At 56.5% G+C, this 245,418-nt stretch overlaps 93 protein-coding genes across 93 annotated transcripts in view; 47 read left to right on the top strand and 46 right to left on the bottom strand.

Moving 5' to 3' along the window:
* The window catches only part of QBC33DRAFT_218439 (cysteine proteinase), a 3,455-nt gene extending 754 nt beyond the window's left edge, over positions 1–2,701 (bottom strand). Inside the window, exons 1-5 of the mRNA XM_060422753.1 lie at positions 1,913–2,701; positions 966–1,844; positions 800–906; positions 567–729; positions 1–503 (exon numbers count right to left, since the gene is read on the bottom strand). The exon at positions 1–503 is cut by the window's left edge and continues 754 nt beyond it. Of these exons, the coding sequence (XP_060287040.1) occupies positions 1–503; positions 567–729; positions 800–906; positions 966–1,844; positions 1,913–2,581 (2,321 nt within the window). The 5' untranslated portion in view covers positions 2,582–2,701. The remainder of the gene's footprint in view (positions 504–566; positions 730–799; positions 907–965; positions 1,845–1,912) is intronic.
* Positions 2,702–3,114: 413 nt separating this feature from the next.
* QBC33DRAFT_525888 (SAE2-domain-containing protein) lies at positions 3,115–5,961 on the bottom strand. Its single transcript, XM_060426857.1, has 2 exons — positions 5,729–5,961; positions 3,115–5,673 (listed from the first exon to the last, which is right to left on the bottom strand). Exons 1-2 carry the CDS (start codon positions 5,814–5,816, stop codon positions 3,437–3,439), a joined length of 2,325 nt encoding a protein of 774 aa, XP_060287039.1. The 5' UTR covers positions 5,817–5,961; the 3' UTR covers positions 3,115–3,436.
* A 2,010-nt stretch (positions 5,962–7,971) lies between these two features.
* QBC33DRAFT_597287 (uncharacterized protein) lies at positions 7,972–9,685 on the top strand (the record flags this gene model as incomplete). The annotated part of the gene is made up of 8 exons (XM_060431920.1): positions 7,972–8,017; positions 8,433–8,452; positions 8,535–8,569; positions 8,635–8,648; positions 8,721–8,735; positions 8,794–8,936; positions 9,005–9,170; positions 9,228–9,685. 8 exons carry the CDS (start codon positions 7,972–7,974, stop codon positions 9,374–9,376), a joined length of 588 nt encoding a protein of 195 aa, XP_060287038.1. The 3' UTR covers positions 9,377–9,685.
* On the top strand, positions 9,620–10,126 carry QBC33DRAFT_525877 (uncharacterized protein; the record flags this gene model as incomplete). Its single annotated transcript, XM_060426856.1, has 2 exons — positions 9,620–9,730; positions 9,775–10,126. Coding segments are annotated over 2 exons (336 nt in total), but the record flags the coding sequence as incomplete, so codon positions are not given.
* A 43-nt stretch (positions 10,127–10,169) lies between these two features.
* QBC33DRAFT_218425 (acyl-CoA dehydrogenase/oxidase) lies at positions 10,170–12,291 on the bottom strand. Its single transcript, XM_060422752.1, has 3 exons — positions 11,222–12,291; positions 10,531–11,144; positions 10,170–10,415 (listed from the first exon to the last, which is right to left on the bottom strand). The coding sequence occupies exons 1-3, from the start codon at positions 12,078–12,080 to the stop codon at positions 10,341–10,343; spliced, it is 1,548 nt and encodes a 515-aa protein (XP_060287036.1). The 5' UTR covers positions 12,081–12,291; the 3' UTR covers positions 10,170–10,340.
* Positions 12,292–13,099: 808 nt separating this feature from the next.
* Positions 13,100–14,309, top strand: QBC33DRAFT_525871 (S-adenosyl-L-methionine-dependent methyltransferase). The gene is made up of 2 exons (XM_060426855.1): positions 13,100–13,717; positions 13,780–14,309. The coding sequence occupies exons 1-2, from the start codon at positions 13,249–13,251 to the stop codon at positions 13,947–13,949; spliced, it is 639 nt and encodes a 212-aa protein (XP_060287035.1). The 5' UTR covers positions 13,100–13,248; the 3' UTR covers positions 13,950–14,309.
* A 308-nt stretch (positions 14,310–14,617) lies between these two features.
* Positions 14,618–17,887, bottom strand: QBC33DRAFT_444914 (uncharacterized protein; the record flags this gene model as incomplete). The annotated part of the gene is made up of 3 exons (XM_060424292.1): positions 14,618–15,105; positions 15,229–17,084; positions 17,139–17,887. 3 exons carry the CDS (start codon positions 17,885–17,887, stop codon positions 14,618–14,620), a joined length of 3,093 nt encoding a protein of 1,030 aa, XP_060287034.1.
* A 1,615-nt stretch (positions 17,888–19,502) lies between these two features.
* QBC33DRAFT_218129 (uncharacterized protein) lies at positions 19,503–21,690 on the bottom strand. The gene has a single exon (XM_060422750.1). The coding sequence runs from the start codon at positions 21,454–21,456 to the stop codon at positions 19,636–19,638; it is 1,821 nt and encodes a 606-aa protein (XP_060287033.1). The 5' UTR covers positions 21,457–21,690; the 3' UTR covers positions 19,503–19,635.
* Positions 21,691–22,589: 899 nt separating this feature from the next.
* QBC33DRAFT_218287 (ribosomal protein L10e/L16) lies at positions 22,590–24,128 on the bottom strand. Its single transcript, XM_060422751.1, has 5 exons — positions 23,882–24,128; positions 23,474–23,649; positions 23,190–23,398; positions 22,812–23,121; positions 22,590–22,720 (listed from the first exon to the last, which is right to left on the bottom strand). The coding sequence occupies exons 1-4, from the start codon at positions 23,924–23,926 to the stop codon at positions 22,886–22,888; spliced, it is 666 nt and encodes a 221-aa protein (XP_060287032.1). The 5' UTR covers positions 23,927–24,128; the 3' UTR covers positions 22,590–22,720; positions 22,812–22,885.
* A 188-nt stretch (positions 24,129–24,316) lies between these two features.
* QBC33DRAFT_555323 (50S ribosomal protein L30e-like protein) lies at positions 24,317–25,151 on the top strand (the record flags this gene model as incomplete). Its single annotated transcript, XM_060429625.1, has 4 exons — positions 24,317–24,392; positions 24,449–24,553; positions 24,837–24,886; positions 25,053–25,151. The coding sequence occupies 4 exons, from the start codon at positions 24,317–24,319 to the stop codon at positions 25,149–25,151; spliced, it is 330 nt and encodes a 109-aa protein (XP_060287031.1).
* Positions 25,152–26,596: 1,445 nt separating this feature from the next.
* On the top strand, positions 26,597–29,384 carry QBC33DRAFT_217621 (putative m serotype protein). The gene is made up of 2 exons (XM_060422747.1): positions 26,597–27,453; positions 27,553–29,384. Exons 1-2 carry the CDS (start codon positions 26,778–26,780, stop codon positions 28,902–28,904), a joined length of 2,028 nt encoding a protein of 675 aa, XP_060287030.1. The 5' UTR covers positions 26,597–26,777; the 3' UTR covers positions 28,905–29,384.
* A 1,113-nt stretch (positions 29,385–30,497) lies between these two features.
* Positions 30,498–31,722, top strand: QBC33DRAFT_217770 (uncharacterized protein). The gene is made up of 2 exons (XM_060422749.1): positions 30,498–31,205; positions 31,258–31,722. Exons 1-2 carry the CDS (start codon positions 30,707–30,709, stop codon positions 31,404–31,406), a joined length of 648 nt encoding a protein of 215 aa, XP_060287029.1. The 5' UTR covers positions 30,498–30,706; the 3' UTR covers positions 31,407–31,722.
* Positions 31,648–35,190, top strand: QBC33DRAFT_217608 (vacuolar segregation subunit 7-domain-containing protein). The gene has a single exon (XM_060422746.1). It carries the CDS (start codon positions 32,039–32,041, stop codon positions 34,847–34,849), a length of 2,811 nt encoding a protein of 936 aa, XP_060287028.1. The 5' UTR covers positions 31,648–32,038; the 3' UTR covers positions 34,850–35,190.
* A 2,062-nt stretch (positions 35,191–37,252) lies between these two features.
* Positions 37,253–39,223, top strand: QBC33DRAFT_597267 (putative sis domain-protein; the record flags this gene model as incomplete). The annotated part of the gene is made up of 1 exon (XM_060431919.1): positions 37,253–39,223. One exon carries the CDS (start codon positions 37,253–37,255, stop codon positions 38,840–38,842), a length of 1,590 nt encoding a protein of 529 aa, XP_060287027.1. The 3' UTR covers positions 38,843–39,223.
* On the bottom strand, positions 39,095–41,001 carry QBC33DRAFT_525841 (uncharacterized protein). The gene has a single exon (XM_060426854.1). The coding sequence runs from the start codon at positions 40,718–40,720 to the stop codon at positions 39,341–39,343; it is 1,380 nt and encodes a 459-aa protein (XP_060287026.1). The 5' UTR covers positions 40,721–41,001; the 3' UTR covers positions 39,095–39,340.
* A 339-nt stretch (positions 41,002–41,340) lies between these two features.
* On the top strand, positions 41,341–42,467 carry QBC33DRAFT_555318 (putative proteasome subunit alpha type 6 protein; the record flags this gene model as incomplete). The annotated part of the gene is made up of 5 exons (XM_060429624.1): positions 41,341–41,347; positions 41,460–41,522; positions 41,642–41,736; positions 41,798–42,010; positions 42,081–42,467. The coding sequence occupies 5 exons, from the start codon at positions 41,341–41,343 to the stop codon at positions 42,465–42,467; spliced, it is 765 nt and encodes a 254-aa protein (XP_060287025.1).
* Positions 42,468–44,143: 1,676 nt separating this feature from the next.
* Positions 44,144–45,533, top strand: QBC33DRAFT_217381 (uncharacterized protein). Its single transcript, XM_060422745.1, has 4 exons — positions 44,144–44,510; positions 44,622–44,859; positions 44,959–45,124; positions 45,256–45,533. The coding sequence occupies exons 1-4, from the start codon at positions 44,501–44,503 to the stop codon at positions 45,385–45,387; spliced, it is 546 nt and encodes a 181-aa protein (XP_060287024.1). The 5' UTR covers positions 44,144–44,500; the 3' UTR covers positions 45,388–45,533.
* A 750-nt stretch (positions 45,534–46,283) lies between these two features.
* QBC33DRAFT_555316 (uncharacterized protein) lies at positions 46,284–47,003 on the bottom strand (the record flags this gene model as incomplete). Its single annotated transcript, XM_060429623.1, has 3 exons — positions 46,284–46,351; positions 46,431–46,523; positions 46,691–47,003. The coding sequence occupies 3 exons, from the start codon at positions 47,001–47,003 to the stop codon at positions 46,284–46,286; spliced, it is 474 nt and encodes a 157-aa protein (XP_060287023.1).
* Positions 47,004–48,720: 1,717 nt separating this feature from the next.
* Positions 48,721–51,996, top strand: QBC33DRAFT_217338 (uncharacterized protein). Its single transcript, XM_060422744.1, has 2 exons — positions 48,721–49,066; positions 49,146–51,996. The coding sequence occupies exons 1-2, from the start codon at positions 48,834–48,836 to the stop codon at positions 51,754–51,756; spliced, it is 2,844 nt and encodes a 947-aa protein (XP_060287022.1). The 5' UTR covers positions 48,721–48,833; the 3' UTR covers positions 51,757–51,996.
* A 140-nt stretch (positions 51,997–52,136) lies between these two features.
* On the bottom strand, positions 52,137–54,313 carry QBC33DRAFT_616309 (WD40 repeat-like protein). Its single transcript, XM_060432664.1, has one exon. The coding sequence runs from the start codon at positions 54,071–54,073 to the stop codon at positions 52,400–52,402; it is 1,674 nt and encodes a 557-aa protein (XP_060287021.1). The 5' UTR covers positions 54,074–54,313; the 3' UTR covers positions 52,137–52,399.
* A 1,155-nt stretch (positions 54,314–55,468) lies between these two features.
* QBC33DRAFT_217199 (uncharacterized protein) lies at positions 55,469–59,384 on the top strand. The gene is made up of 4 exons (XM_060422743.1): positions 55,469–55,783; positions 55,859–56,386; positions 56,448–58,866; positions 58,921–59,384. The coding sequence occupies exons 1-4, from the start codon at positions 55,566–55,568 to the stop codon at positions 59,203–59,205; spliced, it is 3,450 nt and encodes a 1,149-aa protein (XP_060287020.1). The 5' UTR covers positions 55,469–55,565; the 3' UTR covers positions 59,206–59,384.
* Positions 59,385–59,785: 401 nt separating this feature from the next.
* QBC33DRAFT_525816 (uncharacterized protein) lies at positions 59,786–62,459 on the bottom strand. The gene has a single exon (XM_060426853.1). The coding sequence runs from the start codon at positions 61,967–61,969 to the stop codon at positions 60,230–60,232; it is 1,740 nt and encodes a 579-aa protein (XP_060287019.1). The 5' UTR covers positions 61,970–62,459; the 3' UTR covers positions 59,786–60,229.
* QBC33DRAFT_217158 (Dimethyladenosine transferase) lies at positions 62,296–64,530 on the top strand. The gene is made up of 7 exons (XM_060422742.1): positions 62,296–62,794; positions 62,866–62,994; positions 63,060–63,200; positions 63,269–63,310; positions 63,394–63,546; positions 63,619–63,656; positions 63,705–64,530. Exons 1-7 carry the CDS (start codon positions 62,621–62,623, stop codon positions 64,222–64,224), a joined length of 1,197 nt encoding a protein of 398 aa, XP_060287018.1. The 5' UTR covers positions 62,296–62,620; the 3' UTR covers positions 64,225–64,530.
* Positions 64,531–67,934: 3,404 nt separating this feature from the next.
* Positions 67,935–68,820, top strand: QBC33DRAFT_511618 (uncharacterized protein; the record flags this gene model as incomplete). Its single annotated transcript, XM_060425851.1, has 2 exons — positions 67,935–68,061; positions 68,129–68,820. The coding sequence occupies 2 exons, from the start codon at positions 67,935–67,937 to the stop codon at positions 68,818–68,820; spliced, it is 819 nt and encodes a 272-aa protein (XP_060287017.1).
* Positions 68,821–69,716: 896 nt separating this feature from the next.
* QBC33DRAFT_575803 (kinase-like domain-containing protein) lies at positions 69,717–71,301 on the bottom strand (the record flags this gene model as incomplete). The annotated part of the gene is made up of 5 exons (XM_060430858.1): positions 69,717–70,336; positions 70,423–70,737; positions 70,805–70,871; positions 70,958–71,090; positions 71,189–71,301. The coding sequence occupies 5 exons, from the start codon at positions 71,299–71,301 to the stop codon at positions 69,717–69,719; spliced, it is 1,248 nt and encodes a 415-aa protein (XP_060287016.1).
* Positions 71,302–72,376: 1,075 nt separating this feature from the next.
* QBC33DRAFT_525795 (uncharacterized protein) lies at positions 72,377–73,187 on the top strand. The gene is made up of 2 exons (XM_060426852.1): positions 72,377–72,582; positions 72,669–73,187. The coding sequence occupies exons 1-2, from the start codon at positions 72,404–72,406 to the stop codon at positions 72,820–72,822; spliced, it is 333 nt and encodes a 110-aa protein (XP_060287015.1). The 5' UTR covers positions 72,377–72,403; the 3' UTR covers positions 72,823–73,187.
* On the bottom strand, positions 72,717–73,843 carry QBC33DRAFT_525792 (putative low molecular weight phosphotyrosine protein phosphatase). Its single transcript, XM_060426851.1, has 3 exons — positions 73,506–73,843; positions 73,349–73,440; positions 72,717–73,283 (listed from the first exon to the last, which is right to left on the bottom strand). Exons 1-3 carry the CDS (start codon positions 73,642–73,644, stop codon positions 73,017–73,019), a joined length of 498 nt encoding a protein of 165 aa, XP_060287014.1. The 5' UTR covers positions 73,645–73,843; the 3' UTR covers positions 72,717–73,016.
* Positions 73,844–74,443: 600 nt separating this feature from the next.
* Positions 74,444–77,301, bottom strand: QBC33DRAFT_575802 (dihydroceramide delta(4)-desaturase; the record flags this gene model as incomplete). Its single annotated transcript, XM_060430857.1, has 7 exons — positions 74,444–75,139; positions 75,223–75,501; positions 75,578–75,736; positions 75,937–75,999; positions 76,176–76,901; positions 76,965–77,119; positions 77,181–77,301. The coding sequence occupies 7 exons, from the start codon at positions 77,299–77,301 to the stop codon at positions 74,444–74,446; spliced, it is 2,199 nt and encodes a 732-aa protein (XP_060287013.1).
* Positions 77,302–79,118: 1,817 nt separating this feature from the next.
* QBC33DRAFT_217083 (uncharacterized protein) lies at positions 79,119–81,529 on the top strand. The gene is made up of 8 exons (XM_060422741.1): positions 79,119–79,681; positions 79,742–79,866; positions 79,926–80,474; positions 80,526–80,568; positions 80,628–80,653; positions 80,710–80,760; positions 80,814–80,987; positions 81,045–81,529. Exons 1-8 carry the CDS (start codon positions 79,377–79,379, stop codon positions 81,281–81,283), a joined length of 1,512 nt encoding a protein of 503 aa, XP_060287012.1. The 5' UTR covers positions 79,119–79,376; the 3' UTR covers positions 81,284–81,529.
* Positions 81,368–83,177, bottom strand: QBC33DRAFT_525780 (uncharacterized protein). The gene is made up of 2 exons (XM_060426850.1): positions 82,726–83,177; positions 81,368–82,646 (listed from the first exon to the last, which is right to left on the bottom strand). Exons 1-2 carry the CDS (start codon positions 82,930–82,932, stop codon positions 81,780–81,782), a joined length of 1,074 nt encoding a protein of 357 aa, XP_060287011.1. The 5' UTR covers positions 82,933–83,177; the 3' UTR covers positions 81,368–81,779.
* A 366-nt stretch (positions 83,178–83,543) lies between these two features.
* Positions 83,544–84,260, bottom strand: QBC33DRAFT_555303 (uncharacterized protein; the record flags this gene model as incomplete). The annotated part of the gene is made up of 1 exon (XM_060429622.1): positions 83,544–84,260. The coding sequence occupies one exon, from the start codon at positions 84,258–84,260 to the stop codon at positions 83,544–83,546; it is 717 nt and encodes a 238-aa protein (XP_060287010.1).
* Positions 84,261–85,647: 1,387 nt separating this feature from the next.
* On the bottom strand, positions 85,648–86,560 carry QBC33DRAFT_525777 (uncharacterized protein). The gene is made up of 2 exons (XM_060426849.1): positions 86,031–86,560; positions 85,648–85,974 (listed from the first exon to the last, which is right to left on the bottom strand). Exons 1-2 carry the CDS (start codon positions 86,469–86,471, stop codon positions 85,834–85,836), a joined length of 582 nt encoding a protein of 193 aa, XP_060287009.1. The 5' UTR covers positions 86,472–86,560; the 3' UTR covers positions 85,648–85,833.
* A 1,574-nt stretch (positions 86,561–88,134) lies between these two features.
* Positions 88,135–88,783, top strand: QBC33DRAFT_597252 (uncharacterized protein; the record flags this gene model as incomplete). The annotated part of the gene is made up of 2 exons (XM_060431918.1): positions 88,135–88,210; positions 88,279–88,783. The coding sequence occupies exons 1-2, from the start codon at positions 88,200–88,202 to the stop codon at positions 88,781–88,783; spliced, it is 516 nt and encodes a 171-aa protein (XP_060287008.1). The 5' UTR covers positions 88,135–88,199.
* A 405-nt stretch (positions 88,784–89,188) lies between these two features.
* On the bottom strand, positions 89,189–91,599 carry QBC33DRAFT_216834 (MFS transporter). The gene is made up of 2 exons (XM_060422739.1): positions 89,752–91,599; positions 89,189–89,682 (listed from the first exon to the last, which is right to left on the bottom strand). The coding sequence occupies exons 1-2, from the start codon at positions 91,338–91,340 to the stop codon at positions 89,523–89,525; spliced, it is 1,749 nt and encodes a 582-aa protein (XP_060287007.1). The 5' UTR covers positions 91,341–91,599; the 3' UTR covers positions 89,189–89,522.
* Positions 91,600–92,248: 649 nt separating this feature from the next.
* QBC33DRAFT_216774 (uncharacterized protein) lies at positions 92,249–94,436 on the bottom strand. Its single transcript, XM_060422738.1, has 2 exons — positions 93,157–94,436; positions 92,249–93,093 (listed from the first exon to the last, which is right to left on the bottom strand). The coding sequence occupies exons 1-2, from the start codon at positions 94,146–94,148 to the stop codon at positions 92,385–92,387; spliced, it is 1,701 nt and encodes a 566-aa protein (XP_060287006.1). The 5' UTR covers positions 94,149–94,436; the 3' UTR covers positions 92,249–92,384.
* Positions 94,437–95,054: 618 nt separating this feature from the next.
* QBC33DRAFT_216772 (uncharacterized protein) lies at positions 95,055–96,525 on the bottom strand. Its single transcript, XM_060422737.1, has 3 exons — positions 96,419–96,525; positions 96,154–96,263; positions 95,055–96,085 (listed from the first exon to the last, which is right to left on the bottom strand). Exons 2-3 carry the CDS (start codon positions 96,241–96,243, stop codon positions 95,156–95,158), a joined length of 1,020 nt encoding a protein of 339 aa, XP_060287005.1. The 5' UTR covers positions 96,244–96,263; positions 96,419–96,525; the 3' UTR covers positions 95,055–95,155.
* On the top strand, positions 96,474–98,600 carry QBC33DRAFT_525769 (putative bifunctional histidine biosynthesis protein hishf). Its single transcript, XM_060426848.1, has 2 exons — positions 96,474–96,775; positions 96,851–98,600. Exons 1-2 carry the CDS (start codon positions 96,653–96,655, stop codon positions 98,405–98,407), a joined length of 1,680 nt encoding a protein of 559 aa, XP_060287004.1. The 5' UTR covers positions 96,474–96,652; the 3' UTR covers positions 98,408–98,600.
* Positions 98,518–99,710, bottom strand: QBC33DRAFT_525768 (ornithine decarboxylase antizyme-domain-containing protein). The gene is made up of 2 exons (XM_060426847.1): positions 99,063–99,710; positions 98,518–99,001 (listed from the first exon to the last, which is right to left on the bottom strand). Exons 1-2 carry the CDS (start codon positions 99,686–99,688, stop codon positions 98,794–98,796), a joined length of 834 nt encoding a protein of 277 aa, XP_060287003.1. The 5' UTR covers positions 99,689–99,710; the 3' UTR covers positions 98,518–98,793.
* Positions 99,711–101,423: 1,713 nt separating this feature from the next.
* On the top strand, positions 101,424–102,829 carry QBC33DRAFT_216936 (yippee family protein). The gene is made up of 2 exons (XM_060422740.1): positions 101,424–101,488; positions 101,539–102,829. The coding sequence occupies exon 2, from the start codon at positions 101,571–101,573 to the stop codon at positions 102,549–102,551; it is 981 nt and encodes a 326-aa protein (XP_060287002.1). The 5' UTR covers positions 101,424–101,488; positions 101,539–101,570; the 3' UTR covers positions 102,552–102,829.
* Positions 102,830–102,831: 2 nt separating this feature from the next.
* Positions 102,832–104,858, bottom strand: QBC33DRAFT_525763 (cytosolic non-specific dipeptidase). Its single transcript, XM_060426846.1, has 2 exons — positions 103,340–104,858; positions 102,832–103,261 (listed from the first exon to the last, which is right to left on the bottom strand). The coding sequence occupies exons 1-2, from the start codon at positions 104,785–104,787 to the stop codon at positions 103,081–103,083; spliced, it is 1,629 nt and encodes a 542-aa protein (XP_060287001.1). The 5' UTR covers positions 104,788–104,858; the 3' UTR covers positions 102,832–103,080.
* A 276-nt stretch (positions 104,859–105,134) lies between these two features.
* On the bottom strand, positions 105,135–105,957 carry QBC33DRAFT_525760 (putative nadh-ubiquinone oxidoreductase). The gene is made up of 3 exons (XM_060426845.1): positions 105,855–105,957; positions 105,670–105,794; positions 105,135–105,558 (listed from the first exon to the last, which is right to left on the bottom strand). Exons 1-3 carry the CDS (start codon positions 105,889–105,891, stop codon positions 105,454–105,456), a joined length of 267 nt encoding a protein of 88 aa, XP_060287000.1. The 5' UTR covers positions 105,892–105,957; the 3' UTR covers positions 105,135–105,453.
* Positions 105,958–106,747: 790 nt separating this feature from the next.
* On the top strand, positions 106,748–109,118 carry QBC33DRAFT_216743 (putative serine peptidase). The gene is made up of 8 exons (XM_060422736.1): positions 106,748–107,135; positions 107,190–107,307; positions 107,371–107,525; positions 107,592–107,887; positions 107,956–108,176; positions 108,237–108,402; positions 108,511–108,708; positions 108,821–109,118. The coding sequence occupies exons 1-8, from the start codon at positions 106,899–106,901 to the stop codon at positions 109,044–109,046; spliced, it is 1,617 nt and encodes a 538-aa protein (XP_060286999.1). The 5' UTR covers positions 106,748–106,898; the 3' UTR covers positions 109,047–109,118.
* A 3,136-nt stretch (positions 109,119–112,254) lies between these two features.
* QBC33DRAFT_216703 (uncharacterized protein) lies at positions 112,255–114,781 on the top strand. The gene has a single exon (XM_060422735.1). It carries the CDS (start codon positions 112,454–112,456, stop codon positions 114,368–114,370), a length of 1,917 nt encoding a protein of 638 aa, XP_060286998.1. The 5' UTR covers positions 112,255–112,453; the 3' UTR covers positions 114,371–114,781.
* A 151-nt stretch (positions 114,782–114,932) lies between these two features.
* On the bottom strand, positions 114,933–117,745 carry QBC33DRAFT_555291 (uncharacterized protein; the record flags this gene model as incomplete). Its single annotated transcript, XM_060429621.1, has 5 exons — positions 114,933–114,956; positions 115,634–115,767; positions 115,826–115,904; positions 116,976–117,289; positions 117,415–117,745. The coding sequence occupies 5 exons, from the start codon at positions 117,743–117,745 to the stop codon at positions 114,933–114,935; spliced, it is 882 nt and encodes a 293-aa protein (XP_060286997.1).
* A 265-nt stretch (positions 117,746–118,010) lies between these two features.
* Positions 118,011–119,583, top strand: QBC33DRAFT_525745 (putative oxidoreductase). Its single transcript, XM_060426844.1, has 4 exons — positions 118,011–118,284; positions 118,414–118,646; positions 118,726–118,798; positions 118,856–119,583. Exons 1-4 carry the CDS (start codon positions 118,211–118,213, stop codon positions 119,493–119,495), a joined length of 1,020 nt encoding a protein of 339 aa, XP_060286996.1. The 5' UTR covers positions 118,011–118,210; the 3' UTR covers positions 119,496–119,583.
* An 853-nt stretch (positions 119,584–120,436) lies between these two features.
* Positions 120,437–122,777, top strand: QBC33DRAFT_444951 (cell division cycle-related protein res2/pct1; the record flags this gene model as incomplete). Its single annotated transcript, XM_060424295.1, has 3 exons — positions 120,437–120,487; positions 120,650–120,845; positions 120,922–122,777. The coding sequence occupies 3 exons, from the start codon at positions 120,437–120,439 to the stop codon at positions 122,775–122,777; spliced, it is 2,103 nt and encodes a 700-aa protein (XP_060286995.1).
* Positions 122,778–122,860: 83 nt separating this feature from the next.
* On the top strand, positions 122,861–123,702 carry QBC33DRAFT_216653 (uncharacterized protein). Its single transcript, XM_060422734.1, has one exon. The coding sequence runs from the start codon at positions 122,944–122,946 to the stop codon at positions 123,385–123,387; it is 444 nt and encodes a 147-aa protein (XP_060286994.1). The 5' UTR covers positions 122,861–122,943; the 3' UTR covers positions 123,388–123,702.
* On the bottom strand, positions 123,703–125,112 carry QBC33DRAFT_216652 (uncharacterized protein). The gene is made up of 5 exons (XM_060422733.1): positions 124,992–125,112; positions 124,773–124,937; positions 124,594–124,690; positions 124,259–124,529; positions 123,703–124,203 (listed from the first exon to the last, which is right to left on the bottom strand). Exons 2-5 carry the CDS (start codon positions 124,867–124,869, stop codon positions 124,018–124,020), a joined length of 651 nt encoding a protein of 216 aa, XP_060286993.1. The 5' UTR covers positions 124,870–124,937; positions 124,992–125,112; the 3' UTR covers positions 123,703–124,017.
* Positions 125,113–128,831: 3,719 nt separating this feature from the next.
* On the top strand, positions 128,832–130,562 carry QBC33DRAFT_216050 (uncharacterized protein). The gene has a single exon (XM_060422730.1). The coding sequence runs from the start codon at positions 128,931–128,933 to the stop codon at positions 130,257–130,259; it is 1,329 nt and encodes a 442-aa protein (XP_060286992.1). The 5' UTR covers positions 128,832–128,930; the 3' UTR covers positions 130,260–130,562.
* A 2,328-nt stretch (positions 130,563–132,890) lies between these two features.
* QBC33DRAFT_216047 (uncharacterized protein) lies at positions 132,891–134,060 on the bottom strand. Its single transcript, XM_060422729.1, has one exon. The coding sequence runs from the start codon at positions 133,786–133,788 to the stop codon at positions 133,126–133,128; it is 663 nt and encodes a 220-aa protein (XP_060286991.1). The 5' UTR covers positions 133,789–134,060; the 3' UTR covers positions 132,891–133,125.
* A 2,357-nt stretch (positions 134,061–136,417) lies between these two features.
* Positions 136,418–138,097, top strand: QBC33DRAFT_444623 (uncharacterized protein; the record flags this gene model as incomplete). The annotated part of the gene is made up of 1 exon (XM_060424283.1): positions 136,418–138,097. The coding sequence occupies one exon, from the start codon at positions 136,418–136,420 to the stop codon at positions 138,095–138,097; it is 1,680 nt and encodes a 559-aa protein (XP_060286990.1).
* A 109-nt stretch (positions 138,098–138,206) lies between these two features.
* Positions 138,207–138,981, top strand: QBC33DRAFT_216032 (uncharacterized protein). The gene has a single exon (XM_060422727.1). It carries the CDS (start codon positions 138,316–138,318, stop codon positions 138,778–138,780), a length of 465 nt encoding a protein of 154 aa, XP_060286989.1. The 5' UTR covers positions 138,207–138,315; the 3' UTR covers positions 138,781–138,981.
* Positions 138,911–140,542, bottom strand: QBC33DRAFT_525716 (short chain dehydrogenase). Its single transcript, XM_060426843.1, has 3 exons — positions 139,886–140,542; positions 139,465–139,799; positions 138,911–139,381 (listed from the first exon to the last, which is right to left on the bottom strand). The coding sequence occupies exons 1-3, from the start codon at positions 140,101–140,103 to the stop codon at positions 139,125–139,127; spliced, it is 810 nt and encodes a 269-aa protein (XP_060286988.1). The 5' UTR covers positions 140,104–140,542; the 3' UTR covers positions 138,911–139,124.
* A 363-nt stretch (positions 140,543–140,905) lies between these two features.
* QBC33DRAFT_216219 (aflatoxin B1 aldehyde reductase member 3) lies at positions 140,906–142,222 on the top strand. The gene is made up of 2 exons (XM_060422731.1): positions 140,906–141,345; positions 141,415–142,222. Exons 1-2 carry the CDS (start codon positions 140,986–140,988, stop codon positions 142,108–142,110), a joined length of 1,056 nt encoding a protein of 351 aa, XP_060286987.1. The 5' UTR covers positions 140,906–140,985; the 3' UTR covers positions 142,111–142,222.
* Positions 142,223–142,264: 42 nt separating this feature from the next.
* Positions 142,265–144,328, bottom strand: QBC33DRAFT_216037 (alpha-ketoglutarate-dependent sulfonate dioxygenase). Its single transcript, XM_060422728.1, has 7 exons — positions 143,720–144,328; positions 143,373–143,649; positions 143,047–143,310; positions 142,846–142,967; positions 142,696–142,774; positions 142,594–142,620; positions 142,265–142,528 (listed from the first exon to the last, which is right to left on the bottom strand). Exons 1-7 carry the CDS (start codon positions 143,946–143,948, stop codon positions 142,420–142,422), a joined length of 1,107 nt encoding a protein of 368 aa, XP_060286986.1. The 5' UTR covers positions 143,949–144,328; the 3' UTR covers positions 142,265–142,419.
* Positions 144,329–146,918: 2,590 nt separating this feature from the next.
* QBC33DRAFT_445226 (putative DUF6 domain protein) lies at positions 146,919–148,394 on the top strand (the record flags this gene model as incomplete). The annotated part of the gene is made up of 1 exon (XM_060424314.1): positions 146,919–148,394. The coding sequence occupies one exon, from the start codon at positions 146,919–146,921 to the stop codon at positions 148,392–148,394; it is 1,476 nt and encodes a 491-aa protein (XP_060286985.1).
* Positions 148,395–148,639: 245 nt separating this feature from the next.
* QBC33DRAFT_525700 (uncharacterized protein) lies at positions 148,640–151,146 on the bottom strand. The gene is made up of 3 exons (XM_060426842.1): positions 149,468–151,146; positions 149,121–149,425; positions 148,640–149,054 (listed from the first exon to the last, which is right to left on the bottom strand). The coding sequence occupies exons 1-3, from the start codon at positions 150,798–150,800 to the stop codon at positions 148,965–148,967; spliced, it is 1,728 nt and encodes a 575-aa protein (XP_060286984.1). The 5' UTR covers positions 150,801–151,146; the 3' UTR covers positions 148,640–148,964.
* Positions 151,147–151,869: 723 nt separating this feature from the next.
* Positions 151,870–153,751, top strand: QBC33DRAFT_215929 (UROD/MetE-like protein). Its single transcript, XM_060422726.1, has 3 exons — positions 151,870–152,331; positions 152,415–152,729; positions 152,815–153,751. The coding sequence occupies exons 1-3, from the start codon at positions 151,995–151,997 to the stop codon at positions 153,375–153,377; spliced, it is 1,215 nt and encodes a 404-aa protein (XP_060286983.1). The 5' UTR covers positions 151,870–151,994; the 3' UTR covers positions 153,378–153,751.
* Positions 153,752–154,125: 374 nt separating this feature from the next.
* QBC33DRAFT_555279 (uncharacterized protein) lies at positions 154,126–158,276 on the bottom strand (the record flags this gene model as incomplete). Its single annotated transcript, XM_060429620.1, has 6 exons — positions 154,126–154,346; positions 154,430–154,544; positions 154,628–155,051; positions 155,123–156,300; positions 156,373–158,152; positions 158,218–158,276. 6 exons carry the CDS (start codon positions 158,274–158,276, stop codon positions 154,126–154,128), a joined length of 3,777 nt encoding a protein of 1,258 aa, XP_060286982.1.
* A 2,380-nt stretch (positions 158,277–160,656) lies between these two features.
* On the bottom strand, positions 160,657–161,912 carry QBC33DRAFT_525683 (uncharacterized protein). Its single transcript, XM_060426841.1, has 5 exons — positions 161,661–161,912; positions 161,376–161,556; positions 161,232–161,309; positions 160,959–161,170; positions 160,657–160,864 (listed from the first exon to the last, which is right to left on the bottom strand). The coding sequence occupies exons 1-4, from the start codon at positions 161,865–161,867 to the stop codon at positions 161,031–161,033; spliced, it is 606 nt and encodes a 201-aa protein (XP_060286981.1). The 5' UTR covers positions 161,868–161,912; the 3' UTR covers positions 160,657–160,864; positions 160,959–161,030.
* Positions 161,913–162,800: 888 nt separating this feature from the next.
* On the top strand, positions 162,801–164,374 carry QBC33DRAFT_525679 (carbon-nitrogen hydrolase). The gene is made up of 2 exons (XM_060426840.1): positions 162,801–162,964; positions 163,030–164,374. The coding sequence occupies exons 1-2, from the start codon at positions 162,911–162,913 to the stop codon at positions 163,909–163,911; spliced, it is 936 nt and encodes a 311-aa protein (XP_060286980.1). The 5' UTR covers positions 162,801–162,910; the 3' UTR covers positions 163,912–164,374.
* Positions 164,375–165,172: 798 nt separating this feature from the next.
* Positions 165,173–167,083, bottom strand: QBC33DRAFT_597215 (uncharacterized protein). Its single transcript, XM_060431917.1, has 4 exons — positions 166,809–167,083; positions 166,152–166,715; positions 165,999–166,070; positions 165,173–165,914 (listed from the first exon to the last, which is right to left on the bottom strand). The coding sequence occupies exons 1-4, from the start codon at positions 166,827–166,829 to the stop codon at positions 165,336–165,338; spliced, it is 1,236 nt and encodes a 411-aa protein (XP_060286979.1). The 5' UTR covers positions 166,830–167,083; the 3' UTR covers positions 165,173–165,335.
* Positions 167,084–169,599: 2,516 nt separating this feature from the next.
* On the bottom strand, positions 169,600–170,247 carry QBC33DRAFT_597212 (uncharacterized protein; the record flags this gene model as incomplete). Its single annotated transcript, XM_060431916.1, has 3 exons — positions 169,600–169,828; positions 169,920–169,986; positions 170,076–170,247. The coding sequence occupies 3 exons, from the start codon at positions 170,245–170,247 to the stop codon at positions 169,600–169,602; spliced, it is 468 nt and encodes a 155-aa protein (XP_060286978.1).
* Positions 170,248–172,137: 1,890 nt separating this feature from the next.
* Positions 172,138–173,567, bottom strand: QBC33DRAFT_555275 (mannose-6-phosphate isomerase; the record flags this gene model as incomplete). Its single annotated transcript, XM_060429619.1, has 2 exons — positions 172,138–173,352; positions 173,424–173,567. The coding sequence occupies 2 exons, from the start codon at positions 173,565–173,567 to the stop codon at positions 172,138–172,140; spliced, it is 1,359 nt and encodes a 452-aa protein (XP_060286977.1).
* A 657-nt stretch (positions 173,568–174,224) lies between these two features.
* QBC33DRAFT_215792 (SGF29 tudor-like domain-containing protein) lies at positions 174,225–175,632 on the top strand. The gene has a single exon (XM_060422725.1). It carries the CDS (start codon positions 174,358–174,360, stop codon positions 175,513–175,515), a length of 1,158 nt encoding a protein of 385 aa, XP_060286976.1. The 5' UTR covers positions 174,225–174,357; the 3' UTR covers positions 175,516–175,632.
* Positions 175,633–176,460: 828 nt separating this feature from the next.
* Positions 176,461–177,564, top strand: QBC33DRAFT_215638 (ADP-ribosylation factor family-domain-containing protein). Its single transcript, XM_060422723.1, has 3 exons — positions 176,461–176,943; positions 177,036–177,182; positions 177,257–177,564. The coding sequence occupies exons 1-3, from the start codon at positions 176,694–176,696 to the stop codon at positions 177,418–177,420; spliced, it is 561 nt and encodes a 186-aa protein (XP_060286975.1). The 5' UTR covers positions 176,461–176,693; the 3' UTR covers positions 177,421–177,564.
* QBC33DRAFT_215639 (uncharacterized protein) lies at positions 177,565–178,384 on the top strand. Its single transcript, XM_060422724.1, has one exon. It carries the CDS (start codon positions 177,709–177,711, stop codon positions 178,282–178,284), a length of 576 nt encoding a protein of 191 aa, XP_060286974.1. The 5' UTR covers positions 177,565–177,708; the 3' UTR covers positions 178,285–178,384.
* A 346-nt stretch (positions 178,385–178,730) lies between these two features.
* On the bottom strand, positions 178,731–180,732 carry QBC33DRAFT_575783 (kinase-like domain-containing protein; the record flags this gene model as incomplete). Its single annotated transcript, XM_060430856.1, has 2 exons — positions 178,731–180,103; positions 180,633–180,732. 2 exons carry the CDS (start codon positions 180,730–180,732, stop codon positions 178,731–178,733), a joined length of 1,473 nt encoding a protein of 490 aa, XP_060286973.1.
* Positions 180,733–181,079: 347 nt separating this feature from the next.
* QBC33DRAFT_525660 (Asp/Glu/hydantoin racemase) lies at positions 181,080–182,157 on the top strand. Its single transcript, XM_060426839.1, has 2 exons — positions 181,080–181,329; positions 181,400–182,157. Exons 1-2 carry the CDS (start codon positions 181,216–181,218, stop codon positions 182,090–182,092), a joined length of 807 nt encoding a protein of 268 aa, XP_060286972.1. The 5' UTR covers positions 181,080–181,215; the 3' UTR covers positions 182,093–182,157.
* A 10-nt stretch (positions 182,158–182,167) lies between these two features.
* On the bottom strand, positions 182,168–185,438 carry QBC33DRAFT_445250 (major facilitator superfamily domain-containing protein; the record flags this gene model as incomplete). The annotated part of the gene is made up of 3 exons (XM_060424317.1): positions 182,168–183,619; positions 184,433–184,751; positions 184,834–185,438. The coding sequence occupies 3 exons, from the start codon at positions 185,436–185,438 to the stop codon at positions 182,168–182,170; spliced, it is 2,376 nt and encodes a 791-aa protein (XP_060286971.1).
* A 539-nt stretch (positions 185,439–185,977) lies between these two features.
* On the top strand, positions 185,978–188,137 carry QBC33DRAFT_525654 (DNA-directed RNA polymerase I subunit RPA43; the record flags this gene model as incomplete). The annotated part of the gene is made up of 1 exon (XM_060426838.1): positions 185,978–188,137. A coding segment is annotated over exon 1 (1,654 nt), but the record flags the coding sequence as incomplete, so codon positions are not given.
* On the bottom strand, positions 188,024–190,952 carry QBC33DRAFT_215539 (FAD binding domain protein). The gene is made up of 5 exons (XM_060422722.1): positions 190,111–190,952; positions 189,930–190,020; positions 189,699–189,860; positions 189,452–189,598; positions 188,024–189,383 (listed from the first exon to the last, which is right to left on the bottom strand). Exons 1-5 carry the CDS (start codon positions 190,506–190,508, stop codon positions 188,256–188,258), a joined length of 1,926 nt encoding a protein of 641 aa, XP_060286969.1. The 5' UTR covers positions 190,509–190,952; the 3' UTR covers positions 188,024–188,255.
* A 462-nt stretch (positions 190,953–191,414) lies between these two features.
* On the bottom strand, positions 191,415–192,317 carry QBC33DRAFT_555266 (carbohydrate esterase family 4 protein; the record flags this gene model as incomplete). The annotated part of the gene is made up of 3 exons (XM_060429618.1): positions 191,415–191,488; positions 191,562–191,929; positions 192,001–192,317. 3 exons carry the CDS (start codon positions 192,315–192,317, stop codon positions 191,415–191,417), a joined length of 759 nt encoding a protein of 252 aa, XP_060286968.1.
* A 1,222-nt stretch (positions 192,318–193,539) lies between these two features.
* QBC33DRAFT_525646 (lysine--tRNA ligase, cytoplasmic) lies at positions 193,540–196,334 on the top strand. Its single transcript, XM_060426837.1, has 7 exons — positions 193,540–193,934; positions 193,998–194,063; positions 194,121–194,780; positions 194,932–195,207; positions 195,295–195,459; positions 195,515–195,639; positions 195,728–196,334. Exons 1-7 carry the CDS (start codon positions 193,704–193,706, stop codon positions 195,963–195,965), a joined length of 1,761 nt encoding a protein of 586 aa, XP_060286967.1. The 5' UTR covers positions 193,540–193,703; the 3' UTR covers positions 195,966–196,334.
* A 169-nt stretch (positions 196,335–196,503) lies between these two features.
* Positions 196,504–197,253, top strand: QBC33DRAFT_555264 (dynactin subunit 5; the record flags this gene model as incomplete). The annotated part of the gene is made up of 3 exons (XM_060429617.1): positions 196,504–196,542; positions 196,607–196,842; positions 196,935–197,253. 3 exons carry the CDS (start codon positions 196,504–196,506, stop codon positions 197,251–197,253), a joined length of 594 nt encoding a protein of 197 aa, XP_060286966.1.
* Positions 197,254–201,289: 4,036 nt separating this feature from the next.
* Positions 201,290–202,519, top strand: QBC33DRAFT_215321 (uncharacterized protein). The gene has a single exon (XM_060422720.1). The coding sequence runs from the start codon at positions 201,385–201,387 to the stop codon at positions 202,072–202,074; it is 690 nt and encodes a 229-aa protein (XP_060286965.1). The 5' UTR covers positions 201,290–201,384; the 3' UTR covers positions 202,075–202,519.
* Position 202,520: 1 nt separating this feature from the next.
* QBC33DRAFT_597204 (RNA binding protein) lies at positions 202,521–204,769 on the top strand. The gene is made up of 2 exons (XM_060431915.1): positions 202,521–202,776; positions 202,865–204,769. Exons 1-2 carry the CDS (start codon positions 202,697–202,699, stop codon positions 204,360–204,362), a joined length of 1,578 nt encoding a protein of 525 aa, XP_060286964.1. The 5' UTR covers positions 202,521–202,696; the 3' UTR covers positions 204,363–204,769.
* A 2,661-nt stretch (positions 204,770–207,430) lies between these two features.
* On the top strand, positions 207,431–208,598 carry QBC33DRAFT_215276 (uncharacterized protein). Its single transcript, XM_060422718.1, has one exon. It carries the CDS (start codon positions 207,636–207,638, stop codon positions 208,377–208,379), a length of 744 nt encoding a protein of 247 aa, XP_060286963.1. The 5' UTR covers positions 207,431–207,635; the 3' UTR covers positions 208,380–208,598.
* Positions 208,463–209,331, top strand: QBC33DRAFT_215282 (uncharacterized protein). Its single transcript, XM_060422719.1, has one exon. It carries the CDS (start codon positions 208,545–208,547, stop codon positions 209,265–209,267), a length of 723 nt encoding a protein of 240 aa, XP_060286962.1. The 5' UTR covers positions 208,463–208,544; the 3' UTR covers positions 209,268–209,331.
* An 807-nt stretch (positions 209,332–210,138) lies between these two features.
* Positions 210,139–211,990, top strand: QBC33DRAFT_511569 (uncharacterized protein; the record flags this gene model as incomplete). The annotated part of the gene is made up of 2 exons (XM_060425849.1): positions 210,139–210,312; positions 210,650–211,990. The coding sequence occupies 2 exons, from the start codon at positions 210,139–210,141 to the stop codon at positions 211,988–211,990; spliced, it is 1,515 nt and encodes a 504-aa protein (XP_060286961.1).
* A 2,542-nt stretch (positions 211,991–214,532) lies between these two features.
* QBC33DRAFT_215199 (uncharacterized protein) lies at positions 214,533–216,410 on the bottom strand. The gene is made up of 2 exons (XM_060422717.1): positions 214,880–216,410; positions 214,533–214,663 (listed from the first exon to the last, which is right to left on the bottom strand). The coding sequence occupies exon 1, from the start codon at positions 216,163–216,165 to the stop codon at positions 214,969–214,971; it is 1,197 nt and encodes a 398-aa protein (XP_060286960.1). The 5' UTR covers positions 216,166–216,410; the 3' UTR covers positions 214,533–214,663; positions 214,880–214,968.
* Positions 216,411–216,599: 189 nt separating this feature from the next.
* Positions 216,600–218,416, top strand: QBC33DRAFT_215065 (putative methyltransferase-domain-containing protein). Its single transcript, XM_060422714.1, has 2 exons — positions 216,600–217,281; positions 217,355–218,416. Exons 1-2 carry the CDS (start codon positions 217,033–217,035, stop codon positions 218,147–218,149), a joined length of 1,044 nt encoding a protein of 347 aa, XP_060286959.1. The 5' UTR covers positions 216,600–217,032; the 3' UTR covers positions 218,150–218,416.
* A 524-nt stretch (positions 218,417–218,940) lies between these two features.
* On the top strand, positions 218,941–219,831 carry QBC33DRAFT_215051 (uncharacterized protein). The gene has a single exon (XM_060422713.1). The coding sequence runs from the start codon at positions 219,128–219,130 to the stop codon at positions 219,644–219,646; it is 519 nt and encodes a 172-aa protein (XP_060286958.1). The 5' UTR covers positions 218,941–219,127; the 3' UTR covers positions 219,647–219,831.
* A 979-nt stretch (positions 219,832–220,810) lies between these two features.
* QBC33DRAFT_215136 (ribosomal protein L23/L15e core domain-containing protein) lies at positions 220,811–222,105 on the top strand. Its single transcript, XM_060422716.1, has 3 exons — positions 220,811–221,128; positions 221,350–221,597; positions 221,744–222,105. Exons 1-3 carry the CDS (start codon positions 221,052–221,054, stop codon positions 221,821–221,823), a joined length of 405 nt encoding a protein of 134 aa, XP_060286957.1. The 5' UTR covers positions 220,811–221,051; the 3' UTR covers positions 221,824–222,105.
* Positions 222,106–222,451: 346 nt separating this feature from the next.
* QBC33DRAFT_555256 (uncharacterized protein) lies at positions 222,452–222,853 on the bottom strand (the record flags this gene model as incomplete). The annotated part of the gene is made up of 1 exon (XM_060429616.1): positions 222,452–222,853. One exon carries the CDS (start codon positions 222,851–222,853, stop codon positions 222,452–222,454), a length of 402 nt encoding a protein of 133 aa, XP_060286956.1.
* A 1,006-nt stretch (positions 222,854–223,859) lies between these two features.
* QBC33DRAFT_555255 (uncharacterized protein) lies at positions 223,860–228,743 on the bottom strand (the record flags this gene model as incomplete). The annotated part of the gene is made up of 2 exons (XM_060429615.1): positions 223,860–228,372; positions 228,454–228,743. 2 exons carry the CDS (start codon positions 228,741–228,743, stop codon positions 223,860–223,862), a joined length of 4,803 nt encoding a protein of 1,600 aa, XP_060286955.1.
* A 713-nt stretch (positions 228,744–229,456) lies between these two features.
* QBC33DRAFT_485118 (GTP cyclohydrolase II-domain-containing protein) lies at positions 229,457–231,069 on the bottom strand (the record flags this gene model as incomplete). The annotated part of the gene is made up of 3 exons (XM_060425402.1): positions 230,122–231,069; positions 229,570–230,055; positions 229,457–229,501 (listed from the first exon to the last, which is right to left on the bottom strand). Exons 1-3 carry the CDS (start codon positions 230,800–230,802, stop codon positions 229,457–229,459), a joined length of 1,212 nt encoding a protein of 403 aa, XP_060286954.1. The 5' UTR covers positions 230,803–231,069.
* Positions 231,070–231,597: 528 nt separating this feature from the next.
* Positions 231,598–233,913, bottom strand: QBC33DRAFT_525606 (uncharacterized protein). Its single transcript, XM_060426836.1, has 3 exons — positions 233,449–233,913; positions 233,353–233,380; positions 231,598–233,294 (listed from the first exon to the last, which is right to left on the bottom strand). The coding sequence occupies exons 1-3, from the start codon at positions 233,859–233,861 to the stop codon at positions 231,735–231,737; spliced, it is 2,001 nt and encodes a 666-aa protein (XP_060286953.1). The 5' UTR covers positions 233,862–233,913; the 3' UTR covers positions 231,598–231,734.
* A 213-nt stretch (positions 233,914–234,126) lies between these two features.
* Positions 234,127–235,351, top strand: QBC33DRAFT_215040 (major facilitator superfamily domain-containing protein). Its single transcript, XM_060422712.1, has 2 exons — positions 234,127–234,679; positions 234,733–235,351. Exons 1-2 carry the CDS (start codon positions 234,458–234,460, stop codon positions 235,303–235,305), a joined length of 795 nt encoding a protein of 264 aa, XP_060286952.1. The 5' UTR covers positions 234,127–234,457; the 3' UTR covers positions 235,306–235,351.
* Positions 235,352–236,097: 746 nt separating this feature from the next.
* On the bottom strand, positions 236,098–237,673 carry QBC33DRAFT_525603 (cytochrome P450 monooxygenase). The gene has a single exon (XM_060426835.1). The coding sequence runs from the start codon at positions 237,573–237,575 to the stop codon at positions 236,199–236,201; it is 1,377 nt and encodes a 458-aa protein (XP_060286951.1). The 5' UTR covers positions 237,576–237,673; the 3' UTR covers positions 236,098–236,198.
* Positions 237,674–238,088: 415 nt separating this feature from the next.
* QBC33DRAFT_566215 (uncharacterized protein) lies at positions 238,089–239,042 on the bottom strand (the record flags this gene model as incomplete). The annotated part of the gene is made up of 4 exons (XM_060430453.1): positions 238,089–238,387; positions 238,473–238,720; positions 238,814–238,960; positions 239,031–239,042. 4 exons carry the CDS (start codon positions 239,040–239,042, stop codon positions 238,276–238,278), a joined length of 519 nt encoding a protein of 172 aa, XP_060286950.1. The 3' UTR covers positions 238,089–238,275.
* A 1,684-nt stretch (positions 239,043–240,726) lies between these two features.
* QBC33DRAFT_608718 (succinate semialdehyde dehydrogenase) lies at positions 240,727–242,528 on the bottom strand (the record flags this gene model as incomplete). Its single annotated transcript, XM_060432370.1, has 3 exons — positions 242,407–242,528; positions 241,425–242,157; positions 240,727–241,358 (listed from the first exon to the last, which is right to left on the bottom strand). The coding sequence occupies exons 1-3, from the start codon at positions 242,467–242,469 to the stop codon at positions 240,727–240,729; spliced, it is 1,428 nt and encodes a 475-aa protein (XP_060286949.1). The 5' UTR covers positions 242,470–242,528.
* Positions 242,529–242,996: 468 nt separating this feature from the next.
* QBC33DRAFT_597192 (NAD binding domain of 6-phosphogluconate dehydrogenase-domain-containing protein) lies at positions 242,997–244,140 on the bottom strand (the record flags this gene model as incomplete). Its single annotated transcript, XM_060431914.1, has 2 exons — positions 242,997–244,052; positions 244,116–244,140. The coding sequence occupies 2 exons, from the start codon at positions 244,138–244,140 to the stop codon at positions 243,118–243,120; spliced, it is 960 nt and encodes a 319-aa protein (XP_060286948.1). The 3' UTR covers positions 242,997–243,117.
* Positions 244,141–245,418: the final 1,278 nt, after the last annotated feature.

Raw genomic sequence — 245,418 nt, 5'->3', positions numbered from 1 at the left:
ACCGGAGGAAGGGACTCGATAAAGACCTGCTTGGTGGCCGTGGCTCCCTTCCCGTGAGGCGAGTTGAAGTCACCGTGGAGGGTCTCCGAGCGTGTCAGCCCCTTAAGCGCGTCAACGATGTTGCGGACTTCGGGAGCGCCGATATCCAGCTGAAGCGGCTGGTATGGCTCAAGGGTCACCGAATTCTTCAGCCCAGGAACCCGGAGCTCGGAGCGGAGCTGACCGCCAAAGATCTTGGTGACGGGAGACGCAATGTTGGAATAGCCCGAGGAGCGGGTAATGGCAGGTCGTTGCCGAGGCCCGACCTCCAGCCACACATCACTTGACTCGGCGGCATCGTGCGATTTCGATGACACCGATTGGGTGGGCGTGGGCTGGGAGGAATTCAAGACGAGGGTGGAATCATTAGGAGCAAGAGCAGCTCGCATTACCTGCGCACATTCGTCGTGGAGACCTTCAAGGAGGAAGCCGAGAAATTCTTCGGCATCTTGCTGATGACCACGCTGTATCAAAACGGTGTTAGCCAGGCTGCCAACCAACTCTCTTCATCTCAAGGGATCACTCACCCTCATGCTTGCGAAGCGCGGGAGCGTCCGTATCGCTTCGTACACAAACTCTGGAGTAAAAGGTTCGCCATATTGTTCCAGTTCCTCGCTCTTCAGCCGTCTTCGTAACTGTTCTACAGAAGCTGCAGAGTCGATCACCTTGATCTCGCGCATGAACATGATCCTTGCCACAGTATTAGCATTGAGAGCAACTTGGAACCCAGAATAGGGCCTAGGAATAGAACTTCACTCACATGGCATCCAGCAAAGGCGTCTCGCTCTTGAAGCTGTAAGCGGCCCTCTTGGAGACTTGATCCAAGCAGTCGTAGAAGGGAATGCAGAAGAGAAGAACTTGCAAGACCTGCCCGAGCGTTAGTTGTGTGCCGACGGATCTTGCGGCGACGAATGAACCATGCTCACCGAGTTCATATAACACATATTCCCCGTATTAATGAGGCCCCTTGGCTCAAGGAACGAAAGCTTATCCGCACCCCCGACCTCATATGCCTGAAGCGCCTCAACTAGCGAGCTGGCATTCGACTTTGAGAAGCCCGAGATCCCGTCTGCAGCACCAGACCCATCGGTCGTGATCCCGCCATTCATATTGTTATGGCCCCCGGCTTGGGTGGCAACAGCGCCTGAGGAAGGCGACGGCTTGGCGAATAACCCGGTCCAAAGCTTAGGAGCAGCCTTGACTGGGGCAGGTTCAGGTGCAGGCTGGGCGTCCTCCCCCGAAGGCCCACCAGCATTCACATCGTTTGCTGGAGTTGCGGCAGAATCGGCCTTGTCATTAGGGGCCGCACCGGACGCTTGTGACTCGTCCCCAGGTGCCTTTTCGACGGTGGAACCACCCGACCTGGCATCTTTAGGGCTGGCCTTGGGCAAAATTGGGAGCACCGGCAGAGCTGGGACGGCCGCTCGAGATGCGGGTTTCGCGGGATTCGTCGGTGTTGCTGCAGATGTAGTAGTTTGCGAGGGCTGGACAGAGATAGGAGTCGTCGGTGAGGTAGATGCTGCGGAATCTGAAGGAGGTTCTTGTGTTGATGGAGTCTCGGGCCGAGGCGCGGGGGCGTCCACAATAGATGATCCTGCGACAGTGACAGCGGTCTGTTTGGGTGCCGAGGCCGTCCTTGCTGGTGGTCCCGCCAGAGTCTGAGCTTCGGTGTGCTCGGCTATGGCCCCGTGCTCTCTAATAGGCAGCTCGACGTTCGGGGCCCCAGTTTCCGGTGCTCTCCTTCGCCTTCTAGATCTTGCGGCCCGTGCGGGAAACGGCAAGTCTGGTCTCGATAGCCAGGGAAGCTGGGTAGACGAAGTATTGTTAATAACTTGTGTGCGACTGGGAAAGACTCGGGGGACGAGTCACTTACGGGTGGCCTGAATGATTCGGTGCGAGGAGACACCTTGGGCGGTGAGTCACCTTGGGGGTGAGGCCCAGGTTGCTCCTGAGGTTGGATTGGCGGTTCCACCTGCGCTACAGGCTGAATTGGTATTTGTCCCTGGAAGGCCACGAGTTGCGACAGCTGTAGAGGTTGAGTTGGTAGTACTTGAGGCACTTCCCTCAGTTGCGGCGTCGGGGGCGTCATGGGAGGAGGAATGGCATGGACAGAGTGTGTGGAAGAAGGGGTATGAGGCGGAAGCGGGATGGGCGCGTGTGGAGGGATGTGGTATGGTGCCGACACTACGGGCGAGTGTTGAGGAGGCCTCGAGTAGGGAGAGACCATTGGACCATAGTGCTGCACCTGCGCCGAGGTAGGCGACCTAGAGTAAGGCACGGGTGGGTAGCCGTAGAAGTTGGGCGAACCCATGCTGCCATTCTGGTACTGCGCAGGAATGCTGTAGTATGAAGGCGCGCCATACTGGTTCACATATGAGTTGTGATGCACGGGCTGGTGGCTGATATGCTGGTGGTGATAATGGGCCTGGTGGTAGGACTGTGGTCGTCCCCCACGGCGCGGCCCTCCTCCGGGGCCAGGGCCCATATCCAGTCCTCCCTGCACGGCTTGCCCAGCCGGCAGATGCCCACGGTTGTTCATCATGCCGGCCTGGGGATTGTTGAATTGCGGTGGCTAATCACTTTCTGTGATGGCCACCGCGATCGGAACTCGGAGATTGAAGACCGGTGCTGGTCTCTATCAGGGTCCTGTTGAGCCTGGGCAAAGGTCTCCAGGCGCGCGTGGGTGTAGAAAGAGGCGCAAGCTTGGATGTGGCTTCGGCTTTTGGGCTGTCGCAAGGCCACGCGCTGTTTCTTGATAACTGGCTGACCGGTTGATCTCTTGATGCGAATGCGAAAAAAAAACACGCCAGGGCAGAGACCAAAAGGTTGGCAAAGAAATCAGCCAAATATTGGGCGTTTGAGGGAGAAGCGCCACGCCTTAACAATAACAAGGACAGTTCTCGCGAGGCTTTATGCAAGTGGACGTTTGACAGTTCGGAGAAAACAAAATTTGGGCCGGGATTATTTTCACCGGTTCATGTTTTCTGAACCAACACCAGCAGATGAGGCAGCAATTGAGGCAACGAATCTGCAGGCGCTCGGACCACCCGCCCTTGGACGTGTCCTGAATCGAAACCCGGTTCCATTAATAAGCCAGACAATGCAATTCATAAAGCAACAATGAATTCCACTCATCTGACAGGCGAAATTGAGTTGCATGTCTACAAAGGTGAGACCTAGCGTAGGCCATGAAAGATACAGGCCTACCTAGGTCCATAGCTTGGTGCTTGATAGGTTTGAAATACCTACATTGCCATGCCTGACACCGCGCCTACCTAGGTAGTTACTTGTCATCATAATGGACAGAATGCTCTCTGCTCTCTGGTCACAGAGAGTATGTTATCCCATAATCCATCATCCTATATAATGGGCTACACAGCAAGTCTGCTACCGGTGGTCATCGCTCGTCCCTGAAAAGCCACCTTCCTCCGCTCCGCATCGCCTCCCTCCACCTCTCTTCAACGAGTCGCTTTTCTCTCTTATCACCCTCCTCCCTCTCCTTCTGCATCTCTTGCGTACTCGGGAAATCCGTGTTCCAGAAACCCGGCGGCGACTGTCTCCGCGAAAATCTGTGCCTATGCTTTCCATGCTTGTTGGCGAGCTCCCTCGTCTTGGCCTCCAGCCACAGTTCCTCCTTCTCGAGTCGATTCATGAGGCCGAGCCTGTAGGCCTGCTCGCCGAGATAGTCTTCGAGCAACGTGATATCCGCTGCTCGATGGACCAGAGATGGCCCGACCGCCTCAAGCTCGGCTTGGGCCATAGCTCTGAAGTGCTTGCCACAACACTGGGGATCAGTGCAGCCAGGGAGTTCAGCGCGGTCGGACTTGTTACGCACGACCTCGGAGAACGCATAGTTCTGGCCATCATTGAATTTGGGATTGATCTTGAAATCGTCAAGCCGGAGACTCGCCAGGGGTTGGAGGCGGAGTGGAGGAGCACCGGATGGCCTTGAGGCACTGGGTGGCTTTGAGGCGGATGTCTCGCTCATGCGGAGCCGAGACACCGACTTTGGATTTTCCTGATTTCGATCCATGTTCGCTGTTGTTTTTGGTGTCCGGCTCGCATTTCTTCTATCCCCTTTCCCGAACGGCAGCTCCCTCGTTGGCACGATGATATCGAACGGGTCAGCATAAGGCGTTTTACGTATCTGGCGGCTTGGTCGTAATCGAACCGCATCGCCCTCTACCGATGGTCTGTTCAAGAGCGTGTCAAGTCGGCCTGTTGAGGCCACAGCTTGATTCGGAACCTCTATCGAGTTCCGCTGCCCGTTCTGGCAAAAAGGAGTATCATCAGACTCTGCCAATTCATCAACCCCATTATTGAGTCGCAAGCTGTGGCTCATCGCGGGTTTGCGAATTGTGTCCTGCCTTGAGATGATTGGCCTGTAAGTGGATGGAGCGAGAGCAGATGATCGAGCGGCCGTGACGGGAGCCCGTTGCGGCTCTACAGGCGTCCTGAGATGGGTTTGAAGACTTGATAGCTCGCCAGGCCCAGGATGGCAAGCCTCTACCAAGGTAATTCCTTCGATATCATCTTCTTCGAAGTCGTCAGCTGGGGCGGGATCATCGCCACACTGACCTCGTCGCTTTTTGGGAGTAGTCATCGGATCTTGTCCATTGTCTAGGTCGATACTCTCCTGCGGGGAGAAGCCGCGTGACTCTCGCATGAACACTGGGTCTGAGCTGGTGTGTTCGCTCTTGACCCTGCGAGCCGTAGGTGCCTCGCTGGCAGCATCATCCCGCATCCTCTTGCGCACGCTCCTCTCCGAGACGATTATCGGTCCATCTGAAGACGGCTCGTCCTTGATTACAACGTCGCCGGAAAGGGAAGCGTTTCGGGGCAGGTGAGAGAGCAGGACTGTGTCCTGTGTCACGTATGTACTTTCACCCTCCGTCGAGCTTGAGTGTCGTCCAGCGCTGATGGGGGCTCCAATTGATGGTATATCGACTGGCGTGGATAGAGCTCGTCGAGGGGACAACGGCAGTTCCGAGGACAGACGATCCCGTCCTGAAAAGGAGACGCTAGTCCTAGGTTCCGAATGGAAGCTCGAATTTGTATGCGACTTTGCCAAAGGATCGGGAGCTGCCATCTGAGGGAGGGGTTCCTCCGCTACCACCAGTCCCTCATCTGGTCTTGCGGAACCCGAGACGTCGGTAATAGGGAGCTGTGGCTTGGGTTTTGACGAGTCACCATTCTTTTTTTCCAGCTTCTTGACCTTGGCCTCAAGAGCCTCTGCGTACTTGAGCCAACCGTCCCGCTCATCGCGAAACTTCCGGGCGAGGGCCGTGAGGTCGTCGATGGTTTTCCTGGCCGCAGCGTATTTGGCCTTGAGTTTGGCATAATCATTTTCGAGTATGGTAACGGTCGGACCGGATTTGGCGTGCTCAAATCCAGAGTATTCTTGCCTCTTGCATGATGAGGCAGCTTTGTTTGGGGATATTTCTCCCAATGGCGCTCTTGAGTTGCCATCGAAGCCGAGGACCCCTTTTTGGTGTTTGCCACGAAATTCGAGCAGCTCGACCTTTAGGGACCGGTTCTCTCGTTCCAAGCGGTCCACAGTGGTGATACGAGAGCGCAGTGTTGCAACTTCGTCTGTGAGGAGTGTATGCTGTCGACGGTCTCTCTCCTCCAACTCTACCACATAGCCGTGTTAGCGAATATCTGCCCCTTTAGCAACTAGAATACCCACCGGCTTGGAGGTCATTGTCGATCTGGTCGCATACGGTTGCTAATGCCTCAAAAATAGCTGGACGGCCCCTTTCTAACCAGCTGGCCATTGTTCTCCTGTCAAGAAGACCCGGGCGAGCCTTGCCATTGGAATATAGGGCGGTAACAACAATTTCGACGTGGTCACACGGCTCGCGCCAAAATGCTGGCTGCGTCAATAGGTACTCGAGGACATCCCGACGCGCCACAGACCCCTGTCGACGTGTCTCGGCAATTCGGAAAGATCCGTCCCACCGCGCAGGACGAGACCTCCCGTCCGAATCACGCCTCATCACGTGACGACTACTTGGGATTGAATTCATGGGATGGGTTCGCTCTTGCCCGGGCCGACTGACGGCTGATCCCTGCATCTTTTGTTTAGACGGTCAGATCAACAACCAGGCAGTGCAGGATTCATCGACCTAAGCGTTGCATCTATCCGGGCAAATTGCGAGACCCCTGGCTTCTTGCCGTTACTACATAGTATGGTAGTAGTTGATTTATTATTTGCTGCTCGATCAGCCTCCTCCTCGGAATATCTTGCCGTTCCCGTTTGAGAGGTGCAGATGCCTTTGCAGCCTCAATCTCGCCGACAGTGCGCTCACCCATTCATGGGCTTGAATACGGGATGTCGTCTTCTTCTGTAACTGCCGCACATTTCCCGCCTCTAATCGCACGTCTCGAGTCTCGAGCCTTCATTTCCCCTTCCTCCCATCCCATTGTCTGGGCTGCCCGGGTGCTGCGGCAGCTCGGGCAATCAAACACACACACGGAAGGGGTTCGGGGATCAGAGGGTCCTGCGAACATGCTTCCAGAAGGGATTTAGAATGCTGGTGATCTTCGGTTCGTCCGATCCTGCTTTCCTGCTTCCTTGTGGAACAGCAGGTTATTTGTGACGCCCGTGCTGCTGCTGGGAACAATAGGTACGCATGAATTTGGCAAAGCTCCTTGGAACAACCGCACGTGGTCGGGGATGATGGACCAAACCACAGGCAGCAAGCTTGCTCATGATTCTCAGGAGCAATAGTGAGAGGGCCAGACACGGTCGCGCCGCAGTCGTCTATCCATGGGGAGATATGATGGGGTACTGGTATCATGATGCAACCTACATGCGCACTACCTAGGTACCGTCCGCCTCTGTCCGCACGGAGTAACCTACCCGTAGTTGTTGCGCCTTCTTTTGCGCCATGCCGGGACAGTGACATCCTTGCGCCATCTAGCCATGCATGCAGCCGAGAGCTGGCGAGAATGATCTCCCCCATCCCATCTACGTTGTACTGACTACCTAGGTAATTCGAGATCGATCGACATCAATTCCTGTTCTTCGCGTGCAGCATCCATACTTCGTAATGTACAGAACTTGAAGCCCCGTGGTCTCATCCCTGCGCATCTCTTGTGCTACGATTCCATGCTAGTCCCCTTTTTGGAGACAAAATCCTCCCATTATATGGGCATCTCACGTGGTCGAGTCAAGAACTGAGGCACAGCCAAACCGATTTTTCTGTTCCGCATTCAGGCGAAGGAGACGCTCATCAGGCAGGGGTGCCCCACTACGTCTCACTCCAAGAAAGACGCCGCGCACTGTAGGCAATCCGTACCCGCCTCTGGTTTGGACGAAATTTCCCATTCGTACCCTGGACCCCGACGCGGTTCGCCGGAGCATTTGCCACTCTGACCGACGGCCAGCAGCTTGGAACAAGCAACCTTGAACCTTGAACCGCCCTTCTTATCTCCACCTCGGATCTGTGGTCGGGCGCTTGTTATTCTCTTCTTTTTTCGACGCTCGTCCCTGATATCCATCTTCCTACGTGACGTGTCTACGGAGTACTTATCATCCAGGACTCGCCCGGCTCGTCAGAATTTTCCTGTTTCCTTTCCTCCCTCTCGACAGACATTACCTAACCTCCACTACCTACCGGACTGAATCACTCACAAACCTTAGTCTCACAAAATTTCAATCCAATCCAGTGAGTGTGTGTCCTTTTTTGCATACCCCACATCAAGCCTCCCCCACCTTCTTTTCTCGCTGCCCGCTCTTGCGCCCTACCTTTTCCCAGATCCTCCAATACCGAACGAAAAACAAACCCGCCCCCAGAGATCTGGAAACTTTTGTTGCCACACGTGCCAGTACTTACCTGCTCGACATCCAATTCTAACCTTTTTTGCCTTTTTACAACAGACTTCGTGAAAATTTCGTTTTCGACAACTCAAAAACTTCAGACCAAGATGGATTTCAACAGCACTCAAACTCAAGGACGCGCCTGCTTCACATGTAAGTCTAAGCTGAACCCCGCCTCCTCCCTCCATCCCTTTTTCCTGTTTTCTTTCTCAACAAAATTTTCGCCAAAATTTTCCGTCGCACTTTCTTGATTCCGAGGCCTTCTCTCGTTTCTGAGTGCAAATTTGTCCATGGTGACCATGTGAGCAAGCGCCGACTTGCTGTATCTTTGGTCTGCCATGGATGTTATCCCTGCGCCGAAGGCGTCCATTGTGGACGTCTTCTATATGAAGACGACGATGTCCCTCCCATATTCTGCCCTTTCCGATTCACCACATGTTCGAGTTGGACTGGGGAGGGAACTGAACTGGTTCTAAAACAAACTACTCCTAGACACAATGTCTTCAAATTCCCTATTACTAGCACTTGAGGTTCCGTGAGGGAGTTATCTGACCACGATGAATTATAGGCGGCCAAACTACTCACCAGGTATGCGACACGCGCGTGGGAACGAGTTCAAAGCGGAGGATTCCGTTGTGGGCTGCTCACTGACATCAATGCCTCCAAATAGGCTCGGGATTGCCCCAACCGTGGTGCGGCTAAGTGGTAAGATACCTCCTTGCCCCCCAAACCTGCAACTTGTCTTCTCTCTTGCTAACCTGCTCTGCCAGCTACAACTGCGGTGGTAAGTCCTTCCATATATCTGGAGACAACCTAGGTGGCTGAGCTGACCGGTGGATTTTCTACCCATCTTCAGGCGAGGGCCATATGAGTAAGTTCCATGTTCTCGCACTTCCCAGCCCAATGGCCCGGGACTGACATGATTCCAGGCCGAGACTGCCCTGAGGGCCCCAAGGACACCAAGTCCTGCTACCGATGTGGACAGCCCGGCCATATCTCCCGGGACTGCACCCAGGCTGCTGCTGGTGGCCAGAGCGGCGGCGGCGGCCAGGGTGGCGCCGAGTGCTACAAGGTAAGCAGAGCACACCACGCCTGTCCACCCCTGCTACACAACACTAATACCACCCCTCTCTCTTCCAGTGCGGCGAGGTCGGCCACATTGCTCGTAACTGCACCAAGGGCGGCGCTTCCTTCGGCGGCGGCGGCGGCGGCTACCAGTCCGGCGGCTACGGCGGCGGCGGTGGTGGCGGTGGTTTCAACCAGAACAGGACCTGCTACTCTTGCGGTGGTGTCGGCCACATGTCTCGTAAGTGCTTCAGAACTGCTGCGGTGCCGAGCGACCAGGTGGACTAAGTGTTTCTAGGTGACTGCGTCAACGGCAGCAAGTGCTACAACTGCGGCGAGACCGGACACTTCTCCCGTGACTGCCCCAAGGACTCGGGCAGCGGCGAGAAGATCTGCTACAAGTGCCAGCAGCCCGGCCACGTCCAGTCTCAGTGCCCGTCCAACTAGGCAACCTGCAGCGCGGCGACACTCGATACGACTTTTGCGACCTGCTCTTTCGATAGCCAGCCAGCACTAGTGGCTCGTGGCTACAGATTGGTTCGGAACACGGGAAAAGAATGGAAAGGAGGATATCTGCTGCAGATAGACAGCTCCCTCGGAGTGTTTTGACAGAGACCTGCATATTAAACTGCCTTTCTTTGGTGGATGGCTCTCGCGCTCACGCGTGGGGGCTCCACGGGTCGTACTAGGGATATCACGATGGTCACCTGGATATTGCCGGCCGGGTCAGTCACTGTGCCCGCAATGATTTTCCTTTTTTTTTTCCTGCTCTCTCGAGTCGCGTCTCTGTCGACTCTCATCGTATTTTTTTTCCTCTTTCACTCTTACTTTGGCACCCCCAACAGGCATCTTGCGCAAAGTACACAAAAGCACAGATAGAGCATGGTGGAATGGTCGATTGGCAACGGAAAAGAAGTCACGATTCGGGCGTTCCAGGATTGGTCGGGGCCTCCTTACATCAGGGTATGCTCTGTGTGGTAGAAGGCCATCTGTCTCATTTCCAGCCATCATCCTGCATTTGCTTTCTAGGGCGGGATATAACGACGGTCTCGGCTAGGTCTCTGATCTAAAACGGGTTCATAGGACACTCCAATAGCATCACCAACGGCCTTGTCATCATCATCATCTAACCGTCCTCTTTACCTTGTTGTTGTTGTTTTGAGAAATGTTGGGGTTATGATTAATAACCGGACCGAGTAAAATTGCTCATGCCTCGCAGTACCGCATATCTCATCCGTCACACTGCGCTTGGAAGCGGCCCTTGATAATAAGTAAACATCCATGGATGGTCCCGCCGTGCTCACCAAGCGGAAGCGATCCCACCCAACAGCTTGCCAGCGGACCACACGCCCCCGGACCAAGAACGGCCTCTTAAGGGACCGTCTCTCTTATCTTATTCCGCGTCTTCGTCTTATAGCATAGACTTGGGCATGTTCCGCATGGCTTGCCTCACACCCAGGTCGGCCAGGACCTCCTCGGCACCGCCCTATAGCACAGGGGTTAGCCGGATATATATATATATAGTATCGAACCAAAACAGGGAGGGAGGGAGGAGGAGGCGAAGGAGCTCGGACGCAGAACGAAAGAGACAAAGAACATACCAAGATGGCGTCAAACTTGACGGTGCGGGCAAAGTTCTCAATGACCCTCCCCATACCCGTCTGGGTGAGCCCGCGCCCGCCCCAGATCTGGACGGCCTCGCTGGCGATCTCGTGGGCGGCGCGGGTGCAGCTCATCTTGAGGAGGCCGACGGGCCCGCCGAGGTGGCGCGACTGCTCGGCGTAGGGCATGTGGCACATCTGGTAGGTCAGGGCCTCGAGCCAGGACTGGTGCGACTCGCAGAGCGCGATCATGCGGGCCAGCTTCTGGCGGATGACGGGCTGGTCGATCAGGCGCTTGCCGAAGACGATGCGCTGGTGCGACCACTTGAGGGACTCCTCCACCACGAGGCGCATGTAGCGCGCCGACGCGCAGGCCATGGACCACCGCTCGTGGTTGAAGTTGCTCAGGATCACGTAGATGCCCTTGTTCTCCTCCCCGAGCAGGTTCTCGACGGGGACCTTGACGTTGTCAAACGTGATGAACGTCGTGCCCGCTGCCGCGGAGTAGGACGTCTTGATCGGCTTGGTCTCGACGCCCTCTCCCCTCTCGATCAGGAGCACGCTCAGGCCCTTGTCCGTCTTGACGCCGGTGACGAAGTAGTCGCTAAATACGCCTGATTGGTTCCCAGCAGTGTCAGTATATAAGCCACCGGGAGGATATAACACTATGCAACAAGGGAGCCGGTCTCACCATTGGTGATCCACTTCTTAGTGCCGTTCACAATGTAGTGCTTCCCATCCGCCGTCTTCACGGCCGTGGTGCGCAGGTTCGCAACGTCGGACCCGGCAAACGCCTCGGTGATGGCCAGGCAGATCCTCTTCCTGCCGCCGAGCACCTCGCCGGCGACGCGGTCCCTCATGGCCGGGTCGCGGCAGTAGTTGAGCACGCACGGCAGGCCGATGACCATGCCGGCGACGTTGCCGTCCTGGAACCCGCGGGCGGCGGCGCGGACCTGCTCCTGCGCGCAGATCATGTCGTGGAAGTAGTCGAACTCGGCCCCGTCCACGACCCCGCCGCCCAGCAGCTCCACGCCGTGCAGGTGCCGCCCGGGCCCCATGCGCATGTGCAGCACGCCCGCGCGCGACATGCGGTCCACCAGCCCCTGGCTGATGTGGGCGCCCGTGCGCTCGTTCTCCTGCGCCTCGGGCGTGATGTGCCGGTCGGTGAAGTCGCGCATGGCGCGCTGCAGGCGGCGGTGCGAGTCGTTGTAGTAGGGCGACTTGAACGGCGGCGTCAGCCACAGCGGCTCGGCGTACGGGACCGGGCACAGGTCGCCCGGCTGCGGGTTTATGACGCTCTGCTGCTCGCCCTCCACCCTGCCGATGGCCAGGTCGGCGTACTTGGTCAGCACCTCGTGCCGGTGCAGGTTGTAGAAGTCGACCGTCGCGTCGGCGCCCGCCACCTGCCGCAGCACGGCCTCGCCTCCTGGGTGGGCGTCGAGGAAGTCCGACACGTCGTAGACGACGGCGTCGACGATGAACCACACGCTGTCTTCCGTCTTGTGCTTGGCCACCTCGGCTCGGGTGAAGGTCTTGGAAGGGGTCTCCATCTTAGGGGGCGTGAGGGCCGGCCTGGGATGGGAACTAGCACTTGAGTTGTTTGTCTAATAGCTGTTCTGGGCTGTCTTGGGAGAGCAAAAGAGAATGACTGCGCCAGGGATAGATAGGGATAGGAGGGCGTGTTAAGGTGTGAAGGGAGCAGCAGACCACCACATTGTTTAGAGCCTAGGATTACCGACGGTGGCCGCCGACGTCACCTTGTCAGTAAGGATGCCTCGGCTCAGGGAGGTGGGGGAAGCTTGGGGAGCCGGGGCAAGTATAATTAAGTTGTTCATGATTGGCTTGGCCTCTTGGGTTGACTTGAAGCCTAGATCCTGCGAAATGCCATCCTGGCTTGATCACCGCGAGGATATAGCAGAACGGATGGATTATGATAATTCGATTCATGAATTGAAGGACTATTACATATAGCTTGTAGCAACGTCCCTTCATTTCCAGTTCTTCGGGAAACTTGGCACTTACAGCACATCAAAGGCTATGGGTATTTATATTCGTGCGACCGGCAAAATGGTCATCAATCATCATCGGTTCTCTTTGTCGTGGTTCATATCTCCATCTGTATGTGCCATCGGGAATGCCGGGCGGTGGCCTGGCCGGGTGACAGGACTGACAATATCCGGGCTGGATGGCCGAATGGGTCAAGTGCCGGTCCTCTCTCGTGACCGGCCAATCGTTCTTATATTAGCTCTTCCCGTTTTCTTCTCTCCTTATCATAAAAAAATAACAATACTTCCCCTTCTTCTAACCCCAACCATCCCCGGCCAACCAAAACCGGAGCTCTTTAGAAAAGACAACCAAAATCTACTATAAAAAAAAATGCCCACCCCCTCCCTCCGCGACGTTCTCCAAGGCCTCGTCGACCCCTGGTTCTTCCTAGCAATCTCCCTCTCCCACCTCCCGTCCGTCCTCCTGCACGCCCTCCGCTCCTCCTCCCTGTCCCTATCCCTGGCCCCGCTCCGCCGCCTCCGCTCCGCCTGGTTCGGCTCCTTCTGGGCCACCGTCGCCCCCAACATCCGCGCCGCCGCCGAGCGCCGCGTCGTCCCGCTCCTGCGGGGCCGGGTGCGGGGCGGGCGGGTCGTCGATGGGGACGGAGGCGGAGGCGGAGGGGTGGGGGTGCCGGTGGCGGGCACGGTGATTGAGATTGGGCCCGGTAGTGGGATGTGGGTGAGTCTTTTCTCGGACCGGTATTTGGGGTCTCCGGAGGGTGGTGGCGATGGCGGGGATGGTGAGGGTGAAGAAACAGGAGGAGGAGGAGAGGCCGGCGAACCGGGCTACGTGGCGGTGCGGCGGCGGCGCGGGCCAGCCGGCTCCGGGGCCGTGACCAGGGTTCTCGGCGTGGAGCCCAGCGCGGACATGCACGAGCCGCTCCGCGAGAAAGTGCGGGAGGCGGGGCTCGAGGGCGTCTACGAGGTCGTCCCCGTCGGGATCGAGGACCTGGCCCCGTCGGGGAGGGTCCTCCCGGAGAGCGTCGACTGCATCGTTTCCATCCTCTGCCTGTGCGGCATCCCCGACCCTGAGCGGAACATCCGGGAGCTATACGGCTGCCTGAAGCCTGGCGGTCGTTGGTACGTGTACGAACACGTCAGGTGCGTGCCGTCGCAAGGCTGGGCTATGGGGGTGTACCAAGGTGCGTTCGAAACCCTTCCTTGACTAGTTTCCCAGGGCAGTGCTTACCGATCCGGAACGCAGCTTTTGTAAACCTATTCTGGCCACCTCTCATCGGGGGCTGCCAGCTCCGGCGTGACACTCGGAAGTCGCTGAGGGAGGCCGGGCCATGGACCCATGTCGATCTGGAGGTGGCGGCCGATGAGCCGTGGTTTTCTATATGCCCTCATATCCTAGGCGTTCTCACCAAGTGAAGGAATAGGCATTGCCTAGGGTCCTAGGCTTTGTCAGGGATCTTCGGGTCAACGGGGTTTCGGGGAGGCATCTCAGTAACAGCGTCTGGTTGAGGGGGATTGTTTGTCCCACGTTGTTCATCCCATTTCTATCTATACAAGAAGCTGAGAGTGTGATGAACCCTCGCGAGAATATCTCGAGTACGATCCAAAACCGTCCATCTCTGCCCAAGAGCTCTTGAACATATGCATACTCATCGTCATCAACGTCTCCTTCATTGCGCTGCCATGGCCTAGGTCGATTTCCTATTGGAACAATGCCGGAAAACACGCCGACTAGACGCCGCAGCAGATAGAAGGAAATAAATAACTTGATCTAGTAGATGAGCGTGCAATTGGCAAATATGCAAATCTCTCCGTTTATATTCCCAGCGCCAACCCCAAAACGCCATCCGTTCTTCAGTCGTGTGCGTAAGACATCCATCATAAAAGGACCGAGATAGTAAGAGACCCGTGAACTCATTATGGGGCCTGAGGCCCTTTCCACCTGAAACCCGCAGGCCGTCCAGGAAGCCTTCAAACTAGGCAGTTCGATCAACGTATAATTGCTGCCTGAAGGCGTGAAATCGAGCTTCCATCCGACCGAAGCGATGAAAAGGAGAATCGTGTGTAACGGGTGAATGACCCCGTCAGTCCCATTGTGTTCCCATCCCGGCAATATCAGCATCACCGTCCTCGTGGATCTTAAAGCCGATCCTACTGTCGCCGCGATTATCAGGGGCATCATCCGTCACGTGCCAAGCACGTTGGGTGCTGGGATATTCCGACGGTTGACTGCTGACATCGCTGCCATCATCAATGCCCGCGGCGTCGTCAATCTCCACGTCGACCTCGTTGGTCTCGACCGAGAGGGGGTCGACATTCTCCCCATCAGACATCTTGTCTTCGATGCCGGGCCACGGCTCGTCTTCGGGCAGGGTAGTAGCCAAGGCCTGCGCCTGACCGTGGCCGTGGCCTTGCTCGGCTAGATGCATGGCCTGCAGCCTTTCGTCACGCCACACTGGCTCACCCTTCTCCTCATCCTCGCCGTCCGTGTCCACGTGGTCTAGCTCGTCAGGTTCGTCCTCGTACACGTCGATATCGGGATCCACGTCCCTCCAGGGAAGACGCAAGGGGACTTCGTCCGCGTCAGCCTCGTTCGTCATCTCGCTATCATACGGGTCGGTCGAGCTGCCGCGGTCGTCGTCCATATCCTCGTCATCATCGGGATAACAAGCATTTGGTGGCGGAATAGGGCCACGGCTGCCGGCCCTGTGGCCCGGGTATGGTTCGGGAGGCGCGTTGCTGTACGGTGTGGCGTAACAGAACGGTGTTGTCCTGCGATCGCCTCGATCATCGCCGAATCCGGGACCAAAGGGTGCCAGGCTCGGACTGCGACTCATACTGCTTCGGCTCCAGCGTGGTGTATTGCGGGGTATGAGACTAGGCGACCTTGTACTCTGCCGGCGTTTCATAACGGAGCTTGAGTTCGCTGGTGTCGTCATGGGAAGGCGAGGGCTGGATCGGCGGAAAAATGGCGACGACCGGCGCTCATACAGCTGATTGCTGACATTTCCGTACGACGAGACTCGACGTTTTGGCTGGGACGGGGATTGAAGGATAGGAGCCGTTGGTGGAATCGAATTCGTACGGACATGGGGCGGACGCGAACCCTTTCGCTCCTTCAAGACCAGGGGGGAGTGTGCCCGCAATGCAACAGGGCTAGCAGAGAGGCTTGGGGATTGCACTCCTGTGAAGAATTGTTGAGGTGACGACGTCGACGAGCGCCCCAAAGATCTGCGGGTTTGTGCTTGGCGGAGGCTTAGGGACGAAGGTTGGGACAGCGGCTCGTCGTCCAGCCGATCATTCCAAGTCCAGCATTCCTCCAGAGCGTCGGCTTCCGGTATCTCGCCATTGCTACTGCTCTGAGAGTCCGGATAAACCCGCGTCAGTTCCCGTAGCTTCCGCCAAGTCCAGCCCGACTCGAAAGCCTCGAACCCGAGGGGATGGTCTTGCAGATACGCTTCTCGCTGGGTAACATAAAGGCGCTGCACCCCGCTCGCCTTCATTACGATGCTAGAGACAAGGAAAGCAACATCCCACAAGGTCGGCGTGACCATCTCGGCCGGTGTCAAGAAGCGAAGCCGTGAGTCCTTGTGGATCTTGCGTAATGGTACCCAGGCTTGCTGTAGACCAAGGGCCGATGACAGTCGAGGGTCTTCGTCATTGGCAGATCGATGAATCAGCGCCCGGGAACTCTTGCTAGTGGGGATGATGCGTAAGACGTCACTGAAGGCCGTATTGATGGCGAGTTGAACACTCCGGGCGTCGGGTCCTTTGACGTAGACGGTCTTGATGAGGCCCCTGCTCCTCAGCCGCCTATCGATCATGCGACCCGGCGCACAGGCCCGGGGAAGGAGCCAATCCGAGCCGGGGGATTGGCTGACAGTAGCCCTCGCATAGGGTATAGGTGAATCCGGGCTAGGCCTGCTGGCGGTATTGGGCAGCTGGGTCCACTCGTCGGCATTGCTGCCTGGAGCACCGGGTTGGGTTTGACTCGGGAAGTCGTGGGCTTCCATCCATATTCCTTTCAGTGGAAAAGGCAGGAAGACAACTTCCAGCTCCCATGGGTTGTTATATGAGGGGGAAGCTGAAGCCTGAAGTTGATTAACCCGAGCCTGCAAGGCCTGGAGCTGACTGAACATCTCAGACCGGCGCGTGGGAGTATTAGTGATGCTTGACGAGACAGAGACGACGCTGGCTGTCGCGTCATCGGCCACATCGCGCTGGGTAACCCTCCGAGTGCTTCCAAGGCTGCTGGTGTCGTTGCTGAGGAGCTTCTCCACTTCCTCAACCCGCGACTCCAGCTCCGTCACTCGGAGATCCGCATGATCGTGCTTCTCCTGGCATTCCTCGTGACCGGCCACGGAAAAGGAAACATTCTCTAGCCGATCCAAGCGTTGCTCGTGGCTTTGAACAGTGCTCGACAGGTGCTGAAAGTCCTCGGGGTTTATCCCCTTCACGGTTGAGGGGGACAGCCCGTCCTCCACTTCCTGAGTGAGTTGGGCTGCAGGCCTGGCCGAGCCGGCAATACCACGGAGAATATCATTTGCTACCCTTTGATTGGTGTTCGAAGCCTGTGCTGGTTCCTTGGAAGCCCCGGGGGCCAACAAACTGCCCGTCCTTTGCTCAAGCAGAGATTCCAGCGGTCTGGTGGCAGATACACCACTGAGTGTCTCCAAGCCTTTGCCCGCAAACGGGCGAAGATATCTGGTCTGGCTAGATGAGGCCGTGGATGGCGGTTGGGAGGCCATCAAACATTGGGGGGGAATAGGCGGCAGTGCATCAGCGTCGCCACCTTGGGGTTGGAGAAAGCTCCCCCAACTCATGGTATCGGGCATTGAATTGTCCTGTCCTGGGCTTGCATTGACGGCTTGCTGCTGCGGGTTCGCAGCATCGGGCCGACTGCACGAGAAAGCAGCAGGAAACTCCAGGAAGTTAAGATCCAGAGACGCATCAAGGTTAGAAGGCATGCGAAAAGATCCCATATCCTGGACTGGACTCAGCGGCTCCCGGTTTAGCTTGGGCCTCTCATTCTCCTGGCCGGCAACGGCCTCCCCCGCTCCGGACGGGACTTGGCCAGGCTGGAACTCGTCATGGTAGCACGCGTGATGGGAGCACATGCACCATCCGGCCTGATCAAGGTTGAAATTTTCCGGAAAAGAACCTCTCATTGCCGGGTGCCTGCTCCAGAAGCGGCGGCAACCACATCGGGGTCCATTGGCGCCAGGTGTTGTGTCGGCGAAGTGGCATGGTCCTCCAGGGAGGCTTGGGGTGGTTCGCGCGGGTTGACCATCGTTGTAGATGTCAAACAGAAAGGAATTGTTTGGAAGGGAAGGTTCGAACGATGTCGTTTCCATTGGTTAGGTAACTGGGCAGGCGTCGCTCCCCGGCGGTTCGAGATCGGGCGAATATGGATGGATTCGGCGCGAGGCAAGACGAAGAAAAGATCGCGAGCCGACCGAACGCCAGACGAGCTGGGTCGCATCAGACAGAGTATAGCGTAATCTAGTACATTGTTGTGCTACTATCGATTAGTTTCGGGTTATTTTAGGAGCTGTAGTTTGTGTGTAGAGAAAGCGAGAGACATTGTGGAAACAGGAGCGGGGTGGAATGGGAGACGGACTCGGGGGCAGGCTGATATTTATGTGTTGAAAGTGGCCTCGGCGCTTTGACGCAATGGACATGAAATGCAATGGAAACGATATCGATGGCAGTAGCCGGCCGCAGGCGTGAGGTTCAGTGGGAAAAAAAGTGAGGCGCAGAATGGATTGGCTCCGATAAGGGTGGTGGGAGGCACGAAGTCAAGACGCGGTCAGCGGGCGGGCGGCGGGCAAGCTAACTTGGGCTGCCGAGAAGGTGGGGTGGACCACCTGGACCATGGGGAGTGAAGAGCCGGGGGGTGGGAACTGGGAAGAGCGCAAGTTGAGAAGTGTGGAGAAGAAGACAGAAAGAGGAGTTGGGAGTTGAAACAGGCAGATAGATGTGACTCGACAACTCGGTTGTTGACTCCTCTTTCCCTGCAAGGCAACCAGGCGAGTTGATTAGTCCCCCATGAGCGAAGACATGGTTGCTATCCTGAAATGGACACTGAGTGGGAGTGGGAGTGGATCCCCTGTTTGCTACGCCGGTTCCTATTGGTTCAGATGCACTTAAGATCGCGAAACGCGTCTGTCTCTTGAATCCACGCAGGTGCGGTACGTTAGGTAGGTACTCATCATTAAAGACACTTGAATGTCTCTCTTCACTTTCTCTCAGACTTACGTCAACGTTCCCCAGCGTTGCGTGGTAACTTGTTGCTTGGTAACCTGCTGCAGACTCTTGCTCGCTCCCTGACTTCAACTCTTTCTTCTCTTGCCCAGGGTCGTTGTCGTAGACAATGATCACACAGTTTCTGTACCGGCCAACAAGTCACTAGCCTTAGTCACTGTTGATACTGGAGTCCGAGTCTTAAGGAGGTACTCCGTACATGTGTGCAAAGCTTAGATCAGCAACTCAAGAGACCATCATGCCAAATTGCAGGCACTTGTAAGGAACTCGGCTTCTCTTCTCCTCTGCTCCCCGCAATATCCAACGTAACAACAGTGGTGATGGGCGGGTGGAGGTTCATAAAACGCCAACAGAAAAGTAGGGCTGATAAGGGACCGTGCATATTCGGCACTACTCCGATATGAACTCGGAACGACATTTGATGTTCGCTCTCACTCCGGCCGGACAGGGCTGGGGGTGTTCGACTTGACAGCAACGCACCATTTTCTCAGCCACCCCAGGCCGTAGATTAGAAGGACCGAATGGAAAACCGCCCGGGGCAGTTCGGCGGCCGAAGCTGGTACAGCCAACCATATATCTTCTGTATTGTAGTCGTATTCCCTAGATTCCAGATGGCCCATCCTGCAATTGTATGTGTTGTGAAACCCAAACCCCTGGTGCCGATTTAACATGTTTGAGTGGCGAAACTTGGACTTGTTCAAGCCAGCCATAAAAAGACCCAAAACATACCGCTTCCAGCGCCGGAGAAAGAAAATGCAGCAAGTCAGCAATAATAGTACACTTAATGGCCCGTCATCCTCGACTCGGCACGGGTATCTTGTCCACCTCACTTGAAACCTCAAACCTCCCCCCAGCTCCCCATCGGCCCGGTGCTCGCGATCATGCTCCCCGTGCCGATCGACCCGCCAATGTCCCAATAGTGCCGCGACGAGTGCCTCGACGACACGGAGCTCCGCCTGGCCGACCGCCTGGTGCTCTGGCTTGCGCAGCTCCCGGGCGCGTGGTGCCTCAGCGCCGCGGGGCTGGAGGGGCTGGCTACTGCCTTGAACGGCCTCCGTTCGACCGGTCGGGCCCGCTGGTGCGGGTGTGAGTGGGACACGAGCGGGTGGTGCTGGCGGACCCTGGCAGCCTTGGCCGCCGCATCCTGCGTGCTCGAGGTTGCGAGGTGCGAGGTGCCGGACGTGAAGGGGGTCGACGACGAGCGGTTGGAGGTGAAGCGAGATCGCAGGTATCGGAAAACAAGCCTGATGTCGAGGTCTTGCTCCCACTCGGGCTGGGTGAATGCGGGGCCAGAACTGCCCGTCTCTCCCATCAGGGATGGCATCGTCTCTGGGCTGCTTGGGGACTGGGCGCCGGGGATAGAAACCGGCCGGGTCTGATGTGCAAGTGTAGGTTTGAATTCCGGCATCAGCGGTATAGACTCCTCAGCCATCTTTGCACCGGCTTCGTTGGCGTCGATTGCTGCTTCCGGGATGACGGGCAATCCAGCGTACGGGATTGGCGCTTGCTGCATTCGTACATAGGTTGAGAATGCGCCCGGGTGGGTCGACATGCGGTGGACGAGGAGGCCAAGCTCTCGAGCCACCCGCTCCAGTATGCGCAGCTGCCATGTCGAATCATCGTGTGACTCTAACTCGCGCGCGGCGGGGGTGGCGGTTGGCGGTATCGCAGATGCCTTAGGCGTGGATGAGAGGTCATCTTCGCCCGGGAGCTCGTCTGTGAGAGCCTCGCCGAAAAGGATGGAAAGGAGGTGATCATCAATGCCCATCAAGTCACGAATCACTTTACGGGTGATTCGACTCCAGAGTCCGTCTTCCAGGGCGAGTGATCCAGAAGCATCTTGATCATGCCAGTCGTCCCCGTTGAACTGTGTTTCATGCGCAGCCTCACCCATAGCGCCCAGGGTTGCGAGCTCGTCGGCGGCGTTCCTATCCGACCGAAGCTTCTGGATCGAAGCCTCGGATTGCCGACGCTGCCTCGTCTCTTTCCGTATCTTATCCAACAAGAACTGGCTTTGCTCTAACCGCCATGCCTCTATCCTGCGGTTCTTCTCGGCCTCTTGAGACGACTCTTGCTGCTCCATCTCCAGCTGAGCTAGATCTAGGCTCTCTCGCCTCCGCTTAACGCGCTTAGGATTAAACCTCTCAAAGGCATAGAGTTGCTCCTGAAGCTCGGATCCAATCATCCCCTGGTTGTTGTCCAACCTGAAAGATCCTAGTCCATCGTGCCCTGGCAGGACGGGAGTTGCGTGAGCAACGCCCTGATTGCGGTATGGGCTCGGAAGTGACCGGAAGTCGGCAAGATGGCTATCGAGACTGTCGAGTTCCGCGTCGTCCTCGACCACGCTCTCAACCTCAACTATTGACTGGGGCGGGCCAGCTGAGTTCTGCGCCGCAGAGTTCCGGTCTGAGCGGGCAATAGTATTGAGACTCCCGAGATCGCTTAGGACTGACCGACCGGGTGTTGGCTGCGACCCGTCCACAGAACTGAGGTACGATGTGGTAGTGACGGCGTCGGTGGCCGGAGAGAAGAGCACCCATGTTTGCGACTCGTCATTGCCCAGGCGAATCGATGGCGCCTGAGCTTGAGGCTCTCTCTCCGAAGTCTCGGGCCGGGATAGCCTCTGATATGACTGTCGAGTGGGTTGGTGGAAAGCCATGTTGCTAGGTCGAATGCTGCAGGGTTCAAAGGCGTGTCGGGCAGAACCGTAGAGTCCTCGATATAGTAACAATGACTGTACACCGATCGATATTCGCCAGCACGGGGTAACGACAGGCCAAAGGTCGGGCGGTAGCAGCGGTTGGGTATGTTGAGAGGGAACTGTGGAGTAGCAGTGCTTGGTTCGAGAGGGTATCTGGCCTTATGAAGAATCAAGCAGCTATCGGCAGCTAGCTGTGTTTTCGGGGACGTGGTTATTGCATTCTCGATATACTCCGACTAGGCCTACGTCGAAAGATGCTGAATAGAAAGAAGCCTTAAAGTTGGCAGGCGATGATGTGCTGCAGAGGGTCGCTGCAGCGTGTATCAATGTATCAGCATCAGCATCTTGTTGGGCTGCGGGATCGGGAGTTACGTACCGTTGTAAAAGGTGGGATGAGCGCAGCGGTGGGAAAAGGGGGGTGGGGACACTTACACCCCTGTGACCACCTTGCTGCTTGTGTGATTCTCCTGTAAACTCAACTCATTCAGTACCTACCTATTCATCCATTTCATGGTAATTCCACACTCTTCCCGTAGGTGGCCAGAACTGAAACAAGTGCATCTAGCCGTAGCTCCCAGTGACACAGCTACTTTATCTCCCATACGAAAGTTGCCAGATTTCCAACCCAATGGTCTCAACACCGACGTTGTGGAAATGACCGCATAGGTACCCGCCAACTTACCTAATAAGGTATCGAGATCACCGCAGAGACGTAAGAGGTAACCCCGCTCCCTACTCCGTATTCGCTGTTCAGTAAGAGTAGCGAGGTACAAGCAAAACTCGCTGTCAACTTGGCTGACAACCTCAAAGCCAGCTGGCCACATCAAAGAAAGACGAAGCTGGCGGATCACCCCTCCTAGTGCGATTGCAGCAGATCCATACATCATCGATGTAGGATCTCGTGGTCGAGTCTTCCCCCCTACTTCGCCTGGCACACGACTCGCTAGCCGAGCACCTACCTAGGTGTATTGAAGCCCTGCTCTCGCCGTGCTGCGGCACATCGAGTTGCTGGGAACTGGGAAGGAAACCACAGGAACCCTGCACATTCTCTGGTCGCTGAACTCTGATGTGCTCATGCTCACGCTGTCTAAACGGGTTAGTAGGGAGCTGGCAGTTGTAAGAATGCAACGGAAACCCACGCCCGGAAAGACGGTGAGCCAGGGCGTCCTCTCATTGTAATAGCAAATTCCGCTTGTCACGAATAAATCATATCACATCTGGGCTGTCACTTCATCAGAGAGTGGAAACAGCTGAGGTTCAACCGGGTTCATTGACTGTGCCAAAGCGAGACCATGCATAAAATGAAGACATGCCCTTCAACTCAGTCCTGATATGACCGTTTTGCGCCACTCCGAAGCCAGATGCCTTTCTTGCCTTGCACACCCATCTACGCCTCGGTGCTGAACGCATCGGGGTAAAGCTTCATGTTCTTCTTCAGGTTTCCACGGTTGCTGAGGAACTGGACATAGGCACCATCCACACGGACACGGCCAGCGGCCTTCTTCTCAAGGTACTCGTCGCGGCGGAGGGGAGTGAAGCCCCAGTTCTTGGAGACGATAATCTTTTGCCGACCGGGGAACTTGTACTGAGATCGACGGAGGGCCTCGAGAGCGAACGCGCGGCCTGCGGAGGTTCCGTTAGTACTGCGGCCAGGCGCCTCGTCGTTCTGTCAAGGGTTAGGGTAGACTTACTGGAATCACGAGTGCGGACGCTCATGAGGATCTGGCCGATGTTGACACGAGCGACGATACCGTTCGGCTTGCCGAAGGCACCACGCATACCGGTCTGCAATCTATCGGCACCGGCGCACGACAACATCTTGTTGATACGGACGACGTGGAAGGGGTGGGCGCGCACCCGGAGGTGGAACCCTTCCTTTCCGGCTGTCTTGACAAGATACCTGCGAATCCTGTCAACCTCTCCTTCCACGAAAAAAAACAAAAAACTTTTGAACAGGGCATCCGTAATAACTCACTTGTTGGCGCAGATACGGGCAGCCTCGAGGGCCTCGGAGCTCAGCTGTTCATACTCGTTGGAGACGAGGTGAATGCAGAGGGGGAAGTCGTCGACAGTCGCACGCTTTCGGCCAAGGTCGAAGATTCGGATCTTGGGGTCGGGGACACCACGGTTGAACCGCGACTTAGGGTACGGCTGCATCGCATTTTGTTAGCAATCTGGAGTCTTGCGGTTCTAAGAGCAACGTGTCGAATCCCAAATCCTCCACAACTGTCCGACGCCTCCATCATGAATAAATCTCTGGCGGCAGGAGAAGACATGGCGGCATCGGATTCCTCCAGCGATTTCCTAGCCCTTTCCACCCCATTTCTCTCCACCCAATCGACTCCCACCAAAGGAAAATTCAGGGAGTTTGGAAATAGCTCACCTTGTTCTTGCAGTAGCGGTAGCACCGCGCAGGACGACGCGCCATCTTGATTGATTTTGCTTCGGTGATATTACGGGTAGAGAGGTGGTGTTGTAAGGTGAGAGTACGAAACTCGGCGGAGAATGGCCAACTCTTTTAGGTCGTCCTGTGCTTGATTTCAAAGCAGTCCGTGGCTCGGGGCTCAGGTAAGCCTGTGGCAAATCTAGGCGGCTCCCCACTTTATCGCTTAAAGTGGGGCACTTAGGGCTTGGGACTTTTTTGCCCACTCAAGTCATCGACCAATAGGAATTCGAAGACATTTTTTGCGGTATCTCTAGAATTGCTGGTCGAGCCCAACCATCACACTTTCAAACTCCGGGACGACTTCAACCACGATCTCTCAGCGCCACTGTCCAGTCAAGTATCCGGATTCAAGATCCTAAAACTACTTTCGCAATGGCCCCCAAGAAGTCCAAGGGCGATGCCCACTCGTTGAACACCAAGCTCGCGCTGGTGATTAAGTCTGGAAAGGGTACGTGCCTTCTGACAATCACTCCCATATACACGCATCTAACGCTGTTTGCATAGTCGTCCTCGGCTACAAGTCTACACTGAAGTCCCTGCGGACAGGAAAAGCCAAGTTGATCTTGATTGCGGCTAACGCGCCTCCTCTTCGCAAGTCGGAACTCGAATGTGAGTTGAGAACCTTTCCTCCAGCCGGATTCAAAACGAGGGACGAAGTTGAGGACCTGTGAGGGACACTGGGATATGCTGGGGCGGTAGAAAGCAACCGCACCGCCAGGGTCCGTCCATTGGGACAGGAATCCTCTGTGGCAGGATCTTGCTACTCCCGAAGAGCACATCTACTTGCTCTACGGCAGTTCCATTCCTTGCTGCTCTACACTCGTGTTCTTCTCGAATGACCGACCATGCGAACTATTTCGAGCCATGTTGGACTACGCTGACAAGCTCCCAGACTACAGCATGCTGTCGAAGACTTCGGTACACCACTTCAGCGGCAACAACGTAAGTGCCAACCTCCGCCGTGTTTTTCCCTATTCGTGAGAAGAATTTTCCTGCTCCCGGTTTAGGAGGAGTAGAACTACTCCTCCAAACCCGCCCAGAGAAGAAGTCTTTTTCCAGACTTTGGAGGGTACCCGTTCCCGTTTGCTTACTCTTCTCCCTCTCGCAGATTGAGTTGGGCACCGCATGCGGAAAGCTTTTCCGCTGCTCCACCATGGCCATCCTCGATGCTGGTGATTCCGACATCCTGAGCGACCAGCAGGCTTAAGCCGGGGAAGTTGGAAAACGTGGCATGCAACGGCGTTCAGGCTCTTGGGTTGCGGAAAAGGGTATGCGGGCTGTTGATTGCAAAGGAACCTGCGCGACTGGCCGTCTTTTGTCCATCAATTGCACTAGAAGCAAAGCAATCCCCTTGGGTCTATCGTAGATCACGAAGAGACACGGGCTAGCTACCTTACCTACCCTTCCTGTGTTTGCATGTTATAAGCTACCTGGTGCCTCGGTACCGAGTTTGAGTCACAACAGTCCCTTTTCGGCAAGTCCCATGATGCTCGGCGGAAAGAGAAGAGGAATTGGGAGACTTCCTCAAGCAGAGACATTCCAGATGTGGCCTGACAAGTCCTAGTCCTGACTCAAATCCTCGAGCAAATGCATGAACAGCCTGAAATTACTTGTTGCTTCCGTTTCCCTGGCCGGGGACTGTTGATCCCTTGAATCACTGTATCCAAAAATTTCAGGAACTTGGAAGGACTCCAAGAGAAGTCGCCCCCCATATCTCCAAAAGGGGAGCGGAGAGCGGATACAAAGGAGGTTATTACTATGGAGGGTGAGCGACCCACGTGAGCTTGCATTGACAGTCAAATTAAGGACCGGCAGTACTAACTTGCTAAGTCATACTGCTCCGGGACCATTCCTCGTTGTTCATTGTTGTGGTCGGGTCAAGAAGGATGGCGAAGATTAATGAATTGGTCTCGATTGGCTCGCAGGGAGCCACAGCAACGGCCTTCCAGAATTCCTCCGTACCAGGCAATGCCACCGTGATCCATGTTTCACGCAGCAAATCCCCGACATGCCCCCAAATACTTATACATATCCCAGTTTGTTAAGGCTGTGACGCGGACACGTCTCTGGTGCTGTTGCTCTACACCACTACCTACCTCTATGTATATAAACAAGTGCAAACCTCCTATATTAAGGGAGCGGAGGGCGGCGCGCATCGGGGCAGTGGGGCACCCACTGAATGGGTTGGTACTGCACTTGGGTGGAGGGAGAACTGGAACCGAAAGTACATAGTAATACGATATTCCCACTTCATTCCACTACCAACCCGAGAAGATTTACCTTGTATCCCACGTCAACATTTACTCATCGCGTTCTACCTATCTGTTCCCTTGCGGAAACTGACTCGAAGTTCGGCTTGACTCGTTACTCGTGTGGGACCAGCCCAGGATCCACAGTGTGCGATCATCGAGTGTGGGCCTCGCAGATTGGCAGACCTGCCGGGGCTGAAAGGGGCTGTGAGTGTGGATGATCGCCCAAGCGCCACCAGTTTCTAAAATAACATCCGCAACGGATGTTACGTACCTGCCTGCAGTCGTTTGCAGTCTGAAGACTCCGACACATGAATTCCTGGTTCTGGAAGCTGCAAGATTACCTGCTTCCTCCCTTTCCAAGGAATCACTGTTGTACGACCAATTTGGTTACCGGACTGATCAGGAGAAGCGGTTTCGATTCCTAAAGAGAGCCACGGCGCTACCCCAAAAGTTTCCCCTAAAACGGTACCTGACAGCTGGGATCGGTGAGATCTTACGGCGCGAACCGACCAGGCACGACAGGCAACAAAACAACACACAACAGACAATAGACACCAGACACCAGACGACAGGCATCAATCATGTCTGCCGTCGCCAAGAAACCGCGTGAAGCGGGCCGCGACCCAACACCAACCTCTACTCCTTCCTCCTCGCCGTCACGCCTCCCACCGCGTGCCTCGACGCCGTCGTCGTCGGCGGCTGCTACTGGTGCTTCGGGTGCTACTTCTAGTGCTGCTAGCAGCACTCCCGGAGTCGCGCGCACCCGCTCCCTCCGCTCAGGGACGCCCGTATCGGCACGCACAGCCGCCCATCAGCGGAGAGATTCCCGCTTAATGAACAGCATCACGCCTGCCGATTCGGAACGCGAAGATGCTGCGCGCGCCGAAACGGTCGCTCTACTCGACGATCTGAAGGACCGTCTGGCCAAGGCGGAGGGCGCGTCAGAGCAGTTCAAGAAGCAGGCCGAGGTCCTACAAAGCCGCCTAGACGACGCAATCAAGGAGCAAGCAAAACTTGAAGAGAAGGTTCACGAGAACGAGGAACAGCTCGAGTCGCTGCGAAATGAGCGTCGAGAAGCTGGGAGGCAGATGCGCGAAATGGAGGCCATCTACGAGGGCGAGCGGAGCGCCATGTCAAAGGAGAAGGAAGACATGGCGAACCGGGAGGAGGAGATGCAGGCCGTCATCCAGAGATTGAAGGACAGCCTGGCCCAGAGGACACTCAACGGGGATGATGAGCCCCGGCCCACCAGGCAATGTACGTTGCCCGTTTTTACCCTTCCCCTCCTCTCGTTCTCTGCGTTCTGAACCAGACGTTCGCCCATACTTTGCTAACGCCGGGCTTACACACAAACAGCACAAAACAACTCACCAAGCCTGGACAACGGCAGCTTTGCGCCTCCATCTTCCATCCATCGCAGCGACTCGAGAAACAATTCCAAGCTCCTACTACAAAAGGACAAGCTCATCGAATCCCTGCGCCTAGAACTAGCCGAGGCTCAGATCAAGCTCGTCGAGACAGAGAACCAGGGCGGGGGACGGCTGCACGAGGTGGAGCGCCTGCTGATGGAGGCCCGCATGGCAAATGCTCGCCTTATGGAGGACAACGAGAGCTACCAGCTCCTCCTGCAGGAAAAGACCCTAAAGGGGGACTTTGGCACAAGCGACTTCAGCTACATGGGAGGTGCGGCGGCGAACCAGGATGCGCTCAACGCGCTCGAGGGAAGGAGCGGCGGCGGGACAAGTCTTGCGGACGAGCTGTCTGAGGCGACGGAGGGCGAGGGCGAGGGCCAGGGCCAGGGTGACAACAGCAGGCGACTAGAGACGGAGCTGCGGTCTCTCAAGGACCAGAACAAGGCGCTGACCCTGTACATCAACCGGATCATCGAGCGCCTGCTCCAGCACCAAGACTTTGAGCACATCCTGGACCAGTCGAGCGACTTCAAGGCGCCCAACACGAACAAGGAACTGCCGCCGCCGCCGTCGAACAAGCAGGCGACGGGCCCATGGCTGCTGCAGCGGGCCAAGTCCATGGCGGTGGGTGCGACCTCGGGATCCAAGCCGCGGCCCCGCCCTATGTCGGTCATGCCCAGCGCGAGCACCAACTCGGCGCTCAACAACCCGGACACGGCGCCGAGCATCCCCATCGGCCTGACCCGCTCGACCAGCGTCCGCCGTGGTAGGCCCATGAGCGAACAGTACACGAGCGGCGGGGGCGGCGTCGGGGCGGCGGGCATCGTCAACGCCATGTACAAGGGCATGGGAGCGGACGGGCCCCTATCGCCGACCCTGCGGGGGTCGCAGGCCTTCTTCGCGTCGCCAACATCGTCGTCGGTGGCGGGTGCCAACGGCAACAGCAAGCGCGCGTCGTCGGGCGGCGTGGGAGGCGCCAGCGGCAACTTCCCGGGCATGCGGAGCGAGACGTCGAGCACAAGCGGCGACGAGTCGGTGGCGAACGCGAGCAGCAGCGGCGACGTGACGACGCCGCCGTCGCAGAGCCCGCCGCGCGCGCACCACCAGGCCGGCGCCGGCGACAAGGCTACCACGCTGGCGGGCAACAAGCCGCGGCCGCTCAGGCTCGTGCAGGAGAACGCCGATGCGAAGAGCGCCGACACGGCGGCCAAGCGGTCGAGCTGGGTGGCGTGGGCGTTTGGGAACAAGAAAGATGAGGCGGGGCCGTTGGGGAGCCCGGATAGTATCAAGGAGTGAGAGTGAATTGACTATGACCTACTATTGAATAGTGTTGGATTCGGGTCGGAGTGGGGGGTTGGTGCCTGGGACTCGGGTTGGTTCGGTGGGGAGGGACAGGAACATGGAGAGTGCGATTGCGATATAATTACCTACCTATACTCTTTTCTCTGCTCTGGGTTTCTGGGAGTTACGTCCAGTTTCTTTCTCTCCTTCTCTCTCTGTGTGTGTCTCTGTGTACGAACGAAACCGGAGCAAAGGTATCATCATCACTGGGCCGGGAACCGGGCATCACGGGATTCGCCCTCGGGCAGGCTCGGCGGCAGGTTGGGATTGTGTAACGTCTTTTTTGGACTTTTCCTTTCACCTCATCGAGACGGCGATCTGTTTCTCATGTAGAGTATGGGTGTTTTTTTCTTTCTTTCTTTCTTTTCTTTTCTTTTGCAGGGCCCTGACTAGACTCGTGATTGGGCTTTATGGGACGGTCGAAGGAGGCGCTCAAGTATACCTACCTATCTATTACGTATTAGGAGTCTTCGAACCTCGTTGCTTTTTCCAGTCTAGGTGCTGGATTGCACACGCACAGCTGTATGACAGGACGAGCTCAAATAATAATAACTGAAGTCCGACGTTACCTAGTGTAGAGTCAATAGGCTTTCTTACTAGGTCGTGTAAAACTTCTGGCAGTTGGCCATACAAAAGTAGCTAGGTAGATATCTGAGAACAAAAGCGCACAAAGAAACAAGATTCCAGTCAATGCTGAATTCATTATCGTTATCATTGTTGCTTTCTGGCTGCCACCCCCTGTTGATACAATACATACTTGTCCGTCTTTCCAGCTATCTGTGACGTCTCGGCTGTCAATATCTTGATGCGATGGCAGGTTATCTCCAGGGTCACGATGTCGCTTGTCAAACCCATCAGGATGGTCCACGAAGCCCGACATGGACAGACGTGGGGGGGAAGACCGAAAAGAGGCTGCTACAGGGCTGACTTGTGTCCACCCCCGGACCTATGGCAGGACGGGTTCCTGCGCAGATGATCAAATCCGAGCGTTTTTCCTGCTCTTCCACGCCGCCCCCCCTTACTTAAAGATGCATGCGCTTTGTCGAATCCGATAATCGACTTTTGAGCGAAAACGTCGATGGCATCCAATGACGTCCGGACGCGTCCCCCCTCGCTTCCCCCGTGCCAGCGAGTCAATAGTCGGGAGTGCGACTCGAGAAGATTGGCTCTCGATCTCGTCATGGCCGCTGCCTGCCCTGCTGCGCGAAATTTCGCAAGTCCTCCCCGTTCTTGTTCGCAGGCAGACATGGATATCCGCACGGGGTATATAATATCGATACATAACAAGTACTGTACCTTCAGCCACGTTGTGCAAGCAAGAACGACGATCTTTTCTTAGAAAAGACGTCGTCCCCGCCTCCACGTGTCAAATACCCGTTAGGCTTTGGGGTTCACAAAATGACGGCTACATAAAAATCGAACACCAGCGCCCCTGAAGAAAACGGGCAGGGGATAGAAGACGACGATGGAAAGCAGGAAGCGAGAGCCGAGGACTTGACAGGGTCGACTTTATTCCCTCTGCTCCTCGTAGGGACTCATTCCCGGTGATAAAACCTGACCGGGAGTATCCGTACCCGCTCTTCCGGGATTGGAGAAGACGGGATGGAGAAGCTTCCATTGGCGACGGATTGCAGAGTGTTGACGTCTTTGATGTCTTGATGGGGAAAACATGATTCTGTAAGACACTAGCTGCCTCTAAAAGGTCGACGCCAGTACAGCTGCAGTCTCGAGTCGACAGTGATAGGCCTCCTTCATCCATGGATATTCTGGCACCATTGTTTAATAGCTTCACCGGTCAAATTTCCTTCACATTACCAGGCGGTGCACGTCCGTCCGTATATGGTACGTACAGGGCTTCTCGAACGGAACGCCTTTGGAACGGATCCGTAGAATGGGTACACTTTGTGTACATACAAGGTCCTTTATCCATGTCGTTGGGCCCAAGTGCCTCCGAAAGTCCCACAGAGAACCGATTAAGAGTACCCAGGGTTACATGTTACCCCTTGCAGCCAGATGTCGTTTCAGGGCGTAGCGAGGTAGACTTGTGTACTCCCAAAAACGGCGGAGGTATCTCTCCGGGAGGGCCTCATCTTCACGAGGCGAGACAGGTTAATCACGAGTGCCAAATTATTCGGGCTGTTATTTTTCGGTCCACTCAGCAAACCCTATCCGTGCGGCCTGAGGTCACTGAGATGACGATATTTTTGACGGCATTCACTACTGCTTACCTGGTATTATTGAATGTCAGGCGGGGAAGTTCGAGACTTTGGTTTTCACTAAGGTGTGCGACTTGGCTGATAACAGCTAGCTGAGCGAAAGACAAGTACCCGTCTGGGGAGGATCAAGGAAGGAAAACGTCAAAAGGCCTTTCTTACCGTGACAGGTTGTTGTCCCCTTTTCAGGGCTGATAGCGGATATTACAGCTCGATCATCCCCCCCAACGAAACACCTAATTAGCTGTGGCCCTAGTGGTCCACAAGCAAGGCAGCCCCCACCCACCACCAACAAAACCCCAAAACGGGTCACCCCGGTTTCCGCCACCACTCAAACCGACCACCACTCCCACTTCACCACGTCGTCAGAATCCTCCCGCGCGGGCTGGCCCTTCCTCCCTCCTCATACAACCAAAGGGGGAAGAAAATAGCGAGAGAAAACGAAGAAAAATCTGAAGAGCCCGTCAATACCTACCTAATTGCACGCCCGATAGATTCGCGCCATTCTCGCTCGACAACTCCCGCATTCCTCGCTTTTCCTCAACCTGTCATACTGTGTCCCGTCACTTTTGACGTTTCTGCACCGTATCTTGACGTATTCCTCAAGTGCCTGCTCAGCAACCTGCAACACAACAACAGATTCAACATAGAACGGAGGACGCCGGACATACAACCAGACCAACTAGACCAACCCATCGACCCGACAACATACAGCGACAACACTTATCCCCTGCGTAACGGCCGGACAATCATGATTTACCTTGTCCCACGTCTCGGCTCTTCGCTCGCAAGCTAAGACGATTGCACGATCCCTGGCATGCCTGGTCTAGGCGAGACTCCATTCCTCTGGTCGACCCTTCTCCCGTATCTGCAGCCATGGACAAATCACAGAACACCAGCAACGGCAACGGCAACGGCGCCACGGATGCCAGTCGATTTTCCCATCCCCCCCTCTCCCGCGAGTCGTCGACCACCATGACCCCGAGGACGGACTCTTGGCCCTCCAAGCTGGCATCCCAGTCCTCCCATACTTCGGCGCAGTCATCTGCGGCACCCTCGCCCCTTCCCTCGCGAGAACCCTCCCCATCCAGGCCCGCAAGACACAACAACGCCTCGAGGGCGTCGTCGACGGGACCGAGCGCCAGGTCACGGAAGAATAGTCAACAAGACCCCAGTCCTACACGCTCGACCAAGTCTAGTATACCCACGCCAGCAACAGGTCTGAAAACACTGTCTGCTACCACGACTCCCATCCTCCTCCCTGCTCCGGCCGATTCACTCGCCAATGCGCCCGTGCCACAGAAGCCGTCCGGCACGACTGACATGCTGAGAGACACGCGCCGCTGGCCTGTCTCGCCGAGACTACGCTCACCCCCTCCCATCCTCCACAAGCCGGTCCTTCCCCCGCCTCGCAAGGGAGAGCACGAGACTCCGGTGATCAATGTTCAGCGGTCTACGCCGTCTCCGCAGCGGGCGAACCCGGACCTGATCTGTGACCTGGACCCGGACGACTCTCACCTGCAGTCTGGCATGAGAACACCTGCGCGTGGATCGACCTTGGAAACTGTTCAGGAAGCGAGCCCACTTACATCCCCGAAGCAACAGGACTTGGACGATGCGTTGGAGAAGCTTGAAGATAGCAGCATCATCTCCGATATTTCCACCTCCCAGCCCGAAAAGGCCAATTCCCCGGCAAACGAGAGCGGGAGCGAGACCGGCAGCGTCAAGATGGAAATGCGATCCGGCGCGACTGGTGCGGCGCCGCCGCCGCTCACGACAAGGCAGTCAACCGCTTCAATTAAGCATGCTGTCTCCAAGAGCAAGAACGAGGTGCCGTTACAGAGCATGACAGTCGAGACCGAAACAGTCACGTCGATACCCCAGCTCGCCCAGCTCGCCCTCGAACAAGGCGTCGGCCCGCAGGGAACAAACGGCAGCCTCAGGACGAAGCCGAGCTCAGAGACGATCCGCCCCAAGAAGGAGAAGAAGAAGACGATGAGGAAGTCGCCGGCAGTCAGCAGCGGCACTGGTGAGCCTCCAAATCTCAAGTTCAATAATGTCTTCCAGCCTAGGCTGTGGCATCACCATCAGTTGACCAGACCTCCTTCTCGGTCGACGGACGCACGCATTTCTCACACGAGACCGTGCGGCCTTTATGATGGCGCGATAAGTCCTCGGTCGTCTCATTCGCCGAACGCTCTGAGCCAGAGCTTGATTCTGTACCATATGAACACTCTGCTGACTAGACCACGTCCAGTATCTTCGAAGGCTGATATCTTCGAGGCAAAGGTCGCAAGTGCCGTCGAGGAAGCAAACTCGTCGGACTCGGAGGAGACTTTTGTCTACGACTCGAATCCGCCAGACGGCCGCGATCGTCCCCACCATAGGTTTCACTCGCGCACGCCGAGCGCGACCTCTATGATAAGCCAGATCGACCGAAATGGCATGCGATCCATCCCTGGCGTGTTGGAGAACGTTGGCCTGGGAGTCGGGGTGACGAAGAAGAACATGAAGTTCGTCAACGTAAACGCCCTCAACCCCAACGGGACCGACATCGCTCTCGGCGACGACGATGGACGAGGCACCGGGAGGAGCAACGCTGGCTCCGGGCGCGGCACCGCGCGGCACCACCACCACTTTGGCCGATGGGGCCGCAACAGCGGCGGCAGTCACCGCTCCATCTTTGCCGACGAATCTCCTTTCCACAACTCAGCCAGTCCGCGCTCTTTACTAGTGGCGACTAATTCTAGACAATCCTCGGGGCCGCCCAGTCCCCGATATAATTCTGGCCGCGGGGCCGATAGTGCCAGCAGGAGGGGGCCGCCCATGATGGCAGGCTACGACCTGGACGACACGACAACAGGCGCCGACGACGAGAGGACGCCTCTGATCCATTCGACCATGCGGTCTTCGCGGTCGGGGAGGAGCCGACGGACGCCACTCACTGCACGACCCCTCGAGCACCGGAGCTACCATCAGCCGCCCTCGTTCCTAAACCGGTTCGCGAGCTGCCTGGTCTTGACCGTCATGCTCGTCCTCGTCATTTCTGGGGCGATTGGGTTTATGTTTGCGACGTCGCAGCCGCTCACGGAAATCGAGTTGATCGGCATGAAGAACGTCCTTGCCAGCGAGCAAGAGCTGATGCTCGACATTACTGTCAAGGCGAAGAACCCCAACGTCGCTGTCGTGGTCATCGATTCGGCGGATATCGAGGTCTTTGCCAAGTCTCCTCATGCAGGGACAGATTCGGAATGGTGGCGTCGACCCCACGACTCTGGCACCTTCTCGGCTCGGAGGAAACGGGACCGCGATGTTCATGCTCAGGATGACCCTCCGGATGACCCGCCTCCGGACAACAACGCGCCCAACATGAGGCTCGGGACGATCCGCCGGTTCGACAGTCCCCTGTCCTTCGAGGGCTCCTTCTTCCACCAGGGCATATCGTCGTCGACGGGCGAAGTCAGGCTTCACAGACCAGGCAATACCACGGACGGCGGCTCGGAGCGGTGGGAACGCATTCTCGAGGACGAGTTTGACCTGATCCTCAAGGGCGTTCTGAAGTACTCGCTGCCCCTGAGCCAGCGCGTTAGGAGCGTCGCCATCTCAGGTCGCACCCACGTCAAGCCAAACTCGGCGAACGACCCGACGCCCAACCCCAACGGTACCGACTTCTCCATCCACTTCTAGAACGGGCGATCCGGAAAGGGGGAGCACGCTGCATATTCTGCATATTCTGCACACCAACACACTTTCACGTACACACTACACCATTACTTCCCTTTGTCGATTTCCTCGAGTTGAATTTTGGCTTTTCGCTTTCTCACTTTTCCCCCTGGTTTTACTTTTTTGCATTTCCTGTATATTGAGCGAGCATGGCATCATGGGCATATTCCCCAGGAGCTCGGGCGTTGGATGACGACAAGAAAAGATAAAAGACTCGGGGAAGCAATTTCTACCAGAGCGAGATGCTCATTTTATGACCCAGCCAGCAGCAGACAGACAGATCGAGTCTCTGGCTCTTGGCTGTTTTACGATTTCCCTTTCAGACAGAAAAAGACTGCGACGACGAATACATCCACCCACCCTATTCACACCTTTTTTTTCCTCTTACCCCTTGGCAATATTTATGTTAATCCATCACCAGCCTATGGCCGACGTCTCGAGGGCTGTGCTACCAAGAGCATCGGTGCGGGCGTCGGGGTGGCTCATACTCGCGGTCTGGATCGCGAGGTATCCGTCATGGATCCTGTAAGGCGGAGGAGGCCTGCGGGGATGAGCATTGAAACTTCTGTATTTGCTTTTCGATTTACGCTTGGATTGGGGTTTTCCTGGGACAAGAGAAAACAGGTGCATATTTGAGAGCAAAAGAGATACTACTTGTTGACGATGTCCTTCATAGTCGAAGCGAGGAGCCGCACCAAGCTTCTGTCAAAAGACGAAAAGATTGTTGTGGAAGGAGGAACGGTGGAGAAAGGTACAGGGGGTTGGGTATCTCCTGATCTCCTCGGAGATGGACAGTTGAGCTGGTGTTCGTTACCGGCCTCGAGGTTCATTAGGCCTGAGAGCCAAGGCGGCAACACACGGTGACGGAGGGACCCAAAAGGGTTCTCTAAATAACAAAACTGTTGTACATACATATAATGGACCCCAGATGGCGATGCCACGAACTACCTAGAAGAAAGGATATACGGCGTACCTGCATGGGACTAGGTGGCTCCTGAGATTCGCTTTCGTGCCTGCCATTGTTGTTAGAGTGCCGGCTTAGGAGGGTCTCTTCGATAAGAGTCAAAGCGAAGCCAAGAATGGGGAAATTGAGGGCGGGATCCACGATTGGCCTATCACGTCGCGAGTTTGTACTGTTAAGATTTCTTTACGCCTCGATTCGGGCGATTGTGGCAGCTGAACTCAATCGACCATGCCCACTTGAGCCCCGTTTCCTGCTAAGCTTACCAAGCCGCGGAGATGCGAATCAACGACAACTTCTCGGCATATGCGGCGCTGGCGCAGGACTCGGCTCTCGGAGGTCTTGTCGAATTAAGGTCCCGGAGCTATTTTCAGCCAGCTGCCCAGCGTTTTTGACGTGTTGGCGTTGCGCATACCCCTCTTCTCACTCTGCGCCAGCAATCCCGATCTTGTCCGTCGCCTGTGGAGAGAGGGTGGACGTTGGAGGTCTGGGAGTGGACGAGATCCACGAGCACGCAACTTTTAGCAAGCTGCAGTGCTGCACGAAGACCCCCAAGCCACACACACATGCCAGTAACACTACCATGTTGTGATTCGTCGTCTTTTTTATTTATCTTGCATCGGTTAGTACCTACCTGATGCGTATGTTGGACATACTGCAGGAGTGGAGCTGCAAAATTACCAAGCCCTCCTGTCTCTGATAGCTACTTCATCTACTGTACCTATCTATGTATTCGGACTTTTCTACGCACTCCCGGGCCGAGTACTAGGCTATTGCCCAAGGTCCCATAATCCACCCCTTAGGTAACCTGCTGCCAAACAACTAATAAGCTAGTTGCCGATGGGGGCGATGGGATCACAGACGCTGACGATTGCGAGTTCCCGCTGCTAGCCAATCTCTGAAGAAGCTCTGCCCAGCCCGTTTTCATGTATCCTGCATCTCAAAAAGGTAGCTAAAGTGTACTACTATGGTTGATTTCTAAGGATTGCCCCCTTTTCCTTTGAGCTCCCTCCCGGCTTCGGAACTGTCTCTCCTCTCTCTTGTTGTCTAAGTGTGGTAACGTTCAAGCTTTCTGCTTGACTGCCCCCACAGACTAAACTTATCTCGTCCCTTCTCCCGATCTGAACCTACCTACCTACCTACATCAGAGACCCTTGCCTGGCCTTTGCATACCAAAATAGGTAGAACGAATATGGGTTCCTGAAAGGCTGCAAAGGTCATTCACCTTTGAGACCACTGGGGCTGCTCTGTCGCGTCCCGTCCATTGCCTCTTCATCGGGACGTGTCATCCCCCCGAAAATTCCGAGGTCGCTGGCGGCGTTCCGCAGACACCCAAGTCGGGATTTCCCTCTTATCTCGCTGATCAAGGGGAGAGATTTCCCCTCGGCCCCTTACTCACCGTTAAGATGGTCGAGCAACGTCCCGTACAGACAAGCGCCGTGTATCTACTCGGGACCACGCAATTTCCCGCCGTCCCGCCGCCGTCGCCCCCCTCCCCCGTAACTCCGGTAGCGCCGGACCTCTGCATCCCGATCGAGGAGCTCGATCTCGGCGATGGAAGCGACGTCCCCGGCCCCGCGAGCATCGCCGAGGACCGCCTCGCGGGCGCGGTCCACGTGCTCAACACCGAGGCCACGACGCTGCAGTGCCTAACGCGGCTGTACTCGACGGACGCCGTGGCGCGCGACGGTTTCAGCCGGGCGGTGGCGGCGGTGACGCGGCACCGGGGGTGCGGCGGTGGCCAGGGCGGCAAGCTGGTGATCGCCGGGGTGGGCAAGTCCGGGCACATTGGGCGCAAGCTGGTGGCGACGTTCAACAGCCTGGGCGTGCACGCGGCCTTCCTGCACCCTACCGAGGCCCTGCACGGCGACCTCGGCCAGATCGGCCGCCACGACACCCTCCTGCTCATCACCTTCTCCGGCAGGACCCCGGAGCTGCTCGCCCTGCTGCCCCACCTGGACCCGTCCCTCCCGCTCATCCTGCTGACCGCCCACACCCGCCCGGACACGTGCGAGCTGCTGCAGCTAGCCGCCCGCCGCCGCAACAGCCAGAGTAGTCGCAACCGCAACCGCAACCACAACCACGGCGCCGACCACCACCACGGCGTCATCCTGCTCCCGGCGCCGATCCACGAGCCTGAGTCAGTCTCCTTCGGCGTCTCGGCCCCGACCTCCTCCACCACCGCCGCCCTCGCCGTCGGCGACGCCCTCGCCATCGTCGCCGCCCGCGAGCTGCATGGCCAGACGACGACGACGACCACCACCGCCACCACGCGGTCCGGGGGAGGGGGGACCTCGGCAGCGGCGGGCGTTGCAGCCGTCTTCGCAACGAACCACCCCGGCGGCGCCATCGGTGCCGCCGCCGCCGCAGCGGCGATGGTGGCTGGGCGGGAATCACCTGCCTCGCCTTCCTCGTCGTCCCCGTCGTCGCCCTCCTCGTCGCCTTCGGCATCGCCCTCACGTGGCAGCAGGAGAAGCAGGTACACCAACAAGACCAACCCCGCCACCCTCTCGGTGCGCCACCTCGCCGTCCCCTGGTCCGACATCCCCGCCGTCGTGCCCTCGGGCCCCCGCGGCGCCGCACCCACGGGCGCCGACGTGCTGCGCGCGGGCTACGCCTCGCCGAGCGGGTGGGTGCGTCTGCAGCAGCAGCAGCAGGCGCGGTCGTCGTCGGGAGACGTCGTCGACGACGACGTGGTGGTGCTGTCGCCGAGCCGGATCCGCGGGCTGGGCGCGCCGGACATGGGGAGGCCCGTCGAGGAGCTGCTGGGGCTCGCGGTCGGGAGGGGGGATTTCGTCTCCGTCGCGGCGGACACGACGGTGCGGAGGGCGGCGGAGTGGATTGGCGGGGTTGGATTGTTGGAGGGGGATGGGGATGGGGAGGGGGAGGGCGGGAAGCGGGGCTGCGCCCGGGACGCGGTTGTTGGGGTCGTGGAGGGGGGGGAGTGCGTTGGTGTTTTGGAGGTGGGGACCCTGATTGGGAATAGGGGAGGATAATAAGCCACCCCCAAGGGGGGAAAAGGGGTGTGGATGGCATTTTTTTCTGTTCTTTCCCCCCTCGGCATTGCATCTCGTCTTTACCCTTTGGGCGAGGCTTGTTTGAGACGGGTTATAGATTCAAGGCGTTTGATTTCAGGGGTTGCTCGACCTGCCGATGGTCGGGGACTCATCTTACATATATGCATCACGACTTTTTATGAGCTCCAGCACAAAGGAAAGGCGGCAGCGGTTATGCCCCTGTCATATTTGCACAAGTTATAGACCGAGACCGCCTACCCACGATTCAATACCGAAGAGGGATTCTCGTTGTAAGCCGTCATCATGTGTTATATGGTATCTAGATGTTGCACACCTGTCTATTTTCCCAGCCACACACCCAGAAACGCCCGTCGTCTCCGAGCTGCAAATACCACACTCCCTCCCCGTGCCCGAAAGCCGCCACTCCAATGTCAGGTAACATAATAACGGGATTTTCGTTTTGGTCAGAGCCATGCATCAGTCATCCTCGCTTTCTTCTCCATCTCCGCCCGTCTCGACTCCTGATGCAGACTCGAGGTCCGAGTCTGACTCGGATCCTGATGAATCAGATGACGAAGACGAGCTGCTGGAAGACGCACCATCACCGTTAAGGTCGGCAGCCGCCGGCATCTCTTCATCGTCCGACTCGTCCTCCGAGCTACTGCTGCTACTTGATCCCGAGCTCGACTCGGCATCCGACTCGGAGCTGCTGTCATCACTCCCAACGTTCTCTGTCCTGACATTCCTCAGCCTGCGCCGCTTGACCTTTTGCGACCCGTCGTTCAGCTTTACGCGCTTCCCCCCCTGTGCCGCTTCGGCGGTCTCCTGGGCCGCCGCCGACGACGAGGCCGTGTTCGTCGACGACGACGTGGTCGTTGACGTCGTGCTCTCGTCGCTGTCGGATAGCTCGTCGAGCACCATCTCGGCACGCATGCGCTTCAACACGCGCTGCTTGACCTCGGGGCTGATCGTCCGCAGGACGAATTCCACCTCGTCGAAGTTGCGCTTGCCGTTGGAATTGGTGCCGTTGGTGGTGTCATTGTCCCCTTGTTGCTGGGCCTGCAACAGCTGCGACAGGACGTCGTCGTACTCCTTCTGCTTGTCCTCCTTGTCCTGGGTCGACTTGGCGAATGCCGCCGCTCCCTGCTCCATATCCTTCTGCTTGATCTCTTCCGCCGCCTCCCGTAGCCTGGACCGAACGAAGCCCTTGAGGTCACGGATGTACTTGTAGAATGTGCCGACGTCCGCCGACGGCAATTTGTCCTGGTCGAAGACGTACTTGATCAGCAGAGTCTGGTGGTTCTTGTTGAACTTCCAGGACTCCCGGGCTGTATCCCACTGGCGGAGGTAGGCAATTGACGGCTCGAGGCTGAAGATCTCGACTGACCCGGCCTTTGGGGGCTTGGGGGCCTTGGGCTTCTTCGCCTTCTTCTTGGTTTTCTTGGGAGACTTCGAATCGCCGTCTTCTTGCCCCTTGGTATCTTCGGTAAAGGAAACAGACTTCTCTGATTTTCGAGAGCCTGCCTCGCCTTCTGCGGGGGTCGACGAAGGACCGTCCCTTCGGAGCCTCTTGACAGGACCTAGGTCGGACTCAGTATGACGATAAGTCGAGGCCGAGGCAGTTGGCGGTTGCTTCCTTTTGGTGCCGTTTGTATGGGCTTGAGCAAGACGGCCGCTCACATCTGCATTGGCATTGGGATGGCGGTGGGCAGGGGCAGACTTATTTGCGTCCGAGTCTGTGGAGCCGGTTCCTGTTGGAGCAAAAGCAGGGCTTTCCCCAGATGCAGCGCCCTTGAGCTTGAGGCCCAATCGTTTCCAAGCCGGGACACGCTGCGCTGGTGCCCTATGGGTGGACATGGCGACCGGAATGGGGGGCGGATGCAGGAACGGGAAAAAGGGAGAGACTGTCTTGAGCCGGCCGGCTGGAAGACTAGTTGTCCCAGACAAGAGAAATTGTAAGGGAAATGGAAATCAGGGAACACGGGCTAGGTAAACTGAAAGTTTATCCTTTGGCTGAAGCTACCAATTGCAAATCATTGACCGCTCAGTGGCATAAAGGGACATTTCATTGGGCATTCTTGGGCTTCGTGGTCTGTTGTCAAGCCCTGCGCAGTAAATTTTGCGATACAGCCATGACCACGGACCGGGCTTGGATAAGATAAGTGGGGTTGGCGGGCATTCTGCTCAGTCCGGTCTCCATATCTATCTGTCTACGCCTGAATATCAAGGTTGAATCTCAGGCTCATGCTGATGTCGTGCACGGCCCATCTCAGCCTTCTCTAGGCAAGCTCCTGCAACGCGTCGATTGGGAAGCTTCACCACCAACGCCCTAATCAGTTCTCTTCCTCCTCCCTGCCCGATCAACTTCTCAAATTTGCCGCCATCGCCGTCAGATCCCGCCTCCGATAAGGCAAAGCAGCACATCGCGGACCTAGAAGCTCCGTTTTACTGGGAATCGACTGTCTGCACCTGGAAAGATGTCGGGTATGTCTAGCTCCAGCTCCAACTCCAGCTAAGCCCAAGCTCCAGCCTAGACCTCAAAAGGTCATTGGCATACTGGCAAACTGGCAAACTGACACACTGACACCTCCTATAGGCAACTCGGCATATGATAGACACATTACGATCTTCTCCGAGCAGGGAAGATTGTACCAAGTCGGTACGCATTTGCCTCCCTCCCCTCGAGCTCCAACAGCGACTCTGGCCGCCAGCTTCGACAAGAGCACATACAGACCCCGACGCCGCCAAGATGATGCTGACAGCTGAATGTTCCTCTAGAGTATGCGTTCAAAGCTATCACAGCTGCAGGCATCATGTCGATAGGTGTCCGGGGAAAGGACTGCGCTGTGATTCTGTCGCAGAAGAAAGTTCCAGTAAGCTAGATGGATTTGTTGCTGACATCCCTCACCTTCCAGGGCTAACTCCAGAGTTTAGGATAAGCTTATCGACCCTGCCTCGGTCTCCCACATATTCCAGATTTCGCCGTCGGTTGGATGCGTTATGACCGGCTCCATCGCCGACGCACGAGCATTCGCGCAACGAGCCCAGGGCGAGGCCGCAGAATTCAGATACAACTACGGCTATGAGATGCCTTGCGATGCCTTGTCGAAGAGGCTGGCCAACATCAGCCAAGTCTACACCCAGCGCGTAAGCTCTCGTCTCCCCTGATGGACAAACAGTGCATATTATGGGGCCAATGCTCACTCGAATACTACAGGCCTACATGCGACCTTATGGTGTTGCCACGACCTTGGTGTCGGTTGACTCTGAATTCGGGCCGCAGTTGTTCAAGTGCGACCCTGCCGGCTACTTTATCGGCTACAAGGGTACTGCCGCAGGACCCAAGCAGCAGGAGGCGCTCAACCACCTCGAGAAGAAGCTCAAGAACAAGGATCACGCGGAAGGTGACTGGAAGGAGGTTGTCGAGCTAGCCATCACCACCCTCAGCACGGTCTTGAGCATGGACTTCAAAAAGACCGAGATTGAGATTGGCATAGCTGGCGGGCCACGGGCGGACGGGAAGGACGGCACGGATCCTAGCTTCAGGACGCTAACGGAAGAGGAGATCGACGAGCGGTTGCAGGCCATCGCGGAGAAAGACTAATAGGGGCCCGTGGGAAGGGGAGGCTTGCACTACGATGAGCTGGAGGGTGGTTGAGACTTCCCGAGAGGTCGACTGGCGACCCTTATTGGTCGACATGGTTGTGCGGGAAGAGAGGGGGCAATTTCAGGGAGCGAGGGTGGCAACAGGCTTGTCGAACTGTATGACGGTAAGGCTAATATCCCGACATCCCACGTTGCTTGTGTGTTACTAGTTATCCTACCGGAAGCCATAGAGTCAACATGGACGAGACGTTTCCAAATTAGCCCCGTACCCAATGGCGACGTCACTACACCAACGGGGACAGCCCTACGTGGCGTTGGGACAAGGCTCAACAGTCAACAACGGGGGGTGGCGACTTGGTGTATACAACGTTGAGACCATACAGGATACACGCTCTAAATAACAACGAAGATCGGTATTTCAATCTTACCCCCCAAGCCACATCTACGAGTGTAGATGTGAATGGCACCCATCTGAGACATCCAGCGCAGTCATCGGGCCGTAAGAGAGGCCAGCCAGTGGCATCCCGAGGTGGTGGTGCTCGAAAATGAGCGATGTGCAGTTCAGCCCAGCCATATCAGAAATACTTGCAGAGCAGTGTGTGAATCTGCCTTATGCCATGCAGTGATGCAAGCACCAAGTTGTCCTGCGCTTCGGGTACCCGAACCGGACACTTGGGATCTGCTAGCGGGGGCAGGGGCTGATGAAGACAATCAATCAATATACAGTCGCACTCGCAAGAGACAGCTAATCAATCTTAGTTACAGCCTTGCCGCATTTTCCGTCCGTTTCACCGCCTCATCCGCCTCATGGACCTCCTCATTCACTGGACCGTCCGAACTCCCGTCTGCAGGATACATGACTACATAGTACAGCTCACGGGGCTGTCATCGTCTAATGCGGGTGAGAAGTGCTAAAATCAATCCATTTCAGCCCAGCAAGGTACGAAACGTGCACAACCGTCTGCGCCGGCGGCCTCATTGGCCGCCGCGTGGATGAGCCACACAAGCTGCCTCCACAGAAATTGGGGCTGTTGTTCTAGATTTGGCAGTTGAATGGCGTTGTGGCGTCGCTGAACGATCGCTTAAACTTCCTCTTTCGACGACCAACCTCATCTGGGCCAATAAGATCCGCCATTCCAAGACCCCACCTAGGAGGCTCTTTCTGGGCCTCCGGCTAGTCCCTGCCAACCATGTTAGGGTTCCCTGTGGAATCGATATATTCCCAACCACACCAACCACAAGTGGTGGGTCGTTTGTTGAGAAGGACACACACTTACTTGGCTTGGGTTGTGCATATGTGTCCCTTGCAGCAAGCATGCATGTCTCTCATGGGTTGGTAATCGGTCCAAGGCCCGCTCTCTCAGGGGGGAACATGGCTTGACCAGGGGGGTAACTAGTGCTTGACGATGGACGAGACCCACGAAAGGCCATGGATGCCTCCCGCAGACTGACGATCCCACGCGGGCGGTGGGGTAGTGCCAAGCGACTCACTCGATATTGGAGTGAGTTTTCCAGCTCCTCAGGGTTCACTTAGCTTGGGGCTGCCATCCAAGTCGGCGCCCCAGTGGTTGGATAATATCTCCGATTTGGCGACGACGACCTCGGCATGCATGCACTGGGAGGGCTGATGGACTAAACGATCTACTCGCAACTCCACGGCGGGCTTCCATCCACGGAAAAGCTACCTCAGCAAGTCCTCGAGCCTTTCCTCTTACGAGATTTGATATGCGTGACACGGTCCTACCAGTTGAATCCTATCATCCGCTACGATGGGAATCTATACAAAAGGGTTAACGCCTCGCCGCACTTGTCGAACGCCATGATATCCAGCCCGACAGATATCTGAAGAGCGCCAGTCCTTCTGTTCCCATCGTTTCGCCCTAGGGGCTTTGATTGTAATAGCGTCGTTTGTCGCGTCCTTTTGTCCATACTTCCTTTCGCTGTCGATATACCCCTACGTCACCTTCCTCGGGCATACCAGCCATATCTATCTTCCCGTTAATTACTATTGTCTCTAAGTTAAAAGGACCAATGGATGGACGTACGTCGCCTTCACCACTTGCTCGGGGTCTCTTGCGGGTTTCCATGCTCCCTGGTCACCCGTCAAGACAGCGCAAGCTATCAAACCCACTGACCCAACTCACACGCCCAGTCAACATATACCGAACGGCGCGAGTCGCCGATGTCCTCTCCGACTTCCGCACGCTGCAGTACTACATCGCCGCGGCGCCCGTCGACCCCGAAGACATGGACGACTACTACACCGAAGGCTGGGCTGTGCTCCGGCAGTGCGCCCTCGACGGGCAGCACATCCTCAACTGCGGCGCCGACACCACGGTGCCCCAGGCCACCGGCGGGCCCGAGGAGCAGGAAAAGGCGGAGCTGAAACAGTTTGTCCCCCCGCCCGCCCCCCGCGCCCCCCCTGTTCCGAGCGCTGTTGGCGGTACTGTGGGTACCAACGGAAATGGGCTAACAATCGTTTTGTGAAGCGTTCTGCTCGACGCATTCGCCCGCAGACACCAGGGTCAGAAGATCTACCTCCGCCAGGCTGCTGCGCAGCGCTGGGTCGAGTGGAGAAACCAGACCTTGATGGGTGACCGCCCTCACCAGGGCAACCAGTCGCAGCTCCGGAGCTGCGACCAACAATTGCGAGCTGTGAGTTTCCCTCCCCCGTTCCCCGCAGGCATGTTTGCCTCTTGGGAGGTTACGTCTACAGCGCCGATTACGAGAGAAACGGGGCAGACGACTGTCTATCTTTGGAGCTGGAGCTGACACGTCCTGCCTAGGAGCTCGCCATGGTCACCGATGAGTACGTCTACACCGAGCTCCAAACCTCGGATCTTGCCATGGGCCGCTGGATCGCCGAGGACCCCAGCTTGCGGAGCGTTCAACGATGGGTCAACTCCAGAGGTGCCTGATCCCTCTCTCCCTCCGTTGGGTCAGCCATGACAACGGAAACAGGGGGCCTTAATTCCTTCCTTCCTTTCTTCATTTATTGCATATAATTGGCGCCAAACGTGCACGTTGGCAAGGGAAACGACCGGTATACCACATTGGGGCGCGCACAGGGATACAGGAAAAGCACTGATAGCGTTTGTGTGTCGTGTCATTTTTCCTTCATTGTACGTATTTGCTACTGCGAGCCGGACTCGCATCTTTGGTTGGGGCAATGGTCCCCCGTCTCATGGCCCTCGTACGGGAAAGTGGGGGTCATGACAGGCATGTGGTGAGAGGGAGAGGGTCGGTAGCTGGAGGAGAGTATCTGCCAGGAGCAGGGATGATAGCAACGAATGTGGGCTGGCTCTCAAAGTAAATTCGAAAGTTCAAATTCACAAAGCACCGAGAAATGTCAATATGCACCACTACTGCTACGCCGTCGCGCATCTCGTCGGACGAGACTGTCGAGACGAGGCGGAGAAGAATGAAATGCATGGAATCCGTAAACTAGCCACTACGCCCTAAAACCGCCCCATCTGTCGGGAGTTACTGTTGGCGCAAGTGTCTTCTTCATAGCTTACGGTGCTTAAGTGTATGTATATGAGGCTTTCTAGTGTGTAAAACGGTGGGAGTGGATAAGTGGTCGAAGCCAATGCATGATCCCGTCGATGCAAAATTGGGAATCCTTAACATCTCCTGATTTTCATCACGATATATGTTCCCAATAGCCTACATAGTGATATCAGGTGTGCGCATAACATAAAATCTACCCTGTTATCGCAAGCTTCGTGGAGGTAACAGGATCAATAGCGCTATATGCTAACAAAAAGGCTTACAAGCAAAAATCGAAGGCTCCTGGCCTGGGGCTCAACCCCCGTCAACCACTCTTGCTATGTACACACAAGGCAATGCCGCAGATAGACAGTATCATGCCCACCAATATCTCTGGGGTGAGGCGTGGCAAGTAAGCAGGCGAGTTTCCAGGCGGGGGCGGAAGGGATAAACAGAGATGGATTCGACCTACCTCGACTGATCACTTTCTTCTCCACCCACCATTCCCCGACCACGGTGAAGAGGAACGCAAGCGTGTTAACGATGGGGACCGTCAGGCTCAGTTCTACGTGGGGGACGGGATTAGTGACCGTCACTTTTCACCAGCGGCTCCCATAATGCAGGACTGAAAGGGGGCGAGAAAACGGGAAACGAAAAGAGACAAGAAAAGAAGACGAAAAAGCAGAAAAGAGCACAGAGAGGAGGGGTAAACAAAGAGCCCCAAAAACTCACCAGCCTTCCCGATCAGCAGGAAGAACCAGACGCTCCCCGTCAGGTTCAGCAGCAGCGGCACGGCGTAGCGCGGGTTCCGCAGCAGGTCGACGACGGCGAAGAAGGCGCCGTAGGCCCGCGACCTCAGGCGGCTGGAGCGCACGGCCTCGGACTCGAGGACCGGGTGCGCGGGGGGCCGGTGCTCGCGCGCCGCCCGCCGGATGAAGGGCGTCGTCAGGCCCCAGGCCAGCCCCACCATCAGGAAGCCGACGACGTAGTTGATGGCCGGCGGATGGGGGGAGGGCGGGGAGGTCTCTGGGGGTCGGGAGGACATTTTGTTTTTATGTCTCTTCGGTCTTTTCCCTTATTTGATTGGGCGGTGAGGGGGAGGGGGACAGAAGGTGTTCTACAAGGAAGACATTAAGGGGCGATTTCGATGTTGTGAGGCTCGGAATTATGACGTTGATTAATCACCCAGCATCTGCTTTGCATCAGGGGCCTAATTCCAACGCCAAGGTGCCGGAGATCCCCCGGGCCAATCCGTGATTCTGAGTGGTCAAACCAGGCTGCTTATCTTGAATTGGCAGATGCACGGCTGTTGGGGTTCTTAGGTATTCTTGGATTCTTTGACATGCTGCATATCACATACTTTTAGCAAGGTAGTTATCTGATCTTGGGGATTATTTCTCAAGGGGCGGCCCGCATCTTTCACCTTCTGCAGCAGCTGGACGCATTTAAAAGCCCTTGCATACCCTTCAGACGGAGCAGTCCCTGGTGCTGGTTTATTTTAAGCTGTCATATGAAGGTTGGGACGAGTTAGTATGACTGGCTGCCCCTTGGTAACTGATAGGAAGGCGTTCTAGGGAAGAGAACACTGAGATCCCTCTGACCCACAGAGCCTTACCACCACGTCCAGCGTCAGACTAGGTAGACGAAGTCAATCGCTCGAAGCGAATGGGAATCCTCGAGGATGCGATGACCTTGATGGCGGAGAATAATTATGGATAGGTCGAGTTAATTATAGAACCATGTGGTGGAGGTTGACGAGGCCTGCTGACGACACGAGGCGCAGCGCACTCCAAACAAGCGTTCCTGGAGATGCCAAGCAATCAATCAGCACGTATGCATGTATGTACCACAGTAAGATGCAAAATGTACAGTATGTGCCCGTTGCAGGGGGATGGAACGTCACCAACTAATCCAATATGGCAACTTTTGGCTTCACACATAGAGGCATTGAGCTATACGTACTCCCGTCGGTAACTTTGTGTACGGAGCGTCTGTAATCCGTATTTCCTTGTGAAAATCTACGCCAAGAAAAGCATCGATACTGGGATCAACGCGTCAGATTGCGGGGCATCAGAGATCGAATTGGATGCCGAAATCGCCGAGGCAAGGATTTGGAGTTTCTCCTAAGGCTGTTTCCGGTGTGAGTGGGCACGCCATGTCGAACGATATCAAATCGTCCATTGAGTGGCAGCTGTGGCACAAACTCAAGGATGGTTAGTCAAGATTGCATGTTTCACATTCGCGAGGAGTACCACAGGATTGAGGTGTTGGTAATGATGCCGGTGATAGCGGAATATGCCAGGGCAGAGTCGTACTTTGGGAAACAAGCCGGCAGAGGAGGCTGTCGAATCCCTGCGATTGACCTGTGACGCTAGCAACCACAACCCTGGTTAGGACTGCCAAGTCCTGCCAGCCTCGCCGATTTACAGTCTCCACCACGCTAGCAACCCTGCGAAAGTGCACCAACCACCCCCATTATCCCCAAAGCGGAATAGACGGAATAGAATGCGTCTCCTTGATTGGTACGCAGTCGAGTTAGCTTCGTACCTTGCCAGGCGGCCGTCTACCTCACTATGGTTGGAAAACAACAAGCAACGGGACAATTGCAGCTGCACCTTCCCTTCTTTTCTCCCATTCATGGCCCATTGACTCGGCATTGTCGCTCTGTCCGATGATCCAACGAGTTCTTTTCTCATTTTCAACAGCCTTGGGTTCTTTCTCTTCTCCACTCCGCCGTCATCCCGTGCTGAACTGCTTGTCCCGTTTCAGGCTTGGAGAGCCGACCCGCCAACAGGGAACGACGACGTAAACAAAGCCTGACAGCATCGGTATTGCACCACGAAAAGTCGCAATCTTGCCCTCAAAATCCGGCAAAATGGCGGCCAAAGCCAAGGCTCACCCCCTGAACGGCATGCACACCGCCGGAATCTATTCTGACATGACCATTGATGGCCCGCCCATTGGGACTCTCGTTGTCGTGGTCGACCGGGCCAAGAACCTACCCAACAGGAAAACCATAGGGAAGCAGGACCCCTACTGCGCAGCACGTCTGGGAAAGGAGGCGAGGAAGACGAATACGGATATTCGCGGCGGACAGACGCCGAAATGGTATTTTCTCTCTTGCCTATGGCACCTTTGTCCACGCCGCCGGTCCCGAGCTTGCCATAACTGACATGTTACCAAATAGGGACCAGGAGCTCAGATTTAACGTCCACGATTCTCCGGATTACTACCAGCTGAAAGTCTCCGTTTTCAACGACGATAAGAAGACGGACCTGATCGGCGAGGCATGGATTGACCTCCGGGAGGTCGTCGTGCCTGGTGGTGGGCAGAACGACCTGTGGCACCAACTTACTTGCAAGGGCAAATATGCTGGCGATATCCGCATAGAAATCACATACTACGACACCCGGCCGAAGCCAGAGAAGCCCGCGGTAAAAGCGAGGCAGCCTGGCCCTTCGGAAGTCGATGGTTCTAGATCCCAACAGAGGAGCGTCCCTAAGAGACGTCCTCTTCCTTCAGACCCAGTCACCGGGAAGGTCCCGGTGCAGCAAACCCCGGATTTCGTCCAAACTCCGCAACGCCCTCAGCCCAATCCGTCCACATCCTATGTCCCGAACCAGTCTCCCCTTCAGCAGGTCGAGTACAAGACACCCCCGCCCGCCTCAAGCCGGTATCAACAACAGGATCACCAGTCGCCCGGCTTATCGAATAGTGGCTATGGAGCTCCAGTGCAGCGGGCAGAGCCGTCTATGTCCCAATACCATACGCCAGAACAGCATGACCGGTATTCGGTCCACCCTGATGACATCAGCCCGAACTACCGTCAGCAATCATACGAGCGTCAGAACTCCAGACATGGCTCGGATGCTTACATGCTCCAAATGAGCGAAAGCCCCGCGCCTCTCGAAGACGATCGGCCTCCTCCGCCTCCTGTCCACAGAAGCCGGAACAACAGCGGAATGACTCAGGAACAGGGGCTTCGAAACAGTTTTGACAGCGTGGCAGCTAAGGGAACGCCGCCGACTATGAGGCAAGATGTCTTGCGGAATGAGGCTCACAGGCGCTCGGTGCCCGCGACATATCCGGGGCGGCCTACTTATAAGGCCTATGACTCCGCTCCTGCAGCTCCGGCCGCTGCCCAATTTTCCGGCGAGGAATATCATCACCATTCTTCGCCTCCCGCTCACTATGCGTATGACCCGACATGCGATTTGAGCAACAGATCGATGCAGCCGACTGTCGAGGATGCTCCAGACTCCCCAGACAATATGCTGGTAAGCTCGTTCAGAAGAAGCGGCTCTCGGATGCCCCAATACGAGCCTGAATTCGACCCGGTCGCGAGTCCCGCTCCGTTGAACGTCGGTAGCCGTGGCCGCGATTCTGGCCGCGATTCTACTGGTTACTACAACCCAAACGCCTACCAATCCTCTGACTCGGCTATGATCTCGAGAGATCTAGACCACCCGTCTCAAGCCACTTCCGACTCGTACAACGCACAGGGCCAATTGCTTCTTCCCTACCGGAGCGAACTCGACGACACGTCGAATACGTACGATCTACCACCCGTGCCGGCTTCCTTGGTTCCCGGCATGGACCCCAGCCTTGTGCAGGAAATCTCCCACCGGATCAATGAGGACCGGCGCATGGAGAGACACTATACACAGCCTGCCATGTCGACTCCGCCACGCGGCCGCCAAATGAATGGTCTTCCGTCGAATTACGCGTCAAATGGTTCGCCGGTTCCCTACACAACACCACCGCAACCTCAACATCACAGTCGTAGCCCAGTCCCATATTCCGGAGGGTCGACAACGGCGGAGGCCGCCAGGTCAGGATCTGTCTCTCCAATGCCACAGCGAGACCTAAGCCCGAATCCACGCCACACCATCCGGCGGAAATCTATAAGCCCTGCCCCCCCTCTGAGTGATGGTCGCCGCTTGTCTGGCGTCCCCTTCGGGCCGGACTCGTACGATGCTCTGAACCCTAGCCTTCCCTCGGCTACTTCAGAACAGTCCGTCTCTCGTCCTGACTACAACGAATCGAGAGGAAAGATAATCACTTACGATGGCCGCGAGGTTGATCCTTCAGACCACCTACCGATGGATACGTGGGCCCCAGAGCCCGAGCCCAAGAACAAGAAGCCTCCGGGACCTTCCTCATCAAGGCCCTCTCCCGGCGGGCCGCAGGCTTTGCCACCGTCTGGCCGCAGACAATTACGAATCGCGGGCCGGCCACAGTCCATGGCGCCGAGTTCGGGGTATATATCACAGGATATTTCCTTCGCGGACTCGCCTGCGCCCTCCACTCCCGCCAGCACAGGCCGTAACAGACTTCAAAAGAAGTCCAACCGAGCGTCCGCCATGCCTGTCATGGCGGGCGCGAACGGGTCGCCGGGTGGCGATCCCTTTGCTTCGCATGGTTCCAGCCCGCTCGCTCCTCTCCCGCATCACCAAGACAACTTCACGCCACCTCGGACGTTGGCGCGGGCCTCGACATTCGATTACCCAAGCGAAAACCATGCGCCCATGTATGGTAGCAGCCCCGGGGAGAGGACCAGGGCAGGGACGTATGGAGGCAACAACGGCCCTCCGATCCCTGCGAAAGTCCCGCTTGCTCTTACTAGCCCTCCCTCCATGAGCGGAGCGTTGCCCGCTAGCAGGAGCATGGGCTACGATGAATGGGGTAGCGCGGGCGCAGGCGGTGGCGATCTGTCACTCCTTGAGGAGATGCGCCAGATCGATATCGGGACAGGCAGGTCTCGCAGGCGTGGTCATGGCTATGGCCATGGATATTGACGAGATTTGGGATGTTTGATAGGAAACCGACGTAATACATCGCATGTAAAAATAATGGAGGAATGGGAAACGGCACGAATCTCTTGGGTTTAGATGACAGGGCGGGGAGAATGCGGGACCGATGTTGGCTTCTCTCTTCTGTCTTCCATTCTGGAAACCATTATTGACATGTACACACACTTAACGGACCTCTCTTAGAGCCACGGAAGTTGGTGGTGGGAAATCAAGGCGCAGGCTGGACTTGTCATTTGGCTGGACTATGGCAAATGATACCTGAACTGAAAGGCGTGAGAAAACGAGCATATGGTCTGTTGCCTGAACATACTGGTTAGCTCATGAGTGCGGAATGTGGTGAGCCTTATTACTCGATGCCGTGCAGATTCTCAGCGACGGGAAACGACAGCAGTCTATTTCACCCCAGGTCTAGATATCTTGTCTATACAGGCTGTCTCTCGTGAGAGACAAATTTTTGCTTTTGGTTCATTCTTTCTTTTCCAGTCCGCCTGTAAGCCGTCCACTAACGCCGACGCAATGCAGTTGAAAAACCATGAACCGGAAACTTGACCACATCACCCCTCCCCCACTTTTTCCATGCTCATCACATCCAACCCCTCCGTTTCGTCCATCCCCGGGGGACTCCAAATCACGCCCCCCTCGTCGCAGCGCCGACCAACAAGCTCTCCAGCATGCCGTTGGTTTGGCAGGCCATCTGGGCCTTCTCGGCTTCGCGGACGACGCGCATGCGCAGGACGCGGAAGCCCTCGGCCAGCTCGGCGGAGCCGCCGACGAACTCGCCGTACAGGTCGAGCAGGTGCAGGCCGACGTCGACGCACACGGGCGCGTAGCGCGGGTCGACGATGTGGCGCGACACCCAGCGCAGGACGGGCTGGACGCTGACCTCGTCGCGGCCCGCGAGGGCGTCGCGCAGGGCGCTGCGGTGCCGCAGCGCCACCAGCAGCGTCAGCGCCGTCAGCGGGTTCGGCGAGGGGGACTCGAGGACCGCGTCGAGCGCCTGCCCGTGCCGCCCGTGCCGCAGGTCCTTCTGCCAGGGCTGCTGCCGCACGCGCCGCTTGCGCTTGCCGTCCTTGTCCTCGTTGGTCGGGATCACGAAGTCGACCGTCTCGCCCAGCATCTCCATGGACCGGCCCAAGGCGGTGGAGCGGGCGCGGCGCGCCCGCGCGGCGTCCAGTCGGTCCACGGCGTCGGCCCCGGCGTCTAGGGCGGAGCGCTCGGCTTCGCGGGCGCGGTCGCGCTCGGCGGCGGCGCCTGTCAGGCGGGTGCGCAGCGATAGGACGCCCGATTGCATGCCCACGGCGAGGTGGCGGTCGCTGTGGTTGGCGCCGGCCGAGATGACGGAGAGGGAGAGGATGGGGCTTGGGTACTTGGACCCCGCGACGACCTTCCAGTTGCTGGTGTCGAAGACCTTGACGTGCCCGTCCAGGCCGCCGCTGATGACTCGCCGGCCGTTGGACGCGAGACAGAGCGACGTGACCGTCTTCTGGTGGTTGCTGATGATGTGGAGCGGTTTTGCGGCGACGAGGTCGAGCACCGAGATGGTTGTGCCCGACGCCGCCAGGATGGTCGTGCCGGAGGGGAGGGGGAGGACCGTCTCGACGGGGGCGGTGTGCTTGAAGGTGAGGATGGCGCCGCCGGGTGACCGGGGATCCCACAGCCGGACCGTCGTGTCGTAGCTGCCCGACACAAGCGTGTTCCCGTGCGCTCCCGGGCCCGGCATGAACGCGCCGCATCGCACATAGTCCTGGTGGCCCGAGAACGTCCGTGTCGGGGTGTTCGAGGGCAGGTCCCATAGTCGGACCGTCTTGTCGTCGCTCCCGCTCATGAGTGTTGTCATCTCCGTCGGGGACCACTTCGTCACCCATACGGGCTGCTTGTGGGTATGCCATGTCTTGAGGACCGCCGACCGGGCGCCGCCCGCAACGTCAAATACTTGCATCTTCCCTGAGTCGTCTCCAGCCACCAGGACCCGCGAGTCAGCCCGTATCTCGCCGCTCCGCGCCACGTGCTCGAATCGCCCTATCGTCTTCAGGGGCTCCCTTTTCCGGATCGAGTAGACGTCGACGCGGGGGCCGGACGTCACGGCAAAGAGATCATTGGACTTGGCCGCTGTTGCGAGGGAACTCGACGTTGCTGTCGCCGCCGAGGGTGCGGGAAAGCTGATGTGGGTGATGGGCCATGATGCAGTCGAGGTGTGCAATTTCGGGTTCTTGAATGACTTCCAGTATTTCTGCTCAGCCGTGATGGGCGACGGCCCCGAGGCGAGCTTCAATTGAGCAAGCGCGGCCACTTCTGCCGCCATGATGGTCGATCGCGGCTTATATCTTTAGGTTGCGTTGATGGACTTTGCAGGTCAAGCTTCTTTTTTTTTCTCTCGTTATGCATTGGTAAACGGATCAGGGGATTTTGATTGGCTGCATCGGACTGGAGATCTTCCGATGCGATGTCTGCGACCCCCGCCGCCCGACGCCCAGGGATCACCTACGCTCTCTTGTATTGCAGCCACACCTCAGCCATTCTTGTAGCCTGCTATGTACCAAGGTAGTATAGTACTTGGACATACCTCTTCTATTCCGCTCCTTCAATGCCGCATCTTCCTCATTTTTGTTGTTGTACTCCCAGTCCCTTTGTGGCGTGCAACATGTCGGGTGCTCCTATTTGCTACACACTGGGTCTAAGCCTTGATAAATCTACCTTTTACACCGAGCTAACGAACTTACGAGATGTATCGCAGTATCGCAGCATCATCATCCTGACCTGCCTGGGCGGCTTGTAGCCACTATTCCTCGAAACTTGAAACACCTCTCTTTCATATTTACATCCATTGCCAACAACTCAGAAGAGACGGGAGCCGATCAGGACATTCCAGTTGTATCTGTAGGGCATTGGTGCACTTCCCAAGCTACCATCTCAACTTTAACCCTGAGGGGCAGAGCAATTAGTGGGTTACTCCCAAGACTCCAACTCTTCCTCTCCAGTTGAGTTCCCGCTTTGAAGAAGTGTACCGAATTTGCTTTTTGTTACTGCTGTACCTGGTAGACTGGGTCGCCATCTGGTGCCCATCACGTGGCTTGTGCACTGGCTTTGACGCCCTCCTCATGAAGAATGGGGCATCGGGATGGACAGATTGGTAGGCCACTATCCACATTGGTTCTTCCTTCTCCTCCTATGTACATAATGAAAATAAGGCTATGGACATGTTGCAAAGGGCGAATATACGACCTTGAAATAACCTTGGAATTCAAGCTGGCCTAGGCTTATAAAAATCGGACTGGAATCGGCTTCCATCTGATTCACTGTGGATGCGGCCCCTCATAAGCGCCAACAGCTGTCAGACTGGGTGGTTTAATTGGCTGGATTATATGGCACTAATTTTCGGTTGGGATGGCCCCGAGCCGCAGGCGCGACTGCAAGAGAGATGATTCTGAACTTGACTTCGAAGTGACTTGCATGCCAACAAAGAAGGCCTGCCTGGCAGCCTTTTCCTCTGCTGCTTTTGCAAGGTGGTAAGGTATTTGTGCCGGAAATTCCGCTTGCAAGGTAGAAGAGACTTTTCCTTGCCTTGATCTTTATCTCCTTCCTCGCCCACCCCAATTCCATCGACTCTACGACTCCTTATCCTTCTCGACCCATCTACGCCCCAGATTCCCACCGGCGCATACTTAGGGCTCCTCACGGTCCGAACTATCGACTCTGATCCCGACCTGAGCCATGTTCTGACACCCTGCCCGAAGTCTAGAGATATCCATACGAACCCCAAACTGCTTGGCGGGCAACAACCCCGATGCCTCATCATGCCAGCGCGACAGCCGTCTGCCCGCTCCCAGTCTTTTCTTCCTCCTGAATGGCAAGTCGCCTCGTCGAACTCAACTGTCAAAACCTTCATTGGTGGTCGCCAGCCGTCATGGATGGTAAATACTCATCCCGTCAAACCTACTCCTCGGCCAAGCACTCCTCGTTCGAATCAGCCTCAGCAGCCACAGTCACAGTCACAACAGCAGGCCGCTCAACCGTATGGATCCTCTCCCTCCCTCCCCTACCCATCTCAGATTATACAGAGGAAGAAGGTCCTGACCTATAGTACCAGGATACCATCGAGCGTCCTCCCCTCCCCCGCCCCAAGCGACGAACCGAGCCCGGCTGTCTCAACATCGGTATACAGTCCTAATCCCAATCCTGCCTCCCTCCCGGAGGGTCAAGATATGGGACAGCCGACGGGCCCCCCGAACTCCGTGGCGCTTCCCGTCACCGAAGCGCGATTTGTGCATGCCTTGACTCTAGACAACCCCTTGCCCGCATCAGCCAACGCGCACACACCTCAAGAGATGGATGCGCCCTCGCCGCGAGGAACAGGCGTGGGTATTCGGTCTCCTCCTGTCTCGGCACCGTCTCAGCCACAACCTGTCCGTACCCGATCATTGCCACAGCCGCTACCGCCACATACGACTGCACCGATGCAGGTTACCCGGGCCGCTATGAACCAACCATCAACGGCTCCGAATTTCGAAGGCACCAGAGGAATTGATTCGAGCTCAAATGTGGTGCGATCATCCACCACAACGTCGAACCAACCTATGGCCAACAACGGCCCTCCCTCAAAACGGCGACGCACAGAGTATGCCGTACACCTATGCCGTGAAACAACTATGTATAGTGGGAAGCTAACGAGAAATCAGGCAGAAAGGTACAAATGCAATGGACTTCTCTCAATACTCTATAATCATCGAGTCATGGATCACTTCCTGCGGCGGTCCTCAGTCTTTCTCGCAAGACATCGAATGGCCCAGGATGCTGCTACTAAGGGAAGCCTGTAAGATGAGCGATAGTTTCTTCCTCGCATTACATCAGTTGTTTTGCATTTGGTCTCGGGACCGAAATGAGGCATACAGATATCTAGCCCATCCACCCGGTATTTTGGACGCCGGCTTCACGGTTATCGAGCAGATCCTGAAGAAGAATGACCTGCTGTCGCCTGCGAACTCGTTTTGGTTCGCGAATCTGCCGGCGCCGCTCCCTCAACTCCTCCAAAAGTCACCACAATACTCCTCGATGGTCGACTCTGTGGGGTCCTTCTTGCTGAGAGTCTCGTTCAACTTCAGCAGTCTCACACAGGCGACATTGAGACGAAGATATCCATACCTTGTCGAGGAGCTCCTTGTAGAGCTGCACTGTTTCTCGCGCGTCCTCCAGGTAGTCCTCTTCACGGCATCCCGGCGAAGACTTGGTGTGCCAGATGGACCCCTTGGCGTAACCATAGACCAGGCATTTCTCGACGACCAAAGTAACCACCTAACAGCGACGGGCACCTTTCCGCCGTTCCTTCTGCAGGTGGAGCCCGACCAATTCGAGCAACGCAACACAACCTTGATCCAGTATTTTAGACACGTCATGAATCAAGCCTACCAACTATACCAGGGTCGATCGCCGGGACAGGGACCCCTTGCGTCTCCCACTCCACAGTCGGCCACCACTCTCGGGCTGAGTATGTCACCAAGGCCCCAGGCCCAAGGGCAACATTCGGGCTCTCATCCTGGGACTCCAACCCTTCCGAGCAATAGTGTTCCTCCGCGAAGGCCTACTCTACATGCCGTTGCAGGACCAGGCCCAGGCTCAGGCCAATTTCCAACCTCGCCATACATGAACGGGCCCCCCCAACAACCGACCCATCAACAGGGCGCCGGCGTACCCCGTGGGCAGGTGGCCACTCAGCCCACCGGGCATCATGCCATGGCGCAGCAACCGCAATCGCCTGGTTATGTGAACTTCCCCTCATACCAAATAACACAACAGACGCAAAACACAGGCGTGGTGGCTGGCGGAATGCTGGAACAGTATGAACAAATGCACCAGCGACTACAAGTTTGTTCAAGCCAACCCTTTTCAACTAATCCTGTCACCGGCCCTCCCACTCCCCGACTGGGGAGGGCCGTTTCTCATGGACAGGCCCTCCCATATCCATCCCAACTCTCTGTCACGCCGCCTGGAACTGCTGCGCCAGCTGCCGCCCCTACATCTGCAGGGCATACGCCTACGTTTCCGAATGGGATTGTATTGCTCCAGCAGCAACTCGCGCGCCAATCGTACATGCAGCAAAACACGCAAAATGTGCAACAAAACACGCCGAATGTGCAACAACACACGCCAAATGTGCAACATGTGCAACAGGTGCCGAATGTGCGTCAGAGACAGACACAACCAGTGGGCCCAGATCAGTTTGTAGCGCCGAAGCGGGGTTATATACCGAGGCACGAGTGGCCTGCCGACCCTCAGGATAGGAAGTCCATTCTGATGTCGCTCCACCAGGCACAGGTTCGCAGCCCGAAGAGGACTGTGCGGACGACGGACAGCGACGGCCCTGCCGAGCGGTATTACCAGGCTGTCAAGTCACTTCCTGTGCCGCCAACCGCCGTTCCTCCGGTCAACCGCCTCTACAAGCTGAATTTCGCGGTGACGGGTGAGCAGTGTGCTCTAACATCCACAAGCCGCCGGAAGCCCGAAGAACGCCTGCCCGTGACTGAGCATTTCAATGGATCCCTCCGGTGGAGGCTTAGGTGCTGCTTTTCTAGATCCAAGTCCGCCTCCATACCCGAACACGCATGGGTCTCAATGGAGACAAATTGGCCTCCACATATCTCGGTAAAACTGAACAATCGGGTCATTGAAATTCGGAGGCATATGCAAAACGGCAAAGACCTTCCTGCAGAGCTCACGCCGTACATCGTTCCTGGCACGAACGACCTCCGCATTGCGGTGGCTGATGCGAAGCAGCCGACCAACGGTCAGTTCATCGTGGCCGTGGAGCTCGTGCAGACTCTGAGCCACTCGGAAGTTCTCGCCTACGTCGAGAGGCACGGCTTCACCAGCCCGGAGAGAACTCTGGGGATCATCAAGTCCCGTCTGAGCGGAAAAGCGGATGACGACGGTATCTTGCTGGTCGATAAGGAGCTCTCCATCGACCTCGCGGATCCCTTCACCTCAGTCATGTTCAAGATCCCCGCCAGGGGCATAGCATGTACGCACATGGAGTGCTTCGACCTGGAGACTTGGCTGAATACGAGGCCGGCCAAAGCCCCGGCGAAGTGTCCCCATGGCCGAGTTCAGTGCAACTGCCCCAAGCCCAGCGAACCGTCGAACCCTGACAAGTGGAAGTGTCCCATCTGCTTCAAGGATGCCCGGCCTTACAGCCTACGCGTTGACGGCTTCCTCCTCGAAGCCCGCCAGCAACTAGAAAGGCAGGGAAAGCTGCATGCCAAGTCGATGCTTGTCGCCGCAGACGGAACCTGGACCGCTACCGTCGAGGACGAAGTTGACGACAATACCGATGACGACGAACCGAGGTCAGCACCTGCGGCGGCGAAGTCGGGCTCCTTGCCGGCTCCCCCGGTGTCGAGGAACCAGAACGTCGAGGTTATTGAGCTCCTGGATGATGATTAGGCGCCAAGCACACAGAGCTCGACAAACCCGACGGTCCAGTTGCCCATCCGGGGCCTCAACAAGGCATAACTCAGCCCGTTGGAGCTGATGGCCACTCCTCCCGACTGCGCGGGGGGTGGGAGAGATATGGGGTGTCTGGTTTCGGATGCCCCGGGCGTTTTGATACTTACGATCTTAATACACGCTGATCAACGACTGCGCTGTGGCTACATGACATGAACTTTTATCGCGTCGGTGTTTTTTAAGGGCGGGCGACAGGGAGGCTGTCACAAGGGGCGGCGTCTGGGGAACGGGTTATACGCATTCCGCCCATTTTTTTTTGATTTTGATTCTACGGGCATAGCATTGTTCAGTGGCTTAGCAGTTGCGCAGGAAGCCCCTTCTTTGCCCTTTTGATTTTAATCGCGGGGCATCCTCGCTCGGCCCGTCCGTCGGTGGTGGTACAGTACCTACATTACATATACACCGAATGAGCAAGGGCTGGGAAAGTGGGAAACACGTTTTGTTGGGAGCTACAGCGTGGCTTTTCATCGAGGTGCCGCGTCCAGAGGGGGCTACCTACTCTTACCATGAGTTTTGAGTTGCTTTCTGGCGGGACAAGACTCGCGGGTTCAATATCGAGTCTGTCGCGCTAATTCAGGGTCAATTGATGTAAATGTAAATGAATAAATGCTTGCGCAATCTATCGTTGCTGCTTGTGGTGTGTGTGAGCGTGTCAAGAAAGGGAGAGGTCTATTTCTATAAACCATGACTACGTCTTCCTGGGGCCTGTCTTTCTCCTATACCACCCCTGCGCCTAAGCATTTGATCGATGAAAAGATACACTGAAACCTTCAAATATTCACATATTCCCCGTGTCATGAATGATTCTATACGCTCAGTACGCCATTGCCTCTCCAGGACCCACTAACCGATCGATAAGTGAGACGTCTCTCTCCTGCAAATGACACCATAAACACAGCCCAACTCCCCCCAGACCAGAGGATCTAACCCCGCCTCTTGCCCCCCCTTTTTTCCAAATCACTCACCCCTTCTCCGGTATCGTGCTCGGCCCGTTCTCATTGGTGACCCCGCTGTACGCCGGCCTCGCCGTCCCGTCGGGCACCACCGGCCCGGACACGGACTCGGCCACGGCCTCGTCGTAGCTGGGCGGCGCGTCGTCGTACGGCGGCGAGTCCTGCCCGGGAGCCAGCTGCGGCGGGTATAGCGGGTCGTGGGGCGGCGGTTGTTGCTGCTGCTGCTGCTGCTGTTGAGCTTGTGCCGCCGGTCGCGGAGGAGGGATCGGCGGTCGCTGCTGCGGGGGTCGCTGGGCTTGCGGCCGGGTGGCGCTGGTGGTAATGGTCGCTGATGGTCTCCGCCTGCCTGCCTGCTGTTGTTGTTGTTGGCGGCGCATCGCCTCGAGGAGCGGTGCCGGCGGCGCGAGGCCGGAGTACACATCCACCGCGCTGAAGTGCAGGGGCAGGTGGATGGCCTGTGGGACGTCGGCATCCAGCTGGGAGCGGGACTTGGCCTTGAAGAAGGAAGTGGAGGAGGAGGACGACGACGAAGAGGGTTTCCCGCAGCTCAGGCCGATCTTGATCTCGAGCTGGTAGGAGCGCCTGAGGTTGCAGGCGAGGAAGCTGGGCATGACGGTGTTGGGCAGGGGGCTGTCGCGCCAGAGGGCTTCGGGGACGACGGCCTCGGCGCCGACGCCGTCGGCGGCGTGGGAAACGGGGATGGAGAGCCCGTGCCGCGACATGATCACCCAGCGGGAGGTCTCGGTGTTGACGAGGTCCTCGCACCGGATCACCGTCGTGCCGATCAGGTCGATCTGCAGGCTGACGAGGAAGATATCCGCGGTGCCCGGGGCGAGCTTCTTGGCGACCAGGCGGAGCGGTACGGGCTTGTTGCACGTAAGGATTGGGGGGTGTGGCAGGCGCGCCGACATCTCGACCGATGGCGCGACAGGACCTGAGGGTGGCTGCATTTTGCCGTCCTCGCCGGTAACAGGGACCGGGGAAGGAGAAGGAACCGGGCTTCCTTGGTTGCTTTGCCGTCGGTTGCCGAGAAACGACCCTTTCCCTGGGGATTGAAGTCCGGGACTCCGGGGGCGGAAAGTGAATGGCCGGCGTGCGTATGCTTCTTGGCTCGTCGCTGCAGGCCTGGGCGGTTCTATGGGCAGGAACTTGAAGCCAACATGGTATCTCCAGTTCTCCTTGAATAAGCCGGGCCGTTGCACCGTGACCTTGATGTAGTACCGGATCTCGGCTTGCCTGGGGAAGCCGGTAAAGCTCGGGGGCAGCGTCTTGGTGACGTGCGAATACAGCAGTTGCTTGCTCCCATCCATGACCCTGATACCACCAAGACCGAAGATGCTCGGTCCAGAACCAAAGCCCCCTGCTCCTGTGAGGCCGCCTAGGCTGGCCATTGCGGAGGGGTCGCCGCAGGCATTGTTGAAGGGGATTTTGAACCGGAACGAATACTCGTGCTGGCCCGGCGCAAGGATGAAAGGGGGGATGGCTGGGGTGTTCTCATCAGGGAAGACCTGGGCGACCTTGTAGAGAATCTTGTGGTTCTCGTGGACGATTTCACCGCTGCTGGGGCCACGGTTACCTTGCCCACCTTCAGCCGGCACAGCGAGGGCCGTCTTGGACTCGCCCTCGAGCTTCACAATGATGGCGCCAACATTCTCATGGCGGCTGACTCCGAGGATTACGCGGCCCCGGATGACATCCAGATTGGTGTAAAACTCGGGAGCGTTGTCCAGGGCTATCCGTATTGACATGTTGTCGCCGTCTGAATTCGATTGCGCCTTGGAATATGGTGGTAATTCGTTCTTGACGCGGGGCAATGTAGACTACCGTGCATCGCTGAGGAGGGAACGACGAGAGTTAAGGACGACTGTCTGGCTCATGGAGGGACGTCTGGAACAAAATGGCCCCTAAATGGGCGTTTCGATTTCGACTGTTCGAGCTTTCGACGAGGGCGACGTGGACTGATCGGCTCAGCCTCCCTAGCTTAGACCAACGAAACCGAGATCCACAAAGCTTCAGGGGGAAACAGCCTTGCTGGACTAAATCGAACGGGTTCCGCGTGAGTTGTAGTCGTGGCCTCTTCCCTCCTGCATTTAAACGAGGTTCGTGGTCTCGCCGGGCCGCAGTCAATGCAACTGGAATCGCTACGGAGGCGTTCCAACGGCCTCGGTTTCTCGGTTCCATCTTCAAGGCTGACGACGTCACCGGCATTGCGACTCAAAGCCACTTTTTCCCAGCCCCCACATGTGGGGCTAGCTGATAAGATAAGCTGCGACCCACAAATATTTTTTCGATCTTCAACTTCAACTCCGAATGTGCCCCGCCATCACGACCTTGGAATTGAGGAACGAACCGCTCTTTCTTTCCAAGCCAAGCTGGTTTCCTTCCCGTGAACTCCTCCAATGGGCAAGGTCAAGACGCCGAAGCGCGCAGGCGCTACGCCGAGCTCGCCGTACGACCGACACTCTACTTCCTCGAAACCGTCCGGGCCGCCGAAGAACAATGTCTTCAAGTTCAACAAGGAATTTGGCCAACACATTCTAAAGAATCCCTCGGTATCCGACCAGATTGTAGCGGCATGTATATCCCCAGACAATGGCCTTATACCCCTCAGCATAGGTCATTTCGCTGACTGTCGTGGGTACAGAAAGCCGACCTGAAGCCGACCGACGTTGTGCTTGAAGTTGGCCCAGGAACGGGCAACCTAACAGTCCGGATCCTCGAGAAGGTCCGCAAGGTCATAGCCGTCGAACTTGACCCGCGCATGGCTGCCGAAGTCAGTCTCTCCGTCTCCCGGAACAGTCTCATTGCCACGGCTCGCTAACCGTCGTGGGGGCAAAGGTCACCAAGCGCGTTCAGGGTACACCGCTCCAGAATAAGTTGGAGGTTTTGCTCGGCGACGTGATCAAGATGGAACTCCCTCCGTTTGATGTTCTTATCAGCAATACCCCTTACCAGATCTCCTCACCTCTCATATTCAAGGTCCGGGGCCTCCTATTTCAGTATCTGTAAACCTACAGCTTTCACCGAGCTAACGAGAAGTCGCACAGATTCTCGCTCTTCCCAACCCTCCAAGGACTTCAGTACTCATGGTCCGTATATCTTCCCCGAGACGAGCTCTCCATATGAGGCTGCTCAGACATGTCCCTCAGTGCCGGGTCTAACAAATGCACAGTTCCAACGGGAATTTGCCATGCGCCTGACGGCACGGCCAGGTGACGCCCTTTTCAATCGGCTGAGCTTAAACAGCCAGTTCTGGGCGAGGTGTACGCACATAATGAAAGTTGGACGCAACAACTTCCGACCGCCCCCACAGGTCGACTCCAGCGTGCGTATTGCGTGTTCAACTTACCCCTTTTTAAAAAAAATTATGGCACACGCTAAACTCCCGCCTGCATAGGTTGTTCGCATCGAGCCAAAACTTGGGAAAGAGAGGCCGTAAGTGTCTCGTACTTGTCTCCAGTCCTAATGCTGATGGGTCAACAGGAACATAAGTTTTGAGGAATTCGACGGGATGCTTCGCTTTTGTTTCAACAGGAAAAACAAAACCCTGCGAGCCTCCTGGTTCACAAAGGAGGTATTATCGATTGTGGAGAAGAACTACAGGATATATTGCGCCATGAACAACATTCCGATTCACGAAGGGGTGGTAGAGGGTGGCGATGACGACGAAGACGAAGGCGGCATGGACGTCGAGGACAACAACGTCGGGCCGAGAGGAGGTGATGCCGGCGAGGGGGAGGAAGAATGGGGCGGTATCATGGACGTGGACGACGACGCGCCCGAGTTCTTCAAGGAGTTGAGCGAATCAGCGGCCGCGAACCAGCCGGTAAAGACGCCGAGCAGGCGGAAGAAGACCAAGATGGGCGAGATTGTCCGGGAAAAGATCAGGAAGGTTCTCGAAGACGTCACCGAGATGGCGGACAAGCGAGCGTCGAAGTGCGATGAAAACGACTTCCTGAAATTACTCTTTGCATTCAACTCTGAAGGGATCCACTTCGCCTAAGGGCTCATCGGGGTGCCTTGTCTTGGAGTTACTGGAGTCGTGGGCATGCATGTCCTTGGGTTGGGTGGGAGATTTCCGATATCCATAGCGTCTGGGGTTAGATCCTTGACGCTTGCATACGACGCTCGAAATATTTTAAACATTTACGGGCCAGTCCTATCGCAAATCCTTGTCACAAGACCATGGTGATACAATGGTGGTTGACACGAAATACTCTCTCATCTCCCCAAGACAAGATTAAATATGGGAAGCCTCAGCGCTTCTGCGAAAGCACAGTCTCGTTACGGATTACTGAGGAAGGCCTTGGCTCCCGCCGAGGCTATCCACCCTGGCGGCTACCATCATTACTAGTCAGCATGGGGCTGGGATTCAGGATGGCAGCTTCTCTACCTTGTTCGTTGTTTGCAACGTATTGCGTAGGACAAGGTACACATTGATTGGCTACGAGGCTTCAATTGTCGAGACGAGACATGGTTCCTGAAATTTTGGGGCGCGTCGAAGCAATTCCCTTGCAGTGCGGATGGCCCTCCAGCCCTAGTACTGCTTGGCTGACGTTCAGGGCGCGTCCAGTACCCTTGACACGAGGTGGAAGGGAGCAATGCATTCTTGCCTCACCGTGATTTCACTCTTGTCACACAAATTTCACGAGGCGTCACTTTCACCCACCTCCATTGCTGCCCTCGTCTCCTTCGGATACTGTACTCCATTGCTGATCCCCGGTGCAATGCTGCTGACCATCCAATTATTCGGTTGCCTTTCGACTCTACTGGCTTATCTCGGGAGGGATTCGTGATCAATACGATGACCCAGGAGACGGCATACAGATCAGGGTGACATATGGTAGAGTCAAGGGATACCTCAAACGAACAAACCTCGACAACGGCGACGTCGGTTAGTGATGTCATGGTTTTTGCTGCCGAGTGCCCGCTTGAAAAAACTTTTGTTCCTTAACTTGTGGTGATGAGGCCTTCCCTCCAATCAAGCCTCTGTAACTCGGCGGTACGTTAAGAGAGATTAAAAGGTTGAAAGAGTAGGTTTAATATATCGATATCTGGATCAACCGTTTGGATGCTCTCCAGCCGCGGGGATAAATACTACATAAAACGCGGCAGACGAAGGTGGGATAGGCTGCTCCTCCGTCCCGACTCCGACCCCGCGGAAAAGCAACCATCACCGGGAACGGAGCCAGGTATCTGCGTTGTTGGTAGGTGTGATATACCGACCGAATTTAACCCCAGGTCCCATCCAACCCAACATTATCGGCAAGACAACACGGGTTGGGAGGTGTAGATATTACCGGGAGGCACGGATTTCCTAGACGGGCAGGTAACCCGGCCCAAAGGTAACCACATCCACTCTTCATTGCAAAAGCATAAACTATACGGATACTTGCTATTCGCATATACTTCGTAACTCAACCGGAATTGGAAATCAGAATAAAAATCGTACGACTGTTCTGTGCGCTCAGGCGCTGTCAAAGATGGTGGCGTGGGAGCTGAACCGGCTGGGCTCGCCAGGCCCAGGACCAGGGCAAATGGGGTCAATGCAAAAAAGCTTAGCTCGATCAGGATCTTCGCAGGCTGGACTCATGCAGGAAGTCGGGACTGGGGGGTGTTGGTGTGTGTTCGTTCCCCGTTCCTGGAGGAATTAGTTCGCAGGACATAAAACAGCAAATATGCAACTAGAGCTGGACTAGTTGGGCGTAAGGCAGCTGGAGGAACATCCCCCCACAACAAGACAAGGTACGGTTAATCAAGATGACAAGAAGATCCGAGCGAGGCTTGTCTGCCCCCTTGCCCATTGATCGAAGATCAGTCTAGTGTAGGGTAAAGGGGAACCGTCCGTGCGCCTCCGCTGGAAACGAAACGAACATCAGATGAAACAATTGACATTGCAGAAAAAAGAAAAAGGAGGATTTGGGCGGCCGCACTAGCCCAAACTCCCCGAGGAACGAGAACATGAACAGACCTTCGCATGATCATACCATACCTTGCTCTATCCGCAGCTCTTGCTTCCCCGCTGCGCTCGAGGTCTGTCTTACACGTTGCACTGCGTAAATAGCGGAGGCCCAGTGGAACCGTGAGAGAGCTAAGGACGGTGCTAGTGTGCTTTTTGCCGCCCGCTCACCAATACGGGAAGGCCGGCTAACCAGCCACTCAGCGTGAGACGGTGATATTAGGTTGGACCCTGTTGGGCAGCTCGCCTTGTTCCGTGTTAAATGCTAAATTTGGGCTAAATTTGCCTCTAGCTGGGGTGCCCAAGGGGGGCTAATAGACGGGCTGGGCGATGCCGCCATACCGGAAAGGGACAGGCGGCCCGTTGGGCTCGGCCTGTCCACAAATAGGAGGCGCAGTTATGAGATGACTTAGCCGCGCATCGAACGCTTCATCGGCAAGCAACATGAGGGGAGATTACACATAATTCGTGGCGTAGGTACCCGTGTTTCCACCACCAGAGAGGGGGGAATGTCTCTCCCGTCCTCAAAGAGATTTTCGTTGGAAATCCCGGCAGCCATGTGTCAGCCCGTGGGTCTGGGGGAGCTTTTCGACGAACTGTGGACAGTATGCAGTCAGTGCGAATATACAACTCCTCGGGCGACTCACGCGGCGCTGTTATCATCACAAGGCTACTTGCCTTACATATACGTGCATGCCTTAGTGCACAGCCTGGCCCGTTTTCGAGACCAAGCGCCGCGCATAGCTCGAATGGAAGGCGGCGGGCTCTTTTCTCTCTCATTCTTGATGGGTTCCGAGTAACCGGCGGCAAATCCCAAGGATTGGGATGTCTGCTCGTTTGGCAACCAACAACACAAAATTCTGCCCGACAGGATTTTGCCAAACGAGGCAGACAAACAAACCTGCAGTTGGAAATGCGACTATTATGGTAGAGGTAGGTCCTATGTACATACCATCCTCGCGATTGTGTGGGCGGGCCCTGGTTCTCAGGGTTGCAATAAGCAACAGATACCAGGTCTAAAAAGTATTGAACCATGGTCGTCAAGCCCAGCCATCAGCGAGCGTCGGAGCGACACCCACACCCCTGCCGCAAGATCCCAGTCCTTTTAGACGCAGCTACCTGGGTTCATTTGAATCACTAGTGTTCACTAGTGCCTTGCTTGTACCGTGTACGCATGCGCCCGCCTCGCCTCTCGAATTCCCTCTTCTAGACGTATTCCAACCGCAGGCCAAATTGCGTGGCCGTTTCCTGCGGCCGCTCCCATCCCAAGGCCCCTTGCCCGAGTCCAATATACAAGCGTATATGACTACACATGGCCCAAGGTCCGGGGTTGGTGTATCCTTCCTCATCCTTCTCTTCTCCCCGTGGCTCATCGAGAACCCTGCATCGAGAACTCCAGCCAACAGCCTACCTGCATCGCTGTTTCGGCCAGTCTCCCGGTTCTGCCTTGGCCTTCAAGTCCACCTCCTCTCTCGTCGACACTCGATACTGAGATATAAACTCACCGTCCCTCCCGTGTCTTGTTAATACCCCCTTCCCTTACTGTCACTTCCTCGGGTCCGAAGCTTTCCCTTCTTCTCTTCACGTTCCTTGTTCGTCTTCTGGCACTTTTCATCCGAAAGCCTTCAATTCTCCACCCTTGCTCAGGAAGCTTTACAAAAACCCTACTACTTGCTACGCCTGCTGTGTCTTCTTCGCCAGTGATCCTATAGTCCACAACCAGCTCGAGGTCTACTGCCCTTATATCAGCCAACATGGTTTCCAAGACACTAGTCCTCCTCGGTGCCCTCGTGGCAGCCGTGTCTGCGGTACCACGATGCAAGCCGGCCACTACTGGTTCTGCCGGTGCACCGGTACCAACCCTCCCCGCCACAGGAGGAGGTAAGAGCCCCCCACCAACATACCACCACCCCTAGCACAGATCTTTTTGTCTAATCGGTATCCTTAGCAACCGAACTACCTCCCCCGGCCGCAAGCCTCTCCCTCAAGCGCATAGCCGCCGGCCACGGCATTCAGAACTACACATGCGCTTCCAGCGACCAGGCCAAGGCAGCGGCCACGGGCGCTCTCGCCGTCCTCTACGACATCACATCCCTCTACCCAGGGACGCCCAACACGGGCCTGTCCGCCGAGGCCTTCAACGCCCTCCCGACCACCATCCTCTGGACCCAACCCCTACCGCTCAACCTCCAGGACCCCAGCGCCGCCTCCGCCGGCACCCCATCCGACCCCAACAACGCCCTCGCCGAGTCCTCCTACGGCGCCGTGATCGGCGACCCTTTCCCAAACCCGGCCGCCGACCTCGTCCTGGGCGGCCTGGCCCCGATCGCCTACCTCGGCCACCACTACTTCGACGCCGCCGGCGCGCCCACCTTCGACCTCCGCGCCGCGGGCGACGGCCTGTTCGGTCGCGTGGCCAAGGCCGACGGCGTCGCCGCCCCGCCCGCCTCGGACGGCGGCGTCCTCGGCACGGGGGCCGTCGACTGGCTCCGTCTGGTCGACGACGGCACGGGGGCCGGCGAGGGCGTCACGGCCGTCTACCGCGTCATCACCGCCGGCGGACAGGCCGAGCCCTGCTCGCAGAGCGGCGCCGGGAGCGGGAGCGTGCCGTACACGGCCATGTACTGGTTTTATGGGTAGGAGAGAGCCTGGGTGCGCATGCGCGCGTGGTGGGGGTGGGGGGGAGGAAAGGGTTTCTATTTCGGGATGCGGAAAACGGGCAATGGAGGCAAGCCATTGCGATGGACATATATGAATAAATTCTTTACGGTTGGGCCGGGGAGGGCGCCCAAAGGTGTGAGGGGTTTAATCGCGCCCTGGAAAGCATCCCATCTATGGCGAGCTTGGGTGCATATTTTACGCTGTACTTTATCTCTAATATCGGAACTGAAAAATCCAAGCTTCTACTTCTTAAGGAACAACTCATGCTCGTCAACGGCGAGGGGGTAATGGTATCTGCGTTTCAAGGGGGATCCAGAATCATCATATTATGGACGAGATGAAGACCGATTCAAAGACAAGTGCCGCCCACAAGCAACTGGAAACACGCTCCTGATGGCATCGAAGAGTGGCCATGGACCAGCGAATAATAACAAACTGTGTCTTGTATCATGTTGACGCATTCATCATATAAAGCTCATTTTCGGCTTGTCCGCTCCCCTACTGAACGGAGACATACCCAAAAAGAACAACAACCAAAAACACATCCCAAGTCCCCCTTCTAGCATCGTCATCCGCTAAAACTGGGATTTTTTACTGATACGAGCATTCTGCCAGCAAGGGTTGCAAGCAGAGCAGCCTCCCCTTGTAAAAGAAAATAAACCCTGGAGTAAACTGACGAGAGGGAGAGCCGGGAAAGCATTCCTTCGTCTCCATCTGTTCTTTTTCCCACAGTTGCCGGCTTCTAACAAAGTCACTGTCGAACCGGCCGTCCAAGACCTCGCCCATTCCCACCACCTAGCTTCCGTCCTTTTCCTTAACTGCCGCCGGCCCCCGCTGCTCAACGCAATGCCAACGGACAACAATGCACGAACCCTTTACCGGCCGCCCAGCTCGGCCTCCAGATCTTGATGCTGGCCAATATACTCCTGGGGCCTGGGATCCTCGGCGGTCCACTGGTTGTGGCCCGCGGCGCCCTGGGGGATGGGCACCTGGCTGGCGCCCGGCTGCTGGCCGGTGCTGCCCGCGGGGCCGGAGCCGGGGACGGTGCGGACGAGCTGGCGGAACCGGAAGACCTCCTCGAGGATCATCTTGCGCATGTCGGCGACCTCCTCGACGACCTCGAAGTCGAAGTTGAAGGTGGCCGGGCAGTCTGGCTCGTCACTAGCGTCGTGCCAGATGTGCAGGTAGGGGTGCTCGAGGGCCTCGTCGACGGTGATGCGGCTGGACGGGTCGAAGGCCAGCATGCGGTCCAGTAGGTCGAGGGCGTCTGGGTTGGCGTTGGGGAACAGAGAGGGGAAAGGCTTCTTGGCCATGAATGGCAGGTTACGCACGTACTCCTGCGCTCTCGGGGACCCTATGCGAGACAGCGTCTCTTCGTTCGGCGTGCCGAGAATATGGAGGATCTGGTTCAGCTGGTCGACGTAGTCGCGGCCCTTAAAGAACGGTCGACCGCCGAGGAGTTCCGCGAGGATGCAGCCGACTGACCAGACATCAACTGCAGGACTGCGTTAGCTAAGGGAGTGGAGCCGGGCGGGCGAGGGTTGGAGATTAAGGGGGAGGGGCGGGGGATCGCAAACATACTGGCTTTGGTGTAGTTCTGGAAGCTCAGCATGATCTCGGGCGCACGATACCATCTCGTGGCGACGTATTCTGTCATGTATCCAGCATTCTCCTCGGGATCAACAGAGAAACCTCGGGCCAGGCCGAAGTCGCAGATCTTGAGCTCGCAGTCGGCGTTGACCAACAAGTTACCGGGCTTCAGATCTCTGTGCAGCACGTTGGCGGAATGGATGTACTTCAGACCGCACAGTATCTGATAGATAAAGGACTGGAAGTGGGCATCGGTGAGAGGTTGACCAGAGCGGATAATGGCCGCTAAATCGCACTCCATCAACTCTGCAAAAGGTGGTCCGCGTCAGCCCCCGGCGCTATTAAGTGATGCAGGGGGATTCCGACCACATACCCTCGTACAGATAAGTCTCGTTGAAATTGTCGGGTCGAGGAATGTCCATGTCATAGAGACAGGTGATCTATCATGCCGGCGCCGGGGCACTTGAGTCAGTCTTTATTCGCCATGGGCGCACACTGTCGCACTCGTTCGCGCACCGGGGCTTACGTTTCGGTGTCCCCTGAAGTGTTGCAGGAGCTTGATCTCGCGCAAGGCGCGCTTGGCCAGGATCTTCTTGCTGAATACATTGGTGACCTTCTTGATGGCGACGCCCTCGTTGGTCTGGTTGTTCACTGCGGCGCTGTTTTCGCACGAGGGCGATGTTAGCATAGGTTGGAGCTCGATAAGGGCGGGGGGGAACGGATGAATCAATAATGGGAAGTTGGGAAGTTGTCGCACCAGACAATACCATAGGCGCCCTGTCCGAGCTCCTTCGTGACCATGTATCGCTCGTCAACGATGAAGTCCTGATTGAACACCTTGAACACCTTGCGGCCCTGAAGGTCAGCCATGGCAGGCTATCTATCCGTTGCGGTACGAAACCTCGGGCTTCCGTGATTGTGGCCCTAGTCAATGAGGGGCAGAGGGAGGGGCCGGGTCACCAGGGTGGCAGCGAGATCAAGGCGGCGCAGAGTCGCAACAAGCAATGGGCCGCAGATATAAGAAGAGATGAGATCGAGCAATGAAAATGCAAATGCAGGAGTCCAGAGAAATCCTTGATATTTAAAGCTCTGTTGGAAGAGGTGGGCTGACGAGAGCCTTCCCGATCCATTGCTCTGCTCTCTGCCCGACCCAAAACAGGAGCAACAGGGGAGGCCCCGCATTCTTGATGATCTGGCCAACAGGAACGGCCAGCCAACTGGCCTCAGAATCCCGCAGAGGTACTGTACCTCTACACCAAACTTGTACCGGACGCTACCTTCTCATTATGATGTGTACCTTAATTTTGGCGGCACTGATTGGTTATGGTCCAATCTTAGGTTGCTTCCGCCCCTCCACCCTCCATCAGTAGCCGCGCGCGACAACTATGACACTTATAACTTCCATTCTCAACGGGCAGAGATCGACAAGACAAGGTAGGTAACTTAGGCGTGGATATGGATGGCTACCTAGGTAGAGTAGGTAGGTACTTCTCTGCCTGGGATTTGAACTGGAATCCACTGCCAAGATCCAAAAATCTAGCTTCCAAATCCAAGGTCACAGCCCACCAGCTCATAGCCACCATCCCCAGCCTCGCGGCCCACGAATAGCACCACGGGCCGACAATGGGCCCTAAAAATAAAGCACGAAATGAGGAAGGGCGACTAAGTGCCGAGGAGATTCCTCATGGGATGTCCAGGAATCAATGAGCACCTTATTTATGGAATTTCGAACCGACAAATCCCAAGTCAAAGGGGCGTTACTGATCGATTAGGGGCGTTGGCTGCTAGAAGCATACCTAAACTGGTTAGTTTTGGCACGGTATGCCCAAATGCAGGTATCTGTACAGTAATGCAGCCACGCCCATACAGGTAACCCGTAGTGGGGTTTGAGTTGGCCCATACTCCATGCACCTACATAGGTACACACCCTGCTCCAAGATTCTCCCTCACCATTTACTCCTCTTTGTACAGCATGGAGAGACCTTCCGATTCTAATCCGAAAACGCTGTCTGGCGAGAAAAGCATGGCTGTTGCTACTACGCCACTACAAGATGGCAGCGAAGAAGCATCAGAGACTGCCACTACCCCTGCAGCCTCGGCTGATATCTTGATGGACAGCCTTGTCAGAGCGATTGTTTGCTATGAGAAAGAGTATAGAAATAGATCACTTTCATACCAAACACCCTCTTAGTTCACTGTCTTGCTCGGAGTCTAACATTGAGTGTGTCCTACCTTAGGCTTCTTCTGCTGTCTATAATCATTTCGCTCTTTGCCTGGTCCTGGTGCGATTGGGCAGGCTGCTCCAAATGCATTGATCTGGCCTACATTATCCTGACAGGTTTGACTATCCTTTTGATTGGGGTGATGCAGTATGCTAGGAAACTGTCTTGAGACTGTGGAAACTTTGAAGCTATAACATGAGGCTGGAGAATGGCCAGTGCTTTGACTAGGATCATCTTGGATCCACGTGAAGTTATATAGTATGTTTAGGAGGCAGTGAACACGTCGGTGGCTATAGAAGGCACACTACTCTGCAGTTATGCAATATGGGAGCCCTCAACTGGAAAGTCCAAGCTGTTCGGTGCTCATTCGGCCTGCACGTCTGGAAAGACGTCGTTCAAGAAGTTCTTAGAGAACCGCGTTGCCTGCTCATACGCCTTCTCAAACCCGTCACGCCCCCCATAGTAGGGGTCATTGACGACTTCCGCCTTGCCCGACCCGGAGTACTCGCCGAACAGCATCACCTTGGCCTTGCCGTTCGGTTTCTTCCTCGCTTCTCGCTGCAGATCGCTCAGGTTCGACCTGTCCATGGCGAAGACGTAGTCGAACTCGTCGAAGTCGGACGATCGCAGCTTTTGCGAAAATTAGTTTCCGCCAATCGAGAGCCTGGCCTCTGGGGGAACTGTGCCAAACATACTTTGCGCGCAGCGTGTACATAGTCCGTGATTCCGTGCCGTTCGAGTGTCGACATGGTCCGGTCATCGGGCTCCTCACCAGTATGATACGCGGCTAGGGGGGTTGGTGAGCCCACTGAGCTGGGAGAGTCTTCTAAGAGAGCGCCACGGATATCCTACCTGTTCCGCAGGAGTCGACCCTGCTAACAAGACCATTGTATGGAGCCTTTGAAGTCATGGACTGGAAGACACCCTCGGCCATGGTTGACCGGCAAATATTGCCCAGACAGACGAACAGTACCGACACCTGGTCTGGCATCTTGTCTGCTGGTGGAAGCTGCTTTCCTGCCCACGCCCAACCCCAAATGCAGATACGAGAAGAAGGAGTAGCCGGGAGGTACCTGCGACCACAGTTAAGGTGATGATCGCTTAAAAATAAACAATAATTGACTTGCGATTCTACCTAGAATCTACGCAGTGTATGTCCCAGTTTGATGTGAGAATGGACCCCTGAAGAGCTCTTCTTTGCAGCAAAAGAACCTCGCGCTTGCAGCGCTGGTGGGGTGTAAATTGATAACGGGAGCGATAAGTGGCTCACGTGGCTCCCCTATGGTCCAACCACCGAGGTAGGTACCTAGGCGCATCTTTTTGAGCTTGCTCCTGCCCACCCCCCCCCTTTATTTCACCAGCATCTACAACGACACCCTTATAGATGCACGTTCATCATCCCACGATTCCAGGCAGATATCCCCATGCATCTTCTACGATATGGAATGTCACCTCACACCCTTGATAGGCATATCTCAGGGCTGACATTGAGCCAAGTTTCCCATGTTTCAACAACCGGTTCTTTCATATAACTGAGGATGTAGAGAGAAATCATCGATTGGTAATTAGAGATGAGCCTTGACTCACGCTGCAATGTCATTATATCAAACAACTCCCCGCCGTCTATTTAGCTGCCACATGGACACACAAGATGCCAGACGAAGACAAAACCCCTATCTATCAAGTGGAAATGACTCTGCAGATAAGCAAGGTTCACATCTCTTGTGCAATCGCAGAGAGAGAGAGAAAAAGAGGAGATAGGACAAAAGATTTCGCTCTCCCCCCCCCCTTCAAGCCTCAATCTCATCCTCCCTCCACTCCGCCACCTTGGGAGCAGCGGACTTGCTCCCGCCGCCGACCACCCTCCCGCCATTCTTCCTCTTGACGCGGCACGTGATACCGACCTGGTCGTCCCAGATGAACCGCCAGAGCGCGTAGGTCCAGCTACGGTGCTGCGGCAGGTCGCGGTAGAACTCGCCGGCGATGCGGTGCAGCGCGGGCAGGCGCGTCCACGGCACGGCGGGGAAGTCGTGGTGCTCGTTGTGCAGGCCCACGTTGTAGGTCAGCAGGTTGAGCGGGCCGTAGTAGCTGAACGTCTCGGGGACGGGCACGCCCTTGGCCGGGTCGCGCGCCTCGGCGGGGACCGTCTCGTACACGTAGTGCTCGGCGATGAAGTGCCCGGCCAGCGGGTGCAGCGAGCCGGCCAGGAAGGAGGACAGGAGGAGGTAGAGGAGCGAGTTGGCGCCCCCCAGGTGGAAGACGACGAGGTAGTCGAAGCCCAGCTGCACAGCCAGGTTGAGGTAGTGCACCCCGGTGAAGGGCACGCGGTAGACGGCCATGGGCCGGACGGCGTAGAAGAAGATCTGGAAGGTGCAGAAGAAGGCTTTGCCGAGGATGGAGTCGAGGAAGAGGGCCTCAAAGGCCGTCGGGAGGTCCGTGTCGAGCCCGTCGACCCCAAGGGATTTGTGGTGTGTGAGGTGGTACGGCTAAAGCACATGTCAACATCTGTTTTTCCCAAACCATATTCTCGTCTCAAATGTTCCCCCCGGGGGGGAGGGGTCATCCTTACCCTGAACGAGGCACTATAGGGCACGCCAATTGGCAGGTTCGCAAAAATGGCAAGCAGCCGGTTCGCGAGGGGCGAGCGGAAGGCTAGGTTGTGCGAGATCTCGTGGATCGCGAGGAAGAGGTTCTGGTTGCAGGTTGCGCCAAAGACGTAGGCGACGGCCCAGAACTTCCACGACCAGAAGGAGGTGTCGCGTAGCAGGTATGCAAGGAGGACTTGTAACGAAACAACGCCGAGGACGACATATTTGGTCAAGGGCTCGGGGCCGCAAAGCTTGGTGACCTGGACGAAATTGTAAAGTCAGTTGGGAACCCGGATTTGTCTTTGTTTTTGGTTCTGGAATGGCGAGCAAACCAACCTCCGGGTGAGCCTTGATTATGGCAAGGCGCCTTGTCCTGTGTGGCTCCTCGGTGTATGTCCAGAAGAAGTCGCGATACTTGGTCTCGATCTCTTGCTGCTCTGTCTTGGAGGTACTGGTGCCGTTCTCCTCGGGAACCGCGTTGCTTCCCTTCTTCCGCTGAGAGGAGGAATTCGTGATTGTGGTTGTAGACGGTGCCATCGTGCAAAGATTTTGACAGACCGGCCCGCAAGATTGAGGAATTCGGCCCTCGAAGTTGAAGTTGGGCGGTCCAGCCAATTTCACTGATGATCCCAGATTCCGCAGCAGATGGCGTGGCATAGGAGTGGCGGTGGGGCATATAAAGTGGTTCGAGAAACCGCGCTCGGATGCCGGAAACTCCGCCCATGTCCGTCCTGGAAAGCATGCTCATGTTCCAGCAACTGAACCTTGGGGCCGCCAAATTTTATTTTAGAGAGGTAGAATTCAAAAACGCATTTAGCTTTCTTTTCCTAGGGCAAAGCTTATTTGACTATATATCTAGTGGTTGACTGCCGCAGGTGAGGTGCCCAAACACTCAGTATCTCATCGTGATCGCGGGTGGCTTGTTGTTAAGGACTTCGTCAATCTCGCTCAGTATTTCCGGCGTCAACTTCTTGTATGCCGCAACTGCCTGCACGTTCTCGTACACCTGGGCGGGGCTACTCGCGCCGGTGATGGCCGAGCTGACATTCGGGTTGCTCAGGACCCAGGCAATAGCCAGCACGCTCATCTTGATGCCGAGCTTCTGGGCAATGGGCTCGAGCTTGTTGACCTGGTCGATGGTAGTCTGCCACGAGTCCTTGCCGGTCCGCTGCCAATGGCCCTTGATGAACTCAACCTGGGTCTGCGCAAACCGCGAGTCATCGGGGACTCCGTCCTTGTACTTCCCCGACAGGATGCCCTGCCCCATGGGTGAGAAGACGGTCAAGCCCAGCCCCGTCTCGCGGTAAAGGTGCGCATACTCGCTCTCCACCTTCGTCCGCTCGAGCATGTTGTACTTGGGCTGCTCCATCAGAGGTCCAATCAGTCCCAGCTTGTCGGCGTACCGCCACGCCTGGGCAATCTCGTCGGCATTCCACTCCGACGTGCCCCAGTACAGCGCCTTGCCCGTGCTGATGAGGTGATTGAATGCTCGGACCGTCTCCTCCATTGGCGTACGCCGGTCTGGCCGATGGGCGTAGACAAGGTCCACGTACGGAAGCTGGAGTCGCTCCAACGACTGGTCCATCCCCTCGAGCACATGTTTCCGTGATAGCCCAACGTTGTTGGCCTTGTTCTTGCCGAAGGCAGCGCCCCAGTACAGCTATCACCGGCTTGTCAGAGTTCGTCCTTGCAGGGCGCGGGAGCGGAATGGAGGTTAAGCCACCTTAGTAGAGATCACGAGGTCATTGCGGTTCCAGCCGAACTTCTTGACGGCCTCGCCCATGACCTTCTCTGATTCGCCCTGAGTATATTCTTCGGCGCAGTCAAAAAAGTTGACTCCCGCGTCATATGCGGCCTTCATGCAAGCAAAAGTGCCCTCTGTTGGCAGAATGACGATTAGTTCGCAACTTCGATGTCGTATGTGCTGTTGGGGGCTCACCTCTATCTACATGCCCGCCGTAGGTAAGCCAGCCGCCCAGGGAAATGGCCGAGACCTGGAGGCCAGACCGGCCAAGGAACCGGTATTCCATCTCGGGGAGACCCTCTGGCTTCTCCGACATTGCGAAGACAGATATGGATGGTTCTATTCGTATAGGTACCTCCCAGCGTGGTGCGACGGTTTGACGACGCAGATGTGTGTAAATGCGAGCGAGCTATTTCCGCACAATATAGAGAACAGGTGGGGGAAATGAGGGTTTCCTGTTTGTTGAGAAGCTAAACCTTTATATGTTTGGAGGATTCTGTGGGGTCGTGTCCTTTCTGCCCGGACACCAACCCACTCCACCGGCGTTGCATTGAAGGCATGGGGGCGGGGTCATTGCGATATGCTTGGACGTTGTAGATCTCCGAACTCGGAATTCGGAGATCGGGAGCATCACACTCTCCAGTTTAGAACTTTAGATGGTTAAAGTCCAGCACCCCTAATCACTTGAATGAGCGTCAATTATCTCGACACCGAGATCAGAAAGGGCCCAATCTTACCTGGTAGGCCGTCAACCAACTCTAGTGCGGCAAGGAGCGTGCAAAAGGAGAATTACAGGCTAGAGCACACCAACAAGCAGAGCCCCATACCTTGGTGTACGCGGTATCGTGGCAAGACGGCGAGTACAAACAAGTTCCGCTCTAAGTATCATTCTCTTTCGTCCTGTTGGTCCGCCCGACCACCCCTTACTTGAAGGGTCTGTCGCTCTCAGATGGAGCGGCCATGGTTAGGCTTCCCTAAAGGGGTTTCCATTTTCTTGTTGCCGTCCGGAATACTGTGAACCCTGCCTGGTTCTTTATCTCAGCTGCTTCTGGGGATGAGTGGGAGGGGCGCTGTCCCAGGCCTGCTTTTTGGCCCAGTTGATCCGGCCAAAGGATCTTGACGATGATGACTAGGTAGGTACCTACCTAGGAGGCAAGCTGCAGGACGAGGAGCAAGATGTCTCCATCCCTCGGCCAGCCACTTAGAGAAGGACACCCCCTTTATGATGTGTGTCTTTTGCTCCAGACCCAGCCATGCTGGGGTGAGCCTGGGAAATTTCGTGTCTTTGTCGTTCACTCCTTCCCAAAGCGCATATTCGACAACCCAGGTCCCATTACACAATAACTAGGTTCGTGAAGGCAGTTGAGATTCTGGCCAACTCGCGTGTAAAGGGGCACTAGGGGTGGGATTCCAGCTATAAAACCTCCACTGGTAACCTGGAAACCATCCATCCTATTTGCAACTTCCTTTTTTCGGACCACACCAACAGAGGTACTTATCTTCCGTACCTGGCTTCGTGGGGTCCGTTCCGTCCGCCTCAGATATCGAGTATCTCCGGAGCAAAAGGTATTGAGGTACTTGTTTACTTCTCCCCTCATGCGCGTCTTGATTTCCATGGTCTGACACTCACTCACCTTGTACAGTACACACTCCAAGGTCAACTTGAACGCGTTGGTATCCGGGCAATTCTTGCATCGCGAATTCCTCGAAAGGTTAGTTTTGATGCCGCCCTTCTCCCTCTTCCCCCATGACGGCAAGGCTCCCGTCCCCGGGCTGTTCTCATCTAACCCGAGCCCTTTCCGCCATCTACGCGTATCGTTCAGATACCTAGGTAGGTATCTGCCTACGGTATTGCGTCGACGGAAATTACCCATTGTTTACCTTCCTGGCCCCTTCTCTCCTACGTCGTCACCTCTCCCTCCCTACTACCCTTGACTTCCCAACGCGCTGTCAACCTGCACACCCGCACCACCACCTACTCCTCCCCGACACTACCTAGGTGCATAGGTGGCCTGTCTCCCTTCACCTCTCCATCTCCCCATAAAGTGAGGCCATCCCACATGACCCGTCCTCCTTCTGCGTTTGACATTATCACTGCCCTTTCGATCCTATCCCGTAACCAGAACAACCGCGTGTTCGGCTGTTGGCCCTGGCTTCCTCGGTGTGATACCGCAAACAGCAGGCATGGCAGGGCATCCGGTTGACCCAGTGTTGTTGATACCATCAGCATCCGAATCACATTCCCCCTCCACCCGTTGCATTTATCTTTCTGCCTTCACTTCTTGTCCCAGACCCTCTGTCAACTCACCTCAACGTCTCCGTCTCGGATTTCTAATTGCTGACACCATGCTTTAGTCTCCGAAATCACTTTCCGCATCAATCGTGTTCATCATGTCCTGCACCGCCGTGCAAGCCGCGGCAAACCCCGGCTGGGGGAGTCCTGCTCCGACTCAGAGTATGACTGCCGACTCGCCGTGGGGTAATGATGAGGCTGGTGCTAAGACCATGGCGGTCGACTCCGCCTGGGGTGATGATGGTGGTGTCAAGATTGCGTCTGCCGATTCGACCGGGGGCGAGAACGGTGGCATTCAGGCCGCCAACGGTGATAACGAGGGGAATGACGGCCTATCTGCCCCAGCCGGCGAACTCGATGGTGGTGCTGGCGACGGTGGTTGCTTCAACTGCGGCAAGCCTGGGTAAGTCTCTCCTCGATGGCAAAGCTTGCATGGTTCTCGCACCACTCACATTTGCAATAGCCACAACAAGGCTGATTGCCCGAACCCGCGCGTCTTTTCTGGAACTTGCCATCGATGCAGTGAGGAAGGACATATGAGCAAGGATTGCCCGCTGCCGGTCGTCTGCAAGAATTGTGGCAAAGATGGTGAGACCTTTCCAATCCAGTTTATGCCTTGGTTCGCAGCTGACAACATCTCTCCCAAGGCCATACCGCTTCCGCGTGTGAGAACGCCCGCAAGGTTGATCGCAGCGAATACCCCGACATGACCTTGGAGGCTGCCTGGGAGCTTCTCATGGCGGCCGTCGAGGAACAAGACATCGAGGACATCAAAGCGGCTGTCCAAATCTATGTGAAGGCCGCCCCGGAAACCACGTTCGCCGAACTGGAGGAGGCATTCCGCTCTCAGGAAGTCGGTCTCTGGTTGATTGCCGTTGAAAAGCCTCACCTGGCGGCGACTTTCACCCACATGGACCTCCAGGGCAACTTGGGTAAGAAGTACAACGTTACTTACCGCTTCGGCCCGAACCCACCCCGTCCTCGTGAGCGCGAGGTTTGGCCCCAGAGCGCCGAAGAGAACATGGAACGGCTCAAGGATGCCGGAGAAGTTGTTGAACTTGGCATTCCCAAGTGCCGCAACTGTGATGAGCTCGGCCATATCTCCAAGAGTTGCCCACAGGAGAAGCAAGAGCCCCAGGGTGTCGTCGCTATCAAGTGCTTCAACTGCGAAGGCGAGGGTCACCGTATCCGCGACTGTAAGCGCTGCCCCAAACTCTGGATTTGGTAACCTGACTAACATTCTGAAGGCCCGGTTCCGCGTGTCAACAAGTTCGGTTGCCGGAACTGCGGGTAAGAACCGACCCCTTCTGTCTGTTCTGTCGTTTCGTAACCGCTAACATCTTCCATAGCAAAGATGACCACAAGGCTAGCGACTGTAAAGAGATTCCGCCCCTTGCATTGTGGAACTTGACTGACCATGGATTCCCACAGGCCCCGAGCCTCGTTCAGCGGAAGGTGTTGAGTGTCGGAAGTGCAACGAGAGTAAGTGTCGACCTCGGAGACGTTGATCCATATATGACTGACACCATATTTAGTTGGCCACTTCTCCAAGGATTGTCCCAAGGCTGGGCCACGTGGTTGCCGCAACTGTGGCGAGGAAGGCCATTTTTCGAAGGATTGCACCGAGCCACGGAACATGGCCAACGTCCAGTGCCGTAACTGCGACGAGTTCGGGCATACGAACAAGGAATGCCCCAAGCCTCGTGACAGTGAGTCCCCCAGGTGGCCCCATGGTGTAATGAGCCTCTACTGACAGCCTAAACAAGTCACTCGCGTGAAGTGCTCTAACTGCCAGGAGGTGGGCCATTTCAAGTCCAAGTGCCCCAACCCCATCAAGGAGGAAGATGACAATGACAATGGAGGATTTGGCAACACGAATGGCGGTACTCTCGAGGCTGACACTAATGGCCTCGGCGGTGGCGACTTCGGCCCAGATGCTCCTGCTGGTGGTGGTGAAGAGGCTTGGGGCACCACTCCAAGTGCCGGCATCACTTCCGCCTGGTAAGATGGCTTCAATATCAGGGCACACGATCCAGCATAACACTCCGTTCTTTGCCGTCATGTCTTCGTACAATTGCTGGGAAAGTTGAGGGGTTGTTCATTTTCCGGATCATCTAGAAATATGCTGGCCGATGATCTCCTGGATCCATATGTTTCCTGCTCGTTTGTCCACGGACACCCAGGTTAGACAGACATGCTTCCTTGTTATGGAGATAGCCTCATATAGGTACTCAAATTGAAAATCGATCAAAATCGGCTATCTTGCCTTCATCACTGTCTACCCCTGAGATCCCCTTTCTTTGCGTCTGGTGCGTTTCGTGACTGCGAACGTCACCATTCGTTACTACGCCAGGTAGTCACCTAAGATGCTCTCGCCTACGAGGTATCTCAAGATCCGGACCTAATCGAGTGAACCGCTGGCAGTGTCTATATGTCTATCTAAATACCAACAATTCTAGCGCGCTTCGAAAAGACTTGGCAGTGTCAGTGTCCCACCGCCTCTAACCCAGAGGGAAATGGCCCAGAGCTCCGTCTTCACCGCCGTCAAACAGATTATTGGTGCCGTCCAAAGCCGCGAAATGCGCCGCGAGCTCCATGCCCCTCCTCCGCTCGAACTCGATCCTCCTCCAGTCCCACTCGCCGTCGCCGTCGACCCTCACGTCGCCCAAGTCGTCGGCCGTACCCACGCCAGCGTCGCCGCCCCTCCAACCTGCGCCAGGCCGCTCGGGGAGCAGGCCGTTCTCGTGCAGCAGGATGGCGGGGTGGACGGTGAGGCGGCCCAGCTTGAAGACGTACTTGCTCACCGCCGTGGCGATGACGTACTTTGAGAAGTCCTCCCCCTCCTGTTCCTCCGGCGCGCCCGAAGAACCAAAACCGGAACCGCCAGCCTTGGCCGGCCTGACGCGCCCGCCCGACCTCCCGTCCCAGGACGTGGGCCTCGCCTTCCCCCTGACGACGAAGTGGGTGACGATGTACAGCCACTTGCGGTCCCAGGCGAGGACGCGGCTCCACATGTCGTAGGGCTGGGCGGCGGCGATCTCGCGGCGGAAGGAGCAGAAGACGGCGCCGAGGCCGATGCCGAAGCCGCCCCTGACGGGCTCGCCGGTCGGGGAGGCCGGGTCGGGGACGAGGCGGGTGCGGGCGTTGGCGGAGAGGCGGGGCATGCCGGGGCCCAGGAGGTGGGTCACTAGGTGGGAGCGGCTGACGTCTAGGTCGGTGAAGTAGGTCGAGTTGGACTTGTGGAAGTTGTAGTCCGTCTCCAGAGGGGAGGTGCGGCTTGTCGTGATGGAGTAGTGGAAGAGGGCGCGGGGGGGCAGGGGGCCGCGTGGGCGGATGAAGTGGTAGAGGAAGGCGTGGAAGATGCGCGTCTGGGAGATGGAAACGGGGGGGGGTTTAGCTGGCCGGCCTTGGGAGATATGTCATAGAGGGAGAGGGGATGTGGCTCACCGTCCATGCCAGGGGCATGCTTTTCCAGTTGGTCAGGATGAAGAGGGCCAGGAGGATGCGGCTCGTCCGCCCGGGGCCAGTCAGGAAGGCGCGCGTCCGTGTGCGCCAGTCGACGCGGAGCGCCCGGTGGCCTAGATAGGCTGTCGCCGCGGCGATGGACGGAACAAAGACGGGAAAAAACAACGAGAGCGTCGAGACGGAAGCCATGGTGGGCGGCAGGGTGTCTTTTCGCCTGGGTGTAGATTTGGTTTGGGCTTGCGGCGCAAGAGGGTTCTCTCACCTAAAAGACCAGGAAGAACGGTAGAAATGAATGACTTGGTCAGGGAGGAAGGGAAGCTGTGTCAGGGAACGATGGAGACTGACTCCTGCGCCCACAATGGTCCTCCCATTAAAAACTTCGCGTATGGGCAGGAGTTGACACGCGAGGGAGTGAACGAGCCGAGGCTCCTCTGATGATGCCCCACCCACCCAGATTGGCGGGTCCCATTGAAAGGGCATGGCGTTTTACCTGGTATAATCCGTCCCTCGTGTTTCTGCATGAACTGCAATAATAATGAGCCTCGGTTGCATATCGAGACGTTAGTCTTTTCTCTCCATTTCTATCTCTTGTTTCATTGCGCTTGATTATTCTACGAAGCTAGGCAGTCAATCTCAAGGGGGTCAAATTCCAGATTTACAGATACATCTCAAGACGTCAATCCTCCTCATGGCAGTTAAAGGTGACAGTACAGAGGTACGGTAGTCGGCATCTCTCATATCCTCACAGATGAAACCATGAAACAAGGTAAAATAAGGAACAGGCCTTGCCCTTAGATTCCTTACCAGGCGCCGCTGGCGTATCCAGCTCCCCCGGCCTCGGAGTCACTCCAATATCCCGAGTATCGGCCCCTCCCAGTCCTCGGATCCCTCGCCTCCCTCCTCACCCACGGCTCCCGCGTCGACACATGGCGCACCCCGTCCAACCAGACACCACCACCACCACCCCCGCCACCACCCCTCTCCCCGATCCCGGGGTCGCAGTCCGGGCAATACCCCTCCAGCCCAACAAGCTGCCTCCTCTGGCACCCACGGCAGTACCCCACCCTCCTCCTCCCAGGCGTCCGGGCCCCCGCCGACAACCCCCGACCCCAATCCCAGCCCCGGTCCCGGTCCTGGTCCCAGCCGGGCATGTTGGCCGCCACGTCCTCCCGCGCAGCAGCCGCCGTGGCGGCCAGGCCCTCCCACCGCGACCCGAGCTGCAGGGCGCCGCCGCCGAGGTTGAGGACCAGCTGCAGCGGCCGCTCGGGGCGGGCGGCCAGCATGGCGGGGACGAGGTGCCGCGCTATGTAGTCGTAGATGCGCTCGGCGTCTGGGTGGGGGGCGTCCGCTGCTGTTGTTATCGTTGTTGCGAGCCTGATGTCTGGGTCTGTTGCGATCCTGATGTCTGGGTGCGCATGTGGCTGGCGGCGGGGGTGGCGGCGGGGAGGAGGGTGCGGGACTGGGCGACGGGGGATGGAGAGGTCGTCGGCTTCGTCGTAGTAGTAGCGTGATGGCATCGCTTGGGACGGGAGCTCGGTGGTGGAGTTTGTGGGATGGGGGTGAAGAAAGGGATTTGTTTGGGAGGTTTGTGGGTTTGGTGAAGGTGCTCTTTGTGACTCCAGGGGCCCGTTTGGGAAGATGAAATCTTGGAGTGGTCTGTCTTGAAGGACAAGCAACCTGGAGAGATTAGGCCAACTGATGGGTCTAATGAGCTTGAGCTTGGTGGGAATTCAAACGTGGAAGAAAGAGGTTTCGCGGCGTATATCAGGCTCTGCAGTATCGAGTTGACCGGACCGGCCGAGGCTCTACAGAAGTTTAGGCCTTTGCCCCGTCACCTACCGACCCTCCACCACCTCGCGCATCCTGATACAAACCGGGCAACTCGTCCCACAGAAGAACCGCAGCCTCGGAGCCTCACTAGATGTACGTGGAACCTATCACGGATACACCCTTGGGTTATACCACAGCAGAGGGCTGGATCAAGCCTGCCTAGTTGGGCGATGCTGACGGAGACCAAACCATTTTTATCATGTCAAATGTGACTTTCTTAGTGGCCAGTCCCGATCGACAGATGGAGTGGGTGCAGTAGTCCAAGCCAATGTATTCACTTGAGGCCGCAGCCCTGCGCCCCCATCAGGTGGACTCCACCATTTGGGAGTTCGAATGGGTGACAGCACAAATCAATTAGTTGGAGGCTATGTAGCTACTGTTCGGCCAACGAATCTGGAGCCTCGTTTTTAAAAAATAAAAATAATAAAAATAAAACCAAGGCAGCCTAGACCCTCAATTTATTCCCGAAACAGAAGGGCTTTCGCTCCAAGCGTAGAGAGCTACCAGGACCTCGTTGCATCTGTCACGGACCCGATGGGCCATTGGCCGATTTGGAACCCAGGGCGAAATACGGCGCCAGCTCTCCCCAACACGACCCTTGCCTCCCATCTTGATGATCATTCGCAAAGTTGGCGCTCGGTAATGGCCCAGGACGTTTAGGGCGCATGATATGCCTGTGAGCAGGCTGTTCTTGATGTAGCTGAGCCGCCGGAGAATGATTCGCTGGTTGGAGGACTATGTCATTCACGATGACATTCTGCGACCTTGGCGAATCTGAGGGGTTCGCCGAAGGACACAGGCTGCCAGCAGAGCCGCTTTGGTGTGAAACGGGCTCTCGAAAACTGGCATACCATCCTCGGGCCCGACTTGAGCCTGTCTAGCAACGAGGCGTTGCTTGAGATACATATTCACATCGCTTAGCGATGGGGCGACACGCCCGGAGGATGTTGGAGTCCATGGTCCGTTTAATCCATCGCCTCTTAACATCCTTGTACGCGGTTGTATGTCAGGCAAGATGGCCCTGCAAGGTAATCAACAGGAAGTCACGGGTGGTTCGCCAGGGAATCGTAGGTGTATCCTTATTCAGTCAGAGACTGATTCTTATCAGAGGGAAGAGATCTCCTCTCTCCAGCTATCAGTTCCAGTACTAAAATACAAGTGAAACTCATGATGTAACTCCTGAATGAAAGATGGCCCAAGTCCGATACACTAGGGAAGGGTTGGCGATGCCTTCACAAGTAATGAATGTAACAGCCTCCTTCAAAAGTTGTCAGGAAGTGGCCAACATCCCCCTCTGCCGTGGAGTTTAGCCCGGTGCTGATACCTTGCTTGGCGCGGAGAATCTCCAGGGTTGTCGTCGGTAGTAAATATTAGATCGCACTTATCGCAAGTAACCGGAATCTGCATTGTATATTAGTCTAGAACAAAAACATTATTTTGAAGAACGAGTTACTTACCTTATTTAGCTCCTTAGCTAGCCCTTCAAACTTCCAAGTTGTTGGTTTATTGGTATTCAAGAGGTACTGGCAGATAGGCGATTGGACCTGGAGCATCTGACGGAGATGCATAAAAGACGCAGGGACTGGCTCGTCCAGTTCGTTATCAATCCTCTTATTAGAAAGAAGGTAGACCCAGTAAAAGCAAACAAAGACCCATATCGAAGGGTCAAAATCCCAGTCGACGTTAGGCCAGGGTAGTACAATTTTAAGATTGCAGTCTATACCCTTTTGTCTGAATACTGTTATAATCTCCTCTTCTTCCTCTGCAGAAACCCCATCATCATTCGCTACCAGAGGTTCTGCATCTGTGTCCCAAACGTTTGACAGCCCATTGCGCACAAGGAATTTGCTCAGGTCGTTACGCAGCATCCTGAAGCCCTGGACAGCTAATACTGGCATTTTCGAAGTATGATCCAGGTATATTTGAGATTTGGAAGTTTAAAAATATGGTGTGGTTCAAGGACGATAATAGGTAGGTAGAGGTTTCTTGCTTGAGAAGAGTTGAAACATACATAGGCAAAGCAGCAGTGAGGGGCTACCACAATATCATGTGACATTGTCATGGGCACGGAGGATACTGGCAGGTCCCGTCAGGACTGGTGACACACCTGTACGGACCTAGATTCTTCCGGGGGAATGAACAGCCCGGCTACCTACCCGACATGTCTTCCTACATATAGACAGACAGCTCCTTTCTCCCTGGAAGGAAGAGGCAGGCTAGCGTTAGGCCTGTCTTCGATCTGGACGACAAGAGAGATTAACACCGCAGCCCCTCACTGCACCCTACCTGTGACCGACCGGTGAACTATCGCCTATCACTCTTCCCTCTTCGTTCCTCACTCTGGACTTGTACCCCTGACAGACATATGGCTGGACTCCGTTTCTTTCTGTATTTGGAAGCAGCTCGGGGTCAGCTACAACAATAACAAAAACAACCTTCTTCTCTTGAATTTGGGCGGTACAATGCGATATAAGATTGCTATAGACGTATTAGAATTGAGCTTCTTCAGAGCCAATCGCAGAAGTGTCGATTTGTAACTTGGCTGCGATCTATGGCTGCCACGTATCCCAACCGTAGGTCGTGCTGTTGGATTTCTCAGGATCTTGGAGGACTAGCTTTGATCGAGGGATCAGGAAGAAGAGGAGGGCTCGACTTAGTCGGAGGTGCTTGATTTCGTTGCAAAGGTTCTGAATTGTCGTTACGAAAGAGGCTTCTAGAGCCTGTAATTGCTTAACCGTAGCCATTATAGGCTGGTCGCGAGGGTTAGGAAGGAGGGGGAAAATTCGGGATGGCGATTAGTATGGCTTGCCAAGGCCGTTTCGGGAGTTCCGGTCAGTAGCCCAGTGTCGTATGCCCAGGCAGGCTCACAGCACAGTAGTAAGGTCGCCGGCTCCTTGTACCTCTTCTACTTGCTCGGCATGGCTGGCCTGTTGTATGCTGACTAAAGGAATCTGTGGATTTAGGAAGGAAGAAGCTAGGTTACCTACCTAAGCCAAGGGGACTGTTGAATAATGTCACGGGCTGTCACAGGAGCAAGTCCTAGGGCCTTACAGGCTAGTAGAAGAATCTGAAGATAATACGGTCTATTCAACAGTAAAAAAAAGAAAGGAAGGAAGGTAGGCGGCGAGCTAGGAATTGTGACTAATTTAACGATAGCATAGCAGTCGTCACTGTGTCACTTATATCTCAGGCTATTATTTTCCCTGCAGTGTACATGTGGCAATTCCTGTAGCTGTTAGCCTTCGAAATAGTAGTGAATGGGAGGGAAGTGAATTCCTTTTCAAACTTCTCAACTATATAAGACTGACCTCCAACCGCTTCCTACTCTGCCATTTCTCCGCCAGATCTGGTTGCTCAGCCATACCAAGTCTTCTAGTAAACCCTCAACCCTTTCTATGCCTTCTCCCAGTCATATCTAATCTTTTGGCTATACTAGGTCTTCTTAAATCCAGTCACCTAAGGCCTTCTTTTGATATCGATGCAGGATTTTTCAGTAAGCTCCTAACCTCCTCTCTGCTTGCTCCTGGTCAACTCTAATCTCTTGGTTATACCAGGTCTTCTAGTAAATCCTATTCAAGCATCTACAAGATTACAGCCAAAACCAAAGCCAAGCAAACACCCTCAAGATGGCTGTAAAGTAAGTTAAGCCTATTATTGGAACCTAGTTCCTCTCTACACTCTCATACTAACTAATTATGTCCAAAGCCGTCACTTCTGGAACCTCGACGAAGTTTCTTCGAATAAGATTGCCACTATATTCCATAAGGGCGAGAACTACAACAAAGAGGGTGTCATCTGGCATGCCTGGGAAGAGATTCCTCGCGTATACCTTCCCACTCAATCTGTCGTGCTCCTTGGCGACCGGTACTCGGTCGTACGCGAGCCGTACCGGCGCCCAGTTGGGGCGCAAGGCCAGGACGACGATGAGCATCTGCCCCAAGTTCGCCCTGATGTTGTCACAGTCCGGCACCATAACATCCAGCCACAGCAAGGCATAGCCCCGTTGGCCACAGAGCGAGACGTGCTCTGGATCGAGTGCAAGGCTCCGATTCACAATTCCCCGTTCGAATGGAAGAACCTGATGTTCGAGGCAACACACCGACTAGCTATATCGTACTCGCCGCGCAAGGTTTATTTCATCCTGGCCATCGGCCTAAAATGGATGCCGTTTGTGTGGGATCCAACAATGCCGGGACAGAACCCGATATAATTCCGGGATCACTTCAAAGCCGAACGCTGGCAGCTAGACCCTCGCGTTAAAATGATACCCCAGGCAGCTCTAACAGGTCAGACGCATATTAACCTAAGTCAAACGGGGCGGTTGGTTGTGGACAAGCAGTGGGCGTATTCGCTAGACTACTGGACGCTCAATGGGGCCGGGATCCCGGAGAACTTGGCTGACTTCCAACTCCTCGAGAGGATCTTTGCTCTCATCCAAGCCTCGAATTTTCTGGGAGTTAACCCCGCCTTTGGGGGTTAGTCGTTTTTTCCTTTCTTAGAGGCGTTATGGGAGGGAGGGAGGGAGGGAGGGAAGGAGGCGGGGGGGGTTGGGGTTGGGGTTGGTCTCTTGCCAACTCTACGTAGAATGCATCAATGGCATAGAACAAGCAACAGATGAGTCAAATCATGGACCTGTTGGTTCTGAACTAGTCTAAAAGAAATCAGTTGATGCTATGTGACATGCTGCAATTGCCTGATGTTAAATTAGCTGAACCGAACAAGGCTTTAGGATTACCCTGGCATACGGAACCTGGAACCTAGACAGAACTGGTCACCTAACCTCCAAACCGACAGTTAGACCCCTAGGCGCACGCAGGAGAAATCAGAAAGTCGGAAGCCAAGACAACTACACAGACATTTCAGGAGAGTCCAGATTATTGCCATTATTGAAAGAAAGAGAAGCCGGAGCTTAAAACCTGGCGTGGTAAACTCTTCTACAGGGTATGGTTTCACAACTTGTGCACAAACGACTTGGAAGTAATGCCCCTGAACTTCTTCCCCCAAAACCAAAAGATGATCCCACAGGAGGAGAATAGCGTGATCAGAGCCATGTTCATCAGGATCGGCGGCCTGAAGCCGCTCTCCTCCGCCCAGGGAGTGAGGAACTTGCTGCAAGGTCGATCATGTTAGAGCAAAGTCGAAACAGATTTAAGGGGAAGAAATATCTCGGCGACTGACCTGACTCCATATCCCCACAGGTTCTTGTTGATGGTGATGGTGACGAACATGGACCCCGTCACGGGCTTGTAGCTATCGATGGCGTACGTGCTCGCAATGGACGGCAGGGCCGACACCTGCATGCCCAGGCAGCCGTAGCCGATGATGACGATGGCCTGCCACGGCCAGTGGTAGTCGTACCCGACGGCGGTGACGACGCTCCCGAGGACCATGACCAGGACGTACGGCACCATGGCGACGAGCCTCATCTCGGGCTCGCGGACGCCGCCGTTGCGCGCCGTCAGGTGCGCGGCCACCCAGTCGGACAGGGGCCCGCAGGTGACGAGGCCGACGATGCCGCCGACCAGGACGGCCAGGTTGAACAGGCCGATGGTCTGGGGGCTGAAGCTGTAGGGAGGGGCCCCGAAGGCCTGCGACTGCGACAGGTTGACGACCAGGAAGCCCGAGGCGGACCAAGAGACGACGAAGGCGGCGAACTCGACGATCGGGAAGGCGTGCAGGTATAGGGGCAGCCAGAGCTCGCGGAGGAGGTTGCCCTCGAACCGCTGGAAGGGCAGGAACTGCTTCTTGGACGGCGAGCCACACCCCAAGAAGGGGTCGTGGTGCGTCATCTGCGGTGCGAGGTCGGCGTCGTCGGCGTTGCTGTTGCCGTTTATATTGGTGTTGTTATTGTTGCTGAGGGTGGTGGTGTTGGTGGTGGTGGCTGGAGGCAAGCCTTCGGTGTGGGTTGCGCCGTTGCTGCGCTCGATCTTATTGTCGAGGTCGTTGTCGATGATTCCGGCCCCGGCAGCGGCGTTGCCGTTTGGTGGAGCGTCCTTCTCCCCCGACGGCTCGACCGCTCGCCGATACCGTGTTTCGGGGAAGAGGAAGATGTTGACGACGAGGGTGAACAGCAGGAGGCCCGTGTTGAACCACCAGAAGCCCCGCCAGCTCAGATGCTCAGACATGGCGCCGGAGATGATGGGCCCGACCATGAGCGAGATGAAGTACATGGAGAAGTATAGGGTCTGGTACTTGCCCCGGTCGTGGAGGAAGATGACGTCGGCTATGACCTGCGGCATCAGAGTCTCGCACGGCCCTGCTGCCAGGCCGTTCAGGATGCAGGCGCCCATGAAGGAGTTGTAGCTCGTGGCGTAGGTCCTCCAGAAGGAAGAGCCAATGCAGATGAGAGTCGAGAAGATGGCGACCGGACGGCGGCCGAAACAGACCATGACGGGGACCCAGATGAAGTTGCTGAAGCCCAGGCAGAGAATGGCCACGCCGGTGAACTGGACGACGTCGGCCAGGCTCCTGTTCCACTCCTGGACGTAGGCCTCGAACATCGGGGCCAAGGCCAGAGGGCCCAGGTTCAGGCTGAAGGAGAGGGCCGTGGCGCAGAAGATGGTCAGGTTCTTCCAGAGGGGAGACCAGTTCAGAGGGTCCCTGGGGTCGTCGGATGGCTGGGGGATGAGCACGTTTCGGCTGCGCCCTCCGGCCTTGACAAAGTGGTGACTGCCGACATCTTTCATGATCTCCGTCCCCGGATAGATCTTGGTGTGCAGCACATCCTCGAGCTCGTGTATTGTCCCTTCGTCCAGGTTTTCGTCCATCGTGGATGATCTTTCTCAGTCAGTCGGCCCGGAAGGGTGGTGAGGCTGTCGAACCAATGCTTGTCCTGTACGTAAGACTCCTTGAGTAGGGCAAACACGGTGTTGTTGGGATGCAGATGAACCTTGGGGATAGAGGACAGATGGAGGACGAATGGATGACGAATGGAAGGTCTCCCAGCATCTGGATCCGACTGGCATATAATAACGATACTTGCCATATTGCCAGAGAAAGCCTGAGCTTCAAGGCCTTGGGGCTCCATCCCTGGTTGCTCGGGATCGGTGGACGGCAATTGTTTCCCTCCTATGCACAGCACTGCTAAGAGGTTTTGTTGCCACGATGTGACGCAGCAGGTAAATCACCGATCAAGGTAAATGCCCGTTGGTCGTAGCAGGGGGTTGCGCATCTTGAAGAGCCTTGATAGGGCAATTCCCTTCCCGACTCGACCTTCCCCGCGGCGACCAGGACCAGGTTAGATAACTAGCGTTGCAGCGCTGCGGGCGGCATCTGTTCAATGATGTCAATTCGCCGTCGCACCATCCCTTCCGCGCAGGACCACTTCCTGCAAGGACGCCGATATCAGTTGCTGCTGATTGGTTTGACTGATGATGACACCAAGGAGGTTAACCTGGTAGCCGGATACCATGCGACATACACCAGTACGCATAGAGTGCATTCCCCATGCGGAGGTCGGTACTTGACTCTCCCTGGCCTTCCATGCTAACCCAACCCAGGCCGAGGTTAAGGCCAGCGAGAGTTGTCGTGGGAGCTGCATCTCCGTATGAGTGGCTAGAATGCTTGCTGTCCGAGGAGGCCCTCATGCTAGGACATGGGGGGTTATCTAGATAACCAAACCCCGCCCCCCGGAAAAGCCAATGGTGAGACGGCAATACTCAACGGCAATACCGAACGGCAAGGTGACACTTGAAAAGAACGAGCAAATTGGGTATTCTATGTCGAGTCTGGTCTAAGGGTATCTGTCCGAATTCCGCGCAAAAGAGAGCCAGCCAGCCAGGCCACCCAGCTAGCTAATAAGCCCCTTGCCTTCACCCGTACCACACCGCCTTCTTCCCGTCCTCGATGTTGTACAGTATCGTGCAGTGCTCCGTCTGGCACACATTCCGCCTGCCCAGGTTCTTGAATTTGGGCCCCTGCGGGCCCGTAATGTAGTGGTACTGCCCGAACAGCCTCCACTGCCGCATGTCGCTGAGCGCGTAGAGCTCGTCGCCCCACGGGCCCCCGAAGTGGAACCACGACGTCGGCGCGTCCGGGTTCGACGCCGCCGGGACGAGACTCGTCTGGTTCGCGTCGATGCCGCCGCCCTCCATGTAGGCCCTCCCGTCGGCCTCGCGGTCGGCCTCGTAGTCGTAAAAGTAGGCGTACGTGTTCTTGGCCGGGTCCCAGAGCGGTCCGCGGTCCGTCACGTCCTTCAGCATCCCGAACGGGAGGACGTACGGGTGGTTCCCCGGCACCGCGTACATGGCGTGGCTGCCGATGGCTGAGTAGATGACCGGCCTGTCGACCGTCTCTTCCTCACCGTCGTCGGAGCCCCCATGCGTCGTCTTCGTCCTCGTCACCCGGTACTTCTCCAGCGCGTTCCAGGCGTACGCCTGCCCGCCCGCGTGCTCGCTCATGAACAACGCCCGCGGGATGCCGTTCTCGAACCGCACCATGCAGTGCTCCCAGTCCCCGACATGGTTGCCGAACCGGACGCTGAGCACCGTCTGCCCGAGGTTGTAGCTGTAGAAGAAGAACCTAATATATGTTGTTAGCTAATTCCAGCACGATCTAATTTAAAATGAGCAAAGCGTAGCGTACCAGAAGGCGTCGAGGATCCCCGAGCCCTTGTCGACGAGGACAAGCACGGCCGGGGCGTCCGAGTACCCGCTAGAATCCGGCTTGTACATGGGCGACGGCGACGCGAGGGGCTGCTGATTTCGGGGGCCGATGCGCGGCCCTCGATCGCCACGCCGGCTTCCGGATCCCTTTCGAGGCTCTGTGATATGGTGGAGTGGATGGTCTTTGTCGACATCCCACCACGTTGTGCCGTGTCTTGGTGGGCCGGATCCCCTGTACTGGTCTCCACTACGGGGGCGATCCGGCCCGCCGTCATCTCCACCACCTTCTCCATCGCCGACAAACGGTCTTGGCATTCCAGCCTCGCTGTGGAGCCACTCTGGCCGATCCTCGACATCTTCCTCGCTCGTAAGATATATCGGTAAAGGGTGTGCGTCGAGATCTTGCAACTCGTCGAGGCTCACGGGTTTGGAGAGGTTCAGCGGCATGCCGTTGGCATACGGCACCATGTGTTCGACATGATCCGCGATATCCGAGGGGAAGAAGTACTCCTCCGAGTGCAGATGGATCAGCGGCGCATATTTGAGAACGTAGTCGGGGACTTCTTTGAGATCGTTCGCGTCCCGGTGGTCCGGGTCTCCTTCCTTGCGCCGCCTCGCGGACCCCCAAATTGCAGCATTCGGCCTGGCAAGAGTCTCGGTCTCGCCACCTTGGCTCCAATGTGAACGCCTTCGCAAATCAAGTCGCCCCAACTCGCCCGTCTCGTTCTTGCGGCTATGCGAGGGGTGCGTGGCCGGGTCCGACCGGAGATGATGGATGCCGCATAGAGTGAGCCACCGACAGGTCTGGCGATCGATCCAGTACGGAGACGAGCTGACCCAGCGCTTGTCGCGGAGGCGGTCCTCCGAGCTCGGCGGAGTCGGGTCGAGGAATCGTGGTAATTTCGAGAGAACTAAGACGACGGTGGTGGAGAGGAAGAGAACGACGATGATCAGCTTTTGGAGGTGGTGCATTGGGCCGGAGTTTCGGAAGCGATGAGCCCGCTCCGTTCGCTATTCTGAAAGAGAGAATGGGTATCCGAGGTAGCCGAAGAAGAGGTAGTAGGTAAGTCGGGCTTGACTCAAGAGCGGCAAAGGCATTGGCGAGCTTGAACGACCGTGACTCCGGATCGCGAGGGTTTATGTTGGTGTAACGGTGGTGTAGTTGTCAACGACGGACGCGGACGGAGAAAAGCCTGCCATGTCACAGAGGGTATGTGTTGGTCGCGGTGTCGCAACTTTTAATGGAAAAGATCAGCCAAGGATCACAGGACGAGCCACTGAGAAGGCCTTTGAGCGGGGCTACTCTGGCCCATTCTAGCCGTAGCGTGTACACTTTACCCCTCCACCGGCATTACATGACTAATGGCCCAAGGTACCGTTGACCTCATATACTTTGGTGTACGGATGTACCGCTAAGCAGGTATGTACCTAGCGTGGAGTGTGCACGGTCTCAGCCCGGAACCGGTCATTGGACAAGCCTTAGAAAGTGGCAGCTGACTGCCGGGGCATGAAACCAAGGAATCCAGTAAAGAGTCGGAGAGAGGCCACATGAGAGACAACATTGGTATCTGGGTTTTTCATCTTAATGACGTTTGCTAGGTCAACGTCAGCCTCTGTCCATAATAAAAAATCGAGGGGTGACGGGGTGATCGCGTTCTGCAGACCTCACCTTCGTTGTCGAGTCTCGACACTCTCCAGGTGCATGTTTGCGCATGTTTGCGAATTTCACCTGGACCAACTGCAACTCTGCGACGAAGCACGCCTTCCTGGAGGGGTAAAGGGGGGATCGATTAGGTAGGTAGGTTAGGTAGGCAGGTAGTGGTAGTCTTTAGTGAAAGAGACTTGTATCCCTCATTTAGCCATTGCCGCTGCTCGATTCAGAATCGCCACCTGACCTCCGGCTCCCGGCTCCTGGGAACCAGGCCCGGCGATTCGTTCTATTTTGAGGGCGTAGATTTGGACTCGGTCTTCTTTGTCTCCTATCCCCAGCGAGAGCGTTTACCCCTGCGTCGGCGACCGCGTTGTGGCGTTGTTGGGCCGTTTTCTCCATCACCTGGGGCCTGCTCTCCAGCATCAAGCTTCTTCTGGTGCAGGCGCCGTACTCGGTCCTTTTCCAGTTTGTTCCGATATATTTCCTCATCGGCATCCTCTTCTAGGAGCTGGTTGTGGGGCGTGTCCTGGGGCATTATTGTCACATCGTCCGGCTCGCCTCGTTTGCGCTTCAGCGTCGTCAGGTCTTCCAGGAAGTCGGCCTGTGGCCGCCGTGTTCCGAATTTATCGCTGTGGACGTGAATGTAAACACCGCCGTTCTGTTGATACCGTCCAATTTTATCTTCGGCCCCCGTAGACTGTTCCTCCTGATTTGGTTTCAACTCGACGTGGTTGAAGTTGACTCGCGCACTAGATGCTGCGATGAGGTCCAGATCCTCAGAGAGGTGACGAAGCACGGGAAGGCTGCCTTGAGGGTCATGGGATGCAAATATCATCTCCGTGCCAATATTTTCGGCCCATGAACCGCGAAGTATCGTGCCACGGTACGAGATGAGAGGATGTTTCGAGTGTAGCCCCAAGATCTGGATCTGTTCAGGCTCGATCGTGGAGGAATCCCCTGGCTCTTGTGCTTCACCCGAGGCCGCTCGTTTCTCTTGTAGTAGACGATTCGGCCTTCCACCCCCCATGGTCGACTCGTCATCATCGTCGCCATCGTTGAGCCCTCCATGTTCTGTGTCGTTCTCGGCGTTGTTGGCGTCAAATTCATCCTGGTCCAAGGGGCGGCCCGTCTCCTCGTCATCTGGTCCATTGAAATTCGGATTGAACCACACACGATACCCGCCGCGGGTATTATGAACTATTTCATCCCTATTTTTATTGAAATCTCGGACTGGCAAGTCAAGAGTGAGATAGTAGGTCTGTTTAAATGGTAAAAATGGTTAGTTGGGCGCCTGCATGAAGGCATTGTGAAGGTAAGGGTTCTAGCCTCGGTTTCCGTGGCCGAGTACTCATATTCCCACTCGTCCTCATCCTCGGCCTGGATGGATTTTGTGATATAAGTCGCTGGAGTCGCCATTGTGGGCAGTGGCTCGCCGACTTTAAAATGTAAGTAAATACTTCTATTCCAGTCTTGTTGATTGGGACGGGATGCAGGGCTGGGTAACTCAATTCATGGCATGATGGTAGCCAAGGGAAATATAGCGGTCAAGTGCGGCAAAAATGTAGGATTGACGGCAGGGGTACGGAAGTACCTTACATACAACGGCGGGGTTCTAGTGCCCCGCCATTGGCAACATTTTATAGACCCTTGGATTTGACTCACTTTCCCGAGTGTGATCTGATATCCTGTCTCGACCACGGTCACGGTCAAGATCAAGATCACCGAGGTCATAGTCACAGTCACGGTGCTGCGACTTCCTGAATTTCCCCTTCGATTCATTCCTTCATACCTCCTCTGAAAGACGGGTTCAAAGACTGGTTCAAGGATGCCGAAAGTCCACCTGCTCGACTATGTCGCCGGCAATGTGCGCAGCCTGGTGAATGCCATCGAGAAGCTAGGCTTTGAGGTCGAGTGGGTTCGCACACCCGAAGAGGTCGCAAATGCGGAGGTACAGCACTTATTTCCCCGCTGCCCGTTGTCTCGAGTTCAGCAGCGGTATATACTGACACGGCGTCCATCTCAGAAACTGATTCTCCCCGGCGTGGGCCACTTTGGCCACTGCCTCTCCCAACTCGCCTCGGCGGGGTACGTGCCCGCTTTGCAGGCGCACATCGACGCCGGCAAGCCATTCATGGGCATCTGCGTGGGGCTCCAGGCCCTCTTCTCCGGCTCCTCCGAGGACGCCGACTGCCCCGGCCTGGGCGTCATCCCCGGCACGCTCGACCGCTTCGACGACGCCTCCAAGTCGGTACCGCACATCGGCTGGAACAACGCCAGCTGCCCGACGAACCCGACGCTGTACGACCTCCGCCCGGGCTCCAAGTACTACTACGTGCACTCGTACAAATTCCCGTACAGGCAAGGCGAGCTGGAGGGGCTGGGCTGGGCCGTCGCGACGGCCACCTACGGCGGGGAGACCTTTGTCGGGGCCGTGGCGCGCGGCAACGTTGTCGCGACCCAGTTCCACCCCGAGAAGAGCGGCGTGGCGGGTCTGCGGGTGCTCCGCGCTTTCCTGACGGGGTCAGGCGCTACGGCGCTGGGCGCGCACCCCCCGACGTCTGACGCGGCGGCGGCGGCGGCGAATGACGGCGGCGTGGCGGGCGAAGGCGGCCCCGACGGCCTGACGAGGCGGGTGATCGCGTGTCTGGACGTGCGGACTAACGACAAGGGCGACCTGGTGGTGACCAAGGGCGACCAGTACGACGTGCGGGAGAAATCGGCGGACCGCGGCGTCCGCAACCTGGGCAAGCCGGTCGAGCTGGCGAGGCGGTACTACGAGCAGGGCGCCGACGAGGTGACCTTCCTCAACATCACGAGCTTCCGCGACTGCCCGCTGGCCGACCTGCCCATGCTGGAGATCCTGCGCCAGACCTCGGAGACCGTCTTCGTGCCCCTGACCGTCGGCGGCGGCATCAGGGACACGCTCGACATGGACGGCACCAAGGTGTCGGCCCTGGAGATCGCGACCATGTACTTCAAGTCGGGCGCCGACAAGGTGTCGGTCGGCAGCGACGCCGTGCTCGCCGCCGAGGAGTACTACGCCGCTGGCAAGTCGCTGTTCGGCAACACGGCCATCGAGCAGATCAGCAAGGCGTACGGCAACCAGGCCGTCGTGGTCAGCGTCGACCCGAAGCGCGTCTACGTGCCCAAGGCGGACGCGACGCGGCACGCGACCCTGCGCACCGCGCACCCGGGCCCCAGGGGCGACGAGTACTGCTGGTACGCGTGCACGATCAAGGGCGGGCGCGAGACGCGGGACCTAGACGTGGTGGAGCTCGCGCAGGCGGTCGAGGCCATGGGCGCCGGCGAGATTCTCCTGAACTGCATCGATAAGGACGGCACGAACAGCGGTTTCGACCTGGAGCTGATCGCTCAGGTCAAGCGCGCCGTCAGGATACCCGTCATCGCGAGCAGCGGCGCCGGCCACCCGGGCCACTTCCAAGAGGTCTTTGAGAAGACCACCACCGACGCGGCGCTGGGCGCCGGCATGTTCCACAGGGGCGAGTACACGGTTAAGCAGGTCAAGGATTACCTGGCTGACAAGGGCTTGACTGTGAGGCAGTTCGAAGGGGACTTGTAGTCGGGATCGTGGCGAGGGGAAGGGGGGTTCTTGGGACTGGCCGGGAAGACTCTTGACTGGATTGATGAAGAGGGTACTTGGCACAATACTGCTCGGATACCAGCAAAATGCGCAGCCTCAATGTGGATAGATTTTCTTCTCCAGAGACTTGCTATGATACCTATGGTAAAAACAAGAAATTTGACTGTGAAACCAAGATTCAATTTGCTAGACGTGGTGCGTTGTTACGACCGGAAGAAGAAGAAGAAGGAGCAGAGCTAAAAGGAGCAAATCTGAAAAGGGCAATACGCGGCCACCCAAATATGAAATGCAATTTCGCAGAACGACACCGAACCCCCGAGAACTCCATCAAATAATTCATTCATTCGCCCTGGATAACTGATCCCTTAGACTTCCATGCCCATGAACAGCCACTGATTACTTATGATGTCCATGCCACCGGTCCAGTGATCAAGAGTTGTAAGCGAGAATCCGGCCCATTGCAGGCCCTTCATCATTGCCTTCAGCTCCTCGTCAGGGAAGGACCGATCAAGGCAGATGACCATGTGGGAACAGTCAAGTGGTCCTTCGGCAAGTTCGATTAGAGCGACGAGACTGTGAGTGACTTGTCAGCAAAGATTGCAAAGGGGGGGGCGATCGGATGGATTCTACTCACGCTTGCTTCAAGTCCCTTCCGAGAACGCCAGCATCGAAAAAGACGAATAGACTCTTGATTTCCGTATCCTCAGACACGAAAGCCCGGAAGCTAGTCCCGCCAGCGTAGTCGTATACCTCCAACCAGGCGGAAACGTTGCCGGTATCCGCTCCGGCCGCCCGTGAGGCCATCAGGGATTGATCCGTGATGGGGAAGTGCTCGGGCGGCGTAAGCGGGTCGTCGGCCGCGATGATGCCACCAGCATCGTTACCGGTGCCGTTGTAGTTGTGGTGGTTGCGGTTGTGGTAGTTGTTGTAGTTGATGACATCCGTCAGGACGGCGCCGTGCGCTGCCAAGTTCCTCTCACCAAGAAACATGGCCCGCAGGGTCTCGCAAAAGAATCTCTCACATTCTTCCCTGATCCGTGATGTTGCCCCCCCTCGACGGCGCGGTCGAGGGCTGCCATTCCCATTGCGACCGCCCCAGCTGCCGTCGGTGCGCGACTTCGTCTTTGGAGTCAACGCCAGCTGGTTCGTCGAGGTGATGGCCGCGAGGGGGGGGCTTGACGGCGGCGATGGTAGTCCCGTTGAAGGGACCTCAGGAATACCACTCGGCCCCTGCGGAAGAGCGTCAGCGGGGGCTTTCATAGGAACGAGTGTCTCTCCAAAGGGGAGGGCAATCGAGTTGGGGGGGGGGGAGAAGGGGAGAAGCTTACCTGTAAGAGACGTAGTGCAATAGTGGAGCCCCTGCAGGGAGGCAGAGGAGTTGACGAGGTAGCAGCTGGCAAGGACATCGGCCTGACGGACAACGCCCTCGCCATAATTACTTGAGTAATTGATATTGTGTTGTTTCATTGGCGCCATGACTGCCTATTGATGCCACCTTGATCGACTAGGGTGAAGTTCGGTGAGGGTTTTTGGTGTGCTGGGACAAATGGTCAAAATCGCCTGGAGGGGAATTCGCAAGTGAAAATGGGCTTGGTTAAACAGCTGTCGTTTTCTGGAGGGCGGTAGAAAAGAATTTGTTGTCGGGCGATTGATGGTCGGCGTCGATTTGATGATCTTGAGAATGGAAGCGGTTGGAAGGATCAGGAGGTTGAAATGGAATTCTGGTGCGAAGTCTCCCAAGTTGAGTTCGTGGCCAGCCAAGGCCAGCCAAGAAGAATAGCGAACCTTCGGTGGAGTGGGGGTTATCACGTGGCCGGTCTCGGATCCTTACAGGCGGGATGTGCGGCACTTGAGAGTTGAGACCGCCGGAAGCCGCCCCTTCCATTTCTAATGTACATAGTATACAGTAAGGTAGCTTTCTTGCGACCAAAGTTACACAAAAAGCATCATCTAGCCGCGGAAGTACTACCTATGCATAAGCCTTGTGGTGAAATTGCTAGGGCATGAATTGGTTGTGATGGTTTATACTTTCCTTCTGCCTTTGCCGGTGGGCCCGAGGTTTACTATGCAAGTATGGAAATATGTACCATCATAACCTACATAACCATAGGATGTAGTATCTATCGAAAGATAACGTATCAATAGGGGTTGACGTACTGTGTCGGAGTAGGAGATGCACCATTGCACCGTTCATGAATCGCAACCGATGCAGCCCAGCTCCATAATGAGCTTGGCGTTGGCGTTGGCGTGGGCGTTGGCGGTGTGCTTTTGGAATGTGACATGGCTGCCACTGCCCATGACTCACTTTGTAAGCTTGAAGAGCAGGCAGCTATCCAGAGGTGCTGCTCCAAGCTTGGCCCCTAGCAATTTTCAACTCGCAAAATATGGATTGCCCATTTAACTACCTAAACTTTCATTGTCTTTGTCGTTCGGTGGTACGGAAGTAAGGTTAGGCGGTTGGTTACAGTTACCCTAGTCAGGCAGTCAGATCTTAATTGATTGATTCGGTCCCCACCAAAGACTCTGAATATGCAGGGATGCCCCGCTCAGGTTTCTTTATCGATAAAGGTTTTGGCGGGGAATGGGGGGAGATCATGAGATCGGCCTGCTCCGAAATAGCCGTGACGACCAGACGGCCTAAATGTCATCACGGGGATCTTTGCTTGTGCAAGCAGATCGACATGCTCTTCCCGATGCTGGACATTGCGGCAAAGGCGGTAAAAGTCCTCAATTATAACTATTATATTTCGGCACCCCGTCTTCCTCCAGTGTTCCACCCTGTGTTCTGGCTCGCTGCCAGATTTCATGTTGCAGATTCCAGACTCCAGATTCCAGGGTCCCAGGTCCAAGGTCTGAGACACTGGCGAATGGAACCAACCGAGTAATTGCCCCTCCATCGCCACAGTTCAGCAGTTCAGCAGATCCGACGTCTCCGAGGCATCTGTTAAGTCAACGGAAGCCGCGAGGGTCACCGCATGCGAGTAATGAGAAAAGCGCGTAGGGCGTGGGCATGCGTGACTTGTGCAAAGAAATAGCCCGTTTCAACTCCAAACCCCTTGGGTGCGATATTGAAATCCTCCCGCGCAGCTTCTTTTCCTCACCGCTGTTAGCTGCTTGCCGCAAAAGGTACCAGTAATACACCATGGCCGACCGCGGTTCCAACACCAACAAACTCTCCTCCGGCCCTTTGTTCCCGGCCTTCCTCCTCCCCAGCCTCAGCATCCCCTTCCGTCGGCGGCGGACCTCGTCGTCCATATCTTCCAGCCCCCCGCACGACTCCAGCCCCCCATCCCTCTCCTCCTCCCTCTCCTCCTCCAGTCCCGCCTCCCCCACCAGCCCGAACAGCCCCGGCACGGCCTTCCTCGCCGACTGGGATCTGAGCAGGTTCCTACGACCCAAGGCGCCGCCGTTGCCGACCGCTGGCCGCGACCACCGGCGCCTGTCGCGCACCCACCCAGACACCCTGCGCTGCAGCACCTGCTCCGCCGACCTCGCCTTCGGCGCCCAGGTGGTCAGCAAGGGCTTCACGGGCCGACACGGGCGCGCCTACCTCGTGTCCCCTCCCGCCGCCGCCCTCACCATCGCCGGCCACCACCCGCCCGCCACCACCACCACCGGGGCCGAGCTCGCCAACATCCGCATCGGCCGCTCCGAGAGCCGCCCGCTGGCGACGGGGATGCACGTCGTGGCGGACATCAGCTGCGCCGTGTGCGGCGCCCGCCTGGGATGGAAGTACGTCGACGCCCTGGAGGCGGCGCAGAAGTACAAGGTCGGCAAGTTCATCCTCGAGACGCGGCGCGTCGTGGCCTGCCGGGACTGGGAGGACGTCGAGGATGGGGACGGGGACGGGGACGGACCGGCTGAGGGGGTGGTGCCGGGTCGGAGGAGGAGGAGGGCAGATTCGTTGGAGGTTGAGATGGAGCAGGTGGGCGGGGGTGGGAGCGAGGGTGGAGAGGACGGTGATGATGATGGTGGGGTCGTGGTGTTCGACTCGGAGGATGAGCAGGAGTGCGAGGATATCTTCGCCGGGACGTGGGACCCTGCCGTCGTGGCCAAGAGACGACGGGGCAAGGTTGCCAACCTGAGAAAGAGGGGTGGTTTGAGGCGCCCTCTCGAGACCTAAGACGGATGCTTGGGTACTTCAAGGCGACACCTGCCCCCTTCCCACTTTCCCCTTTTTTTTCTCTCTCTTTTCTTTTTCTCTGGGCTGGGATTCAGACCTCTCACTTAGGCCTCGCGGCTGGCGGCCGGGGATCATTATTGTCATTCCTGATAATGGCATTCATAATATTGGGCGCATCATATTGGGCGGACTAACAGGAAATTGGGACACCACAATACCCCCCTTAAATAGGGTTCATGTAGGCAGGTATGGCAATATACTAGTAATGAAGGCAGGCAGACTGGAATGGTTTAGTCATTGGGCGCCTTTAAGGCCACTCCTTATATCGCGATGTACCAAATCTAAGCGACCATCATATTAGGGCATGGCTATATCACTGGCTGAGCAGGAACCTGACTCTCAGTTACACGAGGTCCCGTAAAAGCGGTGCCTATAACGGACACCAATCCCGTCGCCCTGTAGCCTTGAGCATCAGGGGAGCCGCTGCCACGGGCTGATCTACCTTGATATTGTGAGGCCCGGCAACTATTTAGACCTTTGGCTCCTCCGAAACATAATGGAGGTATGCTCCAAGCAGTTTAATGCCCTCGATGTAGTTTCGCTTGTCCAGCTTCTCGTTAATCGAGTGAGCGCCGTCCGTGGAGCTGCCCATCGGCAGGAGAAGGACGTTCTTGCCGGTGGCCTGCTCGAACGTGAGGGTGACGGGAATACTGTGCGATCTGTGGTTAGCTTCACTGTGCGTGCTGGGGAGAGCCTCCCTTCTCGCTGGGTGTTGTTGGTTTGCTTACCTGCCGCCTTCCCTGGTGAAGTCGGGCTTCACCCCCCACACGCGCTCCACGGCCTTGGCGGCTGCGGTGAAGTTCCAGTGGTTTGGGCTCGCAACCCACCACTTACCCGTGTGCTGGGCGTAGACCTTCAGAGTATTCTTGCTCCCGAGCTTGGCGAACTGCTCGTTGACGTACTTGTAGACGCACTCGTTTGTCTCATCGATCTCCATGTTCGGCACGGTGCGGATCGAGAACTTGCCGATGACCTTGGCCGGGATGACCGTCTTGGCCCCCGGGGCCGAGAACGCGCCCTCGACACCGTGCACCGACAGACTGGGGTACCGCCACCTCGCCATGAGGGTCGGCTCCTTCTCTTCGAAGATGGTCGTCTTGCTCCCCAGCGACTCGTGGAGCGTCTCCATGGTGAAGCTGATGTCGGAATACAGACCCTCCTCCTCGGCCGTCACGGGGGCGACCTGCTCGTTGATGCCGGGGATCAAGATCTTGCCGTTAGTATCGACCAGTGTCCCCAGCACGCGCACGAGGTCGGTCATGGGCTCCTGCGCGGTGCCTCCGAAGACGCCGCTGTGCAAGTCCTGGCCAGGCCCCGAGATCTCAACCGAGTAGTAGTTGCACCCGCGCAGCCCGTAGGTCAGGCAGGGCTTCTCCGTGCCCAGCCAGTAGTTGTCCGAGATGCAAACCGCCTCGGCGTCGGCGAAGAACTTCTTGGCCTCGACCTCGATGAGCTCATCCAGGCCCTCGGAGCCGTACTCCTCCATACCCTCGAAGCACATGAGCAGGTTGACGGGGAAGTCGACACCGGCCTTCTGGTGGGCCTCGATGGCGTTGAGCCAGCCCAGGACGGGCCCCTTGTCGTCGGTGGAGCCTCGGCCGAACATGCGGCCGTCGGAATCGACGGTGAGGTCGAACGGCTCGGTCGCCCACCCGTCGCTCTTCTCGGCGGGCTGGACATCGTAGTGGCCGTAGACGAGGATCGTTCGCTTGTTCTTGTCGCTACCGTACCGCGAGAGGATTACCGGGGGCAGGTCGAGCTCTGGCATGTCGGGCTGCTTGCCGAGGGGGCGGAGCTCGACCTGGGCGCCGAGGGCAACCAGCTCGTCGGCGAGCCAGTTGGCCATGCGGACGACATCCGGACGGCGGGCGGCGTCGGAAGAGATGGATGGGATAGCGACGGCTCTGCGGAGTCGGTCGATGAAGTGGTCAGACAGGCCGTCGACCTTCTGGAAGAAACCATCGAGTTGGGGAGCCATCTTGCGAGCTTGGTGGGAGCGTATCGAGTCTGTGATGTAGGCCCGCGAGAAGTTTGGTAGAGGACGAGTTGCGAAAAGCGAAGGAGAAGACGAATGGCACGAGGGCTTTGAAGAAAAACTTCGAAACAGAGGCAGAGCTAGCCGAAGAGGTGTCGACGGGATCAATTGGGAAGGTCGTATGAATAGTGTGCGGGGCATTTGGGAGTCTAAAGAGCGAGGCGTCACGGAATTGGGATGCAAGATGGTGGTCACCAACCAGAGAACCCCTCTTGTGCGCTTACTCTCGGAGCTTCAAACAAGGGAGGGGCCTGGTGGGGTGGCTTAATGCATCTATCCGGCATGCTAAATTAACGGGTCCTTAGGCATTTATGCGTGGGAATACGGATATGGCTGCTGTGCCATTGCTGGTCTCCTAGGAGATTATGGACGGTCGCATACGCTTCAATCGACCGCGGCAGCCTTCTTACCGCAAGGAAGAGCCCATGTGTGCAGCGGTTCAACTGCTTATACAACATTTTCCAGGAGAATAGTAGACATGGAACATGCACTGAGAGAAGAACAATTCGGCCCACCGGCATTGTACCGTAACCGAAGAAGACATATGAAGATCATCTTGTCGAGCAGATAGGGATTGACGCCCGGGCTCGAACCCATACCATTTCCAGGAGGACCACCCAGTCCCGCGCGGCGGATTATATCACGAAGTCGCTGGCGCAGGCTGGCGTCAGGAAGGGTACCTGCTGCTGTTGTTTGAATCTGGTACATTTGTGCCTAAACCGGACCGACTGCATCGCATGGCCGCTGGATTCGGCGATAAGTACAATGGCACCTCTGTCCAGGACTGTGCCCGATGGAAGGGCTAACTCAGTTGCTCCTCTGACCTGCCTTGGCTTCCCTCAACTCGTCCATCTTAGCCACCCGCTTCTTGAATTCGACGTATTGGCACTTCTCGTAGGTATGTCTCTCGTCCTAAGCGTGTGGGGGAAAGGTGTCAGCTCCTTGCCCAAATACCATTGAACTCGAGCTTCTTAGGATATCCCGTTCTGGGCCGCGGCCTCGGGTTCCGGAGAATGCACGTACCTCGCACTTCCAAGGCAGGTAATAGGTCTCGTAACGGCACCGATTGAGAGGGATTAGAAGATGCGCGCAGCTGTCTCGGTAGGCCAACGGGATTTTCGCAACGCTCATCTCTTCCCGGGTCGCAGCTGGGATTGCAGGGTCAGCTTGAGCTTCAGGCAGCGGTATGGTTTCAGAGATTCGCTTACGCCGCGGGGTCTCGACTGAGGAACCATCTAGCGCCATCTTGGAATGCAATTGAGACGCTTCCGCCAGCAATTGCGAGGGTTGGGATTGGGGTTGACGTCGATGTCGTTCAAAGATGGAAGGAGCTGTTTCGATTGTCCAGATTCCACGCTAACCGGAATGGGCGCTGACAGATCAAGGTCACGTGTCTAGAACATGGAACTAAGGCACTTGTCATTGGATGATCTCCACACGCTCAACTCGGGACAGCATGGAAAAGCAGATCAACGCTGCTGCAAAAGACTGACTTTCTGGGAGGCCGAGTCCACTGTTGCTATTAACTTTATGCGTCGCCTAATATTGCTTCGGCGTGACAGTGCCGTGCTATGCTGCAGCTTATCGGACACATCGTGCTCTCGAAAGCCCATAATGTGCTGCCGAGAAGGCCATGGAGACTCGCAATATTTCATGGATCAGACTTCACACGGTCGCCGTGTTCCTTCCGAAGCTCGGCATCGACAAGAACTAACCAACCCCTCTCCGTACGAGGCTTCCAAACCCCCAAACCCAAATCCTGTGTGGCCTTTATGCGGCACTTCTCTTCCACTAGCTATGCGGCCTCAATCTAGCGCACCCCGGCTGTTCAGCTTTAACCGCCATATCAAGGGTTGTTCCACAGCAGGTCCGCCCTTCGTTTGCAGATCTTATCCGGGAAGAAGCAGGAGCATGGACTTCGTTGCCCCCAAGCTGCATGATTCTAGATGATGTTCAGTATGCAATATCTAATCTGACTGTGCTCCGTCCGTCACGGAATTAAGAGACCCTTCGTCGCACCGCGAGTTATTCATTCGTCTGTGCGATGGTCTGCACGAGGATTAGGTATATAGTTTTTCTGTTAATTCGTAAGCTTTCTGCGCCCTACTCGCAATTTAGCTTGGCCCAAGGGGGGGGGATTTTGAATATAATGTCCCCCTTCCTCTGCAATGTGGCTCCGGGACCTCTCTTAACGTTTTCTCCCTTTTATTTTCTAAATTTGTGAATCCTCGTCTCGCTAGGTGTGCTTCAAGATGAGGACATCGGGGCTGTTGCCGGTGCTTTCTGCCGTCGTCGGCCTGCTCGGCACGGGAGCAGAATCTCGCGTCTCGTTACCATTCCCGCCTGTTATCCAAGCGATCGCAGCTCCCCCGGGGGGCAATGGGGCCGAGATATTTGAACAACTCATTGATCATTCTAACCCGAGCTTGGGGACGTTCTCGCAGCAGTATTGGTGGAACTCGACCTACTGGAAGGGGCCCGGATCGCCGGTATGGCGAGCCTCCTCCTATCTGGGAACCAGCTCTTGCTGAAGCAGCTTCTAGATAGTCATCTTCACCCCTGGCGAGGTAGAGGCAGAGCCATACCAGGCGCACCTGACGAATCGTACCATGATCGGCCAGTATGCTCAAGCCCTCGGAGCTGCGACCATCTTGTTTGAACGTACGTTGCCCGACTGAGAGATCGAGGTTCACGTTGTCCACGTTTTCTAAACAGTTTCTGCAGACCGCTACTACGGGAAGTCGTCCCCGTACGAGATACTCGACAACCAGGCACTGCAATATCTAACCCTCAACAACTCTGTGGCCGATTTGGTCCACTTCGCCCGTACTGTCGATCTTCCGTTCGATACGAACCACTCCAGCAACGCGCCGCAAGCGGTAAGTTAGCAAAGTGAGCATTGGGTGGTGGGGAGGAGGCCACCTTGCTAATCGATGTCCCTCAAGCCATGGATTCAAGTAGGTGGGAGCTACAGCGGAGCATTGGCCGCATGGAACGAGAGGCTCTCTCCCGGGACATACTGGGCATATCATGCCAGCAGCGGGCCGGTCGAGGCCGTTTACGACTACTGGTCGTACTTCCTGCCCATCCAGAAAGGGATGGCCAAGAACTGCAGCAGAGACTTTGAGCGGATTGTGGACTATGTGGACGACGTGATATCGGAAGGAGATGCGGACAAGCTTGCCAAGCTCCAGAAGTCGTTTGGTCTGCAGGAACTTGGGCACGCCGACGATTTCGCTGCGTATGACTTATCCCAGTCCCAGGACAAAGCCCTGCACAGCCTCCCCCGCTGACGTGTGTGCGTGATAGAGCAATTGCGGTTTCCTTGGGAGAATGGCAGGCGGTGCAGTTCTATTCGAACTATTCCACCTTCTTCCAGATGTGCGACACCATCGAGGGCGTGAGGGCCGTTTCCACGAACAAGACAAACACGCGCACAAACGCTACGATCCCGTCCGCGCATGGTGTCGGGCTGGAGAAGGCCCTGGCCAACTATGCAGCCTGGTTCAAGGCCGAGTATCTGCCGGGATGTGAGCTTCTCCCGCCTTCTCTGATCAGAGTTTGTTGAAACTGACTCTGGCTGCCTTCAGATTGCCAGGACTTGGATTATGAGGACTGGAATAGCACGAATTCCGTCGGCTGTTTTGAAACCTACAACGAGACCAGTGTCATGTACACGGACCGGAGCCCCAACAATACGATCAATCGGCAGTGGTTCTGGTATATCTGCAACGAGCCATTCTTCTACTGGCAGACGTAAGTTTTTGACAGCCCGCCATGTTTTCTGCCGAGAGAGACAGAGAGGGAGGGAGGGAGCGAGGGAGAGAGAGAGAGAGCACAGCTACTGACTTACACGATTCCCAGCGGCGCACCGAAACATCGGCCGACTATCATCTCACGCTATGTCACAGCAGAGTACTATCAGCGCCAGTGCGGGCTCTTCTTCCCCAAGGACGGCAACTACACCTACGGCTCCAACGCCGGCCGGACGGCGGAAGAGCTGAATGCCCTGACCGAAGGCTGGGACTTGACCAACACGACACGATTGCTCTGGGCAAATGGGTTCGTACCCCCCTTTTTATAAATATATATTTATTGCGTCGCTCTCCATCCCATCAAGCAACTCCCAGCAGGAAATAACCGACCTCGTGCTAACTCCCGGGATGTCAAACAGCGAGTTCGACCCCTGGCGCTCGGCCTCCGTCTCGAGCGAGCTGCGGCCCGGCGGCCCGCTGCAGGGCACGGCGGAGGCGCCCGTCTTCCTCATCGCCGGCTCGCGGCACTGCAACGACCTGACCTGGCTCAACGGAGAGGTCAACGCCGACGTCCGGACGGCGCAGACGGCGCAGATGGATCTGATGACCCGGTGGGTGGGGGAGTTCTACGCGGATGGGGGCTAAGGGGGTGGGGGACGGGGGCAGGAGGGGAGGAGCCGGCAGTGGTGGGCGGGGGACTTGAGATGGGGGATGGGGGCTGGAGGTTGGGGGCTGGGTTGTAATGAGGGATGACGAGTTCGGACGAGAGAAGAGAATGCGAAGTGTTGCTAAATTTGATAAACCTCGCTGACCTGAGAATGGTTTACGCCGTTGTGAGGCACAATCTGCAACCAACAGCCAACCATGTCAGAAATGTGGAAACTCGATCCTGCACTGGCACAGACTGGATCTCCAACACGGCTGCAACCCCGCGGCGTGAGAATGCTACTGCGTGACGTCTTGACGCCAAATCGACGCACGGAGCATGGGAAACGGCAGAGGTGTTGACATGCATAACGGATGCGCATGGCCCGGCCGTTGTTGGTTATTTGCTTCTTCCCGCGCTGCCGATCGGTCCCCGATGCGAGGCACAGCTACCCAATCCCCGGGGGCCACGGGGATTGCGTCCTTTCCGAGAGCAGGGAAGTGGGTGTGAGGGAAGGACCGTTGGCTGCGGTCTCGAGGCGTGTTGGCTGGCGGCGAAATCTCCACTCAACAGAGCCTCGGCGGCTTGTCTCACGGTTGTAATACCACTCGTTCGTGGCGATCATCGCACTTCTCGTTGGGTTTGACGAGATAGCTATTTCCAAAGCACCCAGCAGAGGTTGTCAGGTCCCACGAGGAGAGGCTTGCGACGAGGCTTGTGACAAGGCAGCAGTCAGCAGTCACCGGGGGTCGTGTCTAATTTTGAGGTTGCTGTGGGAATCCCGGAGCCGGGTTATGCGCGAAGGAAAACTGGAAACCGGGATGACAAGGTGAGCTGGCAGGCCAAAGCGGTTCCGAAGCAACCAACGACCTCGGCGTGCATTGTCAGTGGCCAGTGAGTTTGTCTGGTCGTATCAGAACGGGCCTGTCTGTGCTGGAATGCAGATAACTGGCCTATCGGGCCGCATCCTTGTCGTGGTGATGTGCATTCCCAGCTTGTTGGGACCAGCATGGGGCTGCTGCTGGTTCGTCGGTGAGGTGAGGATGCGAGCCAGGCGACATTGGGAATATTGGGCGCCACTATCACAGACCGACATCATGTTCAATTGAAGATCAACCAATTACTTTCAGAGATGGAGAACCAGAAGAAGACGAGCGCAGAGAGATGTCTAGTTTTGGAAGTGAATCCATTCCTGCGTCATGTTAACCAAATTCAAGAGCCGCGGAAGCGCGATCCGGAAGCGCGGTATGTAGGCACACCTGCACGTGGAGGTCCAGTACATACATTGAGGATGTATTTGCACGGAATATCTTGATTGTGGAAGTGCAACGTTGCGTCGATCAATCCAGCTGGCGAAGACTCTGCGCATTTATTGTTAAGGCAAAAGAACAGGCGTCTGCATACCATGCCACGCCCTTGAATTAAGAGATAGATACCTACCTATTCGATGTAGACCGGCGGGAAGGCCGATGCCGATGCTGATGCTGATGAACCCTATTTAATCAGGGATATTTTCGGCTCTCTTACAGGGCAGGACAGGCAGGGTAAAGCGGGCAAATTATCGCTATTTTCGCTATTTCCCCCAATTTGTCCGTCCCCAGCCCTCCCAATAATAGCATACTCAGCAGCATGAAATCCCCGCCTGGGTGCAATTCTGCGGCGGGTTCTAACGTAATACCGAATGGAATGCAAGTCCAATGCCTCGTCCCGAGCTCTATTGCTATTCCTCGGTGATACTCGTGATTCTAGCAGTGTCTATCCCACGTCAGAAAACTTCTTACCGACAGGCCCAGCTGAAGTTGACGCCTTTGTTGGTGGACTGGAGATTGGTCAAGTTGATCGTTGCATGGGATCCCACACTACCTACCTTATCGCTTGCACCACATGTCATGTACATGTATGCATCACATTTCTTTCCTCCTTTTTTTTTAAGTGGCATGGAACACAGGATAGCGTGCCACAAGCGCATTCAATCGCGGAGAAGCGCCAAGGGCGAGGGCGAGGGCAAGAACCAGGACCAGGACCAGGACCAAAACAAGACCAAGAACCAGACCAGGAACCAGACCAGGAACCAGAGCAAGCGCTCCCGATTTACTCTGTTATTGGCAGGCTGTCCTATGAAGAGCAAGCTGTCTTTCTTTGCAGCGACCTCTATCCTCCGTCCTCTTCCTCCAGCCTGTCTGACTCCTCGGGCCATGATGATCCTCCACAAGTGGCTTCCGCCACAGCCTGACACCTTTGTGTGACTTGAGACATTCGGCAGGAACCGTAGCATCGGGTCTCTCGCAGCCTCCCTTTGCTCCCCGAGTGGGGGCGTAACCGCGCTACCTGCAGACCCACGCGCAGGCCACGACGCGGGCGTACACCTACCCCCCTCTGAGACTGTGCCACCGGTCCGTGCCGCTTGGAGACCGAATCTTAGCAGTCTGTATTATACCGAACGTCAACATGGAAGCTCTCTCGGTACTTCCCAAATACCCATGCCAGCCAGGGTGCAGCTCGTCGCCCAGTCGGGTAGCCGGTCAGTGGCCAGTGGCCAGCCAATACCCTCCTCCCGTGTCTGGAGATATCCAACCTACGAGGTAGATCCATGGCGCTGCCCCCTCCAAGATAGGTGGGTTGTGTCGTGCGTCACTTCAGCCTCCTTTGTGCTCAACACCGGTCAAGCTGCCATCAGCAAGCCATTCGTTTAGGCGCGGATCTTCAAGAATTTGGGACAGCAGAGACAAGGATTCTCTGTGCTTCCCTCGACCAGGGAACCCACCAGTCAGGATGGCTTCCAATGGCGTTGCATCCTCCACCTCTTCACCCTTTCTATTTCTAGAATGCAGGTCACCTATTCCGCCACTCCATCATGGAGACTATCCCGTGGGCTCCTCTCCCGTGAGCTCAGCCGGTATCCCAGGGTGGCTCCAACAGCGGGAGCCAACCAGGCAAGCCTCCCGGGCAATATCTCGGTGCATTCAATGGAGGCCCCGTTTCCCACGGCGTCAATTTGTTCCTGCATTTTGTGCTGGTGATCTCAAGAAGTCTCCTTTATACATACCTCCGGTATACTCCCCGGGTCCCGGGCTTGTCTTTGGCTATAAGATGCCCTCGCCGTCTTCCTCCCTCCCTTCATATCTGCTCATAGACCTTCCCACAAGCCCGCCAAGTCCCTCCTCTCCATCTTTCTTTCGTCATTCTTCCGTTTTCTTCCTCGGGTCCCCTCCCCCCTTCCCTGTCCGCATCGGCCTTCCCCTTTCATTGGTGCGTTGGGCAGCCCTAGACGAGTTTTCTTTCCTTGGGTGGCGTAATAAATACAGAGCCACGTCAACTACATCCTTTGGTTTCCATTTGCCTTCTACCTCTGTCCTCTTCAGCTCTTTGCCTGAGATCTACCTCTGCCCTCTTCAGCTCTTCAAAAATGGCTTCAACGGTTCCTAGTGGCCGTCAATATCCCGGCGATGTCAGCCTCCCTTTTCCTGATATCGAGAATCTATCCAACTCTACAACGATCGTCCATGATGAGTCTATCACACAACCAGTAAAGGCATTCCTCCCCGGTCGCCGCAAGAGCCTCCCTATCACACCTCGGGATTTGGAAGAGGCCCGTGTCTATCACAGTTACGATTCTTCAACGACGCTTGAGACAAGTGAGAGCAGCGAGGGCGATGACCACTGGGAGAAGACCAGGAGGTCTGAGCCTTCCATCCCTGACCGAAATCCTCCTCATGGCCCTAGTGATGCTCCCCTACCAGCCAAGAAGGGCAACAGGTTCTATCGCTATCTACGCTGGAATTTCGGGTCTGTCTACCGCCGAATCTTTTGCCTCTCGGTCTTGGGCAACATCGCCCCCCTCGCATACCTTCTCGCTCATGGTCTACTCGGCGGGCCACGCCTGACACACCAGGTAGCATCTACCGCTGTTTCGGCCAACATTCTCGCGGCCATCCTCGCCCGGAACGAGCATGTTGTCAACGCCATGTTCATCGTTTTTGGCACTTGGCCTAAACGCGCCCCTTTCTGGCTTCGACGACTGGTCGCAAAGGTCTACTCATACGGAGGCGTCCATAGCGGCTGCAGCGTCGCCGCCACGTTCTGGTACATTGTGTTTCTCGTTCTCCTCACTCAAGTTTTCACCAGCGTCGGGATTTCCGTCCTGCGAGGATACCTCCTACTGGTCAGCTACCTTATCATACTCTTACTTGTCTCCATCATCATCTTCGCCCACCCTCGACTACGCTCCGTCATCCATAATTGGTTCGAGGGCGTGCACCGGTTCATGGGCTGGACAGTCGTTCTCCTCTTCTGGGCGCAGATCATGCTTCTGACCGTCGATGCGGCCGCCTCCCGCTCCATTCCCTTTGGCACGGTCCTCATCACCTCGCCACCCTTCTGGATGCTCCTGGCGATCACGCTCCTGATCATCTACCCTTGGACTCGCCTACGCCTCCGCGACGTCGAGGCGGAGGTCCTCTCGGACCACTGTGTCAAGCTCAACTTCAACTACGGCGACGTCCAGTACGGCCAGGCCGTGAGGCTGACCGACGCTCCGCTCCGAGAGACTCACTCCTTTGCAGTCATCCCCAACCCCCCTGCTCCTTCAGCTGCCCCACATCAACAGGCGGGCGAGGCGCAACTGGTGTGCTGCCGCTGCAGGGCTGTGCTCGACGGCACGGACAACAACGAAGCCACGACTACCATGGCCGAGGGTTCTCCTCTCTCAACCACCCAGCCCAAGACCCAACCCCGGACGCCATCCCCCTCACCACAGCAACAAGTACAGGCCTCCCAGCCCGCCTTCGGATCCTCCCACGCGGGCAAGGCCGGCTTCTCCGTGCTCGTCTCCAACGCGGGCGACTGGACCAAGAAGGTGATCCACAACCCGCCCAAGAAGATGTACACGCGCGGGGCGCCGCAGTACGGCGTCCTCCGGGTGGCGGGGCTCTTCTCGCCATGCATCGTGGTGGCGACGGGGTCGGGCATCGGCCCGTGCCTGTCGCTGTTCGTCCAGCGGCCAGACCACCCCGTCCGCATCGTCTGGTCGGCCCCGAGACCCGCCGCCACCTACGGCCAGGCCGTCGTCGACCTGCTCTACCGCGCCGACCCTGGCGCCGTTGTTATCGATACCCGCAAGACGGGCCGCCCGGACCTGGTCGATATCGCGTACCGGATCTGGGAGTCGAGCAGGCGGGAGGTTGCGCGGGCGGGGAAGGGGGCGCCTGCGTCGGGGCCGTGCGAGGCCGTCGTCGTCATCTCGAATCAGAAGGTCACTAGGAAGGTGGTCTATGGGCTTGAGAGCAGGGGCGTGGCTGCGTATGGCGCTATCTTTGACTCGTGAGGGGTATGAGGACATGACGGGTTTCCCCCTTTTCACTTCTTCCCTTGTCGTTTTACCTGCTTCCCCTGTCGTTTTTACCTCCCGGGTCTGGGATATTCGTGACATCTCAGACCGCTTGGGCATCAAGGAATTGTACGAGGTATGGAGTTGGTTGGAACTTGTTTCCAGGCATGTTTAGCTCCTCCTTTTACGGCTCTCTCTCTCATGCCGGGAAGAGTATTCAAGGCGTCTCTTGTACATTTTTATCCGGGTCCGGTATTTTACGGACCTAGCCTTGGTTCCGTACTGCTGGGACGCTGGCGCGTTGGCTGCTCGGTTTGCCCCTGGTTGGGGCTTTCGGTCTTCTTCTTTTGGTTTCAGTTCCTCCTACCATAGACGGTCATTTAGATGAAAAGTTTGGATTTGCCAAGAGTGTGCTGCTCATGTCGTGACGATGTGTGACTAGGAAGCCATCAAAAGCCTGGAGCACAAATGGCGGCTGCTAATTATTATCTAGTGATTCACATTTCCGTCGTCTTGCACTGACTATTAGGTTTCTGACAAGCCACTTGTATGAGAACAATCATCCATTCACTCTCAGTCGAAGCTAGAGATCAAACCTTGGTTAGCCCATGTGCGATCATGGTCACTTTTTTCTCACGAAGCTATGAGATATGGTCTGTCATTATTTTCATAGTAGCCTTGATACTACTGAGTTTAACTAGTCCAACCACTTTGCTGATCACTTACGTTCCAACCTATTACTCGCATCTACCTTCCCTTTACTGCGGCATGCAGTGGCCTTGCTACTCCGAAAAATCTCCCCTTAAGCTGCTGAGAAACCGAGATGTTTAGACCCAATGCTAAAGCTGACCGTATCCAGGTCAGTTGTTAATTTTATGAAACTTTCGATCTGACGCTTTTTCTTCCCTTCATTAGCCCTCCTATCCGGCCCTATCGAAATCTTCTAGGTTGGCACCGCGTACCACGAGAACAAGAAATTGTTACTCTGGATATCCAATAGCCTCTTCCTTGCCGCAATGCGTCGCTCGCCATTCGTTCAAATTGGTGATTCCTGCTGCCTACATTTTCTCGATGCTGTGGAGGTGATGAAACCGGAGGAATAGCAGTTACAGTCCCATTGAGGACAGGGAAGAGGGATCTACCGTGATCGTTTCGGTGACCGTTTGAGTGATTATAATGGTGTCGCCTTGGGGGGCTATTTGGCTCGTTCGGGAAGGTATCGAGGTTGGGGAGGAAGTTGCTGTATTGGAGACATCGGACATCCTGGTTGGACGACAGGTCTTTGATCGAAGGGAAGAGATATGCGAAGATTGTGGAGATGTCGTCGAAGATGGCCTCGTCGCTGTGGGTTCGAAAGTGGACGAGAATGATAACGTTCCCGAACTCCGAGTTGACTACGTCGATGTTAGCTGCTGATTATCTTATAGTCTAGGCAATCAAGGGAGACAATACAGCGGCTGATTGTGAGACCGATTGAAGTGATTCGGGGGAATTTGGAACTGCCGGGGAATCGGGAGCACCTGAGACCACGCTGGAAGCCATGTCAGACATAAAGTCTCGTTTGAAAACTGATAGCTGATCTGACTAACCAAGGGGATATAGAATCACAGGAGGATATTGTGCTCCCTGTCTTCGTAATGGCTGTGCCTGCGACGACAACAACCGTGTGGTAAACAAGAACAAGGGGCTCACAGGTCGCAACGCAGTTTACTGTGACTGCAGATATATGTGTAAGTGGGATAACGAAGAGCCGAGCTCGCCAGAGTGGGAAATAGGGGATATATATATATATATCCATCTCTCCTTACCTGCACTCGAGTTAACCACCACCAGTAGAAAGAAACAAACAAGAGCCAGGGGGGGTATGGCCGTGGAGTGTACGTGGGATTTTGACATATTGATTTCAGGTTGTCTCTTGTTGGGATGCCAAAAGAGGTACTGGTGGGCCAAGGAAAGCGATGGGACATCATTTCTTCAAGAGTATGTGCGCGTATATATACCTATACATCAAGCGCTGCGTTTTGACAACAGAAAAGGGTCAAGTCACCAGCATATTTGTGAATTTGTTGTTCCACCAAGACAATCAGTGAAACTAGCCTACCAGTCATTCAAAATCCTTCGGCTTCCAGTAAATCCGCAATCGCCTCGACACCTTCAAAGACTGTGACTGTGCGCCATTCTTCGTTGTGTGTGTCGTCAATTTCGGGCCAGCTTTGCTATTCACGGCTGTCTTCCCAACACACACTCATGGGTTATCAGAGCAGGCCATCAGAGAACCGTAAGTGTCATGAAGTTACAATAAATTTCAAATCCAATATCTTTTTAGTTCCCCCAGTTTCGCGACCGCCAGCAGTAGAGCTTAAGAAGGGCGCCACGAGTGTCTTCTTCTCCTGAAGAGGTCCCTTGACCAACCAAACCACCAGCCTGCCCAAGAAACCGCTGAACCCAAGATTTTCAACGCCTCCCCGCAGCCAGACCATATGTGCAGCAGCTTGCAGGTGCCTTCTCGCTAGATCAACCTCTCCAGTTGAGGACTCAAGACAAAAAAAAAAGTCAGTGTGTGTCCTGCGAGTTCCCCGTGCACCAAAAGATTCAAACTTACAGCGTCAGATGCAAGAGCGAGGGTCTTGAGAATCGTCGCATCGCTGACCGACTGGCCCTCTAAAGTCAAGGCGAGGTTCAACATACGGATGCACTCGGTCTTGTACTTCAACGCCTGGTTGGCGTATATCTCTGCATGATTCAGCGTGGATAGATGACGACTTGCAACGAGGAGAACGCCCGCAAGGACGCCGGCGTCGGTGGCTGCCATCTGCATCCAGGACTTGGCCATGCCGTCTCGAATAACCTGTTTCTCGATATTGGCTTGGATGGGGAAACAAGCCAACGAAGAGGACAGGATGACATATTTGACGACTGTTATTGAAGGAGGCCGTCAGTCAGTTGCTAATTAATTACCTTGTAGCAGTTGATAAAACGCTGGATTCCTCGAGACTATAATTATACGCCCAACGATGAGAGTTGAAATGACCCCCACTTACAGTGATCGAGGAGGAATCCTTCAAGCGGGGAGAGTCGCCGCGCAAAGCTGTCGAACGGGTCCGTCCTGGCAGCACCGAGAACAGACTGCGGACTGGCAATGGCTACGATGTGAGGGCTCAGGGGGCTCGCAGCGGGCGTCAACGCTAGTAATTCATCTCTTGGTGGGTGCTCCGCCGACAACACCGACTGGTGGTCGGCCACTCTCTTTTGCCGAGCCTGAGAGTTGCGTGCTGCATGAGAGCGAACCTTCTTCTTCCAGGCAGGGGCATTGTCAGGGTGGGATATGTGGACGAACTGAAAGCCGCCTGGTGTTGGCTCCTTCGGCGGCATTCGGTCTCACGATGCGGGTGAGATCAGTCAAGAGTCGGCAAGAGGAGTACGGAGTATATGGTAACCTAGTATCTTCGCTCTCGGAGGGATGGGAGATTGCAAATGGAGATCCATGGATATTATTCAGCATTGATCCTGTATTGGTCCGATGCCGACTCCACACCTCCGAACGCCAAGCTTCGCATTTTCCTAATTGGGAAGTCTCATGTTGGCGTTGCTTGCTGACAGCCATGGATGCTTGCTGATTGATTGAAATTTGGGTCGATACCGGTCATGTTCCCATATTTGGTGGCATCGCGAAATCCTTCGACAAATGCTATATAATTAACCGTGGCTGCACCTTTCCGCGATCTAATTACCTCCAACACTTCGAGGCTCTAAAACTAACGAGTTGCCCAGAGCAACATATTTCGTGTAGTAAAGTCTAACGAGTCTTTTTCGTTGTTCATCATCATCATCATCATCATGCCAAGGATGTGGGATCCTCTCACTGACGCCCCTGACCTCCACGGGAAAGTGGCGGTGGTGACAGGCGGCAAGTAAGATATGCAACCCCCCCCCCCCCCCCCACCGCCCCCCAACCTCCTTTTTTTCGTTTCTCCCCAATCATACAAGTAACAATAGTCTATGGGTACCTAGTCACTGTATTGGACTGACAGCCTCAACAGCGCCGGTATAGGGCTGGTAACGGTCAAGTACCTCGCCTTACGCGGAGCCAAGGTGTACTTCACAGCCAGGTCCGAGGCGAAGGCCCAGAAAGCACGAGATCACCTCAAAGCCAGTCACCCAGACATTGATCTGAACAATCTCGTCTGGCTGTTGCTTGACTTGGCAGATCTCAAGACAGTCACTTCTGCCGTTGAGGAGCTGAAGAAGAAAGAGGACAAAGTTGACATTCTAAGTAATTACAGTTTTAGCATCTCTCATGGTGCCATAACCTATCATTACTACACGTTGGTTGGTACTGACAACTCGAATAGTCAATAATGCCGGATTTGTAACAGGTTCGACTGAGACTGTGGGGCCGGGTTGGGAAAGCCATATGGCTGTCTGGTATGAACGATCCCGAACAAATTACCCCTGTTGCCACCCGCTTACCGGTGTCGCCAGCCATGTTGGCCACTTCGTCTTCACAAACGGCATCATGCCTCTGCTCAAGCACGCTCTCACCTACGAGAACGCGGACGTCAGGGTCGTAACGCTCAGCTCTTGCGTCGTGTGCGATTTTCTCCCGCCCAACTACGACTTCCATTTCGACTCTCCGTCTTTCCTCACAAACCCAGCCCCTTCTTACCCGTGGCGGTGGCGATATTTAAACCGGCATATATTCGTCGTAGACATGATCCGCTACGGGGTCGCCAAGGCTGCAAACATGATGTTTGCACAGGAACTGCAGCGCCTGATGGACCAGCAGGGGCTCCCGATCATATCCACGTCGGTGCACCCGGGAGGGGTGGCGACCGACAGCGTCACGGACATTGGCAACAGCGTGTTCGGCCTCCTCGTGCGGACAACATTCATCACCCCGGACCAAGGTGGCGTGACGCCCTTCTTCGCAGCGACCGCGAAGGAGGTGCGCGACAGCCCGGAGAAGTACAAGGGGAGATTTCTGGAGCCGTTTGGGAAGGTGGGAACTCCGCATGTGGTCACAAAGAACGAGAAGCAGGTGCGGGGCCTGTGGGATAATACGACGGCCGAGGCGAACAAGTACCTCGTCGAGCTTGGCCTTGCTCCTCTCGGTTCGTGGTGATATGAGTATGTATGACTGCGTTGAAATGACCATCACATCTCAACAAGTTTTGATAGATTTTCTTTCCATCTACGAGCGCTTACACAATAATATATTTCAGTTTCTCATCCCTCCGTCACCTTCCCCTTATCATCCTGGGCCATATTATGTGGAACCTGGCGCTTTCAGTCGTCGACATTGATATCTAACCCGAAGAACAACCATGTCAGCGGTCAGTATTTGTAAATCAACTTAAGAGTGAGAAGTTATCAAAATATTTCTTTCTTTTCTAATTTATGTCTCAGGTATTATTAGATAAAATAGATATGTGGAAAGTTAGCTTCACATTTCCAAATATCCAAACGTTTTCACATTTAGCACGCTCTTATTGTTTTTAAGGGGTTCTTTAAATGGCGGCCCCAACCAGCTGGGAGAGATAAGTATAAGTGACGACAATCAGAAGCAAGTTAAGAAGATATAAACAAGTGATCGAACGCTGAGCATTGCAATTGCAATGTGAATGGAGGTAGCACGTTCTAAAATTAGGCAGCATGTACACTTAATTGGGTGGTGGTCGATGCAGCACGTGCCTGCTCACATGCAGGCTGTTTTAATTGATTCGCGTGTCGCCGTATCCTGACCGCGTCTTCCCCACTTTCAGCTTCGCGTCTTTGCGACGTGACTTGCGCTCATTTCTCCTCTCAAATCTGTCTGGTGACTGCCTACCTAGTCATTGGAGCAATCCGCCGCCACCGTGCAACCTCGGACTGCTGCAGTTGTCTGCTAACCCTTCATGGGCTATTTTCTGCGGTGACACTCTGGTTTCTCTCACTGCGGCTAACTTTCTTGCGACCTCCCTTGAACCTTCCCACCTTCCCATCTTTCTATCAGCGCCAGGGCAGCGCCATTGAGAATTCGACACCCCTGCGGCCAACCTTGGTTGTTTCCAGCATTGAAGGAAGATGGTGAAAGGCAGCGCCCCCGAGGGCATCTATAGTGCCACGTACAGCGGCGTAAGTTGATCGGCCTGCCTTGGTTCCTGGTCCGCAACTGCGTCCGCGCGCTGGCGTTTCCCCCAAGAGCGACCGACCCCTTGTTGGGCGGTTTCGACCTAGCGACTACTCCTGAGTATTGGTTCACCGTTAGGGGCGACTGCTGACCCGTTTGTCTGGCAGATTCCTGTATGGGAATTCCAGTTCGGAGCAGATCTCAAAGAGCATGTAATGCGACGGCGACACGACGACTGGATCAATGCGACACATATCCTCAAAGCCGCCGGGTTCGATAAGCCCGCGCGCACCCGAATCCTCGAGCGCGAAGTGCAGAAGGACGTCCACGAGAAGATTCAGGGTGGATATGGAAAGTACCAAGGTTCGCCTCGCCTCTCCCTTCCCCTCTTCCGCTACCCCGGAGACGAACAGTGATCCTTACGCATGCTCTCGAACAGGGACATGGATTCCATTGGAACAAGGCCAGGCACTCGCCCGCCGAAACGATATTTTCGAACGCCTACGGCCAATATTTGAATATCAGGCTGGCGGCGAAAGCCCCCCGCCTGCACCTCGACATGCCAGCAAGCCCAAGGCTCCAAAAGCCAAGCCTGCTGTTCCGAAATGGAGCAGTAAGTCGTCCAACTTAGCGCGCGCAGACAACGTCTCACAAGGCCGCAAAGGTGCTGCTCCTCCTCCTCCTGTCCTAGAGGAGTATGACAATGGCGATGTGCACATGAACGAAGACGACACCCCAGACAACCTCACCATTGCCTCGGCGTCTTACATGGCCGAGGACGACAGATACGACGCCCCACAGTTCTCGACAGGACATAGGAAACGGAAGCGGGAAGAGATGATTCAAGATCTGACAGATCAACAGCACGCCATGTACGGAGATGAGCTCCTGGACTACTTTCTTCTCTCTAGGAACGAGCAGCCTGCCATACGTCCGGACCCTCCGACCAACTTCCAGCCCGACTGGACCATAGACACGGAACGACACACGGCCCTCCACTGGGCATCGGCCATGGGTGATGTTGATATAATCAAGCAACTCAAGCGTTTCGGTGCGAATCTGGCCTCCCAAAACGTCCGCGGCGAGACACCGTTCATGCGGGCTGTCAACTTCACCAACTGCTACGAAAAGCAAACCTTCCCGCTGGTCATGAAGGAGCTCTTCAGTACCCTGGACGCCAGAGACGCGTCCGGGTGCACAGCCATCCACCACGCGGCAGTCATGAAGAGCGGCCGAGTCGTCTCCCACTCGTGCTCGCGTTACTACCTGGACAATATACTCAACAAGCTCCAGGAGACACACGAGCCGAACTACGTCCAGCAGCTGATCGACGCACAGGACAACGACGGCAACACGGCCGTCCACCTCGCCGCCCAGCGTGACGCCCGGAAATGCATCCGCGCCCTCCTGGGCCGCGGGGCGTCGACAGACATCCCCAACAAGGAAGGGGTCCGCGCCGAGGACCTGATCAAGGAGCTCAACGCCACCAAGTCCAAGTCCTCGCGCACCGTGCAGCAGCGGTCGTCGAGCCCCTTCGGCCCGGAGTCGCAGCGGCACGCCTCGTTCCGCGACGCCGTCGGCGAGTCGGTCGGCAGGCTGGCCATGTCGTTCAAGAGCGAGGCGGCCAGCACGGTGCAGAGCCGGATCACCCCGCTGGTGCTCGAGAAGTTCCAGGACCTGGCCCAGAGCTACGAGGAGGAGTTCAAGGAGAAGGACGAGGCCGAGAGGGAGGCGCGCCGCATCGTGCTCAACACGCAGGCCGAGCTCGCCAACCTCCGCGCCGCCATCGCCGACCTCGACGGCCTCGCCGAGCCCGACGACGTCGCCGACAAGGTCGCCGGCGACGCGGCCGTGCTGCGCAAGCAGGTGCTCGCCTACGTCGCGCACCAGAACCGCATCGCCGTCCAGGAGGCCGTCGAGGCCGAGCTAGCCAACATGGCCAACGGCGACAGCAGCAGCACCACCACCACCGCCGCCGCCGGCGGCAGTAACGGAGGAGGAGGAGGAGACGGCCCCGACGGCGCGGAGGAGCGGCTCCGGCTCGCGGCCGAGCTCGGGGCCCTGCTGGCGGAGCAGCGGCGGGCCGAGGCCGACTACGTCGAGGCAAGGGGCATGCTGGGCACGGGCGAGAATATCGACAAGTACAGGCGCCTGCTGAGGAGCTGCCTCGGGCCCGGAGACCAGGACATGCTGGACGCCAACCTGGACGACCTCATCAAGATGATGGAGGAGGAGACGGACGTCGGTGGGGGGGCCGGGGGAGGGGGCGAGCAGATGGAGATCACGCCTGTGTGACGGGGCCTTTAAAAGCCATCTTGTTCTCTCTCCTCCCCCCCCCCTCCTCCCCTTTTTGGTTCCCCCGTGTAACGACGATGCGATAGGCAACGGCCGGTTGAGCTTTTTCCACACTACACGCTTTTTGTTATCTACACATCGAATATCCCGGAAGGGAGAAGTGTAGATGTCCCCCGGGCTCTTCTGGATCGGGTCATCACTTTGCGTCCCCTATCTCTTGGCTAAGAGACCCTTGGCTCCCATGTTATCTACTATGTGGTTACGGAGAGGAAGGTCATTTGGCTTAAACCCCTCAGGGTTCGATCATGTTTTTTTTTTTCTTTCTTTGGTCCCTTCCGGCGATATATGTAGTAGGGGTGGTTGGTTCATCAGCATTCTCAAGCAACTCGCGCGGCTCGGGCTAGTAGTGTATGGCTCGGACAAGTGCATGGTTTATATTTTCTCTATATTCTTGGCTGTTGAGGGGCTGGCGGGAAAGAGAAGCGAAAAGGGAGCAGGGACAGCTTCTGATACCACGAGCTCTTGTCTGGTGGATCATGTAGGACTAGGAGAAAAAAGGAAACAGTGCACCTTGCATCGCTGCCAACTTGTGAGACTTTCCCGCTCGTAAAGCCTCTGCCCGTGTCTGCTGTCGAGAGGTGGGACTACGGAGAATCCCTATCATGACCGTCTTTAGTTGCTGATCTCTTACGCGGCGGCTGAGTTGGCCAAGGCAGCCTGGGGCGGAGATTCAGGCTTAAGACTCGGCGTGGCAAAGCATGTTGAACCAATTCCCATCGCGGCACTCATGGTCGCGGAGCTGTAACAGGCCGTCAGGTCTGGTTTGCCGGTGGGGTTTATGGTCAGGCCATGTGTCAAACGCTGACCTCGAGATGTTCAAAGGCAGCACAGTCGGCTCGGGTCACGATTCATCAAAGCCGGGCGTCCAGCGTGAGAACGTGAGAACTTTCTCTTGAGGATTAACGGCCACTGCTGACCCATTCTTCCCAACGACTAGACCGGCGATCAAGAAAGTCGTAGGGGCGGGGGCTTCTACTAGCTCGCTTGGTCCAGGTTTTCCCAGTAGTTGTTGTCCCCCACCCCGCTTGACCGTGGCGGTGAGCCTGGTAGATAGCATGCTTCGTATCTCTAGAGTAGATTGGGACGAGTCGGCTGGCAACCAGAGATTGCCAATAGATGCAGGTCGGAATCAGGCTTTAGTGAATATCGCACAGGATACCAGCTTGGGGCCCCGGGTTCACTAAGCAAGGCATCTAGACCTGGGCTGTGTGATTCCGACTACACGAAGGCGGACGCGGCTCCCGGCTGACACTGGAGAAGACGGCGAGAGAGAGCCCGTAAGAAAGCCCACACAAATTTCAGCTTGAGGCGGTGGAGCCTGGTCTTTATTCGGCTTCTGGGGCGGCCTGGCCCCAATATGGACCACCTTGGATGCGACATGTCAGCAGACGGCAAGCAAGTTCAGAGTGATACAGACCAACAACGGCAAAGCTGAGAGGCACCTCCGAGGCCACGTTAGCTCGGCCGGCTGGGTCGGGTTCTGAGACACTAGGCGGATCAACCGACCAAGGGCCAGAACGCTTATATGTGCTAACTGCCGAAGAGGGTGTAGAACTCGAGGCCAAGATTCTCGCCCGGGCACCAGCTGAGCGCCTGAGACAGGACAGCCGCGACTGGGTAGTCATGGGCAGACAAGGAGCTAACATGGTTTGCAAAATCGACAGCATCACTTGACCGTCTTGTGGTGCGAACCTGTCTCAGCGAGTGGGTCCTAATAAGTGCCATGCTGCGGAGACCACTGGGGGCTGAATCCTACTTGTTTGTGGCTGAGCTTGAAGTGTTGCGAAGGCCCAAATTGCAGTTCCAAAACCCAAGCACGCCGCAAGTCACTGGACTGCGTCCGCGAGGGAGGGCTGGGGAAAAGGCTGTCAGCTGGGTTCGATGCCGTTTGCTTGAATTGCAAAGATTGGATCGCATACGGCATACGGTGTTTACTTGCTCTCGAGATGCATGGACGGTGGTGGCCACGGCCGTATTCTCGGCTGCAGGGGACGGTGTGGTGTTGTGGTGGTTGGCCGAAGCAACTCGGCATTGCGGCGGCGAGGCTCCTCGAGCGACTGGTTGGATCAAATCGATATCCGTTCAGTCTTGGCGACACCACTAGCTCATAAGAAATCGAAGTGAGGATTGACAGAGTGACGGGCAACGGCTCACAGGATTACATAGTACACTAGATGGCGATGACCATCGCTGCCTGCTCTGAGTGGGTCGTTAATCATGTTTAGATCGGTCCTAGTGCCAGTTCTGGACTCTCGCGACGGTAATTAGCTGATTTGGCCAACAGGCAAGCCAATGATGATGCCAGGAATAGATATCGCCTCAAAGGCGGTATGGTATGTAAAAGAGCGGTCAAAATAGGTAGCAGAGCCAACTCGCGAAACACGAAACCGAACCGTGCCTTGCATCTACACGGGTAGTATACGATGGGAGGCGTGAGATCCGCACTTGATCCAGCGCGGCTCTGGTCAGGAGGCTCGAGTCAGCCAGCCATTTGCAAGGATTGACAGGGTTGGGAACGGAATACTGTGCGCCTGCGGGATACATGTGTACATCCATAGGGCTGAGAAATTCGAGATCTGTCCGGCTCGTCGGCAGCCAATTGGGCGATCTACACTGTCAGTGGTCACCCAACTGTCTCCCTTGCATACATACTATCCACTGGACAGCCGAGCAGCCAAGGTAGGTAGGTAATCAACAACCCGCCTGACGGGCGGCAGCGGCAGCGGCATCGGACGCGAAACAAGAGTAAGAGCCCCGAACCAATTCCATCGCGACAATTCTTCGGTGACCGAGGAGACACACCCTGGAAGCGTCTAAAGTGGTTGGCAGTAGCGAGGTTGACGACCTCGAGCACCCCTGGATGTGTTCGCAAATAGCATCGAAGAAGTGGCAGCAGAGGGATCGCTGCTAACGAAGGCCATCTCATGGGAGAAAAAAACCTGGAGGAACTACTTGAAGGGTCTTATTCGATCAGCTGGTGCACTCGAGCCTTGGCTTGCAGTAGGGTGGCGATGCTGAGAAGATCTGATCCAAGATCCAGACTCTATCTGCGTTGTAACGGTGGTAGTGTTGGGGGGGAAACCCAATATCGTTTTGTGCGCTGTGTGGAACGAGTCAGGCACGATTTCATCTTTATGTTATGTGTTGTTGGTCGAGTTCCATGTTGGATGGGACATTCGGCACTTGCTCTCAATCAGGCACCAGGTGGTAAGGTAATGTACCTATGTAGCAGACAGTGAGGGTTCTTGTTCCAATTTAAGCACCTAGGTGCAAGTTCGATTCCTGATGATGCGATTCTCGTTGATTGTGCATGGAAAGAGCATCTCACATATTCGGGGGTCTGGGCATTTGTGGCGGGTGCAGGGGTCGGGTGTCACCAGCAGCCAAGTACAGTGAACCTACCTAGGTACCTGGTTGCCACCGCGCTGTTATGAGCTGAAAAAGACACCCAAATCCCAGTTTTCTAATAAATAACAGAGTGCCATTAATTACCCCGCCCAACCCCCCCTGAAATGGTGCCAAAAAAAGAACCTAGCCTCCGCAACAGTGGTTCACATGGGTGGATGTCTTCCTGTCAAAAACCGGAATCTGCCACACCTGACGACAATGGAAGCTGAGCTCTGAGCCGCCATCTTGGGAACCATGGACAGGCGAGAGCTCCAACTGGCCTGGGAATCCTTGGAATCTGCAATCTGCATGTATCTTAATCGTGCTGCTTGTTATGCAGGCATACATACTGCAGGTAGTACATAAGTATTGCATCAGGCTGCACACCCCCACCCCTAAATATCCTGGGAAATGGAGGTGGTTGCCGGACCGTTCATGTTCGTGTTTCTGCAGGCTGCCTGCATGAAGGCCCTCGCTCGCTCTTGGAGTGCAAACCGCCACGAGGCTCGTCTTACTAGTGTAGAGCGCCATCTACGTACGGAACACATTGCATCCATTGGAGCTCCAACCCGAAAGCGCTCTGATTGATGCTCCCAGCTGGCAACACAGATGTCGGGCTCGGCCAAGAAGACGGATACATACCATACCAGATCTGAACCCAGCGTTGTACGGAGGTACCTGAAATCGTACAGGGATCAATTCGCTTCCATTGCCCTTGCCAGGCGGAGACGGGGGTGGCTGTACGCCTTGCAGTTTATGTGCGTATGCATGTACTGCGTACGTAGTATAGAGGACGGGCTCGCACTCAGCTGAAACTTTTCAACGCTACCGAAAACTAAGCCTGTTGCGAACTAGCACGTGCCTCCTTCAATCTCTCCAAAGAGTTCCATTTCGAGCCTGCCCTGTCAACGCCACCGCTCTCCTTGTCGCAATCCTCCGAGGGAGACCAGTCTGGCTAATTCAAGATGCCTACGCATAGTCGCTGCGCCAAATTATGGGTTTTAGAATCTAAAAAAAAAAAAAATTCCGCTGGGGAGAGACGAGCAACAGAAACGAGAGGACGAACTGTTGGGCTGAATGACAGGGATCCAGCATTTCGATTCGCCTGTCGCATTCCGCACTCTTCAGAGGTCCAGCTCGCCTTCCGCCATGCTGACTTGCCTTCTCTGGCGCTTGCCGCCGCTCACCGTCCTCCCCGATGGATGTCTTGGGGCTCCCGGGCGTCTCGCTTGCAGAGCAGACAGAAGAGCAGGGACAGGCGTCCTTGGACAGCTAATCAACACTCGGGGTGCGTTTCTAGAAATCTACATGTGTAGATGGGCCGCCTCCTAGTCTTCCACTAATTCCCAGGTCCCCCTGTTGGTCGCCGTCTGCATCCGGAGTTGGCTGCCCGCCACCAGACGCCGTCTGCTTGGCCGCCTCTTCTCAAGCTTGCCTCGTTGACTAACAGCCCTACCACCCATACCACCCTGCCATCCATGCCATCCATGCCCACCTGCCCTCAAAACACAGATCCCGGTCAAGCTTACCGTTATTGGCCACGCCTCGTGTCATCGGCAGGGACAGAGAGAGAGCAGCTGGCTGACTGAAACTAGGTGCAGCTCACAACCTTCATCACCATCCCCTCCCTCCTTCCTCTTTGCTACGCCTACTCCTGCCCACGTTCCCCTCACACCATTACGCTTCTAGCCTCCTTTGCGACGTACCTAACTGGTAGGTAATCGCTTCCTTACCCTTTTGTCGGCCTTTGCTACCTACCTACCTAGTCACCTAGGTTCTTACACACCTGCGCTCTACATATACATATAATAGTTTCTCCCGTCTCTGTCCCATCTGACATGCACTGGGAAGCTCGCATTTTCGCACTTTGGTTGGGACGCAGGGTGTGTCCATTCAAGTACAGTACAGTACCTAGCCAGCGCCAGATCTGAGCTTCCTCGACATTGGATCACAAACCCACCACAAAAACATACCTACCTACCTAATCTATCTTCGAGGTCCCCGGGTCCTAGTTTTATTATTTTCCCTTCTTTTCCTATTCTTTCGGGGTCTCGTTTACCCCTCCCTCTATGCTAAGTTTGCCCCTCACCCTCTCGAAGCCTCAGCCCTACCGTGCGAAATAAAGTGCCCAGCACCAACAAACGGCTGCTGTGTAAGTGCTGCTGTTCCATCAAGTCTCCGGGTTTCTCATTGGGCAATTCGCGACGCTCCCATTTCCCCTTCCTGCCACCTACCACCCGCTGTTCCTGTTTCCCTGCCCATGGAGTCTGTTGTCAGTCCTACCTACGCAGCCCTGTGCTTGTGCTTGGTCTCATTGCCCAGCCCTCGTCGTTTCGTGTCACCTGTTCGGTCCTTGGCGCAAGTGAAGGTGACCAACATGGGGGAAAGGGACATGGGGGGAGCATGGGGGGTGTGCCAGCCTTGGAATTCCCTCTAGTGCTCGGCGCCAGCGCCACACCGATCCATCCCAAAGCGGGTGTCAGATATTAGTGACATGGAAAAAACCCCAGGCACACGGCCATGCATGCTCCATCCATGCTGTCCCACGATAGCGCCGGAAAGTTCCCAGGCCGAGGCTGACATTGGGGGGAGGGAGGGAGGGGGAGCCCTGAAGTGGCCTGTAAAGCCAACCTTAGCCATCGCTAATCTCCTGCTCAGTTGCCTTCTCCTGCGCTTTGCCGCTGTTCCCGTTTGGATCTGCAGGCCATGCCCGCCCTCCAGCTGCCGCCCGACAGCAGCGTCACCTCGAAGCCGGGTTCAAGCCACCAACAGTCTCTACTGTTTCACCCGCATATATACGTAGCGCTCGCCGTCCTTGCTGTCGTCCTTGTTCTTCGCTTCATCTTTCGGCGCCTCCCAAAGTCATTCTGCCTGTGGTCCGACCGGTCCGTGCAATTTCGGGCTAGGCAGCCGGGATCCTCGAAGGATTCTGGATCGTGCGATTGGGATTCATCCGCTCCAGCCTCGGCGACGGTCATCTCCAGATCTTCGTTGCCATTCCAGGCTCCGATTTTCGAGAAGGAAGCGCAGACCGTTTGGGCAGCGGGCCTACTAGACCCCCCTGCTTCTCCAGCGCGAATCGGGTTTGTTGCTGTGCCGGGGATGGGTGGGCAGCTGAAGGATCAATCCAGGTCACGTGGAGTCAGCACCGGTGCCACAGACTCGAGACAACAACCACCCCCCCTCTCGGCCCATGGACTTCGCCCGGAGAGGAGAATCAGTCGTTCTCCTAGGGCTTCGCGGGCGCCCTCTTCGTCCCGGACACGTAGCACCTGTTCTGATGGGCCCTCGGACGGAAGAGGCAGCGCCATGGCAGACGACAGCCGGCCAGGCCTTCTCCAGCCGGGCTCCATGAGCGGAGACGGGGTGCTTGAACAGCATTTCGGTGGCGACAACACAGGCCTGGCGGCGGCCGCAGCAGGCGGTAGCGGTCTAGATCTAGACCGCGCCGCCCCGAGACAGTTCTCCCGGCCACCTCCGCCGCCTCCCCTGACGCCGCCGACCCTCTCCACTGCCATGTTCGCATTTGAAGATCGCCGGCCCCATTACGCGGTCTCCATCCCTCCCCAACTGGACACATCCTTCATTCACCAACCAAATCCCGATTATATTGCGTCGTCAACGTCAGCGGAGCTCAGCTCCAGTCCTACGAGTGTGGTCACGACGCCAAGGAGGCGGTCCTACACTAAGACCGTGCCGATTGGCATCCCCATCTCTTCGGGGTCGGCTTCTTCGCCTCGGTCGCAAGATAGTTCCGCGTCGTCGGAACCGTTCTCGCCATCGTCGTACCCGCCAACATCTCCTCGATTGCCGCCACCTCCGCCAAGCCTGTTCGATGACTTCAGATACGAGCATGATGGGCAGCCGCAAGAGATTGACCTGCAAGGCGAGATCATCTCCGTCATGGACGATGCGGGACACGGGTGGAAGAGGCACACCAGGGTCTATGGCGGCGGTGTCTGCTTGGCATGCATGGCGGCTGGAGGCCAAGGAGGATTTTATGGAGACAAGGTGCCTCCCGAGGAACGGCGGTAGCAGGACTGTGAGACTGTGGGACTGTGGGGAGAGAGGAAGAGGCAGGAAAGTCGAAGGAGGGCCATGGGCTGCAATTAGAGGAACGGTGCGCCGTCAACCGTCCACCACCAGACGCCACGCCGTGGCGCCGAAACCGCGACACGAAAGAAGTCGCAAGGCAGCAAACAAGCCCACGGGAATATTACGGCGCATTTTCAGGCCAGTTGGCCTTGTTATTCATAATGTGTTACGACCTACCTTTATTCCTTTATGTTCACCTATTGGTATTTTCCCCAAGTTTCGTCTTTGATCTATCTGCATTGGCGGTCACTTCGGGTTTCATCTACTTCATTGATCAAGAGCTTCCTTATTTCAAATCATAATCTTTCGCTTCCTCCTCGCCTCGCAGGTGGTCGGGGTAGGGGGAGGGATCTGCTACCTGGAGAAACAAGCACCAGGTGAACCAACTGCCTGCCGGGTCGAAATAACGACTGTGATGAATACGCCGTTGCAAGCTTGCTGCCTTGTTGGACTTGGACCCTACGGATTCTTGTCTCAATAATGAGTCCCTGCCGTTTGCAGTACACGATGAATGGGAACTCGTTCTTTGAGTCGCATCTGCTCCCGCTACTTAGAGCGCCGCCAACTCCAAAAAATTGGGAAAGTTTTGCTTGTAGTCGTACATAACCCTTTTTCAGAGTACGAAACTGCCCCTTTTACCCTGTGGCTATTCACCCTCCTCCCCTGAAGCAGAGAGGCGTTCATCGGCAAATCAGACCAACGCCCACATGTTTTCTCTGCTTGACAAGCACAAAGAATCTTTGACGGGTTTCGACTCTCAACATGGGGAAAGGCCACAAACAATGCCACAGTGGGGGCCAAAATCGTAGCCGAACGCCCGAGGATCGACGTTGAGGATCGCGAGCGCCGTTTGACGAGGCGAGCTCTTCTTTTGGGGGGAAGGGCCAGGACAGGACAGATCCTGGAACTTGATCGAAACTGGCAAGGAATATGGCGGGCTATGGCGACCTCTAGAGTGGGGTTGTGATTTAATAACTTGGCCAGAAGCAGTCACAAGTGTTGATGATGTGGTAGCGGCCGTCTCACGTCATACGGCCTGTGATCGACAATATTACCTCCACCCCTGTCTGGCCTGCTCCCGTTCGAGTTTGCGGGGGGGATGGGGAGAAGGATGCATCGGTGTTTCTCCCATGCTCGCCCCATGCCCACAAGGTCATCCTGATGATCTCTTTGACCTCATCTAGCCCAAAACCAGGGCTTAGAGGCGCTGGTCATTGTATATCATCGAAGTATAGACGGATTCAGCCTAGCAGAGAATCCACCCTAGCCCCCACGCGGCCGCTCTAACAACTGGACTGGGATGCGAATAAGCTCGACTGACTAAGCCTCGTTGAGCGGGAACCGAACAAGCAGATTCGGTCCCGGGGTGGGTACGGCTAGGTTGTGCAGTTCCCTTGGGGGCTCGTGTGACTAACCAGTGCGCGAACGCGTGCCGGGGCCGGGTTAATAGCCTCAGGGGAGTAACACTACACGAGATGCCACAATGGATGATCCGCAGCCAAGCTCCTACAGCTCTAGCGAGCCAGGGGGAAGGTTCAGAGACTTGAAGGGGGTGGTCGCAGTGCTGGGCCCATCGAGCTCCAGTTCGCTGGAGTGGCCCGGCGCTGCGGCTAAGACAAAGTCCGGCAGGTCCAGACACAAGTAGGATTGACAGATTGAGAGCTCTTTCTTGATTTTGTGGGTGGTGGTGCATGTCAATTCTTAGTTGGTGGAGTGATGTGTCTGCTTAATTGCGATAACGAACGAGACCTTAACCTGCTAAATGGCTCGCATTGCCTTGGCAGCGCGCTGGTTTCTTAGAGGGACCATCGGCTTAAACCGATGGAAGTTTGAGGCAATAACAGGTCTGTGATGCCCTTGGATGTTCTGGGCCAGCCAAGCCTTGAAGAACAAGAGTCTGGGTTCAGACCAAATCAGGGGTCGTTGGCTGCCTTCCTAGCCTGCTGAGGTGTTAGAGGGAGTTGAGCAAGAGTACTTGCTGCCCAAGAGTGAAGGGGTTGGGATATTTCCTGACAGAGGAGTGAATTTCGACAGATTAAGGGGCTATCCTGATCCGGGTCGAGAATTGTACCGGGCATTGCAATGGGTATTAGACGGCTCAAGGTTGTCTTCTTCCTCTGCATGTCTCGGTGAACTAAGCCCTGGCTTCGCAACACCCAAACAGGGACGATGAAGCTGCCGCCCATCACAACGGCAGCTTACAGATGCCTGTGCCTGCAGGGCCAACCCCTGAAGGGTGGAAGAAGGGGAGCTCGAATGGGGGTTCGAAGTGGTTGAGACGCCCTGTAAAGTAGGTGGGTAACCAAAATCTAGGTTGGTCATCTTGAACCGCGTCATAACAGTGTTCTGTTAGTATCTGATGCCAATATGAGGATGAAGTGGCTGTCGGGGATAGTCCTGATCCCTTGTTCGTGTGGATAATACCACACTCAAAGCAGATACAATCCCGCGCTCAGAGGAGATAGACGGGAAGTTGTAAAGTTGAAATCTTGTCACCCAGAAAGCACTTGCAAAACGGGTTTGACGTCTCTTGCACCAGCTCAACATCAGACCAAACATGGGCGTCACGGTCTTCGCAAACCCTGATGGGTTTGGATTTGATCTGGATTAGAGCAGGAGATTCAACTGCAAACACGATCTGATGGTTTGAAGTTAGAATCGACAAAACAGAGAGTAGAATAAAGAAAGGTGCCTTCCCCGAGCTTGACGTTTGGCTACCTCAGGAGGTATCGTATGGGGGGTCAGGTGATCCCATAGGCATGCTTCTTAAGGTCGCACAGCCAAGTTCCTTGATTCTATTTTTAGATCACAGACTTTGTGTAATCCGTAGGTAGTACATATAAGTACCTAGTGTAGAATCAGCAAGGCCTACCAGGCCAACGCTGTTGTAGAAGGGGGACACGTGAGAAAGGACCGCAATCGATGGAACACCTTGGAACTCTGCCCACTCGAGTCGGCCCAACGCGGGCCCCGTTGACTCGGCTGACAAATGAGGAAACCGGGAGGCTACACTATCGAACAGCGGCGGGGAGAGCCCCCCGATCCGTGCGCTTCGCTGGAGCCACGACGAAGCGCGCCGTTGGTGTGTGGAGGGCACGGGCCCGATCTTGTACCGCAGAATGCCCAACGAAGCTAATAACACCAAATGCAGGCAGCTGCAGGGCGTGCAGGTGCCGTGGGTTTCACAAGGAACTGGCCCAACCTCGTAATTACATGGGGGGCAGGGGGCACCACAACTTGGGAATTGATCGTTGATATCTTGGATTACTCCGGAATATGGATTTTGATGATGAGGAAAAGATCTGCTGGGCCTGGCCAACCTAACGCCCAGCCACAAAAGGTGACTTGCATATTTCACTTTCCATCTGGACAGTGGGAGGCATTGGAATGTCATATTAAAAACTCCGAGCGACTCATTAACTCGGGACATAACACACGGGAACAAAGAACACCAAGAACACACGGCCATCTGTTGTGCTGGAAAACCGAGGTAAGGGCCCGAGGCCTGAGATAGATTGCCCGCTCGCACTGCTGCAACCTCGTGTGTGACTGATCAGGGGAGATTTTTCGCTACCGTGCTCTCGTGGAAAGCAAGGTTGAAGCCATTTTAGGTACCTGGGGTCGTGTTTCAGATGCCCGGTCCGTGTGTCTCCTTGCCACCGGGTCGAGTTGCTGGCCGTTTGCGCCGCCACCTGGCAGCCCCCTGCTTGCTGCGGAGGGGCAGTTGCTGATGGGCGAAACGTGGGAATCACCGTGGGCAGGGCAGGTTTTAGTGCTCAAGACCTACCATTCTCTGCACCGGTGTCGCGGGCTTAGAGGCAGGTCTCGACAAAGGCAGGTACAGTACCCATTAGTACCTGACTAACAATTTCCAGTCCGCAACCAGCCCTCCGAATGGACAGAGCCCCCTTACGGATTGTTCGGCGCCAGTGCCAAATCCAGCACAGATTGCTGATATTGCGGATTTGATTTCCAGGTTAGTCCAGCATTGACAGCTTTTCGACCGAAGCCAGAATGGATTGGCGGAGGCTAGCCCCCATGGTTCAATGCCGTTCCCGTCGCCATGCCAGCAGCCACGATGCGCTGGGTTCTTTTCGGCTCAGGAAACCCAGAGCATCCCCGGAAAGGCTTCTAAAGCATGCGCTGATCTTGGGGGATCACCTCTGGCGCATTCCCGGCCCTAACGAGAGGCATGCTTGGCATTTTATCTTAATAATAGACCGACAAAAGCCCCAGGTAAACTTACAATGTGATTCACACCCACTCGTTCCGTGTCCCAAGGGGAACGGGGCGATGGGACCAGATGACTGATTGCCACTTGTTTACAGTGATGCACGTTATGTGTGTACATACTTTGGCTTCTAGACCACAATTTACATGCCCACCACCCCCGTAAGGCCTGGTGGTCATGTTTAGGTGGTGAGAGGTGCTGCGATTGGTAGCTGGCGGCCTAAGCGATCGTAGGTCTTAGCCTGATTGGGCCTCAGGGGGTTGATGCGCTGTCTTCACGATCGCGTCCGGCCAGTGAGGGCAAAGGGAGCAACAGAACCTCGGATGATAACTGGGGCAAGGGGTCCGCCTTGCAGAATCTGCCGCAAAATTTCGTATCTGCTGATAGACGGAGAAGTCCCCTGGCCCAAAGAAGCCTAGCGTCATCTGGCAATCTCGACTTCTTCAAGCTCCATTGGCTGGCGGGCAATTCGTCCTTTGTGCACGCCAGAATTCGCGCCATTTTGCCCACCAAGGCATTTCACTCAATCACCGTGGCCCGCTATCCGCTAGCCCCTGCTTCGAGTTGCGCTACCCTGTCGCCTCCAGCCAGTCATTTTGCTCCGTGACTCCTTCGCCGTCTCCTCCACAGCTACTCGCCCGATACATCTGCTCCACTCAGCTTCCTCTCCTATCCCTCTTGATTTTTCTCGACATCCCCTTCTCTCCATCATCACCACCACACACCGCCCTTCCTTTTTTCCTCATCCCCTTTACCCTCCCCCTCCCTTCCTCCGTGTTCGAGGCTTTGCGCCGCCACTGCCACCGCCCGTAGTAATCGTCGAAATCACAATCTTGACTGTCATCGCATTCTCTCGAGTGACAGCGGCAACCATCATCATCGTTAAGGGGTTCTGGCTCAGCACCATTCCGACTTTTTTCGCGTTTTAATCATTGTACTCTATTTCCATCGCCGGTTTCTATTTTATATTCGACCTGATATCAACATCGAATCCTAATTCACCATCCCGACGATTCCTGGGACGAAGCGTGGCGAGTCTCGAATCAATCCGTAGCTGCTCGCCATTGACGTTGGGGAAACGCGCCGATCCAACCGTTGAAAGCCGCCAGGCCAACTGCAGCCTTCATTTGAAGGACAAAGGACGGTTTTTGTTTTGCCGAATCGCCGTTCTTGGGAAACGCAACCAGCTCTTGCTTGCTCCTGCTGCCGGCGCTTGCCACCGATTCTCGACCGTCTATTTTCATTGACAGGGACCTGCCTGCTTCCCTTCGAAGAAATTCACTTGTCTCGTTGGCGGTCCTTGATCAAAGCTTCCTCGTTTCGCTTCCCATCGATCCTTCCTTCCGACCATATCAGCTTCGACAGCCCCTGTCTGCCCTGCCGCTCATTCAGCAACCTCCACTCATTATAACCTCGTCCAATACGACCGTTAATACCATTCACTGATCAGCATTCACCATCTTCACGCGCCTCGCCTCATTCGAGTACCGTTTTTTTGGATCCTTTTCTGACAGGCATCAAACACATCATTTTCGCACGTTCTCCGAGAGAGATCGATCAGCATAGACAAAGAGACGACCACGGATTGTTCGACCACGATCCCACTTGTCGTTCTCGGCTGCAGCATTACGCGCCGTCATAATATCACCATCGGGTTTCCAATTTTCGTTCTTCCGACGCTATTCTAATTCAAGTCGACCGGGTGCACACATTGCAGCCCATCGCTTCACTCCTTTCCCGACCAATATCAGTTGCGCTTTCTAGGGCTCCCCCTAATTTAGCTGCCGTGTTCGTGACGCAGCTTGGCTGGATACCCCACGACACAATAGACGACTCTACGTTTCAGCACGAATCATCCCTCGGAGCCATGGACGCAGGCGGTCTCGCTCCCATGTCTCACTCTACCTTCGCAATGCCCGGCTCGGGCCTCGCTTCTCGCCGTGGAGGCCAGAACATCAAGCCGCTTTCCTTCGAGGCCTTGAAGTCTCCAACCGATACCCGGGACAACGGCATTCCTACTCCCCGCACTAGCCGATCACACCTGCTGGCTGGCCTTCGGACCGCTCCTAAGACCGCCAACCCCATGTTCGCCAACAACCCGGCTTCCCCGACTTCTGTCCCGCCGCAGGCGAGAGGGGCCAGAACATCGGGAATGTACGACAACAACGCCCGGTTCAACGCCCCGAAAACCTCGCTTCCCCGCTTCCCGAGCGGCCAGCAGCAACAGGGTTACAATCAGATGAACTTCGGACAGCACTACACGGCCGACCAGGTCCTCGCACCGCCCGAGTTCCACGTCAATGAGCACGGTCAGGAACAGATCGACCCCAACCTGCAAGCCCAATTGCTGGTCGCGAACGCTTACCTGTCTGAACAACAGCAGCGGCTCCAGCAGCAGCTCATGAATCTTCAGGCCGCTGCCCAGCAGTTCCAGGGTCTGAACATCAACGGGCAGTATCAGACGATGCAGCAGACGTACTCAAACTTGTATCAACAGCAGCAGGTTAGGAATATGCAGCCAATGATGACCAACGGCATGTCTCAGCCCAACATCTACACCGTTTACGATCCGGTGACCGGCCAGCAGACTCTGTATGTCGACCAGGGCCAGCCTCAGATGAACACGCAGTTCGTCACCCAGAACCAGTTCAGTAACGGCGCCTCGAACCTGCAACAGCAGCAACCTGCTGTGGGGACGCCTCGGGTGCAAGTCTCGCCCCCTCCCGTTGACGCCAACAGGCCTAGCTTCCGCAATTCGTCGCCTCCTCGCCGCTTCGACTCGCCCTCTGATAACCACGCGCCGCTGCCGCCGCCTAGTGCGAATGCCTTCCGCCGGGGTCATAAGAAATCCTCTTCGCTTGCCAACGGCATCAAGGGACCTCTCTCCATCGGCACTGAGGAGCCGCCCATGTCCGCGGGCCCTAAGACGGCCTCTTTCCCGCTCACCCCGATGACAGCCACCGGAAGCTATGGACCCGGACAGGCGCGCGCTGGCGAGCACCCAGTGCGGCAGCCACGAAACCCGCCATCCATGGACGAGCTCAAGGCAAAGCCGACCGCCAAGCACGAGGGTAGCAAGAACTTCATCACCCGCACCCGACGCTCAGCTGTCCACAACCTCGTCCGCGCGGGCCTCGAGCGCCGTAAGGAGGCCCGGAGCTCTGGCAGCATCAGTCCCATTTCCGAGAGCGCCGAGGAGCTCGTCGAGACCCAAGTGACGGATAACGACTCGGACTCGGGCCGCAGCGGATCTGGCAGCCTGGTTGACGGCGATGATGCCGAGTGCAGCCTTCCCAGCTCCCGGACAAGCACTGGCAGCTGGGGTGCCATTGGCTCCGACCGACCTAGCTCCCGACAGAAGGTGGCTCGTGACAGCGTCGCCAGTGCCAGCTCCTCAGACAGCGAGAGTGGCCGCGACTCTGGCAGCTTCGCCAGCGTGTTCAAGAATGCCAACCGTACCCCCAAGGCCGGCGAGGTTACGGAGGGACAGCGCAAGGCGCCCATGTTGGTCCTCACCAGTGCCGAGAAGCGGAAGCTTGTTGTCTAAGTTCTGGGACTTATCATGCACCGGCGTTCAGCAAATGGGAGTGGCAGAGTGACGGTTTTCTATTTATGCTAATAACGATTATGGCCCATGTCTCTCCTTTCACGGCCCGACGATGGGGAGGAGCAAAGAAACAGAAAGAAAGAAAAAAAGGGGATCAAGGTTGCAGAGCTTCCGAAGTCTAGCAGGAGTGCCTCTCCCCTCTTCGGGACGCTTATGAAATGATTCGGTCGGGCGAAATGACTTGGACATTGGAGCTCTTGCCATTGACTATGGGTTCCACACAGTTGGTTGCTTTTGTGGGTCAACCACCTTTGTTTCACAAAGGCTGTGTGGTTTATTGCATTTGGGAGAACTGGTTTTGTTTTATTCTCTTCGTTTTTTTTCCGACGTTTACTTGGCTTCGTTTTGACTTGCAATTGGACCTGATGTCGATCCATCCCACGATATGCCTGTGGCTACACGCGACACCGAACACGCCGCTGGGCGCGAATCTGGAGGGGATGCCCGTCATTCCATTCTTCCAATCCTTTCTGCCACTCGTGGCATCGACCTCTTTTTGGACTCTTTTTCTCGGGGACGGGCTAGGGAGTGAATCTCGCTGGCGCCTCTTTTTGTTCGATGGGAAGGAATACCATGCAAGTCAGGGGATAGGGGCAGGAGAAATAGCCAAGGCACGCTGTTGAGAATGGAAATCCAGTGCACAATTGGAGGGACGCTTTGCTTCTTTACACGCGCCTTGATGACCTTTTTGAGGGAGAGTTGGGGGCATGAGTTTGGCGGATGCAGAGAAAGGGAAAGGCGGTTGCGTGTCTTCATATTTTTGAGGGAGCAGGAACCAAGTTCGCACCCTCCTTTTTGTTAACATTCCATGTGCATTCTTAAAGAAACCTAGATCAAGAACAAAAGATTCACAAGTTATTACTGTCCCTCCATCATTAATCAGATGTGCATTTGTGCTACCCTTGCAAGCAAATGACACGGCTTTCTCCCTCCCTCCCTCTCCTTCCTTCTGTTCTCTCCCCCTCCCTTACCCCTTCCCCAACAAGCTCTTCATCAGCTCGAACCCCTTCCTCTTCTCCACCTCGATGCCGGAGAAGCGGTCCCTCACGGCCGTGACGACGACCTCGTCCAGCTCCTCGTCGGCGGCCAGCAGTGCCCAGGTCTCGTCGGCGAAGGCCTGCAGCGGCAGGCCGATGCGGGCCTGGCCCGCGGCCACGAGGTCGGGCTGCAGCTCGTGCAGCTCCGTCTGCACTGCCGGGGGGATGATCTCGATGACGCGGATGTCTTTGTTGGGGGTTGGTTAGCTAAGAAGCGGTAGGGATTTTTTTTGGGGGTGCGGGGGAGGGGAGGGGGATGGGGAAACATACGGTGCGTCCCTGGAGAGCTCGAGGCCGACAGCTGGGCGCGCAGGGACCAGGCAAGGCTGTGGAGGGCGGCCTTAGAGGCGCAGTAGTTTGGGCAGCGAGGGTGGGGGATCAGGGCGAGGCCGGAGGAGACGAGCACGATCGAGGCCGGGCGGTCGGGGGAGGAGGTCAGGTGGGGCAGGAAGGCGGCGACGGTGGCGAGCGGGGAGAGGTAGTTTGTGCGCAGCTCGAAGGCGGCGGAGGAGACGGAGACGGTGTCGGGCCGGGTGAAGTCGATGGTGCGTTGGAGGCCGGCGTTGAGGACTATGCTGTCGAGGGAGGGGTGGGTGGCGGTGATTCTGGTTGGAAGGGGGGATTAAATTTGACACTGTGGGTTTTGATAGGGGGGGACGGTTGGGGGGGGAAGGGGAGAAGGGCTGTTTACCTCTTCGCCCACTCCGGGATGGCGTCGACGTCGGATACGTCAAACACCTCGGCGGCGACCTTGTCAGCGCCGTGCTTGGCGACCAGTGCGTTGAGGCGGTCCTGGCGGCGGCCGACGGCGATGACGAAGATGCCGCTGCCGATCATGCGCTCGGCGAGGGCAAGGCCGATGCCGGCCGTGGCGCCCGTGATGAGGACCGTCTTGTACGGGAAGGGCATGTTTCGAGAGGAAGTACTGGTTTATTTTTTAGTTTCTGGGTAGGATGAACGCCCTATATCTGTGCTGAGTGGCATCTATATATCTGCTTCTATCTGCATCTTAGTAGCCTCCTCCCCCTCCTGTCGCCTCTAGTCATTCATGCGGTGACGAACCCCGCAGTTAGGTAGCTCCCGTGCACTGCATTTCCGAGCTAATTATAACAGCTCGGGTCCGTCTCGTTGGCCAAAACCGGCACGTCTCTTTTGCTGCATTGAGGGGGAAATACGAATTCAGGGGTGATCTTTCCAAGCGACGCGTCATCTCGTGCAGAAAAGACACATGTAACCAACGGGTTTCCCAAGAAGGTAGGCAGGTACCTACCTATATATAGATGAATCTTGGAAATCTTGGGGGTGGCCTACGCCTTTTCACGGGCATGTGGTCTGTGCGATACCAGCGACGGCAATGATAGTAACAGCATCAACGGCAGCAATGGCGACAACAGCAACAGCGATAAATACGACAGGTAAGTGACGGCGCTAGGCAATAGCGATAGGCGATAAGCATTGGCAATATGCAATCCCGTCTCCAGCATTGGGATTCTTGCTATTGCTCGCTGCCCATGGTGACCGGTGATAACGGCGCTTATCGCCGGCGACACGGCCCGGGATTGGACGGTGCTTTGCCCGAACTGGGGCCGGAAGTCGGTCGCATGTGGGTCATCCATGTCGTCACTTTTTAGCCCCGCCTCTCGCCCTCACCCCCTCCAACTTGTTTTGTAGGGAATAGTCTCCTCTTAAGCCCGGAGCCTCAGATTATAAAGCCAAGCTTGCCTTCCATTCAATTGCCTTCCAACTGGCCTATCAACCCACACTAGTCGTGCCAATTCGATCTCAAAAAAGATGTCGCCCCTCATCGCTCAAGCTCCCACTTCGCGGATCATCCTGGGTCTCATGACCTTTGGCAAGGACGAGTCCGCCGGAGCCCGCATTACGGATATCAACGAGTTCAACAAGATCCTGGACCTGTTCCAGTCCCGCGGTTACAACGAGGTCGACACGGCGCGAGTCTACATCGGCAAGCAGCAGGAGGCCTTCACCAGGGAGGCGCAATGGAAGGACAGAGGCTTGACCCTGGCGACCAAGATCGTGTATCCCGGCGAACCCGGAGCGAACACGCACGACAAGGTCATTGAGTCGCTGGAGACGAGCTTGAAGGAGCTGGGTACCGACTCGGTGGACCTTCTGTACCTTCATGCCGCCGTACGTTCTTACTTGAATACCCCTATTCCCTCAAAATACGCCCCCCATATCTAACCAAGCTCCTTGCAGGACCGCGGCACTCCCTTCGCCGAGACCCTCTCGGCCCTCGACAAGCTCCACAGGGCGGGCAAGTTTGTGCGGCTCGGCATCAGCAACTTCACGTCCTTCGAGGTGGCCGAGATCGTGCTGACGTGCAAGCACAACGGCTGGGTGCGGCCGACGGTGTACCAGGCCATGTACAACTGCATCACGCGGGGCATCGAGCCGGAGCTGGTGCCCGCGTGCCGGCGGTACGGCCTCGACATCGTCGTGTACAACCCCATCGCGGGGGGCCTGTTCAGCGGGAAGATCAAGTCGAAGGACATGGTGCCCGCCGAGGGCAGGTTCAGCGACGCGAACCCGACGGGGCGAAACTACCGTGGGCGGTACTTCAAGGAGAGCACGTTCAGGGCCCTGAGGGTCGTCGAGGAGGCGGCGGAGAAGCATGGCCTTAGCATGATTGAGACGGCGCTGCGGTGGACGGTGCATCACTCTGCGCTCAAGGTGAAGGATGGAAATGATGGTGTCATCATTGGCGTGTCGGGCGCGCAGCAGCTCGAGGATAACTTCACGAATCTGGAGAAGGGGCCCTTGCCTGATGAGGTGGTGAAGGCGCTCGATGAGGCGTGGCTTATCACTAAGGCGGATGCGCCGAATTACTGGCACATGGATATCAAGTATACGTATGATACTAGGGAAGCGCTGTTTGGGGCCGGCGCGAAGTGAGGTGGAGGTCACGGTTATTCCCCTGAAATGGACGAGGTGTTGGTAACGGTGGATTCTCCAGCGTTTTCGAGGCGTGTCTGTTTTGGGACATGTGGGATGAAGCTCATTGGTTGAGGAGGGAGGAAAAGGGGGTTGGGCTAGATGTAGATTCTGAGTACAGGACAAACTGTCAAACCGTTCTTCCGGTGATGTATTTAATGAGTGTGTCTCTGGCTAACTGTTCACTAAACTGGGGGTACTGTTCTCGCACACATTTCCAGCGAAAGAGGGAGTGCCGATAATGCCGGATCCGTGACAAAACGAGCGAGATTACTGCAGCTGACCGAGAGCCTCGCGCCGAGACTTGGAGCGGGGGTCGAAGAAGGGCTTCTCTCCGAGGGATACAACACGGTTACCCTGGCGTTTCCCGACATAGTCACTATTGTCCACCACCGTTAGTGAGGGTTCTCTTCGCCCAAGCAAAGGGACACGGGAATTACTCACTTGGTAGCAGTGTGGAACACGGAACGGCTGACGAGCGGAATTTGGGTTAGCAAAATGGCCATGCCTACCGTGCCAGCATTGGTGCTGCCGGTTAAGACTTACTTGTCCCAGATAGCAAGATCATCCTTGTTCCAGCGGAAACGGACCTGGAGGTCATGATTCTCCGCGATGAGTTGGAGGACTGTTTGTTTTGCCGGTTAGTTCGCACACACACGCGCAAGCAACAGGTCTGTAAGGGCAATGCCGACATACAGTACGCCTTCAAGACCTCGCTCTCGCGCTCGGTCACCCCGTTGATCCACCCGGCCGCAACCTGATGGCCAGCTCCGAACAGACTCTTCCAGCCCGTGACCGGGTTGGTTCGGACAAGAGGGCTGTGTCTCGCGTCAGCATTTTCACCACGGGACCGTCTCCTCATTCCCAAAACGCATGGGGAGCAACTGTGGAACTCACTGCTCAGCCAGGAAATCCAGGCCGGTGTTCTCTGGCGCCCCGCGGTAATCGTCAATGAGCTCCTCACCAAAGGCCTCCTTGACTTTGACGAAGTTGGGCTGGTGGTGGGTCGCCGTGAGGCCGTCGGCGAGCTTCTGGATCGCCGGGGAGAGGCGGTCGTACGCCTCATACCCGGACGCCCAGAGGGTGTCTCCGCCGGCGTCGGTTGGAGGCTGGACGATCTTGAGGATCGCGTAGTCGGAGGGAATGCGCTCGAAGGTGATGCTGCGAAGGGGGATCAATATACTACTCAGGGGCAGAAAGGGGGTGGGTGCGGGAAGGCATACTCGGCGTGCCAGCCCTCGCTCGCGAGCTTCTTCGACTGCGGGGTGAAGCGGTCCTTGTAGTACTTGCGGTTCTGCTCCGAGGAGATGACCGACACCTCGTCGTCGAGCTTGCCGTTCTCGTCGACCGCGATGCCCCGCTTGCTGTTGGACAGCGCGTGGCGGTGCAGCTTCGACGTCTCCGGCTTGCCGGTCAGCTCGCCGAGCCGCTGGCCAAGGAGCTTCTGCTCATCGATGTTCAGGTCTTGGTTGCGGAAGAAGACCACGCCGCGCTGCGAGACTGGAGTGTAGTTATGAATTAGCATCTTCTACTAAGTGTGGCCCCGGAGGGTATGGCTTTGTGATCTTACCAAGGATAGCCAAGTCTCGGATCTTGTTATCATCGTGCAGAATCTGGCTAAGCTGGAGGCTTGGGAACTCCCGCCCGATGACAGCAGTGACGTCGAACTGCTCGTGGGCGTCGAGAGATCCCGAGTACACGAGCGGCCCAGGGATCCGGGAACTGCTGATTGTCTTGCCGGGGAGATCAATGATTGGGGTGGAAGTCTCCACGTCGATATCTGCAGCTGGAGGAGCCATGTTGAGGAGTGTTTCGATTTGGATTAATGTTATGTTTCTTGAGTAGAGACTTGGATATCTGGAGCAGTGTACAGCGCCAAGTCGTTGAGGATGGAAGTCCAGGACCACATGGCTACATGGAAGGAGAAGAAGGGCCTTTAAATACTTTACGGGAGGAGTATGTCCAAGCCTAACTACCCTTCTGCCCTTGGGATAGACCCTCCGATGATGATGATGAGGTGCGATACTCCGCACTTTGCGTCACACATCACGCTTGAAGATTTGATATTGCTAAGAGGTTAGGAAGGAGTCACGGGCGCAGTACTATCTTTACCCGGGCTTGATCTTGACTTCCAGCGAATATGAAGTCTTGCTTGGGTGCGATGGGATTTGGCGGCACACCATAGATTAGACCTGCAGTGGTAGCTTCCCGGTGGAAATCCCAGGGGGCGAATGGAATGGAAGTAAAGGTAAGACGTCAAGTGGCTCCTGATACATCATTGGCTTCTCGGAAGTCGGTCGCTTCTGGCTCGAGATGGGATGCCGAGTGTCTCCTCTCGTGAACTGAACCAAGGTGTATCCGGGTTTCGAGGTGCCATTATCGCGTCATCTCACGCAACTTGGCGATAAGACTCAACCGGCACGAGATGGGTGCCGTCCACGACACGAATCAACAACAGTTTCAAGTTAGGTAAGCCCGGGAGACAGAACAAGACATTTTGCTCGGGATCACGACACCGGACTCGGTCGGGGTGGGGCCGAGGACCTTGCGCCGATCTTGGATGTTGCATCCGGCTGCACTCATTCTTTGCATGCAAGCCGCGATGGAGTTTAGACTGTATGAGATATTGGAATCCAAGTTCGGCAAACTTTGGAAAAGAAGGATTTCGTCACGGGAAAACGTTGGAAAAATAGGCAGCTGCTATCGAAATGGAATATACGTCTTGAAATTCCACGATCCGCCTTCTCTCCCTCAAACTGCTAGACTAAAGTAACAATGCTCAGCCGGTCAAGATGTCTGTCCCTTACGCCTCTAGGTTTTCGTTGAGAGAAATAACATTCCTCGTCAAGACCGCCAACCACCACATGCATGCCTGAGCCACGGCCCATGACTGGAGACATCAGCCGGTCAGACGGAGGGCTAGACCACCCCGACCACCCCGACCACTGGTACGAGGCCCAGCTCATGTACCACGGCCTCCCACATCAACGCACGCCGGTTTGAACAAGCTGCGTCTCCATTTGGCCGTGACCAGTGGGACGTCCTCCGTGCCGCCCTCCATCCTGGACATCGAGGCCGACCTAAGGCAGAAGCGCATGATAAATTATGGCGAGGGTATGGAGGTATACACCGAGGATCATGACCTGAACAAAGACCATGAGTCAGATCGCCCCTGTCTGAATAATATCGATCTCTGTTCGAGCCTCTCTGCACAGGACGGAGATCGCAGCAGAACCAGGACAGGGGTAATGTCAAGAGTCAGGAACCTGTTCAGCCGCCTCTTCCTCGCCGGTCGAAAAGTAGCCAGGGGAACGGTGCCCTTCCGCCGGGTGAAACACGGGGGCAGTGGTGACGCGGAGAGTGGCACCGACGAGGATGGTGGTGGCAATGAGGACGCCAGAAGCGCCGTGCCCGGGAACGACGTCGTACATAGTATCCGTATCCGGCCCGGCCCCCCGAAACGACCGGCAAGGGGTTCAGCGCTGTGACGAGGGCGGGAAGGCGATGAACTGCCACGAGCCGCCAGAGCCCCGAGGGTTATATGCGGTTATTCGTTTGTATTTCCACCATGTGATTGTTTTTGATGGCCGGTTTATAGATGGACAAACAGCGGAGCAGCAAGTGTGTAGATATGTCATGACAAAGGAAGGACGTTACCAAGGGTCCGTCCGTCTGGAAGGCGAGGATTAGTAGTTTCGCAGGTGACGACAGTTGACTACAACGCGATTTTTTGCATATAACTTTGGATTGAGAACCAATGTATTGTACGCAACCCGGGACGGAGGACTTGGTACCAAGTCAGCAGGCCGACTCCTGTCTGTGGATATTGATGACCTGAACTTGGAAAGAATGAACTTTGGCTGTTGGCCGAGTGCCGTGTTGTTGTCCGAGTTCAATACGCCTTGGGTTCCGAGTGGACTGACGGGGAAGAACGACAACGACGAGGTTCACAAACCTTGATAGTGAGGTAGCATTGCTGCAATCTCCAGGCCCTTGTCACGGGGCATGCATGATCCTGTCGATCAACCACTGCTGCTCTGCCGTTTATTCCGAACTCGAGATAATATGTAGTTTGTGAGGCTATAGTTCTGAGCAAATGCATATTCTCGGCCCAAGTGTCCGTACTGATCCGTAACCTGTAAATATAGGAACTCGTCTTGCATATAGCCCAGTCATGCATGGAACGAGGCACGTTCCAGATTTGCACTTGCAGGAAATGAATCAGCCGAACGCTGTTTGACGTCACCTGCGCCAGGGGCAACCACTTAAATCTTTTTGCGCTGCAGAAAAGTGTCCATAGGCAGCTGCAAAATAGGGATAACAGCCAGCTGACTGACTAACGTGTCGAAAGCAACATCGAGCCCTGGCTACCAAGGTGTGACCGCCTCGACAATCCGGTGCCAACTACTCCTGAAACGAGGCCAAGCATCTTAATGATTCAATCTCTGCAGATTGTACTCCGTACTGGGCGTGAAGAATCGAGACTCAGGGGATCGAAATGCAATCGATACGAAGACGAGGAGCCTGTACTGACTGATCCTCTTCGATCCGGGCTTCGGAGAGACCCTTATGCCTATCAAAGCCCCCTCGGAACCTTCTCAGCAGAGGATTTCCGTACCCCCGGTTGAGGATTTGAGATCAGCGTTTACTCAAACAAGTCTCCAACTCAGACAGAAAAGAAAAGGGCGGTAACGCTCGCTCGCCTGCTTTGCTCGCTCGAGACACCCCCAACGAAACGCGATTGCTCCGGGTTCACGTCGCTGCCACTCATGGACGACCGCCGCCGATCCCCGTTGTTCCGCCCGACGGACGGTCCGTCCGGCACACCGCTGCTTCGCGCCGCCGAGGCCGACGAAGAAGACACACGGGGCCGGCCCAGCTACGGGGGCAACCGGCGTCACAGCCCGCTCCCCGCGACCAATTCCTCGGCGTCGTTCCTCTCTCGCACGCCGATAACGCCCTCGGCCCGCCCGACCTTCTCCCGCAGCAGCACGATGCGCAGTCGGTCGCCGAGCACGAACGCCCGGCTCGCGGCGCGGAAGAAATACACGTACGCGACCTTCTTCCTGGTCGTCAGCCTGGTCAGCTTCACGGCGCAGACGGAGTTGGCGGCCTACGTGCAGCGCGACCTCGGGTGGGACAAGGCGTACTGCATGCTGTACGTGACCCACGGCAGCTGGGCGCTGCTGTGGCCGGTGCAGCTGCTGGTGCTGCGCCTGCAGAAGCTCGACATGCCGTGGCCCGTCTTCTGGCGCCGGCACGTCTGGCTGCTGCGGACGACGGCCCAGATGGTGCAGACCCGCTCGCTCGACGTCGCGCCGCGCGGCCGCGGCGGCGCCTCGTCCATGTCCCCGCTCGTCTACATGGTGCGCACCACCGCCCTCGTCACCACCGCCCTCACCGTCGCCGGCCTGAGCTGGTACGTCGCCGTCAACAAGACCACCCCGAGCGACCTGACCGCCATCTACAACTGCAGCGCCTTCTTTGCCTACGCCTTTAGCGTACCCCTGCTCAAGGAGCGCCTGCGCCTCGACAAGAGCATCGCCGTTGCCATCGCCATCGCCGGCGTGCTGGTCGTCGCGTACGGCGACGGCGGCAACGACTCGTCGCCGTCGAAGCCGACCCCGCCGACCCCGCCGCCCGGCACCGCCGCCGCCGACGAGCCGCCGACCCCGCCCACCAACGAGCTCGACGCCGGGACGCGGTTTTTGGGTAACATGATCATCGGGGTCGGGTCGGTGCTCTACGGGTTGTACGAGGTGCTGTACAAGCGGTACGCGTGCCCGCCCGAGGGCACGTCTCCCGGACGGGGCATGATCTTCGCCAACGGGTTCGGCAGCCTGATCGGGGTGTTTACGCTGCTGGTGCTGTGGGTGCCGCTTCCCGTGCTGCACGTGCTCGGGTGGGAGACGTTCGAGATGCCGACGGGCCACACGGCCTGGCTGCTGTTCCTGAGCACCGTCATGAACGCCACCTTTGCGGGCTCCTTCCTCGTCCTCATCAGCCTGACCAGCCCCGTGCTCAGCAGCGTCGCCTCGCTGCTGACCATCTTCCTGGTCGCCATCGTCGACTGGATGCTGACGGGCCAGCCGCTCAGCGCCGCCGCCGTCGTGGGCGGCTGCCTCATCGTCGTCGCATTCGCTATGCTCAGCTGGAGCACCTGGCGCGAGATGGCCGAGGACGAGAAGAGGCGGGATGTCGATATTAGCCGGGACGACGAGGACTACGATAGCGACGATGACTGATTGAGGGATGCGGCCCCAAAGGACATGAGAAGCAAGATCTACATTGGGGTCAGTGAGACCGGACTGGATGTGATTGTTGAAGTTGGGATGGGGATGTGGCTTAGAGGAATGTCGGCTTCTTTTATTCTATTTGCATGGCCCACCAACGCAGCGGTACTCATATACCTACGGATATGGGTACTAGTTGAGGAGGCCTCGGTTGGGTTGGCGTATGCATTGGATCATTAGATTTTCTTTTTGGATTTCTTTTTGATTACGGAATGGCATAAAGAGGTCTCGAATGCATCGACGATGCAAGCTTGGCCTTAAGGTCGCATACAGAAAGCACGGAGACTACATTGCCAGTGAAGGCACTCGCATGGTCGTGCTCTCTCTGGGGTTGGACATATATAGAGTAATTCATATATTGGCATGTACAAGCGAAGCGATTCGTCTTGAACCACGTTTGCCATCCTGTATGCTTCACTACCAACAACACCCAGGCCGACGCCAGACTCGAAGGGCTGCGTCGGATGTTGTTTCGCCTAGCCGATGGGAGCAACCCTGGCGTGGCCGCCCTCTCTTGGGTTTTCATCCCATCGCAGTATATTGACCAATTGCCGAGTACTGGAGGCGCGCCGTGCCGTTAAAGGCGAGTCGTTCTAGGAGTCCCTGGCTTAGGTTCGCATCAGCTTTTGATTTCTCGCCCCCTAGTAGCTCAAGTGGCGTTTTTCACACTGACAAAAGCTCGAAGCCTTCCTCTGGATTCAGGTCGCCGAATAAGTGGGCGTTGGCGAAGTTGGGTGGATTTGCCGGAGGGCCGTCACCCTCCTTCCCTTCCTCCTCATCCTCCTGTTGCCCCTGTCCACCGGGCGGCCCCTTCTTGACGAACACGCCCTCCCGCTCAACGCGCCAGGCTGACCGGTTCATGCTCACAAAGTACACCGCCATGTCCCAGGCCTCCTTGTCGGCGGCGTCGCCGCTCTCGAACTCGCGCAGGCTCATCCAGTTGGAGCGCGCGGGCCGCTCCACCCTCAAGGCATCATCGTCGTCGTCGTCGTCGTCGTCGTCGTCATCATCATCATCATCGTCGTCGTCGTCGTCGTCCATGGCAGCGCCGCCGTCGAACAGGCGGCGCATGACCAGGCTGTAGCACGTGTTGCGCTCCATCCACAGGTCGCCGGCGTCGATGCAGCGCATCTCGTCTGGGTCGTCGAGGATGGCGGTGCGGGGCACCAGCTGGACGAAGAGGCGGTCGAGGGGCGGCAGGTGGCCGACGAGGGTGTTGAAGTGCGACGACAGCGGGAACATGGCGACGTAGGAGAGGGAGCGGACCGACGGCGGGACCAGCGGGGCGTCGTTGGGCGGCTCCTCGCAGCCCAGGAGGGCGCCCAGGATCGACGGCGGCCGCTTGAGGAAGAACTCGTACGTCTTGTAGACGGGCATCGAGGACCCCTCGTTGAGGAGCAGACACGTCCACGGCCGGATGGTGAAGAGGGCGCTGCGGATCCGTTCTGGGGGATTGTGGCACTGCGTGTCTGGGCAGTCACCTGTCGTGGACGATGATCCGGCTGCCGTCTCGGTCGAGGAACTGGCCTGCGTGGCTATGCTTGGTCCGTTCTCGGTGGGGCTGTACTGGTCCGAGGGGACCTCGTCGCTCAAGGGCACCCTCCTGTCTTCTCTTGATAGTGACAAGATGTGACATTGGCTTTTGAAGCTCCACGCATCTCCCACGAACAGCATCCGGGACAGCAGGCTCGACAGCATCCTCGGCGACGCGATCATGGTGAACCGCCTGGGATCCATGGTCTCAAACAGCACCTCCCAGAACCAATTGCTATCCTCGCCGTATCTCTTCTCTCGTGCCTGCCGACCGGGACGTTGCCCGCCGCCCCGGCCCGCCTGTGCTTCTGCCAGGGACATGGGCCGTGGTACCGGCGACGAGGGTTGTTCCGCCGGTCCGGCAGTCGGGCTACCATGCCGAGGGACGGTCGTGTCGGACGGCCGGCCGGACTCGGTCAGCCGGTATATGCCTTGCATGCTGTCGCCGATGATCAGGGTCAGGGTGTCGACGTGGCGCCCGAGGTCGTTGGCGCGGAGGAAGGCGAGCAGCGGGAGGGCGGAGGCGGGATCGGGCTCGTGGGCGCCGCTGCGTCCCGGCTCGACCATTAGCAGGTCCCAGCGGTCGAAGGCCCACCGAACGTGCCGGAAGAGGGAGGGTAGGATGGTGGTGCGCCATCGCTTGCTGACGAGGGAGATGGTCTTGAGAAAGTTGGATGACGGCTCGTTCCTGAGCATGGCAGGATGCGGCTCATCGTGGAGGCGGGAATCGGACGGTGCGGGCCGGTCAAGGTAGCTGAAAATGTGGGTGAGGAGCTCGGGAGGGAGGGCTTGGATGCCCGGCATTTTGGGGTTGGGAGAAGCCATTGGAGAGTAAAGCCGCCAGGGATATGTCTCAGGTTTAAGTAGTGGAGGTGGAAATAGAGGGGCTGTGAGTTATTCGTGGTTCATAGTGAAGCGATTCTAGTAGTGATGGGCGGCGACCATCGTGATGTCGTCGATGACGGGTATTTGGGGAGCCCACTTTCTGTTTCACAGTTCCGTCGGAGTAATCCGTACGAGGTACCTAATTTTCACCACAGAGGAGTACCCGAGTAGATGCCCTCGGTGCCTACCCGGAGAATACAGACAGACAGCTTCCGATTGATTGGCCACTCAGTACATAGATGCCGGTACCTACCTCCCTGCGGTACTTGTGGCAGGCACTGTACAGTCCCAAGGGAGTATCACAGTATCACTCAACGCGACGTGATGCGTGATGGCGGGGTATTACATAAATCGCCTGGAGCTTCCATCCAACCGACATCGCTCCGGGTGCGGAGAGATGGAGAAGTCAGACCAACAACAGCCCTGCTGCTGCCACACTTAACTGGTTGATAAGGTCAAGACTACGCCGAGTCTCTAGCCCTTATGCATGCTTCCTGTACCTGCTCATGCATGGCGAGTGTCCAGGCGTAATTTGCCCACCCCCTTAAGCTTGAGGGCCTCCTTCGTCTCCGCAGATTGACACGACCGAGGCCAATGGAAGCGTCTGTCAGCCCTTACAAAGTCCAAAGTATGCGGGGTCTTTTAACCCCACCATATAATATAACGTTTGATCTGTCGATTTTGCCTTGGACCAGGCCTCTCGGAAGCCCTCTTGAAGTTCTCCGCGTGCCTTGGCCGTGCCAATTGGGACGAGGATGGTGGCGGATACCGGGAATCTCACCGTAAACAGCCAACCAAACTCGAGCCCGCTCAATGACTCCATCTAGGGGTGGGCAGAGGGGGTGAATTATCTTCCCTGCGAGGGTTAACAGCGTTCGCTCCATTATTAGGTGGGTAGGTTAAGTACCCGTACCACCTAGGTTGGCGGTAAGGGATAAGGATAGCTCCCTCCTCCCCTCTTTTACGCCCATCTCCTCAACATCGCCATCTCCTCAACTTCACTACTAGGTATCTTCTCATTCACCACTGTCCCCAAACCTAGCCACCAACCTATAAATACCCATCTCGCGTCTTCCTCCTTCACACAGCACAACACCAACACCTATCAGGAAGCTACCTAGGCAGTCCTTCATCATGGCGTCGACCAAGAATCACCAGCGACCCCCGTTCAGGGCTGAGCACATGGGATCGCTTCTTCGCCCGAAGAAGCTGTCTGAGAAGCGCGTGGCCCTTGACGGAAAGCCAGCCCTGGACATTATCCAGGACAAGGAGCTGAAAGGCCTCGAGGACGAGGCCATCAATGACATTGTCAAGGTCCAGCTCGACCTGGGGTATCACGGTCTCACGGATGGCGAGTACCGTCGTCATCAATTCTGGGGGACTTTCTTCCCTGGCCTGGAGGGCTTTGAAGAAATTATGGATCCCCCAATGGACATGTTCCGACTCTACGTGCCGGACCTGGCCGCTTTCAGTAAGATCCCGTTCCCGTTCCCGTTCACCTCCCCGCCCCTGGAACGAGGATGTCCAGCTAACCACGAGCGCGCCCGTTCACAGCTGAGGCCGGACACAAGCCCGGAGAGTCGATTGTTTGCACTGGCAAGATCAAGCACAAGGGCAGCACGTATACCAACGAGTGGAACTATCTCAAGAACCTCCTCCCGGCTGACCGGGTTAAGGAGGCCAAGTTGACTCTGCCGGCGCCGGAGTGGTATCATCTTCGTTACCAGTCCGGTAGGGCCTACGTCAAGGGTGTATATGCGAACGACGCCGAGTACTTTGCCGATGTTGCCAAGGCGTACCGCACTGAGCTCCAGATCCTGTACGACGCCGGCTGCCGCAACGTCACAATCGATGACCCCAACCTTGCCTGTAAGTAGCCGAGCCCAAGCTCTCGTGACCTCTTGATCCGTCTTCTCCAGCGAAGCAAGCACTGATGTTTCCAAACCCCCTACAGACTTCTGCTCGGAGAAGATGCTCGAGGGCTTCCGCGACGCCGGCGAAGACGCCGACGCCCTGCTGGACAGCTACGTGGCGCTGTACAACGACTGCCTGTCCGCTCGGCCCGCGGACTTGCACGTGGGCCTCCACCTGTGCCGGGGCAACTTCGCGTACAGCCGGCATTTCAGCGAGGGCGGCTACGACCGGGTGGCGGAGAAGCTGTTCCGCGAGATCAACGTGGACACGTACTTCCTCGAGTACGACACGGAGCGGGCCGGCGGCTTCGAGCCGCTCGAGCAGCTGCCGGCGCACAAGAACGTCGTCGTCGGCGTCATCACCAGCAAGTTCCCCGAGCTCGAGGACCTCGGCGAGATGCGCGAGCGCGTGTTCCAGGCGGCCGACTTTGTGGCCAAGGGAGCCGGCCAGACCAGGGAGCAGGCCCTGCAGAGGATGGGCGTCAGCCCCCAGTGCGGCTTCGCGAGCCACCACCTCGGCAACTCGGTCACGAGGGAGGACATGATCGCCAAGCTGAAGCTGGTGAGGCAGCTCGCCGACTCGATCTGGCCCGGTGAGCCATGAGCACTGGCGGATAATAGGGAGACTTGAAATTGTGAGCGCGCTTTGTTTGTTCTCTCTCTCTCTTGTCTTCTTTTCCTTCGCGGGGGCAAGTAAAATCAGGTGGTTGGGCGTAACCCGAGGCGTTTATTGCCCTGAGATCAACTCTCACGGGCTGGGGAAGAAATAGGCGCAGACAAGCAGGCACAAAATCAAGGGGATCTTTCTTCTTATTCGATTTCTTCATGCCTCGTATATGTGAAGTACAGGCCGCCTTTAAGAACCCTACCGGTACCGCCCTGCAGTAGTTTCCCCTTCCCGTTCAACCAGCTCCGTAAATATCGATGTTAAACCTTGGGGTTCATTTTCGTGGCTTCGCCCAGCCACCCCATCTGCCGTCTCCATTGTCACTTTAAACTAGTCAAGTCTGGCCCTTATTGCCTGTCCGACTCTGTCGCGAAAGACGTCTCCATCCCAAGTGGGTATTCAGGTAAATCCATCCAGACTCCTGGCGATGCAAAGGATAAACCAAAAACCCTGCACAAAATAAATCTCTCTCTGTGTGTGTAGCCGCTTCCCAGAGCCCGCATCCCGCACAAAACCTTTTTATATCCAAAGAAAGCCCCAATATGACGTGAGGTAGAAGAAGTAGAAAAGTAAGCAAGGCAAGTTCGAGTCCAGTCGAAGAAGGCCAAAAAAAAAAGTTTCCAGCCCCTCTCTCCCCCAAGTTAAAGGAGAAAAAGAGGAAGCGGGGAAGAAAAAGAAAAAGAAATCACCTCAACCCCGTGGCCTCGAGCGCCCCAACGAGGCCCTTGAGGACCAGCGGGCGGGTGAGCAGCAGGTCGACGCCGCTGGCGAAGGCGTCGCGGCGCACGTCGGCGCCGCCGAGGCCCGTGAGGGCGATGACGACGGCCGGGCGGAGGCGGCGCGCCGACTCGAAGGCGCGGATGCGGCGCGTCGACTCGAGGCCGTCCATTACGGGCATGGAGATGTCTGAATTTTTTGGGGGGTCAGGTCAGTTGGTTGTCTTTTGAGAGGGAGGGGTTCGGGGACAGGGGACGAGGATGAGGACATACCTGTGAGGATGCAGCTGTATTTGTGCGGGGACTGGGTGTATCTCTCCACGGCTTCGAGGCCGTTAGTCGCTGAGGTGTGGGGTTGTTTGAGCTTGGTCATGTAGGCGGCGAGGATCTGGGACGGGCGGGATAGTTAGCTTGTATCTGGTCTTGGTTCTGAGGGAGGAAATCCCCCTTGCCCGTCAGACCGTTACGCACCTTGAGGTTGATGGCGTTGTCGTCGACAATAAGTATCGACGCCTGCGCCTCCACGGCCGGCGTGACCGGCCTCGCGAGGACCGGCTGCTGTCGTGCCGGAACCACCACCGCGGCGTCCCTCGTCTGGACGCCCTGCGGCGGCGAGTCGGGGACCTCGAAGTCGCCGTCGGCGGAGGGCAGCGCCGTCTCCACCACGACCGGTACCAGCTTTGCGCCGCTTGTGGGCTCCAGCTTCGGATCGCCCGGGAACTCGGCGACGTGTGAGGCGCCCATCTCGTCCCCGCTTTGGAGCGGGGTTGCCGGCTCGGCTATGTACCCGGAGGAGCTAGGCTCGGAGCCTGCAGAGTCCGCTGACGATGCCCGGGATTCCTTCCACCGGGACTGGCTGCTAAGCAATGCCTGGGCTAGCTTCCGCGGCCCGACACTACAAGTTTGTTAGCAGCCGAAAAAAAAGAAAAGGGAAAAGAAAAAAGAAGACTGGGGAAGGACACTTACGGCTGCGACAGGAACTCAAAACTCTTCCGCAAACGGACCTGGTTCGGCCTGAGCATGTCATGCGCCATGGTGGAGCCGAGACAGATGAATATGTGCGGACAGGAGGCGAGGAGGTCGGGCTCGTCCTCGACATTCTCTACGCGGGCTGCCGTCAGGTCGTTACCTTCTCCTGCTCCCTCCCCTCCCTCGGTACAGATGACAAAGTCCGGCGACGCGTGCGGCACGGCACCGGAGAGCACAACTTGCATGCCCAACCAGTCGCGGCAGATGCCCTCCACGAGCCGCAGATGCTGTTTCCGGCCCGCGCCGGCCTCGAACCCGCGCAGCAGGACCGTCCGCCCCGCCAGCGCCCGCACGTCCTCCCTGAACGCGGCCTCCTCCGCGCCGGCGCCGCCATCGACGATGCCGTCGTGGTGGTGGTCGCCGCCGCCGCGAGGGAGGGGCAGCGACACGGTGACGGTGGTCCCCTTGCCGACGCGGCTGGAGACGTCGACGGTGCCGCCCAGCACCGTGGCCATCTGGCGGACCAGGCTGAGTCCCAGGCCGGTGCCGGGCGAGAAGTTGTCCTCCTGCGAGAAGGGGGTGAAGAGGTGGTCGCGCAGGTACGACTCGTTGATGCCGCGGCCCGTGTCGGAGACGGTGAGGACGACGATGGCGTCGTCGTCGTCATCGGCGGGGGTCCCGTCGTGCCCGGCCGGTGGCTGCCGCTGTTGGCGGAGGGATACGGTGATGGAGCCCGCCGAGGTGAACTTGAGGGAGTTGCCGAACAGGTTCATGACGACCCGCCGGAAGGCGCCCGGGTGGGTGCGGAACGCCCAGCTGGCAGACGGGTCGATGTCGAGGTAGATCTGGACTGCGCCTGGGCTGAAGAACCACCCGTCGGCTCGCTGCGTATGCCCCGAGCCAGGCGAGGTCTTGGCACGCGGGGGATTCGACGGGCGGCGGGGCGGGTCCAGGGCAGTGAACCGGGAATCCGAGAGGGCCCGGAATGCGTGCCCCGCCATGACGCTCTCGACGACCTCCTCCACCAGCAGGTCCAGCTGGACGGGCAGCTCTGGCACGCTCTGGGGCAGGGAGGCTGACGAGCTGGCCCGCGTGCGAGGGCCTGCCACGCTGCTTGCCCTCTGTTCGGTGTGCGATGCCCGGAGGATGTTGCTCGTCTGGCTGTAGTCCAGCAACTGCGGGTTCCGACGGGTCAGCAATCAGAAACATTAGAGCGGGGAAGGGGAAGGGGAAGGCGTGCAACTAACATGGTCGATGGTGTCGAGCAGCGTCCTCCCAGACGTCTCGATGGTGTTGACGATGCCCTGCTGGAAGCCGTCCAGGGCGGTATCGCGCAGCAGCTCGGCGGCGCCGACGACGCCGTGCAGGGGGGACCTCAGCTCGTGGCTTATGGACCCGAGGATGCCCGTCTCGGTCTTGATGCTGGCCTTTGCGTTGAGCCGCGACACCTCGGCCATGGCGGCCAGGCCAAAGACCTTGAGGTAGCTCAGCTCACTCTCCACCGTGAAGATGCGCGCCGGCGTCTTGGTCCACACGAACCCGCCGGCGAACCACCGGGACCGCTGCGGGTCCCAGAGCGGGACGATGGCGGCGCTCCTGGCGCCGGGGAAGATCTTGATGAGGGAGGAGGCGGCGCTCCGGGCCGAGTGCGCCCTCTTGGGGTCGGCCCCTTTCCACGTCCAATCATCGCCGTTGACCGTGCTGGTTCTCTGGGCCAGTGGTGAGGAGGGTGGGGTGTCGTCTGCTTCCGAGCTGGAGTGATCCGGCGGGGTCCCATCCTCTTCAAAGTTTATGATGTGGCCGTTCGGATACTTCTGGAGCAGGGTCTGGAGGTACCTCTCGGGTAGGCAGGTGTGTTCGATCGGTGGTCCATCACCGTTGATCGACGAGCTTTGAGAGGTTGAGAAGCCCAGCACCTTGCAAGTAGGGTCCTGCGCGAAGCCAAATTGGTTTGGTATAGCCTCATCGCTGTTCGACTCGTCTGGGATTCCAAGGCTCTCCGAGATGGCTGACTTGGGATCTCCGCCCACAAGACCCCCGAAAGAGTGGATGCTGGCGTCCAGGAACAGAGCACCTTCGACTTGGATAGATTCGCGGATGATGTTGGCCGCCTTTGAGAAGACGCGCTCGACCTCGCCCTTCAAGATATCTGCAGGGCTGAGGCGCGGTGCCGCCTTCCTGGCTTGTGGTATTGCAGGCGGTCGGGTATTGATTCGCCGGACAGAAACGCCGTTGGGCCCCTGTCGTGGTTTCCAGACCCCCGGCTCGACTATCTCGTCGGCACCGGCCTGTCCTTGCGAGTCATGGACGTGGAGATCCTGCAGACTTTTGTTGAGCGCCCCTTCTCCTACCTCGGGGATGTCGTGGAGTGATGCCCTGCGCGACATCCCTGACGACGGAGACAGCGTCGCCTTTCCTTGCACAAAGTTTCCCAGTCCCCATACCTTACGGCCCTCGCGCTTGCACCACTTGTTCGCTCTCTTGAACTCCAAGTAATCCATCACCGTCGGCGAAATATCCTGCAGGAATCGCTGTTCTTCCGCTGTCAAGCCGTCTGGTCTGGGATTGGTATCGAACACGCAGTAAACCCCGATGTTGATGTCTTCTGGAGACCGGATCGGAACTGCAGCATAGAACTTATAGCGTGCGTCTGCGAGACTGCAGAACCGGGGATGTGTCTCGAGGTCGTGGACGATCGATACCGGGAGATCCTCCGGTGGGTGCTGGCCAGCAGCAGCATTGCGGCGGACGGGCCCGGTCAGGACATGTTCGCAGATGCTGACTGAGCGAGGGATGGCATTGCCGCAAATAGACTGGGCCGCCTCTGGGCCAGGGCGCAGCGCATCGGCGACGATATGCTGGTGGCTGCGGTCAAAGAGAGAGATGACCGAATGGCAAGCATTCAACCGGTACAGTCCCAGCTGCGCGAATGCTGTCAGGCCGGGGTCCGGCGACGCCGACAGATCCAACGAAGGGACCGGCGCGGGATCATAGAGGGCGGCAGTCTTGGTTTCTAGGGAATCGTACCTACGTGGAAGGGATTTCGCGGTCAATAAATGGCCGGTTACTGGACTTGCTGCAAGCATACTTACTTGAACGTCTCTCTCTCCCGAGTTGCCTCTGATATAGGGCAATGAGCCTTGGTTGTCATCGTGGGTGTCGTAGATCCCATCGACAAGGCGGCGTTGTCATGGTGGTTTGGGACAGATGATGGGACAGACGATGGGGATTCAAACTCGGATTCACAAATGCCATGCAAGTGGAAGGCCCGAGAGCCGAGCCTAGTGGAAAAATGGGATTGGATATTGGTAATATATAAGGATACCATCTATCGGTTGGACATGACCTCCGGAGGCGCCAAACTTAAAAAAAAACGGTGGTGTGCTTGGGGCCCAGACCCGATCAATCTGCGCCCTGAGACCTAGACCGATCGAGACGCAGGCCGATCAATCCGGGGGGGGGCATCTGCAAGCAACCACTTAGCGGCCAGAGATGGGCACCGCCGCACCATGGGCCCAGCATGGAAAGTTTCCCCCTCGCCTCGGTATACGCATGTAGGCAAGTGTACATAAACAGTGGGGGGGTTGGGACGGGCGGATGGTATTGCCCTAGCGCCATCCGGTCGAGAAATTGTTGCTAGTAGCGCACCTCCATACTATGGTAGTGGACGCAACCGGCTGTTCCGGCACATTGCAAAAAATGGGCAGCATTCTAGGAGCAAGGTGCGACGCTCTTTCCCCTATCTCGGTCTCCGACGTTGAGTTCTCTAAGCAACTGCCAACTAGAAATTATTCTCACTTTCATAGGTGCTTCTTGGGAATGCATTGTCCTATACAGATTACATCTCGGCAACAGGTGCCCGGGTTCAGTTCGCCATGGATTCGGAACAGCACAGGTTTTTTAAGGTTGGGGCTAACTTATAGCTCCCGCGCAGGTATGTACTGTACCTCCTTTCACGCCCCCTCCCACTCCTGCCTCCTGCTCATCCAGGCGAGTCAAGCAATTACACTAGAGTGCGCAAGAATGGTCCCACCAGTCCTCACGCTAACATTTGAAACCCCCGAGGAGGTGTAGAGACTTCCTAGACTTTCCATCCCAGCTGGCTGATGGAGGTTTTTACCTCGGCTGCTGACAGCTCCGGTCCAATGACATCCGGCCCATAGATTTACCTCAGCTGAGGTATCCATGTTGTCGGTTCCTGATGCAGCAATGGAGTCCCTGCAGAATCCGGGTTCCGGGTCTGAATAAGATGGAAAGACACTGACTGTACTTAAGCTGGTGTATAATTAGGTAAGGTAGCCATAGATTATGAGTTACGCTCCTTGGCTCTCCCATCGATTTGCAGGTCTTTCTTGCCACCTCTGATAAATCCTTCTAGCCTTCCCGGACCCGCCGGCATGATGGATCCCATCGGTCGGCTCCGCAACTCGATCTTGATAATTATCAGGCACGCCGCCCGTGCCTGGCACGACTGATAAGGCCACCCGACCCTCTCCCACCGTTGCCGCCGATATGTTTGGCACATCTGCCATCATCGCTCGGCTCCGGCGCCCTCCTAGATCTTGGCGACATGATCCTGCCGTTCCCCGGCCCCTCTATCGGATGAACATGTCTAGGTAGCGAGATTATGATGAGCCGCCCCGGGCCCATGCTCGGTCCGGCACCACACAAGTCGTTGGTGCGGTAGGTTCCGTGGCCTGAGCATCGGTCCGATTGAAAGAGCGCATCTGCCCATGGTCTGGCCGACCGGCCGCCCGGCTAGACGATCCAGCCCGCTGTTAGTGGTCGGTGGCGCCCACCAGGGCTGAGATCGCACTTATTAAACGCAAGACCGGCGCTAACTGGGTCCTTTGGTTGGGACTTGCCAGCCGCCAGCTTAAATGTTGATAACCTTGATTACCTCGTAGGTAAGCTATAGCTGCTGCAATACATAGAGCTGTATGGTCGGTTGTGTTTGCAGTTGGATTGGCTCAAGGGGAAGGAAGATTGTCTCTAGAGGAAACACACCACTTGTTGTGCTGGCCGAATCTTTCCCTCTCGGCCAAGCAGGGCTAGCACAGGATGGCACCGGGTGCTACACGGATTTAGATTAGGCGTTCCAGGCTGTTACAACGCCCTCCAGTTTTGACTCAACCGCACACTGACCTACGCTTGTTGTCCCAAGTCCTGCCTACATCCTCCATTCTCCCATCTCCGGCACCTTCCTCAAACCAATCGCCTTTTCCCTTCCCCTCCAACTCTATAGTTGCCTGAGATGCCTAAGGCAAGGTCTACAGCGGAGAAATGAAGGTTCGCTGAAGCAAATAGGTATACTAGCAATATTAGTACTGTCGATAAGACAGTTGTGCCCTAGCTAGTCTTGCCCTACTAATACTCAGTATAATATGCAGCTAGAACTATAGGATGAGTGAGTTGATGTTAGCTGAAAAAAGGAGTTGCAGAAAATAACAAGCTAATACGAACGATAGGTTTAAGAAGGATTTGTTCAGTAAACACAGTACTATTTCAAGTACCTTCCGCTTACAGTTTCTCAAAGTCTTTGCTGAATTCATTAGAAAATCTACCCTAGAGCTTCTTGATCTAGATAAGAGACTAACTGTACAAACTGTAAGAAATTGTCCAGCCTCCACGCTGCCAATAGACAGGTGATAGCGACCAGCTTTGATCTGAGCTCGAGCCAACTCAGACTTGAAGTACTTGTTCCTGGCAAAGGCTTCAATGACAAGTGTCCAGTGATGTCTATTTCATGGCATTAGCTGCGAGATACACTGAAGGTCCATCTCGGCGGTTGAAGACAAATAGTAAGGGGAACTGGAATGGGGCTGCTACTAACATGGCCTCTTGGATCAGTCCCTTCCGACCTAGATGTTCTGCGTGCTTGAGCCTGGCTTGGGCGGTCTTGTAGTTATCGCCGGTAATTAGGTAGCACATGTCTAGTGCTTGTTGGTGGGACAGCGCTGCAGCATCCCACTTTCCCTGAGACGCCTGGGCATTGCCGAGGGGGAGCAACAATCCGGCAAGGCTGTTTGTGGTAGGCGGTTAAGTCTGCGCTCTCGAAGTTAGCAGACATACCGAGTTTGACCGTGTTGACGGGGCATTTGCTTACCCCCTGGCTGGCTTGGCGCCGTTTGGGTTGCCGTGCTGGCAAACAAGTTCTGGTTGCCGACGGAGATATCGATGGGATCTGCGAATCTCATCAGTTTCCAAAACTTCAGTACTCTGTCACGGACGTGAAAGCCCTTTGACACACTCTCGGCTGCTCGAGCCTCGCTCAAATTCCTCAGGTCCGAGAGCAGCGATTTGACTTTTGCCCGAAAGTCCTGTGCGTGTTGCGTGGACGCGCCGATGGACTTGATATCTCGCATGTCCAAATTGAGAGATATTAACTCCTCGCCCCTAACGCCAGTTTCGGCAAATTCGCATGGGATAAGCTTTTTTTTATGGAGTCGGAGACATCAGTCTAAGGTGCAGTGCGGTTTCGCGAAAGCCCGGATGGGGGAAAAGGTTCTGGGGGGGGAGCATAAGAGCAACCTACGAGGCGTTTCTCTGACCTCCAGAGGCTGAAACCGTGCCGAATCTTGGTTGGGCGCGTTTCAAACATTGTCAAGACAGGACATTGGATACCAGACTCTTGGAACTTTGTACACAAGCTGGTAACAATGCCAATCTCGTCTATAGCGATTCTAACTGCCTTGCCGTCAGCCTTCCCTGGCATATCCATCCAGGGCTGGCCCCAGGTCATGGCCAATGGATTCAAGCTGCCTTGTATGCCTGTTCTTATGCAGGTGGGTCGGATCTATCTATGAGTATCCCATTTATAAAGAAGCGGGCGAAGTGCTCGCAATCGTTATTCCTTTCGTCATAGTCCGCCGGGATCTTCCATACGCGGGATGGTAGCGTCTGTCGTTGAGCAGGAAGTATCAGCGTCGGTATGGCGAAACCAGGACAGACACACTAGACGGGTCAGGAGCCATCAGTCTGACACGTCCATTCTTGTCTATGAAAATGCCATACAGCATACGAGCTGTCCCCTGTTGACTACTGGAATCGTGTTAGAGATGGAAGGATATATTCCCCCTTGGTCGACATGCATGGACAATCACAATCCAGGAATTCCCATGAGAACAACCTGACCATGTCCTCGACATCGAGGGCCTTGACCAAAACGAGGAAGAATTGGGCAGTGGAGAACCGAAAGATCAGATAATTAGAAACCAACGCAAGGTCCGTCGATCGCACTTCCGTGAGATTCAGGGTTCCACTCTCTACTCACAACTCAGTCTAAGTTATTCTTAATGCTGAACATTATTAATCGAATTTCTTCCCTATTTCCTCTCAACCTACGGGTACTGCGACTAGATCTCACCGTTATCTCGGGATTCCACGGCCCCGGGGTTCAATATCTCGGACCCCCAACTTTTTACATGTACTGTACAATACAATACTTGTACTAACGACAGAATGCATTGATTAGAGGCTGGGCATTGGTTCCTTCAGAATCACCTAGTTAAATGCATCGAAGGTTGGTTTGGAAGTAAGAAACCCTACGGGGCATTAAGTCCTCATACCATGGATCTCCGACGCGCAACTTCGGTGTACGGCGACATCGCACGACTGGAGTGTTCTATGTGCATGACGTCACGTCGGCTGATTTACGGATGTTGGGCACCAACCATTGTGCCGCCCGAGAACACCACATAGGTTCATCACCAACCACGCGGCCGGCTCCCGTCATCAACTAGGTAACTAGGTAATTAGGTAACTTCCGATTGATTCGTCTCTCACATGATGACGCCCACACATAAGCTCAACATCGCACTGATCCAATTCCTGCCAAAGGTTCGGTCGGCAAGAATTTGCTCTTCCCACAGTTTCGCTGGACTGACTTTCCCCTCCCCAAACAGCCTCTTTCTCCCGAGGCCAACTTCGCCGTAGCAGATCGGAACCTTCGGTCTGCCGCCCGCCAAGGATGCCACCTCGCAGTCCTCCCGGAATTCCACCTCACGTCATGGGTCCCGGATAACCCAGACTTCGCCGCGTCCTGCAGGGACTCCCTGCCCTACCTTGAACGCTACCAGGCCCTCGCCCGGGAGCTCCACATCCACATCGTGCCCGGGACCCTCGTGAAGCCGGTGGAACTCCCCCCCGACGACGACAACAGGGGCCGCGAGCCGGACCACGCCACGGAGCTGCACAACCTGGCGTACTTCATCGCCGCCTCCACGGGCGACATCCTCGCCACCTACCAGAAGAAGAACCTGTGGCACGAGGAGCGCGGCGTCCTGACGGCCGGGAAGCACGCGCCCCACCGCGCCTTCGACCTGCCCCTCCCGGACCCCGACGGCAGCGGCGCCGGCGCCGCCGGGGTGGTGCGGGCGGGGTTGCTCATCTGCTGGGACCTCGCGTTCCCGGAGCCGTTCCGCGAGCTGGTCGCCGACGGGGCGGAGCTGGTCATCGTGCCGTCGTTCTGGGACATCACCGGGATCGAGCGGCGGGTCCTCTCGCTGAACCGCGAGTCCGAGGCCGTGTTCCTGGACGCGACGACGGTGTCGAGGGCGTTTGAGAACACGTGCGCCGTCGCGCTCTGCAACGCCTTTGGGAGCAGCCAGGTGGCGGTGCCGATCCTGGGGAGCCTGGGGAAGCTCGGGACCGGGGAGGAGGGGATCGTGTTTGGGGAGGTCGACTTTGATACCGTTAGGTATGCGGAGGAATATTACAAGGTCAGGGCGGACCTGCAGGGCGAGGAGTGGCACTATACTCGCTCGGCGACTCTGCCTCCGAAGTAAATCATGGATCACGGGTGTAGTCAGTGGCGGCAGAGAGGTATTGATATGATCGTTGCCCGGGTTTGAACAATAGGATTGTAGTCAAAACCGTTGTCAACGATTGGATCGCCAGTCAGAGAAACCAATTCTAGGCTAGCGTTCTACTATCACGCAACTCCCCCTCCCATGCCACGAAAAACCTCGCTGCCAAGTGGCTCGGACCGGCCATGCTCCTTGATATCGATCAACGCCAAGCGTAGGTCATCACGCTCAAACGCTTAGATATCAATTAGCAGTTTGCGGGATATGATAGACCCCAGGTCGGTAGAACCGTTGGCGTCTGGCTTCACTAGCTGCGCACAGTTTCTTGATGAAGTTTCGGAGGGCACCAAGCCTGTAGATGATTTGCAGCTAGTAAAAGGCATGCAAGATGCGTAGATGCTCTATATAGCTTAGCAGACTAACAAAAGACATGATTGAGGAGGAGGGTTTGATTTCCTTTTGGATTAATTTTAACCTGTAGATGGTGTACATGCCTGTCAAAAAGGCTATGATTTGGTAAGAGTTGACCAGACCAAGTGCATAATCTAGTAAGAGTTGGCGTAGAGATAGATGATTCTATCCTGTGAGATAGCCATTATACATAGCTACCAAGTCCCAAACTTGCTAATAATATAACAGCACCAATGCGTTGAGAGATTCTATCTTGGAGAAAGCAAAGGCATTGCTAAGGACTAGGCCTAGTTTGTTGGAGAGAACTTGATAGATAAGCGCAGCTTTCTCGTCAAGGAAGACTAAGTAAATGCGCTGGGCGGTGCTTGCCATGGCTTGCAGATCGGATAGAAAGCAGGCCAAGGCAAGAATGCAGACTAGCAACTCTGGAGGCAGGTTCTTGGATTGGCATCTTGGAAGCGAATTCTGATGATTGTGAACTCCCTCTCACGGAAAGTAAAGTGGGGGGACTGACCTTGTGGGAGCCAGTTTGGGCTAAGGCCGCGAGTGTCATGTGAGTTTGAGGGGTTAGGTGGTTAATACAGTATATCTAGGCTAAATTCATCAAGCAGTAACTCATTAACAGTAGTTACGGTGAGTAATTCGGCCACTCGTAGTGTTTCCAGTACCGCAGGCAGCAACAAGGTATCTGTAGATAGATTCTAACTAGCCTGAAATCATATCTCCCTTCCCTTCTTGTCGACTTTGAAAATGAAGGTAGATATTCACCAGTTCCGTGGTAATAATCTAAAACGTTGCGAAGAGGGCGGTTGAGATTATGGACGCTCTGGAGAAGGGCATGTCATTTTAGGGACTCTGCAGTCTACTCTGGGTTGTCACAGCAAGCCAGCAGTGTGTATGTACATGTACATTAGATTTGGGCTCTTCGTTACATGCCTCCTAAATAACCCGTCGATATTCAGACACACACAAAAATGACACGACCCTCTCTCCTATTTCGCCGCATCCTTGTAATGCTGGGTGAAGTCATACCTCACGGCCATGAATCCCATCAGCAGCTCCTTCATGGCGACGGGGTCCGACTCGCACTTCTTGCAGTGCTGCATGAACTCGTCCCTCTCGAAGCGGGTGTCCGGGTCCGGGTCGGACACGCGCCTGAAGTTGTCCTGCGAGATGGGGTCGATGACGGTCCTCCACTTCTCGATGCGCTTCTCGCTGTACAGGTCGAGGATGGACTCGTCGGCCCTGCCGTCGTAGATGCCCGCCAGGCAGTCGTACAGCCCGCCGACGTCGACGAAGCCGCCCGTGATGCCCAGCCCGCCCCACGGGTTGCACAGGTGCGCCGCGTCGGCGGCCAGCAGGAACCGCCCCACCCGGAAGGCCGGCGCGCAGCGCTGGTGCATCCTGTAGGGCGCGATGGTCGTGATCTTGTAGTCGCCCGGCTTGGGGTTGCCGGGGAGCATCATCTCGTACTTCCACGGCTGTCGCTCTATTAGCTGCTCCTGTGTCAGGCCCGTCTCCTCGCCGTATGTGACGCGGTAGAGGCCGTCGGCCGTCATCTTGGCGACCATCTGATTTGCAGGGAGGCAGTCAGTCAGCAGGTGTTATTGCAAAAGAAAGAAAACAGATCTAGGGGGAACGGGTGGCGTGCTCACAAAGAAGTGGTCTGGGTGGATGGCGAAGCTCGAGTCAGTGAAGCCATGCTTGCCCTCGAAATCGTAGTATACCTGCGAACACAGTCAATATCATCATCCTTGACAACTAGGGGAACTCAGCGGGGAAAAGGGGGGAGGGGGGCGAAGACTCACGTTGGTGGCGACAATCTGCTTATCCCAGGTGAAGCCCGGGTAGTCGTTGCCGAACAGGGACCTCCGGATCTGGCTGTTTGCGCCGTCGCAGCCGACAACATAATCGGCCTCGATGCGCACCTTGCCGTCGGGGGTCTCGGCGTCGACCCAGGCCTTGCCGTCGTCCTGCCCGATGTCGACGACCTTGTGCTCCCAGTGGATCTTCCCGCCGTACTTTGAGGTGATCTCGTCGAGCATGAGCTGGTCCAGGTCGTGCAGCACCAGCGACACGGTGCGCAGGTCCTGTCCGTCCACGTCGGCCAGCATGCTGCCGTCGGTGCCCGCAATCACGCTGTGGTCGTCCCACCGCCGCCACACCATGGTCGTCGGCGAGATGCCCCGCCGCCGCACCTCGTCGATGATGCCCGCGCGCGCGAGGTCCGGCACCGCGGGCGGGCCGTAATGCGCCGCCCGCGGCTGCTCGTCCAGGTGGTCCGACGCCTCGAGGATCTGCACGGGGATGCCGTGCTTGGAGAGCAGGAGGGCCAGGAGCAGGCCCGAGGGCCCGGCGCCAACGATCAGGACCTGGTGGGGCGTGTCAGTCGTGTTTTTGGGGATGGGGTGATGGGGGGATGGGGGGTCGGGGAAGGGGGGAAAGGGGGAGTGGTTTTCTCGAACCTTCTTGAAGGGACGCTCCATTCCGTCTGCTGGCTGGACACACAAATAGACGGGACTGGCGGTTTGGGGATGATTACAGGTTGTGTGTCGTGCTCGAGATTGCACGGCAAACTTTTTGGAAGGAGCGCTCTCAAAGAAATATAATTAACCCCGCAACAACACGATCCCTCTTCGGCGATGAGCCATGAGGGAAGGGGGCTTGTGGATTGTGGAGATGGGCCTAAAGATTCGGAGATGCTACGGAATCGTCCCACACCACTGGTTTGCTGCCGGCTAGTGTGTGGTGGTTTCTTTGCTGCTGGGTATGGCTAACGATTTGCCCTCGAGGGGAGGGGATGGATCCTAATCATCGGCAGTTTTGAATGACATCAGCTCTTCGCCTGGAGGATTCCCGGCCCTCCTTGACATGCGCCGATGCCGCGCGCGCGAACCCCGGAATGTGCGGAGACGCGACCTGGTGACCTCGAGTAGGGCCTTCTCGCTATTGGAGCTTGGCAGCTGCCGGCCCCCAAATTATCAAATTATGGTCCTTCTATCCGTGGAAATCCACAGTCGTGTCAGAACTGATCTTGTGAGTTCTTCGAGGATGTGGCTCTTGGGTATTGCTTGTGTATGCATATGTGGGTGGTGCAACTTGTCGTCAGTCTCGGAATTCTGGGCGAGGGGTGGTTACTCTTGTTGAAAGAGCCGGGGTTTCATCTGCCTAGCCAGTTCACAGCGGGGCTCTATTTTAAGAAGTGACTTCAGACTTTATTCATTCGGTTGCAGAAGGTAGCAACCAAGGGGGAGTTTTGGTTGATATCAGACTCTCACTCTCAGTCGTGAGGGAAACCGCGTCCACGGCACCAGACTGCCAAGGCGGTTGATGACTATTAGCACCTCTAACTTATTAATTACCTATCACGATTTACCTGTTGACAAGCTTTTGTCACGGATAACCAAGTCCGGAAATTGAGACGATGGCGCTAAACGGCAATCATGAAAAGTAACTGAGATTTTGGGCCAAGGGTTTAATGAAACAAACTAAACATAATCTCATCCTACCTAGTAAATAGAAACTCATGTCTGTGAGGACAGCTGATTACCAGAGGCTTGAGACCCTTATGGGCAATCAACTTAAAGAAATACAGGGATGAGACGTAACAAACGAATTATAATTAGCTGGCTATGAAGTAATGATGAGGTTGAAGTTGCACACCATTGTTACAATGATGTGGTAACAGAGAAATCATTGTTGACTTTATTTGCCCTACCTGCTTGCAATGCCTGTGCTCTCATCTGCCTTTGGAAGGTACAAAAAAGCAGTATTAAACCGAAATACATATGATGAGGAGGGGGTAATTAGATGAAAGCTCCCATGTAGGTATTCTGCGTGGACTTACACAGGGCCCAGCCTTTTTGTTCTTTTTTTACTTGCCCCAGTTCCCTCCCGAATCTGTATAGCAACTTCTACATCTGAGTACGTACCAGTGACATTTACTTATACGTTTCTCTACCAAAAGCAGCTATATATAGACAACATTCCGTTCGTTTCGAAGGCGAAGAATCAATCTTTAGTAATGGGCACATCAACAAGTTTGTCCAGGCGCAGCTCAACGACCCTTCTTGACATTCGTTCGATCAACTTGCCAAAAGGTCTGAGACGACGCAGGCGTTGTAATATATCCTGAACGGCTCCTTGACGCGAGTCCGCTACTTGCTCGTCAACTCTGGCTGGGGTCCGAAGGACAGTCATCAAGACTCAACGGTGCTGTACGACCTTGTTCACAAGACCGTGAACCGAGTTTCGAAGTACTCAGCTAGCCAGCTTAAAGGTTGAGAGTGCCAACTTTGGTTCCATGAGAGACCCCCAATCTCGTGTCATGTACAAGTACCGGAGAGAGAAGAGGCTTATGCAGCTTGGATTTGAGACGGAGGACAAGATCGCAATGTGGATTGTGATCAACAGCTTGGATAGGTAATTATGGCTGGCAAATTGGCCTGGGTTGGGACCTCAACTACGGGCCCCTGACGTTGAGGAAGCTCATGATGGGACTCTCAAGCAAAGAATGAAGGAAATCGACGCTAGGGACAGTGATCTGGCTAGCAGATCTGGCATTCAAGGTTCAACAAAGAGTTTGGGCCCAAAGAACTGTTGTCAGGCTTGTCGACTATCAGATTTTAGTCGAAGTGGGCGCCGAAGAAGAGGGTATCTATAGTATAGGTATATAGAGAGGGATCAAACCTTGGGGAAACAGGTGGGGAATGGAGCTTGTTCCCCAAATGTTTCATTAGAAGCGCCTACAAGTGGTCATAACCGGTGGGACAAAATAATATAGTGTGCATCCATTGAGAGTGGTTGTGGGCAACGTATCCTTATTTGGCTATACTCAGTATATTGAAGTGTACTGTAAATAAAAGGAAAGAAAGAAGGGAAATCCAATCAGGGGCGCGTTCAGTACCCCAGGTCCCGCGCCCCTTTAGCTCTCCTTCGGTTATGCTACAAAGTAAGGTAGGTCTAACTACATTGGTTTCTGAGTGGGTCAACTGACGGAGATCTCCGTGTAGGTACTTCCTTCCTCCTACGCATTATTGTTGATAGTAACTTATATATCTCCCAGTAAAGTAGGTAGATACTAGGCCATGGACAACAATGCATTGACGACTAGGTGCATGAACCAACCCCCCCCCCCCCCCCCAGAGCAAATCGAAACATATCTCCCCGTCATTACATGATTAAAGTGTCGATCGTATTCCTAACCTCGCATCTCCCGCCTCCCGCCAACGGCCGGGCTCCTCCGCCCTGCCCCGCCTACCACTGCGACGTTACCGGGTCGTCGGGGATGAGGGTGACGGTGACAATAGAGGTGGGCGTGGGCGTCGGCTCCGGGCCCAGGACCGTGATGAAGGTGGTGACGACGGTGGGCGTGGGGCCGCTGACGCTGATGATGGTCCCGACGGTGACCGTGACGACGTTGCCGTTGTCGCCGCCCTTGGAGCTGGGCTGGTAGTCGTTGGGGACGCACTGCGAGTAATATATGCTGCGCAGCGGGGAGGGCAGAAAGCGTCAGCATGTGTCTCGCCTTTTGGACGCACGCGTGATGTGCCGTTGCTTTGGTGGGTTCAACTTACTTTCCGTCGTTGTAGCAGTATGCAGAAGTGGGACAGGCAGACGCGCCCGAATAGGTTATGCCACCGCCTATTCAAGATAGTGGTCAGCTCCAGATATTTCAGATCGAGCGAGCGAGCCGACGGAAGTGTGGGAAGGCGGATGGATATTGTGCTCACATTGTCCCCATATGGTTTGGGCCCCGTTCGGCGCCCGCGTCTGGGTCTGGATTTGGGTCACGGTCTGAGTCTGGGTCTGACCCCTCGAGATCGTAGTCGGCCTCCGGCCGCCGCCCCTCTGGCATAGACCTGCTCCGAGCAGCAGGGTGGAAACGAGAAGCGACTTCAACATGGTGCCCTACAAGTCGGCGAGACCGGATAGAGGGTATGGAGGATGGGGGATGGAGGATGGAGGGAGGATCAAGGATGGATGATCGAGTATGAAAGACTGAGAGTCGAAAATAACGAAGAAAGAGTAGTTGCAATGCCTCGCCCGGGCTGACTTCCCAGAGCTCGTCCCTTGATACATATATGGGGAGAAATCATCCCAGGAATCAGAATAGGGGACCCTCTCCCCCCCAGGGGAACAACAACGTCCAAGAGCCGGGTTTACAGTTTGCCAAATTGTAGCAATATCTCCGTACCACATCCTGGATTGGCCGCTTCATCACAATAAACACGCACGGCTCGGCTCAGGGGGGGCCCAGATCAAGCTCGACTTATTAAAACAGGAGACGAGATTGATATTGGGCGGGACCAAGAGCCCAGCCAGCTTAGCCGGATCAGGGATTGGGCTTGCTGTGAATGATCACATAATATTGTGAAATGGGCTGTCATTTTAGCCTCTTATGTAGCAAGGCGTGCGGCAGAGCCTGTTGTCGGCTATCCCCATCACTCCGTGCGTCTACTCCTTGGCCAAGGAAAAATACCCAACCCCCCGGGATCGGCTCCAGACAGCTGATAAACCACTAGATCGGAAACATGAATGTACCATGGGCCCAAAAAACATCCATGTGTGCCAGCCAGGCGAGATCTGCTCCCGCCCGCTCGCTTACGCCAGGGGGGAACTCTGTCGCTTGTTCCCAGTGCTACCCTCCTAACGACGGGACACTCGCCTGTTGCTCCCGGGGGCACGGGCTGCTATTGTCCGATTCATTAACCCAGGTTCCCGGGTGTTTGCCACAATCTGGAGCCGCTTCTATTTCCGTCTGTGCCAAGACCGAGCCGTCGGACGAAAGCCCTGAGTATGGTATATTGTTCTCTTTGTTTTTCCCTAGTTTTTTTTCTTTTCCTCGCCTCTTCTCGTTGGGAATGGGAAAACACCATCTGGATAAATCCCATCCACCCCCCGGGCCGGCGGGTGAAAACCGACCATTGCCCTTAAGATACAAACACAGGGTTATGCACTGTACTTGACATGTGTGTCCCCCGCTCTCGCATTCTCTCGCAGAGAGAGAGACGCCTCGGTTCTCTGCAAGCCTGCATCTCCCAAGCTGAGCCCCATCACGCGCTCGGCTCCATGGAGCCTGGGGCCAGTTGCCAAACTCCTGCCGGGGTCCTAATTATATCATATCTATCCGCTAAATGAAGCTCTAAGATCCGGCTCCTGGGACTTAGGGAGCAGCCCTCGGAGGCCGGACCAGGAAACCGGTAGCCGGGTGGGAAATGAGAAATAAAATAAAAATAATCCTCCTCTGCGGCTGGTAGCGGCTTGAGTGGACCAAGCTTATCGCGGTTCCGCCTCCTCCTACACCGTCCATGTCTTTACTATCTTCTTGTGGATGGAAACAAGCGAGGCTCCAAGGTCCCCCCTCGCTCCCAAGATAATGTCGTCCCGTCTTACGGGGCGAATCCCGGGGCTACGAGCAAAGGGGGTGTCATCATCCAAAAAGGGGGACGGCTGGCGTCAGGGGTATATATATGGAAAGCCGGATATAGCATCACGGGATTGTCTTGCCTGGTCAGGAATCCTGGGCCCCTGATGAGATCGGACGATTAACCTTTTTTAACCTTGTTTTTCTTCTTAACCGCCTTGATCGAACTTTGAAGTTACTGCCCGGCCCGGAGTTGGACAATCCCAAGATTGCGGACCTCAAATCACCCAAGCCAGGGATACAGGTCGATCCACTTGCCCCAATCGAAACCCCCTTTTAGATTTTTTTTTCATTACCCTTGGGAACGTCGTGACCTCTAATCAAGTAAATCTGTTGGTAAAGCAACCGTCGGAACATGTCTTTATCGCTCACAACTTCCCATTGCTGTGGTCCTCGACCTCGCAGAAGGCCTTGAACGTGATGAAGCTGTCATCCTTCCCGCCCTCCGACGTCAGGACAAGCTCTGCCGTGGCGCCGACGAAGAATATGTGGCCCTCCTCAATGTCGTGCACCGTGGGGCCGACCGATATCTTGCCCTTGCCGGTGGTGCAGATGACGATGCTCGGCCCGTCCAGCTGCTCAAAGGTCGCCTTTGACCCGTCGCCGCTCAGCACGGTCCGGATGATGCTGAACTCGTCGATGGGGGGGTCGTAGAGAGTGGCGGTGCTCCCAGAGCTGTAGGCCTTGGCGTTTAGGGTCGCGTAGGGGTACTCGGTCGGGTGCATCTTCTGCTCCTCGATGGGCGCGTAGTTGTAGGTCAGCATGGAGACGAGGGTGTCGACGTCCTTGAACTTGGGCGTCAGCCCCGCCCGCACCACGTTGTCGCTGGCGGCCATGCACTCGACCACGTCGCCGCTGAGGTAGGCGTGGATGTCGTCGGCCCGTAGGAAGAGCGCCTCGCCAGGCTGCAGGGTGACGTAGTTGAGGAACAAGAGCACGAAGAGGCCGTGGTCGGTGCCAAACTGGCCGTGGAGGCGCGTCACCAGCTCGGCGAGCGTCGCCCCGGATGTCGCGGCCACGCCCTTGGCGGCGAAGTCGGCGCCCGCGCTGGACGCCGACTCCACGAGGCTCTTGGTTGCCGCCGACAGGTCTGCTTCCGACGACGACATGACCGCGGCAAAGGCCTTCCGGAGAACTTGCTTGTTCTTGGCTGTCGCCTCCTGTGACTCGTCCCCCTCGTTGCCCTTCACCGTGTCCACGAATTCCCTGGCGGCCTCCTCACCGACGAGCTGGCGGAGTGCTGGCACATTCTCGAGGAAGTGGGCTATCTCGTTGAGCGGGCGAAACCCGCACAGCCCCTCGAACGGGGTGATGGCAATGGTCATCTCGGGCTTGTGGTTGTCATCGGGGTAGTTCTTGGGGTCCCTGGCATGCAATTCTCCCGCCAGCTTCTTGTTTGGATGTGCTTGGATGGACAGGGCCTTGTCGATCGAGAGGACCTTGAGCAGGAAGGGGAGCTTATTCCCGTATCTCGCCACGACGGACCGGGAGAGAAGCGCCTGGTTGTCCTGGACGAGATCGAGAAGGGTCCGGCCCGTGGTCAAGTCCTTGGACGGGTTGGAAGGATGCGTGCCCATCCATAGCTACGGAACGCGTGCAAAGCATTGGTTAGCAACATAGTCTACAGTCTACGGGTTCTGAAATAGCCACATACCTCTGCGTACGGCCGGTCATCTTGCACGACGAAATCTTCGGACGGAGTGGCAGCGGCGAGCTTGGCGGCGACGGAGGCTTGCCCTTTCTTTCCCCAGTCATACGAATTGACCCCGCACTGGAGCCGAATTAGAGGGACCTGCATGGTTGTTTTGGGGACGTAGGGGTTGCCAAATGCCGGAGAGTGAGGCGCCTGGAAGGGAGGCCTTTTTGCTTTTTGTGTTTGGTACCTGAGTAGTAGGAAACTTTAGTAGGTTGCTTTGCAAAAGGGGCGGTCTAGTAGGACACAAGCCATTGCTAACCCCTCCCTTGACATCACACCCGCATGGAGCGCGCGCCAAGAGCGAGCCGGGCAGGCAGGAGGGGTGGGTATAGGCGGGGTTATTCCATCTCACCGCCCTGATTCTGCCGCAACGGGTTCCCCTCGTAAGGACAACAAACTTGAAGCTCCCGGCGGCATATATACATAGGGTTTCAGTAGGAAGGCGCAAGCTCAAACTCCAGGCCCAAGAACCTAATTAATATGGGGTCCTGATAAACTTGCCGCTGCTGCTCAAATCCAGGCATTCCCGCCCCCTCAATTACCTATTTCCCTCTTCGTTGCCTGGCAACTCCCCTCCTTGCCGACCACTTCGCGCCTACCTTCCCAACAGACTCTAACCTGTAAGCACGCCCCCGACCCCCTGAGCTCGAGACACGGCTTATATGCGTGCCTACCTCTATGCCTGTCTCGACTTGCCACATGCGTTGCCAAAACCCCTCCAAAAAAACCAGGCCCCCTTATTTCGGACCCCAGTGGTATCTCTTTGATATTCATTCTACCTAGCATTCAGCTGCAGCCGTATCGTGCTAACATCATGCCCGACCTCAAGAAACAGGATTTACACTCCAGCCTTGGCGATTACTAGAACTTACCGTCAAACCCGCCGACAGGTATGGCCTCCCAACGCAGCCGCAGTGCCCGAGGCCCCGGACGTGGCAACGGCGGGAACCAGGGCGAGGAGCTGGATCTCTGGAATGCCTCCAAAAGTGACATACACAAGCTGGTGGAAATGATCAACAGCAGCAGCGACGACATGCGCGCCATCGGAGCACAGGACAGCTACATGGCAAAGAACAAGGGGAGCTACGATCCGCAGGCCGAGGAAGACAAGCTGGAGGCATTATTCCGCGGAGGGGTCCGGGATACCGAAAATATCAAGCAGAAGCTCGACGAAACCATGCACAAACTCATCATGGTCAGGGCGATACAGAAGAGCAAGGAAGAGGCCGAGGCCGCGGCTGGAGGCGGCTCGGGACCGTCGACCAGGGAGCGGTCCGGGGGATCCATGTCCGGCACGGGGAGATCGGGCTCGGTCCGTGGAGCGGGCGCAAAAGACCGCGAGCGCGAGCGCGAAAAGGAGAAGGAGCGAGACAAGGATAAAGACAAAGATAAAGAAAAGGACAAGGAGAAGGAAAAAGAGAAGGAGAAGGACAAAGAAAAGGAGAGGGACAGAGATCCCTCGTCTCTCTACGACTTCGACGGGGGTGGCGACTCGCCCGTCCCGTCGCCGTTGGGCAGCCACACGAGGAAGCTGGGCGGCGGGGCGGGGAGCGACCGCTCGGGCACCCGGGATAGTCTCCCGCCGCGCGACAGCATGCCGCCGGACCTCCCGGCCAGCGCGGCCGCCACGCAGCGCTCCAAGGTGAACTTCGTCAAGGGCCAGGACGTTGTCTTCAAGCCGAAGCCGACGCCGACCAACGACAACCCGGACTGGTTTCTCGGGCGGGTGCAGCAGGTCCTGGGCGAGGGCAAGTCCAGGCGGTACAAGGTGCAGGACGCCGACCCCGACGTGGCGCCCGAGGACAGGATCGAGTACCGGACCAGCGCGAGCAGCATGATCCCCATCCCCGCCGAGGGCGCCGAGCTGCCGGGGCTCGACAAGGGGAGGATCGTGCTGGCGCTGTATCCCGATAGCACCACCTTCTACAAGGCCGAGGTCACGGACATGGACGCCACGACGGGGAAGGTCAACCTCAGGTTCGAGGGCGAGGAGAACAGCGGGACCCTGCAGGTTGTTGACAGGCGGTTTGTTGTCGAGTACAGGAGCTGACTCGGACGGTAAGGGGGACTTGGGGTCCCCCCTTGCTTTGATTTTGCCTTCTTTTTTCTTCTCTACTCTCTTTATTTTCAACCCCATTTGCTGGCTCTCAATTTGGGTGAACCCAGCTGTTGTTTGCAACGGGAGTAAGGTGTGTTTCTTGGGGAGCGGAGTTGGGCATGATGGGTGGGCAGATTTGGGCATTAAGGTTACAAAAAGGTCTGGCAAGGCCTCTAGTCACTACCTATGTACTGTACAGGCATTATTATTAGTCAAACAAGCGATGGCAGATGCGTCGTCCATACACTAATAAGGCACATGATAAAGTTTGCAACGCTCGTGTTGAAGCTTTTGCGAGATTTGACCAAAGAGACGCCCCGTGCTCACTTGGCACTTGGCACTGGTGTTTGACGGGCACTGGCGGGCAGGTGAGCCTCAGGAGAAAACTGCCCCCATTGGCTGCTCCGAACAGGGGTAGCAAATCTCGGTTGAGCGTGTCAAAAAGTGAGCTGTCCGTGCCCGCACTGTTGCGCCCTGGCGAAATAGGGTCAGGGGTCGAAGCCACGAGAGATGAATTGAAACAGGAAAAGCATTGCTCGACTCCCAAGAAGCGTCGTTGCTAGTCTGTTCCGCACTTGCGACAGACTCGAGTCCCCTGCCAACCTGTCTCGAACCAAGCCACTGCCGTGCTCGTAGCTTTGACAGCTTTCGCAGACCGTCCATCCATCCACCTTATCTTGGTCGCTATTGTTTACTTGCAGATTATCGACCTCCAATTCACTGCGTCCAGGCCTGCCTTCCACCCTACTGGCATCCGATTGATTTGTCGTAGCGCCAAATCATTTTCCCCGAACTGGTCGGAGCGTTAACTCGAAGTCGATAAGCGCGCAGCGATCGCAATATACGCACATCCATCAAGGCAGAGTGGCGTTGGATCAACCGCATACACGGGCCAAACACCGAGCTCTCGCGACGACAGGAGCTTCTCGAACACTTTCGAACACTTCTCCCGCGCCCACTGACATCCATCCACACCTCACCGATCGCCCGCATATCATATACAGCCCCGCGACATATCTGCTCCGACAACCCTCCTCCACACCGGCGCTTCCCCAAACCTACTCCCCTCTTCGGCACAGGGAACCGCACCCGAGACACCCCTAAGCCGCTTACAGCCAAGTCCCCTCAAGATGGGCGGGCAGCTCTCCAAGATGATGGGCAAGATCTTCGGATCGAAGGAGATGCGCCTCCTGATGCTGGGCCTCGACGCCGCGGGCAAGACCACGATCCTCTACAAGCTCAAGCTGGGCCAGGACGTCACCACCATCCCCACAGTCGGCTTCAACGTCGAGACGGTCACGTACAAGAACGTCAAGTTCAACGTGTGGGACGTCGGCGGCCAGGACAAGATCAGGCCACTGTGGAGGCATTACTTTAGCGGTACGGGCCTTTCCCTTTCTTTCTCTGGCTGCTGCTTTCGCTGGAAGGGTGCGGTTCGGCTGAAGGATTCGAGAGCTAATGATAATCACCAGGCACCCAGGGATTGATCTTCGTTATCGACTCGTCGGACCGGGCGCGGATGGACGAGGCAAGACAGGAGCTGCACCGCATCATCAACGACCGGGAGATGAAGGATAGCCTGCTGCTGGTGTTTGCGAACAAGCAGGATCTCGACAATGGTACGTAAAGGGGAGACAGACGCAGCCAACCACACGCAGACCAAACTAACGCCCTTCCCCCCCCCCCAAAATAGCCATGAAGCCCCAAGAAGTAACCGAGGCCCTCCAGCTGTCCAAGCTGAAGGACAAGGTCTGGTACGTCGTGCCCAGCTGCGCCACCACGGGCGAGGGCCTCCTCGAGGGCCTGGCCTGGCTGTCCAACAACGTCAAGGCCCAGCCCGCCCCGTCGAAGAAGTAGCCGGGGAGCCCCGGGTCTGCCGCGGGCTGGAGGAAAGGCGCGGGGGGGACCGTGTCTCGGGTTATCTTCTTCATTTTTTAATTATCTAGAGGACACCTCCTTCACAGTTCGACGAGGTTTATCTTCTTTCCCTCTGCTGCCACCGCCACCTCGGTTTTACCTTTTTTTCTTCTCCCCCTGGGCCTGGCCTGGCCTACCCTAGCCTAGCCTTGGCTTACCCGCTGGATACTACGTGCTATCGAATACCCGCCGGTTTACCTGCGACCTTTGAAAGAAGGCCCGGAAGCGATGTGGAAACTCCATCATCAATCGGCTCGCCCCCTTCTCCCCAAAACACCCCCCTGGTTTCGCCTGTGTCTGCATCGCATGCTAGGTGGGGCCTTACATAACGTGCAAGGGCAAAGGATACAGACGGTTTCTATCTTGCGGACCAGAACCTGTGTCGTGGAGATTAGGATGTGGGCGGTCGGGGTTGGAAATGGAAATGGAAAGGCCCGGGAGGATCAGGCGGTAGAAGGAGGATGGGGGGATGCTAGTCACGGGCTGTCCAAGACGGGGGGTCAAGAGAACCCCGGAAATGCTCTTTTTGATCTGATTTCTCGGGTCCTTGATGTGTATGAACTTTTGTCCTTTATTTTTTTTTTCTCTCTTGCTGCTTGTTTGTTGCTCGTGTTGGAATCTGTATGCATTTTCTATTTGCTTCATATGGTTTTTTTTTTTTTTTTTTTGGCTCTTGCGATCGAATATTTATACTTACAGGGCGATACCCAGAATGGCGGATTATTACTACTGAACCAAAATCCTCTTCCTGGCTTGTTCCAGACGGGGTTGCTTCTACCTGCTTTCCGCCGCCTACCTGACTAGTACATGGTAACGCTATATAACGTAGATCTGCTGGTGTTCTGATGTGTTCCAACAGAAAGTCCTGGTTTTGCCCATGCATTGAGAGACATGGCACATGGCTCCTTGTTGTGAGAATACTAGCTTGTCATAATGAGCTTCCTGAGCTGGCTCCTCCGTCTAACCGAACGCTAGAACTACATGCCTTATCAAGACCTCGACGATGCAACTATCTATGACTTCAGAACAGAAGGGGAACATACGGCCCACGCGGATTATAAACGCCAGGAGCCCAATGCAGTCCGCCCGGAGCCGGAACGCCATGCACAACAAAGAAACGATACCCAAAAAAGCAGCAGACTGGAAAGCCAATAATGCCATCCCAAGTGCTGCCCAAAACTCTGGCTAGGAAAACACTGAGACATAATAGGACACAACAAAAGGAGAGGAAAAAAGGCAAGCGAAGCCCATCACCCGTCTTTGACCCTCTTCCCAGGCCTGACGATCGTGTCGTCAGGCAGCCCACTCCTCTTCGTCCCCGGCAGCGAGCTGGTGCGTATGTCGTTGTCGTCCTGGCTGACGCGGCGGTGCGGGTACTCGGCCTTGAGGCCCTCGAAGCAGTTGGCGCGGACCGGGTCGCCCGTCGTGAAGAAGGGGTGCTGCAGCGCCTCCGCCGCCGTCAGCCGCCGCTCCGGGTCGTACTCCAGCAGGCCCGACAGCAGCCCGTACCCCTCCTGCCCCAGGCTGGCTAGTGGGGACGACCCCTGCCCGGACGTGCCGCCGCTGGTGCTGCTGCTGCTGTTGCCGTTGCTGGCGCTGGAGCTGGTGTTGGCGCTGCTGGTCGTGGGCTGGTTGATGGTGTTGTAGTACCACTTCTCCAGGTGGCTGACGCCGGCGGCTGCCGCCGACGACCGCTGCTGGTGGCCGCCGCTGCCGTAGTGCTGGGCCGCGTGGTGGTGGGAATGGTGGTGGCCCTGGCCGCTGAGCGGCGGCTGCAGGGTGGACAGGTGGCTGTAGTCGGGCATGCTCGTCAGCAGGGGCCAGCGCTCCTTGGTCGGCAGGCCCATGATGTCGACGATGCGCTGCATCTGGTTCCGCTGGAAGGGGACCGTCTTCTTGTTGTCCATCTTGGCCTCCTCTCCCTTGAAGATGGGCCGGAGCGACAGCAGCTCGGCGAAGATGCAGCCCACCGCCCACATGTCGATGGCGGGCGTGTAGTGCTTGCTGCCCAGGAGCAGCTCCGGGGCGCGATACCATATCGTCACGACCACCTTATCGCCGCTGAAGAGCGCGTGGAGCGGCTTGTAAAACAGCCGGGCCAGCCCGAGGTCGCCGATCTTGACCTCGCCGGACGACGTCACCATGATGTTAGCGGGCTTGAGGTCGCGGTGGAGCACCCAGTTGGTGTGCAGGTACTGGCAACCGTTGAGGAGCTGGAACATGATGGACTTTATGGTGGTGGCCGGTATGGGGTGCCGCGGCTGCTGGGTGTGGTGGTGGATGATCTGGAGGAGGTCGTGCTCGGCGTACTCGAACACCATGAAGATGCACTTGTCCTCGAGGATGATCTCGACCAGCCTGATGACGTTCTGATGGTTGAGTTCGGAGCACAGTGCCATCTCGCGCACCGCCGATTGGGAGATGCCCGTGTATGCCACTTGCTCGCCCTCCTTGTCGGGCTTGAACTTTTTGATGGCGAACTCGCCCGGCGACCCGTGGCGGCCGAGCGCCTTGTACACGCGGCCGTAGGTCCCGCTACTGATAAAGCCGACGACCTTGTACCTGTCTGTCACCCGGACCTTGCTCTGGTACCCCATCGGGCCGGTGCCTCTATCGGCGGGATCTGCAGATATGCGTAAGCGTGAGAAACCATGCCGGGAGGTAAGGAAAACCCCGGACAGGCGAAGCCATGGCGGCCGGCGTTGTCAGACCGCCGCAGCAGTGACATGGCACGGAGAGAGGGGGAGGGAGAGAGAGGGTGCAAATCGATGCGAAAGTAGGCGATGGTCTGGAATAATGGAACAAGCAGAAATATGGCAGAGGGCGGAGAGGATGGAAAGAAAGCCTTAAGTTCGTTCGCTACCGCCAAGCCAAGCCTTAGGCGAGTGGTGAGCGGACCTTGGATTTCCGGGTTGTATTATGGACGGGATATTGGATGGGAGCTGACAGGAGCTAGCATGACTCGGAACTACGGGATATGAGATCCAATACTTCCGATCACCGAAGGAACGAGCGGGGGAGCGGGGAGGACAGCAACCTACGCAGCTAGTGGGATGGAGGATGTGGAAATGTGGGATGTGGAAAGAAGCGAGACGCAGGCAGGCAAACAAACGAAATCACCGCAAAATAGCGTGGCTAGCTAGCTGCCTTACCATCAAATGCTGCCTGGACACTCCTCTTCAGGGATTGAGTCCTCGATGCTGACCCCGACCCCGGTCCAGACGCCCCTGACGATGGGTTCGTGAGGCTCATCGGAGGCAGGCGGAGATTTGGTGTGGAGAAAGCTGAGTTGCGCACTTCGAATCGAGTTCAACGACCCCCACCCCCCCTTCTTCACTGGTGCACTGTTGGGGGGACAGACCTGGGAGAAACGGGGATTGAAGGGTAGCGTCTCAAAACTCTGGAAAGATGGCCCAAAAGCGTACAATAGAAAGAAGCGTAGAAGTCGAGGAATGTAAACCAATGAATAGCAATGAATGCAGGCCTCGAAAAGATGCCATGAGGTTGGGCAAGGATAATAAAAGGTGGGGCTCTGCATGTGGCTGTACTTGTGGCTGAACCCAAGGAAGCTGGACTTCTGGAGGACAAGAGTCACGTGGGACCCGGCAGCTCCTCCTTCATCCCGAGATTGCAGCTGGCTTCAGAGAGAGTCCATATCAGATGCTGCGGACATTTACTCTCATAAAATATTGAATCAATATCAACTACCTGAGGTGACTAGCTAGGCCAACGAAAATGACGACCCGATTCCTTCGTAGATCCATCCGACTACTAGTGGTCAACCCGAACTCGTCACAGGAGATGACGCGAGGGATGGAGGAAGCTCTCAAAGGGACTAAAACATCGGATGTATGCTGTGCCGAAAATATCCAGCATCTGGTCATAGGCATGAGAGCTGCCGGCCTGACCTACAACATAGGAAACCGAGATCTACACCTACACTGCGCCGGCAGAGTCTCCCGCAAGCATCAACTCCGGAGAAGATGTCGCGTCGAGCTACGACGTTGTCTACAAGAACCTCACGAGCACCGGCGAACTCCAGAAGTACGACGGCGTGCTTGTGGCATGCTTCAGTGCTCATCCACTGGTCCATAAACTGGCCCACGAGCAGGGAAGTCGGGGACTCTTGGCCGTCACCGGCATATTTGAAGCGAGTATCCTTGCCTCTCTATCACTGCTAACCACACCGCTCTCGAGCTCGGCCACCCCGCGAACCTGGGGTATCGTGACGACCGGGAAGTTCTGGGAGAGTCACTTGGCTGCGGGAGTCAGCGACCTCCTGGGACAGGACCCCAATTCTCGCAATGTCAAATTTGCGGGAGTCGAGTCCACCGGTCTGGATGCGGGCGATTTTCACGGCGAGATGCATCCGGCCATAATACGGCAGAAGCTCAAGGAGGCGACGAAGCGACTACTCAGCACGGGCGCCGTGGACTGCGTCGTCATGGGCTGTGCCGGAATGGCAGGTCTAGAGGAGACTATCAGGGATGCAGCGATCGAGAGGCATGGCAAGGAAGCTGGGAACCGTCTGTACATCATCGATGGAGTGAAGGCAGGAATAGGCCTACTAGAGCAGATGGTCAGGAACAAGAGAATGTTCCAGAAGCAGTAATCCCGTCGAATAGTAAACTGCGCCAAGGTAAAAGCACGCTGCACAAACCGGTCTAGATCACAACGCATGTAATTGTCAATCAATCCGTCTCGTCCGTCCCCAAACCTCGTCGGCATCCTTCTTGCCCTTCGTCTCCGGCACATTCCAAGCGACAAACACGGACCAGAGCATGGCAAATGCCGCAAAGATAAAGTAGACCCAACCGGCGCCGCCAAAGCGCTCGTTCAGGGCGGCGTTGATGATGGGGAAGAACTGGGCCACGAGGAAGGTGGCCACGTAGTTGGCGCTCAGGCACCACGACTGCGTCGCCCCGACGGCCTCCTGGCCGACCAGTTCCGATGCCATGATGAAGGGCACGGGGCCAAGACCGACGGCGAAGAAGGCCACGAAGAACAGCACCGAGACGGCGGACAGGATCTTGACGCCGAACCTGATAGACAGCGCCAGTGCTAGCGAGCTGGAGCCCTGGCCGATGATGGAGAGCAACAGACAGGTCTTCCTGCCCAGCCGGTCGGGTAGCGGCGAGCAGGCAATGGTGGTGAAGAGGTTGATGGCCGAGATCATGATCGTCAGCAGCGACGAGTTCATAGGCACCAAGTCGGCTAGGAGCACGACCGAGTACATGATGATGGAATTGATGCCGCAGAACTGCTGCGCAAAGGCGATGCCCACGACCGCGACGATGGCCGGCCTGTAAGACGGATCCCGAACGACCTGGACGAAGCCCAGATGCTCCGCCGGCGCCTTGCCCGACGACACCGGCGACGCCAACGCCACGGCCCCGTCGCCGCCAGCCAGCAACCCCTGCTCCTCTGCGGAAACCGCCGGGATGCCGCTCCCGGCGCCCCAGCCGTCGACCTCTTCGCCGACGTCAACGCCCGTCCCGCGGATGCGCTGCAGGATCCTCCTCGCGCGCGCGACGTCACCGCCCGAGGCAGCCGTCCAGGCGGGGCTCTCGGGCACGAGCAGCAGTCCGAGGCCCTGGGCGGCCGCGACGGCGACGCCGGCGGCCAGGATCCAGCGCCAGGCGGCGCCGTGGCTGAGGAAGTAGCCAAGGGTCTGGGTGGCCAGGATGCCGACGTTGATGCTGATCTGCGTGAAGGCGCCGAACAGGCCGCGCTCCCGCGGGGGCGCCACCTCGCTGATGTACAGCGGCACGATCACGGTGGCGGCGCCGGCGCCGACGCCCGCGATGAGGCGGCCCGCGCCCAGGACGGGGATGCCCCCGGCTAGCGTCTCGGCCACAGAACCTAGCAGGAAGAAGGCCGCGGTGATGCGCATGGCCGGCAGGCGGCCGCGGGTCGAGGCGAAGGGCCCCGCTGCAAGGGCCCCGCCGAGGCCGCCGAGCGTGAAGGCGGACGAGACTGTGGCGAACTGGGCCGGCGTCATGGGAATGCAGTCCGGGAGCGAGCGGGGGGTGCTATCGGTTTCGGGCTTGCGAGCGAGGGAGAGCAGGGCGGACATGACGGTCGCTGGCGTGGACTTCTGGGCGCAGGTGATGGCATCTTGTGGAGCGTTCAGCTCGGCCTGTACATGGGGAGAGGGGAGTCAGCTGTCTATTGCTATCGTGTCGGAGGATGTTGTTGCAAATACGGCTCCGATCCTGCAAAGGGAGGGGGAATGCGTTCCCATGTAAACGTACCAGGTGAAAGCCGAACTGGAGAGGCCCGAGGGTCGCGATGGTGATGATGATAATAAGATAGAGCGACACATCTTTTACGCATTGCCGCAATCCCGATGGCGCCATTTTGAGAGAAGGAGGAGGGCTAGGCGCTCTGGAGCTGCTGACGATGTCAAGCTCAGCTTCGGACAATTGACGTTGCTCTCGTGTGTGACGGTGTGTCAATGCCATTCCAAGCATGACGGCAGACGTGGCCCGTGCCCAACGCCAAGCCGCAACTCTATGGACCCCTGCCCTCGCTCCCATATTTGGCTGCCTACCTACCTTCCTTTTTCTAACAACGCTTCTGAACATATCATTGAGCAGACACTTGCAGCAGCAGTTCGTACAACCAGCAGCAATCACTGCGGTTTTCTTGATTATTGCACACTGAAAAGGTCAAACTTAGGTGTTTGTGAGTTGCAGTAAACTGACAACTCCTGGTCCAAAGTCGGGGTGGTCTTGTACAAAAAAGCCTCGGGAGAATATACATATATATATATATATATATATATTGCCCTTGGCATCGACACGGCGGTTGTAGAGCGCTCTGCTTGGGCGTCGACTTCTCCACCGGGTGATTTCCAACTGGGGGAAGTGCGAGTGGTGCCGCTTAAGCATCTTGGGGTCATGTCTTAGACCTCCCGGTTCTTCCAGCCGCCCTCGAGAGCTGCGCGGACTCCCGCTTCCAAGGAATCCAAGTCTCCCTCGCCCAGGCCGAGAAGGCCATTGTCATTCTTCTCGTACAGAGTCCCGCCCTCGGCCCATATCCTTCTCAAGGTCACACCGGTAGCCCGTGGGTTGCCTTCCTCCCACGCCTTTGCCTCCAACTTCCTGAGATCATCGAGAGATGTGGAAGACACGGCCCATTTGGCCCCCGTCTGCTTCTCATACTCGGCCAAGACCTGTTTTGGCGTGACAACGAAGGACTGCACCTTCAAAGCCTTGCCGTAGGATTGCTCGGGGTGTTTCAGCGTTGCAGCGACAAACTTGCCCACGCTATTGTTTGGGCTGCTATTAGTTCCCTGAAACGAGACCATCAAAATGACGACGCAGGCCTTGAAGGGGTGCAACAACTCACTCCCGCATAGTGCAAAACCCAACCCTACCCTGTCCATCATCAATCACATAGGCCCGCTTGTTCGCAACATCAAACCCGCCCGCCGCCTCCAGCCCCGGCGAAAGGTCAACCCACATATCGAAATACGGCCCCGTGACGACGTATGTGACCTTTAGCCGCTTGACATTCTCACGCACGTACCTCCGCACCTCCAGCTTCAGCCGGTGCGGTCTCTCCTCGGCGCTCCGCGGCCCGTGCTCGATGTCGGTGCCGTACTCGGATGGCAGGAACCACCGCACGGTCCCGGACTCCTCGGCCAGGCGGATCAGCGCCACCTGCGCGCCGAGGACGTCGCGCCCGACGGCCGAGACGACCGTGTCGGCGCCGGTGCTCGCGTACGCGGCTCGCACGTCCGCCTCGCTCGTGATGTCGCCCTCGATGACGGTCAGCCCGGCCGTCTTCCACCGGTCCAGCTGCGCCGCCTTGGCCGACGCCGTGGCGGGAGACGTGAACAGCACGACCTTGCCGGGGCCCGGGTTGGCGGCTAGCAGCGAGGTGGTGATGTACCGCCCGATGGTGCCGGTGCCGCCGAAGACGAGGATCTTGGATGGTGCGGAGGAGGCCATGGTTGAAACGGTGGGTGCTGTGGACTTGGCCCTTGTGCGATGCGGGGAAGGGGATTTGCTCTTTGGTCCCTTTATATACAATTGCTGCCGATATTCGCTGGGGGAATCACGTCATAGCTGACAAACTAGATGGCCCCACGCTGCATGAGGCAGTCAACATTTAGGTAGGTAGGTAGGCACTTGGGTCGGGCGGGTTTGGCCAGCAGCGGGAATAATCATTTGCGCTCCGAGGAGCTTTGCGATGCGACAGTTACATGAAATGGAAATTGAGGATAACCCTTTGCCAATTGTCATTGCAACTCGAGTTATGGCCAAGGGGCTTCCCTAACTGGCAACATTTTGACTATCTTTGCTCCTCTTGGAGCTAGGAAACCTATGTAGGTCCCAGAGCACTGCTGCCATCGGCTCGGGTCAGATTCGGGCCTTACCCACCCGAAGCTAGATGCATCCGAGCCCGGTCCCACAATTTACATCAGCCTCTTTTATTGGCGGTCATAACGCCCCACTTTCCACTCCTCACTGCACCTGAATATTTTTTTTTTCTATCTTAAGCTTGGGAAGTGCAAGTGCGTGTGCGCTCCAGCGACCCAGCATCTTGGCTTCAGCAACAATGGCTTCAACTCCGGTCGCCGACCAGGCGGGACCCGTCAAGGTGAATGGCAACAAGTCTGAAAAGAACCATAAACGAGACAAATCACATTCAAGAAAACGATCACGGCTAGACGACGCCGATGGAAAGGTGGAAGATGAACCGAGGGAGCGGAAGAAGTCCAAGAAGCATGGCGAGGCCCAGCTTAACGGCGACGAGGAGCTTCCCAATGGCCAACATGGGTCTGAGGAGGACAGCAAGAAAAGCCTCGAGAAGCACAAGAAGGCCAATGGACTGACGAATGGCGACGCTCATCCCGCGGTCACGGAACCCAGTGTGGACGCTCCGGCCGAAGATGGAGAAGTCGCGAAGAAGTCGAAGGACAAGAAGAAGCACCGAAAACACGAGAGATCTGAAAAGTCACTCGAACCGAAAGCCCAGGCACAACCCTCACCTGTGGCCGAAACGGAACCGAAGAAGAAACGAAGGAAGGACAAGCACAAAGCAGCCTCTGTGGAGGTAGCTGCCAATCCTGTCCGGCCCTCCTCTGAAGAAGCCGAGCGGGTGGACAAGGAGTCGACGAACCGAGAGAGGTCCAAGGACAAGAAATCGAAGAAGGAGAAGAAGAAGCACCACAAGGATGCCAAGTCTGCAGCAGAAGAGCAAGATAGCACATCCGAAGGAGAGGCGGGCAAGGGCAAGCGGACGAGCAAGGAACTGAGTGAGAAGAAAAGCCGGAAGCTCAGTCCCGACATCTCTGAACCCGATGCCATGGATATCGATACCCCCGAAACAACGACGGCCCTTGGTGCTTCGACTCTTCCGAAGGATCACATCTTCCCCTTCTATACGCAAACAGTATCCCTCTATGTCCCCTTCTACCCCGTGGGGTTCGACAAGCCCATCACAAACGTCACCAGCCAACACCTGGAGCCACTTCTCAACCACTATTCCCCTCTCTTCCGTGGGGTGCTCCTCGGCTATCACAACGTCAACCTCTCCGAGCGTCCGGTCCGTGCCGACCCAAACAATCCGCCGACAGACCGAACTGGCGCCGTCCTGACTTCGGTTGACGAGTATGCTGTCGGCTTTGGCTGGCTCACGGCCGACCTCGACCTCTTTGTGCCGCGTCGCGGTGCCTGGATGGAGGGCACCGTCAACCTCCAGAGCGAGGGGCACATCGGCGTGGTCTGCTGGGACAAGTTCAACGCCAGCATCGAAGCGAAGCGCCTCCCCCAAGGCTGGCGCTGGGTCGACCTCGCCAACAATAACAACAACAACAACAACAACAACAACAACAACAACGGCCACGCAAGGGCAAAGAAGAAGTCGGATGACGGGCTCCTGTCGCCCAAGTCGGACGGCGAGGGCGAGGACGAGGAGGACATGCTCGACGGGGCGGAACTCGAGGTGGCGCAGATGCACACGACGGGCTACTGGGTCGACGGCGGGGGCAAGCGCGCGGGCGGCACGCTGCGGTTCCGCATCAAGAACTTTGACGTCGGGCTGGCGGGCGACTACGGCTACCTCAGCATCGAGGGCACGATGCTCGGCGAGGACGGGGAGAGGGAGCTGGGGGCCGTGGAGCGCGCGGCGGAGAAGGGGCGCCGGCGGAAGCAGAATGTCTCGGGTCTCCTGCGGCCCATGTCGAGGCGCGTCCCCGAGTTCAGCATGACGAGGTTTGGCAGGGAGGACCAGGAGGAGGACAGCGGGCAGCGGACCGAACTGTACAAGGGCAGCCGGCCGGGCACGCCCGATGACTGATCTCGGGCCGAGACGAGACACACGGTTTGATGTGCAAGCTTTGATGTGCAAGCATCGTCAAGCATGGTCAAGCTCTCTCCGTCAACCCGAACGACTAATGAATCGAGCTGCTCCCGCAGGCCTCGCCGAGTCAATGTTTTACTGTCGAGGATGGTGTACCTTACTTAGCTGGATATTCTGCGGGACGCGGGCCTATCCTGCCTGCCTTGAATGGACTTCACTTTCTGTTTCCTTGTTTCAGCACAAACAAATATCCTGTCATCATCACTGGCTACGTATCGCTTTTGTAAAGGGTTGTACAGCCCAACCCTTTTCTTGCCATATAACTAGAGCTCCACTCAGTGTACGGCCGTTTTTCACTCCGTCGTGTACGGCCATATGGTCCGTGCGAGGAATTGAGATCATTCCCATCGCTATCTGGCTTGATTCTATAAACTCAATTCCCTTCAGGCTCCCTCTTCCGCCTAGTCAACCCTACAGAGCTTGCCGTTCTCGTTGGGCAGTCCATCAACACTGCGCACAGCCCAAGCATCGCTCCCAACAGCGGTCACCGCCCAGAAGACCTCCTCGGGATCATACTTCTGCTTGATCTCCAGCAGCCGCTCATAGTGGCTACCGAAGAACGAATGCTGGAAGTCGGGCTCCAGGCGGTCGGCCTCGTTCATGTAGCTGCCGCCGCCGGGGCTCGCGTCCCTCCAGCGCTTCATGTAGACGTTGGTGAACTCCAACCGCAGGGCCATCTGCTCCTCGTCCGTGGTGTCGGGGCCCCAGCCCGTGCCGGCGATGAGGTGGCAGTACGTGTCCCTCCAGGCCGGGGTGACGGCGTTGTCGGGTATCGAGTCGGCGTCGGCGTCCCACCCCGCGGGGCCCCGCGGCCCCATGTGGAACCCGTTCAGGAAGATGCCGTGCTCCTCCACGGTGTAGCGGATCGCGTCCATCATGGCCCGGAACTTGGGGCCCCGCTCGGCGGCGTCGTCCCAGATGGGGCGCGGCCAGAGGCGCGAGCTGCTGGCGAAGCGGGGGAGCTCGACTAGCTCGAGCGGGAAGGAGGCCAGCCAGGCGTCGTAGAAGGACTCGTAGTGGATCCACTCGGGCTCGAAGTCGATGCCCAGCGCGGCGAGGTCGCTGAGGAAGGGGGCGATCAATTCCACGGACTGCGCGATGTCGAGGCCCGGGGCGAAGAAGGGCCCTATGTTGAGCGAGGGCAGCGGGTCCGAGGTAAGGTGCAGGTACGAGTAGGTGCCGGCGGCGACGAAGCGCGGGAAGTGGCTGAAGAAGGAGTCGACGACGGCCCAGAAGGTGTCGGCGCTGAGGCCCAGGGCGGCCGAGTCGATGGTGAAGGTCGACGCCGTGACGGCCACGTCGCGGTAGGCCCGGATCACCATCGACGTCGCCACGCCGTAGGTGCCGCCGCCGCCGCCGCGCATCGCCCAGAAGAGGTCCGAGTGGGGGCCGTCGGCGGTGGCAGAGACGAATCGCCCGTCAGGCGTCACGACCTCGATGGCGAGGACTTGGTCTGCACCGAGGCCGTAGAGGCTGGAGAGGGGGGAGTGTCCGCCTCCTTGGGTGTAGCCGCCGAATGCTCCGATGGTCTTTGACGGGGGTGGCACCAGATCAGTAAGGGAGGAGCAGCTTGGGTTTGGAATTAGGGGTAACTCACCTGGCCTTCACCTCCGACAACCATGAGACCCTTCGTCCGCGCGACCTTGTAAATCTCAAAGAGTTGGACACCGGCGCCAACCTTGAACGCTGGTCCGTTATATCCCGGGGCGGAATAGTTGCCGTAGAAGACAATGTCCTTGAGGTTCTACAGATGTGTAAGTCAGAAACTCGACAACGAAAGCATGGCTTGCTTCCACCGCTGATTCGCTTCAGTGGTTAGAGGGGAATGCGATGGTCATCCATACATGAGTCCAGACGGATAGTGCCCCTGCACCAGAGCTCTTGCCCATGAAGTCGTGGCCCGTGTTCTTGATCACAAAGCGTACGCCAGTGTTGCGGGCAAAGTTGACGGCGAGCTGGATCTGGGCCACGTTCGTGATGTTGACTACATAGACCGGGTAGCCCCCCTTTCGTAAACCTTGTCAGTATTTGTTGCAGTCCAAAGGGTTTGCTAGGCAGTCTTGTGAGGTCCTTACTTGGGTGCATCCATTGGTCTCTATGACAGCCGGGGGCAGACATGTCAAGCCGACTTCGGTCGGCCAGAAGACTTCCAGCGGGTCCTTCATCCTAGACGATTTGCACCGATATCAGTTGGCTGTTCATCTTCCCTCCATCTGATGGGTGCTCCTTCTCCAGCTCCAGTTAGTGACCACGTACCGCTCATACGAGTTAGTCCAATTGGCCGTCAGGACGTCGCAGGCCGCGGTGTCGAAGGTAGGCCCCTCGTAGCACACGGATGCCTCCGGGCGCGGATGCAACAGCTGCCCGCCGGCAAGCTCGTTGAACTTGCTCCAGACCGAGTCTTCCGGCCAGTCTGCGTCCCCGGGGAACACCTTGCACTCGTGACGAGGACCAGTCGGGGCCGTTGCGTTGTAGAACGCGAACAGTCGGGCGACATTGTCATCGAGGCCCTGGAGTGTGGCGTCGGTGAGCTGCACCTTCTCCCAGGCGAAAAGATCCGCCTTCTCCACGGCTGGGCCGCAGCGGGCCGCAGCGGGCTGGAGAAAGCTCCATGCTGCCCACAGCGAAATGGCGTGGCGTGAAAGTGAGTGCATCTTGGTGTTTCTTTTTGCCGTCGAACACGCCAACTGTCAGCTTTTCCAGGTTCACGCCGTCACCTTTATTTCCGTCCGGGCCGTGTGGGAAAGGGTACATTATAAATGCCCCGTGGTTAAATCCCCGAAATCTTACCTGCTAATTGACCCTTGTTGGTTTAAGCTACCCTGTTTCCCGGTCAGTCAACTTTCAGCCTGCACTCCGTCGATAATGCTACCATGATGGGGATCAAGGAACGGTTCGGAAAGACCGGGACTGTGCCCATTGGCAGCCGCATGGGTGGGTTCCGACATGCAACGCGGGGGTCAGCATGGATTGCATATAATAATTAGCCGCGGATAACTGTAATTTTACACAACTCCGCATCCATCTGCTTGGCTTGAGCGGCAAGTTCGATTGGGAGGAAGGAAACGTCTTTGGCCCCAATCATGATCGAGGCCTAGATTTTCAGTTTGTTTCTTTATTGATTACGCGCCAGGGTCTGATATGGATCGCATAAAAGCCCGCGGGACGGGACGTCATTGAGGCTCACTTACGCTTCTAGACTTCCATTTTGAAAACCCCCGAGATAATCGGAAATTACAGCGTAGCATTACCCTCGTGTGATAGTGTGCTGCCAAGGTCAAGTTTAATGCAACTATGGCAACTATGGGGCGCCTCCTAGAGACCATCTCCTGCACAGTCTGAGCTCCTAACCTCTGGATTGAACAATTCTGACAGGGCATACGGATACGGACGAATGCATTCAATAATCAATATTGACAGTCGAAGTGTGCAGTGACCGGGGCCGAAATGGACGCTAGCGATTTGTCTCCCCTACACCGGGACTAGCATCCTCACCCCGGGGAACACACGGCGTGCCTAATAAGGGACCTCAGGTTCAACCCATGCATAGCTTTTCCCTCTCAGCAGGCTGTAGCGCCGTTGCCGCTGAAGTTTCCGGGCTGGTACATCCCATCGAGGTCGCCGAGGCACTCGGCTATTGATTATTGTCAGCAGGAACAGCCACGGGGACCAGGGGACACCGAAAAGGAGCATCTCCCAACACTTACCGACAGTGACAATCGCGAGGTCATTCGTCTTGGCCCAGTTGATCAGCCACGGGGTGAGGGTCCGCACGGTGCCCTCGTAGGTCTCGTGCATGAGGGGGATGTGGCCGTTGCCGCCGGTGCCAGCCGCCGAGAACTGCTGCTCGCTCTGCTGCGGGGTCTGGTTGTTCCAGTCGCCCGCGTCGACGTCGTCGGTGATGACCTTGTAGCCCAGCGTCTTCATCGTCGGCAGGAACTGCCCGCTCGTCTCCAGGTACGGCGGCCGCATGTACGCCGGCTTCTTGCCGATCAGATTCACCATCGCTTGCTCCACCTTCTGCATCTCCTGCGTGATCTGCGCGGCACCCATGCTGCCCATGTGCGGGTGCGTCCTGGGGTAGCGCAGAGTCAGCCACACCCGTCCGTTTCACGGTGGGATCGACGCTCCCGGGGCTGAGCTTACCATGTGTGCGAGGCGATCTGGTGGCCCGACGCAAAGGCCTTCTTGACGGCGGCGCTCTGGCCGTAGATGCAACCGTACAGGGTGCCGGTCCAGAAGAAGGTGCCCTTGGCCCCGGCCTTGTCGAGAATGTCGACCAGCTCCGACGTGTACTGGTACGGGCCGTCGTCGTATGCCAGGGCCAGGACGCCGGGCTTGCTGCACTTGGTGTAGACGACTCCCGGTGACGCGGACCGCCGCATCACCTCGATGGGGCTCTCGATCGGCATTGCGGCCGCACTCGCGGCGAGCAAGAGAGCCACGACAGAGCTGGTGAGCATTTTCGGGGCAGCGTGATCAAGCTTGGAGGTGTAGGAGAGTCGCGCGGTCTTGCTCGGCAAAGATCATGGGGCGTGAGGCGTGACGCATGGGAGGAGTCGTACTTCAGCTATATAAGCCAGACATCCGGACCCTTGGGCCCATTGGCCCCGAACGAGGTCCAGCCACGATGTCGGCTGGATGGATATTGGAACGACTTGGTCTTGTCGTCACCAAACTCGGAGAAACGGAACTCTGGCGGCAAAAATCGCAGCTTAACTTTCGTCCCCCTTGGCATCAATTCATACGATGAGGGACTGCCCACGGACCTGGCTCCTGAGAGGCGTGCCTGGTGAGATCGGTTAATATGGATTTGCATGCTATATGGCGATGCCATGCCCTGTTTTAACCGTCCATCTAAATATCCCGGAATGGCTCAACCCCCAAAATATTTGGGGAGGGGGGGGGTGGTGGTGCTTCCTTTAGCCTATACCATCGTATTAGAGTCTGTTAGTCCGAATACCTTTTGAGCCACACTGCCATCGTGTTTCGGCTTTGTACCTCCCCGTTGCCACACTAACGGATGGACTCCAGGACGGTGGTGCCGAGTTCACGTGGTACTCGGTTCTGAGGATGCAATTTCGGAGATCAACTAGGTAGTCATTGCCATGTTGAGGCAATGGCCCGTTGTGCTCTTATTCTTGTGGTGAGTCTACTGTGTACCTGGTAGTCAAGGCGGCTCAGAGAGGGTTCGGGGGAGCAAGCGTGAAAGATTTTGTCAGCACCAGCTGGCCTCCTATCGTGACCTGCGTAGGTCTTCGGTTCCCTCCATTCTCATTATAGAACGTCGTTGAGAGGGCAAGGAAGACCCCGTCCTTCTATCGCGGTCTTTCTTGCGCTTCGATTCAACCATGTCAGTCAGTTCCATCTTGCAATTGATAGCTTCAATCGACGACCTCAAGTGGAAACGGGCTCTTCACTGCCAGATTACGTTTTCCAAGCCACATCAGTTGGGCCGTTGTAGAACAAATCAGACTCTCAAACTGTGGACTGGAAGCGTTATGAAACTCTGCAATATCTACCTACCTACAGTACCTAACTGGACTTGTCTGTCATCTCCGGCCCACATTTTACCCCTGAATTTGTGCAACTGTGCAAATTTGCCCAGGGATGTATGCAAACGGCGGGGTTGTGCCTGGATGTTAGCGGCAAAATAATCTTCCTTTCCGGCAAAATTTTGTGCGTGTCGGGACCGCCTAACGCGGGGCAAGGCGGGGCAGAATTTCGGTTTATTCAGTGAGTCAGGCTTCTTATTTTCCAGTCACAGCCAGACGGATCTTCGAAACACGCTTCAAACACGCGCAAACTTGAAAACCCCGAGATAGAGTCAACACAAACCTGCCCCAATCATGGCGGATGCTCCCGCCGTATCTGAAGCGGCCGCCGCGGTCGCCAAGCTCCACCTGGATGATGTGACCGGCGAAATGGTGTCCAAGTCCGAGCTCAAGAAGCGCCAAAAGGCACGCGACAAGGAGGCCCAGAGGAAGGAAAAGCAGGCCGGCAAGAGCGAAACCGTGGGCCAAAGCCAGACCAGCTTCAAGGACACCGAGGCCAAGGAGAAGGATCTCACCCCGAACCAGGTACGGTCATAGCAAGGGTGTCTGTGGTCAAGAGTGACCATCGCTGACTGGATGGATCAACAGTACTTTGAGCTCCGGTCGAGGGCTGTTAATGAGCTTCATGCGCAGGGCAAGGCATACCCACACAAGGTAACGGGTTCCCCGACTAGATACTGGAAGACATGCTGACCAATGGGTGGCACGCAGTTCCATGTGACATACGATATCCGAAAGTTCGCCGAGGAGTTTTCGTACCTCAAGAATGGCGAATCGGCATCCGACAAGACCATTCAGCTCGCCGGAAGGATCTATGTGCAGCGTTCAGCAAGCAGCAAGCTCTTCTTCTACGATATCCGTTCCGACGGGGCCAAGCTCCAAGTTCTTGCCCAGGCTCAAAACTCGGCGCCAGACGCCCCTGACTTTGAATCCCAGCATGTCAACCTTCGCCGAGGAGACATCGTGGGCATTCGCGGTTTCCCGACGCGAACAAACCCCAAGAACAAGCAGGGCACAGGAGACTACTCCGGCGAACTGTCTATTGCCGCCATTGAGGTCACTCTTCTTTCGCCGTGTCTGCATCAGATTCCCGACGACCACTACGGATTCAAGAACCCCGAGCAGCGATTCAGACAGCGATACCTCGATCTGATGATGAACGAGAGGTCGACCAACATCTTCATCACCCGGGCCAAGGTCGACTCGTACATCCGCCGGTGGTTCGACGACCGCGATTTCATCTCAGTACAGACCCCCATGCTGAATCTGATTGCGGGAGGCGCTACAGCACGCCCCTTTGTCACGCACCACAACGACCTTAACCTCGACATGTTCCTTCGTGTTGCGCCAGAGCTGTACTTGAAGATGCTCGTAAGTTTGTGTGTTTTTTTTTTTTGTGGTCGTGTCTGAGTCGAGACTCCTCGAGTCGACGCATCAGTCAACCGCACCCCCTTTCCGTTGACCAGTCGCGAGAGCCTCAGGCTCCCTTTCTCTCCTGCGGACAAAGCTTACTGGTTTCAAGGTCGTCGGAGGGCTTAATCGAGTATATGAAATGGGTCGCCAATTCAGGAACGAGGGCATCGACTTGACACACAACCCGGAATTCACAAGTCTGGAGTTCTACATGGCCTACGCAGATATCAACGACCTCTTCGGCATGACTGAAGAACTCGTGTCTGGGTTGGTCAAGCATATCCATGGCTCCTACCAGACCACCTTCCATAACGCCAAGGGGGAAGCGATTTCCGTCAACTGGGAAGCTCCGTGGCGCCGTATTGACATGATTACGTCTCTAGAGGTCCGTGCCTTACTCCCTCGTCGGAACCCTTAGGACGCCTTTGGGACGAATTCTCCGGGCAAGCTTTACTGACTTCAAGCTGTGTAGGAGTGCTTAGGCGAGAAGTTCCCGCCGGCGGACCAGTTCCATTTGCCAGAAACCGACGAATTCCTGAAGCGAGCACTGAAGAAGGCGAATATCGAGTGCACACCACCATTGACCAATGTCCGCATGCTGGACACTTTGGTGGGACATTTCTTGGAGGAACAATGTGTAAGTTTGCCTGTCGCCCTGCTGGATCAGTGGACACAGAACTAATAGCCTTCAGATCAACCCTACCTTCATCACAGGTCACCCTCAGGTAATGTCACCACTCGCCAAGAGCTCTCGCACAACGCCGGGTCTTTGCGAGCGTTTCGAGGTGTTTGTCTGCAAGAAGGAAATCGTCAACGCGTAAGTTGCTGGCCACTTACCACGTGTCACGCGTGTTCCCCGGTTTATCCTCGATTTCCATATCCGGCTAACAGAAGATCCCCCATAGCTATACGGAGTTGAACGTGGCAAGCGAACAGCGGATGAGGTTCGAGGAGCAGGCGCGGCAGAAGGCCCAGGGCGACGACGAGGCTCAACTGGTTGATGAGACCTTCTGCCGAGCGCTCGAGTATGGCCTGCCTCCTACCGCAGGATGGGGCATGGGTATCGACCGCATGATCATGTTCCTTACCGACAATTGCAGTATCAGGGAGGTGCTAGCTTTCCCGACCATGAAGCCCGAGTAGAGAGCTTCGGTGCTGTTGCTGGGTCACGGTACAGGTCGGCGATAGATATTGCAGAAAATACCGCAATAGAGCATGCCTTTCCTCGGTTAGAACACCGGGTTGTTGTTTCTCCTTGTGTATGTATCATCGATGACTGGCCTGCATTTCCGCCCATACATTCACTCCACATGCGGACCAGACCAGAAGCCATGGAGAGAGAGAGGCGCAATCAGCGGAGGTAAGATTATGTCGTCTCCTTGTAAACAAGTGAACAACACTAGGAATCTTTGTCGCATCATGAATACATCTTGAGAGATGATATGGACTAGGGGAACGAAGAAGCGGCCTTCTGAAACAATATGGTGGCCGAGTAGGTTCAGCAGGGTTGGCGTGTTCGACAGTCGTGACAGTGTTGAAGCTTCCACGGTGCCAGGTGACATACCACCTGGCAGGTGCCACTAAACTCCACCGCGTTGGACGCGAAGTAATATCATCAACTCTGCCAATAGCTTCTCCAATAGCTTCCCTCCACCAACCAACGGCGAACTGGATCTAAAAAATGTCGCGACGGCCACCCAGAGGAGAGTATATAGAGACGGTGAGCACCAGCCCCTCCCAGAATCCCCGGCAATACAACCTGGCTGACAAAAGACCTCCCTCAGGATACCGGGAACAAAGTTGCCCGCAAAGCAACCCTCGTCGGGACCCAGAACATCATCCTCGGCGGCAAGACGGTCATCCAGCCCGAAGTGATGATCCGTGGTGATCTTGCCCGCACCATGCAACCCTCTTCATCTTCGGGCAGTGCCCCCGCCAACAACACTGCCGTTTCCATTGGGCGGTACTGCTTCCTGAGCCGGGGGTCCTGCCTGCGCCCGCCTGGGCGCATCTACAAAGGGTATGTGTGCGTGTGTGCTTGTTTTCTCCTTGCCCGCAGCTCCATGCCTCTCCGCGTGTGACATTCCATGCTCACCACTGCCTCGCTTACAGGGCCTTCACCTACATGCCTCTCCGAATAGGCGACCACGTCTTCGTCGGGCAGGGCACCGTCGTCCAGGCCGCGAGCATCGGCAGCCACGTGCACATCGGGCAGGGAGTCGTCGTCGGGGAGTTCGCCATCATCAAGGACTACGCCCGCATACTCGACGGCACCGTCGTGCCGCCCAACATGGTGATCCCCAGCTTCAGCGTCGTCGCGGGGAGGCCGGCGAGGGTGGTCGGCGAGGTGCCCGAGGGGGGCCACGAGGCCTTTGAGCTGAAGGAGCTGTACAAGTCCGTCGGGAATAACCCGCAGCCCATGCCTGTGTGAGGGAACCGCTGCGCCACGAGAATCACTCCCTCAACACCATTCCCAGGGCTGCGACGTGGCCCGGGATACGACTTTCGTCCGCATTGGACTGCTGTCTTCGGGATTCCCTCTTTGGCCATCGATGGAAGGATAAGGCATACGCAGGACATGATATGGCTGGGCTCTGACCCTGCTATACTGAGTGGCTTAGGCCCCCCCTTCACTTGGGTGGTCACACGCATGGCCTGTCCTGCCCTCGACTCGGGATGTCACGAGCATGGTCTGTCTGTATGAGGTCTTATCTTACGCCGCCCGCGCCGGCCGCATAGCCGTCAGCTCATCTGAGCCCGGCAGCATTCCCCCTTTCATAGGCCGGAAAATCGCGCGTTGGAGGGGGCTCTTCTGGGTTGGTTCGTTGCGTCGCGGATCGGTGGATTTGGGCCAGCCAGGTTATACCAGTGGCACCGGTGGTTCGCATGCAGTGCCCGCAACGGAGGTTCATGGTCCCACGCCCTTCCTTTGCTCTCATTCACCTTGATATGGCGATGGGAGGCAAATGTGCAAACCAGGGGGCCATGTACGCCGCGTCGGAGGATCGCTGCCATTATCTAGGACAACCATGCAATACAGCCTGTCTGTCATCTTCCCTTCCTGTCTGCGGTTTCCAACCCCCATCTCCCTCAAGAGTGGCATCTTGGTTTTGACATAGTTGGAACTGGAGAGACGAATTCCCTTGATTGAAACTTGAGAACAAAACTCTGGCCTCTAGAACGACAAGGGGCCGCAATCCGTCTAAACACACTCACAAAAGGAGTGCGTATCATCGCGGTCCTGTTTCTAGGGGGGCAACAAATAACGTGGACACGCGGCCGACTGCCAGAGCCCTGTTCCTTGGCCTTACATACGTATGTAGAACTCGTCTCCTCGCCCCCCAATATTTCCCTTGCGACTCGACGCTGGCACGGCTGTATGTATACCTAGCTTCTCCCATTGGCCAAACACACGCAGATGCAGATCAGAGCCCGTTGCGGCCGTTCCCGTTCCTGAGATCGACGACTCGCCACTCGCCTTCGGCCGTCCTCCTTGCATGGTTTGGGAATAATGCCAAGAGGAGGATGAGGCTCCGAAATCCACTTCTCATGCATACATCCCCAGTGGTCCCGTGTCCTTGTCCCAAACCCCTGGGAGGTTAGTGTAGATCACATTTTGCAAAACGGGGCATGATGCGTTTAATGACGAGTCTGGGCTATATCGAGGAATTGGATGCCCATGGGACGCAACTACCATGCCAAACATGGCTGTTCGTTCAAGGGGCGGCTCAAATGGTCCCGTGGGCTCGGTAGTTGGTTGTGCCAAGTTTGCAGTGTTTACGTCAATGACTTTTCTTCGGAAGCGATCCGCGATGCGAGACTGGCCCGTTCAAATTGGGCTCTCGGTCGGGGTCAAGCGAATGGCAAGCTTCTAGGGGCCCGACCATGCATCCCCGGACGTTTTTTTTTTCTCCCCGCAGGAGCAGCGGCGAATCACCCACCTCCGGCCGGTCCTCTCCGGATCATCTCGCGGCCAGTGGCAAAGAGGGTTTCGACGGTTCATATATAGATCGCTCTGATGCAGTAGCGCTGGAGTCTGAGTCTGGGGAGGGGGTTTGCCTGCACTCCGCAGACCCCGCAAATGATGTTAAACAGTGGAGGCCTTACACCTACGAGGATACTTTGCGCCAGTGGTCCGTCCCATCCCCTTCTCGATCAAACGGTTGGCATGGAAGTTCTGCGCTCGATCACGTGCTCCCCCCCCTCGTCACCTGCCCACACCTCCCCACCGTTTTCATCCTCCTTTTCTTCTTCTATCCGTATCTTTACTAGGTATTTTTAGGCCATTTACCTCCGGTGGGCTGTTGGGCTTCTCCCTGACGGAAAGAGTCGACAGTGTGGCAGAATGCCAAGTCAATGTCGTTCGATATCCCCCCAAGCCCTACCTAATTGTTCAGCTAATAGGTGGTACCCACCGATTGCAATACAGCAAGATCGATCGATCGCAGGTTTCCCCGCCAATTCTTGTTCGTATTTGATCTCACCTTCTCCCCGAGACAAACCGATTTTGGGTCGGAGTGCGGGGGTGCTGCTATGGTTTTCCAACCAGGGACTTGCCCGGAGATGCCCAACTGTGCGGGGTCTGAGACAAGACGGAAATCGAGAAACGGGAGCCCCATCTTGCAGGAATCCACTCCTCCTTGTCGGCGAAAGTTAGGTTATCAGAGCAGCATCTCTGTCAGGTGATGGATGATAGGATGGGAAGGTAATAATCGTGTGGTTGACATGCAGGCTGACATGCGCCAATTGCTTAGGTCTTTGCTGCAGATTTGCGAATGGAGATTGCCCAAGGCTCTTGGGCCAAGGTCTTGGGTGTTTTTTTGCCGTTGAGGGGACGAATGGCGTCCAAAGAAGACGGCCCGTGGAAATATAGTTTCCTAGCATGTTGCAATGAGCAGCTCATCAGCTAACCGGGACGATTATTGATTTGCCGGACCAGCGACTCCTCCCTGCAGCCTAGCACGGACTTTATTGAGGGCCTATGAGGTCATGACCTGATGAGAATTGGTACCTACCTACCTCTACCTATGCAGGTATGGATGGAACCTGACCGTTTCACTTCTAGGTAATAAATAGCGCCATTTACTAGCCCGGTGCATATTGCTCTCACCGGCCACAACCTGCATGAAGGAATTCTGCTTCTCGACATTTCGCTCTGTATTGCGTAGATAACCCTGCTGATCACCACATCCGCCTTATCACATCACGGCCATTTGTTGTATGCGTACTGGTGGCAGCGTGGCAGCGTGGAATCCCCTTGGCCTATCACGGCCGGCTTCCTACACACAAAAGATAGAATGAACATACAATCATTAACTAGATACTTGGAAGGCTTCCATCTTTCTTCTCCTGGGCAACCCACTTTTTAGATTTGCTGTCTAACGTCACCCAGGGCCGAGACCTCCTTGGCTGCAGCAGTTGGGCAATCCTCCTTTTAGTGCGGAAACCTCTGTGGGGCGGAAAGAGGAGCCGTGGCGGGGCACTGTAACTTCTCAGGGAGCTTCGACATGGGTGGGAACTGGAAGTTGGAAGCTTGATGGAAGATAGAACAGGGCAACGGGCTACTAAGGTAATTAATTTATCACTTAGGTTCCATTGATATCCATGGAATGACCTCAAATGTCGTGTGTGCTTCGACTTAACAAGATATTATCTCTACGACAAGCCAAACCTCATCCTTAGTTATTTCGTCCAGACCTACCTACCCAGCCAAACTCGGGCCCAATCTCCAGGGATAATACCAATTCCCAGGTGCCTTACCTTCCACCTTTACGCAGTACGGATACATACAGCTCTCTTCAGCTGAGCTCCAGCTCTCTCGTTGCGACATCTCTTCCCAACCAGGAATTGGCTGGCTGCACGCTGCAAATATTTGGTCTCCATCATTCACATCCGAACCATTGAGCGCTTGTCCAAATTGTTGGAGGCGTTGGGCTGAGATTTCAAGCATCTCGCTAAGTTGTTAGGCACTTGGCAGCGCCTTTCAATCTCCTGAATTCTCGGCCACCTCGAATCTGTGCAAGCGCTTCGCTTTGTTGCGCTTTGCTGCGCTATTGTCGATGATCCAAGCTGAGATCGATGGGAATATCCAACAGAATCGGGTCTCAGTATTCCAGCTTTCCCACCACAGCGAAAACATAATTGCTCGGCTCCCCTGTGCACTTCTTCCTGCACAGTTCTTGTCCAAGACACAGCATCGAATTCCTTCCCCGTGGAGCTTCCACTGGCTAGACTTCTACGGAACCTCAACAGACTTGCGCCATCAGCCATTACTTCCGACCAACGCGCAAGCGAAACTTTGGGAGGCTTGAGTTTCCTGCCGCATGCTATCCTGTTGGCTCCAAAAACATTGGCATATTGGCCTTCATCCATCCTCCCTGGCTTCGTCAGCTTCTAAAACATCGTCTTTGATTTTTGCTGAGGCTGAACCACTTTGCCTGACCTACACCGACATCGACACCGATTATACTCGGGCACCTGCGAGCCCGAATTTACCCCATCCGGCGCCTTTGAATGCGACAGAGTAACAGAGGAGGCAGGCTGATAAGAAAAAGCATCCCCCATGGGCTCGCCATTACTCGTTTGCCCGAAGTTGTACACCATCAACGTCCGACGACCGAGGATAATGATGATCTCGCCTTCACCTTCGTTATCGAAAGGCCTTGGCCAGCACCACAACCAGGACCTTGCTCTCCAGGAGTACTACCTCTTGCAAGAGCAGCACGAAACTCTCCGCCAACACCTCGAAGAGCTGCGGCCACTACGTGCTTCTATGCCGGCCATCAGCAACACTACACCGAGCAGCCCGGCTGCCTCGCCTCCCCTGGTCCCGTTCAAGCCCTTCACGAACGGCCAAACATCACCATACCACCACGCTCGCCGCTCCTCCCTGTCTGTAGAACCATGCAGGCGGTTTTCCCTTGGCGGACAGCAGCAAGCAGAATGTGGACTCGTCGCATTGGGACTTGAGGCCGACTTCGACATGTCAATGGCTACCGGGCTCGCGGCGGAGGAAGCGAAGCTTTTTGACGTCAATGAAGGCATCAAGCGAACGCTGACGGAGCTGCTGAATTGCAAGGCCGTGCGATCGGACCGGTCATTCAGGACTTGGGTCCAGCGCCGGCTGCTGGACGCCGAGAAGGAACTCCGGAGCGGAAGGCGGAGACGCGGCGCGAACCGAAGCCGCGAGGGCAGCGAGCAATGGAGTCCCGGCCGGCCTCCTCTCATTCTGGAGTGCTCAGGGGGACACTGACGAGTCCACATTGTTGTTGTAATTCTGGCTTGGCGTTCGGGGCGCTACCTACCTTCTCCGGCTTTTCTTTTTCTCCTGGCCTAGGAGTCACGGTTTTGGCGGCGAGCTGGAGCATCAGACGGGCATCACTCATCGGATACGGCGAATGGCTGGGCACTCTGTTGCACCGGGAAACGGCGTTTGGCTTCTTTCCATGTGGATGGATATCGCATGTCAATACGTATATATTACCCTGCACTATTTTATATAATATGATGATAATGACCTGATCTGACCAAGAATGAATGGGACCTTGTTTGCGTCACAATTCGTGAAATTGTGGTGATGTCTGGGACCTGGACCCACTGTTTAGATCGGCCGTTTCTCTGTGGGAAAAAGTCACATGCTTAGTCACGAGATCACGGTCCTAACTTTTTATCTGCCTCCGTTATTTGCGGGACGGCATGCGCGCCGCTAAAAGGTAGGTGCCCCTGGACATAACGTTGAAATCCATCTCGTTTGGTTCTTGGGCAAGAACTATTTGTGTTTACCGACGATCTGCATACGAACGGTTCTATTCACCCACCTCATGACTTTCCCTTGAACCTCGCCCGTTACGAGACCGGAGCTCTTACTGTTCGCAATGTCGGTCCTTCTTGAGACCAGCGCGGGCGACATCGTGATCGACTTACTGGTCGACTACGTGCCCAAGATGTGTGAAAAGTAGGTTTATAACATCCACCTTCTTACTTGTCACAGGTCAAATCCCAATCCTAAACTCGACAAGATGCTAATTATTCTGTATCTACAGTTTCCTCAAGCTCTGCAAGCTCAAATACTACAACTTCGCGCCGATCCATTCCGTCCAAAAGTCCTTCTCCTTCCAGACTGGCGACCCTCTTGGGCCGCTCTCCTCCCAATCCGACGGCGGAAGCTCGATATGGGGGGTGATATCGGGCGATGCCAAAGACAGGACCTTCCCGGCGCTCTTCCACCCGAAGCTCAAGCACCTCGAGCGCGGCACCGTCAGCATGGCCACGGCCCCGCACCCGTCAGACCCGGAGACCCGCCTCGCGGGGTCGCAGTTCATCGTCACCCTCGGGGACAACACCGACTACCTAGACGGGCGGGCCGCAATCTTTGGCAAGGTGGTCGAGGGCCTCGACGTGCTGGAGAAGATCAACGACGCCATCGTCGACGACAAGGGCCACCCGCTGGTCGACATCCGCATCAAGCACACGGTCGTGCTCGACGACCCGTACCCGGACCCGGCGGGGCTGCGCGAGCCGTCGGCGTCGCCGCCGCCGTCCAAGGCGCAACTCGCGACGGTGCGCATCGTCGAGGGCGAGGAGCTCGGCGGCGACTCGGACGACGAGGAGGCCGCGGCGGCGTCGGAGCGGCGGCGTCGGGAGCGCGAGGCCGCGGCGCAGGCGCTGACGCTCGAGATGATGGGCGACCTGCCGTTCGCCGAAGTCAAGCCGCCCGAGAACGTGCTGTTCGTGTGCAAGCTGAACCCCGTAACAGAGGACGCCGACCTCGAGCTCCTCTTCAGCCGCTTTGGCAAGATCCTGAGCTGCGAGGTGATTCGCGACCGCAAGACGGGGGACAGTCTGCAGTACGCCTTTATCGAGTTCGACAATAAGGAGAGCTGCGAGGCGGCCTACGCCAAGATGGACGGCGTGCTGATTGACGACCGGCGAATCCACGTCGACTTCAGCCAGAGCGTCAGCAAGCTCAGCAACATCTGGCGGTCCGAGACGAACCAGAAGAGGAAGGGCGTGGCCGCGGCGGCGGGCAACGGCCGAGGCGGGTGGGGCGGCGTCAAGGAGCTGGAGAAGTGGCGGAAGTACAGGGTCGGCGGGGACGAGGCGGCCGACAGAGATGGATACCGGATGGTCTACGGGGCGGAGGAGATGCGCGGCCGGCACGAGAGGGCCAAGGATGGCCGGCGTGGTGATGCTGGGGATCGAGACGGAGATGGAGATGGAGATGGAAATCCACACCAGGATCGCGACGGTCCCCGGCGGCACGGCGGCGGCGACGACAACGACGCCCGAGATAGCGACAGGTTTGGGAAGGAGGGCAGGGGCAGGGGCGGGGGCAGGGGTGGGGACCGGGGTTGGCACAGGAACGGGGACGGGGACAGGAGACGGGCTGACGGCCGGACACGCAGCCGCAGCAGGAGTCCGTGGCGAGGCGGGCAGCGGAATCGTGACAGCCGGGATTGGGACCGGCGAGATCGAAGGGATCCTCGCAGGGAAGGGGACCGGGACCGCACGCGAGACAGGGGACGAGGTCGGAGTGACTAATTCTGCAGCTCTAGGTGGGCTCATCATTGGACGCCTAGTCCATGACAGAAACACTCCTACTAGGGCTATCGACGTGTCTGCATCTCGCGTATCGTATCTCACGACCCAGACCACCATCTTCACAAGCCATCACCGCCTCCCCGTTCGCGAACCGTCTAGCGATGATACGTCTGCCATCCGTGAAAGCGATGGTTGCCTGTCCGGGGTCGTGTGCGTCTAACTCGCACGGTCGACGACTCAGGATGGTCCGCGCCCTCGAATCGGCCCGCAGACCACCGTCGATGGATAGTACATGTCCCTCATCCGGCGACGCCCAAGCCTAGGATTAACCTGCAGAATATGCATAGCAACCTGATTGCGGACGGCGATTGTTTTCGTCCGGACGTGACGTACTCCAATTGCCTCAAGTTTCATCATGCTGGCGAGGTTCGACCTCAGATGCCAGCTCGGCTTCAACCCCCGGAAGCTGTGCTGATCAACATTTTCGTCCAGGGTAATACACTACCGCATTCGGTTCTAGATTATCACTCCGAGCCTTGGGAACAGATGGGCTAGGAAGGCCGGAAGAAGTTCAGACGCGCTCTGCGCGTGCCATGCTTAATTTGCTCTTCTTCCACTTGGCCCAAGGCTCCTTGCCAACTGTTGAACCCCGGCGACGCGTGTCGTTTGATGTCCCCTTATTTGGGAGCTTGAGCTCAAGCCATTTCTGGTTGCTGACTCACTCCGGATTCAGTTCTCGCGGGATGAGAAGCCGGGGGGGAGAGGGGAGGAGGAGAGGGAGGAGGAGGAAGGAGGAGGCACAGTCGTTCCACAGCGTAATTGGGGCGATGTCCGTTGGTGCCACTGGAGCCTCAAAGGATGGCCTGACGGAAGTTCCCAATCATCCCACCAGCCATTAGTAAACCCATGAGGGGGCCATTGTGTTGTGCGCGACGCGGGCATGCAGCCTTGCAGATAGCATTTCGCCCGTTAAGCACCTGCTGACAAGCTGGAAGGCCACCGTACCGAGCGTATCACACGGACTCTAAACTGGCATCTCACTTTCCGGTACGTCTCTGCCACTTGCCGACTACCTCCTCCCCATTGGGGGGGTGGATTTCATGTATCTTGCCTATTAGCCATCTGACAGGCGGGGCGGGAGGCAGTACACATGGTGGGAGGCTGGGCACGTCGTCGCTAGCTAGGTAGAGCAGTCAAAGTTTGTTTTATTCTTTCCCTATTTTCCCACTTTTTTAGTTGTTATAACTATTACACACCCTCTCTCCTCTCTCTCCTGCAAGGACCCTGGTGTCACCTTGGCGGCCCCCGTTCGCTCTCAACGTCCATTGTCGGACCGAGTCTGGCATGCCGACTGGGCTGTAACCGTTACGGGTGTGTGTGATCTGGCCAGTCAGCCAGGAGATGAACAGTAACGACGAGAGTTAACAACAGCAAGCCCCAATCATCTAGAACGAAGTATCTTCTAGCGTCGTACAGGCTGGGCCTGGAAGGGCGAGAACGAGGCCACCTCACAACAGACCGGAAGGAGACACAAGGCCACGAATCAAACAGCGAAGCCCCTCCTCCCTTCTGCCAGTTCAGGACGAGCCTTGTGTCACGCATTTCTCGTCTTCGAGATCAATCGCCCAAGGAAAACGATCGTTTGCCGGCACAGCTGAGTGGCGCCTGTAAGGAACATACATCTCTGTTACGAGTATATTCATAAGCCTGCAGGGATCGGATCCCATGCACGAGAGGGGTTGCCAGGGCAAGCACACATCTTGCACCTGGGATGCAAGCCACACCCGCGGAGGGTCTGGCATTTCCTGGGCCCGGTAACCACAGTAGCGTGGCGGCCGCCCTCACGCGTCTTCGGTGTCCGAGGTGTGATTATGTGGACGGGGCAAGGGGGGGGAAGGGGGGGCGAGGTGGCCAACGGGGGTGCCCGGGCCTTGGGTTGGCTGGCCACCTCACTCCCCTTAACACGGCGCTCACCGTACTCCAATCGCCGGCAGCCTCCCCGGTTTCACCATGGCGGCAACCTGCAGACGCGACCCCAAGGTCGCCGGTGGGGGGGAAGCTCCTTGACAACCGATTATCTGCAGACAGCCGCGCTGGAGGCTGGGCAGGGGGTGGGGGGAAGGAGAGCTCTCCGCATTCCAAGAAAAGAGAAGAAGGGAAATGAGAGAGAATCAGAGACAAGGTCGTCTTTCTTGTCGCTCTTGCATAGTATTCCCCTGTGGCAAGGGTAGTATCCCCCCCAATGCGCCGTCGATGCTGTCTCGGGTTGGACGGGGAACCTCCCCTTTTTCAAGCCCGACTCCTCCGAGGACAACAGCTGTCTTCTGCTCCCTGTCACAATGCTCGAGATGATCATTGCTATTACATTGCTCGCTGGACCTGACTAGGGGTGGGCATGCTATCCTTCTCCCCTGGCGCGAGGGGAAACAAGGCTGCTCCTCGCGCTGAATTATCAAGTTGAGATTTGGCGGTACTTGCCGCGTTTTGCCCGGACAGAGATATATTCCTTGCAGTGTTTGCATCTAGGTGGGCGCGAGCTCGCCTGCAGGTAATATCCTGACGTTAATGAATCTCGGATCGATCGGAGCCGAATGTCGGCACAGTAGCCGAGATTTGGAGAGCAGAATATCGGTTACCTCCTGTGTCTTCGGGTGGCCCTTTGCGGGGCCGAGCCTCGAATGTCCCCAAAAAGGGGCGGTGGGGGGGGGGGGGGAGGGAGGCCCACTGTCTCAGCGGCGCGTGTAAACGAGCAGGAAGCAAGCACCGGCAACGACATGGGGGACCCGGGGGTGCAAACCTTGCATGTCCAATTGCCCTATCTCTGATAATGCAAGACATGCTCCCCTGCCGTGGGAGGAGATGATTGCCGATCGCCCAGGCTAGCAAATCGGGAGCGCCCGTTCTCGAGCAAATCGTGGGTATGGTCGATCGCACATTTCCCCTCTCCCTACGAAGGCTACGATTTGCTGGTTACATAGATGAGAGATGGAAAAAGTGACAGAGACAGGGGGCTTCCCTGTAGGACATGCACCTCGTCAATACGCGGTTTCGTGGATGGTCATATTGTGGCGTTCCCAGGAAAGCTGCACAGTAGGAAAGCCAGGCAAGCATCTCCGCCCTTCCTTGCGAGCGCCACTCCGTCGCACATGGTCACCGTTGAACCACGCCGTCTTTCTCCAGCGTTGATTTGCCAGGAAGCCAACTTCCCAGAACAGCTCGCTTCGTGTTCTTTGTCTTCCCAAATGCGTGGAGAGCGTCTCTAACATCGTCAGGATGACGACACCTCTCTCTCTCTCTCTCTCTCTCGCGCGCGCGTCTGGCAACTTGCCAGTAATCGCAGTCAAACAGCTGACATCCCATTCCCCCCCCCTCCCCCTCCCTTCCCCGACTTCTCCTCTCCTCCATCCAATCGTCAACCAGGCCGAAAACCAGCCAAGTATGCACCGTACACGTGTAACCAATCTCGGGGCTCCACTTCCCAGGGTTCGGTCCATCATCATCAAGGTCAGGTTGCCAACACCCGACTGGCCTTGCGGACGGCGGAAGCAGTTAATTAGGTATTCTCACTCCCGGGCAAACAAAGAAAAGAACTTGGCCTGTTCGGAATTACCTTCTTGGGATTTGCGGTGGAGCGCAAAGCTTTGCCCTTTTCTGAAAGGGGCAAGCCTCCATGAGGGACGGGGCAGACTAGGTTCAAGGGTGTGGAATACATCAGCCTCACTGGAAGGTGCGCCGTTGGCAACACCTTCTGTCATATTTCTTTTCTGGTCATTTCTTCTTCTTGGTTTGTTTCTTTTTTTTCTTGTTTCTTTTATCAATCTCTCCCTCTTTCTAGCGGTCCGGCTGGCCCTTTGTCATTTCTTTCTCCGCCCCCCTCCTTTTTTGTTTGGCCGCCCTTGGGCAGGGGGGCTCCGGCAAACCTTTCCTCTTGCATCATGTCGTCAAATCGGCCACGGAACAACAGAGCTCTGGTCACACAGAAAGAGGCCCTTGGGGCTGCCTGTACCAAGTTTGTGATATGCAGTGCAGGGACACGAGGGCCAGCCCAGGCCAGCATCTATTAGATAGCTCTTTGTATGCGGCCGTATCAGGAGTTGCTCCACCCCCCTCCCCTACTGCCAAGCCCATGTCGACCGCCTGTCACTAACTACGAGGGAGACCGCCGATTCAGGACATGTTTTCATGGTGGTCCATCCGGGGGGCGTGGAAGATCAGCGAGGAATATTCCGGCCGCTTCTAACTAATGATCTGTACGTTTGCTTCCCCCCCTTAGGCCCCTCCACCCACCTCTCCAAGGATATAGAGAGCCCAGATCAAAAGCGAGAAGAGTGTTTGTCTGCTAGCGCCTCCACTCGCGCTCGGTTCTTCCTGCCTGTCATTTTACCTCCCGCCGGTCGGCCCAAGAGAATCCAGAACCAGCTACTGAGCTCATCTGGTCCTGGCAGATGCTGCTATGTATGTATGTACGTACATAATATGGGTCATGGATGGAAACCAGGTTCCGCCATGCAGCTCCGACAGAAGGCTCCTATTACACACAGCTCTGGCAGCTATTACGAGCTACATGGGCGAACCAGCGCCACTCCAGATCATATGGGTGGTTCTAGGGCTGGAAGTTCTGGATATATAGGCACCGCTATCTTAGACATATGTATGACACTGGGAGTTGCCTCTTGCCCTGGGCGAGCTTTGAAACCGGACAGTTTGGACTCACGCCTTCTTGCGAGCCCACGTCCACCCCCTCCCCCCACCTCAAGCACCGCCCATGTTCGCCTCCTGCGCCTACCATCCCGGATCTACTCGGCCCTAGCCCGATGTGGCTCTCTGTTTGCGGGCTACCGCGACGATCAAGGTCAGGCAGATTCAAGCATGCAGGATTTGGGCCCCATATGCAGCCAGCCGTAGCAACCGACGAAGCTATGCGACGGCGTGGCTATGACATCTGTCGTGTAGGTGCTGCGTGCCAGGTAGGGAGGTATCTATCTGGCCTTTTGCTCGTGGAGACGAGACGAGACTGGAGAAACGCTGCTGGTCACAAGTCACAATTGCGCCAGTCCATCATGGCATGGGCATGGGGAACATCAACTCTGCAAACACGAGCTCTTGGGCTCGTCGGGGCGAGTAACACAAGGTCTATAACACCAGATCTCTTGGCCGTCCCTGGAGCTCTCTCCTCTTCACCCCTCCGACTCCTCCTTGTGGGACCGCCGTGTATGCTTCTTGTTGGACGCCCTGCCATTTGATCTCTCTCGCCCTCATCCACTCCTATTCGCGTCGAAACGATCTTCAGAGATCCATCCGCCTGTCAGTCAGTCTGACAAGGACACGAAGCAAGCCGTTTCTGATCCAACAGGTCAAGTCGGACGACCATCAAAAAGACTCACCGGCCTCGGAGCGACTTAGATCACCACCGTTCCTCAAGCTTGTCTCATCCCCCTCATCCACCACCTCCCATTTCCCCCTTTCCTGCGGCCTTGTGGAGTCGAGATCCTCACAAGCACCCTATCGACGGGCGCGTGTGGTTCTCAGTACGCGAGTGTGCGAAGACTTCCGCTTTCAAACACCTTGAGTACAAGCAGTCACGCACGACCCTGACCTCACACGTCAGCTAACATCATTCGCTTCCTTCTTCTCTGCTGGATATCGATCGCCTGTCTCGATCGACTGCCTCGCCTCCGATCTCGCCTCTCCGTTTTGCTCCCACGTCCTACACTTGTACCCGATCAAGGGGCATCCTCAACATCGCCAATCCGGCTTTCTCCGCCCTAGTCAAACAATGGTCTCCCAAGCCGGATACAGCGGTCGACGATATAGCCGTGCCTACCCCCAATACATGACACCCTCTGAGCGCCGGTATCATATCTCCTCACACGACGGTCGAAGCATAGCAATGGCAGAATCCCAGGTCGAGACAGATTCGCAGCCCCAGAGGAAGCGGATCGCCGTAGCGGTAAGCTTCCCTCGACTCTCCCCCCCCCACAACAAGCTTCTAAGCCCCTCTGGACCTGCGTGTTTATCACCCAGGAACCTGGGCAACATCTCTGCATTCAGAAACAAGAACAGTGGTTTCTAACACGCATCCGGTGCTCTTCAGTGCGGGCGCTGCCGTAAGCGCAAGATCCGATGCAGCGGCGATCCAGGAGGCGGACAACCCTGCTCCAACTGCAAGAACGCTGGCAGCGAACCATGCTTATTTCTAAGGGTATTAACTATTCCACCCCACAATGGCCCTTCTGGCCCTTTATTCAACTCTCCCGATTTGCCATTCTGACTCTGGCCCCCAACAGGTTCAGTCGACTGAAGCCCCGATGCGACAAGACAGCAGCGAGTTTACCTACAACGTCCAAGACGCGCGGGCCTACGCCAATCGCACCGCCAGCCATAGCGTTCAGTACACACAAGATCTGCCGGCATTAAGCTCGGCCGAGATATTGAATCCGTACCGAGGCGGCTCGCCCTACGGCTACGGGACCAAGCAGTTCTACCCAGCCATGTCCAGCTATGGCACCGGTTATCCCGAAGAGTACGTCGAGTACGGTATTAGCTGCCCGTCCCAACAGACAGTCCTCAATCACGAAGCCGTGGGCATGATCCCGTATCCCTGGCTGTCTCGGAGCAAGCAACCGGCTGCCAGCAGCGTATATCTTGATCCAGATGCGACCTACGCCTACGGTGGCACGGCGAGCCTCGTGCACCGCTCGGCACACGCCGTCACGACCGACTCCCCAAACTTCTCCTTCTCCCACATGGCCGCACAACTGCCGGCTGCGTCAGTCCACGGCACCGACCGCCTGCTGCCGACTCCCGTGAGCCGGTCCCTGAGCAGCTCGTCAGGACTGCCCTACCCCAGCCTGCAGTCTCTCAAGGCCGCCATCCCGACAACCGGGCCGCAGTCACCGCCCCTTTCCGCGACGGGAGGTCCCGGCGATGTCGCCTCGGCTGCCGCCGCCGGTTATTCGAATGGCTTTGATACATCTGGCCTTCCGTATTCCTCGGCAATGGCCATGCCAACCCACCACCACCATCACACCCCGCACAATCACAGCCAGCACAACCATCACCCGGCCCGCACCGGCTCGGTCCCCTCATCGTCCTACTCAACCGCGGCCGAGTCGCTCTTCTCCGAGCACGATCACGGCCTGCGGTCGCACGGCTCGACCGTCGTCGACCTGACTGGCTACGCGTATGCGGACTCAGGGGTCGGACCGGGGGCGAGCTCTCTCCGGCGCGGTTCGCGCAGCTCGAGCCAGACGTCGTCTGGGACCGGCACCGGAAGCTCGCTGAGAAGCAGTCAGACGGGTTACGTCCAGACCGAGAACCAGCAGCAACAGCAGCAGCCCGACGAACCAGTTGCCGCCCACGTGTATCCGCACCAGCATCAGCAGCATCAGAATGGGTTACAGCAACATCATCAAATTCAGCAACCGCAGCAGCAGCAGCAGCAGCAGCAGCAGCACAGCAACCAACAACAACAACACCACCACCACCACCATCACCACAACATCGCCGCTGTCGTGGCTGGTAGCACGGCGCCGACGGCGACATATCTCCCCGACACGCCTGGCGCGTCGGGCCTTGGCAGCGGTCATGCAGAGAACCGCCGGACAGCTGTGGGGGCCCGCCGCTAGGCTGGCCCCGCGATACGGAGGGGTACCGGCGGGGGGCAGGGGATGGGGGGAGGAGGGTGGAACGGTGTTGTATGCCCCCGTCTTCCCCTCGTCCAATGAACAATCCCTGGGATGTGATGACTCCCGTCTCCACCCCCCCTCCCACCCCCAAAACCAATTCTTCCCATCCTCCCGCAACTGGCCGGCCCGGGCTGAGAAGGGGGTGGAAGTCGCACGTCGTCGTTTGGGGTATGAACCCCCCTTCTTTTGCGCCTTGCTTGCGTCCGCCGCACACCACGTGGTACCTTTGTCTCGTCGGACGAGGTTTCCAGCGCGGGCCGCGGCTCCTTTTGGTTGCCGAAGCTCACCGGCTGGCTAGATATTGTTTCCTCCCCCCCCCCCCCCCCCGGGTACTCCCTAGCTATCAAATTCTAATCCGCTCAGCTTGCTCTCCGCCTGTCTGCCTGCCTGCAGCCTCCCCCAAAGTTCCTCGATTTGATTTGTTCCCCATTGCACTTCCCCCTTCTTCTATTTTTGGAATCCTCCGCCACCGCCCCCTTCCTCAACGTGCATTCCCACCCCCCACCACCCCTGCGCCATATGACGAGGTCCGACGCGCTGTTACCCAAGGAAACGCCTGTTCCGGGAGGGAGGAGAGGAGGCTCCCCCGACGGCAGGCGCCACAATAAGCATGAAACACATCGAACCCTCCCCCCCCCTTCCCCCTTCCTCCCCTCCCCGGAACCGCTGTGTGCTCCGAGCCGCGCGTCAAAAAAGGGGGCTGTGGGGTGTGTGGGTGGGTGTGGGTGTGGGTGCCCGCCTATCCGTCCATCCGCCCAACGTCATAACACCAAGTTAGAAGAAGAAGAAGAAGCGCCTTCACCCCGCGTCGCGGTTGAGGCGATCGGATATCGACGACTGCTTCTCCTTTCCCCCTACGCACACACACCATACCAAAAATATCACCCCCCCGCCAACCAAATCTACCATCTCTCCGACCTCATCGGCCATCCAGTCGGATGCCCTTCTGGCAAAACCGTGTCCCCCACCCCGGCTGACGAATATGCCGGGGAACCGGAGGGTGCTCCTGGCGTGTCCGTGCGACGCTGGTTCTCCTCTCCCTCGGGAGGGAATGAACACCCCCCCGTGGCCCCCCTTCTTCTTCTTCTTCTTCTTCTTCTTTCCCCTGTTTTTTTTCTTTTCTTTTTCTTCTCTTAAGTGGTGTGTGTCTCCCCGAGCTAGTAATTACAACATCGCGTGGATGGATGGATGGGGTACCTTGTCGTGTCCATTTCCGCCTTCCTTTGTTGCTTCGTTGTTTCTGAACTGATGGTCTCTTCTATTGCTGTCTTGCTGGGTCAGAGGCCTAGGCGATAGAAAGTTGGTTGGTTACTGGTTTAATCGTTTTTTTCTTTCTTTCTCTTTTCCGGTTGATTATCTTGTCCGTTAGTCTGTCTGTGATCCTATCTTTCCTCTTGTATCTCGATATGTCAGTCATGTCAACGCTTGTCGTTTCCACCGTTGGCTCTTTTCGGTTTCTTCATTTTGTGTCCCTGGTAGGCCGGACCCGGGACTTTGTTTTAATCACACGGGAAAGAAAGAATTACGAAAACTTACACTGAACGGCTGGGGTGGATAGGCTGGAGGATACGGGGAACGGAGGTGTAAAATTGGATATGGCGCATGGAGGTGGTTGGAAGAAAAGGGGGTCGGACAGGGGAAAATAAATACCCTTTTGTGGCAGCTTGGCTTGATCTTGTCTTTCCTGCGTTTTTGTTTGTCTCTTGTTTCCCCCCTTTTATTCTTTTCTTCTTTTTTGTCATTACTACATTATCCACTCCTTTTACGACAAGTCAAATAGTCCGGCTATGGAGGTCTTTGAAGTGTGGTGGCGATCAATTCTCTCCGCCGATGCCTGTAAACGGACCCGGGAATCCATGTAATAGTTCCAGCCATTTAAGCGGCGTGGATCCATCTAATAGATGAAGTTACAGGACCTATTGCCTTGGTCAAGGCTTCGTTCCAACTCTTAAATCTCAGCGTCTTACACTGCCGTAGCTCTCGCTGTGCCTCGCCGCCTTTGGGGAGACTCGCTCGCGAGATGGCCGATGAACTCCTTCAGCTGGGTGTGGCTTCTGATTCCATCGCGGGTATATCGAGTAGAACTTAATGAGAGCGACAGAAATGCCTTGGGGTCCCCAAACCTCGCTTGACACCGCACGCCACGTTAATGAGATTTCTCATGCAAGCGTCAATCTTGCAACGAACATCGGAGGAAACCGAGAATTGGGGAGAGGAGAGGGTCCTGCAGATGCTGTAAGCTATTAGTAACAACATACACATCTTCAATTTAGGCTTATATAGCCACTCCAGTTGCCACACGTCGGTTCAGAATGCCCCCCGCGGGATCTCCCACACTAATCACAATCGCAACCAATGAAAGTACCCTCAGCCTTGCAAACCGGTGAAGGATGATGCCCCAATGGCATTGGCTAACGTTCTGACCACTACCTTACGAATTGCACGGCAGATTGGAATAAATGAAGGAAGATGACCAGTTTATGAGGTCAACTCTTAGCTAACACAGGATATCCACGACATGCCTCCCTACCCGACGAAGCACCACTGCCCCAAGTGCAAGAAGACGACCAAGAGCATGTTAAAAGCGGGACATTGCAAAAAGCATCAGTGAACCTGCGCAAACGATGGCCATAAGGAATGGGTTCAGCTGAAAACCGAACCTTGTGAGATGTGTGGTTTGGACTACGAAGAGGGTGTGAACTGTCATCGATGCGATATTCTATGAAGGTGCAGTACATACAACTCCACCTCAGTACTACTGAAGCAAAGCTAACAGCTCGCCAAGCAAGAGAGAATAATCTGTTTGGGGGGGGGGGGGGAGACCCTTACCCTCTTGCGTCTTGCCCCCTTGGTCATGCCCTTCGCGCTTACTTCTGCTTCTTCTACCAATGGCTGCATAGGCTGTAGAGGAGTTTCTCTCATAGAGGCAGCAGAGCAAGTTCTCCACTCTCTGAATACCGCTCCGGAGTGTAGTCTGGTCGGCCAGAATAAGCAGGTCTTGTGGTGTCTCTCAAATCTTCTAGATAGGAATTGGACAGGTTGATGAGAGTATGCTCGGAGCACTTCATTGACATGAAGCATCTCTGGAAGTCGTTCAATACAAAGTTCTTTGCATTGATGCAGGCGATGAATGCTGCTCGTGACTCGGCATCTGGCAGCCCTCGAGAGATTTCGCGGACGAAATGAGCGCGCAGGAGAGCGTTGTCAGCATAGAGTTCCTTGGACCAGGAAACATCCTGGATGAAGATCGGGTACTCGTACAAGAAGTACAGAGGGCCGGTATGGGAATACTCAAAGTCGATTACCCCGGACAGCTTGGGTGGCAAACCGTCGGGTTGCTCGACAAAGAGCATATTCTGGCCGTCGAAGTCGGCGTGGATCATGCCAAATGGCTGTCGAAGGTAAGGTTCGTCCGCATGAAGTGCCAGGAAACCGTCCAGCTCTTTCTGGATCTGCTGACAGAGTCTGACAAGTTCCGGTGATTCGACTTGGTCGGTCGAGACGAAGGATTGTAAATACTCATCAGTCGAGTTGAAGGGTCCCCTGGGTAGGTCAAAGCACGGGCTGACGAGGGGGCCAACTCCATGCTCGTTGAGAGATCCGATTTTGTCGAAGCGCAGGGACGCGAACTGGATGATCACCGAGGTAATCTGTGAAAGCGCCGCCTTCTTATGATCGAGGGGTAGATCATCCCATATTTGATATAGATGCCGCCCGGGAATTCGCTCCATGAGGACGTAAGGGGCACCGACTGTGTTGTCCAAGTCCAGGTCGTGGTGATAGACCTCGGGAACGGGAATGTCGGTGTGGCTCCTGACGTATCGGACCGTTGCGATTTCGCTGGCGTCCCTGGCGGCGGCAGTGGCAGACCTGACGCGAGTGAAGCGTGCAATGCAAACAAATCCAGACCTCGCGAGGCGCTCATGCGCTGTTGGGCTCGCTTGAAAGGTGAGGAGGTAGATTTCATGACTGGCTCCCCGAGTGAATCGCTCGGCTCTCATGCATTTGGCGTGGAGGCTGTTGGTTGCGCGGTCCAGGAGCTTGTAAATATCCAGCTCCAGCCGAGGCGAATCGTCCGAGCTGGACTCGTCGTCCGAACTAGCGCATGATGACATGGCGCGTTCTGGTTGACGACCAAATCAGGGAAATGAGATATGTGCTTTTGCGAGTTGATGTGGTCAGGAGAGTTAGTCAGCCAAACCCGCACCTTCCAGCCACTCCATTCTGCTGAACCAAATCAGAGGATCAATAATGGTAGACGGGTTATTTGGTTGTTCTTGTGAGTAGATGAGAGATATCTAGAGATATCAGAGATATCAGAGACAACAACAGTTGCGGTGTGATCACGTGTTTTGGTTGTAAACAGCCATGGTGAATCACGTGCCGTTGTTGGCATTCTTGGTTTGTACAGGAGGCTGACATTGATTCTTCTCCCCATATTGCTGGCAGGATACAACGACTGTGGTCAAGCTGAAGCGGATGATGGGGTGGGGAAAGCCATTGGGGATGGCTCCGTGCATGTCGCTCCACATGGAAGGCCAGGTGGAGGTCGCATTCAGCCCCATTGTCGCTGGCTATGCTGCTGTTCTGTTGCAAGTAGCAGTAACTACCTAGGTACTGTACCTAACTGACGGCAGCAGCCAAAATAGCATTTGGCAAATATGGAGAGTCCCTGCAGCTTTGTCAAATACTCCGTACGTGCAGTACAATAGTTGGCTGCCAAGACTGCCCTATGGAACAGGGGTGCAAATCCTCGGTCTCGAATGGTAGTTCTTGCTGCAACAAGGGACCGTGTTGGAAAGTCCCATTCGAATTTTTGTTTTTGGGCCAGATACGGAGGTACGGATATTTGGGCTGTCCGTGCCCGAAACATGCTGCCGTACTGTGGGAATCACGATAAGTTGCGGGTCCAAGGTAAGGTACAACACAACTGTTCCTGGAGTGCCCAGTGCCTGCATCAGGCAAACCCTCGATGATAGGCCATGGCCAGTGATGCAAGGCGGCAGCCGCTTCCAATAATCCGCTTCTGTCGCCAGTACCTCCAACTGGAGTCAGACCTGGCATATCCAGATGGCATTCTATTGAGGGACGAGCGCAGCCAGGAGTTCCTCTACGAGAAACTCTTCTCACCCAATGCGATATCTCGGCCTGCACCTCCCAGATATCAGTTGGAGGCTCTCAAAAATCTGGTGACCCGGATTGAAGGAGCCATCGAAGATTGGGACGAACACGTAAGTGGCACCGAGCCCCATCATCCCATCATCTTTTCCCTGGCACATGTCTCAACGCCATACGCCGGAGCAGGGAATATCAGACAGCCTCATGACCGCCCTCTCGCGTCTGATGTCACTGCCCCTTCCTTCTGAAACAACGGCAGCACTGCAGAAGAGCTACGTGACATATTATCAGTCGCTGCTCCCTGACCCAGATCCAGCAGCCTCGGACCCGACCATCACCCTCCTGGAATCCCGCTCGTTGATCTCCGCCGCGGGAACGACCGGCCTGCGGACGTGGGAGGCATCACTGCACCTCGGCCAGTACCTCTGCGTGGATCCGGCAATCGTCCGGGACAGACGGGTCCTGGAACTGGGTGCCGGGACGGGTTACTTATCGATCCTCTGCACCAAGTATCTTGGCGCGATACACGTTGTCGCGTCCGACGGGTCGGACGATGTCATCAACAACCTCCCGGACAGCTTGTTCATCAATGGCCTACAGGGCTCTGACAGGATCGCACCGATGGACTTGAAGTGGGGACACGCCCTCGTCGGCACCGAGGAGCCAGCGTGGAACGGAGGCCGCGAGATTGATGTCGTCCTGGGCGCCGACATCACCTACGACAAGGCGTTGATACCACCGCTGGTAGGGACCTTGGAGGAGCTGGCCGACTTGTTTCCCGAAGTGCAGATACTAATATCAGCGACTGAGAGGAACCGAGACACCTTCAGACACTTCCTGGATGTCTGTCAAAGATCGGCATTCACAGTCGAGCTCGTGGATTTTCGCGTGCCGAGGCCCGAGGAGCAGATCGGCCCGTTCTACGGCGGCGGGATCCCGATTCACATCTGCAGACTCAGGAGACTCAGGAGACACTATTAATAGATAAAAAGCAATGGCAAAGTGACGCGGTCAAATGCCGTTCAAACACATTATCTCGCCTTTTCCCGGTTCGTGACAAGCCCATATCGCCCCTCAAATCTCACAGATGCGCCGACGGAGCCCGAAGGTCAGAGGGCGGCCAACCAGGGGCGACATCCGGGAGACCCTGGCAGCAGCAGGTGATCAGCCCGGCCTTCTCAAGAACAAGATGATATCATATCATACCCGAGGCCATGGCCTAACGTGAAATTTGACGCAAGGGGTAAATGCAAGATCCTCCTGCCCGAGGGTGGAGTCGACAAGTATCAAATCTATTTGAGTGCTCTGGAACTCCTATGTATGCCAGGGCTTGAAAAAGTGCTGGTTCAATTATAGCGGCCTTCAGCCCGAGGCTGTAGGGCCAGCTCAGAGCTATGTACGCCACCTCTCAGAGGTCTCGCCCCTCCCACTCGTTTTATTTTGGGGGTGGTTGGGCCTGGAACCTTACTGGTCTGGTGGGCGACTGGCGACGCGTTGGTGCCTAACCAGCAGTGATGCAAAAGAGACGACACAGGCAATTTGTCCAGCCCAATACAGGGAATTTTCCATTTTGCAGATGCTGGCATCCGCTGTTCACACGCAACTCGCACCTGCCTGAGTGGCTCCAGTTGTCAAATCCAACTATGACAAACACCATTTCGCATATACAGAGGCCTGACCCAGCATCGCAGTTTCAGCATTTTTGGCTCTGGGGTTATTGATGCCAAACTCGGAAGACCATGCTCCCCATATCTACCCGCCATAGGCACCATGGGCCACGCTTCCGAGCAGCACCCGAGTCCTCGAGAAGTAGCAGCAGCAGAGGAAGAAGCACCACCACCACCGCCACAACCAGCAGCAACACAAGCTAGTTTGCATCCCTGCCGAGATCACGGATAGATCGCAAGAGCCAAACAAACGATCGACACCACCCCGAACAACAACACATCTTACGTCAGGATGGATCCTTACCAGGGCGCCTACTCCTCGCCAATGTCGGAGGGCAATCCCTACCAGGACATGCCCGACACTCCCCTCTACCCAATGAGCCCCACCTTCGACTCGGGCGGCGGGTCCAGCGACGGGCGGCAATACGTCTGCCTGGCGGCCGGGTGCGAGCACGTCCCATTCAAGCGGGTCACGGACCTGGACCGGCACTACAAGTCGGTGCACACGCGCGACGAGGACAAGGACAAGTTCTTCTGCGACTACAAGAAGTGCCCGCGAAGCCAGGACCCCTTCTACCGGCCCGAGCGGCTGCGGAACCACCTGCGGGACTACCACAAGGAGGACCTGCCCAAGAAGGGCACCAAGGCGTCGGCCGAATGGCTCAAGGAGAGGAACGTCCAGCCCAAGTGGTGGCGCTGCTACAGCTGCCTCAAGCGCGTCGAAATCCGCCGCGAGGGCTTCACCTGCCCCACGTGTAACCAGGTCTGCGAGCCGGATCGTCAGAGCCTGAGGGAGAAGCGGAAGAGGTGAAGACAAGAGAAGGGGGGGTGGCGGGAGAGAGAGAGAGAGAGAGAGAGAGAACAGAGGGACAACAGAGAGCAAAGGAGAGCGAAAGGGAGCGAGGTTGGGAGGAGCGGGGGAATTATGTGTGATGATACTGTGGCGCCAGGAGAGTTTGACCTTCTTCTTTTCTTCTTCAGGTTCAAACAAAGAGTCGACGGTTCGAGGATCAAGGAGCCTCCAGTGCCAGTCTGGGCTCTGGATTGCCGAGTTTTATGGATCGGGGCTACTATTATCGCCTCAAAGATTAGACAAAATACTAGAAATCGACTTCAAATAACACATGGCAATCGGTCGTGACAAGTCTTGTAGGCGTTGTAATCTTTGCCCATCCTGCGCATTTACCCTGGTATCTTCCGGCGGCCGTCACTTGGTCGCTCGTCCGGGTCACACTGCGAAAAGGATAGGTCTCGTGTAAAAGACGGGCGAAATGTCCATGGAAGACAGAGAGACAGGATAGCTCCCGGCGACAGAGTCGAAACATACTCTGTCAACATCTCACAATGCGTCGCGATGGTGACGGTGGCATGTGAAAGTGGCGGGGCAAGAATCCAGCCCGGCCGCAACTGCGACGGGCGCGACACCACCCCCACGTGCCCACCCAGTCCCGTCACCAAGAGGGGCATTTCCCTGGTGCAGGAGCATGGTACCCAACCAGCGTCTACCTTCCCGTATGACTTGCTTAGGCAGCGAGACGTACCGGTCGAGGGTGTTTCCGGAGTTCTCCCAGGGCCCAAACACTGCTGTGGCCAGTGACGATGCCCGCCTTTCCATGTTATACGGGACGCATATGCCGCTTGGCAATGACACGTGGTCGTTCGCGGCACAATAGGTGTGGTCCACGATGACCTCATGCGGCCACTGGGCCTCTCGACATTGCCAGCACTACGCATATATCGAGGATAATCGTGGGTCTCGTGACAGCGTTGCCGTGTTTCCGGGGGCTCCGGTGACAGCCTGACGACTGGACTTGCTGCCCATGCTGACACAGCTGAAGCAGCTGGTGAAATGGGTGATTCTGTGATTGGGATGCCGTGGAGCCGGTAGTGGTCGTAGAGTTGGTGGCTCGAATTGGAGAGGCGGGGCAATAAGCAATCCACACTCACCGGGGTTTGGGAAAGAAAACTGGATCTTTGAATTTTGACCTAAAGATCAGGTGATGCGGCACCTGACCTTGTCGAATTTTTTGCAAGTGGACCGGGCTCTGCGCACACCACATTAGGGCTCGGGCCCAATTAAGCGACACCCGGCCTTTCGGATTTTCTCGAGTTCCACTCGCAAAAACCTAAACACCACAAAAAAGTCCCCATCGCCTTGCTTCTGCCCTCAGCGTCCAAATTTGCAAGGCAGAACCTCGACAACCAGAATCGCGAAGATGGCCGACACTCCAGTTACCTTGCGCACGCGCAAGTTCATTCGGAACCCTCTCCTCGGCCGCAAGCAGATGGTCGTGTGAGTCCGCCCTCTCCCCTACCCCCAGCCCCAAGACTTCCCGATGCCGAGAGATGTTTGATGGTGGAGAAAGAGACCGCGATTTGGGGGTAATCAACACCAGAGGACGATATTTCAGCGTGGAATTGGAGGACTTCCTTTCGGCAGGCCGAGCATCAAGAAACGACTTGCGTCGAGTGTGTCGTCTGGAGGCGCGTTGGCTGACTTTCCGGATCTCGCAGTGATATCCTCCACCCCGGCCGTCCCAACATCGCCAAGGATGAGCTCCGAGACAAGCTCTGCGGAATGTACAAGGCGAACAAGGAGCAGGTCAGCGTCTTCGGCCTCCGGACACAATTCGGTGGCGGCAAGACGACTGGCTTTGCCCTGGTCTACGACTCCCCCGAGGCGATGAAGAAGTTCGAGCCGCAGTACAGATTGGTCCGATTCGGCTTGGCCACCAAGGCTGAGAGGCCGAGCAGACAGCAGCGTACGTGGACTCACTCCTTTTTTTTCGGTTATTTTCGATGGCATGCGTGCTGCAGATTCTGCTCTGCATCACAGCAGCGCATCTGTGGACGATGTACTCCCGCTTAATTCTCCCGTCTCGTCTAACATCCGCCCCCCCTCGAACAGGCAAGCAGCGCAAGAACCGACAGAAGACCCTGCGTGGAACGGCGAAGGTCAAGGGTGCGAAGCCGAAGAAGGAGAAATAGGCGGCTGGCGTTTCCTCTTTGTGGTGCTCTTCACCGGTTGTCTTCCAGGTCGAGTTGGTGGGGAATGGCTGTGGCTCTGTGCATTACATACAAGATGCGACTCCGCATTCGGCAAAAGGAACCGAGACGATTCATATCTGGCAATCGATCCATGGAGGGCGTGAGGGCTGCTGGGTTTCCATTATTCATTCTTCCGACATCATAGCACGCAAATAAAAGGTTGTTTGCTTGTGGCGTCAAGACACGCGGCTCCCTCGTTTTGCGGATTCAATGGTGATGGGATGGAGGAGGATGCATAGTGTTTGATCATTCTCTCCATCGATGCTCTAATTTGTTTCTAGGTCACCAGATCGACGACTGTCTCAGCAACACCAAAACGGCCATTCCGTTCGAATCGACGTTCCCACCCGCCGAATTCCAGATACCCGCCCTTCATCACCGACAGACGGACAAATGGATGCTCCTGATTATTCCGTGGCGTCCAGCGCCAGTCCCACAACGCCAGTTACGAGAAACTCCTCCCAAATAACCCGCCACGCCTCACAACACCTACTCCGACAAAAGTTATCCATACAAACACGCACATCCACCCCTCCACCCTTCTAACCCTTGATTCGCACCCATCTCATCACCCCAACAACCCCACCAAACCAGCAACAGCAGCCACAGCAGCAACCAAGCCCGCCCTGGCCCCCACCCCTCCCCCCCTCCCTCCAGCAGCCGCCGCTGCCCCGCCCGCATCCAGTATCGGCCGGTGCCACCCGCAGTGCGAGTACGTGCCCCGCGTCACGCAAGCCCAGTACGTCGTCTGCACGAACCGCGCCGCCGCCGCCCCGTCCGCGCCCGAGTACCCCGTCACCACCGCGGCGCCGTCCGGTGCTGATGGGCCCGCCGCGCCTGGGGGGGTTGGTGAGGTGGTCGCGGCGGCGGCTGTTGGGGCCGCGCCGGTGGTGGGGGAGGTGGCGGACGAGAGGGCGGTGAGGAGGAGGAGGAGGAGGAGGGGGAGGGGGAGTGGTGGAGTGGTTCGCATCTTGGTGTGTTGTGTGGGTGCTCGGGCTTGGGAGAGCAGTTGGTTTGTGGTTCGTGGTATTATTGTCGGGGGAATATGTATATAATTATGAAATCTCTGGTGGATCGGATTTGCTTTGCTGAATCGCAGGTCTGACTGGCCTGGAGCTGGAGTGCCTTTTGAGAGATGCTTGTGGGGTTCGATGGAAATGTGGAATGTGGACTGTAGCTAGGACGGGACTGGTGTCTCTTTCTCTTTCTTCCCCGAGTATGGCCATAGCAAGGTAGCCAGAGAAGTCCCTTGGCCGGGTTTATAAATCCGCATTTGCCATACCCTCCATTACAGTTACCTGCCAGTTGCACGTATCGGTGCCACCCAACGCTGCCAGCACGACAGGCAAGTATTCGTCACCATCGGAATCAGGGGAAAATCACACTGGCCCTCCGGCGGTGGTGATGATGGTGATGGTGGTGGGCGGATGGAGGAGGGCGATCCAAGGTCCAGCTAGATCAAGTGCCGTGTCTCATGTCGCTCCGACAGGACGGCGCGGGTTGGTCGCTCCGGAAGGCGGCCCCACCTGCAGCTGCTTAACCTTGGGGAGGCTGCTGTCCAATCAGCCTGCCGATTTCTCGTCTACGTCAAACCATCGAGGCACTTTTTGTAGGTTTAGAAGTGCAATTCCCATTCGAGAACGGAGAATGTTAGGTGGGCCGCACGCGGCGTGATGGATAATATCTTCTCAGAATTACATTGATGCATACAATAAGGCATCTAGCTACTTATCGCAGTGTAGACAATGCCCTGCGAGGCTAAGCGGGTTGCCGCCGGCGAACTAAACATACAAGGGTATTATGTGTGATCCCAAGAACCAGCAAGTCTGGACCGACGTCAGACTAGAGATAATGCCGACGAAGAGGCGAATGTCCATCAAGACGCCTACCGCTGCCCCAACGCATCTGAACTCCCAACAATTACAAATAAACAAACAGCTGCCACAGCCAAGGCATGGAGGGCTATACCAGCGCCCTCAAACCCTCACCGACGTCTTCCTCCGCGTCCTCATCGGATGAGGGCTAACAGCAATCTCGGAGGCTACCGGCGGCGATGGTGTCGCCTTTCTTCGTCTCCGCGGCCTGGGAGGCTGGGAGCCCGCGGCCCTGTCCGGGCCACGAATAGAAGCAGAAGCGGGGAGGCACACGCCGAACGGCTCGTAGTGGCGGGCCTGGATCCCAGTGCCACGGCCGCCCGCCGACTTATTGACCCAGCCAGAGCCGTTGGGCAGCGGGGTGGTGGTCGTCTTCTCCCCGTCCTCATCCTCGTACGTGCTGTCGATGTCGTCGTCGGCGTAGTGCTCCGCCACCTCGGGCTCCGGGCTGCTGGACAGGAGCGACACCACCTGCGAGCCCGGCGGAATGACCGACCGGGGCGCCTGCTGCTGCTGCTGCTGCTGCTGCTGCTTCCGTGCGCGTCGGCCGATCTTTGACTTTGGGGAGGGTAGCGAGGAGCGCGTGGCCGGTTCTTTCTTCGGCACAACTTCCCCCCCTGGTGGTAGAATGGGACCACAGTTGATTGCGTGTCGCGATCCTGGGCGTGCTCCCGCGTCTAGCGCCGACGTGCCCTGGGACGGGAGGCGAAGGTTACTGTGATCCGCATCATCATTCGACTGTTCATCGCCCTCGTCGAGACGCCTCATTATCTCCTCATACTCGCGGTCCCGGATTATCTCGGGCTTGCGACTCTTGGTTGCCGGTATCGCTGTAGCCTTGGATGGACTACGGTCATTGCGGGATGTTCTGGCCGTAGAGTAGATTTCGTTGAGCGATGGCAACGAGGTGACCGAGGCCGGACTGGCGTCGTTTATGACAGGCTCCTGTGGCTTGATCGGGGATCCGCGGCTGGTGGGCTTCCCTGGCCCCGTGTTGCCCAGGATCACGGATTCGTCGGCAGTGTCCTCCAGCGGGTCGAACGAGTCGGCGGCCCACTCGATGACGCCAAAGTCCCCATCCGGCTGCCGCCCGCTGTGGATGCTGCTCGCAGACGAGGGAGGGACGTTTAGCTTCGGATACGCCGCGGCTTTCGGAGCGACGTTGACGTCCGCGTTCTTCGGGAGCTGACCGTCATCTCCGCCGCCGTCGAACGGCGCCACGAGAGCCCGTCGGGAGCTGGCAACGGTATGCCGGGGAGTAGCAGAAGGCGAACCGGAGGCCTGGAGGGAGTCCCTCGCCGCGGCACTTTCCGACATCTCTCTCAGCTGTTCGGATGGGCTGTCGAACGGCACCTCCTTCAAAATAGACGGCGATACGTCTTTACGGAACCCGGCGGTGGAGATAAGGAGGCTGATCTCGTCTCGTCGGTCATCCGAGATTGAAATGTCGCCCTCGGAGTGGCCAGCAATGTCGGACTGAACAAGTTCCTGCTGCAGCGAGTCGCCCGCAGGAAGCGTCTCGGGGATGATGCTCTCGCTCGAGTCGGCAATGTCGCCACCAGTCTGCTGAGCCGCTTCATCGTCTTTTTCAGCCCCTTCATGGCCCAATGTAGTGGATTTGTCGCCATTCATCCCTGTCTCCTCGCTGTTCGAGTCGCCGATCACCTCTCGATCGTCTGCGCTTGGAATGTCTTCATCTTCGCCCGCAGTCTCGGCAATATGCTCGAGGGTAGATGGTTGGAGCGACGGCAGCGGCTCCTGCAAGATCCGCGGCTCGATCATCTCAGAGTACTCCATGGTTCGGTAACCGTCCTCGACCCCTTCGTCGGCGTCGGCGTCCTCGTCTTCAAGATCCGGCCCTTCGAACCTATCGTAGACCCGGCTCCCATTCTCGTCATACGTCTTCTCGTTCCCGGCCAGGTTGCGATCGCGTCTGGCGAGAATCACTCGGATGCTGGTGGACCCACCGTTGACAACGACGGCGGTGAGGTTGGACAGGGTGGGCTGCCAGTTGGTGGCCTTGGAGAGGAGCCACTGCTTCCATGTTATCACCATGCCGTCCTTCGCCCGGCCCGGCCCCAACTGAGGCAAGCTTGACAGGTCCGGGGGAAGGGATGGCAAGTCGTCCAAGTCTGTGAATTGGCTGTGTTCCGCGTCCTGCTTCTCGGGTTCTTGTTCGGGAACATCGTCGTCATCATAGTTGAGAGTCATATTGACCCGCATGTTGTCATGGCCGTCGAATTCCTCGGCGAATCCCTCGTCGTGGAACTTCCGCTTCTTGGCCCCTCGTCCGTCATCTTCTCCGTCGTCTCCGTCGTCGTAGAAGTCGCGCTGATTACGCCTCCTGCGCTTCGCCCGTCCGCCCCGCTGGTCCCCCTTATCGTGCCAGTACCATTGCTGCTGCGGATCCCATCGCTGGACGAACGGAAAGGGGGGTTCGGAGAGGTCAACGCCGTCTTGGCAACATTCTACCGCACGGTAAGCGATTTTGCTTCGCCAAGCTTCGGGGTCGTCCTCTACCGACTGGTCGTTGCCATCCTCACCGTCGGCCGACGGCCGTCCTTGCGCTTCGGCGACACGGGAGTTGATCAACGGGCGGACGCCCTTCATGAGGTCCGCGCGGATCTTGTCCTCGTCGGACTTTGTCTTTGGGTTGCGGATCCCGAGTGCACCAAAGAGGATGCGTCGACCCGCCGAGATATCCAACTTGGATTTGCGCTGCGTCGACGAGGCCGCCAGGTCGGAGGCCCCATTCTGGGCAACCTCGGGTGGTGGGTGTGTCGGTGTGGCGGACTGGCTGGGCGGTATATCCTGGTCCAAGGGACCGTCGAGGCTCGAGAGAAGGGCTTGTTTCCTTTCGGCTAGGGACAAGCCACCGGCGCCAAGCGATGAAGCTTGGGTTGCATCTTGGCGAGCAGGGGCGGAGGACTGTGATGCCGCGTCTGTGAGGCCGCCTGCTTCGGCCACCTTCTTGGCTTTCTGGGCAGCCTTCCTCCTGGCGTTCCTGGCTTGTGTCCTAGACAAACCCTCTCCAGGGGGTACCCGTGCGGATGTCATATTGACCGCGCCTGGTGTATTTCGAGGTGCAGACGCGGCGAGTGGTGCTGTGGCTCCTGTCTTCGACTCGGATTCGGGGTCCGGCTCATCATCACTGCTGTCTGATGAGCTGTCTGATGAGCTGTCGGAGTCGTTCTGGTCGACAAGGGATGCACCCCCTGTCTCACCCTCTTCGCCCTGACCTCCGCCGTCACCCTCCTCCTCACTGCTGTCGCTGGAGTCATCGCTAGATCCACTGCCGCCGCTTTGCCCATCACTGTCGTTGCTGCTTCCACCACCATCGGAGGGCTTGGGGGGTTTGGAGGAAGCGACTTCTGGCCCGCTATCGTCGTCGTCATCGATGCCTGACGAAGGCCCGGAATCCCCGCCGCTTTGACTATCGTTGTCGTCGTTGGCATCGGATACTTCCTCGTCATCTTGATCGTCTGGAGATTCGGATTCGCTTTCCGAGGAGCTTGTCAGATCTGCGCCCGACTCCGAGGAATTGACCTCTTCTTCGCCCTCGGGTTTGTTGTCGTCCTCTGCGGATTCGCTATCGCTGGTAGCGACTTCTGCAGTCGGTGATGCTCCCGCGGATATGTCTTCGCCGTCGAACTTGGTGTGGACAGGGAGCTTGACAAATTTGCCAGACTTGCGGAGGTTTTCCGCCATGTGAGTCGAGGCCGTGCCCTCGAGGATTGACCCGGCTGGAAAGCCATGCTGGTCATAGTGTTTGACCAGCGAGTCCACCGATTCGGCCTCGCTGTCGTCTTCCATGTCGTCCACGTCCCCCACGTCCCCGGCGTCCACCATATCTCCCATGTCTTCGCCTTCCTCACCGTCCTCTTGCCCGTCCTCCTCAACCTCGGGAGAGGGTTCGGGCGCTGGTGCATCCAGGGACTTGAGGTATCTCCGCATCTCCTTAAGTCTCATCTGCGGCTCGTAAGACTTGCGGAGTTTCTTGTACGCCCTTTTCACCTTGTTCTTGCTACGACGTAGCATCTTTTCGCAAACGCCGGCATCTGCTTCGGGAAATGCCGCCCGCAGAGCCGTAATCTTGCTTAGCCCAGCCAGGTCGATGACACTATCCTCGATACCGGGAAATGAGTGCGTCTCTGAAACAGAGCCCTGGTCATATTCACCGTACTGTGATATGTCTCTCTGGAGGTCGCGGACCTCATCATCGAGGTTGGATTCGTCGGAATCTGGTTCCATGTCGTCGACCCCGTCTGCCCCTTCCTCGCCGCCATTCTCGCCCTCTTCGTCCTCGTCATCGGCATCGTCAAAGGTTGCCGAGACCACGACCTTCAGAGGGTCATCGGGGTCTTCGCCGTGCTCTGTAAGCAGCATGGGCTGATAATCGTCGTCGTCCTCTCCTTCGTCTTCTTCCTCGGCTTCGTCATATGTTATTCTGCGGCGCTTCAAGGGAGGAATTTTGATTGGAGGCCGGCCTCTGGGTGCCTTGAGCCGCGGTCGGCCAAAGGCCACGCCGTCGATGAGGTGCTTGCCACCGGCGGAAATCTGGTCTCTCCCACTGAGCAGTCGCTTCTTCCGGTCTTCTGTAAGCAATGGCCGGATGCTGTGTCGAGTTGAAGGAGCGGAGGGTTAGCAATCTGGTATCCATTTGGCCATGCACTAGCGGGTATGTATGTTTACTTACAAGACCTCCTCGTCTTGGCTCAGAACGGTCTGAACTTCCTGGAAATGAAGGCACTCGAAAGCGTGGCCCGCGTGGTCTCTCAGCTCGACCACGTAGTCCTCCAGGCCCCAGTCGGTGCTCTCGAGGGGAACGGTGTCGTTGACATGCTCGAGGAGCTTGGCAATCGTCGGGTCATTCTCGAGGGAGAGGCTGAAAACGACGCGCACCTCGGGCAGGCCATGCCGGCGGATGACAAGACGAAGCCGAAAAGATTTCTGCTTCATCTCGGTCGTCACCTTCCGCTTGAGCATCTTTAGAGTGGCGGGAAAGGTGTGGGGTTTTTTTCTCTTCCCCTTTCACAGGCGGCGAAGGTGAGAAAGTGGGCTCGAAATGGTGTTGGAGAGATTTGCTCCTCTGCAAAAAAAGTTGGAGGTGCAGCTCGGGCAGAATCACAGGTGGGGCTGGACTGGGGTTCAGCTCTACTGTGGTTGCGTGCAAAAGTTTTACCCCCTGTCAGGTATCGAAAAGCGCACTAAATCGACCAGGGATACCTGACCCACTGGGCAAACTTACCCATTATACCATAGTATTTGTAGGGAAAACCCGTCTCTCATTGGCTCAGGTTGACAATTTTGTACCTGAAAGGTATGGATGGTACCAGGTACCTCAGGTTATTCACCAGGGACGCGCCAAGAATCGAGATGGTTCTCCATGCAAACTTCCCGCCATATGAATGCCCCATATCTAGGTAGGTAGGTAAGGTAGGTATGTAGTGTCTATGTGTTTTGCCCTCGAGTAGCCATCATTGTTAGGATGCAGCTGCTTCTACACCACAAAAACGGGGCATTGTATGGGGAGTATCCCTATGGACAAGTCGACTTCGTACCCCATGCAAAAGACCAGGAACAACATGGAACTCACCTATCTAAACGCCCGGTTGCCCCAAATAACCACCCCCTTTTCAAGATGATCAGAATGCCTTACAGAAGATGCATGCAAACTAGAATACCATAAATGAACTTGGTCATGGGAAGGAACCCATCTCCAAGAGATGACCCATTTTCTCTATCTGGTGGGAAAAGTTAGCATTTGACAAGCAACAATTGCGGTGGTGAGAACGACAGCAGTTGAGCGTACCTTTGTCTTCAGATATCCCTCAACCTCGGGGGCCCTGAAGCCTCCCCTCCCCTTCCACGAGAGTGGCACCATGGCCACCCGCTCCCTCACAACGATCTCCCTGTTCGGCCCCTCGACGGCCCGGATCTTGTCCGGGTTGTTGGTCAACAACCTGATGTCGCGCTGGCCAAGGTCCAGCAGCATGGCCGTCGCGAGGCCGTAGCTCCGCGCGTCGGCGGGGTGCCGGAGGAGGAGGTTCGCCTCGACTGTGTCGGAGCCGAGATCCTGGAGGTTGTACGCCTTGAGCTTCTCGCCCAATCCGATCCCGCGGCCTTCCTGTCGGAGGTAGATGATGACGCCGCCAGACTTGTTGCCCGGCAGGGACATCAGCCTGGCCGCCTCGTCGAGTTGCTCCCCGCAATCGCACCTCGCCGACCAGACCGTCTCGCCCGTGTAGCACTCGCTGTGTATCCTCACCAGCGGCGGCGTCGTCGTCGTCGTACTATCCTCCTCCTCCTCGTCGTCATTCTTATCCCTTTCCCCACCTTCTCCGGCTCGCGGCCCACCATCCACGCCACTAGTCGTCCGCCCCGGATAAAGCCGCCCAGTATACGCGCCCCTGACCAACCGGTCCATCTCCGTCTCCCCCTCCCTCGGGGCGTCCAGCGACTGGCTTCGGATGCTGCCGCCGAAGACGATGGCCAGGTGCTCCTTGCTATCAGTGTCGTTGGTGTACAGGTGCAGGAACATCTCGGCGCCGGTCGTCGTCGGTATGCGCGCCCGCACGATGCACTCCACCTGCGGCAACCTCTCCAGTAGCCGCGGCCTCCTGCTCCCGCAGCCGCCCGTCGGCACGGAGCTGTCGACGGGGACGCCTCGCGGACCCGGCCCCGGCCCCGGCGCGAGTCCGTGTGCGCCGCTCAGCGAGCTAGGCGTGGCGGTGCCGGGGGTTGGGGGTGGCGTGAAAGCCGGGGAGAGCAGCGAGGGCGGCGGGGGGGGAAGTGAGGGTTGGGAGGAGGACGGTGTGGGTGGCGATGTAGTCTCGTCATCGGCGGCGGGTCGTTGTGGTTGCTGCTGGTCCTGCTGGCGCCGCTGCGTCGCCGCACTCGCTGTCAAATCCATGCTGTCTACTTCATTTCCAACGTCGGAACTGGTTTGCGCCTTCGTCGGCGGCGAGTAGAAGGACGGGAGTTGTGTCGTTTCTCGGCGCCATTGCTGCGAATTGGGTTCGGGTGAATGGCCTAAACCAGGCATGCTGGGGTTGGTGGTTCGTGGAGGGGCCGAGGAAGAGAGGAGACTTGGGATGATGGATGGATGGCCAGATAGAGCGACCGCTGGGCGAGAGAGTTCTGGCGAAGGGAGCTAAAAGATCGAAGGGGATGATAACAGTGTCGCTATCCAGCTATCCAGGTATCCAGCTTCGAACTTCACTTTTGCATTTGAAGATGGAAGACATAGCGTGGTTCTCGAGCAATTGGAAATCATTAGTCATGGCTCGCTGTTTGGCGCGGGAATTGTTCGCCGAGGTTCTCTGACAGGAATTTCCATCTGCTTCTCGCCCCAGATTCCCCACATCCGCTTTGCGGCACACCGTTATCGGGGCCCAGGATTATCTGATCCTTCGATAGCTTCATATCCACATCATCAAATGTGCACCGTCCTGCGCAGTAAAAGACGCCCTGGAAACCGGGGGGTTGAAACCAGGCCTTGGCCAAGCAGGAGAGTCGGGCTAAGAGTGCCCGGCTTATTTTGAGATCGCCGTCGACAAGACTTGCGACAACTTGTTGATCTTGCATAGCTGTTATCCCGCCTGGAAGTCACCGGCGAGCAGCGGGCTGGATTTGTCCTGATACCATTCACAAGCCCTCAGCTGTCTTGCGGCCCTGGGATGGGCGAACGCCATCCACAACCGCAACCACAATTGAGGCAGCGTCTGCTGGCCGATTGAATATAAACTGGAAAGAGACGCCGCGTTTGAATCGGACATTCCTCCACACCCTACACATTATACAGATCAGATCCTGCAGCGGGCGCCCCCCCCCCCCCCCGGGGGCCTCTTCTCTCTTTTCCCCTTCCTCATCAACTTCTGCCATCAGGAACTTCTGCCCTCATCAGCTTCTTCCACACCAGAGACCTGCTACATGGAAACCCCAACACGTTGGACCTGCAGGAAGCCCCTGTTTTCCTTATAACTGCAAGAAGTCGTTCCAATAATCCCAGTCTAACTCGATATTGTCTGTCAATCCGAGGCCGTCAAGGCCGTGAGGATCCGGGATGGTAGGCATATGAACACTTTCCTCATTTCCTTTCTTCCTCTTATCCCAAAGCAACTGAATGAACTGGGGCGTGACCTCGGATTCCCGAACACCTCGAGCACGAACCAGCTCCTTTCTACGCGCCTCCCAAGCCTCCAGAGTCAAGTCACCGAGGGCGACAAAGAAAGCGTCCTCGGCATCGTCGATCAGCTCGGGATGCTCGCTGTAAAGATCCTCGACTAGCTTCCAGGCCAGGGCCACTCGGTCTCCGGAGCACCGCCGCCGCAGGTCGCTGATGACGTAGATGTAGGCGTCTATCTGGAAATTGGAAGTCAAATGGGTGAACAGGTGCGAGGAAAACTTGCTGTGTATGCCCGCATCCACCATCTCTAGCGACATCACGGCCGAGTCGAAGACCATGTCGCTTTCCTCCCGCGTCATATATACCTCGCCACCACCGACGGCCGCTCGTCTGGGATGGTGAACCTTGAACCGCATGCGAGCGACGGCAATTTTCGCCATGGCGTGTGTCACACCATGCAGAGGTACGCGCTTGTCCCAATGACGAAAGTACTTCTCCTGGTAGGTGGCCTCTATCTCATTGATGGCCTCGTCTTGCAGCTCCATCGACACCCTCTTGCCTCTCACATGGCCCTGAATGATGTTCTCGAAGACCTGGGCGGCCGTGGGCGAGGATCGAAGCCAGTTGGAGACTTCGAACTTCATCAAGACGCACAACATCTCGGTCGGACCGTTGTGCTCGATAGGGGGCTCGATCATGTCTGGATGCAATTCCGCGTCGTTGACATTGAGTGGGAGGCGGATGTCACCAACCTCGGATGGTGGCAGCTTCGTCCCCGGGGTGGATACGGCGCGACTTCGAGAGCAGAGTCCACACAACTGCCACCAGAGACGGACGCGCATTTCCCTGTCGAAGAACGAGATCTTGGGGTCGGTATTCTCCCGGTGCAGGCCCATCTTCTGGCCCAGCCTCATGGCGGCGCCGGTCAGGGTGGAAGTTAACTCGGACTCCGGGTCTGCGAGGAGAAACAGGACAAGCCCTTGCAGAACCTCGAGTTCCCTCGTCGTGAGGAAGTCGCTCGCGATAAGGGCCCGGACGGTCGCGGCTCGGTAACGCGTCAAGAGGGTGTCCCTGGTCTCGCCGAAGGAAGCCCGGCAGTCATCCGGGGACATGGAGGTGACAGCTAGAGTGTAGATGGCGAACAAGATGGCCGTCAGGGGCTTTGGTACATTGGCAGGGTCCCAACTTGCATCCAAGATGCGCTGCTGCAGACTCGGTACATGGACGATCTTCGTAAGCGGATTGACACTTTCGACAAAAATTTGCCAGAAGCGGTAGATGTGTCTTGGTTCTGGGTGTAACTCGTGGAGTTCAGGCTGGGTGCTTGGAAAGATGAGCTGAAGCGGCGGTGTAGGATGCAGAAAGGGGTCGTCTTTGTGACGCAGGCTCTGGATGGGAGGATTCTTGAGCTTGTCGGGACAGACAGGTCAGTCTTCAGCAACCAGAGAGAGCCTCGGAACAACAGACCTCTGGGCTCAGATTCGACCATAGACACCTGAAGATACTGTCTGTCAGTTTGTTGCTTGATGAAGGCAATTGCTCTTGCCATGCTGGTCAACTGACTGGTCTACATTTGCCGCAGTGTTCTCCAAGGGGTAAGTCTTCGGCCTGGGACGACTGGTCGCGGAGGTTTCGAGGACTGGACTTTGGGAGCCGGTCTCCTTCAGCTTGACTTCCAGCCCAGACGGGACCCAGGTGTTGGCGCAGTGGGTGAAGTCGATATTGTGCTTCCGCATCAGAGCTTCATACTGAGTTAGTCGGGCGACCAGGTCTTCGTCGGCGGCCCTCTTCCGAGGTCGATGTGGAGCGGGAGCCTCATATAAACACTGAGCCTGGGCCTTGAGGCAGTTGGAACAGGGGTCGCCTTTGTCGCATTTGACCTTGCGGCGAGCACAGAGCGAACAGGCATGCCTCCTGTGCAGCCCCTGGGGCGCCATCATTGGAAGTGGCGTCATGGCGGTAGCGGATACACGCATCAGTGAAGGCTGTCCGAGGTGATCGCCGAGAGTGTTGGGTTTTAAGACTGTGTCTCGGGGATGGCACCGGGGGCACAACGGCGCACTTCGGAGGGCTCGGGTCCAAAAATGGCCTAGCGCAACTCCGTCTCGGAACCCGACCCCGCCGACTAATTACACTCGTTTCTGGCACGTGCGTTGGTCGTGAGCGGATTACCCCTTTTCAAGCTTGATAACAGACTGCCATAAAGCAACTCAAGATGTCCTGGACATGCGACACTAAGCTTGGCAGGCCGATGCTCCAAGCCTGGTTTTGATCTCTCGGACCCGAAATGAGTTGAAGACTGCTGGAGCTCGGTGAGCTAGGAGCCCCAATTAGCCCCTGACTTCCTGCAATAATACAGCAAAGGCGTTTGTTCTCTACTTTCCGACGGCCGATTGCGTCGGCCGAATATCAACATTGTCGAATTGTCTACGACATTTTGAACTGAATGATTTTTCTCCAGTGCTTTGGTCATCCCCTCTCTTCGGTTCCCGGCCTCGATATCTGATTTCCCGACCGAGCAATCCTATTGCATGCTTCAACGCCTCTTGTTTGAGTCGCGAACGTAATCATAATGCCATTCAGGAAAAGCAATCCAACAGAAGCTCTCGCGGCGTCCCTTGAGGGAGCTGAAGCTATGACAGCGCTAGAACCAGTACTAATCGCAGGCGATGCAAAGGAAACAGAGAGTGCGCCTGTGCAGACGTCCGCCACCGAGGATATCGTGTACCCCTCCGGACCGAGGCTTGGCTTGCTTCTCACCTCCGTCTTCATTAGCATGTCCTTGGTCACTCTGGTCAGCATATCCATTCCTCCCAACTTGAGGCCTAGAGGCTGACGGCATAGCAGGACCGCTTGATCATCCCGACGGCTATTCCACAGGTCACGGACGACTTCAACTCCGTCACCGATATTGGCTGGTACGGTTCTGCATATTTCTTGACGAGATGCGCCTCCCAACTGCTATTCGGAAAGCTTTACTCCGTTTACAGCATCAAGGCCACCTTCCTGACCACCCTCTTCGTCCTCGGGGTCAGCTCCGCTGTGTGCGGGGCAGCTCCGAACGCGGTCGCCTTCATTGTCGGCCGAGCCATCGCGGGAGTGGGAGGGGCAGGGATATACGGCGGCGTGGTAAGTCTCGCAGCGGGAAAAATTTGCGACTCGGGCCTTCCCTCCTTGTTTTGGGGGTTCGCCGTGTTCCTAACTAAGAAGCACTCGTTTTGCAATCTCCACCTCCTCTGCGTCCCACAGAGTAAGCCTGCCTTTTTATCACAGTTCTGCAACAGCTTCTGGGGAATATCCTCTCCATTAGCGAGATCAATAGCCCTGCCACCAGCGCACCCTACGATTAGCGCGATCGGACACAGCTCGTACAACCGCCGGAGCTTCGCTCCAGCCGCATCTGTCACAGGGGAAATATAGATGACGTGTCCCTTCACTAGCGAGTGCGCCACGTCTGGCACTAGGCCCCCGCTGTACCGCAGCGTGTACCCCTGCTTGATGAACTGCGCGACTAAGGCGTTGTGCCGCTCGTTATCTGCCGCGGCGCGCAGGTTCGCGGGCGCGAAGTGCCGGACCTTGAAGAGCGGATTCGCGAGCTGGATGCTGCTCCGGACGAGCTCGAAGACAGCCGAGCCCAACCAAGAAGCAGTACGATGCCCCCGCCCGGCCGGGCACCCGCAGCGCAACGACAGCGGTCCGTACACGCCGAGCACAGCAGCAACCAAGCTCCGTGTGGGGACTCGGTGGAGCGCCGAGTTGTCGTCCCAGATGCCGACAATGGTGCCCACAGTCTAGTTGGGCACGATGATGGAGCTACCGTCGGGGGGTTGAAGGCCATGGTGTAGCGCTCTGGGAAGACGACGACACGGCACCGCCGGTGGCGGCAGCGGCGGGCTGCTCCACAGCGTCTTCCTCGCTGCTAGCGGTGCAAACCGAGCGGCATTTGGCCAGTCTAGTACGGATAATGTTCTCCGCCAAAACGTCGACGTCGAGCCGCTCGTCGCCGAAGGTGTGGGCGGTGCCGGCGAGGAAGACGTGCTGCGAGTTGCGCAGGGTCTTGGCTATGTCGGCGATGCAGTTGAGAAGGTTCGGCAGGCCCGAATCGCGCAGAGCCCGCGGCTGTCTCACGGGAGGAGTGATTGGAGATGCCGGAGCAGGTCCGGAGATACGCCGCTTGGGACACTCTCGGCGGCCATGACGGTTAATGACATGTCTCGGTTGTGTACTTAGGTAGGGAGGTTGAGATGCAGTATATCTAATGAGACTTAACCACTGATCTGCGGCCAAGCGAGCGGCCTTCCAATTGCATCCCGTCATCTCGCTCTCGGCTTGACCTTGACGAAGAAGCCAACCGGCCTCAGGTTGAACCATCCATCTTGCTCCAGATTGTAGCTTGGGTCCACCATCTCAAAGTCCACCTCCCTGAGCAGCATCACCAACACCGCCATACTCCACTGCCAGGCGTAGTGCTTCCCAATGCACTCCCTCTTCCCGTTCCCGAACCACTTCTTCACCCCCGCGGGCAGGTTCTCGAACGACCTGGCCATCATCCGCTCTGGCCTGAAGGCAAGTGGCTCCTCGAAGACGGTTGGGTCGCGATTCACCCCCGCGAGAACGATGATGACGGCCTGGTCGTGCGCGATCTGGTACTTCCCGCCGCCCAGCAGCACCGGCTCCTTGCCCCTGCTCGGGATCGGCTCGATGTTGAAGCCCGGCGCCACGAAGGAGAGCCGGAGCGACTCGCGCACGATGCCCTCGACGTAGCTGAGCTGCTGCAGGTGGGCGTGGGTCAGCTCGCCGGCGCCCACTATGGAGTCGATCTCGTCGCGCGCCGCCGTGATGACGTGCGGGTTCTTCAGGAGGAAGTAGATGGCGGTGGCGATCAGGGCGGGCGCGGTGCTGCTGCCGATAGGCATGGTGACGATCTCGTCGATGACCTGCGAGTCGGTCAGGGCCTTGCCGGTCTCGGGATCGCGGGCGTTGACCATGGTAGCGAGCAGGTCTTGACGGTCCGTCGGGTTCGCCTTGCGGTGCTCCACAATGTCGGCCGCGTAGCTCCGCATCGTTTGCGTCGCCGTTTTGAACTTGCCCCCGTACACAAGCCAGTTGAGGAACCCCGGTCGCGTCGGGCGCTTCATGGCTTCCGACGTCGCATCTTCCATTCCCTTCAGCATGGGGTGTGCGGGGCCGCTGAGGCAGTTCAGCTTCTTGCCGAAGAGCGTCAGGGTCGTCGCCTCAAGGTTCAGCCTGTTCAGCTCCCCGACCGCAGACACCACCTTGTTGTCGGCGCCGAGGCCCTTCCATTTCTCGATGAGCTCAATGGCAGTGTCACGTATCTCGCCAAAGTGCCCTGCGAGGGACTGGGGCGTAAGTTTCGGTGCAATAATGCGATGGGCGATGCCCCAGCTCTCTTCGTGGTCGAACGCCGTGAAGAGGGCATCGTGCACGGCAAATCTAATCTCGACGATTGGCCCGCCCACATACTTGCGAAAACGCTTTTCGTCGCATAATTCCTCGGCAAGGGCGGCACCGGCAACGAAGACGACGGTATGGCCGAGGACGTTGATTTGGAATATCTCTCCGTACCTCTCTGACAGCTTCTTCAGTGAGCCCCAGGTATTGCTAGGGTCAACGTCGAAGATGTTGCCCAGAAGGGGTAGGCCGGGAGGTCGAGGAATGGTGAGGGACATGGTGTTTTGGCGATGGCATTCGAGGACAACAAGTGGAGAAGAAAAAGAACAAGGAGAGATCAAGAGACAGACTCCTGCATATGTAAGATCCAACAGCCTGCTCACACCGCAAGACGACACGATAACCCAGCAACCTTGTGAATGGGATCTCCGATGTGGCTTACATTAGCGTTGCGGGCTGCTGACTCTAGGCGTCCGTCCATTCGTTGTCTTTGAGACAACAGCCAGCCACTTCCGAATATTGGTTGGAATAGAGCTTTCCACATCACAAAGATGATCCCCATGGCTTTCCAAGATTTCCAAGAGGGGTGAGGGATCTCCCCTTTAGCGGAACTAGGTCAAATTCAACCACATCAATTCGGCCATCAATTTGGTCCGTCGCGCCACAAGAAGGCCAGAGCGAAGCAACCATGGATCCCTATGATATACGACAACATCTAGCTTGCCCAATGGTATATATTGTAATTTCAAAGAAGAGCTGAAACCTAATGATAATTACACAGTGAATCTAGACTGAGAGGAGATGAGGGAGAAGCCACGCGAGCGCGAGGCCCATCCCAATAAGCTGCGTGCGAAGCACAAGTTTGATACGTCTGATGAACGGAAAACTAGAAGTGACGTAGCACGTCTTGATCCTTCCCGCGAATAGACGTCCCAATGGCAGCATACGAATCTAACCGCTGGTGTCGGCATGCCATGCTTAGATGTTTCTTGCTATACTAGGCTGGATCCTCTCCAGCTTGTCCATCAGTTCTTTCCACAACTTCCGCTGTGTTGCTACTCCCTCCTCGCTCGTGACAAATGGCGAAATCCTGTGGTCGACGTCAGCGCCTGATCACCCAGAGTCTAGATCTCGTCCTCCCAGGGTACCAAGATCATAAACCAGAGAGCACTTACAATTCCGGCCCGGCGGGCTTGCAGTCGCACAGATACTGGCCGTCTGTTTCCCTAGACCCCTTGGCCGCATGTACTAAAGTCCTTGAACCCTCCTCGGCTGTCCCCATGAGTATCGCTTGCGTGGCTTTGACATAGACGGAGAAGAAGCCTTTCGACTCTCGCATTATGTCGGTGACGACAGCGCCGGGGTTGATGGTCGAAGAGATGATACGGCGCGAGTTTGGTGGCTGCGTTAGCCTCTCGGCCAACTCGCGGAAGGCCAGCAGTTACATCAGCTTGGGGACATTGTACCTGTTGCACGGCATCTAAGTAAGCACACATGACACACAACACATATATACACCAGCCAAGCACACGACTTGCCTGTCCACCATTCTCGCCACATCCTCACGCGCCAGCTCCTGGAGGATGTCCTCGGCTCCGAGGCGAACCATGTGCTGCGCCGCCTCGAGGCTTAGCCCCGTGTTGGCGCCCGTGACGAGGACAGTCTAACCCGCGAAGCTTTTGCTGGGCCACTGGGAGCGTGGTGCACAGCTGGGAGCGGAAAAAGTGGCCGACTGGAGGAGGCATTTCTGGCGGTTATTATATAGGAAGGTCTGTACTTGGAGGAATGCAAGAGTTGGCAAAAGGTAGTAATTATGGCTAGATGATCTCTGTGAGCCTCCCTCGATGTTTTTGTGTGTTTCGGGGGTCTTCAAGCCTTTTACACATCATTGCCTTTATTCCTTACCGATGCATACGGAGACGATTGTCCAGGTTCGGCCCATCGCAGTCTTAGCAAAGGTATTTATGATTTATCTTAGCTAAAGTTTGGTAATTAATGGGTGGTCCATGTTCTTTACCCAAGTACCCGACAGACAAGCTGGTTTATGTGTGCATAAGCTAAGTAAGTGGCGACTTCCAGGCCCACTATCAAGCAAGAAATGGCTTTGCCCATTTGCGCACTTGTTCCTTTTGTGGTTTAATGCACCCGTCTCCCACGACCCGACCCATGGTCCGCATTCACACACCATTTTCTATGGCAGAGGTGGCTATACTGGCCCCCGGGGAGCAGTGGAGGCTCGCCATTTTTAGCTACCCAGGTGATATGGTAGCTTAAGACATTGTATCCAAGCCGACCACGATGGCCGAGAGCAGCGGAGAGTTTTTCGGTAGGTCGGCTAGAGGTCCGATGCATGTCCGTTGGTTTTCCACGATGAGACATGGCCCTAGCCCCAGCGCTTCTGCGACAGGGTTTGGAGAAGCCACAGCTTTGGCAAGTATAACCTTGGCTTTATCTCCAATCTGGGCTTTTCCGGCCTTGACTGGAGCGCCCCTTGGCTTTCTTTCTGCAGGCTTGTGCCACAGCTGCCGTAGAAAGTTTGCCTGATAACTAATCAGTTCATGTAAACTAAAACAAGCGCAGGATGCGCTAAGCTCCTCGAACATATCGGCCGGATTACTACCTTGCTTGCAGCTGAGGACAATCGTCTTCTGTCGAGCGTCAAGGTATGTGTCATCGAGAGGTACTCGTTGTGGTTGCCAGTCTGACAACTATAGCGAGGCCGATCTGACCATGTTCTGGCCGATGCCGAATCTTTGCCCTTGCCCTCGCCGCGGAAGTTCAGACGACTCGCCCCAGAAGCTACGACTCCCTCAGTCATTGGCATTGAAGCTCGTGCCCTCCCCGCCCCGGATCCGCCGACGGCTGAGGATAAGCGTTCCTTGTCGGATGCTCTTTCCCGGCATGGCTCGGCCACAGAGCGAGAGCTCGTGGAGCTGGACCCCGACATTGCACGAAGGACGATTGTGAGCGTGTTAGACGGTCGCCCTGCATGGAGATCGAATAATGCAGTCCCTGCTGCAACAAGCAATACGAAGAGATGCTGGAGGGCTGGGCTGGTAGTAAGCGGCCGTGGGTGTCAGCTGGTGACACCTGCCGTGCAGAGAGACGGACCTCTTCGAGCGGCGAAGGGCGAAAGCTCCCGGGCATTTCGTGTCAAACGGCAGTATGTTCATCGATTGGCGGTTCTTGGCTGGAAACCTTGGAGCGATGTCTCGGCTATGGTGCTTGGACGCAAAGGGGTAAGGCAAGAGGTATCGCACCTTTGCGACACTGGAGACTGTTGCCGGCCAGATCATTTGATTGTTGAGGACCACGCTGCTAATGAGCGACGGAAGTATTGCTTGGGGGGGGTTGCATTGCAGGTTTGAACCGCCCTGCCTTAAGTAAGCAGCAGGAAAATCATACTTTGTCTTAACTACCAAATAAACCTTACAATCCCACCGTGATGCTCTTCACATTTGTATAATCCTCAACGCCAAACTTTGAGCCCTCGCGGCCGATCCCACTCTCCTTGATGCCCCCAAACGGTTGTTCACAAGCGCTGATTAGGCCCACACGGACACCAACCATGCCCGTATCCAGCGCTTCAGCCACCCGCCATAGCCTTGAAATATTCTCCGTGTAGAAGTATGATGCGAGGCCACTCTGGAACGTGTTCGCTAGTCTGATTGCCTCCTCCTCGGTGTCAAAAGGTATGAGTGGGGCCACAGGCCCGAACGTCTCCTCGTTGCCGAAGCGCATCGTCTTAGGATCACAGTCCACGAGGATTGTGGGCGGGTAGAGATAGGGACCCAGCTCTTTCCTGATGGCTCCTCCGCTGACCAGCCGCGCCCCCTTTGAAACGGCGTCGTCGACGTGCTGCTGCACCTTGTCAACGCCTTTTTGTGAATAGAGCGGCCCGAAGTTGACTTTGGGGTCCCAGACCGAGCCCAAAACGAACAACTGCTCTTGCGCGGCCTGCAGGAGCCGGGCGACCTCGTCGATGACAGACCGGTGCACAAAGATACGGTTCGCACACACGCACGTCTGGCCCGAGGACCGGAACTTTGAGGAAATCAGGCCTGAAACGCGCAGGGGGATATTAGTTGTCGTTCCACAACCAGGAGTTGTCAACCGCCTGGGCTTACCATTTACAGCCTTCTCGAGGTCAGCATCCTCGAAAATGATAAAAGGCGCATTGCCTCCGAGCTCCATGCTCGTCTTCTTCAGCGTCTTTGCGCACTCGGCATTCAGGTATTTGCCCACGGCCGTAGACCCCGTGAAGCTGAGATGGCGGACGCGGGTGTTATGGCACATCTCCTCGCCAATGGCCGCCGACCCGGGACCGTCGCTAGTGACGACGTTCAGCGTGCCGGCGGGGTAGCCGACGCGCTCAAACAGCTTCGCAATGGCGATGGCACACATGGGCGTCTCAGGCGCCGGCTTCAGCACGACGGTGCAGCCGGCCGCGATCGCGGCCCCGACCTTCCGCAGAGCCATGGCGATGGGGCTGTTCCACGGCGTGATGGCTGCTACTACACCCTGCGGCTCTCTGGTCGTGAAGATGCGGTTGTCCGCCTTGGCCGCCGGTATGGTCTCGCCATACAATCTCTCGGTCTCACCCTGAAACCACTCTAGGAAGCTGAGGCCGTAGTCTACGGTGACGTATGACTCGGTGATTGGCTTGCCCAGCTCCAGAGTGCAGATCGCCGCCAAGTCATCGCGGTTGGCCCTTACGATGTCGGTCCACCTCCGAAGCAACTCCTTCCGCTTGCGATGGGTGAACCGCCGGTAGGTCTCGAACGCGGACTGTGCAGCGTCAATTGCGCCGCGGACTTCGTCTCTAGATACGTTTGCGACGTGAAACGCGACTTGACCATCCTCGGGGTCTGCTTGAGTTACTGCAAATTAGCAACACTGCTGCTTGGTCACTGCGCGGATAATGGGCCAGGATCAGCCCTCAGCTGAGGTTCTAAAACAGACCATAAACCGGAAAGGTTGCGCCTTGTGCGGCTGGCACCCATTTGCCCCCAATGTACGCCCGGCGATCCAGCAGCGAGGCGTCGTTGAACTATGACGAGGGCGTCAACTTGGGCATCAGAGGGTTTGCAACGTATGCATAGGGGGCACTAGGTACTCAACGGTGTATGGAATTTCCTTCAATAGTATATCTATCCCCGAGACTGCAGCCATGATGATGGGAAATCAAGTGAGAGGCTTATCGTGACAGAATTCTGCTGAGAGGCTGGTGCATTCACAGGGCTAGTTTTGGCCGAGTTCTTTCCACTTCAGTTACCCTCTCCCTCTCCATTCGCCCACTATTAAATTAACAACCTGCAAATATAAGATTGAAGCTTGCCACGTACACCCAGCCTCAAAGCCGGGTTCCATGTTGCCGTGAGCGACTGACTTGGTTCGGCAAACACATGGCGGAGCTTGATTCACCCGCCCCACTTGTGCCGATGCACGGCGGCATAGCCGGACTGTCGGGGAAGGTCCACTTTGCGGAAGATGAGTTGCCGAAAGTTCTCTACGACCCACCTAAGTCACAACACCTTTGCCGAAGGAGTTGGGTGAGATGCAGATGTATCCCCGTATGGCCGAAGAAGCGTCTAGTTATGGCAGGTATCTAGCAAAATAAACTAATCGAACGGTGGTCAAGCACCTCTCGCCCGGCTATCGCTCGTGAATCACATGGCGACTTCTCCGTGCTCTCTTTAAGGAGTCGAGTGTGGCACTGGAGCTACTCGTGTTGCTGCTGTTTGGCCCACTCTTCGACCTCGTCGTTCATGTGCAGCCAAACAGATGTACAGTCCAAGTCCTAGAAGCGAAGAATGAGCATCAAGTTGGGTTACTGGGAACGTTTAAGAAACAATATATGATGGAGGGATGACTCACCGTTGTTCTTGGGTCATCGTTGGCCTTCTGAAACGACTTGAGAGCAGTCTCGCCCATTGACGCCTCAATGCCAACCTCCTTGGCCGCATTGATGCCTAGGGTAAGGTCCTTCAACACCATGCGTGCCGGAAACGTTGCCCGGAAGTTGTTACTCGCCGGAGACCGCGCAATGACGCCCGGCACCGAGTTCTTGTTCTCCAGGACCCAGGAATTCCCACTGGAGCTCTTGACGCAGTCGTACAGTCTCATCTTATCCACACCATACCGCAACCCAAACGCCATGCCTTCGGCCAGCGACAGAACGTTGTTGATGGAGATGTAGTTGTTCACGATCTTACCGACCAAGCCCGAGCCTAGCGGGCCGCAGAAATTAACCCGTTCGGGCAGGCCCATGTTGGAGACGACATCCTTGATGCGCCTCGCTACGGGATCCGTCTCTGCCGGGCCGGGATGGCCAACGAGGAAGGCGACGGTGGCCTCCTCGGCGCCTCTAGCACCACCTGAGACGGGAGCGTCGACGTAGATACCCAGCCCGGCCTCCATGACCTGCTTGCCGATCTCTTGGGTGGCCTTGATATCGATGGTGCTGCATTCTAGCATAAGCCGGTCAGGGTCTTGGGGCGCCGCAATGACCCCGGAATGCGGATCCAGAAAGACCTGGCGGACATTTTCGCTCGTTGGGACAATGGTCAGCAGCGTCGAACACTTGCTGGCAACTTCCTTGGAAGATCTGGCAATCTCGATCTTCCCAAACCTGCTGCAGTTGTCGGAGAAGCGCCGACAGGCATCCTCAACGACGTCGTAAATGTGCAGTGTGGCAGTCGGAGGCATCTTTTTGCGGAGGTTGACGGCCATGCGGTATCCCATGTTCCCGAGACCTGCATTTCACCTTAGCTCGGAAAGCACACGACATTTCGTCCCAGGGAGGCGAGAGAACAAACCTATGAACCCGATATCTGACGCCATCGCGAGGAGGTAAGAAGTGAATTGAGTGAATAATAGGAGTTGTTGTGCAAGATTTAGGGATTCGTGATCGATCTTCGTTCTCCGTCGTGATCTTTTTGGGGCTGACTCGCTCTGGTCTGATCTCGGAGCGAGGTTGAAGGTTCATCAAAATACTAGTCTCCTTTTACACAATAGCATTTATAGCGTCAACCTGTAGGTACTGGGCACATAATTATCTCCATAATTATCTCTTATTCACTAGCAAATCATACTGCATCGCGGCTTCTCAGTGGCCTGAGACTGCCGTTGCCGAACCTTTCATAGATTTCGGCTGTGTGGCAGGTGCGGGGACCGTCAACTGACCCTAGACGTTATGTGCCTGTGCCGAGGGCTTTGAGCCGCCTGCCGGACCTGAGTTGGGTCGGTTGAGAAGGCATATTGACGTGGGCTGCCAAAGAGGTTGAGGCGCAATGCCTCTTTCGATCGTTTTCATGGTCAGCGCCGCTTCAAGCGAAGCCTTCTGAATATCCTCACTCATGCCGGATTCTTCCTTCCCAAGCTCTTCAAACCGGTCCAGCCAAAAGCACCACCGTCGAAGGCACATAGTGGGTGGTCCATGGGACTGGTACAACAGGCCTCCTTCAACGTAGTTTGCCTCATCCTCCTCTTTGACATCCATGTAGCTAATGTTATCCTGCGCCCACCGTAGAAGAGGCTTACCAGCATAAGAGACCCATGCACAGGCAACCTGTATTCTACATTCTGTTATACCCATCTCCATGCTCAGTTCCTCCTCAAGCGCTGATCGCAGAGCATACATTGCCTGGTAGTAGGGACTCACTATACCTGCACCAAGGCATCGAACCCCAAAGGTATTCAGGTTTTGCCATATCTGTGCAGACTTTGGAGTAACCGTTTCTGTTGCTAAAAACGGGTCTTTACCAGATAAGTTGGATGCAACTATTTTGAAAATAGCTTAGGAACATACCATTAAGTACACTTCTATACACACAGAAAGTAGAGGCAAATCTCTCCATACACGGTATTTGTTCTAAAGGTTAAGATTATTAGCAAATGGTGGGCGATTGAAGGGGTTATGACCAATTGTCAGCAATTGTCAACCGTACAGCGTGCTGCCCCCCCCCCCCCCCCCCCCGGCGGGGGGGGGGGGGGGGGGGGGGGGGGGGGGGGGGGGGGGATGGGTGGGAGGGAGTGGATGGAGGAGATGAGAATGAGGGGGAGGGGAGGAAGGACCGAGATTGCGCGATCTGTGGGATGTGGGCGATCTTGGGACTGTAG

Source organism: Phialemonium atrogriseum (assembly GCF_030411735.1).
Source record: "Phialemonium atrogriseum strain 8032-3 unplaced genomic scaffold QBC33scaffold_3, whole genome shotgun sequence".
Lineage (NCBI taxonomy): Eukaryota > Fungi > Ascomycota > Sordariomycetes > Cephalothecales > Cephalothecaceae > Phialemonium > Phialemonium atrogriseum.
The sequence above is the reverse complement of the archived record's forward strand: the minus strand, read 5'-3'. Positions and strand labels throughout refer to the sequence as shown.

Bases quoted from the DNA above. Each gene is read 5' to 3' on its own strand.
- QBC33DRAFT_525888 (XM_060426857.1), bottom strand. From the start codon at position 5,816: ATGGCCAGCTGGTTAGAAAGGGGCCGTCCAGCTATTTTTGAGGCATTA. The intron at 5,674-5,728 runs GTGGGTATTCTA...GCTATGTGGTAG, and splicing joins CGACAATGACCTCCAAGCCG to AGTTGGAGGAGAGAGACCGT.
- QBC33DRAFT_218425 (XM_060422752.1), bottom strand. From the start codon at position 12,080: ATGGAGACCCCTTCCAAGACCTTCACCCGAGCCGAGGTGGCCAAGCAC. The intron at 11,145-11,221 runs GTGAGACCGGCT...GGAACCAATCAG, and splicing joins TAAGAAGTGGATCACCAATG to GCGTATTTAGCGACTACTTC. The intron at 10,416-10,530 runs GTATGTTCTTTG...CCTGTGCTATAG, and splicing joins TCAAGTTTGACGCCATCTTG to GGCGGTGCCGAGGAGGTCCT.
- QBC33DRAFT_525871 (XM_060426855.1), top strand. From the start codon at position 13,249: ATGTGGGTGAGTCTTTTCTCGGACCGGTATTTGGGGTCTCCGGAGGGT. The intron at 13,718-13,779 runs GTGCGTTCGAAA...TCCGGAACGCAG, and splicing joins GGCTATGGGGGTGTACCAAG to CTTTTGTAAACCTATTCTGG.
- QBC33DRAFT_218129 (XM_060422750.1), bottom strand. From the start codon at position 21,456: ATGGCTTTCCACCAACCCACTCGACAGTCATATCAGAGGCTATCCCGG.
- QBC33DRAFT_218287 (XM_060422751.1), bottom strand. From the start codon at position 23,926: ATGGCGCGTCGTCCTGCGCGGTGCTACCGCTACTGCAAGAACAAG. The intron at 23,650-23,881 runs GTGAGCTATTTC...AATGCGATGCAG, and splicing joins ACCGCTACTGCAAGAACAAG to CCGTACCCTAAGTCGCGGTT. The intron at 23,399-23,473 runs GTGAGTTATTAC...CAGGATTCGCAG, and splicing joins GCCCGTATCTGCGCCAACAA to GTATCTTGTCAAGACAGCCG.
- QBC33DRAFT_217621 (XM_060422747.1), top strand. From the start codon at position 26,778: ATGTCTGCCGTCGCCAAGAAACCGCGTGAAGCGGGCCGCGACCCAACA. The intron at 27,454-27,552 runs GTACGTTGCCCG...ACACACAAACAG, and splicing joins GCCCCGGCCCACCAGGCAAT to CACAAAACAACTCACCAAGC.
- QBC33DRAFT_217770 (XM_060422749.1), top strand. From the start codon at position 30,707: ATGGATATTCTGGCACCATTGTTTAATAGCTTCACCGGTCAAATTTCC. The intron at 31,206-31,257 runs GTTCGAGACTTT...GATAACAGCTAG, and splicing joins ATTGAATGTCAGGCGGGGAA to CTGAGCGAAAGACAAGTACC.
- QBC33DRAFT_217608 (XM_060422746.1), top strand. From the start codon at position 32,039: ATGGACAAATCACAGAACACCAGCAACGGCAACGGCAACGGCGCCACG.
- QBC33DRAFT_525841 (XM_060426854.1), bottom strand. From the start codon at position 40,720: ATGTCCACCCATAGGGCACCAGCGCAGCGTGTCCCGGCTTGGAAACGA.
- QBC33DRAFT_217381 (XM_060422745.1), top strand. The intron at 44,860-44,958 runs GTTTGTCCCCCC...CGTTTTGTGAAG, and splicing joins GAAAAGGCGGAGCTGAAACA to CGTTCTGCTCGACGCATTCG. The intron at 45,125-45,255 runs GTGAGTTTCCCT...CGTCCTGCCTAG, and splicing joins GCGACCAACAATTGCGAGCT to GAGCTCGCCATGGTCACCGA.
- QBC33DRAFT_217338 (XM_060422744.1), top strand. From the start codon at position 48,834: ATGGCGGCCAAAGCCAAGGCTCACCCCCTGAACGGCATGCACACCGCC. The intron at 49,067-49,145 runs GTATTTTCTCTC...GTTACCAAATAG, and splicing joins GGCGGACAGACGCCGAAATG to GGACCAGGAGCTCAGATTTA.
- QBC33DRAFT_616309 (XM_060432664.1), bottom strand. From the start codon at position 54,073: ATGGCGGCAGAAGTGGCCGCGCTTGCTCAATTGAAGCTCGCCTCGGGG.
- QBC33DRAFT_217199 (XM_060422743.1), top strand. From the start codon at position 55,566: ATGCCAGCGCGACAGCCGTCTGCCCGCTCCCAGTCTTTTCTTCCTCCT. The intron at 55,784-55,858 runs GTATGGATCCTC...CTATAGTACCAG, and splicing joins CAACAGCAGGCCGCTCAACC to GATACCATCGAGCGTCCTCC. The intron at 56,387-56,447 runs GTATGCCGTACA...ACGAGAAATCAG, and splicing joins TCAAAACGGCGACGCACAGA to GCAGAAAGGTACAAATGCAA.
- QBC33DRAFT_525816 (XM_060426853.1), bottom strand. From the start codon at position 61,969: ATGTCAATACGGATAGCCCTGGACAACGCTCCCGAGTTTTACACCAAT.
- QBC33DRAFT_217158 (XM_060422742.1), top strand. From the start codon at position 62,621: ATGGGCAAGGTCAAGACGCCGAAGCGCGCAGGCGCTACGCCGAGCTCG. The intron at 62,795-62,865 runs GCATGTATATCC...TCGTGGGTACAG, and splicing joins TATCCGACCAGATTGTAGCG to AAAGCCGACCTGAAGCCGAC. The intron at 62,995-63,059 runs GTCAGTCTCTCC...GTGGGGGCAAAG, and splicing joins ACCCGCGCATGGCTGCCGAA to GTCACCAAGCGCGTTCAGGG.
- QBC33DRAFT_525795 (XM_060426852.1), top strand. From the start codon at position 72,404: ATGGAGAGACCTTCCGATTCTAATCCGAAAACGCTGTCTGGCGAGAAA. The intron at 72,583-72,668 runs GTATAGAAATAG...GTCCTACCTTAG, and splicing joins ATTGTTTGCTATGAGAAAGA to GCTTCTTCTGCTGTCTATAA.
- QBC33DRAFT_525792 (XM_060426851.1), bottom strand. From the start codon at position 73,644: ATGCCAGACCAGGTGTCGGTACTGTTCGTCTGTCTGGGCAATATTTGC. The intron at 73,441-73,505 runs GTAGGATATCCG...CAACCCCCCTAG, and splicing joins GGTCGACTCCTGCGGAACAG to CCGCGTATCATACTGGTGAG. The intron at 73,284-73,348 runs GTATGTTTGGCA...TTTTCGCAAAAG, and splicing joins ATGTACACGCTGCGCGCAAA to CTGCGATCGTCCGACTTCGA.
- QBC33DRAFT_217083 (XM_060422741.1), top strand. From the start codon at position 79,377: ATGTCCTGCACCGCCGTGCAAGCCGCGGCAAACCCCGGCTGGGGGAGT. The intron at 80,569-80,627 runs GTAAGAACCGAC...CATCTTCCATAG, and splicing joins TTCGGTTGCCGGAACTGCGG to CAAAGATGACCACAAGGCTA. The intron at 80,654-80,709 runs GTAAAGAGATTC...GGATTCCCACAG, and splicing joins TGACCACAAGGCTAGCGACT to GCCCCGAGCCTCGTTCAGCG.
- QBC33DRAFT_525780 (XM_060426850.1), bottom strand. From the start codon at position 82,932: ATGGCTTCCGTCTCGACGCTCTCGTTGTTTTTTCCCGTCTTTGTTCCG. The intron at 82,647-82,725 runs GTGAGCCACATC...TCCATCTCCCAG, and splicing joins GCATGCCCCTGGCATGGACG to ACGCGCATCTTCCACGCCTT.
- QBC33DRAFT_525777 (XM_060426849.1), bottom strand. From the start codon at position 86,471: ATGCCAGTATTAGCTGTCCAGGGCTTCAGGATGCTGCGTAACGACCTG. The intron at 85,975-86,030 runs GTAAGTAACTCG...TATACAATGCAG, and splicing joins TAGCTAAGGAGCTAAATAAG to ATTCCGGTTACTTGCGATAA.
- QBC33DRAFT_216834 (XM_060422739.1), bottom strand. From the start codon at position 91,340: ATGGACGAAAACCTGGACGAAGGGACAATACACGAGCTCGAGGATGTG. The intron at 89,683-89,751 runs GTCAGTCGCCGA...TCGACCTTGCAG, and splicing joins CTGTGGGGATATGGAGTCAG to CAAGTTCCTCACTCCCTGGG.
- QBC33DRAFT_216774 (XM_060422738.1), bottom strand. From the start codon at position 94,148: ATGCACCACCTCCAAAAGCTGATCATCGTCGTTCTCTTCCTCTCCACC. The intron at 93,094-93,156 runs GTACGCTACGCT...AACATATATTAG, and splicing joins GGGATCCTCGACGCCTTCTG to GTTCTTCTTCTACAGCTACA.
- QBC33DRAFT_216772 (XM_060422737.1), bottom strand. From the start codon at position 96,243: ATGGCGACTCCAGCGACTTATATCACAAAATCCATCCAGGCCGAGGAT. The intron at 96,086-96,153 runs GCTAGAACCCTT...CCATTTAAACAG, and splicing joins ACTCGGCCACGGAAACCGAG to ACCTACTATCTCACTCTTGA.
- QBC33DRAFT_525769 (XM_060426848.1), top strand. From the start codon at position 96,653: ATGCCGAAAGTCCACCTGCTCGACTATGTCGCCGGCAATGTGCGCAGC. The intron at 96,776-96,850 runs GTACAGCACTTA...CGTCCATCTCAG, and splicing joins AAGAGGTCGCAAATGCGGAG to AAACTGATTCTCCCCGGCGT.
- QBC33DRAFT_525768 (XM_060426847.1), bottom strand. From the start codon at position 99,688: ATGAAAGCCCCCGCTGACGCTCTTCCGCAGGGGCCGAGTGGTATTCCT. The intron at 99,002-99,062 runs GTGAGTAGAATC...AGTCACTCACAG, and splicing joins GGAAGGGACTTGAAGCAAGC to TCTCGTCGCTCTAATCGAAC.
- QBC33DRAFT_216936 (XM_060422740.1), top strand. From the start codon at position 101,571: ATGGCCGACCGCGGTTCCAACACCAACAAACTCTCCTCCGGCCCTTTG.
- QBC33DRAFT_525763 (XM_060426846.1), bottom strand. From the start codon at position 104,787: ATGCCCCGCACACTATTCATACGACCTTCCCAATTGATCCCGTCGACA. The intron at 103,262-103,339 runs GTAAGCAAACCA...CAGATCGCACAG, and splicing joins TTCACCAGGGAAGGCGGCAG to TATTCCCGTCACCCTCACGT.
- QBC33DRAFT_525760 (XM_060426845.1), bottom strand. From the start codon at position 105,891: ATGGCGCTAGATGGTTCCTCAGTCGAGACCCCGCGGC. The intron at 105,795-105,854 runs GTAAGCGAATCT...CTGCAATCCCAG, and splicing joins CTCAGTCGAGACCCCGCGGC to CTGCGACCCGGGAAGAGATG. The intron at 105,559-105,669 runs GTACGTGCATTC...CCACACGCTTAG, and splicing joins ACCTGCCTTGGAAGTGCGAG to GACGAGAGACATACCTACGA.
- QBC33DRAFT_216743 (XM_060422736.1), top strand. From the start codon at position 106,899: ATGAGGACATCGGGGCTGTTGCCGGTGCTTTCTGCCGTCGTCGGCCTG. The intron at 107,136-107,189 runs GTATGGCGAGCC...AGCAGCTTCTAG, and splicing joins GGAAGGGGCCCGGATCGCCG to ATAGTCATCTTCACCCCTGG. The intron at 108,403-108,510 runs GTAAGTTTTTGA...CACGATTCCCAG, and splicing joins CCATTCTTCTACTGGCAGAC to CGGCGCACCGAAACATCGGC.
- QBC33DRAFT_216703 (XM_060422735.1), top strand. From the start codon at position 112,454: ATGGCTTCAACGGTTCCTAGTGGCCGTCAATATCCCGGCGATGTCAGC.
- QBC33DRAFT_525745 (XM_060426844.1), top strand. From the start codon at position 118,211: ATGCCAAGGATGTGGGATCCTCTCACTGACGCCCCTGACCTCCACGGG. The intron at 118,285-118,413 runs GTAAGATATGCA...CAGCCTCAACAG, and splicing joins GCGGTGGTGACAGGCGGCAA to CGCCGGTATAGGGCTGGTAA. The intron at 118,799-118,855 runs GTATGAACGATC...CGGTGTCGCCAG, and splicing joins GAAAGCCATATGGCTGTCTG to CCATGTTGGCCACTTCGTCT.
- QBC33DRAFT_216653 (XM_060422734.1), top strand. From the start codon at position 122,944: ATGTCCCCCGGGCTCTTCTGGATCGGGTCATCACTTTGCGTCCCCTAT.
- QBC33DRAFT_216652 (XM_060422733.1), bottom strand. From the start codon at position 124,869: ATGCCGAGTTGCTTCGGCCAACCACCACAACACCACACCGTCCCCTGC. The intron at 124,530-124,593 runs GTAGGATTCAGC...TCGCTGAGACAG, and splicing joins TCAAGCTCAGCCACAAACAA to GTTCGCACCACAAGACGGTC. The intron at 124,204-124,258 runs GTTGGTCTGTAT...GTCGCATCCAAG, and splicing joins TGCCTCTCAGCTTTGCCGTT to GTGGTCCATATTGGGGCCAG.
- QBC33DRAFT_216050 (XM_060422730.1), top strand. From the start codon at position 128,931: ATGCCCGCCCTCCAGCTGCCGCCCGACAGCAGCGTCACCTCGAAGCCG.
- QBC33DRAFT_216047 (XM_060422729.1), bottom strand. From the start codon at position 133,788: ATGGCCGTGTGTTCTTGGTGTTCTTTGTTCCCGTGTGTTATGTCCCGA.
- QBC33DRAFT_216032 (XM_060422727.1), top strand. From the start codon at position 138,316: ATGATTCGGTCGGGCGAAATGACTTGGACATTGGAGCTCTTGCCATTG.
- QBC33DRAFT_525716 (XM_060426843.1), bottom strand. From the start codon at position 140,103: ATGCCCTTCCCGTACAAGACGGTCCTCATCACGGGCGCCACGGCCGGC. The intron at 139,800-139,885 runs GTAAACAGCCCT...CCTTCCAACCAG, and splicing joins ATCCCGGAGTGGGCGAAGAG to AATCACCGCCACCCACCCCT. The intron at 139,382-139,464 runs GTATGTTTCCCC...CCCCCAACAAAG, and splicing joins GAGCTCTCCAGGGACGCACC to ACATCCGCGTCATCGAGATC.
- QBC33DRAFT_216219 (XM_060422731.1), top strand. From the start codon at position 140,986: ATGTCGCCCCTCATCGCTCAAGCTCCCACTTCGCGGATCATCCTGGGT. The intron at 141,346-141,414 runs GTACGTTCTTAC...AGCTCCTTGCAG, and splicing joins TTCTGTACCTTCATGCCGCC to GACCGCGGCACTCCCTTCGC.
- QBC33DRAFT_216037 (XM_060422728.1), bottom strand. From the start codon at position 143,948: ATGGCTCCTCCAGCTGCAGATATCGACGTGGAGACTTCCACCCCAATC. The intron at 143,650-143,719 runs GTAAGATCACAA...ACTACACTCCAG, and splicing joins CCGAGACTTGGCTATCCTTG to TCTCGCAGCGCGGCGTGGTC. The intron at 142,621-142,695 runs GTAAGTCTTAAC...TCCGCTCGTCAG, and splicing joins GATCTTGCTATCTGGGACAA to CCGTTCCGTGTTCCACACTG.
- QBC33DRAFT_525700 (XM_060426842.1), bottom strand. From the start codon at position 150,800: ATGGCTTCTCCCAACCCCAAAATGCCGGGCATCCAAGCCCTCCCTCCC. The intron at 149,426-149,467 runs ACGACGATGATG...ACGACGACGACG, and splicing joins TGCCATGGACGACGACGACG to ACGACGATGATGCCTTGAGG. The intron at 149,055-149,120 runs CTTTTGTCAGTG...GCTGATGCGAAC, and splicing joins ATCCAGAGGAAGGCTTCGAG to CTAAGCCAGGGACTCCTAGA.
- QBC33DRAFT_215929 (XM_060422726.1), top strand. From the start codon at position 151,995: ATGGCGTCGACCAAGAATCACCAGCGACCCCCGTTCAGGGCTGAGCAC. The intron at 152,332-152,414 runs GTAAGATCCCGT...GCCCGTTCACAG, and splicing joins GCCGGACCTGGCCGCTTTCA to CTGAGGCCGGACACAAGCCC. The intron at 152,730-152,814 runs GTAAGTAGCCGA...AACCCCCTACAG, and splicing joins CGATGACCCCAACCTTGCCT to ACTTCTGCTCGGAGAAGATG.
- QBC33DRAFT_525683 (XM_060426841.1), bottom strand. From the start codon at position 161,867: ATGACCTGGGGCCAGCCCTGGATGGATATGCCAGGGAAGGCTGACGGC. The intron at 161,557-161,660 runs GTAGGTTGCTCT...CATAAAAAAAAG, and splicing joins GGAGGTCAGAGAAACGCCTC to CTTATCCCATGCGAATTTGC. The intron at 161,310-161,375 runs GTGTGTCAAAGG...TGAGATTCGCAG, and splicing joins CGAGGCTCGAGCAGCCGAGA to ATCCCATCGATATCTCCGTC.
- QBC33DRAFT_525679 (XM_060426840.1), top strand. From the start codon at position 162,911: ATGATGACGCCCACACATAAGCTCAACATCGCACTGATCCAATTCCTG. The intron at 162,965-163,029 runs GTTCGGTCGGCA...CTCCCCAAACAG, and splicing joins TGATCCAATTCCTGCCAAAG to CCTCTTTCTCCCGAGGCCAA.
- QBC33DRAFT_597215 (XM_060431917.1), bottom strand. From the start codon at position 166,829: ATGGAGCGTCCCTTCAAGAAG. The intron at 166,716-166,808 runs GTTCGAGAAAAC...ACGCCCCACCAG, and splicing joins TGGAGCGTCCCTTCAAGAAG to GTCCTGATCGTTGGCGCCGG. The intron at 166,071-166,151 runs GTGAGTCTTCGC...CTGTGTTCGCAG, and splicing joins AGCAGATTGTCGCCACCAAC to GTATACTACGATTTCGAGGG.
- QBC33DRAFT_215792 (XM_060422725.1), top strand. From the start codon at position 174,358: ATGGCCTCCCAACGCAGCCGCAGTGCCCGAGGCCCCGGACGTGGCAAC.
- QBC33DRAFT_215638 (XM_060422723.1), top strand. From the start codon at position 176,694: ATGGGCGGGCAGCTCTCCAAGATGATGGGCAAGATCTTCGGATCGAAG. The intron at 176,944-177,035 runs GTACGGGCCTTT...GATAATCACCAG, and splicing joins GTGGAGGCATTACTTTAGCG to GCACCCAGGGATTGATCTTC. The intron at 177,183-177,256 runs GTACGTAAAGGG...CCCCCAAAATAG, and splicing joins CAAGCAGGATCTCGACAATG to CCATGAAGCCCCAAGAAGTA.
- QBC33DRAFT_215639 (XM_060422724.1), top strand. From the start codon at position 177,709: ATGTGGAAACTCCATCATCAATCGGCTCGCCCCCTTCTCCCCAAAACA.
- QBC33DRAFT_525660 (XM_060426839.1), top strand. From the start codon at position 181,216: ATGACGACCCGATTCCTTCGTAGATCCATCCGACTACTAGTGGTCAAC. The intron at 181,330-181,399 runs GTATGCTGTGCC...CCTACAACATAG, and splicing joins AAGGGACTAAAACATCGGAT to GAAACCGAGATCTACACCTA.
- QBC33DRAFT_215539 (XM_060422722.1), bottom strand. From the start codon at position 190,508: ATGCACTCACTTTCACGCCACGCCATTTCGCTGTGGGCAGCATGGAGC. The intron at 189,861-189,929 runs GTAAGGACCTCA...GGTTTACGAAAG, and splicing joins AGACCAATGGATGCACCCAA to GGGGGCTACCCGGTCTATGT. The intron at 189,384-189,451 runs GTGAGTTACCCC...CCCCCGTCAAAG, and splicing joins TTGTCGGAGGTGAAGGCCAG to ACCATCGGAGCATTCGGCGG.
- QBC33DRAFT_525646 (XM_060426837.1), top strand. From the start codon at position 193,704: ATGGCGGATGCTCCCGCCGTATCTGAAGCGGCCGCCGCGGTCGCCAAG. The intron at 193,935-193,997 runs GTACGGTCATAG...ATGGATCAACAG, and splicing joins AGGATCTCACCCCGAACCAG to TACTTTGAGCTCCGGTCGAG. The intron at 194,781-194,931 runs GTAAGTTTGTGT...ACTGGTTTCAAG, and splicing joins AGCTGTACTTGAAGATGCTC to GTCGTCGGAGGGCTTAATCG.
- QBC33DRAFT_215321 (XM_060422720.1), top strand. From the start codon at position 201,385: ATGGGCTCGCCATTACTCGTTTGCCCGAAGTTGTACACCATCAACGTC.
- QBC33DRAFT_597204 (XM_060431915.1), top strand. From the start codon at position 202,697: ATGTCGGTCCTTCTTGAGACCAGCGCGGGCGACATCGTGATCGACTTA. The intron at 202,777-202,864 runs GTAGGTTTATAA...CTGTATCTACAG, and splicing joins GTGCCCAAGATGTGTGAAAA to TTTCCTCAAGCTCTGCAAGC.
- QBC33DRAFT_215276 (XM_060422718.1), top strand. From the start codon at position 207,636: ATGACGACACCTCTCTCTCTCTCTCTCTCTCTCGCGCGCGCGTCTGGC.
- QBC33DRAFT_215282 (XM_060422719.1), top strand. From the start codon at position 208,545: ATGGTGGTCCATCCGGGGGGCGTGGAAGATCAGCGAGGAATATTCCGG.
- QBC33DRAFT_215199 (XM_060422717.1), bottom strand. From the start codon at position 216,165: ATGTCATCATGCGCTAGTTCGGACGACGAGTCCAGCTCGGACGATTCG.
- QBC33DRAFT_215065 (XM_060422714.1), top strand. From the start codon at position 217,033: ATGGCCAGTGATGCAAGGCGGCAGCCGCTTCCAATAATCCGCTTCTGT. The intron at 217,282-217,354 runs GTAAGTGGCACC...ACGCCGGAGCAG, and splicing joins TCGAAGATTGGGACGAACAC to GGAATATCAGACAGCCTCAT.
- QBC33DRAFT_215051 (XM_060422713.1), top strand. From the start codon at position 219,128: ATGGATCCTTACCAGGGCGCCTACTCCTCGCCAATGTCGGAGGGCAAT.
- QBC33DRAFT_215136 (XM_060422716.1), top strand. From the start codon at position 221,052: ATGGCCGACACTCCAGTTACCTTGCGCACGCGCAAGTTCATTCGGAAC. The intron at 221,129-221,349 runs GTGAGTCCGCCC...CGGATCTCGCAG, and splicing joins GGCCGCAAGCAGATGGTCGT to TGATATCCTCCACCCCGGCC. The intron at 221,598-221,743 runs GTACGTGGACTC...CCCCTCGAACAG, and splicing joins GAGGCCGAGCAGACAGCAGC to GCAAGCAGCGCAAGAACCGA.
- QBC33DRAFT_525606 (XM_060426836.1), bottom strand. From the start codon at position 233,861: ATGCGTGTATCCGCTACCGCCATGACGCCACTTCCAATGATGGCGCCC. The intron at 233,381-233,448 runs GTCAGTTGACCA...CAGTATCTTCAG, and splicing joins ACTGCGGCAAATGTAGACCA to GTGTCTATGGTCGAATCTGA. The intron at 233,295-233,352 runs GTCTGTTGTTCC...TGTCCCGACAAG, and splicing joins GGTCGAATCTGAGCCCAGAG to CTCAAGAATCCTCCCATCCA.
- QBC33DRAFT_215040 (XM_060422712.1), top strand. From the start codon at position 234,458: ATGCCATTCAGGAAAAGCAATCCAACAGAAGCTCTCGCGGCGTCCCTT. The intron at 234,680-234,732 runs GTCAGCATATCC...ACGGCATAGCAG, and splicing joins GCATGTCCTTGGTCACTCTG to GACCGCTTGATCATCCCGAC.
- QBC33DRAFT_525603 (XM_060426835.1), bottom strand. From the start codon at position 237,575: ATGTCCCTCACCATTCCTCGACCTCCCGGCCTACCCCTTCTGGGCAAC.